Genomic DNA, 264257 nt, shown 5'->3' with positions numbered 1-264257 from the left:
CTCTCGTTTAAGTCAATTTTTCACCATAATCGTGGGAAAAATGTCATGGAACAGCAACCCAAAACGTTTTGTATTCGATTGATTGAAAAGTCACTTTGTAAAGCTCCTGGCACCGTGAAACTCTCTCTATAGCGTTTTTAGCGCCTGTAATGCTCAATCGTATGCACACATGGTAATTTGTTATAAAATAGTCTTTTCCTAGCTTTATGTTCAATACAAGATTAGAAAAAAACTCTCGCCTTGGTTTTGACTTTTTGTCCCTTTTCTTATAAAAGTTGCAATTTTATTATAAATATTCTTGTTTTAAGTCAATTTTTCACCATAACCGGTGGAAAAATGTCATGGAACAGCAACCCAAAACGTTTTGTATTGGATTGATTGAAAAGTCACTTTGTAAAGGTCCTGGCACCGTGAAACTCTCTCTATAGCGTTTTTAGCGCCTGTAGTGCTCAATCTAATGCAGACATGGTAATTTGATATAAAATAGTCTTTTCCAGGCCTTTTGTTCAATACAAGATTAGAAAAAAACTCTCGCCGTGGTTTTGACTTTTTGTCCCTTTCCTATAAAAGTTGCAATTTTATTATAAATATTCTTGTTTTAAGTCAATTTTTCACCGTAACCGTGGGAAAAACGTCATGGAACAGCAACCCAAAACGTTTTGTGTTCGATTGATTGAAAAGTCACTTTGTAAAGCTCCTGGCACAGTGAAACTCTCTCTATAGCGTTTTTGGCGCCTGTAGTGCTCAATCTAATGCACACATGGTAATTTGTTATAAAATAGTCTTTTTCAGGCCTTTTGTTCAATACAAGATTAGAAAAAAAACTCTCGCCACTGATTTAACTTTTTTTCCCTTAACTAACCCAATTTGGAATTTTATTATAAACTTTCTTCTATGAAGTCTTTTATTCATCATAACCGTGGGAAAATTGTCATGGAACAGCAACACACACCTGAATTTAAGCGATTGATTGAAAAGTGACTTTGTAAAGCTCCTGGCACCGTGAATCTCTCTCTATAGCGTTTTTAGCCAATGTAGTGTTCGATCGTAGGCACACATTGTAATTTGTTATAAAATAGTCTTTTTCAGGCTTTATGTTCAATACAAGATTAGAAAAAAACTCTCGCCGTGGTTTTGACTTTTTGTCCCTTTACGATCCAATTTGGAATTTTATTTCAAACCTTCTTAGTTTAAGTCAATTTTTCATCATAATCGTGGGAAAAATGTCATGGTACAGCAACACACACCTGAATTTAAGCGATTGATTGAAAAGTGACTTTGTAAAGCTCCTGGCACCGTGAAACTCGCTCTATAGCGTTTTGGCGCCTGTAGTGCTCACTCTAATGCACACATTGTAATTTGTTATAAATAGTCTTTTCCAGGCCTTTTGTTCAATACAAGATTAGAAAAAAAACTCTCGCCACTGATTTAACTTTTTTTTCCCTTAACTAACGCAATTTGGAATTTTATTATAAACATTCTTCTTTGAAGTCTTTTATTCATCATAACCGTGGGAAAAATGTCATGGAAAAGCAACCCAAAACTTTTTGCATGCGATTGATTGAAAAGTCACTTTGTAAAGCTCCTGGCACCGTGAAACTCTCTCTACAGCGTTTTTAGCGCGTGTAGTGATCAGTCTTATGCACACATGGTAATTTGTTATAAAATAGTCTTTTCCAGACCTTTTGTTCAATACAAGATTAGAAAAAAAACTCTCGCCACTGATTTAACTTTTTTCCCCTTAACTAATCCAATTTGGAATTTTATTATAAACTTTCTTCTTTGAAGTCTTTTATTCATCATAACCGTGGGAAAAGTGTCATGGAACAGCAACACACACCTGAATTTAAGCGATTGATTGAAAGTCACTTTGTAAAGCTCCTGGCACCGTGAAACTCTCTCTATAACGTTTTTAACGCCTGTACTGCTCAATCTAATGCACACATGGTAATTTGTTATAAAATAGTCTTTCCAGGCCTTTTGTTCAATACAAGATTAGAAAAACCTCTCGCCACTGATTTAACTTTTTTCCCCTTAACTAATCCAATTTGGAATTTTATTATAAACTTTCTTCTTTGAAGTCTTTTATTCATCATAACCGTGGGAAAAGTGTCATGGTACAGCAACACACACCTGAGTTTAAGCGATTGATTGAAAAGTCACTTTGTAAAGCTCCTGGCCCCGTGAAACTCTCTCTATAGCGTTTTTGGCGCCTGTAGTGCTCAATCTAATGCACACATGGTAATTTGTTATAAAATAGTCTTTTCCAGGCCTTATGTTCAATACAAGATTAGAAAAAAAACTCTCGCCATTGTTTTGTCTTTTTGTCCCTTTCCTATCCAATTTGGAATTTTATTATAAACTTTCTTCTTTGAAGTCTTTTATTCATCATAACCGTGGGAAAAGTGTCATGGAACAGCAAAACACACCTGAGTGTAAGTGATTGATTGAAATGTCACCTTTGTAAAGCTCCTGGCACCGTGAAACTCTCTCTATAGCGTTTTTAGCGCCTGTAGTGCCCAATCGTATGCACACATGGTAATTTGTTATAAAATAGTCTTTTCCAGGCTTTATGTTCAATACAAGATTAGAAAAAAACTCTCGCCGTTGTTTTGACTTTTTGTCCCTTTACTATACAATTGGAATTTTATTACACACCTTCTTCGTTTAAGTCCATTTTTCATCATAACCGTGGGAAAAATGTCATGGTACAGCAAAACACAACTGAGTTTATGCGATTGATTGAAAAGTGACTTTGTAAAGCTCCTGGCACCGTGAAACTCTCTCTATAGCGTTTTTAGCGCCTGTAATGCTCGATCGTATGCACACATGGTAATTTGCCATAAATAGTCTTTTCCAGCGAATATATTCATTACAAGATTACAAAATTACTCCTTCCTTTGTTTTGACTTTTTGTCCCTTCACTATAAAGTTGCAATTTTATTATAAACATTCTTGTTTTAAGTCAATTTTTCACCATAACCGTGGGAAAAATGTCATGGAACAGCAACCCAAAACGTTTTGTATTCGATTGATTGAAAAGTCACTTTGTAAAGCTCCTGGCACCGTGAAACTCTCTCTATAGCGTTTTTAGCGCCTGTAGTGCTCAATCGTATGCACACATGGTAATTTGTTATAAAATAGTCTTTTCCAGGCTTTTTGTTCAATACAAGATTAGGGAAAAAAACTCTCGCCACTGATTAAACTTTTTTTCCCTTAACTAACCCAATTGGAATTTTATTATAAACTTCTTCTTTGAAGTCTTTTATTCATCATAACCGTGGGAAAAGTGTCATGGAACAGCAACACACACCTGAGTTTAAGCGATTGATTGAAAAGTCACTTTGTAAAGCTCCTGGCACCGTGAAACTCTCTCTATAGCGTTGTTGGCGCCTGTAGTGCTCAATCGTATGCACACATGGTAATTTGTTATAAATAGTCTTTTCCAGGCTTTATGTTCAATACAAGATTAGAAAAAAACTCTCGCCTTGGTTTGACTTTTTGTCCCTTTACTATAAAAGTTGCAATTTTATTATAGCTATTCTTGTTTTTAGTCAATTTTTCATCATAACCGTGGGAAAAATGTCATGGAACAGCAACCCAAAATGTTTTGTATTCGATTGATTGAAAAGTCACTTTGTAAAGGTCCTGGCACCGTGAAACTCTCTCTATAGCGTTTTTAGCGCCTGTAGTGCTCAATCTAATGCACACATGGTAATTTGTTATAAAATAGTCTTTTCCAGGCTTTATGTTCAATACAAGATTAGAAAAAAACTCTCGCCGTGGTTTTGACTTTTTGTCCCTTTACTATAAAAGTTGCAATTTTATTATAGCTATTCTTGTTTTAAGTCAATTTTTCACCATAACCGTGGTAAAAATGTAATGGAACAGCAACCCAAAACGTTTTGTATTCGATTGATTGAAAAGTCACTTTGTAAAGCTCCTGGCACCGTGACACTCTCTCTATAGCGTTTTAGCGCCTGTAGTGAGATTTTCACCATCATCTAATGCACACATGGTAATTTGTCATAAAATAGTCTTTTCCAGCGAATATATTCATTACAAGATTACAAAAGTACTCTTTCCTTTGTTTTGACTTTTTGTTCCTTTACTATAAAAGTTGCAATTTTATTATAAATATTCTTGTTTTAAGTCAATTTTTCACCATAACCGTGGGGAAAATGTCATGGAACAGCAACCCAAAACGTTTTGTATTCGATTGATTGAAAAGTCACTTTGTAAAGCTCCTGGCACCGTGACACTCTCTCTATAGCGTTTTTAGCGCCTGTAGTGAGATTTTCACCATCATCTAATGCACACATGGTAATTTGTTATAAAATAGTCTTTTCCAGGCCTTTTGTTCAATACAAGATTAGGGAAAAAACTCTCGCCACTGATTAAACTTTTTTTCCCTTAACTAACCCAATTTGGAATTTTATTATAAACTTTCTTCTTTGAAGTCTTTTATTCATCATAACCGTGGGAAAAGTGTCATGGAACAGCAACACACACCTGAGTTTAAGCGATTGATTGAAAAGTCACTTTGTAAAGCTCCTGGCACCGTGAAACTCTCTCTATAGCGTTGTTGGCGCCTGTAGTGCTCAATCGTATGCACACATGGTAATTTGTTATAAAATAGTCTTTTCCAGGCTTTATGTTCAATACAAGATTAGAAAAAAACTCTCGCCTTGGTTTTGACTTTTTGTCCCTTTACTATAAAAGTTGCAATTTTATTATAAATATTCTTGTTTTAAGTCAATTTTTCACCATAACCGTGGGAAAAATGTCATGGAACAGCAACCCAAATGTTTTGTATTCGATTGATTGAAAAGTCACTTTGTAAAGCTCCTGGCACCGTGAAACTCTCTCTATAGCGTTTTTAGCGCCTGTAGTGCTCAATCTAATGCACACATGGTAATTTGTTATAAATTAGTCTTTTCCAGGCTTTATGTTCAATACAAGATTAGAAAAAAACTCTCGCCGTGGTTTTGACTTTTTGTCCCTTTACTATCCAATTTGGAATTTTATTACAAATCTTCTTCGTTTAAGTCAATTTTTCATCATTACCGTGGGAAAAATGTCATGGTACAGCAACACACACCTGAGTTTAAGCGATTGATTGAAAAGTCACTTTGTAAAGCTCCTGGCACCGTGAAACTCTCTCTATAGCGTTTTTAGCCCCTGTAGTGCTCAATCTAATGCACACATGGTAATTTGTTATAAAATAGTCTTTTCCAGGCCTTATGTTCAATACAAGATTAGAAAAAAACTCTCGCCATTGTTTTGACTTTTTGTCCCTTTCCTATCCAATTTGGAATTTTATTATAAAGTTCCTTCTTTGAAGTCTTTTATTCATCATAACCGTGGGAAAAGTGTCATGGAACAGCAAAACACACCTGAGTTTAAGTGATTGATTGAAATGTCACCTTTGTAAAGCTCCTGGCACCGTGAAACTCTCTCTATAGCGTTTTTTAGCGCCTGTAGTGCTCAATCGTATGCACACATGGTAATTTGTTATAAAATAGTCTTTTCCAGGCTTTATGTTCAATACAAGATTAGAAAAAAACTCTCGCCGTGGTTTTGACTTTTTGTCCCTTTACTATAAAAGTTGCAATTTTATTATAAATATTCTTGTTTCAAGTCAATTTTTCACCATAATCGTGGGAAAAATGTCATGGAACAGCAACCCAAAACGTTTTGTATTCGATTGATTGAAAAGTCACTTTGTAAAGCTCCTGGCACCGTGACACTCTCTCTATAGCGTTTTTAGCGCCTGTAGTGCTCAATCTAATGCACACATGGTAATTTGTTATAAAATAGTCTTTTCCAGGCCTTTTGTTCAATACAAGATTAGAAAAAAAACTCTCGCCACTGATTTAACTTTTTTTCCCTTAACTAACCCAATTTGGAATTTTATTATAAACTTTCTTCTTTGAAGTCTTTTATTCATCATAACCGTGGGAAAAGTGTCATGGAACAGCAACACACACCTGAGTTTAAGCGATTGATTGAAAAGTCACTTTGTAAAGCTCCTGGCACCGTGAAACTCTCTCTATAGCGTTTTTAGCGCCTGTAGTGCTCAATCTAATGCACACATGGTAATTTGTTATAAAATAGTCTTTTCCAGGCCTTTTGTTCAATACAAGATTAGAAAAAAAAACTCTCGCTATTGTTTTAACCTTTTTTCCCTTAACTAATCCAATTTGGAATTTTATTATAAAAATTCTTCTTTGAAGTCTTTTATTCATCATAACCGTGGGAAAAATGTCATGGAACATCAACCCAAAACGTATTGTATGCGACTGATTGAAATGTCACTTTGTAAATCTCCTGGCACCGTGAAACTCTCTCTATAGCGTTTTTAGCGCCTGTAGTGCTCAATCGTATGCACACATGGTAATTTGTTATAAAATAGTCTTTTCCAGGCTTTATGTTCAATACAAGATTACAAAAAAACTCTCGCCGTTGTTTTGACTTTTTGTCCCTTTACTATCCAATTTGGAATTTTATTACAAACCTTCTTCGTTTAAGTCAATTTTTCATCATAACCGTGGGAAAAATGTCATGGTACAGCATCACACAACTGAGTTTAAGCGATTGATTGAAAAGTCACTTCGTAAAGCTCCTGGCACCGTGAAACTCTCTCTATAGCGTTTTTAGCGCCTGTAATGCTCGATCGTATGCACACATGGTAAGTTGTTATAAAATAGTCTTTTCCAGCGAATATATTCATTACAAGATTACAAAAGTACTCTTTCCTTTGTTTTGACTTTTTGTTCCTTTACTATAAAAGTTGCAATTTTATTATAAATATTCTTGTTTTAAGTCAATTTTTCACCATAACCGTGGGGAAAATGTCATGGAACAGCAACCCAAAACGTTTTGTATTCGATTGATTGAAAAGTCACTTTGTAAAGCTCCTGGCACCGTGAAACTCTCTCTATAGAGTTTTTAGCGCCTGTAGTGCTCAATCTAATGCACACATGGTAATTTGTTATAAAATAGTCTTTTCCAGGCCTTTTGTTCAATACAAGATTAGAAAAAAAACTCTCGCCACTGATTTAACTTTTTTTCCCTTAACTAACAAAATTTGGAATTTTATTATAAACTTTCTTCTTTGAAGTCTTTTATTCATCATAACCGTGGGAAAAGTGTCATGGAACAGCAACACACCTGAGTTTAAGCGATTGATTGAAAAGTCACTTTGTAAAGCTCCTGGCACCGTGAAACTGTCTCTATAACGTTTTTAAAAAAAAACTCTCGCTATTGTTTTAACCTTTTTTCCCTTAACTAATCCAATTTGGAATTTTATTATAAAAATTCTTCTTTGAAGTCTTTTATTCATCATTACCGTGGGAAAAATGTCATGGAACATCAACCCAAAACGTATTTTATGCGACTGATTGAAATGTCACTTTGTAAAGCTCCTGGCACCGTGAAACTCTCTCTATAACGTTTTTAGCGCCTGTAGTGCTCAATCTAATGCACACATGGTAATTTATTATAAAATAGTCTTTTCCAGGCTTTATGTTCAATACAAGATTACAAAAAAACTCTCGCCGTTGTTTTGACTTTTTGTCCCTTTACTATCCAATTTGGAATTTTATTACAAATCTTCTTCGTTTAAGTCAATTTTTCATCATAACCGTGGGAAAAATGTCATGGTACAGCAACACACACCTGAGTTTAAGCGATTGATTGAAAAGTGACTTTGTAAAGCTCCTGGCACCGTGAAACTCTCTCTATAGCGTTTTTGGCGCCTGTAGTGCTCAATCTAATGCACACATGGTAATTTGTTATAAAATAGTCTTTTCCAGGCCTTATGTTCAATACAAGATTAGAAAAAAAACTCTCGCCATTGTTTTAACTTTTTGTCCCTTTCCTATCCAATTTGGAATTTTATTATAAACTTTCTTCTTTGAAGTCTTTTATTCATCATAACCGTGGGAAAAGTGTCATGGAACAGCAAAACACACCTGAGTTTAAGTGATTGATTGAAATGTCACCTTTGTAAAGCTCCTGGCACCGTGAAACTCTCTCTATAGCGTTTTTAGCGCCTGTAGTGCCCAATCGTATGCACAAATGGTAATTTGTTATAAAATAGTCTTTTCCAGGCTTTATGTTCAATACAAGATTAGAAAAAAACTCTCGCCGTGGTTTTGACTTTTTGTCCCTTTACTATAAAAGTTGCAATTTTATTATAAATATTCTTGTTTTAAGTCAATTTTTCACCATAACCGTGGGAAAAATGTCATGGAACAGCAACCCAAAACGTTTTGTATTCGATTGATTGAAATGTCACTTTGTAAAGCTCCTGGCACCGTGAAACTCTCTCTATAGCGTTTTTAGCGCCTGTAGTGCTCAATCGTATGCACACATGGTAATTTGTTATAAAATAGTCTTTTCCAGGCCTTTTGTTCAATACAAGATTAGAAAAAAAACTCTCGCCACTGATTTAATTTTTTTTCCCTTAACTAACCCAATTTGGAATTTTATTATAAACTTTCTTCTTTGAAGTCTTTTATTCATCATAACCGTGGGAAAAATGTCTTGGAAAAGCAACCCAAAACTTTGTGCATGCGATTGATTGAAAAGTCATTTTGTAAAGATCCTGGCACCGTGAAAGTCGCTCTATAGCGTTTTTAGCGCCTGTTTTGACTGACTGATCAGTCGTATGCACACATGGTAATTTGCTATTAAATGTTCTTTTCCAGAGAATATATTCATTACAAGATTACAAAACTACTCTTTTCTTTGTTTTGACTTTTTGTCCCTTTACTATAAAAGTTGCAATTTTATTATAAACATTCTTGTTTTAAGTCAATTTTTCATCATAACCGTGGGAAAAATGTCATGGAACAGCAACCCAAAACGTTTTGTATTCGATTGATTGAAAAGTCACTTTGTAAAGCTCCTGGCACCGTGAAACTCTCTCTTTAGCGTTTTTAGCGCCTGTAGTGCTCAATCGTATGCACACATGGTAATTTGTTATAAAATAGTCTTTTCCAGGCCTTTTGTTCAATACAAGATTAGAAAAAAAAAAAACTCTTGCTATTGTTTTGACTTTTTGTCCCTTTACTATCCAATTTAGAATTTTATTTCAAACCTTCTTCTTTTAAGTCAATTTTTCATCATAACCGTGGGAAAAATGTCATGGAACAGCAACACACACCTGAGTTTAAGTGATTGTTTGAAAAGTCACTTTGTAAAGCTCCTGGCACCGTGAAACTCTCTCTATAGCGTTTTTAGTGCCTGTAGTGCTCAATCGTATGCACACATGGTAAGTTGTTATAAAATAGTCTTTTCCAGGCCTTATGTTCAATACAAGATTAGAAAAAAAACTCTCGCCATTGTTTTCACTTTTTGTCCCTTTCCTATCCAATTTGGAATTTTATTATAAACTTTCTTCTTTGAAGTCTTTTATTCATCATAACCGTGGGAAAAATCTCATGAAACAGCAACACACACCTGAGTTTAAGCGATTGATTGAAAAGTCACTTTGTAAAGCTCCTGGCACCGTGAAACTCTCTCTATAGCTTTTTTAGCGCCTGTAGTGCTCAATCTAATGCACACATGGTAATTTGTTATAAAATAGTCTTTTCCAGGCCTTTTGATCAATACAAGATCACTTAAACTACTCTTTCCTTTGTTTTGACTTTTTGTCCCTTTACTATAAAAGTTGCAATTTTATTATAAACAGTCTTGTTTTAAGTCAATTTTTCATCATAACCGTGGGAAAAATGTCATCGAACAGCTACACACAACGTTTTGCATGCGATTGATTGAAAAGTCACTTTGTAAAGCTCCTGGCACCGTGAAACTCTCTCTATAGCGTTTTTAGCGCCTGTAGTGCTCAATCGTATGCACACATGGTAATTTGTTATAAAGTGTTCTTTTCCATCACATATGTTCAATACAAGATTAGAAAAAAAACTCTCGCCATTGTTTTGACTTTTTGTCCATTTACTCTCCCAGTTGGAATTTTAATATAAACCTTCTTTTTACAAGTCTTTTTTTTTTTTTTATCATAACCATGTCAAAAATGTCATGGAACAGCAACACTCACTTTAGTGAATGGTATTCATTGAAAAGTCACTTTGTAAAACTTTCTCTGTAGCGTTTTTAGCGCCTGTAGTGCTCAGTCATATGCACACATGGTAATTTGCTATTAAATATTCTTTTCCAGCTCAGATGTTCAATACAAGATTTAAAAAAAAAAAAAACTCAAAAAGTCAAAACATTGTTTTGACTTTTTGTCCTTTTACTATCCAATTTGGAATTTTATTATAAACATTCTTGTTTGAAGTCCTTTTTTCATCACAACGATGTCAAAAGTGTCATGGAACAGCAACACACACCTGAGTGTATGGAATTGATTGCAAAGTCACTTTGTAAAGCTCCGGGCACCGTGAAACTCTCTCTATAGCGTTTTTAGAGCCTGTAATGCAGAATGGATAAATTATATTTACTTTAATCGTATGCACATATTGTAATTTGTTATAAAATGTTCTTTTTCAAGCGCATATGTTCAATACAAGATTACAAAAAAAGTCTCTTTTCCATTGTTTTTACATTTTTGTCACTTTACTATCCAAGTTGGAATTTTATTATAAGCATTCTTGTTTGAAGTCTTTTTTTCATCATAACCGTGGGAAAAGTCACTTTGCTCCTGGCACCGTGAAACTCTGTCTATAGCGTTTTTCGCGTTTGTCGTCAATCGTATAGCGCTTGTCAATCGTATGCACACACGGTAATTTGTTATAAAATATAATGAATCATGATCAATACAAGATTACAAAAAAACTGTTTCCATTGTTTTGGCTTTTTGTCCCTATACTAATCAAATTTTGAATTTTAATATGAAGAATCTTGTTTGAAGTCATTTTTCATCATAATCATATGAAAAAACTCATTTGAAAACAGCAAAACACACACACCCTATAGGTTTTAATAAATCTTTTAATAATAGATGTTTTAATAAGATCTATAGGTTTTAATAGATGTTTTAATAAGTCTAAAGGCAAATATAGCATAGGTGAATTTCAAGGTAATTGTAGGGAGTTATGGCACTTGGACAGTGACTCTTTCCAGCAAACAGATATCCAGAAGAAATCTGTAGTTTATGCAACAATAACAGTTCATGAACAAACCAAACTGTGGTATTTCCAATAAAACACCATTATGTACCTGTAGCAGATTTCTTCTGGCTCTGTCAAGGAACCTGAGTGTACAACATTACCTAAGGGATGGAAAGGGATCTATACTAGAGTACAGATGATTCAAGAGATCTCAATATTGGATTGGAATACAGAACAACCCAGTAGAAGTAACCCAAAAGAGAACCATAGAGTAAAGAGACTGATCCATAAAGAAAACCATAGAGTAAAGAGACTGATCCCAAAGTGTACATAGATTCAGTAGGACGGCCAAGAGGTATACCATTAGGAATTCAATGCCAGAGATGAAGTGAGGTCAGTATTTGAGTCTATTTTAGTATGGATAAAAATGCAGAATGGATAAATTATATTTACTTTAATCAGAAAAGATTTATTAATTATACTGATGATGCATTAGCTGACTTAGGAGAAAAATTTTGCAGCATTTTGCAGCAAGCAAAATGACATGGCAAAACAGGCAAGCACTAAATTGGTTATTGGCTGAAAAAAGGAGGTGTGTTTGTTTTGTTCGTGATCAATGTTGTATATATCCAGTACTGCACTGTACCAGAAGGAATGCTCACTGAAATCATGAGCAAACTAAAAAAAATCTCAGAGAAGAAGTGACTGAAAACTCAGGCAGAGATGCCAATGCATGGGATTAGTTTGAACTAAACTTAGGACAATGGGGAGCTTGGTTAACTATATTGGGAATAATGATTGTTGTAGTTGTTGTTGTTTTGTTGTGTTCTACCTAGTTTTAGAACTCTGGTGGCCAATGCTGCTGCTAAACAGATGATGGTGATGCAGAGAGTGCCAAAAAAGGTCCCATGGGACATTTGGCTTGAGATAATAGATATTCCACAAAAAACCAGAAGATCCCAATTGGTCAAGGGAGGAGGAGAAAGATGAATGATGAGCTATGGGTGTAAGTGCTAGCCTAACCTCTCCCCACGGGTAACTCTCCACAACATGTAAAGTGTTTGAGTTGAAGACACTAAAGACATGTAAAGTGTATAGTTGAAGACCTCTCATCATGCCAGGATACTGCTACTGCATATAAAAGAGACTGCATGTTTAATGTGTGTGTTTTTTTAACATGATGATAATTGACTATTGTATACTCTACATAACTGTATCCACGGGCAAGCGCAGAACCTATGCCCATGCACTGTTTGCTTTTTAGGGAGACGAGATGTTTTACTCCATCTTAGTCAAATAAAGGACTTGCTGGACTTGCTCTCGTTTGCTCCCGATTCGCCACGAGAGCAAGTCCAGAATTTAGTCATTGATCTACTTAAGTCACTGGATAGGGGTAATTGAAAGTACTGGATTGTGTGATTGCTCTCTTGAAGAAGGTAATGAATGTGAGACTTAATGATTCTCTGAGAGGGGAAATATATTTTGACCATAAAATATTAACCACGAAATGTGTAATCATATTTGAAAATGTTTACTCCTCAACGTTATAAATGTATGGAATGTATAGTGCAACGTTGTAAATGTATGGAATGTATAGTGCAAAATGTAGAAGTATCTCAGTAAAAGGCTTGCCGAGGAGATCATGTAAGTGTATATAAGCATGCACTTCTGAAGAGCTGAGCAGCATTTTCTCTGCAGAGAACTGCTTGGCTTGATTCTTGAAAGAAGTCAACACCCCTGCTCTCCGGAGTGATATTTGCACCTATGGGCAAGCTTCGGTAATTGCTACAACACTGTTTCATGACAGTTTTCAAATGGTTATGATGAAAAAGGGTTTCAAACATGAATGTTTAGGTTAAAATTCATACTTTGATAGAAAAGGGAAACAGTCAAAACAATAGAAAAAGTTCTTTTGAAATCTTGTTTTGATCATATGTGTTGTAACACACAATTTTTTCCACAAATCCCCATTTTCGCTCACAAGTGAAAGGTTTAGGTATTTAAAATGCTACAGAGAGTTTCACGGCACCAAGAACTTTAGAAATTGACTTTTCAATCTTACACAATCGCACACACGCATTTTGCTATTACATGACATTTTTCACAGGATTATGATGAAAAATGAATTCAAACATGATTGTTTATATTAAAATTCATACTTTGATAGTAAAGGGTCAAAAAGCCAAAACAATGAAAAAAGATGCTTTGAAATATATGTTTTGAAATAGTAACACACTATTTTTTTCAGGAAGACCTCAAATACGCAGACAAATTTCACTGCATGGAAGAGCCTCCTGAGATATAGAAAAGCTCTTAGAGCTGCTAGATCAAAGTATCTCTCCACCCTATTAAGATAACGAAAATAATCTGAGATTCTTATTTAATACTTCAAATTAACAAGGAATTAATTTAACACAATAGGTAGCAGCGATGACTTCATGATTTTTTTAATGACAAAATTGAAAATATCAGGTAAAAAAAAATCAGACTATAAATTTAAAACCAGATAATTTGATAACTTTATATATCTATAATAACGAATAAGTGATAATTTATATTATAATAACTTATCTGAATAACAAATAAGTGATTAGAATGATTTACTCCTCTTTGAGGGACCAAACTCATTTCCATAATTAAAATATTAAAACATAATATAAAAATATTAATACAATTCACAATTGTGACTCTTCACTCAGTCGAATACACTAAGCTGTGTGTTGTGACATGGTTATGATGAAAAAAGATTTTAAACATTTTTTACATTAAAATATATAAATTGATAGTAAAGGAACCAAAAAAAAAAAACCCAAAACAATGGAAAATGTTTTGAAATCTTTTACTGAGCTGCAACATATTTTCAACATATTACGGAGCTGCAACATATTTTTCAACAAAACCCTAATGTTTTTCAATAAAACCCAACACGGTTGTGTGATATAGGCACTTAAAGAAGTGCAAGGAGCTTTAGACAAGTGAGTTTTCAATCAATCGCATATGTGCAGCTATGTGTGTGTGTGTGTTGTATGACATTTTTCACCTGGTTATGAAGAAAAATGACTTCAAATATGATTGTCATATTTTTTTTTCTGTAAAAATTCATCATTTTACAGAAAAGGGACAAAAAGTCAAATCACTGGAAAAAGTTGTTTTGAAAGCTTGTATTCATCAAATTCATTGTAAAACACTATTTTTTTTTCAACAACACCCCATGTGTGCACAGGACACAATGAGCTTTAGAAAGTGACTTTTCAATCAATCGCATATACGCAGCTGTGTGTGTTGCTGTTACATGATATTTTTCAGATGGTTATGAAGAAAAATGATGTATAACATGATCGTTTATATTAAAACTAATAAATTAATAGTAAAGGGACAAAAATTCAAAACAATGAAAAATGATGTTTTGAAATGTTTTATTCATAAAATATGCTCTACCATACTATTAGTTCAACAAATCCCCGTGTGTGCGAACGATTACGTGCTAAAGGCGATTAAAACGCTATACAAATAGACTCGTAGCACAAGGAGCTTTAGAAAGTGACTTTTCAAGCAATGGCATACACGCAGCCGTTTGTGTGTTGCTGTTACATGACATTTTTCACATGGTTATGACGAAAAATGAATTCAAACAACTCAAGGTGTAAGGACCTTTAGAAAGTGAAATCGGCACACTGTCTATAGTCATACTGCTTGGGTACAACCATAAGTGTTGTTAATGGTGATGGTGTGCATAGTAAACAGCTTCTCATTCTTGTTTCATTCTTGTTTCATTCTTGTTTCTTGTGTCATGTTATTCTTAATAGCTTTTCTTTTATTCCTCTACCAGTAATTTTATCACTGGTTAATTTTTCCTCCCTTGTAAGGGCTGGCTTAGGGTGACCCACTCAAGAGCTGGGGAGTTAAGTGTGTTGAACTTTGATTAGTAGCTAATGGAAGGGCATCTGCGGGATCAGCTGTACAGCGCAGTAAGTATCAAGCCAAATCCCAAGATTCCTCCTCCTCCATCACTCTTTTTGCTTTTCTGGTGTTACTCTAGGGACTCTAATACAGTGATTTAAAAGTAGAAGGTATCTTCTACTTGTACAGCTTTTGGCATACCTCTTTCCCTTCCCTTCTGGGTTCATTCTATTTTCCTCTGAACTCTCTTAGATACACCTGATCTCCCGATAAGTGGTTCTTCTCTTGACTCCTTTTTTTCCCCCTGTAAACAGATGGCTTTATGTATTTATGTATTAGTTGTTGCATATATGCTTTCAATTCCATTTGTAATTGTTCCAAATTGGACAGGACCTCTCCATCCTGGCGCAGGCATGGGTCGAACCGTAACCATGTCATGCGGTGTTAAATGCGACATTCTGTTAGTTTGCATGCTCTTGAGTGCAAGGGGTAGTGCATCGATGCTAGCACAATCTTATCGCGTGTATGCGATCATTGAAAAATCACTTTCTAAAGCTCCTGGCACCGTGAAACACTCTCTAAAGCGTTTTAAGCGCCTTAAGCGTGAGCAAACATGGTGATTTGTTTAAAAATTGTCTTTTATAACACATATGATAAATAAAAGATTTTAAAAGAACCTTTTCTGTTGTTTTGACTTTGACCCTTTGCTATCAAAATATGAATTTTAATATAAACAATCATGTTTGAAGTCCTTTTTTCATCATAACCATTTGAAAACTGTCATGCAACAGAACTGTGTGTCTGCGAGCCATTGAAAAATCACTTTCTAAAGCACTTTCTAAACGCCTAAAGCACACACTCCTGTGCGCAAAATATCTCTTTTCATTGTTTTGACTTTTTTTCCTATTACTATCAAATTATGAATTTTTAACACAAACATTCATGTTTGAAGTCAATTTTTCATCATAACGACTGCGTGTGCATAAGTCACTTTGAAAAGTCACAATCACTCTATAGCGTTTTAAGCGCCTAAATCACACACTCCTGTGCGTACTTTAGAATTTGTTCCTATAATACTGAGTTACAGCGTATTTGACCAATATAAGCATTCAAAACACCTCATAGCAGTTGTGACATTTTTCATTTTACTATCATATGAATTTTTAACAGAAACGTTCATGTTTGAAGTAATTTTTTTTAATCATAACGAAAAAACAGCTGCGTGTATGAGACTGATTGTCTTAAGCTCCTTGCCCCGTAATAGAGTTTTTAGCGCCTAAAGCAAACACTCGTGAGCAAACATGGTGATTTGTTTTAAAAAATTGTCTTTTATAATTGTCTTTTATGTTCTAAATTGGACAGGACCTCTCCATCCTGGCGCAGGCAGTCAAACCGTAAGCATGTCATGCGGTGTTAAATGCGACATTCTGTTATTTTGCATGCTCTTGAGTGCAAGGGGTAGTGCATCAATCCAACTAATCAATACAATATTTCCAAACCTGTTGTTTTGACTTTTTTTCATTTTACTATCAAATTATGAATTTTAATATAAACAAACATGTCTGAAGTCATTTTTTCATCATAACCATGACGAAAATGTCAAGGAAAAGAAACACACAACTGATTGAAAAATTGATTGATTGAAAAATCACTTTCTAAGATCCTGGCCCCGTGAAATCCTCGCTATAGCGTTTTTAGCGCCTAAACCACTCGTGAGCAAACATGGTGATTTGTTGAAAAAATTGGGTCTTTCAGCCCATTTCATCAAGAACCTTTTCTGTTGTTTTGACTTTTTTCCTTTACCAAGTTATCAAGTTTTTATCAAGTTATGAATTTTTCATGTTTGAAGTCATTTTTTCAGCATAACATGTAAAAAATGTCATGTAACAGGAACACACACACACACACGACTGCGTGTATGCCATTGATTGAAAAGTCACTTTCTAAAGCTCTTGGCGCCGTAAAACTCTCGCTATAGCGTTTTAAGCACACACTCCCCTGCTCACATACTAGTTACAGCGTATTTGACCTATATATCTCATTTCGTTTTTTTTCTTCAAACATGGATGTTTATGTTTAAAAAATCGTAATTTGATTCATAATAAAGGGGGGAAAAAACGAAATGAGATATATAGGTCAAATACGCTGTAACTAGTATGTGAGCACGGGAGTGTGTGCTTAAAACGCTATAGCGAGAGTTTTACGGCGCCAAGAGCTTTATGTCATTTTTTCAACATAACCACGTGAAAAATATAAAACAGGAACACACACACACATACACAACTGCGTTGATTGAAAATTCACTTTGTAAATTTCCTGCGCCGTCTAAGCGCCTAAAGAGTGAGCAAACATTAGGATTTGTTCCCATAATAGCGTATTTGACCAATATCGTCAAAACGTCTCTTTTCGTTGTTTTGACCCCCCCCCCTTTACATATATTAATAAAGCACACACTCGTGAGCAAACATGGTGATTTGTTGAAAAAAATTGGGTCTTTCAGCCCATTTCATCAATACAAGATTTCAAAAGAACCTTTTCTGTTGTTTTGACTTTTTTCCTTTACTATCAAGGTATGAATTTTAACATAAACAAACATGGTTATGATGAAAAAATGACTTCAGACATGATTGTTTACATTAAAATACATAACTTGATAGTAAAGGAAAAAAGTCAGAAATGTAACAGCAGCACACAGCTGCGTGAATGCGATTGATTGAAAAGTAACTTTCTAAAGCTTGACGCAGTGAAATTCACTCTGTTGCGTTTTAAAAGTCTTTTTTTTTATAGCGTTGAAACTCACGCTATAGCGTTTTAAGCGCCTAAAGCTTTTAAAACGCATTTTTTGTACCGTTGAAACGGTATGCCATTGATATGCGATTGATTGAAAAGTCACTTTCTAAAGCTCTTGGCTCACTCAAAACATCTCTTTTCACTGTTTTGACTTTTTTTCATTTTACTATCATATTATGAATAGTTAACATAAACATTCATGTTTGAAGTCACTTTTTCATCAGAACCATGTGAAAAATGTCATGTAACAGGATTTGCGTGTATGCCATTGATTGAAAAGTCACTTTCTAAAGCTCTTGGCGCCGTGAAACTCTCACTATAGCGTTTTAAGCGCCTAAAGCACACACTCCCGTGCTCACGTTAGGATTCGTTCACGTACTACTTAGAGTATTTGACCTTAAAACGCTATAGCGAGAGTTTCACGGCGCCAAGAGCTTTAGGTCAAAGCACTCAAAATATATCCTTTCGTTTTTTTCCCCTTTAGTATCAAATTATGAATTTTGAAACATAAACATTCACGTTTGAAGTCATTTTTTTCAACATAACCACGTGAAAAACGTCATGAAACAGTAACATTCACACACACAACTGCGTGTATGCGATTGATTGAAATTTCACTTTGTGAAGTTCCTGCGCCGTGTAACGTTGTAAGCGCCTAAAGCGCACACCCGTGAGCAAACATTAGGATTTGTTCCCATAATAGGTTATAGTATATATTAATGAGGATTAAATTAATTAAATCATTATACGTTATAGAGTTATAGCGTATTTGACCAATATCATCTCTTTTCAGTTTTGACTCTTTTTCCCCCTTTACTATCAAATTATGAATTTTAACATAAACATTCATGTTCGAAGTCACACACACCTTCGTGCATGCGACTGATCGAAAAGTCACTTTCTAAAGCTCCTGGTGCCGTCAAACTCTCTATATAAAGTTTTAAGCGCCTAAAGCACACACTCCTGTGCGCACACTATTTTCACATAATAGTGAGTTACACCGTATTTGACCACTCCAAACACCTTTTTCATTGTTTTGACATTTTCCCCTTAATATCAAATTATGAATTTTAACATAAACATTCGTGTTTGAAGTCATTTTTCATTATAACCCTCTGAAAAAAATGTCATGAAACAGCAACTTGTGCGATTGATTGAAATAAGCACTCCAAACATCTCTTTTCATTGTTTTGACTTTTTTCCCTTAAGCGCCTAAAGCGCCTAAAGCGCACATGCGGCTTTGTTGAAAAAAAAAATAGTGTTACACCACATATGATCACCGTATATTCATATGACCTTTTTTTTTCCTTTTCGCTCTCAGCGCTGCGACCCGGGTTCGATTCCCAGCCAGGTAACCAACCCCAGCTACTGCCGCAGCTCGCTCTCAGTGCCGGTGCCAAGCTCGAATAAAACTGGGAATGGTTATGTTAGGTAGGGCATGCCACTTTTTTTTTTTTTTTTTTTTAATTGTGTGTGTACGTTGACAAAAGATCCGCTGTGGCGACCCCTAATGGGAGCAGCCGAAAGAGTCACACACACCTTCGTGCATGCGACTGTGCAGAGTCAGAGTTTGCTCACCTAAAAATTGAGTGGTCCTCCATCTACGGTGCCATGTATGTGTAAAATCTAAATGAAAGCTGAAATTCTGATCTATTGTCTCATTCATCTTTTGATCTCAAACCCAAATGTCTTCAGTGTGTAGCAAAAACAAAAGAACTGGCCTTGCCGTTCCAATACTTTTGGAGGGAATAATACTTAATTAAGTGAAAAAAAAATACAATGAACGTACAAGTTAATATATTAATGAGGATTAAATTAATTAAATCATTATTTTTGGAGACTCTTGCAGAATAATGCTGCCCCATCACGATCTGCATGGGTGATATGGAGCGGCGACGCTATAAGCCACATAAAGTCTTATTTCTATTTTCTAGTTGGGTAGAATGTGTTAGATGGCTCAAGCCACTACTGTGCACGGTGCTGCAACAGCACTCAATGACTTCCATCCAGTCGCTCTTAACCCAAGTGCATCACCAAGTGCTTTGAGAGGCTGGTCCTTTCTCATCTGAAAGCCATCACATCCTCATCAGTATGCTTATCATCACTAGAGGATGCCATTACCCTAGCCATTACCTTCACTCATCTGGAAAATAGCAACTCCTATGGGAGAATGCTATTCATTGACTGTAGCTCTGCATTTAATATCCTAGCCATTCCATCTAAACTGATCTCCAAACTCTCCATCTTGGTATCAGCCCCGCTCTCTACAACTGGACTCTGGACTTTTTGACCAACAGGCTGTTAGAGTTGGCAACAGCTCCTCCACCATCATCCAAGACTGCTTGCCGAGTCTTCTCCTCTACTCCCTCTTCACCTCTGACTGCATACAGCTCCAATGCCATAATCAATGTTCACAGATGACACTACACTGGTCAGAGATGAGGATGAGACAGCCTACAGGAAGAGCATTTGGTAACATGGTGTGCAACCTCGACCTTAACACCCAGAAAACCAAAGAACTGATTGTGGACGACCGGAAGTTCCTGAGGGTCCACAAACACACCCTGTCCTTGTTAATGGGACTGAGGTAGGGCACAAAGCTTAATGTTTCTGGGTCTCCACATCTCTGCTGAAGCTGCATGTTTCTTCATATGTTCACAACCAATTTTACCCGCACACACAGTTACTAGTTTGTACATTGTTTGAAAATGGCCAATGCACTCAATTGGTTTTAAATCAATTGACGAAGGAGGACAGGTCATTTCTAAGTCATTATTGAAACCTTTTTTGGTTAGCCAAGTGGTAGCATGCAATGGAGCACCGGCCTGTGGTCTTCTTCCACTGAACCCATTTTCCAGACACTGGCCGAAGTTTTGAACACAGAACAGTTTAGATGGAATGGCTGCAGAGCTACAGTCAATGAACAGCATTCTTCAGTCCATCTGCAACCCAAAAAAGGTCCTACTAGTTCATTGTTAATTACTAACAATGAACTAGTATATGGTGTTCATTGTTTTTTTTTTTTTCAGCCTACTTTTTTTTCAGATTGAGGCCCTATATGGACATATAGCCACAGTCCATCCATCTAGTCCATCAATAATCTCTCTCATCTCATCTGTCCATAAAACAGAAAAATCAGTCTATTAGGTATTTATTCACCCAGAAATACCTTAAGACAGACACTTTTTATTCTTATTAAGTGAAGGTAGTGTTACAGCCTTCCTGACAGTAGGCAAGGTGTTACAGTACTAAACACCTTGTACTTTGGAGATTCCAGGAAAATTACAGTATTTTTTCCTTTTGCAACATGTCTTTTTGCTACTGAAATGTCTATTGTTAACAACACACCTTAGTCACAAAATCATAAGAGTGTTGCATCCTTCTGTTAGGCATTTTACATTTTTATTTTCAGTTTCACTGTCATTTCTTTTTATGCCATTACACCTGTAGCACAAAAACTGAATGTAATATATTTCTCAACTTAACCCACACCCTCTCCCATCAAGCAATTAAATATTGAAAATATTTGTGTCAATAATTACATATAGGTTGATGTGGGTTGGAGCTGGAAAAACACATGATCAGAAAACTGATTTGCCCAATAATTATGCACACATATTATATTATCTTTTCACAAGCAAGACTGTAATATACAAGTATTACAAAACAAGAAGCAATTAGTTGATCATTTACAAGTGAGATAAGTTATAGGTGCTGCATTTACTTATTTCTTATTGCTGTAAAAAAAAAAAAAATTAGCAGCCTGGTACAGTAAAATAATACAGTCCAATGTAAGGAACAAAAAATATACTCAAAGAATCCATTATTTAAAAGCTAAACATTTTTACCCAGTGCCATTGCAGACAGCTGCAAAAATGCAGCAAAGGCTTAATAGTTTACAGCTTTAGAAACATCTAAAGCTTAGTTTATTTGACATATAGTCAGCAGATCATGGAGCAGCTGAAGCAACTGCATGAAGAGATGGCATTCAGGATTGCCTGAGATGCTATTAGTGGTAAGGCAATATCAAGAATATGTCTAGAAAAATCAAGCACAGGCATCGATGGTTTATGCAAAATTATGATACACATGAGGCATTTCAGAACAAAAATTAAACATACAATGAATAATGTGAATTGGCCCAAAATATAAACTTCTATTATGCAAACATCCTGAAACAGGATCTAGAATATACCCAAAATCTAAAACAGGTTTAAAAATAATTTTACACACTGTATCTTTGAACAGGAAAATTTAAACAGCTACATAACACCACTGTCACCGCCATGACAGCACACACATCTTAGGGCTGATTTAGGATAGACAAGAAGCCTTTATATTTTGGTGGATATTTACAGAAAGCATTTTATCAGGTAAAATCAAAATTTAAAAAAAAAATACTCTCTCCACAGAGACACATTAAACACTTTTTTTTTACACCTATGCCAAATGAACAAAACAAGGTTTGCTCCACAAAATATAATACAAAATTGAAGGAATCATATATGGTGTTAAGATTTAAAGTGGGCAGTTTTTTTAAACCATGATGTTATGTGATTAAAAAAGATTTTTTTAAAGAAAGAGGCTTGTCTAAGCTTGCACAAAATTAAATATTGCTGTATGTGGCATTGCTTGTGGTGTTTGGGGAGTTTGCTGAAGATGAGTGGTTTCAGCTTACAACGCCGTCTTCATACTTTTTTTCTCTCACACCTTTCTCGCTGGAGTCACACTGCTGACACCTGCTCATCTGTAAGAGAAGCGAAAAGAAAAAATAAATGAAGACCAAAATGCAATATGATCAAACTCAAAAATCAAACTACTTTCAACATGAAACAAACTTAGTGCACTACAAGAAAATACACACAATACACAACAAATGATAAAAAAAAACATTAATGGATTGTAACTGGATTAAAATACTCTTGCCTCTTCTCTGATTGAGCCTTTCTAGTAACATTATTACTAATTTAAATTGCTCATCTGTTCATATCTTTGCTACAAATGTGTCAGGGAAGACCATAGCAGTGATAGTTAGATCCAAGTTAAAATTAACTTAGAACTAATATCATACTGTATTTGAATCTGGAGGCTTTGAGAACATACCCTCCTCACTATTAGCTACAGCATGAGGTGCTACAATAGCAGGCCTGGTGAAGATGGCACGACGCCCAGCTGCCATTCTCCATGTGTCACCCAACAGCTTGGATCTTTGTAATGCCACGCTATAGTTGGGCGGCTTTAAGTAGGCTGGCCTTAGAGCTCCGCCGTCTCGTGCCTGCATGTCCCCCAACGACAGCCCTTGATAACCGGGTGGGGTAGGAGGTGGAGCACTGTACCTATCATCTTTGCATGGTGATGTTACACAATACACTGAGGGAAGATGTGATAATAAGCAAAGGGGAGAGAAAACAGAAAACAAATGAAACATGGAGCATATAAATAAATTAAATGTTCTGAAAGCAACATAACATAAAATGAAAAGACCTTCACAGTGATGGGGGCAGCAGATTTATAGATGAATAAAGATGCTTTATGTTTGTGCCTTTGTGGCATTTTGGGGGGATTTTTTCACGTGTTCCGGACATATCCACATTTAGTGTAAAAAAGATCAGAAACTCAGTTGAATGCCAAACATAAGGAACAGCAGTTTTCTACCAAATAGTGTGGCTTGGCACAACTCAGTCACAAATCTAAACTGAGCACTATCTGCACTATCTTGTTGGATTCGCCCTCCTAAATTTTAATTAAATTCAATTTACATTTACATTTTAACAATGGACAAAGCAGCTTTACAGAAATGTGGGTATGAAATTGCAATTTAAATTTATCTCTAATGAGCAAGCCAGAGGCAATAGTGGCAAGAAATACCTCCCTGAGGCGACAAGAAAAAGAATCCTTGAGAGGACTCAAAAGTGAACCCAATCCTCATGTGGGTGACACTGGATAGTGTCTTTATACCAGAATATCATTCCACTTCTACAGTCATGGGAAAAAGAAAATACTTTATTAGTACTTAAAAAGAAAGTACTTTATAAGTAAATAAACATTTATTAAATAAACATTTATTGCAAAACATAGCGCCAAACATGGCACTAGGCATGATGACCAAACATCTCCACCTGCTCTCATCAGCATTGTGGTGGAGGGGTGATGATTTGGGCTTGTTTTGCAGCCACGGGACCTGAGAAAATTGCAGTCATTGAGACAATGATGCCACTTTATACCAGAATATTCTTGAGACAAATGTGAGGCCATCACAGCTTAAGCTGGCTGGAAATTGGGTCATTCAATAGGACAATGATCCCAAGCACACCAGCAAATCAACATCTGAATGGCTAAAGAAGAAAAAAAAAAAAAGGTGTTTAATGGCCTCAGACCTCAGACTCCCATAGAAAAAGTTTCCTTCATGTTATTGTTGCCAAAGGTGACACTGTATACTTGTATACATGTATACTTAGTTTTTCCTCACATGGTTTCTGAATGCTGGATTCCTTTTTGGGAAAAAAAGACTACATGACTACATTTCAATCCGTTGTGTTTTTTTGTTGTCACCTTGTTTGTTCATAGAAGTTGGTGCACAGAATTATTATTTAGGCCCTGATGAATAAAAACATATAATTGAAGAAGGGTGTACTTTCTTTTTCCCATGACTGTGCACAATAAAGTCAACCCATGGTGACTATGCGGCACCATGTTCAGCAGCAGTGAATCATTCAACTTATGCAGGGGTGATATGGTCATATCTTCTGGTTCTAGTAAGGACTCTGGCTGCATGCTTATGCAGCATCATGCTGGTGCATAAGCATGCAGCCAGAGTCCTTACTAGAACCAGAAGATATGACCATATCACCCCTGCATAAGTTGAACCAGAAGATATGATCATCTTATCCACCCTGCATAGGTTCCCATTAAAATTTTGTATTGAATATAAAATACTACTATTGACTTATAAAGCACTCGATGGTCTCGCTCTGCAGTACCTGAGTGAAATTATGGTCTTTGGTCACCAAGCCTGCAGGTTCTTTGTTGGTACCTCAAATAATGAAGGTAATGAAGATCTTTTTCTTACAGAGATATGGATGCCATCTTTAAGTCTACCTCAATGCTCAATACCTCAGTCTCAGTCTTTAAGTCTAGACTGAAAACAAACTGGGATGTTTGGATGCTGTTACCAAACCGTTAGTTAGGCTGTCATACTTGTTGGAGTCCCTGCTTGCACTCTGCATAAAATGTACATCTTTGTAAAGCATTACAAAGCATTTTTGTAAAGCATTACAAAGATGTATACCTAATACTCTGTGTTAATTCTTTCCCCCCTCTATCTGTCAAGCTACACATGTTACTCTTGAGATACCAGTGATCCTGACTCCTTCTGCCGTCCACACCTGCCTGATCCATTCTGATGGAACCACTTCGTCTTGGAGCTTCGCTCACACTTGCTGAGGATGGTTTTTCTTAAGACAGCAATTGCTACGAACAGTTTACACAATGGAGACATTGTTGAACAGTTGATAACCACAGTATGATACAAGAAACTTAGAACTCTAATGATACTCATACTCAAGTTTCTTTTAACACACTTAGCACTGCTTCACTTTATGGTATAGATTTATGGAAGTGGAATGATTTATAATCACACTATTTGGTGTCACCCAGATGGGTTCTCTTGAGTCAGTTCCTCTCAAGGTTTCTTCTTCTTCTCATATGGAAGTAAAATAATGACATGTCTTTGAAACAAAAAACATGTTGAATTGCACTAATTGAAACATGATTGCATGTTTCCAATTGAAATATTCACAGCTTAAATAAGCTGTGAATATTTCAATTGGAAACATTTCACACACAAGTTCATTATTAAAAATTCAAGAATCAATATTCACCTTCCGAAGTTCATTTTCAAAATATTCAGTTTGTTTAAAAATACCACCTATAATATTCGACAGGCAAATTTCTTTCCATTTCATTTCACTTTATAAATTCACTTCCACAAATGCAGTGGTTCAGTTGGATGTTCAACATTTCATATCCAGGAATTGCATAGTACCACATACATTTATTATAAATAATATGTATTTTATAATATAATATGTAATAATAAATAAATTTATTATAAATAATAAATGTATGTAGTGCCATCCACGTTAAACCATAGAGGCTGTCCATGCAGGGCTATCTTCAGTAGCAGCGAGCGATTTTCAGGTGAGCGAGGCTCCGCTCCAAGAAGAAGTAGTTCCAGCAGGATGGATCAGGCAGGTGTGGAGGGCAGAATGAATCAGGATCTCAAGAGTAGCATGTGTAGCTTGACAGATGGGTGTGTGTGTGTGTGTGTGTAAGAAATAACACAGATTATTGTGATACTAAGTATGCATACTGTCGCCTCAGGGAATTTTTCCTTGCCACCATCGCCTCTGGCTTGTTTGTTGGGGATAAACGTAAATTAAATTTTTTATACATGGATTTTTGTATTGTATTTGACCATAAGGTTAACCAAATTCAGCATGGGTACTTTGTACACATAACTTCTGGTAGAAAAGTGCTAATCGAAATGGGCATGAAATCTGCTGTTGCCATCTGTGAAGGACCATCTGTACACGGTCTTGTTATGTTTTTCCAAGTCCCTCACCTATGAGACCTTTCTCTGTGGTGGAGGTGACTGTTTTATATGCAGGGTCTGTGCTTTGCTGCTCACTGACCGTATGTTTAACGGTGCTGTAGTTTCCCTCATACCTGTCTGAGACTGAGCTGGAAGAAGCCCAGCTCTGTCTGGATTGACTAAAGTCTGAGCCATCTCTGAAATGTCTATTTATGGCCTGAAGATCATCCACCTCTTTGATAGTGTCAGGCTTCTGAGGATGCCGGTAATTCATCATATCTGACATGCGTTGAACCTGAAAGTTCTGGAAATTGTCATGTGAGTTGCTAGAGCACGATGTCCAGCTTCCTCGGCCACTGTCGGCCACCTCTGAAATGGGCAAAGTTAGCTCCTCAGTGCTGGTGGAGGTGAAATTTGAGCCTTGGTTCCCCAAGTTCCTCACCAAGGACAAACTAAGAAGACAAAGACATCTATGGTGAATCCAAGGAAAATGAATAAATAATAAATATTAAAATCAGTTTAAATAAAAAAAAAATAAATAAAATAAAAAAATATATAAAAATATTTTAAAAGGGTATGTGAGTTAATGGATGCTGACATAGGACTAGCTAAATGAAATTCAGCATTGTTTGATGATATTCAAAAAAGAACGAGCACAAAAAAATCCCACACTCATTCATTGTATTGTCCAAAGTTACTCTGGCATCTGTTTATACGTCTGACAAAAGGTCTGCAAAACAAACTATATCTGCATAACTCTGCATAGGGAAACCCTACTTAAATTACCACTGCAGCTTTTACTTCAGACAAAAAATGGTATTCCAACAATTGAACTGAAATTACTATTCATTCAATATTTTAATCCATAAACAGGGATGCACATAACTTTTTTATTCTGGTTCTCAGGAGAGCACTTGGAGATTGTGCATGAGCAAGTGGTGCATGGTACTCACCCCCACACGCCCCATAGGCGTCATCTTCCTCACCGTCTCTATATTTTCAACAGTGTTTTGTGCCTCCATGCAGACCATCTGATATTGTGAAACTTTAATAATTTCAAAAATGCTCTCAGTTATGTGCACCCCTGTCCATAAAATCATCTGAATATGAGGTGTTTGTTGAGGAAGGTCAAGGAGTGAGGGGGACTTAGACACAAACGGTCTGCAACTAGGTTTTTTTGAACAGCTGAGTGTGGGATGTTTTCCTTGTTTTTCTTGTTTATTTGTTCAGTTTAGTTTTACTCAAATCATGATCATTATTGTAACTCTGTGACATGTTATTCTGAGAATAATGATTATGACCTTGCTGTGTGAAGAAGCTCTAAGAAGGCACCCTCCTATCTTGTTTGGTCGGTCTTATTGTGGATGGATCCCCAAAGGCATTTGTATTTAAGCTCTGTGTTTTTAGAGACACATCAGACCAAACCTGACCAAACCAGACATGATACCAAACATGCGCTGGAGACAGAATCCATCAGTGAAAGGATATGCATTTTTATATATCCTTTTCTTTATTCCACCATTTGTGCACATTTAATAAATTCTAAATCTGACTCTTGGCTAGTCTCCTGGTTCCTGATTCTGACTTATGGAAGATTTACAACATGAATGTAGTGTACATATACAACATTTTACAGATGTAAACATGTAACACGTAACATGAAAACTTAATACAAATGTTTCATTATTTGTCATTCGGCATTAAAGCAGGTTTAAAATAAAAATTGAGAGAGCATGAGAATGAGATGGAGAGATGTGCTGTACCTTGTGCAGGGCTGGCAGTTTTCTGAGGCAGTGTGAAGTGATGCTGACTGTATTTGGCTTCTGGCTTTTCTTGTTGAATGCATGCAGTCTACCGAGCTGTTACTGACTATGCTGGAATGTGAAGGAATCTCACTGTGGCTTGAATCCGAGTTGTCCAATTTGCCTGCAGCCATCAAAGTGTAGCACAGCACAAACAAACACTGATCAATGATCACACATTTCCGCTGGAATAAGACCAAGTGAAATGTATATTTGGAAACATCCTTTTTTACTTCTCAAACCACAGAACATTGCTCCAATTTTTTTTAATGCAAGCACAAAAACATGGATGCGCCTGGACTGAGCCCCTAACGTGGGCTGGCAGGGTACTATTTTGGATCTGCTTCTGAATCTAAAGGTTCTTGTGCCCCACCTATGACATCGCTGTTGTGGACACCGTTGTTGCCTACTGCCATGCTTTTGTTCCCCACTTTGACCTTGGCTTCACTGGCAATAGATGACAGCGAGCCTGGCAGGTTCAGTTGACTACAGTCCTGCAATTCAGACTGAATTGCAGGACTGTAGTCCTGTTGTTATTGTTTTGAATTGCAGGACTGTAGTCCTGTTGTCCTATTGTTAAAAAAGCACACGACCTAGCCCGTGCTTTCATTTTTTCCCCATTCTTTTTCACTATTTTAGCTAAAAAGACAATAAACTAATGCAAAATGCTGCAGCCAAAGAACTGACATGAACTCAGGGAACTGATATCAGAGAACTGACATGAAATCAGAAGAATCAGCATTTTTCATGTTTTTAGTCTAATTTAGTGCACACACTGTACTCCTCACTGTACTCCACCAAAGGTGATGAAGAAAGCATCTGTCTTAGTAGAGGAGTACAGTGGAAAGAGGAATGAGGGCCTCTCCTCCTTTCACTCTAGTCCAACCATGTCCCCACAAGGTTCCCTTGGTAAAGGTGAATTCGTACCCACACATTTAGTGTGTGCACTAAATTAGACTAAATACATGAAAAATGCTGATTCTTCTGATTCTTCTGATTTCAGCTGTAGTCTGCAGAACACAAGTGTGAAATTCTACCCTGAATTTTCTCACTCATCTGACTGACATGCCAAAAGGAATTAAAAAGCTTAGAACTATTTTTATTCTGATCAACTCTAGTGCTTTTCTATTAGTGTGAATTATATGTCTAGTGTGGGTGTATATAGAATCTGTTTTATTTTTATGTAGTTATGTAAATTTGTTATTGGGACTGTTTACCATCTTCTACATTTTGTCCACACAATTTGTACGTTGTACACTCTGTTTATTCATATTAAGAGTTTGGGCCAGGAAACTGAACCTGTGAACAACTTTGAGGTTTCAACAAAACAAACATACTGCCAAAATAACTCAAAACTGATTTCTAAAAAAAGAAGGTGAAGGTGCTTGCATGGCCTAGCCAATCTCCTAACTTCAGTTAGGAAGTCATTAGATTTTATGCAGTGTTTGGCCTATTCCTCATGGCAAATCGTCTTTTCTGAAGGTTACAAGGGTTCCACTGATGAACTCGCAATTTCAAAATCCTCCATAAATATATGGAGGATTTTGAAATTGCGAGTTCATCAGTGGAACCCTTGTAACCTTCAGAAAATACGAATACTGTATGTTTGATGAACAGATGAAAAAAAAGCTTCTAGATCCAGGATTGAGAAAATGTCAGATATCAGATATTTCTTATTTCTTATTTCAGATAGATCTTATCTCTGTAAAGCTGCTTTGTCAATGTCCGTTGTTAAAAGCGCTATACAAATAAAATTGAATTGAACTGAATGTCCCATATGTGTCTAGAAATTTAATGGTATAAAGTTTAATGGTATGAAATGACATAGATGGGTGGTAGTTTTGACAGAACTGTGATCTAAAGATGAGGATATCACACAGATAATATCTCCTCCTAATATCAAATAATGTGTGTTCAGATTTGGTAGTCTAGAGAAGACATTTGTAAAAAAAAGTTTGGTGCATACACATTATCCAGGACTACTGATATCTCAAAGTTTACCTACTACTATGATGTAGCAAACCCCAGACTATGCTTCGACCTTCAAAGCCTCAAATGGGGTATTTTTATCAATAAGAATTACTGTACTTCTAGATTTAGAATTAAAATTAGAGTGATAACCTACCCACTCGTTTTTCAATCTAAAATAGTCTATTTTACATAAATGGGTTTCCTTAAGGAAGGCCATCCCCACTTTAAGTTGTTTCAAATGCATGTTTGACATGTTTGACAGGGTGATTGAAGGACTTGACATTCCAAGTAACAAAATTTATATTACAGCCTGTTGACCATATTAATATTAATAATTTTTATTAAATGATAAATTAAACAATCGTCTGGAAACTCAGCAAGTATGACATTAGCCCCTCCTCTAATTTACCACAAAACAGACAAAAGGAAAAAGTGCAAATTAGAATCTGGTGCAGTAAGTGCAGTAAGTGCAGTGGCCTAACGGATAGAGAGTTGGCAGGGATTGTAGGTGGGGGGAGTGAGTTGTGTGACTTGTGGCCAAGTATGGTGACCCATACTCGGAATTTGTGCTCTGCATTTAACCCATCCAAGTGCGCGCACACACACACACAAGCTATGGCCACCACTGGATCACAAAACTCCTTCGTGCTGCCTTCTCGTAGTGATTCGAAGCTTTGCTGGGTGAAAAACACCTTTGCGTTAAACTTTTCCGCCCACAGAGCAACTTCTTAACATCATTAAAGGCAGATCTTTTATCAACTTTGAGACTGAAGCTGGAGATCTCAAACCTGGTCCCTCTATCACGTTCAGTTTCCGGATCAATACATTTCTCCTATAGACCAGCAACAGATGTTTCAAGTTTACTCTGAGATGCTTGTAATGAGGTCACATCAGTCGAACATGCCGAAAAACAAGACACACTAAAAAAATAATATTTTAATGCCTATTTCGAATCATAGAGCACAGAAAATATAATTGTCTTGTTGAAATTTAACTGAGCTCACCACAAATATGACCTACTCCATGCCTGCTCACATGACCATCTCCAAACTCTTCTCTTCCCTTCACTTCTTCTTTTCATTCTGGTACAAGTAAATCTTGCATCAGAACTGGTCAGTGCTTTCACAGTTAGAGATGTTTTTAGTAAAGTCTGATCTGCCCTTCTGCTCTTGTTACCAGTGGTTGGCATCTTGAGGTAACCCTCAAGATGTAAAAAGTAAAAAGTATTTACTTTTATAAAGGCATGCTTGATTGTAGATTTTGACAATGTTACGCCTACCTTCTTCAGAGTGTTCTTGACTTGGCTAGATGTTGTGAAGGGGTTTTTACTTCAGCAAGGAAAGAATTCTGCGATCATCCACTTTAGTTGTCTTCCATGGCCTTCCAGGCCTTTTGGTGCTGCTGAGCCAGTGCATTCCTTCTTTTTAGAATGTACCAAATCATTGATTTGGCCACTCCTAAAGTTTCTGCTATCTTTCTGATATGTCTGTTTTGTTTTTTCAGCCTAATGATGGCCTCCTTCACTTGCATCGACACCTATTTGGTATTGAGAGCTACCAAATGCAAATTCAAAGCTTGGAATCAATGCCAGACCTTTTATCTCCTTAATTTGTCATGAAATAACAAGGAAACAGGCCACATCTGGCCATGGAACTGCTTATCAGTCAGTTGTCCAATTACTTTTGAACCTGTGAAAATGGAGGGACTATGTAAAAAATGACTATGTATATCAAATATACATTGGAGAAACCAAGAGAAGACTGGCCGATCTTTTTGTCAAGCAAATTTGTATCATCAGAATGAAGGATTTCTCCTTTCCAGGGCCAAGACACATCAACAGCAATCGAGATAACATTAATGACATCTCTGTGTGCATCGCCAGTTGTTTTTATGGGAGCAATGAGGTGAGGAAACCTAAGGAGAAGGAGCTGATCTACATTCCCTAAACTGTCCTAAATGTTCTATATCACTGGAACTTGTAAACAAGATGTTCAAAACAAACAGTTTTTGGTTTTAAAACAAAAAATATTATGAAAATAAATATTACGTTTTTGATCATTCATTCATTTTGGGGCTAAAATGTATGAATGACCTTGAATCACATGGATGTTTACAAGCAATTGCTGGGAAGCTAGTAGCAAGAAGAGTAGATTAAAATTGCCATTAATGCCTGCTAATATGGATAACTACACTAAACTTTTTAAAAATAGCGAAGGACAGTGAAGGAGGACAATATGATGGCTGAAAGATATCAGCATAATTTTCCAAGTGCTGTGAATTAAAAATTTTTATTCACTCATAAAATTCTTTCTGCATTTTATCATAAAATTTATTAAATCAGAACGAGGTTCGAGACTACACATCTTAACCAGAGAATAGCCTGTAGAATGGCCTTGTTGTATTTCCAGGTCGATTCTGTTCATGCTGAAATGTACTCCAGTGGGCATTTTTTAATATATAGATTTATGAGTATTTGATTTCTACACTACGTTGAAACAAGAAGAAACAATTATAAATGAGTCAATATGTTCTTAAATTATTTTATTAAAAAAATGAATTCAAAGGAAAACAAAATAAGAAAAGAAAAAAAATCATTTTGAAATGAAAAAAAGGAACAAACTCAATGTACACTGGCCAATTTTCATTATGTGTTAAATTTAGTTTTTAAACCTTGTCCTAGACTGTGCATGAAAGTTTCATCAAATCTAATGTGTATGATCTGATGCAGAGTTGCCAACATTGCTAACGAGAAAATGTAGCATTTAGAGAGTCTGAAAAAAATATACTATTTAGAATTTAGCCCACCTATTCAGCCCAACAAAGTCCCTAGCATGTGTCAGTGGACAGGACGGATCCATGCAATCTGCAGAAAAGTTTGAAATTATAAGCAACTGGCTAAGTGTACAAGCTATACAACTGTTACACAAGTAACAAAAGTGCATGTCTGGTCTGCAGTCTGGTCCATCTGCAAATTAAATTGCATATAATAATACACTTTCTAGAACTGTAGTGAAAGATATTTACTGATTAATTTGATGATATTTGTAGATTTGAGCATCAGCATAGAATAAAAACTGGCCATGAATAAAAACTGTTACACTTTTATTACTGATAAACTATGCACATGCTCATTTACTGTGTTCATTCATTCATTCTTTTAAAGTATTTTTTCCTGTTCAGGTTCACTGTGATTTAAATTACTCATATATTTATATTTGGGGAAGCAGAACCAGGTTTGTTAGAGGTCAGACTTTCTGTGGGAGCAGGTGGGATTGGTCAGAATTCCTTAGGGAGTGGGAGGGAGTGAGATAGCAGTCCTCTAGTTGGCACCTCTGCAGATGTTATACTTTCTAGAGTTTTTTTTTAAAATAAATACTTATGGCTGCCATCAGTCAATCAGAAGATTTGACAAACTGTGTTGGCCTGAAACTTGAATGCCCATTAAGGGACTACAATCCTATGCAATTTTGGTGGCACACTACTAGAGTTTTCCAAACTAAAAATGAAATTGCTAATATGTAGATGAAAATAGTGTCTAATTCTCATAGAGTATCATCATAAACTGCTATTAAGTTCATACGTGTTCATAACAGATAATTACAATACTAATTACAAGCTTGAAGTAATTGGGGTTTATCAGAGCAACCTACAGACTGGGATTCATCAATCCTACAAATCACAGATTCTCCCTCTACCTCAATGACATCATAAAATCAATAGAGGGAGATATGCTAATTCATGTTTTATTGTTATTATTTTTTTTTAGATTGCTCCTCATTGCTAGTGATTATAAAATGAGATTTATTCAACAGCTTAGCAAATATTTGAAATGAAACAGCCAGCTGAGTGTGTTTTTTGACTCACTGTGTGCAGTCATTAGGTCTTTGGCAATGCTCTTCTTCCGCAGGGGATTGAGGCTGACGTGGGGAACCTGTAGAACCTGGGAGACGCGGTTGTGTGACTTGCCAGAGGTCAAGGGTGAGCGCGTGAACACGGGAGACAAGTCAGACTTGGTGGGCCTCCTTTCACTCAGATTTTTAGACACTGCAGGTACAGAACACAAACAGTTCACCTCCTTAAAGCCCTGATTTATTAAGATCTAAATAAAAAGCCCCTACTGACTTTATGCATTGTTATCTGATAAACTGGATTTTTAGTTGTGGGCATGTGCAGGTGATTTACACTAGGTAAATTACATGGCATGCAATATTAATTGTTCTCAATAGCTGAGGTGAGCTCAGATCTCCTGGAAGAGTAAGGTGATATGCATGTAGCTCTACGCAAAACTCTTAGGCACAAATTAAAAAAGAAATGATGTAAAGCAAAGATGCCTTCAAAAGTAAAGCAGTTAAATGTTTACTACATAGAAAATGTATAAACAGCAGCAAACAGTAGTAACATAAGTCATTCTTTGGCATGCCAACACACTGTCTTGAAAAATGCATCAATAGTCTACATTTTGTACAGTTTTATAAGGAAATTGTCTGGTAAGTTTTTCTAAGCATCTTAGAGTATCTTCCACAGTTCTTCTGGAGACTTTGACTGTCATTTGCTTCTGTATCTGCAGGTAATCCCTGACAGCCAGCATTTTGACATATAAACATTTTTCTGTAACAATTTAAAAATAACAAACAAACAAACAAACAAACAAATAAATAAATAAATGAAAGTCAGAAACATAATGTTTGGAAATCTAAAATGTTTTTTTACTGCCCTAATTGCAGTAAAATAACTGCAGAGGTCATAATACAACCATCTAAAACAAAATTAGTAGTACATACAGGGTGCCTAAGAGTTTTGCACAGTACTACATGTACTGTGAGTCAAGTATAAAACAGATTACAGACAGTGAGATGCAACAAGAAAACTGTTTAAAATATTATTCGAAAGCAAAAGATGAACATGCTGCAAATAACTAATTGTCTGGAATTTTATGGGTAAAATTATGAGTACCACTGAAAGTGAGCTGTAAGTAGAGCAGAAGAATGCCTGGTCAGCTTATTTTTCAAACCGAGGGCATGTTTTCTTCACAGAAGAGCAAAATGAATTAAGAAAAACAATGGCATTATTTTATCAATGACATCCCAAAATAGCAATTTCAAAGCATGATGAAATTAAACTACACCCCACTCATACATCACGCTTTCATGACCATGCTTTAGTATCTCATCCCTACTTTGAGTTGTGTGCACAAATAGCTGTCAGTGCACAATAAAGAATTTCCAAATTAATATTATTTGCTGTAGCTGTAAAAGCTGCCAAATAGTTAAGGTGGTGGTCATACAATTAAATTAAATGTACATAGTAGCTGCATTTGGGAGACATTTTCAGTCTGACACTGAACCATGTTGTTCAACTCCAGCTTCAGAAGGGTCCATAAATTACTCTGATATAGCCTCTACCAGCCTGCATGCACCGTTCGCAGGCTCCAAACAAACTATTTCAGCCACACACAGACAGGCCCAGATTGGCCTGAAGCTCATGGCACTGAATCAACTTATTTTATTAAGAGTGACAGCTGAGCTTTTAGACCAACTGCTATATTGTGCCCAGGCTCTGCACCTGTTAGGCTGAACAGAATTACATCATTGGCCTCCCCCCAACCTATTCAGGGCTCAGGGCCTCATCACTTTTAGACGCCAACAAGTTTTCCTTGCTGTTAGAAAAAAAAGTTTGTTCTTTCTTGGACAAAGGTGCAATCAAAAGATTAGCCCACATGGTTCAGAAAAAGGGGTTCTACTCTGTGCACTTCTTAGTTCAGAAGATGGATGGTGTTTTCCATCTAATTCTAGATTTGAGAGAGCTGAGTTGGTTCCTAAAAGCCCCCCAGTTCTGTAGGATTCATGGCATGCAGCCACAAAACTGATTCACATCAGTGGATATGCATGATATATTCATGTTCCCATCACCCCAGAGCACAGCTTCAATATGAGGTTTGCGTTCCAAAAACAGGCATTCCAATTCAAAGTCCTACCCTTCAGCCTCTCTCTAGCACAAGAGATTCATGTAGGCAGCCCTGTCAGGAGGCATATGCAGGACCAAAAGGACACTGCCATATTTTCATGATTGACTCCTTGTGATAAACATCACTTTGGTGTTCTGAACACCCCTAATATGACATGCCACTCTATAAGGAGCATCTGCTCTTCACTGGCATTACATAGAGTAATGCCACTCCAATCGTTTTTCTGATGTTCAGCTACAATTTACATTTACATTTACGGCATTTGGCAGATGCCCTTATCCAGAGCGACTTACAATTATCTCATTTATACAACTGAGCAGTTGAGGGTTAAGGGCCTTGCTCAAGGGCCCAGCAGTGGCAGTCCAACGTCTTAACCACTGAGCTACCACTTCACAATTTCATACATAACTGTTGTTTTACACTTGTGCTTCGTCTTGTAAGCAATATTTGCAAGAGAGATGGCCATAAAGAACCCACTAGACGGTAATTCTAAATAATTTTATTTGCTGCCAGGTTGAATAATAACCCAATAATGCAAAAGCACATGTTAATTTTCAGGTCATCAAACATGAAAGCTACTGATAACCAGTATTATGCAAATCAAATACCACAAAAGGATGCTCAGTAGATTCAACTAGTTTAGGATTTCTGGTAGATGCATGCATTTAGGTCACTAACATTTTTAAACTAGAAAAATAAGAGAGTGCTTAATCTCACAGGTACTGTAGGCTGGCTCGCACTGCAGAGACATAATCTGGAACTTCTCCTCATCTGTCTCCACCTGCAGTTGCGCCAGGTACTGCCTGACCTTACGGGCCATCTGTGCATCTTCATACAGCTTCTTGGCATTTAGCAATGAGCTGCGCCGCACACGCTTCTTATGTCCAGCCTGCACATCCAGCAGGTTGGAATTAGTGCTACCCTGGCTCAAGGACCTGAAGGAGGGCCAGAGAGAGAGCTTGAGAAGTCATCAATGTCCTTCAAATATCATTATAGTAACACTGAGACAAAAAGACAGAATAGAAATAAACTGCTAAGACACATGATGATTGGTGCCACTTTGTTTTAGAAAATGTTGCTTTATTTAAATGTTTCTTTTATGAGGACTGTTTTATAAGGATCCTTTAAATAGACAAAATTAATTTGTTAATGTCACACTATTAGTTAATGTTTCCATCAGGATGAATGGAATGCAAGGCATATTAAATGCAGAAGTTGTCTGTTATGCATTCATGACTCAAGCGCCTCCACAGTAATAACAGAGTTCATGGCATTCTGTGCATTCACCAATATTTCTTTTTTTTTTTTTTTGCTAACCAGCACATAATATTCTAATGCAGCTAGGGAACGCTGACTTAAAATAAAATAATAATAAAAAAAGAAAAAGATTTTAAACTGATTATAAAAAACTTTGTAACTTGGTAAGTTTTAAACAATTAACTAAAATGTTCCACAGAGGAGAGCTTGAGGCTTGGGTATATAAGTTACAAAGAAAGAAATGGGGACTGAAGACATGATAATAATGACCCATACCAAGCGTGCATTAAGAGGGACAGAGCGACTTACCCTAAACTCTTCCACCTCTTCTTCCTGCAAGAAAGCACCATGAAAAAGAACCAAAGGAGGGCACCAAGGAAAAGAAAGAATCAGGAAGAGGACACGCACCCACATTCATGCACACACACACGTACACAGACGTACACACAGAACCATGTACGTGTGACCATAGATGGACATACTTATCAAGTTTTGTTAATTTCAAGGTTCAATGCTAGCTGTGTGAAATGTCTGCTGAAACGTGACTGGTTGAATGCATTTTGTGATGTAAAAAAAATGAAATCAAAATATATCATGTCAGAACTTTTTCCAATCTCAAAGTGTGCATACCCTTTTATAACTGGGAAAATTTGACGGATCTAGAATGTTTTTGTAAGAAAGAGTGGAAAACTATTACTAAGTCAAGATGTGCCATGCTGATAGACTCTTACCCAAGAAGACTGAGTGGTGTAATAAAATCAAAAGGTGCTTCAACAAAATATTACTTTAGGGCTGTGCACGCTTATGCAACTAGGTTATTGTAACTTTTTTATTTTTTATTTTTCCCCCTAATTCCCTAATTCTGATTTTTTTTCCCTTTATTTGTATACTCTGCAAATTCACATTAAAAGTGGGAAAAGATCTGACATGATTGATCTTAGTTTCATTCTTTTACTTCACACAAACCTGCCATTTTAAAGTGTGTGTGTAGACTTTTTATATCCACTGCAGGTGAGCAAAAGTATTGATACAGATAGTTATTGAAACAGATATTGAAACAGAAAGTCTTAAAGTAAATTAAAGTTAATAACACTTAATATTTGGTTGCATATCTCTTGCTTGCAACAACTGCATCAACCCCGCGACCCTCTGACATCACCAGACTGTTGCATTCTTTTTTTTTCTTTTCCAGGCTTTTACTGCAGCTTCTTTCAGTTGTTGTTTGTTTTGAGGGGTTCTCCCTTTAGTCTCCTCTTCAGGAGGTGAAATGCATGCTCAATACGGTCTGGTGATGAATTCCTTTGTTGTGCTAGCAATGTGTTTTGGATCATTGTCTTGCTGCATGATGAAGTTCCTTCCAATTAGATTGGATGAATTTCTCTGTATATTGTCAGACCATGTTTCTGTAGACTTCTGAATTCATTCTACTGCTACCATTATGAGCAGTAGAATGCTACTGCTATACCATCAATAAAGATTAGTGAGCCCATTCCAGAAGCAGCCATGCAAGAGTAGACATTCAGAGCTATTTTTTAACTATAATTATTTATAACTATAACTTCAATTATTTAAACAATCTAACAGGGCACACCTAGGCAACATGTAACATCTCTTAGTCACATGTTCCAGTATTTCACATCACTTGAAAAATGTGTGGGATCAAACATAGGGTGCCAGTTTCTGAGTTGTTTTACACATTTAGATGTAAATATCAGGAAATGAAAGCTCTGAAATTCTGCTCTATTGTCTCATATTCATTTTTTCATCTCAAACCTAAATGTCTTCAGTGTATATCAAAAACAAAAGAACTGGCCTTGCTGTTCCACAACTTTCGCAGGGGACTGTAGATGCATCCTACCAAATTTCAGCTTAACTGACCTTGCAGTTCTTGAGAAACAGTAATCTGACATTAGCTCCACCCCTATGTATGACCATGTCCCCAAACTTTGCATCTGACCTCAGAATCTTGTCCTGTATATGTCTTTCAGGTTTTGTGTGAAGCCATGCAAGCAGTCATTAGTTACAGCTGTTTGAGTAAATTAAGCTCAGCCTCCTTAAACTTGATTTATGTATGGTGGCCATATTGTTTATGAATCTCAACATGTTTTTGATCATTATTGAGGTTCACACTCTCCTGAGTAATTTGACCCCAAGCTGAAAATTGGTAAAAAATCCTATGACTAGCTTGCAAAAGTAGATTTCGCATAATCTGCAAACTATGGCAAATTTAAATGGGGGAAACTAAATTGCAAAAGCATCAACTTCAAAAAGAATTCTAATTGTACACCTTAGTTTCCAAGAGATATACTTGTTTTTGTGTGCACAAACGTGAATAGCAAGAGGAAGTACTACCTATTGACCAAGTTTCATGTCTCTAGGACTTCCAGTTTGGTCTGCATGATTCATTTTAGGGCAGAAAAATAATAATAAGGTGAAGAAGAAAGAAAAATCCTAAAAGTCACAATAAGGTTCCAGCATCTTTGTTGCTTGGATGCTAATAATAATAATAAGAAAAATATTGACAATAACAGGTTCCAGGACAGTGGGTAGCTATTATCAGGAGTTACACTGGAGTGTTAAACTGGAGTGTCCCTTGAATTTATTACTGAACAGTGAAATATTCAACAGAAATTTCATTAATGAAAGAAATTTTGTGTTCCATATACATACAAGAATGGCTATCCAGAGGCAACATAAACATCATTCGGACTGTGAGCAATATGAGCACTCCAGACACAAACCTCTGATGAAACATGATTGCTGGGTCCATGCTGGTAGTGGTCATTCTCACAACATGACGAATCTCCTTGGCAATCATTCGTAGTTTCTCAAAGTTCACAAGGCCATCCACATTTGTGTCATTACCTGAGCAATTGTGAAAAGGGAGAATTGGAATTGTAACTAATGAGAGGCTGGTAAAGTGAAATGAAAGGAAATTAAAACTCAGTGTTATATATATTTTTACTAATGCAAGTAAAGTAAATTCTCTTCTTTTACATCTTCAGCACTTACACAGTGATAGCAGTGATGCTTGCATGCACTATATACTGTATTATATATGACTAATTGAGAACATCTTTGTTAAGTTTTATTCTTTATCCTAAATCAATATTAAGATAAAGCAATTTCTTGTGTCTCATGTGTTCTAACAGGTTTTCTAAGACATCTAACACATTTTTCTAAGCTACCCTTAGAAACTTATTAACCCTAATGAGAAATACACTATATAACCAAAAATAGGTGGACTCCTGGCCACAGCGTCTATGAGCTTGTTGGATATCCTATTCCAAAATGGGCATTAAAACGGAGTTGGAAGCATACAATTGTCTAAAATATCTTTGTATTCTGTAGCATTAAACCTTCACTAGTCCTAAGGGGCCTAGACCAAAGTCTGTAAAACAGCTCCAGACCATTATCCATCCTCCACCAAACTTTACTGTTGGCATTATGCATTCTGGTTACGTAGTGTTCTCCTGGCATCTGCCAAACCCAGAATCATCAGACAGTGAAGCATGATTCATCACTCCAGAGAATCCATCCTTGTTTCTCCAGAGTCCATTGGCAGCATACACCACTCCAGCCAATGCTTAGCACTGTGCATAGTGATCTTAGGTTTGTGTGCAGCTGCTCGGCCATGGAAACCCATTTCATGAAGCTGCCGACGTACAGTTCTTGTGCTAGTGTTGCTTCCAGAGGCAGTTTGGAACTCTGTTGTGAGTGATGCAACAGAGGATAGGTGATTTCTACATGCTATGTGCTTCAGCACTCGGCAGCCCTGCTCTGTGAGTTTGTGTGCTCTACAGCATCGTGGCTGAGCAACTGCTGCTCCTAGACACTTCCATTTCACAATGATAGTACAGATGACTGGGGCAGATCTAACAGGGCAGAAATTTCATGAGCTGCCTTGTTTAAAGTGCAATGTTTAAAGCCACTGAACTCTTCAGTACCACCCATTCTACTGCCAATTTGTGTCTGTGGAGATTGTATTTGATTGTTGATTTTATGCACCTGATAGAAATAGGTATGACTGAAACACCTGAACTCAATAATTAGGAGAGGTGTCCACATACTTTTGGTCATATAGTGTACCATTCACAAGCTTTAATCAGATCTTATCAATGACACAAAAGCCACCAGCTGCTATGTGCATAATAAACACCTATCCTGATAATACTATACATACTTTCACCCATGCCGTGTGACTCCACCTAATATTCCAGGGGTCTTCAATCTTATCCGCAAAAGAGTCTAAAAATCAGAGTCTAAATCTGCCAGCCAAGTGCATTGTGTCAGCATCACTGAGCATTTAGTGCAGGAGACATCTAGCCCAGAGACTGCTTCTCTGAGGTGGTCAATACTGGCAGAGAAAATAAACTCAGCTCCAACCCAAGTATGTCGTTAGCAATCTGGCAAACAAAATTGTCAAGCTATGAGACGTGTCTCGACACATTAGTAGCAGCACACTTAGCCACATGCCCTCTAGGTAATAGACTGCTGGGATCGCAGGACTGAACCAAAGTACCAGGAGAGGACAACTTGGTGCAGATGCAAGGAAATGAAATGAAGTCCAACTTCAGCCCCTGAATGCATGTCAAGCTAACTTCACAGACTCAGTGGCGTAGAGCATGGTGTGGTGGGGGAGAACCACTCTACCACGCTAACATCCTGTATTCACAGGTCAGCAGTTCATCAGATAGTGGGTGGTGTAAAGAAGATCTCAGAACTGAGATGTAAGTGCCACACTGAGCAGCAAAATAGTTGTAGCTAAATTCACAGACAGAGCAGGAGTGATATTAAGGCTAACATGCTAATGAGGGAATCCAGCTGCAGCCTGAAGAAATAGAGGAGATGATGGTAACCTACTGCCAGGCTTTGGTTACCTGTAGTGTCGACATTGATCACAAACTGCAAATAGCCACAAAATGCATAAAAGGTCTGACACTGTGAGGTGACTATGAGGTGACAAAAAAAAACATAGACAGATGGCCATTTACTGCAGTATTTCATACAAAATACTACATCATACAGTCATGACTTTGTGGAAGGTCGCCGCATGTGGCGCACATGCACAAAAAAAAATCAAGATGAGCAAGTCTGGAATAGAACCTGCAGCCACATTGGCCCTTTTTGAATAAGAATGAAGACCCACGTAATATCCACTTGGCCAGCTCTTAAACAATGCTAGCATGCAAAAGAAGAATGTAAGATAGTAGCAGAAAACAGGCCGACTGCTAAAGAGTGGGTGACAGGGAAATAACTTTCTTTGTGTTAAAAAAAAACAAAAAACAGGGCTCGCTTTGTACACTTCCACTTCTGAGGGAGTGCTTATGTAGCCAACAATGAATACCTGCTATTGATGGTCTATTGTGTCTCATGTTAAACATTTTGTTTGTTTTTAATTATTAAATTTCTTGATCAAAGCATGTGTACTGAAGCATTATGCATTTACACACCTTCATGTAGGAATGTGAGATCTTTCTTAACCACAGGAAAGAGAGGGATAATTGGCAGCTGCATACTTTGGCTGCTAAGGATGTTGCGGTATTTGGCCATGTTGTGTGAGGGGTCAAAAATATCCTGCAGATCTCGAAAGAGCTTTTCATATTTGCTGGGAAGCTTCTCCCATGTGCCTCGTAGCCGGGCCACAGGGGCAAGGTTCAGCCCACTAAAGACAAGTATAAATCCATACATCCACGTACATTAACATGCAAACACACACACACACACACACACACACAAAATACCTTGTTTAAATTTCAGAATCTTCAGCAGAATGATGACCCAGTTACCAATAAAGCAAAACAATTCCCCCAAATTTTAAGCATGCTTGATATTTGGGTCATCCTTCTGATTAATACATTAAATATTATTGTTATCTAAATCAGTGATACCAATATTATGCCAAATGACTAATAAACCATGTACTGTAGGGATGTAACCAAATACATTACTTGGAATAAAAAGATAATACACCCTAAACAAATACAGGTAGAAGCAATAGGTGGAATATTCTTTTTTTTGTTTGTTTTTCATCATTCTCCATTGTTAATAAAATAAAATCTTCTTGGAAAATCATATGGGCATTATAATAAACTGTGCCCCAGTTTACAGTAGATTCTAATAGTGTGTCCAGTGAATTTTTCTGATCTTTCTGGAATGTAACAAACACAAAAATGAAGTAAGTCAGATAAAATATTATTAGATGCCCATTGTTGTCAACTGTAGCCTAAATAATTTGGGGAAGACATCATGAATGAAGCTGAAGCTATCTCAGACCATTATCACATCTCATTTAAAATGTATCTTAATCATAATATATGCAACTTCCCAACCTACTGTGTCAAACATACATTTACGTCTTTTTACAGAGTTTTATCAGTAATCTCCCAGATTTACCAACCATGACTGGATCACCGTCTGATCTCGAAGAACTTGACCAGGCAACTGAATGCTTAGAATCAACATTCTGCTACATAAAACAAATACATTTTCTACATAAAAGAAAAATAATTAGAGAGAAAAAGCTAGAGCCCTGGTATAATGATCACACACGCACCTTAAAACAGACCTACTCGAAAATGAGAACGTAAATTGTGTCAAACTAAATTGGTAGTATTTCAAATAGCGTAGAAGGAGAGCCTTTAGTGCTGCTAGATCAATGTATCTCTCCACCTTAATTGAAGATAACAAAAGTAATCCAGGATTCTTATTTAATACTGTAGCAAAATTGACTAGGAATAAGACCACAATAGAAACATGTACGCAATCATTATATAGCAGTGATGACTTCGTGAATTTTTTCAGTGGTAAAATTGAAAATATCAGGCACAAAATCCAGACTATTATTTTAAAACCAGACAGTTTTATAACTACCCCTGTAGTTGATAATGATATAACAATATTAGATCAACAACTAGAATGTTTTACTCCCCTTAGAGAGACTGAACTAATTTCATTAATTTCATCGTTTACTAGAGCCCTTACCTACATGTTTCTTCAAACAGATCATTCCAGAAACAATTAAACCTCTTCTAAAGATGATCAATTCTTCCCTTAGCACTGGCTATGTACCTAAATCTAGCTGTTATCAAACCCCTGATTAAAAAACCTAACCTCGACCCCTGTCAGCTGTCTAACTATAGGCCAATATCAAACCTTCCCCTTTATCTCCAAGATCCTAGAAAAGGTTGTAGCACAGCAGCTATGCTCATACCTACATAGGAATAACATTCATGAAATGTATCAGTCAGGATTTAGGCCTCATCATAGCACAGAGACAGCACTGGTTAAAGTGGTAAACGACTTACTTCTGGCCTCTGATCAGGTAAATGACTTACTTCTGGCCTCTGATCAGGGTTGTGTCTCTTTGCTTGTGTTGCTTGAACGTAATGCAGCTTTTGATACCATTGATCATGCTATTCTCCTTGATAGACTAGAAAATGTTGTAGGCGTTAAGGGAACGACCCTCTCCTGGCTCAGGTCTTATTTGACTGATCGTTATCAGTTTGTAGATGTAAATGGTGACTTCTCTATGCATACTAAAGTAAAGTTTGGTGTTCCACAAGGCTCTGTTTTAGGCCCACTGCTCTAATCTTTATATATGGTACCTCTGGGAAAAAATATTCGTAAGCATGGTATTAGCTTACACTGTTATGCTGATGACACACAACTGTATGTTTCAGCAAAGCCAAATAACAGACACCAGCTTAAAAAAAAAGATGTGTAAAGGACATTAGAAACTGGATGCTTATTAACTTGCTCTTACTAAATTCTGATAAGACAGAAGTACTTGTACTAGGACCGCATGCAGCTAGAAGTAAGCTTTTTGATTACATAATAACTCTGGATGGCCTTCCTGTTTCATCGTGTGCAGCAGTAAAAGACCTTGGTGTGATTATTGATTCCAGTCTTTCATTTGAAGTTCATGTAGATAATATTACTAGGATAGCTTTCTTTCATCTCAGAAATATTGCTGAGATAAGAAATATATTGTCACTACATGATGCAGAAAAATTAGTTCATGCTTTTGTTACCTCTATATTGGATTATTGTAATGCCTTACTGTCTAGATGTTCCAGTAGATGCATAAACAAGCTCCAGTTAGTCCAGAATGCAGCAGCGAGAGTCCTTACTAGAAACAGAAGATATGACCACATCACCCCTATCTTATCCACACTGCATTGGCTCCCAATCAAATCTTTTCTGGGCCCAGATACAGTCTCAGTGTTTAAGTCTAGGCTGAAAACATATTTGTTTAGTCAAGCCTTTTGTGATTTGTGATTAGCTTTTTAGGTAAAGGAGCAGGTCTGGAGGGTTCACAGGCATAGATTGTTGTGGTGAAATGGAATGTTTGGATGCTGTCGCCCCCCAATCTCACGTGTTCACTCAGGTTTGTTGACGGTGGGGCGGCTGGCCGCTTTATGTCCCAGGGCGCCCTCATGTCTGTCATGTCTGTCCCAGGGCGCCCTCATGTCTTCTGGCCTCCCTTTTAATTAAGCTGTCATAGCTAGTCTTGCCGGAGTCCCTGCTTGCACTCAATCACTTGCAACATCATACCTAACAATCTCTCCCTCTCTCTGTCGAGCTACACATACTATTCCTGAGATACCAGTGATCCTGACCCCTTCTGCACTCTGGACCTGCCTGATCCATCCTACTGCCCTACTTCTGGATGGATTTCTCATCGGTTGGGATCGCTCACTGCTGCTGGGGGTGGCCACACATGGACGGCCAGAAGATCAGCGGGATTTCTGGGGATGGTGCCACTTGGGGGCCGTGGTGATGGCTTGGAGATCTCATATGGGGAGTTGTACTGTGATGGCTTGGGACTGAGATTGCTGTGGTGGCTTTGGGCCTGCGGTTGCCACGAGCAGCTTTGATAGGTTGAGCAAACTGGACTTCTTGTGATGAACTTACTGGTTACACAATTGCACTATTTGTCATATAGTACACAGTTATAGAAGGGATTTATTTATAATTGTACTGTCCGTTAGCACCCAGATGAGGATGGGTTTTCTTTTGAGTCTGGTTCCTCTCAACGTTTCTTCCTCATATCGTCTTCGAGTTTTTCCTTGCCACTGTTGCGGCTGGCTTGCTCCTTAGGGATAAATTCACATATTTGCAATTTATTTTGGTTTAACTTAATTTGAATCAATTTATTTCTGTGAAGCTGCTTTGTGACAATGTACATTGTTAAAACCGCTATACAAATAAAACTGAATTGAATTGAAATTGAATCACTCTTGCTAACTCAGTCACTTTAGATAGAAGATAGAAAGCTTGCCAGAAATTTCCACAGGGTGCCTGGTTCAATTTTTTCTGCAAATTGCTATTTGCTGTTATAATCTGTAAATAAAAAAATTTCAGCAGCCATGTTTTTTGGTGTTGTGCAGTGTTTCCGATGGTAGGGTCAAAAAACAGACAAACAAACAAACAAAAAAAACATTTCTGGTTTAAATCTGAATCCGAAAACAAATACAAATATTTTGAGCACTAAACAGATACCAATACATGCACCAATAACGTGCAGAATGTTAACTGTCTGTTGAACAGAGCTAGGTTCTGACTTACTGCACCTTACCACACGAGTCCAGCCTGCACCTAAATGCATCCTGTATATAACCACTAAATAAGATGATGTCACCACACCACTTTTATTGCAACAGTATTGCAACCTGTCAAAAGGCAACAAAAAAACCTGATGAAGGTCCTGAACGCAGTCAATAAAAAAGATGAGTCGTTATCGTTTTGAATAATATTTGGAGCAAAACTTAAATGATCTAGAATTAGTGAATGTTAAAGACAATTAAAATGCTCAAGTACTAGAAAACATACTAGAATACTAAAGTGTACACTTGTAAATGAATGGCATACAAGTGCATCCCCTTTCATCAGTGCAAGTATCAGACAAGCATAGAGTATGTTCACATCAATATGTTGCATTGTATATTTAGTCCATCAACATGAAAATATAAATGGATGTTCTGGAAAATTCCAGTAAGTCTACAAGTTACACAATGCTTCACAAATTCCTGTGGATTTTTGCAATAATAAAAATATTCTTTAATCTGCTGTTGGTATACATCAGATTAACTTATGATGTGACGCAGATATTTTCTACCCAAATTATTTTCGCTTTTAAAAAATGACATAATACCACGTAGTACCGCTTATTTATATGTATTCACTTAAATTTTTCAGTCTTTTTATGTATTGCTCATTTTTCATTTAATTAAGAGATTTATAGGAATCAAAATTCAATGGGGTACTGACCGTCCCCCCATTAGAGCAATTCTGAAAACTCGTTTGAAATTGCTCTAAATCCCAAATATTTTTATTTTGCCTTATTTGAAAATTTTTAAAAAGTGCCTTATTGACCAAAACTACAAAGCATTTGCATTTATAATCATAATAGTCATAGTTCAAAATTCACTAACAAAATTTGCCTGAAGTTGTTCAATTTATGAAATATCATCTGGTGCGACCATTTAGAAAATACCATTTTGGGACTTTTATACTGAAAAAATTTCAAAAACAGTGACATCATAGAAGGATCCTTGAAAACATCTAGAAGGTTTATAAGACTTTGACAAATTTGGGAAACATTCACTGCTCTATAGTTGCCAATATATGACTCATGTCATATGACCTCAAGAAAACAGTGAAAATAATATAGTAAATCTAAATTTTTATTACAAATTTTACAATGGACTTTCAGTGGGTTGCAGTCCTGCTGTGTTTCAGTGGTCAGTTCTGTGCCTGTTAAATTATTATGTGGTGAGACCCAAAATCATGCAGCGCCACCACTGTCTGTGATGGATATATGTCTTCCATTGGCGATTTCTCTTTTTTTATGTGCTATTCTTGATTTATATACATGCACTTTATTATTATTTAATTTGCAACAGATTTTCTGTTTTTTTTTTTCAATGTTTTTCTCAAAATTTCCTGCAATTTCAACTGATATTTGAGGATATATGTATTATTATTACAATTCACTAGAAAACATAATTATCAATCTGTTTTCAAGATACAAAGTTGCAAAGAAAAAACAGGCAGTGGGTTACCTTTGACCCTAAAGCAAGAGTTGATTATCTTGCTAGAAGAAAAGAAAGGTTTGAAGTATGTTAAAAAGAAACTTTAAACAACATATAACATTAACATTTTAGTATTTCTAATTTCTAAATGATTAGGAGATTTTTAAGCATCTTTAAAAGTGCCCATATTCTACATTTCCCCTAACATCCATTTATAATGCTATAAACATTCCTTATCACTTCAGTGACATCAGAGGGGTCTAAACTGCTATGGACTGAATAATGGTGATATGTAAATGTGAGTCACTACTATGAATGGCTGTTTAATTTGCTGACTAATTTCCATATATGGACTGTATGGATTGGGGTGAAAAAACTTTGACAGTGTTTACAAGGTACAGTACTGTGCAAAAGTCTTTTTTTTAGTATGAGCTTTGTTATAGATTTTCATTTTATGACTTCTACATTATTGATTCAGTACAAAAGCATTTTAGATTTCCAAAATCTAGTTTTTCTAAAATCATTAGTTTTCCAGTACAAAATTAAATGTTACAGAAAAATGTTTGTATGTCAGTAAAGAAAGTAGCATATTACATAAGAGTCCACTTTTCAGACAAAAAAAATAAATAAACAAAAAAAAATAATGAAGGCTGCTGGGTTTTGCTGCAAAAATAAGAAGCAAGTGTGGCCTCTCAAAGTCTCCAGAAGAACTGTGGCTGGTTCTGCAAGATGCTAAGTAAAACTTACAGCTAATTTCCTTATAAAACTGCACAAATTGTACCTGAGACTACTATTTTTTTTTTTAAGAAGCGAAGGATCATCACACCAAATACTGACTTTTTTTCATTTATTACTGTTTACTGCCCTTTATAGTATTTTTTGTAATGTAGAAACATTTAATTTCATTATTTTTGAAGGCATCTTTGCGCTACAGCATTTCTTTGCATATGCTTAAGACTTTTGCACAGTACTGTACATCAATTTCTTATTTCAAAAAGCAAAATGAATTTGGTTTTCTATGACATGCATGTTAACCTTTAATCTTCTATTCTTATTTATCATATATCACGCATTTAAAATAGTTTTAGATATTATTGAAGAAGACCTGGGAAAGATTACATATGTAATCTTCAAATGACCTGCCAAACATTGACAGGAAGAAGCAGAGAGAGAAATGGAAGGCTGTATCAGCAAGCTAGCAAGAAGAAATAGGGCTAAGGCCATGTTTTTATATAAATATTTTATATAAAATTTGGTATGTAGTATGGTAATCAGTATTGCTGAATTCAAAAACAAAGAAACAATGGTCCACAACAAAAATGACTGGAATGACAAAATGATCCATTACCCACCTTATGATGGCAAACATGGAATTGAAGTTCTTGCACTCACGGCACTGCAGTGCAATCTTGATGAAGTGCTTGATTGTCTTCATGCGCTTTAGTGCATTTGCCTCATGCAAAATCTCAGTGGCCACCCAGAAGGTCTCCTGGTTGATAAGCTCTTCAAACTGTTTTAGATGGCCACTGCTGGAGTTCAGATTGAAGAGACTGTTCACATACTCAGTGGACTCGATGTTCCGGAAGATGCCAAAGTCACGCATGGACAGCTGGGCAGACACTTCAAGAGTGCTGAGCTGGAGAAGACTGATCTGATTCTCTCTCAGCAGCTCTTGAGCATCCTCATCTGAGCAGAGGGTCTCTGTTTCCATGTTGTTCTTCAGGTAGTACCTGACCAAAGGAAGAACAATACAAACTGTGACATTTCCTTGAAGTTACTGTCCCAATGACAATGAATGAATGTTAATGGGGACCAGGTAGTATTCTCTAATTTGAAAATGCTAACAGTCGTACACTGGCTTACATTGATAGATGGCAATACACCCAAATGTTTTGTGTAATGTTTTTAACATATGGCAAGTTCAAAAATAACTTGGGTGTAATGCTGCACTCTGACTAGGAAAAAACAAAGAAAATCCCCCTTAAACTCAGAAATTCCTACTCAGGAACTTGAGATGATCTCCTTAACTCAACAAGCACAGCAAGTGACATCAGATCAACATGGCTGCACATAGCATTAGCAGTAAACGAGGTAGTATTTCTTACCTTTAAATGAGTTATGTTGCATATACGGTGGATAAAAAAGGTCTACACACACTGTTAAAATTGCAGATTTTTGTGATATAAAAAAAATGAAACCAAGATAAATCATGCCAGATCTTTTTCCACCTTTAATATGATCTAGCAACCAACAAAATTCAAGTAAAAAACAAATAGGGGAAAAAAGGAAAAGAAAAAAACTTAAAACAATAAACTGGTTGCAAAAGTGAGCACATCCCTTAACTAATACTTTGCTAAAGCACCTTTTGCTTGTAATATAGCACTAAATCTTTTTGGGTAAGAGTCTACCTCATCTTGCTACATTCTTTGCACATCTTGATTTAGCAATTTTATTTCACTCTTACTTGCTAAATGGGATAAATCATTCCATAATTTAATACCCCTAAATCTTATCAAGTATTGACCTCTACAAATGAGAACTTTAGGAAGATGAAAATTAGAAAATTGACAAGTTGACTAACAGTGAACCTATGAATTTACTTTAAAATACATTCTAAATTGCTCTGGAATGTTACCCTCACTTGAATATATCTTATACATGAAAACACATATTTGAAAAATATTAATATCATAAATGGTAAGAACCTGAAGTTTATGAAATAAAGAAGCAGATGAAGTATATGTGTTTGTTCGGGTTGCAATCCTAACAAAACGCTTCTGAAGGACAAAAATTTTTTTGAAGAGTAGTAGGAAAAGTACTCGCCCAAACTATATTACAGTATGAAAGATATGGATAAATTTAACTACAGTAATGCATAAGAAGACACTCTGCAGTAACAAGACTGTAGTATATAACAAGACTGTAGTATACCAGTGGATTTATGTATTTTTCTGCTCACGTAATCAGCTTGTTCTTTCCAACTCAAAGTCTCTTCAACAAACACTCCCAAGAATTTAGTAGTTCACACGTGAGGCACCTTAATAGACTCCATATTAATTTTTGATAATTCCGTAGGGTATGTTTTTTTACCACTAAAAATAATAAAACTTGATTTTTTTATATTTAAAGATAATTTGTTTAAATTAAACCAATTAGCATAAGCAATTAGACCATCATTTGCATTCTTAATCAATGAACTAAAATTTGGGTGAGAGAGAACTAAGATTGTGTCGTCAGCAAACATTATTGGAGTACGAATATTTGAAACATTCGACGGGTCATTTATATAAATAAGAAATAGTAATGGTCCAAGTATGGACCCCTGAGGAACCCCACAGAGTAGACTTGCATTGCTCGAATAGCAACCCTTAAAACAAACAAACTGTCTTCTATTAAAAATGTAATTCTTCAACCATTTATATGTAAAATCATGAAAACCATATTTATACAACTTTTCCAATAAAATGTAATGATTAACTGTATCAAAAGCTTTTGACAGGTCTAAAAAAATACCAGAAGCAAATTCTTGATTTTCAAGTGCAAGGGTAACCTTGTCAATCAGGTGAAGCAAAGCCATATAAGTAGAGTGTTTTTTTTGGAATCCATATTGATGTTTGTAAAGAAACATGGCAAAATAGATATGGGTCTATAGTTAAAACGTTGCGGATCATCTGCTTTAAACAGAGGAATAACTTTACCTATTTTTAAATCCTCTGGTATAACGCCTGTTTTCAAAGAAAGAGAAAAAATGTGAACAAGTAGCTGCAATATTGAACATTTCAACTGTTTGACAAGAAATACAGAAATATTTTCATGACCAGCTGAAGATAATTATAATTCATCAATAATTTCACTTATTTCCTGAATTTCAGGTGTCTTAAAAATAGAGATAATAGGAAGGTTTCCTGATATATAATCCAGGGGTACACCATTACCAGTAGGGATAGTATTAGCTAATTTATGACCAACATTAACAAAACATTCATTAAATTTTTGAGCTATGTCAAATGGATAATTAAAAGAATTATCGCCATCCACAAAGTCTGAAGGTAGCTCCGAATTAAATTCTGTAAGATTTATAAATGCCATAGGTGAGAGGATTGGGATTTAAAACATATTTTCTATAGAGTTTGTTCTTTATCCTCAACATTTTCCGTAAACTAGCTGTAAACCAAGACTTATTAAAGTCTTGACTGAATTTCTTCGCAGAACTACTGACTGGAAAGCATTTATTAAAACTAGAACTAATAACTGTCATAAACTGTTGATATGCTCTGTCAGCATCATATTCCTTATACACATCATCCCAAGAAGTACTAGAAATCAAATCTTTAAATTTAGAAATATTTAACTTGCTCATAATTCTCTTTTGCTTAGTTTGATAGTTTAACCCTGTTAACCCTAATTTCAGAATAGTGAAATATAGGAAAATGATCAGACAAGTCTGAACATAAAACACCAGATTTAATTCCTTCACTTAGAGAATTTGTTAAAATGTTATCAGTTAAAGTTGCTGAATTTTCTTAAACTCTTTTAGGTTTGTGAATAAGAGGAAAATAATAACTAGAATAAAGAATATTAAGGAAATCTGCAGTAGGAGTATCAAAAGGCTTAAAGGTCTCAGCTTCAAAAACAAATTTGTTGGAATCAATAATTATAAAGTATATAATAATTATAAAGTATATAAAGTAGTATACAATAAATGTGATTAACTAATCAAAATACAATAAATAGTTGATAAATCTATTGAGCCAAACTCTGAACACTTGCCTTCCTTTGTTTTGGTGGATTTTGGATAGGTGGTTGAACAATAAGTTTGTCGTATTTCAGATATGCAATATCACCTCTTTCTCGGGCTGACTTCGTTGCTGGAAGTAATTCTCTCCTTCTTTGCAGGATGTTTTCAGGGAAGTCCTCATTAATAAAAATGCCAGAGCCCTCTAAGTTCTTTGCTTTATCCAAAACTGCAAGCTTATCCTTCAACTGCAAAAATCTGACAACAATAGGTCGGGGCTTCTCTGATGTTACCATTGACTTCCCAACTCTATGAGCCCAATCCAACTCCATTTTCCGATGATCCAGCTGTAATTTTTCACTGAAGAGTTTTTTCACTTTTTCTTCAGATTCAGACACCTTTTCTCTTACAGACTCCTTAATGCCTTCCACAACAATATTATGGCATCTTGACTGGCCTTCCAGATATTCTGTCTTGTCTGAAATTGTGATCAAACTTTTGCAGACTGTGTCCAGATCTGTCCTGGTTTCATTACAATTTGAAGACCACGTCTTACATGAGATTTTAAGATCATCAAGTTCTTTTTCAGTCATTTCTAGACTCACCTTAAAATCATAGACTTGCTTTGACAGGTTATCAATCCTCCTGTTTGAAGAATCAACTATGATTTGTACACAAGTTTTGAAACTTCTTTCTTGTTGTTCGAGCAAGGTTCTGTAGAAGTCTTTTTGCTGTTCCAACAGTTCACACACTTGCGTCATGGTAACATATTCCTCAGTGCTGTTGTTTGTAGCCTTGGGTGGCATGGTTTGGTCAACAAGGCCTATTAGGCCCAAAGATCTCCTAAAGCCAAAAACCTCCACAAAGTACAAATAAAGTCCACAATTTTGCAATTTAAAGTAGATTGGACTCTTCTTCACAATCTTCAAAAGACAAAATTTTACTTTAGGCAGGATTCTTCAGATTCTTGTTTGATTGAAAACCTTACACAAGTTCAGAAAAACACTGCGGCACCATGCGGCAATCATTACAGCTCCTTTGCTCTAAACACTAATTAGCAATTAACAGTTAGCACAAATGGGGCGGCTTTGTGTCGTTTAGTGTTTGTTTTAAGTAAATAATACTTATTTCTACTTCATTGTAGTGTAATTTGGAGACGTCATGTGTTTTAACAAAACATACTGCTGGTGATAGGCTGCTTGCTCCAAGGTAGGTCTGTCGAGGTAAATTATTGGGTTCTGTTTAGGATTAATGGTAAGCCTAATGACTATGTTTCTACTCCCAGCTAATTTGTATCTTCGACATACTGGCTGTTGTTCATATAATCGACATATACTACTTCAGTAAATGATCTTTTTTATAGTTTAGTTGAGTTGAATAACTTTTTTGTTTTTGTAGTAATGTTGGTTTCAACTAGGCTTGATTGCATGTTCGGCTGTGTGCTCATTGTCGGGGCAACGAAGATTTCCATCAGTACTCCCCCGCACTTCAGGCAGCACTGTTGATTGGTTCTGGTTTTGTTTCGCTTTGCTTTTTTGTTTTTTTTTATATTGTATGATCATTATTGATATTTGTTCTTTTTTTCTCTTTTTTTGTGGGTTTGTCATTAATCATTTGTTTCCATTTTGTTTTGCTTTCCCCACACTCCCGGCTGGTGTGAGCCCAATATGATTTTGGGGTGTGACATGCGCTTGTTGAAGGCCATGTGAGCTCTTTGGGTCTAGATTTATTTTTTTTTTAATTCCTTTAGGGGGGTTGAGTTGTTTTGAGAGAAATATCATGCTACCGCCTATTTGGCTCTTTCAGTCTTTTTGGGCTTAAGCTGTTATGCACCTGGCTGTGGGAATCTGTTTGTGAATTATGTTCATCATCCCTCCCCTTTTTTTGTTAATATTTCATTGAAATAAGGTTAGCCTTTGAGTTTATGTAAATTGTGGTTAACTGTTCTGTTTGTCTGTTGTTGATGTGGAGTGCTGTGAGCAGACAGGCTCGCTTCTTTGTGCTGTGTTGGTGGTGGCCTCTTTTCCTCACCAAGTGCCGTGCTTGTCACCTACACCTACACATCTTTAGGGTGTCAAGAGTGCATGTATGCTGGAGTGGTGTGGGGTTTCTTGGGTCCATTGCTGTTATAGCTATTGCTCTTTCCTCATTGGGAAATCTCCACCCTGTAGTATTGTTCATTAATTTTTGTTTTTTTGTATGTGTTTAATTTGTTCCTCTGACCATTGACTGCTATCTGTGTAATGTGTTTTAGATTTTGTCTGACTTGGCCAAATCTAGAATTTTTTTTTTATTATAGTTGTGTGTGAATAAAGATTTGATGCAGTCAACATGGGACTGCATTACCTTCTGCAACACCTTGACAGAGCAGGGACTTATGCAAGGATCCTGTTTGTGGACTTCAATTCGTCTTTCAACACCATCATCCCGGAGCGCCTCCTGACCAAACTAACACAGCTCTCTGTGCCCACCTCCATCTGTCCATCTGACAGACAGGCAGCAACTAGTGAGGCAGGGAAAATTCACATCTAGCACCTGCTCAGTCAGCACTGGTGCTCCTCAGGGATGTGTGCTCTCCCCACTACTATTCTCCCTCTACACAAATGACCGCACCTCCTGAGACCCCTCTGTTAAGCTCCTGAAGTTTGCAGATGACACCAGTCTTTGGTCTCATCCAGGATGGTGATGAGTCTGCATACAGAAGGGAGGTTGAGCAGCTAGCTGTCTGGTGCAGTCAAAACAACCCGGAGCTGAACACGCTCAAAACAGTGGAGAAAGTAGTGGACTTCAGGAGGAACCCCCCGGCACTGCCCCCACTCATCATCCTGGACAGCACTGTGGCCACTGTGGAGTATTCCAGGTTCCTGGGCTCTACCATCTCACAGGACCTGAAGTGGGAGACCTACATAGACTCCATCTTGAAAAAGGCCCAGCAGAGATTGCACATCCTTTGCCAACTGAAGAAGTTCAACCTGCCACAGAAGCTGCTGACCCAGTTCTACTCAGCTTTAATAAGTCTGTACTGTGCACTTCAATTACTGTCTGGTTTGGTTCAGCAACCAAATCAGATATAAGAAGACTTCAATGGACAGTCCGAACTGAGGATTATTGGTGCTACCCTGCCCACCCTACAGCACCTATATTCATCCAGAGTGAGGAAATGGGCAGGTAAAATCATTTCAGACACCTCGCACCCAGGCCATCCTTCCTTGGTCATATACCATCACCACTTAAACATGGCTTATTAAAGTTAAATAAATGGTAATTAAGAGCTTTTCAATATTATTATTATTATTATTTGTAATTTTTATTATTATATGTATCGCTGTCTTATTGGTATGTGTGCTCTGGAAGCTTCATACCAAGTCAAATTCCTTGTGTGTGTGAGTGTACATGGCAATAAAAGCTCTTTCTGATTCTGATTTCTATTTTTGGTATTGGAACCCACGTCTCTAGCCTTTTATTTCATCGTATAATGAACCTGTGACCTTTTGGGTTAATATCTGTGTGGTCAGAATATGTCCCTGGATGTAATTCCCCAGGTGGCATAGTTTTTACCACATTGGTCTTGTTTTTTCTATAACCCCTATTATAACCCCACTTACCTTTTTATACAAAAAATCAAATGGAGGAAAATGGGCCAATTCAGTCAATGAATCTTAAACAGTAGCTTAAAAAGGCATCAGATTAAGTTTAGATCTCACCTGCCATTGAGCTGGATGCGATCTGCCAAGTTGGACAGTTGGTCTGGTAGACGACGCTGTTTAATTACACCTTCTGGACTGACTGACACTTCACACAGAGAATAGGTCTCAGGAGCAGCAATGAGTCCAAACTCCTTAACTACATGCAAGACCACATCCTTAGCCGTTGTGTCTTTGCTGATGATGATGTAGCAACTCTGTTGGTCTGCTCTAAAAACACGTATCACTTGATCTGGAACATCTGTTCATGGAAAAGAAAAGAAAAAAACCATCCTTCCTTGGTCATATAACATCACCACTTAACCATAGCTTATTACAGTTAAATAAATGGTAATTAAGAGCTTTTCAATACAATAGGTCAGCACAGCTAGAAACAATATGCTAAAATTCTTCTTTCTAATATCTCCATCAACCAACTTGCTATTATGCCACATAGTTGACACATTTATGAGAGAAATGGGCTCTCACTTTTGGCAAGGAAATTAATGTTTCCCTAACTTTTGCAAATGTTGTTAGATACAGATCTTCTCTAAAACAATAACAAAGGCTCTGGAGGCTGACACAGTGTGCAGGCTATGAACAAGATACTACTAACCAGACAAGTTCATAAAATGTAATGAAAATGGGGAACTGCTATTAAACATTGCAGTTGGGGGCGTCGTAAGTGGGGGGGAAATGGGAGGGGGGTGACTGAGTACATAGGGCCCTGGCATGTGACGGGCCCTCGGAGATCCTGAAATTATTATTTCACAAATGTGAAATTGCATATGTACCACATCTGTGCTACTTCTCTGTTTGTTCCTCACCTGTTTGACCAGCTCCGGCACATGTCTGTGTACATGCCTCCCACGAGCACAATATACACGCAATTTGCATGATTTGATTGGTTGTCTAGGAGCAAATCCAAATGCTAATTGGCTGTGAGGGAGAGCGGACTCAGTGAAGAGTCACGAAGCAGTCATCTCAGTGTAGTGATTTTTCAAGTTGCGATGCGCACAAAGTCCAAACAATAATCGGGATACCAGAAAAGAAAAGAAAGGGAGGAGAAGAAAAAGAAACAAAGTCAGGGGAAACCACTCCTCGCAAATTTCTTTCCAAAGAAAGCAGGTAAGAACAAAATTGTTGGAGGCAACAGTGTCCTAATATGCCAATGTTGTGTTGTGTAAATAGATGCTAGTCTCCATTTCCCTATATATGAGAAATACCTTGTTTCCAAGCTGATGCTTAACGTTCTTCTCTCACTCTAAATGCCGAAGTAACACGTAAGTAACACGTAAAGTGTAAAGACAAATCTCTATTTATATTTAAGTATTGCACAATTCATACACAATGTGATTCAGAGTGCTGCATTAACACAGATGTATATAACATCTGCATTAACGTAAATGTATATAACGAGCTTGAGACAAATCTCTTATATATTGAAGGATAGCACAATTCATACATAAATCTGATTCAAGTAACACGTAAGTAATACGTAAAGTGATAATCTGATTCAAAGTGCTGCTTTAACATAGATGCAAATAACAATTTTATGTTGTACTACACGTTTACATGTTATACACCGTTTACATGATGTACAGTATTTTTTTTTTATACTGTTGGTTTAAATATTACATCAGTAATTCACCAGTGATTACTCTACCAGTGAGTGCTATTTGTATTGTTGCACATTATTATTTGAATAAATAAAGTGCAATAAATAGCATGGATCATGGGATGATGGGAAAGGGACCCCCAGACAGTCTTTGTATAGGGCCCAGGATTCTGTGCTATGCCCCTGATAGCAGTATATACAACTTATTGAACAGGGTTGTCAAAGCACACAGAAACCAAAACTGAGGAGAATTTCAACATACCCAAACAAATATACATAAGCCAAAGATGAAAATGAGAACTAAACAAAAAGACTCATACTCACAGTAGAGTCTAGATGCTAAAAAGCAAGAAAAGTTTGCTGGAGATGAAGTGAACGAAAAAAGATGAAGATGATGGTGGAAAAAAAAAATTGTAGCAGGCCTGGCCTAATGACCTTGGTAAAGTGCATCCTTCTCTTGATCTGGGAGATTCATCACAACTCAAATGTGTATTTACAATTTATTAGGGCTTGAGATGTGCCAATGCTACAGTTAACAGTCAGGATTCTACTTTAAATGATCTTCCAATCAACACTATAAACTCTTGCATCTAGACTTGAGCTAGTGACCATATAGATAATAACCATAGCAAATGATTAAGCCACATGCAAAGAAATGCTGTAAAGCAAAGATGCCTTGAAAAATAATGTAATCGAACATTTCTACAATGGATGAAGTGGATAAAGGCATAAGAATCATCCACTTCAATTGTCTCAGTATGGACAAACAGTATGGAGTAATCACGCTGAAGGTCCAGCCATAGCTTCAGTTGAGTCAACTTGTCTAGAGATCATGGAGATGGCCTTGGTCACTTATTGTACACAATTCTTCAGCAGTGATCATAATAAACGTCCAAAATATTAATTTGTCTATGTCTGGCAATGGTGGACACTTGAATGAGTTTGAGGCAGGATCAGCCAGACTTAAGAGCTGAAAATGCAGTTCTGAAGTATACGATCAGAGAGCCAGGTGGATGGAAATCTAATGCCCAACTCACAGATGTTTGTGAGTTTCTGGAATTTATACTAAAGAGTGATGAGGCAGGTCAGTGTTCCTGACTCTCCTCATTCAGTGCTAAAAAATGAGTCATGGGCTGGAATTCAATTTCCCCCTTTTTTTCTGAAACATGGTAACCCTCCTCACAGACTTTAGGAAGCTGTTCCTTAAAGATCAATGTTAAAGTAAAAACCTTGCACTGCAACTATTTTGGTTTGTCCAGCAGGATCCCAGTTCCGACAATTTGCAAGCTTTCAAAAAAAAAGCAAAAAAAAAAAAAAACACCTGAATACTCCACCTGTTTTTTGTATCTACACCAATCAGCCATAACATTAAAACCACTGACAGCTGAAGTGAATATCATTGATTACTGCATTACAATGGCATCTGTCAAGGGTTGGGATATATTAGGCAGTAAGTAAATAGTCAGTTCTCAAAGCTGACGTGACAAGGGGAAATTGTGATGGCTAGATGACTGGGTCAGAGCATTTCCAAAACAGCAGGTCTTGTGAGGTATTCCCAGTATGCAGTGGTTAGTACCTACCAAAAGTAGTCCAAGGAAAGACAACTGGTGAACCGGTGACAGGGTCATGGGCGCCCAAGGTTCATTGATGCGCGTGGGGAGCGAAGGCTAGCCCGTCTGGTCCAATCCCAGAGAAGAGCTACTGTAGCACAAATTGCTGAAAAAATTATTATGAATGCTGGCTACGATAGAAAGGTGTCAGAACACACAGAGCATTGCAGCTTGCTGCATACGGGGCTGCGTTGCGCAGACCGGTCAGAGTGCCCATGCTGACCCCTGTCCACGGCACCTACAATGGGTACGTGAACATCGGAAAGGGACCATGGAGCAATGGAATAAGGTGGCCTGGTCTGATGAATCCACATTATGTGGACGGTCGGGTGTGTGTGTCAGGATGCACTACGGGAATAAGGCAAGCCGGCAAAGGCAGTGTGATGCTCTGGGCAATGTCCTGCTGGGAAACTTTGGGTCTTGGTCTTTCAATTCAATTCAGTTTTATTTGTATAGCGATTTTAACAATGGACATTCTCACAAAGCAGCTTTACAGAAATAAATACATTCAAGTTAAATTTTAAAAGTATGAATTTATCCCTAATGAGCAAGCCAGAGGTGATCGTGGCAAGGAAAAACTCGCTGAAATGATATGAGGAAGAAACCTTGAGAAGAACCAGACTCAAAACGGAACCCATCCTCATCTGGGTGACAACGGATAATGCAATTATAAATAAATCCCTTATATAACTCTGTACTACATGGTCAAATAGTGCAACCAGGAAATTCATTACAGTTTTCACATGAAGTCTGTTTTGTTGAACTTATCCACTGTTCACTGATGGAGACATAGCATCATAGCATAACTGTTCATATGAATTGGGGTCCAAAGCCATCTTCATGGTTTTAGCCGGTCGTTCAGCAGGATAATGCACCATGCCACACTGCAAAAATTGTTCAGGAATGGTTTGAGGAACATGACAAAGAGTTCAAGGTGTTGACTTGGCCTCTAAATGCCCCAATCGAGCATTTGTGGGATGTGCTGGGCAAACAAGTCCAATCCATGGAGGCCCCACCTCACAACTTACAGGACTTAAAGGATCTGCTGCTAATGTCTTGGTGCAGATACCACAGCACACCTTCAGAGGTCTTGTGGAGTCCATCGGTCAACGGGTCAGAGCTGTTTTGGAGGCAGGCACAAGTGGGACCTACACAGTATTAGGCAGGTGGTTTTAATGTATACATATACACACACACACAAACACACACACAGTATATGTTTGGTTTAAACAGATAATGTTTCCTATACGAATATACTGTACATTGATCAGCGATTACATTAAAACCACCAGCCTAATACTGTGTAGGTGAGCAGCAGTTGTGAGTGGAAATGCCTTGTTGATGAGACAGGTCAAGATGTCAGGGGAGAATGGCCAGACAAGTTTGAGCTGACAGGAAGGCTAGAGTAACTCAAATAACCCTTTACAAATGAGATGAGAAAAAAACATCTCAGAATGCACACCTCATCAGTGGTTCTGTAACTGACCGGATGGTTCTACAACAGTAGAAACAGGTTCCACTACTGTCATCCAAGAAAAGAATCTGAAGCTACAGTAGGCACAGGCTCACCGAACCTAGACAGTTGACGACTTGAAAAAGACCAATGCTTTTCCAACATTCAACTGCATCTCCTCTCCTGCTCAGGATTGTATTTTGTATTTCAAATAACAAGGAAGTATTTCTTATCCTAACTGTCATATTTGGAATTAGGAAAATGGTCACTATGTGCCTTTATTCACTTACATGCTAGCCGCAAGTCTAAACATAGGCCTTTGATACAATGCTTCTATAATATCTTTGTTAATAATATGCAACAATTTTATTTCACATTCACTTGAAATTAGTTTAAAAGTGAACAGGAAGTGGTAGGCCTCACCAGAGGTGTTTGAGAAGCTGAGTGCGCTGGTTGTCGGCTGCAGTAAATCAGGGCTGCTGGAGGACAGACTGCCCATAATGGCCACACTGTGCCTGCACTGTTTTGTGCCGACAATGCTATCATCCTGAGACTGGCTTATGCCTGCATCACTAAGAGAAAAAATACACACACACACACACACACACACACACACACACACATATATATATATATATATATATATATATATATATATATAGAGAGAGAGAGAGAGAGAGAGAGACAAAGAGAGAGAGAGAGAGAGAGAGAGACGCCTTTAGCATGACTAAGATGCATACAGTGACATTTAGATAGTTTGGGTTGTCAGTCTCCTAGTAATTCATCTTGAGATTGACGTTTGCTGAATACACATGCAACATGAGCTTGATGTCTAAAATCATGCGTCACAAAAACACAGGGACAAATTCATTTACCATGAACACAAACAGATGTAGTCACATTCTGTCATAACACCCACAGTGAGAGAAGGACAAGAGTATGTGACATTAATAAATGGATCTATACACTGACACTCCTGACACTTGGCAAAACAAACTATTTTATAAAATGTGTTTAACTAGTTAAACTAGTCTATTCTTCTTGGCCTATATGTGATGAAGTAGGCTAGGGATGTAAACCTCAGGCTTCCACATGATATGATACGATTTCAATTCATAATGCAATGATTTAATATTTGTCAGTACCACTGATTCTGCTACACATCAGTTTAAAATATGCATTTTATACACAACAGCACACCGGTTGTTTTTCCTTTTTGATAATATTCAATTTATAAGCAATTACAATCAACAATATCAGATTTATGATTCTTGCATCTATTTATTTAAGTCATTGCCTTTTAAAATGATACATCGATCCAAATTGTTGGATTGTTACACACCTATTAGATATATTCTTATTTAAGAAGCATGTCTCTGTAACTTCCCACTTAGTTCTACATGGACTAAAACAAATAGAACAGGATTACATTTGTGCCCCTTTTGCTCTTCCGTGAGAAGATTGATTGAAGAAATCCACCAACTAAATTCTGAATAACAAGATTAGGTGAAATACAAATTACAAACAAACAAATTATTAATTTGTTTATATTTTAGCAGACAGAACCAACTATAGTTGCTGTAAAATATTTTGGGTACATGCAAATAATAATATCTGTGGGGGTGGGCAGGACTGGTCAAACTTTCTGTGAGAATGGAGGGGAATGGATTTTTAAACAACGTATTTCGTTTTGACCTAATTGCTTATTGCACTTTATAACAAGAGACTGAAGCTCTTTTATGTTTTTTTCCTTGTGTCAAATGTCCCATGTTCAGACTACTGAATCATATCTCCATGTGTGAGCGTACGTAAGTGGTCTGGGTTTTTGGTGTAGTTATTTTGAAGCCAAAAGCAATTTTCCATAAATGGACAATGAAAGTATAATTCAATCAATGATAATTCAATCAATGAAAAAACTGTCAACCACAAATTGCCCCCCACCCCCACACATACACCTGAAGTTCATAACCATAAGCCCTTCATAACCAATCTTCAAAAATACTGCTTTGGAATGCAGAGAAAGTAGGAAAAGCAAGGGGAGAGGAGGAGTTGAAGAAGAGGAAAGAGACAGAGAATGATATTGCACATCGTAAAAGAGTAAGAATAAGTAAAAAGAGAAAGAGAGCTAAGTGAGAGTTTCTCTTACCCTAACAGTCCCCTGTGTATGTGAAGTCAGTCGTAAAAACAGGAGACAAGTGACCATGAGTAAAACACAAGCATTATGCAAAGCACAGAGCAATACAAACAGCGTTGACAACGCCCATGCACACAAAACATGGTGTTTGACCCTCAGACACAGGTGCTTTCTATGATTTTATTTCTTTCCAGTGGCCTTGCCTGTAATACAGTAGTATTAATAGAACAATAACAAAAATAGTAATTATTCTGCAAATATTTGATTGAAATATTTGTAGTAATTGCCATACGGTTCATACAGATCCAAACATATCACAAATTAAATCAGAAGTGTCCCCATTCCTTTGAGTGCTAATTTGAGATTCAAGGTCTTTTAAAATACACACACACACACACACACACACATATATGTACATATATACCATATAAACCATACCTGAAGGGTTTAGGAGGTAGAATGCTGAACCTGGTCTTCTCCAGCATCTTGCGGATCCTGTTGCGTCCAGCTGACACTGTGTGGGCCTTCATTTTCTTGTGACTCTTGCTACCAGTGGGAAGTTCCATGTCACCCGGCAGCTCAGCAATGGAGAAACGATTGCCCTTCTTCTCATGAAATTTGGGAAAGTGGGGGGCTCCATTCTTCTTGTCATGCCTCACACAGTTTTGAAGCTCTTTGAAGACTGGAGCAAGAATAATTAAAATCCATACATGATGCAATACAATTGCCACAATAGCAAACTCATTTTTTTTCTTTTGTTCCCCCCTCTAGAAGCTGAGTGTAATGTGATTAGAGGTTATTGTTTTAAACATACCAAAGATGTTCGTCTTTACAGTGAGAGAAAGGTGAGTATTGTTCCTTAGAATGTCCATAGCTTTGGAGTAAGATATGTTTTCAAAATTTTGGCCGTTAATCTCTATTATCTGAGAAAGGCACACACATCGAATCAGAGAGAGAGAGAAAAAATTTAAGACAAAAATACTGTGCTCTACATACAAATGTTAAAAAAAATTATCTACTCTTCATAAAATTACACTGTTTTGCATATGTGCAGATATGTGCACACACTCTAACACAGTTTTATGGAGTAACCCGAACATGTTGCATAACACAGCAGAGGATAACACATATTCATACTATAAAGTGAACATACCATAAACTTACAAAACACAAAATATTTTAAAAACTTAGAAATGAAACATTTGGGAAAAAATTTTGAGCTGAGTAAATAATATAAATAAATACACGCATAACTGCATTTTTTTTCTCAGCAATAGCTTCTAGTGAAAGCCACTTTACCTGATCTCCTCTCTTGAGTCCAGCCTCAGTGGCCTTGCTGTCCTCCTTCACGTTGTCGATGAAGATGCCAAAGCCCCTCTCGCTGCCTCCTACCAGGCTAAAGGGCAGTGGTGAGTCTCTGTTCGCCTTCTGCAGCATCACTTGACGCAACTTGGCTTTAGCTGCCGAGGCCATGTTCAGCAAGCGCAAATGACCATTCATTTTCTGTGGATGAGGGAGGAAGAATTTACATGTTATATGTTTGGTCTGTACTGTCCTGTGTGACATATCTCACCATGGTCCAACATTTGTGTGTATGTGTGTTAGTTCATCTTTATCACTTTATCACCAAAGACCAGTGACATTAGTAAAACTAAGTCTCACCGCTTCATCCAGCAACTTCTCAAAGTCCTCTAGAAACTGTGTCATTGAAGGGTTTCCTTCAAAATCATTAAAATGATTGTTCACCCATAACAACACTATCCGTGTAACCTGCATAAAGCAGAAGACATTTTAAGACATTAATAATGTTTGAAATGAATCATATTTCAAAACCTATCAAAAATGTCTAAACTGTACTTTTATTTAATGATGATAAAACTATTATGCAAGAAAGACATGTTCTGCAATGCCAAAGGGAAATTTTAAGTAAAACCACACACCAAAAGAAAGAGACTAATGGTTATCATTGCTAGCTAAAAGTGGGAGTCACTCTGTCGCATTCACATAGTTAGACACACACATACACACCGTGTCTCTCAGATTGTCCACTTTGAACCACTCTAGTAGCTTATTGCCCACTTGCATGGGGCTGGAAAGGAATGTGCGGTAGGTGAGGAGGAAATCTTCAATGTAGGTCGGATCCACTATTGAAGGCTCCTCCACCAAGTGCATAATCAACCTTTCTGGAGTGCCCTGAATCATACAATACAGTAATACCATGTAAAGCGAAGACCATACAATATAAAATAGGAAACCTCCTTTCACTGGCATTTAATGGAAAAATTTTCAGTGAATTCAGAACAAATTGTGTTTATTTTTTTAAAGGAGAGAAAGGAAAGGGGAAAGAAAGGGAGAGAAAGCATTGCAGCAGAGTAACCAATAAGGGGAGAAAAAGAATGTCTGCCAAATAAATAAATGTAAATGGTTATTACTATTATTCCAAAATAAGAGAATAGTAGTGAAATGGCAAAGTAAAAGTCAAGTTGCCTTTGTCAGGCAGCCCCAAATGCCCCATAACAACCAAACAACAAAGTTTAGTTGAGTTATACAGCCAAGAAATGCTGTGAAACATGAACAATCCACAAAAATGTGCCTCAAAATTTCCAGCAGCACACTGACCACAACCTAACCACGGCAAAATGGAGAAAGGGCCAGTGTCAGGCAGGCAATGTGAATTAATTTCCCCAATCCCCAGTAGCAGGTAGAACACAAAGATGTAAAATAAATCCTGAAAATTCAGCTTAGTTCAAAACAGCAGTAGGGGTGTTAGAATTTAAAATTATCATGGTATGATAAAATAGTCCTAAAATATCACAGTATCACGATATTTATCAACCATTTAAAAGCACTCAATTAAAGAAAAATGTTATTACAAAATCTCTGTACAAAAGTATCTTTTCACATTCTTGTATATACAGCAAAAACAAAAGTATAAAGATTTTATGTAAGAGATTCACAATTTCTCTTACATAGTCAGCATTTATCATGTTACAAACTGAAAGAGAGCGGCTGTCAGGAAGGGTAGTGTGCTAATCCCCTATCCCATCCCCCACGACCTAAAAAATTGAAACTAGTGCAGCAATGTGCAGAGTTGCTTAGCCAAAACAAGTCTAACTTGACACCAACAGCATTGATAGGGCTGCCTTCACCACCACCATGTCAAGTTCTTTTTCTAACTAATTTGTATCCCAGAAATACCCTTAATATGTACCTCAAACATGAAGGAAGTTATTAAAGAAAAATATGACACTGGGGGTGGCTGAGCATCAGCTGCAGATGGAGAGGAGGTGGGTTGAACTGGCAGGTAATGTGTGATGATTCTCACCTGTGTCTTATTACCTCCAGACTACTTATTTGTGTTTCTCTGTGCCTTCAGTAGCTGCGACAGGGTTTTATAAAAAATATTTAAGATATTTGTCTTTGTGACCTTGACCATGTTTGAATCAATTTCAAAATCTAGGCTAAAATGATAATTCCATATAAATCCTATAAACATTCAACCACTTGTTCTTCAGATATTATGCTTACAAAAATCTCAGACAGACACATGAACAGATGGATGCATTGATGGACGCATAGATGGACATATGGACGGAGCAATGTCAGAAACTGTAGCTAGCCAAAAAATTTACCTTGAGTTCTTGAAAATGAACATGTAAGTAACATTTCTTGTATGACAAACAGGAGATAAGCTATGGAAGAAAAACAATTTCAGGCACAGTAATTCTAGGTAAATTTAGAGGGCATTAAAACGAATAAACAAAAACCGCATAATTGTGAAGAACACTGGAAGTGACAAACAAATGTTTGTCACAATGTAACGCCTCGTCCGAGGCGGATTGTGTAGGATCCATCAGCAGAGATGAAAGCAGACTAATCCGAAATGGCAGGCAGAAAACACAATCAGGAAACGAGAGCAAAAGTCAGAAAAACCAGGAAGTCAATCAGCGAGAAAATACAACACCAAAATCGCAAGGCAAAGGCAGAAATCCGAAAAAACAAACCAGGGTCATACACATGAAGAAAACCGTAAACAAGGCAAAAGAAAACACTCAGTAATGTCCCGAAAACAATACTTCGCGTCCTCGTGTGGTGAACGCGCTGCTTAAATGTCCCTGAAAACCCCGGAAGTGTTTCTCAAGGGTGGCGTCAAAACTCAGGCGAGGGCTCCCTCTGGCGGGCAGGTGCCGGTGGTGACGTTACACACAAAACCCCATGTTCATACATTTGACAATGTTGCATTTCCTAATCACTGAATCTCGATAAGGGTTTCCCAATTATTTTTCCCCAAGGGCCAAATTCTTTCAGCAATGCAAAGCAAAGGGCCAAACCCCCTGAATTGTTTCATTAAAACAATTAAAGTTGTTTGCTGTGCAGCTGTTATTATTGTTGTTACTATTGTAATAATCTGATTTTACAGAGGCCAAATTGTAGCTGTAAAAGAAATGGAAATCTGATCATTGATCATTGGAGCAGTTGGAGATTCTGTTACTTTCCTGGTTCCTGAAAAAATTAGTTGAAGAAAACAACTCCCAGATAGATGTAGTTGGAGGGGAACATTGTGAGTAGGAGCATTCCAATGGCTCGTGTTTTTTTAAATTTATCTTGGGCAACCACTTTTTTTCCAAAATTCATTCACTGTAACTTCATTGTGTTGCTCTTTGAGCAAAAGTGATTTTGACAAGATCTCCAGTTAAATAACTGTCTTTTCTATGTTTGGAACTAGCTTTTTGGCCTTTGCAGTCCAGGAACAGAAGTCTTAAGAATAGAGTGTTATCAGATAAAGGCACATGGTTTATTAGGTCCACGACCATTTTCTTTTTCATAATGAAAACCTTTGTCCACCATATCAATTGTACACTTTTTTTTAAACATTTTTTTTAAAGTTTTAGCAAGGTTCCACGAAGCACGTAAGGATGCCATTGTTGCACTCTCTTGCAGTGATACGATTTTATGGGTAGCAGTAACCGAGTGTTTGTATGCTGCCATTTGAAACCTTTTGTTTGCGGCTGACTGAATTTGGAGGGTAGTTATTATTAAAGTTACTGTGCAGAGCTTTGAAGTGCCACTTTATATTTCCAGTCTTACAGATGGTTACAGTCTACATGCATAGCAAGCACACTGGCTTAGCATTCTCATGGTCTGGCAAAATAAAACTCATACAATCCAGTCAGACTTGAACTGTCTGTTCTCATTGCCAACCTTATACTTTTTAGCACTGGCCAATGTTTTTTCTGTAGTTTGCTTACTGTCAGATTCTCATGCACTGCTCTGACTTCCTGTGTTCACCTAAGTGAATAAGGGTGGTAGTATTAGTGCAGCACAACCCAACTGACTGGTAAAATATGTTAGTTAGTGTGGCAGGGGCTAACTACCCAATGGTTAATCAGTCATATAAATTATGTATATACAATGGGACAAGGAATGGTCTGCATGTGTAGCTAAGATGATGTGTTCTACATTGGTAAGGTCAAGTGTGTAAAACTTCAGCAGTCCCAAGCAGATTTCACACGAAATGGCAGTTACGTTGACATACTTGACAAAGTGGGGTGGGTCAAACCTTTGACTCTCGTGGGCTAGATGTGGCACATGGCCCTCCTATTTGAGAACTCTGGTCTAGATGATAAAAACAAAACTTGTTCCATATACAGTCATAAAATACACCCTCCATCAATTCTCCGTTTTTATTTATCAGGGCCTAAATAACAAGTGTGTATTCCTGACCAACTTCTATAAACAAACTAATAACCTCAGGTGAAAACAAAAAAACACATCAGATTTCAGTATGGAGTTATTTTTTCCCAAAAAGTAAACCAACATTCATGGGAGTAGACCAGGTGGGAAAAAATAAATACACCCTTCCTACTTCCACAATCATTAAGAGAATAATTAGCAGGTACTAGCAGGCACAAGATTAGTTAATCATCAAGAAGTGTGACTATCTCTATAAAAGCAGAACTTTTGGCAGTTTGGTGTTCTGGAGCACTCAGGTGTTTGTCTACATCATGCCAAGAGGAAAGGACATTTGCCATGACCGCAGAGAAGCAATTTTTGCTGCTCATCAATCTGGGAACTGACTGGTAAAATATGGCAAGAGAACTGGGAATTAAGGCAGGAGATTGTTCTAATCTCCAAACAATTTGAAATTCACCATTCTATGGTGAGAAGGATTGTTCACAAATGGAGAGCCTTTAAATCAGTAGCCAATCTTCCCAGGAGTGGGCGTCCCAGCAAATTCAATCCAAGGTCAGACTAATGCTCAGAGAATAAAGAAAAACCCAAGAGCCACATCATGTGACCTACAGGCCTCTGTAAGCACATTAAATATTTATGTTCATGCAAGCACAATCAGAAAAAGACTGAACAAGTATGGCTTTTATGGAAGGCTGGCTAGGGAAAAGCCCCTTCTCTCCAAAAAGAATAAGGCAGCACGACTTCAGTTTGCAAAATTGCATCTGAACATACCATAAATGTTCTGGAACAATACCTTTTGGCCTGACGAGACCAATGTGGAGATGTGTGGTCATCATGCAAAACACCACGTTTTGCGAAAATCAAATACAGCATATCAACAGAAACACCTCATAACAACTGCTTTGGGCTTGTTTTGCAGCCACAGGACCTGGGAAACTTACAGTCATTGAGACAACTATGAATTCCACTTTATAAAAGATATTCTTGAGACAAATGTGAGGCCATCTGTCCAGGAGCTTAAGCTGGGCCAAAATTGGGTCATGCAACAGGACAATGATCCCAAGCACACCAGCAAATGTCCAGACCTCAACCCCATTGAGATGCTGTGGCGGGATCTTAAGAGAGCTGTGTATAAATTAATGCCCTCAATCGTCAATGAACTGAAGCAATGTTGTAAAGAAGAGTGGACCAAAGTGACGTGAGAGTCTGATAAACTCCTACAAGTTACTTCTAGTTACTCTTGCTAAAGGTGGAAGCCTCCTCACTTGGATAGATCATAAAGTTCCTCTGCAGTCTCCACCAAAAACTCAACATCAGGCTCTTCTTGATCTGTGCAACAAGCAACAGCTGCGCTTAAAAGACCTCACAGGCTCCCTTGCAGTAATTCCATTTGAATTACTGTAAGGGAGCAAGTCTCATGGCGTCTTAGACGTCATTAGGGAAAATTGGGAGGAGGAACCTTCTAACAGCAAAAATTAAATTCACTATGTTCTGGACCTGAGAGCAAAATTCCACTCAATTCGTCCCGGTCCCTTGTGGATACCACCTCTCCCCAACCCAGACAGCAGGTTGCCAGGTTGCAAGGGGAATTTTCCAATGTGTTTTAGCCAATATCCAATCACATGGACCTAATAGTGCACCACATCGAGACTCCTCCAAGTGTGGTTCTATGTAGCCATCCATACAGGTTACCTAAACACAATCAAAACATGGTTCAGCATGAATTCAAGGCTATGCTTGACATGGGAGTAATTGAGGAGTCCCACAGTGACTTAAGCAGCCTTGTGGTTTGGTGCCCAAGGCCAGTGGGTCAGTCCATTTGTGTGTGGACATTTTTGTGTGGAAGTTTAGTTTAGTTTAGTTACTCCACTTCTGTTTGGTTTGTTTGGAGCCCCAGCAATGTTTCAAGTGTCTGATGGACAGAATACTGCCTGCAAAATGCATATGCCACTGCTTATTTAGATGATATTTTCAATTACAATAATGATTGGCAGTGGCTTTTACAAGATCTGAGAGCTGTCCTGAGATCCTTGAGATGGGCAGGACTCACAGTAAATCCAAAGAATTGTGCAGCCCAGTTGTCTGGGCTCATACTAATGCATTGAACAGAAAGCTGGGGGCTGTTTTGTTCCAGGTGGTGGAGGAGGAGGAGGAGGAGCAGCCTGTGCTGTACATCAGCTGGAAGCTCTCGGTAAGAGAGAGCAAGTGCATAGAGTAGGAGTGTCTGGCCATCAAGGGGGCGGTCATATTACCTACTGGGGAGCCCCTTTACCCTCTGTTGTGATCATGCCCCACTCCAATGGCTCCACTACATGAAAGATGCCAACATGCGGATGGCTGGTTGGTATCTGGCAACTCAAATTTGAGATTGCCCACAGGCCTGGGGCACAGATAGTGGTGGCGGATTACCTCTTCCACCAGGGTGGGGGGAGTCAGCTGCAGGCCAACTTGAACAGGGCAAAAGCCGCGAGCTAGTGGTTTGTGGTTCTGTTGGTTTGTCTTTTTTGTTGAGTTTTTGAAAGTGTGCTGAAAAAGCGCAGTGTAAATAAATGTGAGCCTGGAGCTCTGCTAAAAGTCTTCCTCCATACACCAGGTTCTACATGTTACTGAATTATAGTGTGTACTTATTTTTTCCACACCTGGTTTCTGAATGCCAGCTTACTTTTTGGAATAAATGACTATATATTGCAATCTGTTGTGTTATTTTTTTGTTGTCACCTGAGGTTATTTTGTTTGTTTATCAAAGTTGGTGAGGACCACATAATTGTTATGTAGTCCCTGTTAAATAAAAACATAGATTTAAGGAGGGTGTCCTTTCTTTTTCCCATGACTGTAATTACACATATTACCAAATATTCAAGAGCTGGCAAAATTGGGACTATGGTCACTATAATGATCAATTAATTTTTTTTCCCACCCATGACTGGAAGAGGGACAGGGACTAATGCAGCTAGTTCAGACATTTTCACATACATAAAGATATCTACAAAAAGCAAAATCTACAAAAAGAGAAGAATGTGTTATTGCATTGTTAAACATCCATTTTAAATTGTAGATAATTTTGCTACAGTATTGCATAACACTTTAGGAAAATGTGTCCAGAAGTAGTAGTTTAAACAGTAGCAAATCAGTAACACTGATGGAATGTATCACCAAAAATTGTATCCTGACTAAATAAATAAATAAATAAAATTACATAATGTTAAAGTCTCCACTTAAATTTCACTTATTTCTGGGGGGAAAAAAATCAAGGGCATTTTGAGGTAGTTAATATTGCATCAAAATGAATAGCCTCACCCTGATGACTATGTGGCCCTTGCATGTGCCACTGCGATCCAGCTCACGATGCTCTTTTACCATGACAATCTCACCTTCTTCTTCCACCTTGTGCATGTTTTTCTCCACGTGGTTGAGGATGCGCCAGTAGTCCTCCTGGGCAATGCACACCAACTAAGCCGAACAAACATGAGACAGCAGCTTGAATTTGGAGTAGAACATGTCATTCTGCAAACAGCGCTCATACACCAGAACAATTTTATAACTCTTCCATAGCTTAAAGAAAATTTTCCAGGACCACATATTTTGCTTTTTTATCATGAATAAACCTTTCATTTGCCACAACACAATCATAAGATGCTTGCATGATACAGAGCAGTGTTATTTGGTTTATTCTTTGGGCCAGTACATTATACAATTTTCCAAGACCCCAGGTCTGGAAAATGAAGCTTAATTTTATTGACTTTTCAAAATTTTCCAGGACGATGGGCTTGTGCAACATACAGCCACTCCAACAGCAGCCTAGTGGAGCCATAGTGGCATAGCACTAAAATAGCTTAAGGATGAAAAACTCTGGTCTCACCAGATTAACTTATATAGGCTAGGTCAAATGATTCTGCCCTGGAGGACATCATTAGAGGAAGTGAATTCAGCAAACATTGCTTTTACGTAATTGGGCAGGTAGAGAACCCAAGAACAAGAAGTTGCTGCTTTGTTTTCAGGTACAACTATTTCTATGAGATCTAGATATTTATTTATTCCTGCTTTAGCTATCATCATTCTGAGGTTTGCATTTTTGCTACACTGTAAAAAATGAATAAGGGGTCGAGTAGATTGTATTAAAACTATGAATTAATTAAATAATAAGTATTTTCTAAATAAATAAAGATAAATTAAAAATTAAAAATAAAGAAATCTTTTTGAGTAGTTTACATGAACATGTTTGAGTAATCTGGTAAAAATATTAATCACTGGAGTGCACTAGAAAACTTAAAATAATAATAATAATAATAATAATAATAATAATAATAATAATAATAATAATAATAATAAATTGTGTTTTCCAGTCAAGCCTTTATAATATCCTTACATATTTTCATACATATATGTAGACAAGATGCATAGGCTTAATTTCATTTAAGAAATTCAATTACTGGCACCACAATGAATGGAGGTGACTGAGATGGGACTGAGGCAGTGTATGGACTATTCCTTTAATTAAATGACAATTTTACAGCTGATAATGAAGCACAATTTGAATGAGTACTGGTCTATGAATAAGATGTACCTGGCAGTCATCCCCTTTTGTGCGCACCTCTCCATTCATACATTGTTTCACCAAGGAGGCAGAGATTCCAAAGCTGTTCCCCATGCAGAGGATTTCGGTTCGGCTGTCTCCATAACTTATCTCTACTGCGCCGTTCAGGATAACATACCATAGATCCAACTAAAAACAACAAAACTCCTGTTACAAATAAGTAACTGTATCATCATATGTCACTAACAATTGGGCCAGATGGGAACATCATGTTGGGTATGTGTGGCAAGTCAGAATATTTTACCATCAAAAGGGTACTATAGCTAACCATTTTATAAAATAGCATAAGAAACTTGCAATTATTACAATTATTATGATAATGACTAGGTCTTTCATTTACAGTACACAGACTAATTTAATATTTAGAGCTGGTAAAATCAATTAGCATTTTTCAGTTTATGCTAGCTGAAATTGATTATTTTCACTATTTTTCATTTTTTCAGTGTTGAAAGAGACGTGACTTTCGGGGGAGAGACTCATGCTTACTCTAAATGTATTTAAATCTAAGACATTAAAAAGCATACAGACAGCATAGCAAGGGTTATGCCTTAACTGAACTGCAAACTAATTTACTAATGGAGTCCTCCAAATTTACGGAGGACTACATCTTCAAGCAAAATAACACTGTGGGGACAGGTTAGTGGTTGAGTGTTGCTTGTGAAAGTGAAATTGACTTAAAGCATAGTAAAGGGAAAATAAGTAGATCCTCTCATACCACATTTCTTTCACACCTGCCTCATGAGACCTCGTTCTCCTCAGCCAGGGGTTACAAACACATCTTTTTTGCATATTTTTCAATGCATATGCAGTTTGGGGCATTTATATCTAAAAGTGTTTTACTGTGGCCTGAACAGAGACCAAAGAATGCATCCACAAAGTATTATGACCAAAGGACAAATATGACAAATATCTCAAGTCAAGTCAAGTGAATTTACTGTCATTTCAACCATATACAGCTAGTTAGTACACATTGAAACAAAACAACTTTCCTCCAGGACCATGGTGCTACATAAAACAACACAGAACTACAAGAGACTACACATCACTACAAATAGTGCACTTGCAAACATGTGCAAATAGCACAAGACAATAGTACAATAGTACAATAACTGCCAAAACAGGACAACAGACACAGTAAGAGACAGTGCAGTGCCAACTAGTACACAGTCCTAACATGAAAGAGTCAGATATAACATTAGTGCAATAGAGTAACAATATAATAAATTGCTGTGAATGTAAACATAACATACTATGACATAGTATTCGGCAGATAAGCTTATACTATATAGGGGCATAGCAGTTATTGGGGTAGCAGCCAGGTAGAGAGTATAGTAATACATATTTTTATGCAATATTGAGAAAACTAGTACTAAAACTGGTACTATTGCCATAATTACAAAGGGTTTTCTAAAAAATGTCACAAGCCCTCAGATCCTGTGAAGACATTTGTGGCAGTGGGGGTGCAGTCGAGTGTCAGCTGTGGATGGAGAGAGAATGTGGGCTCTTATGGGCAACCTAAGTACAGTCTTTCCTTCCAGTAGAGGCTGTGACCCAGTCAGAGACAGAGCTGGTGAAACGAATGCAACACACACTTGAATTTGAGTTTGCACTTGAGCTTCACACAAGTAGCGAACTGCTTGGGACTTTGTTGTTTTCCTTGTGTTGCATTCAAAAAAATTAAGAATACAAGAAACCCAATGCTTGGTCAAAACAGAGTCCTCCACATACCCCTACACACCAGGTTCTACAGTGGTGCCAAAACCCAGGAAAAGGATGGTGCCATGGAAGCCTCCCCACATGGCAAAATCATCAAGTCCTTCACAAGCCACCACCAGAAACATCAAGCCCTCCTTGACCTGCACAACTTTTCATGGACAAAATACTCCTCCCACACAGCACATATGCTGTTGCATGTTTAGATTATAGAATTATTTATAGTAATGATTGGTAACAGCATTTACAATATCTGAGAGCCTTGTCTTGTGTGCAATTGGTGTGTAATTGGACATACATTATCAGGGCTTCCACAATTTGGGTGGGTCCCCAAATTGACAAGACAGCAGCAATTGTGGCCTGCCCAAGACCCCTGTTGGGGCTGGCTGGCTATTATCATAGGTTTGTACCTAATTATTTGGATGTCACCAGTCCATTGACTGAATTCACTAAATAGGGAGTGCCAGATCCTGTCCAGTGGTGGGAGCCATGCAAATGGGCCTGTAAAACAGTTCTGTGGGGGGCCTGCTGTTGCATTCACCAGACTTGTCTCTCCCTTTTGTTCTGTAGACTAATACTTTGGACAGAGGGCTGGGGCCATTTTGTTCCTGGTGGTGGAGGGGGAGGTGTACCCAGTGCTGTACATCAAACAGAAACTCTGGGCTAAGGGAAGGCAAGCACAGTATGGTTGAGAAGGAGTGCTTAGCCATCAAATGGGTAGTTACCTTATGATACTACCTATTAGGGCGCCCTTTTACCCTCAGTTCCGGTCAAGCCCTGCACCACCTTAGTATCTGGCACTACAGCCATTTACAGTCATAGGAAAAATTCTCTTTCAATTCTATGTTTTTATTTATCAGGGGCTAAATAACAACAACTCATCAACTTAGATAAACAAACAAATAACCTCAAGTGACAACAAAATACACAACAGATTTCAATATGTAGTAATTTTTTCCCAAAAAATTAAACAAACATTCAGAACCTAGGTGGAAAAAATAAGTATACCCTTCCTACTTCCACAATCATTAAGAGAGTAATTAGTAGCCAGCTGTTACTAATGAAATGTACAAGATTAGTTAGTCATCAAGAAGTGTGACTACCTCTATAAAAGCAGAATTTCTGCAGTTTGGTGTTCTGGAGAACTCAGGTGTGTGTCTACAACATGCCAAGAAGAAAGGACATCAATCGGGGAAGGTTATAAGGCCATTATCAAACAATTTGAAATTCACCATTCTACAGTGAAAAGGATTGTTTACAAATGGAGAGTGTTCAAGAAAGTAACCATTTGTTGGAAATGAGCTATTTAGATTAAGCCCACATTCTCCACCAAAATATGTAGGGAAACTAGCAGATCAGCTCAGAGGGGGGAAATTTTGCAAGCTTAATATCGCAACAACTAATCATCTATTCATCCAGCGATAAGTTGAGATTAGTGTTTTTGTTAATTATGTAAGATAATACCTCCATGGCCACTGGCAATAATATCCTAAATATAGAGAAAACACTATATTAAAAGCACAGTAAGAAGCTCAGCGGTTTAAGGCAGTAAATTATAAGCATAGAGACACAAGACACTTGCCTTTAAAATCATACAAGACTTTATTAGACTATTCTAAAACAGAGAAACTAATCTAACACAAACGCACACACTCATGCACACACAGAGGTGAGTGAAGAAGGGTTCTGAACAGAGAATGAATAAATCCCTAGTTTCTAGCACTATATTCTATTTTTTAGACTGTGACCTGAGTGAACCATCACTTTATCAATTTTAACCTTTGTTTCATTTAGAAGGGCTTTAAACTTTGTATTAAACGCACCAGTTCAGTGAGAATCTGGAGGTACTGTACTTGCATTTACATTGTCTCTTTGCGTGGGGATTCCCTCACTGCATCATTGTCTGGAGGGCATATCAACAGAAACACCTCATACCAACTGTCAAGCATGGTGGTGGAAGGGTGATGATTTGAGCTTGTTTTGCAGCCACAGGACCTGAGAAACTTGCACTCATTATGAAAATGATGAACTCCACTTTATAACCCATGACTGTAATTTTGAGGTGGAAAACAGGCTGGGGGCACAAATGGTGGATTTCCTTCTACACACATACACATTATTAAAATAATGCACACTCATGTCAATGCTCATTTTCTATTCATATCATATTTTGACATGTCTCATCACCTTAATTATCATTACACTTGACTTTCAGTTTTAGTTTACTCTTCCGGGAGTCTCTTTGAGATCTGGACCAGTCAAAGCTATGGAGCTCATGAATCTCATTTAAATATTCTTTCCTCTCCCTACTTAAGAGTTTGCATTTTTTTTTTATTACCACAGAAAACTAAAACTGTTAAATCTTCAGTTTTCTATATCTTACAGTGCCAAAAGTTTGAGAACCCTTTACTATTTTCTTTTTTTTCCGCATAAATTTGACCAGCTCAGATCCTAAAAATAGATAAAGAGAACCCAATTAAACGAAACACTATAGTTTTTTTTTTTACATTTATTTATTGAGAAAACCTATCCAACATTAAATAACTTTGCCAGAAATGTATGGGAACCTTTGCTTTCAGTAACTGGTGTGACCCACTTGAGCAGCAATAACTTTCAGCAAATGTTTCCTGTAACCCTGCACAATGGGTTGGAGGAATTTTGGCCCATTCCTCCTTACAGCAAACTGCTTCAACTCAATAATGATGGTGGACTTCCTTGCATGAACTGCTCTTTTTAGGTCCTTCCACAAGATTTCTATTGGTTTAAGGTTTGGACGTTGACTTGGCCATTCCAAAATGTTAAATTTCTCCTGCTTTAACCATTTCTTTGTAGTCTTACTTGTGTGCTTAGGATCGTTGTCTTGATGCATGACTCCTTTACAGTTAAGCTTTGGTTCACAGACAGAAGCTATAGGCTTCTATATAGGCTTCTGGTTTATCCATGTAGTATTGGGCAAACTTCAGAGAGGCAGCAATGCTCTTTTTGGAGAGGAGTGGCTTCCTCCTTGCTATCCTGATATGCACACAATTCTTGTTCAGTGTTTGCCTGAAACACAGCACCTGCAAAAGCACAAGTACCCTTTAGCCTCAACTGAGGCCATGGAACAGCAAGGAGTAACTGATTAAAAGACTACAGAGCCCGAGAAGCTGAGTAGAGAGAGAGCATAAGTACAATGTAGGAGGAAACTAGCCCATTAAGAGCTTTAAAAACAAATGAAAGGACCTTAAATTGGATACTGTACTGGACAGGAAGCTAGTGAAGAGAGGCTAAAACTGGAGTGATGTGATCCCTCTTTTTGGTTGCCAGTAAGCAGTGGTGTTCTGAATTAATTGAAGGCGAGTCAGTGCTGACTTACTGAGTCCTATGTACAAGGGATTGCAAAAATCTAAGCGTGAACATATGAAAGTGTTATTGACTTCTTCAAATATACTGGTTGGAGAGGAGTGGTTTGATTTTTGCAACTGCTCAGAGTTGATAAAAACTACTTTTAAAGACAGAGTCAATTTGTTGGTCAAATCTCAAGTCAGGACCAAAAATGACACCAAGATTTTTAACCTGAGGCTTTACATACTGAGGGACAGCTCCTAGGTGATTTGATAAACTGGCTGTGTGTTTGGAATGGCTGAAAAAAAAATTATGTCCGTTTTCTCTTCACTGAGTTTTAAAAAGTTATTCTTCCAGACATTCATTAAGATATCAGTCTCTCACATCGTTGTGGAGAAATTTTGGCCCTCTCTTCTTTACAACATTGCTTCAGTTCATTGAGTGCATTTGTTTATGCACAGCTCTCTTAAGATCCCACCATAGCATCTCAATGGGGTTGAGGTCTGGACTTTGACTTGTCCATTCCAACACCTTGATTTTTTTCTTCTTTAGCCATTGAGAAGTTAATTTGATGGTATGCTCGGGATCATTGTCCTGTAGCATGACCCAATTTCGGCCCGGCTCAAGCTGCTGGACAGATGGCTTCACATTTGTCTTACAGATATTCTGGTATAAAGTGGAGTTCATCATTTTCTTAATGACTGCAAGTTTCCCAGGTCTCGTGATAAAGCTTTTGGGTTTTCTTTATATCTCCGAGCATTAAACAGTCTGACCTCTAGTAGTCCTCTACTAGAGGACTGAATTTGTCGGGACACTCATTCCTGGAAAGATTGGCAAATATCTTGAAGGCTATCCCTTTTGCAATCCTTTGCACTGTAGAATGGTGAATTTCAAGTTGTTTGGAGATGGCCTTACAACCATTCCCAGACTGATGAGCAGAAACAATTGCTTCTCTAAGGTACTGCCTGAGGTTCTTTCTTCTTGGCAGGATGTGGACACACACCTGAGTGCTCCAGAATACCAAACTAATAGAGGTAGTCACACTTCTTGAAGATTAACTAATCTTGTGCATTTAATTAGTAACAACTGGCTGCTAATTACTCTCTTAATGATTGTGTACTTTTTTCCCACCTGGTTTCTGAAAACTGCTTTACTTTTTGAGGAAAAAAATGACTACATGCTGAAATCTGTTTTTTTTCTTTTCTTTTTATAGATGTTGGTGAGGTGACCACACAATTGTTATTTAGGCCCTAATGAAAAAACATACTTTCTTTTTAGCACATATATATATATGTATGTATGTATATACATATATATATATATATATATATATATGTATGTATGTATATATATATATGTATGTATATATATATGTATGTATATGAAAGAACAGTGCTGCTTGTGGAAAGCGAGAGATAAATGGCTGCAAGGCCGAACAAAGCACGGTGATGACTGCGTCAGCTCCTCACCCTCAGGCAGAAGCCTGGAGACTATAAAAGGGCACGGTGGGTGGACACAGAAAGGTATGCGAGTTTTGTCACCATGAAAATCTTGATCCGTTTCTCTTTCTCTTAATCAGAGACCGACGACAGTGCCGAGGAGCCGCGCCGCAAGACAGCGACCTCCACACTTCCGGGACGCCTCCTGACATCGCCACTCACCGCTGCTCTTCCGCACCACTCTAGCCCACCGACAGTGATATACCTTCCCACTCCTCACCGCCACCATTCCCCCTCACAACACTGCTAAAATAATAAAATCACTTGTGTTTGCACTGAACCTGCCTGTCCTGTGTCTGTGTTCTACCTGCCATATATATACAGTCAGGTCCAGAAGTATTTGGACAATGACAGAGTTTTTGTGATTTTGCCTTTATACACTACCACAATGGATTTGAAATAAAACAATCAAGATATGATCGAAGTGTAGACTTTCAGCTTTATTTTAAGAGGTTCCACAAAAATATGGCATTTACCATTTAGGAATTACAGTCATTTTCAACAAAGTACCTCCATTTTCAGGGGCTCAAAGGTATTTGGACAAAGTGACATAATTGTAAATATAACCATAATTTTTCATACTTGTATGAAAATCCTTTGCAGTCAATGACTGCCTGAAGTCTGGAGCCCATGTTCTCAAAACTCAAATTCTGAGTTTGAATTGAATTGAATTGAAAACCTTTATTGTCATTGCATGTAACATACAACGAAATTTCGTATCTCTCATGGAAATGCAACTATATCCATCTACATTCACTCATGAAAAACATACAATATTATTATTATCATTAAAAACCAATATTAAAGTGACTTGTGCATTCATTGCAGTAGTATGGCACAGTCCATCCTTCCAAAATTTTAAGGGTAGTTATGAAGAAAGAGAAACGGGGAGGAAGAATTCAGTTTGCATATGGCTGTTGGGTAAAAGCTGTTGCTGAATCTGGAGGTGCAAGTCTTTAAAGCTCTGTAGCGTCTTCCAGATGGCAGTGGTGCAAACAAATTGTGAAAAGGGTGAGTGAGTTGCAATTTCCATACTGTAATGCCATATGTTAGTATACTTGCTATCGTACAGTGGTAGATTGACTTCAACAGTCTGGCAGAGAGATGGGCCTTTCTCAAAATTCGGAGAAAGTAAAGTCTCTGTTGGGCCTTTTTGACCAGAGCAGCAGTGTTAACAGTCCATGTAAGGTCCTCTCTAAAATGGATGCCCAAGAACTTAAAAATGGACACTCTCTCCACCTCCTCTCCCTTTATTTCCAAGGGCTGAAGTTCCTCTCCCTCTTGCCTGAAGTCTATGACTAGCTCCTTCGTCTTTTTGATGTTAAGAGGCAATTTCCTCCCAGGAGATGCTTTGCCAGGCCTTCACTGCAGCCAGCTTCAGCTGCTGCTTGTTTGTGGGTCTTTCTGCCTTCAGTCTTGTCTTCAGTATGTGAAAAGCATGCTCTATTGGGTTGAGATTAGGCGACTGACTGGGCCATTGAAGAATATTCCATTTCTTTGCCTTCAGAAAGTCTTGAGTTGCTTTCGCAGTATGTTTAGGGTCATTATCCACCTGCACTGTGAAGCGGCGTCCTATCAGTTTTGTAGCATTTGGCTGAATGGGAGCAGAGAGTATAGCCCTATACACCTCAGAATTCATCTTGCTACTTTTGTCAGCAGTTACATCATCAGTAAACACCAGCGAGCCTGTTCCATTGGCAGCCATACATGCCCATGCCATAACACTGCCTCCACCATGTTTGACACATGATGTGGTATACTTTGAGCTGTTCTTTACTTTCTCCAGGCTTTTTTTAGATGTTTTCTGGCAAAGTCTAATCTGGCTTTCCTGTTCTTGAATGTTACCAGTGGTTTGCACCTTGTTGTAAACCTTCTGTATTTATGTTCATGAAGGTCTCTCTAGATTTTGACAATGATACACCTACCTTCTCTTGACTTCTGTTAATGTTGTGAAGGGGTTTTTCTTCACCAAGGAAAGGATTCTGCAATCATCCACTTTAGTTGTCTTCCGTGGTCTTCCAGGCCTTTCGATGTTGTTGAGCTCACCCGTGCTTTCTTTCTTTTTAAGAATGTACCCAACTGTTGATTTGGACACACCTAAGATAGCACCTATTTTTGCTATCTCTCTTATAGATTTATGTTGGTTTTTCAGCCTAATGATGGCCTCCTTCATTTGCATCGAGATCTCCTTGGACTTCATATTTGTAGCTCCATTCAAACAGCTGCCAAATGCCAACTCAATACCTGATATCAACTCCAGACATTTTATCTGCTTCATTTGTCTTGAAGCAACAAGGGAATGGACCACACCTGGTCAATTAACTTCTTGTCAATCAATTGTCCAAATACCTTTGAGCCCCTGAAAATGGAAGTACGTTGCTTAAAATAGCTGTAATTCCTAAATGGTAAATGCCATATTTTTGTGGAACCTCTTAAAATAAAGCAGAAAGTCTACACTTCGATTACATCTTGATTGTTTTATTTCAAATCCATTGTGGTGGTGTATAAAGGCAAAATCACAAAAACTCTGTCATTGTCTAAATACTTCCGGACCTGACTGTATATGTACAAATATGTCAGATATATACACCAAGTTTATGTGCCATGTAAAAGAGGGTGCTGTAGAGCCCTCTCACCACACCCATGTGCTACCCTTTGCCCTTGCCTAATGGCTGATGACTCTGACGTGTGTGCCAAATTTCATGAGTTTTTAAGCATGTTAAGGGCCCCAAAAGCCCCCGAAACCATGGGGAAAAAATAATAAATAAATAAATAATAATCTTTAGGAAAACAATAGGGCCCTGTACACTTTCAGTCCTTGGGCCCGAACTGTTTGAGAGATCAAAAATCCGTCTAAAATTTAGCATCTTCAATGTCTTGACATAACGTTGACCAAGTTTGGTGACCTGATCGCATGAATCCCCTAGGAGGAGTATTTAATAGTTCAGAAACTGCTATTTTCAAAAAATCCACATTAAATCCAAAATTACCTACTTCTTGTTGGGCGGAGCTAATGACTGTCATTTTGAAAGTTGTCCGGGTTGATGAGAAAAATATATATGTACCAAGTTTGGTGACTGTAGGCGAAACTGACCCCACCACTTTAGTCAAAAGGGGGCGCTACAGAGCCTCCCCTCCACACTCATGTCTTAGCTTTTGCCTACGCCTAACGGTCGACAACACTGATGTGTGTGCCGACCTTCTTGAATTTTTAAGTATGCTAAGAGCCTCAGAAACACCCGAAAAAAGTATTAATGTTTGCTGCATTACCATGGCAATACTATTATGGCATATAACATGGTGCGTGCTTACCTCCTGTTTGTCATGCAGGATGACGGTGCCAGCCTGTTCTACAACCTCAAAGACCATGACTGTACACAGCTCTCTCCTCACAGACATGGTCATGTTGGCAAATGCTGGCAGCTGATGCATAAACTCTAGGAGCAGCTCTGGAGAAGAAAAATCTTTTAAAATTGGGGTGTGTGTGTGTGTGTGAGAGAGAGAGAGAAAGAGAGAGAGAGAGAGAGAGAGCAAGAGAGAGAGAGAGAGAGAGAGAGAGAGAGAGACCAAGGGCCACTTTTCTAAGTGTTCCCTCAACTTACATCACTACTACATCAGTAATTGCTATACAGCTTAAAACCAGGATCAAGACCTTGAAGATGTTTTTCAATCTGTTGCTACAAAAAATTAGGTTCCTAATCCATGACTTCTTTCCCCTCTTCATTTAAAGGACAACTTATGACCAGGGCTGGTATGCACAAAGCTTCTGAGAATTAACTTTGAACATAGTCTACTTAAGACCAAATAAATTCTTAGCTAAATGGTGGGAGTAAAAAAGGTTCTGAGAGCAAATCTTAGCAATGAAATGCAGGTAAATGTTTCCTAAGGAAAATATATTTCTTTGAAATCATTGAAATCAGAAAAATAAATAAAAAATAAATATATGTATGTATGTATAAACAAGCAGTAACTGAAGGCAGCTGCAGTGAAAGCCTGGCAAAGAGTCTCAAGGGAGGGGGATCTACATCCAAGTATTAAAAATAATCCTAATATTTATGATTGTTAGTTTGGCCAATTACTTTTGAGCCTGTGAAAAATTGAGGGAAGCCGCAAAAAAAGGCAGTAATTACTAAACAGTTAATGCAATATTTTTGTTAAATCCCTTGAATTAAAGCTGAAAGTCTACACTTCAATCATATCTTGATAGCTTCATTTTAAATCCACTGTGGTGGTGTACAGAAGCAAAATTACAAAAATTGCGTCACTGTCCAAATATTTATGGTCCCGACTGTATATACCAATCAGCCATTACATTAAAACCACCTGCCTAATATTGTGTAGGTCACAATATTGCCGAAAAAACAGCTCTGACCCGTTGAGGCATGGACTCCATAAGACCTCTGAAGGTGTGCTGTGGTATCTGGCACCAAGACATGTATCAGATCCTATAAGTTCTGTAAGTTACAAGGTGGGGCCTCCATGAATCGGATTTGTTTGTCCAGCACATCCCACAGATGCTCAATCAGATTGAGAACTGGGGAATTTGGAGGCTAAGTCAACACCTTGAAATCTTTGTCATGTTCCTCAAATCATTCCTGAACAATTTTTGCAGTGTGGCAGGGCATATTATCCTGCTGAATAAGGCCACTGCTGTTAGGTAATACTGTTGCCATGAAGGAGTGTACTTGATTTGTAACAATGTTAATGTCAAAGTAACATCCACACGAATGCCTGGACCCAAGGTTTCCCAGCAGAACACTGCCGAGAGCATCACACTGCCTCCACCAGCTTGCATTCTTCCCATCGTGCATCCTGGTGCCATCTCTTACACAGGAAAACGACGTACATGCATCCAGCCATTCACATGATTTAAAAGAAAACGTGATTCATCAAACCAGGCCACCTTCTTCCATTCCTCCATTGTCCAGTTCTGATTCTCCGGGAACACCCCAAAAGACCTGTCGTTTTGGAGATGCTCTGACCCAGTTGTCTAGCCATCACAATTTGGCCCTTGTCAAAGTCACCCAGATCCTTACATTTGCCCATTTTTCCTGCTTCCAACTCAACTGCGAGAACTGACTGTTTGCTGCCTGTCTAATACAGATCATCCCTTGACAGGTGCCATCATAACAGGATTATCAACATTATTCACCAGTGGTTTTAATGTTGTGGCTGATCAGTGTGTGATATACAGGGTGTCCCAAAAGTCTCCATATATAGAGGAAATTAACACTTTTTAGCAAAATGGAACTTTATTTACAAAACATTCTCTACATGAACTTGTGTTAACACATCTGGTGTTATGTATGTCCATCGCAACCTTGTGACAGCTTCCCAAACCAGCCATGAGAATGATTTCAATACGTTCTTCTTTTGTCAAAAGCATTCTTAAAGGCGATCTGAAAAAAATATATAATATAAAGTAAGTATGAAAAATTTTGGAAGACATTTTGCTAAAAAATGTTCATTTCCCCTATGTATGGAGACTTTTGGGACACTCTGTGTGTGTACATTTTATATATATATATATATATATATATATATATATATATATATATATATATATATATATAGACATTTTGTGAAACATAGGCAAATGACCATTGATTGCAAAAAAAAAAAAAAATCAGTTAGGCAGAGTGGCCTCTAGTAGCAATAATCCCACTTTCTCACAAAAATACGTAAATGGGAGAGCTGACTTTCATGTGATTGTACTCAGTACAAAAACAAGAAAAAGACAAATAAGAGAAAATATGGAGGAACTATCTTGGGGGATATGTGGGCAGCACATATACCGAAAAGAAAAGTAGTCATTTTTATACTGTATGCCCCCAGGAATAATGTTGTTTCTATGCTGGATAATTTCTTATTGAAGTATTATTGTGCTTACATTTTTTCCTCATCATCCCATACAAATAGGTGGATGATAAACTGGGCTCAGGAATCTGAGCTGTAACACAATACTTAAAAAACTGACAGCAGATGAATTTTAATTTACTCTCCGTGGCTGACTCCCATCACTGAAACTAGTCACAGAGGGGTTTACGCTGTGATTCATCTCAGAGAAAATCAAACATGCTTGAAAATATTGGAGCCTCTGCAATCGCTTGCCGATTGAGAAAACTGCAATGCTAAACCATGCACACTGCAGGAGCAGTCACCACAAGAGCATGCAGAGAGTAATCACTGAGCCCCAAAATTAGTCATTGTCTGGGAAATCAGGGCTAAAACAGTGTAATGTGGACTAGGCATCCTAAAGGAATCCTGAAAGTTGGGGGTGCTGCACCCTCAGCACAGCCATTTCCTGCATCCTTGGCCACCAGAGAAAGAGAAATAGTTCATTCAGTGTCAATCCTGCAATGTCATTATAGGTTTGGAGATGGCCCAGCATAGCAGTTCTAAAAGTACAAGAGCTAAAGCCAAACATACACTGTGTCATATGGTTAGCTTGTGAGTAAACTGAGTTTTTAAATTAAATATAAGATTATTCATATTTACAATCAACATACGGTACATCTTTAAGATTTGCGCATAAACCAGTCATTATTGTGTTGTTTCTTATAAAGACATTAACTGTTTTTTAAATCATAAAAATTTTCAGTGATCAAATGTTTCCAGAAAAACTATAAGAAACAACACAATAATGACTGGTTTATGCGCAAATCTTAAAGATGTACCGTATGTTGATTGTATACTGGATGCACATATCAGTGCAGCTACCTTTTGCTACTCTTACCAATTTGAGACACCTCTGAAGCACTCCTAAATAAAGAACTCAGTACATTACTCACTTAATTAGGCCTAAGAATAGATGTAAATTCCGTGACTTTTTTCTGGCACCAAATTTTACTCTGATTTGCTTTATGCATACCAAGCCAGAACATTATTCTATCTATCTTTAATGATTACTTTTACAGGAAAAAGGCTAACCGATGTCATCATCATTGCGCTCGGCTGGCTCCTTCTCCAGACACTCTCTCACCACATCTCGGCCAAGCAGAGTGTCTGAAGCATGCTCTAGGTCTTCATCTTCCTCATACTCATCATCTGAATCCACAGGTGCCTCTGGGAGCCCAGACAGATCCATGTCACCAACTTCACTCTCTGTGGCCTAAAAGAGTTTAAAATGCACTTATAATTTTTCCACCATTGCTTTTACAGTTGGTTCAAATGACAGACCTTTTTACAATTAAGCCAAATAATATAAAATGTTGTTCATATTGCTCCCATGTTTCACTTTAGTTTTCACTTCATTCACAAAGGAAAAACTGCAGGACAATACAGGAAAAGAGTGGAGCTTGTGAAATATTGTAGAACAACATTCTGACAATGTAAAAAGTGTATTAATAAAATGAGTCTTTACATGGTAGATATCTGATAAGCTACTGCTTGCTGAATCACTGCCGATGCTGCATCCTGATTGGCTGGGTGGTACTGGCATCACTGGCGGATGTGGGTGATCCGTCAAGTGCATCTTGCCAAAATCTCCAGGAAGCTGTTTACACAAGACAGGATACAACAGGGACTGATCTTAGAAGGATTTAACTTAGATCAAATTACCAAGGCTGAGGTGAAGTACTACTGTTTTTTTTTCCATGTTCCATATCAATACATTATGCAAGCCAATATGATGAGAGAGGGGCAAATAGGATATGCATTAGAATTATAGGTATGTATAGAGACACATATATCAAAGCTTTTTTGAATTGTTTGAAACATTTTGAATTCAAAAACAAATATAAAATATAGCTGCAAGCAGTGATGATGGGCCCAAGCACTACGGTGCCATCGCCACCCGGTTTGATCTTTAATCACTCAGTGCATGCAGAAGATATGAGACACTTTCTATTTAAAAGTATTTAAAAGTTCACTGCATGCACTTTTCACAAAATCCAAAATGGCCGACTTCCTGTTGGCAGAGCAAAGTGTTAAGTGAAAGTCCGGGTCGATGACAACAATATGTGTACTGAGTTTCGTATATACAGTCATGTCCAGAAGTATTTGGACAATGACAGAGTTTTTGTGATTCTGCCTTTATACACTACCACAATGGATTTGAAATAAAACAATCAAGATGTGATCGAAGTGTAGACTTTCTGCATTACTTTAAGAGGTTCCACAAAAATATGGCATTTACCATTTAGGAATTACAGCCATTTTCAACAAAGTACCTCCATTTTCAGGGGCTCAAAGGTATTTGGACAAAGTGACATAATTGTAAATATAACCATAGTTTTAATACTTGGATGAAAATCCTTTGCAGTCAATGACAGCCTGAAGTCTGGAGCCCATGTTCTCAAAACTCAAATTATGAGTTTCCTCCCAGGAGATGCTTTGCCAGGCCTTCACTGCAGCCACCTTCAGCTGCTGCTTGTTTGTGGGTCTTTCTGCCTTCAGTCTTGTCTTCAGTATGTGAAAAGCATGCTCTATTGGGTTGAGATTAGGCGACTGACTTGGCCATTGTAGAATATTCCATTTCTTTGCCTTCAAAAAGTCTTGAGTTGCTTTCGCAGTATGTTTAGGGTCATTATCCACCTGCACTGTGAAGCGGCGTCCTATCAGTGTTGTAGCATTTGGCTGAATGGGAGCAGAGAGTATATCCCTATACACCTCAGAATTCATCTTGCTACTTCTGTCAGCAGTCACATCATCATCACCAGTGAGCCTGTTCCATTGGCAGCCATACATGCCCATGCCATAACACTGCCTCCACCATGTTTGACACATGATGTGGTATACTTTGAGCTGTTCCTTACTTTCTCCATTCTTTTCTCTTTTCTCTTCTCTTCTTCGTTAATCTTGTCCAAAGTTCATCAGTCCAAAGAATCTTATTCCAGAACATGGGAGGCTTTTTTAGATGTTTTCTGGCAAAGTCTAATCTGGCTTTCCTGTTCTTGAATGTTACCAGTGGTTTGCACCTTGTTGTAAACCCTCTGTATTTACATTCATGAAGGTATCTCTTGATTGTAGATTTTGACAATGATACACCTACCTTCTCCAGAGTATTCTTGACTTCTGTTAATGTTGTGAAGGGGTTTTTCTTCACCAAGGAAAGGATTCTACGATCATCCACTTGTCTTCCGTCGTCTTCCAGGCCTTTCGATGTTGTTGAGCTCACCCGATGAGCTCTGTTTCTTTTTAAGAATGTACCCAACTGTTGATTTGGACACACCTAAGGTTTTTGCTATCTCTCTTATAGATTTATGTTGGTTTTTCAGCCTAATGATGGCCTCCTTCATTTGCATCGAGATCTCCTTGGACTTCATGTTGGTAGCTCCAGTCAAACAGCTGCCAAATGCCAACTCAATACCTGATATCAACTCCAGACATTTTATCTGCTTCATTTGTCTTGAAGTAACAAGGGAATGGACCACACCTGGTCAGTTAACGTCTTGTCAATCAATTGTCCAAATACCTTTGAGCCCCTGAAAATGGAAGTACGTTGCTTAAAATAGCTGTAATTCCTAAATGGAAAATGCCATATTTTTGTGGAACCTCTTAAAATAAAGCAGAAAGTCTACACTTCGATTACATCTTGATTGTTTTATTTCAAATCCATTGTGGTGGTGTATAAAGGCAAAATCACAAAAACTCTGTCATTGTCTAAATACTTCTGGACCTGACTGTATATGTACACATATGTCAGATATATGCACCAAGTTTATGTACCATGTAAAAGAGGGTGCTGTAGAGCCCTCTCACCACACCCATGTGCTACCCTTTGCCCTTGCCTAATGGCTGATGACTCTGACGTGTGTGCCAAATTTCATGAGTTTTTAAGCATGTTAAGGGCCCCAAAAGCCCCCGAAACCATGGGGAAAAAATAATAAATAAATAAATAATAATCTTTAGGAAAACAATAGGGCCCTGTTCACTTTCACTTAAAATTTAGCATCTTCAATGTCTTGACATAACGTTGACCAAGTTTGGTGACCTGATCGCATGAATCCCCTAGGAGGAGTATTTAATAGTTCAGACCCTGCTATTTTCAAAAAATCCACATTAAATCCAAAATTACCTACTTCCTGTTGGGCGGAGCTAATGACTGTCATTAGGGACAATGGTGGTCTTCTTAAAGCATGTGGGGATCGCAGACAGTCTTAGGGAGAGATTAAAGATGTCTGTCAAAACCTCCTCTAGATGGCTGGCACATGCTTTGAGACATGGCCATGGTCGCCATCAGGACCTGATGCCTTGCGTGGGTTGACTGTCCTGAAGGATCTGATCACATCAGGCACAGGGATGGTTAGTGAGCAGCTGTTGCAGTCTACCGGTATATTCACTGCAGGGAAGGCGTTGCATGCCTCAAACCGAGCAAAGAAGGTGTTTAGCTCATCAGGCAGTGATAATGCATCCCTGTGTCTTGGACTTGTAACCCGAAGGTGAACCTGAAGGTCGTGGGTTCGAGTCTCAGGTCCGGCAGGGATTGTAGGTGGGGAGAGTGAATGACCAGCGCTCTCTCCCACCCTCAATATCACGACTGCGGTGAGACCCTTGAGCAAGGCACCGAACCCCCAACTGCTCCCCAGGCGCCGCAGCAAAAAAGGCTGCCCACTGCGCCGGGTGTGTGTTCACTACTGTGTGTGTGCGCACTTGGATGGGTTAAATGCAGAGCACAAATTCTGAGTATGGGTCACCATACTTGGCTACACGTCACTTCACTCACTTAACTTCACTTCACTGTGGAGCTCCTGTGTTCAGACACAATGTAGAGGAGACTGTTACATTCTACTGCATACTGTACTTGGTATGCCTTAGAATGTAAGACATTTGGGTTTGAGATCAAAAGATGAATATTAGATGATAGATAAGAATTTCAGTTTTCATTTCCTGATATTTACATCTAGATGTGTTAAACAGCTTAGGCCATGGCAGCTTTTAGGTGAGCAAAAGTATTGGAACAAAAGTATTTAACTTCAAGACTAAAACTTGATATTTGATTTGCACATCCCTTACTTGGAATAACTGCAACCCACTGACATCACCAGACTGCTGTGTTATTTACATTTACAGCATTATCCACTACGAGTTTATACAACTGAGCAGTTTAGGACCTAGGGTTTAGGACCTTGCTCAGGGGCCCAGCAGTGGCAGCTTAGCAGTGCTAGGATTTGATCTCACAACCTTCCAATCAGAAGTCTAATGTCTTAAACCACTGCTATATTCTTATTAATTTATGATGCTTTTCCAGGATTGTACTACAGCTTCTTTCATCCATTGTCTGTTTTCTGGGGATTCTCCCATCAGTCTCTTCTTCAGGAGGTGAAATGCATGCAGGTTAACTTGGCCAGTCAAAAACCTTCCACATTTTTCCCCTGATGAAGTACTTTGTTGTGTTGGCAGTGTGTTTTAAATTATTGTCTTGCTGCATGATGAAGCTCTTCCCAATTAGATTGGATGTAATTTGGCAGACAGAATGTTTGTGTAGGCCTTTGAATTCATTCTGGTGCTACCATCATGAGTTACATCATCAATACAGATTAGTGAGCCAATTACAGAAGTAGCCATGCAAGCCCAAGCCATGACACTACCGATGAAATTCTATATTTTGGATCATGAACAGCTTTCCATCACTTTGGTAGAGATTAATCTTTGTTCTAAAACTTTTGTGGCTCATCTCTGTAGTTCTTTGTGAATTCCAATCTGGTTTTTCGATTCTTACTGCTAATGAGTGGTTTGAATCTTGTGGTATGGCCTCTATATATCTGCTCTTCAAGGCTTCTTCAACTGGTGGATTGTGATACCTGCAATCCTGCCCTGTGGAGGTTGTTGGTGATGTCACTGATTGTTGTTTTTGGGGTTTTATACACAGCTCTCACCATGTTCCTGTCATCAACCATTGTTTTCCTTGGACAACCTGTTCGATGTCTGGTTGCTAGTACAGCAGTAGTTTCTTTCTTTTTCAGGACATTCCAAATTGTTGTATTGGATATGCTCATTGTACATTGGCTGTTATTGATTATCCCTCTCTTCTCAGCTTCAAAATGGCTTGCTTTTGGCATAAACAGTTCTCAGGTCTTCATGTATGTTTATTCTTTTTAACAGCAAATGCAATCTTCGCAGGGGAAACCAAGGGCTCAGACCAAGAATAGATATTCAATGCTACTAACTGCTTAAACAGTCAATCTAACAGAGTACACCTGCGCAACAAGAAACACCTGTCAGTCACATGTTCCATTATTTTTGATCACTTGTATATGGGTGGGTTTAAACAAAAGCTGACATGTTCTAAGTTGTTTAACATATCTAGATTTACAATCGATATAAAAAGTCTACACACCCCTGTTCAGGTTTTTGCGAAGTAAAAGAATGACACTAAGATTAATCATGTTGGATCTTTTCCCACCTTTAATGTGCAATTACAAAGTACACAAATAAATCAAAAACAATCAGAAACTTTTTAGGGAAAAAAGAAAAATAAAAAACTTAAAATAACCTAGTTGTATAAGTGTGCACACCCCTAAACTAATACTGTGTTGAAGCACATTTTGATTTTATTACACCACTCAGACTTTTTGAGTAAGAGTCTATCAGCATGGCACATCTTGACTTGGCAATAATTTCCCATTCTTTCTTGCAAAAACATCAAGATCCATCAAATTGTGAGAGCATCTCCTGTGCACAGTCCACTTCAGGACACCCCACAGAATTTTAGCTGGATTCAGCTCTGGCTAGGCCATTCAAAAACTTTGATCTTCTTTTGGTTAAGCCATTCCTTTGTTCATTTGGATGTATGCATTGTGTCACTGTTGTACTGAAAGGTGAAATTCCTTTTTATCTTCAGCTTACTATAGAAGACACCTGAATGTTTTGCACTAAAATCAGCTATCACATGCAGAGAGTAATCAGTACTTGTCTGATATTCCTGCAGCTCCTTTAATGTTACCGTTGGTCTCTTGGCAGCCTCCCTGGTAAGTTTTTGTCTTGTCCTTTTGTAAATGGGGGGACATCCTGTTCTTGGTCATATCACTGTGGTGCTCCATCTTCTTCACTTGTTGATGATGGCCTTCACGGTGTCCCATTGTACATCAATTTTTTTTGTACCCTCCTCCTGATTGATTCCTTTCAGTGATATGCTGTACAGGCTTTGTAAGCTCTTTGCAGACCATGGCTTCAGCATCAGATGAAACCATGATGTCAAGAAAATCCTATAGCTGGTATTTATTATCATAATCAAGAAAATCAGAATAATTTCATTGATGACAGCTGTATGATAATTACTTCTGAACAAGAGATTGAATGTGATTGGTTCATTCTGAACATAGCCACATCCCCAATTATAAAAGAGTGTGTATGCTTATGCAATTTTTCCTAAAATGTTTCTGATTGTTTTTCACTTAATTTTTATATGTTATAATTTCACATTGAGGGTGCTAAAAGTTCTGACAATTTATCTTGGTTTAATTTTTTTTTTCATCACAAAAACTTGCCATTTTAACAGAGGTTGTGTACACTTTTTATATCCATTGTATATATCAGGAAATGAATGCTGAAATTCAGATCTATAGTCGTATATTCATCTTTTGATATCTGAAAGGGGTTCAAATGTTTAAAAAACACTGAAAATATGTATTTTTTGTAAAACTGGAAATAAACAAAGTTTTCGGATTTTGAAAATTCTAAAACACAAAAAGGAAATGTGCAACATCTTGACTATTCGATATTCATTCAGAATTTCTAGGTCACTATTTAAATGCAGGTGTTAAATACTGATGTTAACCCCTTTGTACAAAAGGTCATTATATATATATATATATATATATATATATATATATATATATATATATATATAAACATATAAACACACACATACACACACAATGGACATTGTCACAAAGCAGCTTTACAGAAATCTGGGTATGGATTTATATTTAATTATCTAATGAGTAAACCAGAGGAGACAGTGGCAAGGAAAAACTTCCTCAGATGACATGAAGAAACTTTGACAGCAACCAGATTCAAAAGGGAACCCACCCTCTTTTGATACTGGATAGTGAGGTTATAAGTCATTACACTGTATACTACACACCGATCAGCCATAACATTAAAACCACTGACAGGTGAAGTGAATAACATCGTTTATCATGTTTATCATCATATGTGGGATATATTAGGCAGCAAGTGAACAGTCAATTCTCAAAGTTGATGTGTTTGAAGCAGGAAAAATGGGCAAGCTTAAAGATTCAGTGACTTTCAGAAGGGCCACATTGATGGCTAGACAACTGGGTCAGAGCATCTCCAAAAGGGCAGGGCTTGTGGGGTTTTCCCGGTATGCATGAACCAGCGACAGGGTCATGAGCGCCCAAAGCTCATTGATGTGTGGGGAGTGAAAGCTAGCCCGTCTGGTCCAATCCCACAGAAGAGCTACTGTAGCACAAATTGCTGAAAAAAGTTAATGCTGGGTATGAAAGGCATCTCAGCTTGCTGCGTATGGTACTAGCTGCACACTGGTCAGAGTGCCCATGCTGATCCCTGTCCACCTCCAAAAGCGCCTACAATGGGCAAATGAGCATCAGAACTGGACCATGGAGCAATGTAAGAAGGTGGCCTGGTCTGAGGAATCATGTTTTCTTTTACATTATGTGGACAGCCTGGTGTGTGCATCGCTTACCTGGGGAAGAGATGGCACCAGGATGCACTATGGTAAGAAGGCAAGCTGGAGGAGGCAATGTTCTGCTGGGAAAGCTTGGGTCCTGGCATTCATGTGGATGTTACTTTGACATATACCACCTACCCAAACATTGTTGCAGAACATTGTTCAGAAATGGTTTGAGGAACATGACAAAGATTTCAAGGTGTTGATTTAGCCTCCAAATTCCCCAGATCTCAATCTGATTGAGCATCTGTGGAACGTGCTGGATAAACAAGTCCGATTCATGGAGGCCCACCTCGCAACTTACAGGACTTAAAGGATCTGCTGTTAACGTTTTGGTGCCAGATACCCCAGCACACCTTCAGAAGTCTTGTGGAGTCCATGCCTTGATGGGTCAGAGCTGTTTTGGTGACACGAGGGGAACCTACACAATATTAGGAAGGTGGTTTTAATGTTATGGCTGATCAGTGTAAATTCAAACAGTACTGAGTGTGCTGAAAGGATCCTCAGTATAAAAATTAGTGTAATTTTTTTTATTTCAATTAAGTTGTTAAGCTTTAAGTCTGTAGTATCTAAGTAAAGTTAACAACTTCACTAATAATGAGTGAGACCTGAGTGTAGAGTGTTTTGAGTGTACTGAGAGTTAGTGGATAGGAACAGTTGGGGCCCATCCTCACCACCTGCTGTTGGCCAGTCAGAAAACTGGAGATCCTGTTGCATAAAAATTAAATTAGGCCCAATTCTCTGAGCTTAATGCCCAGTTTTGAGGCAACTATGTTATTAAACACTGAACTGTAATCTACAAATAGCATTCTCACATAGGTATGCCTCTGCTCAAAATGACTGAGGTCAATATGTAGTGCGGTGGAAATTGCCTCTTCAGTAGATCTATTTTGGCTGTAGGCGAATTGAAGTGGCAAGTTAAGAAAAGATAAAATGTCAGTGAGCACACCAGCTAAATTGCCCTGCGCATGCTCGGAGGACTCGTGCAGGGATTCCATCTGTGCCAATTGCTTTGAGGGTGTTTACTCGCATGAAGAGCCAACGCACCTCCCACTCTAAGACTGACAGTGTGTTGTCTGCATCCGTAGTGGATGTTCTCACAGAGGGATCGGTGTTACTCATCTCAAAACAAGCAGAGAAAGCATTTAGCTCATCCAGGAGAGAGGTGCTGCAAATCACAGTGCAGCTGGCTTTGGTTTTAAGATCTGTTATGGTCTGCAGTCCTTGCCACAAGCTCTGTGCATTACCAGTGTTTATCTGAGCTTCCGCTCTGTTTCTATATGCATGCTTGGCTGTTTTAATGGTCTTGCAGAGCATGTACCTGGTTTTTTTTTATTCATCTCTGTTCCTGGTAGTTTGAGCACTTTTGGCTGCCTGGACTCTGAGGCTAATCCACAGTTTCTGATTGGGATTATACTGTTTTGGTTGGAACAGCATCCTCCACAGATTTCCTGATATTGCCTAAAACAGAACCTGTGTATTCATCTACGTTGTTTGTGGTGGAGCGAAACATTCCCCAGTCCACATGATCAAAACAGTCTTGAAGCATTTAGCCTGACTGGTCTGACCAGCACAGAACACTAAGGGTGATAGGCCCTTCCTGTTTCAGTTTCTGCATATAGGCAGTGAGAAGTAGAATGGAGGAATGATCCGATTTGCCAAACAGGGGGTGGAGAAGGGCTTTGTCATGATAGTGCCAGCTGATGGGGGGATGTAAACAGTCAGTATAATAACTGATATAAACTCCCTCAGTAGCCAGTATGGTCGACATTTAACCAAGAGGTATTCCAGATCAGGAGAACAGAAAATCTTGAGAGTTTATACATGTCAGTGATCACACCAAAATTTGCCCTCTTTTGCTCTTACCAGAAAGATCTTTAATTCTGTCTGCTCAAAATAAATAAATAAATAAATAAATAAATAAATAAATAAAAAACAGCCTGCCAGCTCAATGGCTGTCTGGTACCTCTTCCAACAGCCAAGTCTCTGTTAAGCAAATCACGTTGCAGCCTTGCATTTCCTATTGAGAAAGAATCCATGCTCTTAAGTCACAAAGCTTGTTTTCCAGGGACTATACATTTGTCAGGATAATGACGGGGAGACGAGGGCAGTTGGTTCCTCTCCTGAGCCTCACTACGACACTGGCTCCCCTTCCTCTTCTCCGGCGGCGTCTACGTATTAAGATGCTTGGGGCAAAAGATGCTTGGGGTTTTTGCCAAATGTGGCACTGTGCATTATGACCAAACAACATCTCTACCTTGGGCTCATCAGTCCAAAGGATATTGTTCCAGAACTTTATTATTTGTTTATAGAACAAATGGACCACACAATAGTTTTTTAGGCCCTGATAAATAAAAACATGGATTTAAGGAGGGTGTTCTTTGATATGTTTGTTTTTATGTACAATAACACATAGTTAAGAGCTAAATTCATAAGTTCAAGAGATATTGAAAAAAAAAAAATTGATTCTTGTGAGAATGAACGTGTGGGTGTGTCTCCCCAGGGTGGTGGGGTGTGGATGTGCAGGGTGCGAGTTACTTAAAGCTGTGTCCCCCTCACTTGTAAATTGGCTGCAACGCCCCTGGATGTTAGGGATGTAACTATATTTTTTTAAAGAAAGCTTACCAAAAAGGGCATCTATTTGAGCCTAGATCCCATCAGGGGAAAAAGTTGCGCGAATGGAGCACTTTCCTGTTATGTGTGTTTGAGCATGAAGCTTTCAGCACAAAGAAAGATCATATTCGTGATCACAAACATGAATGAGTGGTAGTCCTTAAACTGTCTGTTCAAGGTCACAGTGGTTTAAATTCGGCCACCAGTTTATAATTATATGTTTATATTTTATTGTATATTATAGGTAATTGAACCAACCAAATTCTTTAGAAAATACTGCAAGTAAATACAAAAAAAATAAAAATAAAAATCCTAACAAAAGCAACAGGCTTAGACCGCTAATAACTGCGAGAAAGAAAAAAAAAGCACTGATCATGACATAAAACATTGAGGAAAAAAAGACATTTTACTGTATTCCTTATTTTACAAGATATGTTTGTTTTTAAGAGCAAAAACATGAATAATGCCCCCCAGAGGCCAAGGTGAGGGAGACTGTATCAAATATTAGGGGGTCTTTTGAGGGACTGTACTTTCAAATTTCATGTCAATAGTGCAGTGTTTAACCTGTCAAATACCTGCTGATAACTGAGTGGGTGATGGTAGCCATGTTTTTTAAGTAACCCGGGTTATTATTAAAGATCCACTTGCAGATTACCATAGAGATGCAGTATAGCAAGTTCCAGCTTGATTGGACAACAGTTTGACAGTTCTTCCGAAACATTTATCTGACCTTAGTGCCACCCCTGATATTTGACCACGCCCTAAACTTAGCATATGGCCTCCAAATCTTGTCCTGTATATATTATTCAAGCTTCAAATCCATGCATTCATGAGTTAGAGCTGTCTGAGTAAATGAGGCAGAGCCACAAACAGCTCTAACTCATGAATGCATGGATTTGAAGCTTGAATAACTGAATTGAATTGATTGACATGTGGCAAGCCATATTGTTTACAAATATCAACGTCTTTATGATAATTATTGAGGGTCACACTCTGCTGAGTAGTTTGACACCAAAATTGTAATGGTAGGACTAAAATCCTCAAAAGTTCTCAAAAGTAGGTTTTTCATATTATTAACTATATAAATTATAAATTAGCTAAAAATCGCAGTGGGTAGGCTTTTTGTTTGGGAGAACCCAATAAGTAGAAAAAACTATTTTCACTGTAGGAAGGTTTTAAAGATATGAGCCAAAATGTTTAACGCTTCACTATACCGTGTCCCCCTAAAAATGTAAGGCTTCTAAAGAGGGTAAAAGATGCCTCTCCTGACTCAGACTCAATTTTCTTGCATTGAAGTATAACCCAAGAGGCTCTTTCTAAATGTGTACTTAAAATGGAACATGTTATTAAAGAAGTGGTGAAGCTACAGAGCCAGGGGACTGATCATCATAAATTCATACAGCTTCTGCAAAACACTGATGCAGAACCTGATCTATCACTTTTACATTTATTGGCTTAGCCATGGTACTGAAACGGGTATGGGGCTTGAGAGAGGAAATTGGTTGCACAGGTGGGCAAAACAAAGAAATTCTCGGAGTTGTGTGATGAGAGATGGCTGTGTGATATTGCCTTCACTGCTGATATTTTGGGATAGGTGACTTATTTAAATTTGAAACTACAGGGAAAGGATGTGTTTGTGCATAAAATGTACAACTACATCAATGCGTTCAAGGCAAAAGCCAGCACTGTTAACCAAGCAGGGCGACAGGTCATTTGTTCACTTCCCCATACTGGCATCTGTTGAGGAGTCATCACAGAGTGCTATGAAATACAGGGACCTGGAGAACACATTACAGACTTTGCCAAGATCAAAAAAATGCTAGAACTTGTCATGCCCTCTTCTCTTATGACTAGGAAAAAGCACCACCAAACATGCAGCTGGAGCTTATTAATCTCCAGTGTGACACTGTGCTCAGGGTAAAGTTTGACACGGCCACTCCTGCTGGAGCTCTGTGCTTCAGAGTAGATTGGTGCTGTTTGGCTCCACTTATGTATGAGAGCAGACCTTCTAACTGATGACCTATAATAAATCCAAATACAGATCTTGACTGAATGATTCTTGCTTGTCTGCCATACTGTGGATCACATCTTAAAGTTAAAACTCTAATGATGCTCCTACTCAAGTTCTTTTCTAACACACTTACCACTGCTTGACTTTATAGCATACAGTTACAGAAGTGAAATAATTTATAATCACGCTATCCGGTGTTACCCAGATGAGGATGGGTTCTTGCTCATTAGGGATAAATTTAAATTTCATATCCAGATTTCTGTAAATTTTCTTTGTGACAATGTCCATTGTTAAGCACTTTACAAATAAACTTTGAATAAATCAGAGTGAGAAAATTAACATGATCACCAGGATCTGAGAATGTGCATGTAACAGTGAAAATATGTTTGTTAGTAAAATGCATCCAATATGACAAGAAAATACAGAATATCGGTCTATAAATGTTAACAATTGTTTCAGTTTTTGGATAGGCCTAATGGTAAAAATTCACACATACCAACTGTATTTGTTTTGATGTGAAAACAGAATGTCAGTCTGTAAATAGTTAGGATTTCGCAGTTGTTTCTGTTTTTTTTTTTTTTTTTTTTTTTTGACAAGCTCATGGTTCTTGATAAAAAAAATGTATGTCTGGCTTGAAATGTTAGAGACATGACATTGCATTCTATGGTCTGGGAATGGAAACAAGCTTTACTCATTGTGAGCAACCAGTCAATTAGTTTCTGTCTCTCAGCTAATGTTTGACAGAATAATACACTCAAGTACATGGCTCATTGAAGGTATGCAAAATATACCACAGTATATTGGCAAAAATAATCAGTAAAGTAGCAAAACAATAGCTCACTCAATTTTACTTACCCTTGTTTATTTCTCATTTATTTTTCATTGAAATTTATCAACTTGAAAACACAATTCTTAAGGCAGTTCTTGTGTTACGATCGCCAGCTGGAGTGCCCACGAACTCCACTAGAGGGCATTCCACCCCGGACTCTTGCCCTTGTCTTCTGGACTCCATTTCCCATGTTCCTTGCCCCTCATGTGATCTTACCATGTGCTACCCTTGTTTTTGTGTCATGTTCTGATTGGTTCCTTGGTTTCATGTGTCATGTTCTCATTGGTTGGTTTTGTCATGTGTTCTCCTTGTCCTGTATAAAGGTTGCTCACACACACTCCTAGGGGCTGATTATTGTATAGCCATTCCGGGTTTCCATGTGTTTTGACCCTTGGACTGTTTTCCTTGTTTTTCATTGTTTGCTGCCTGCCCTGACCATTGCCTGTGTTCTGGATCACTCTTTTGCCTCTGCCTTGGATTATACTGTTTGCTGGAGCTCGACCCTGCCTGTTTTGACCATGTGTGTAAATAAAGCCTTGCATTTGGTTCCCCAACTCCGCAGAGCTTGACCCATCATGGCCACCAGCAGGTCCTGTGATTACGGTCGCTACTCCTGTGTTTTCTGCACCTTCTTGTTCTGTGATCCCCAGTCCAGAGCTTCTTCCCAAGATGGCTACCTGCCCAGAGCCTCTTCCCGAGATGGCTGTTACACCAGAGCCTCCAGCTGTTATGGATGTCAAGCCTCAGTCTTCAGCCATCACAGATGCTACTCCAGTATTCCCGAGCATCGTGGATGTTGCGTTTGAAGACACCAAGGCATTCCAAGGGTGTTTGAGGCTGGTGTCCAGTCTGGCGGACCCACCGTTGATGTCAGTGCATGCAGCAGGCATTCCAAGAGCTTCAGCACTGGTCATCACAGAGACACTTCCCATATCCTCAGTGCTCCCTGTAATGGCGGTCGCCATCCTGTGTATTTGGGCTACATATTGCTCTGTTCCCGCTCCAGTCCGTAAATCTGTTCCTGTGCCTGCTCCAGTCCTCGAATCCGCTCCAGAGCCCACTCCATCTGACACACGGACACACGGACACACGGAATGGCTATACATAATCAGCCCCTAGGAGCGTGTGAGAGCAACCTTTATACAGGACAAGGAGAACACATGACAAAACCAACCAATGAGAACATGACACATGAATTCCTTGGTTTCATGTGTCATGTTCTCATTGGTTCTCATCCGTGTGTCCGTGTGTCCGTGTGTTTTGACCCTTGGACTGTTTTCCTTGTTTTTCATTGTTTGCTGCCTGCCCTGACCATTGCCTCTGCCTTGGATTATACTGTTTGCTGGTGCTCAACCCTGCCTGTTTTGACCGTGTGTGTAAATAAAGCCTTACATTTGGATCCCCAACTCCGTTGTCACGACCCCTACGTTACATCTTGAATGTGGGGCTCTTAAGTTACAGATATCTAGTATCATGAAACAGCCAGTTTGGAGTTTCATGTATGCCAATAAAAATATTTATTATTTAGCTGCATAATAACATCTGAAAATGCCAAATTACAGAAAAAAGGTGAAAAGAGAAGGTTTTGACATAAAAACTGAGAAAATCAAATTATTGCGTAGGTCCCCCTTGTACTGCTAAAGTAGCTCTGACCCATCAAGGAATGGACTCCATAAGACGTCTGAAGGTGTGCTATGGTATCCGGTACCGAGGCGTTAGCGGCAGATCCATTGAATCGTGTAAGTTGCGAGGTGGGGCCTCCATGGATCGGACTTGGCAGACTTTTGGACTCTGGGCTGTATATATGTGAGTGTGTGTGGATTCATCACCAGGAAAAATGAGAGATAGGAGTCTATGTTTGCTCTCAGCTGAGATAATCGTGTGTTTTATAGAGACTGTGGTCCCTTTAAATGGACTTCTCTGGACTGACCAATCAATCATTTACAAGCACCGAATTAAATAGATTAAAATCTGTAACATCAATTATGTTCTCTTACACAATCATTTTTTACATTCAAAGTACATCAAGATCCAAACATTCCTCCACAGAACTCAAGCAACGATGTTAACTGTAAAGTAATCAGATGTAATGGTTACATGTATGAGTGTTTGATTCATGATGCGGTCATTAGAAACAGTCATAAGAAAACACTTTAATCTTACAGATTTCAATAAGGAACAGAGAACTAGGTGCGGTATGTTCTGTATAAGGTGCCTGGCCCCTGCAGATTGCTGCTTGCAGCTATAGTTCTTCTTCTTCTTCCTATTAGGGGTCCAAGCACAAAGTGCTTGTAACTGCATTGTAATTTTTTTTTTTTTTTTCTTTCTATTATTATTATTATTATTATTATTATTATGGGTCCAAGCACAAATTGCTTGTAATCCTACTTATTCTATAATTCAGGTAGTCCCCACCCACTAATTTCCAGCATGACAGATTTTTTGTTAATTTGCATTATATGCAAAACCTTCTATTGCAAACTAGTCCTAGAATTTTTTTTTAACAGATCTTCACAAACCTGGTGCCAAACTATTCAGAAGAGTGTGAACCTCAGTAATTATCAAAAACATGTCGACATTGGTAAACAATATGTCCACCACACATCAATCAATTCTAATAAGGCAGAGCATAATTTACTCAAAGAGCTGCAACTCATGAATGAAACTTGAAAGTCATATACAGGACAAGACTCTAAGCTTATGTGTAAAGTTTGAGGTGTGGTCATGCATAGGGGCAGAGCCCAGGCCCGATAACTCTCTCAGGAAATGTACGTCAGATCGAGCTAAGGTTAGATATGGTGCCTCATTATGCTAATCTGCAATTGGAATTTTGATGATGACCTAATTACTTAAATAACATGGCCACCATAAGCCAATCAGTTTTCAGATGGCATTTGACAGGGTAAACATTGAGCTATCGTCATGAAACTTGAATTATAGGTTAGAGTATGTACTCACTACTACTAAATGCAATTTTGCACAAATAGGTCATTGGGGGGCACTGTTCATGTTTTTGCTTACAAAAAACAAGCATATCTCTTGGGAAATAACAGCCATAGTGAAATTTCTTGTTATTTCTGATTCCTTGAATCAACCCATATAAATTTGCCACTTGAATCATTAACCTCACCCAATACAATTTACAATAATTTGCATAATATGCTAAACCTACTTTTGCAAACTAGTGTCAGGATTTTTGTCAGATTGCCACATATTGGGTGTCAAAATGCTCAGGAGAGTGTGAACATTAATAATTATTAATAAATAAACAGTATTGCCTCCACATGCCAATCAACCCAAGTGGGCTAGAGCTGGTTTACTCAAACAGCTGTACTTCATGAATGCCTGCACGGAATTACACATAATTTAAAGGTATATATGGCAAAGAATTTTGAGGTGGTATGCAAAGTAGTTTGGAGCATGACCAGTGCAAAGGGATGAAGTTAAGTTGAAATAGTTATTTCTCAGAAAATCCGAAAATCCGATCATGCTGAAATTTAGCGTGCTGCATCAATGTGCTAATCTGTAAATGGATTTTTAATCACCACTGAATTACTTCAAAAACATGGCCGCCTTCAGCCACTCAGCAGGCATTTCACACAATTATTTGAGATAATGTCACAAAACTTCATAAGTAGGTTCATGTATGGTCATATTGGTCTATGTGCATTGGCAAGGACTGGCCACTAGGGGTGATGTTTGCTAAAACTGCTTGGACCCTGTAGTTAATTGCTTATGGCTACATATTTTATGATGCTCCTGCTGCTGATGATTATACTTCTTATGGGTGTCTATGGCAGCCCATAGAACACTTTGTACACTTTTTATGAATTTGGCAAATTTGGCACAATGATAGAGGACAGTCTCTGCTACGTTCACAGCAATTGGTGTACATCATTCAAGCCCTCTAGCACCACCAATAGGGCAAATTAATCATGCTTTTACATCAATAACTCAGCAACGGAATATTGTAGAAACACAATTCCACCTTCGTCTTTGGGTCAGGCCGAGTTCAAAGAACACCATGACGTCAGTATTCACCATACTGGATTTTCCTCCATTTTGATCATCATCAAATTTGATTCACAGCATTGTGAGACTACCCTGAAAAAAGCTTTTTCTTTTATTTTTGATATATGTGAGATGCCAAACAGGATGTGAGGGCATATCTCAGCAACAATGTGACATATTTTGACCAAACTTTGTAGATAACTGAATTATAAGGGGGTTCAAAAAGTTAAATTCACCTTTAAATTCAACTTGGCACTATAATTTGCAAATTCATAAAACTGCTCAACCCCAACCTCTTGTTTCTATTGATTCCCTTTAAGATTGAGTGTTACTTATCTAAGAAAATCTATGATTTCTCTAACAGGAAGTAAAAAACTACTGCTTCACTTTTTTTCCTACAAATTTTGTTAAATAACCATGAAATTCGTAAGAGAACATCAGGAGACCAACCCAAATCCAAAAGTTGTTGATTTTTGATATGATGAGCGGTTTGTCCATAATGTTGCCAAAGTTGCCAAACAGGAAGTGAGGGCATATGTCAGCAACAGTGTGACAGATTTTCACCAAAGTTTGTATATGAGTAAATGACCTTGTTGTAAGGGACTCCAAGAAGTTTTGTATAAATCTCCTTTAGGTGTTGCTATAATTCACAAATTATTAAAACTTCTCATAACTTTTGAATTCCTTAACCTGCAATCATGATTCTTCTTTCTCTTGATTTCTTGGAAGGTGCCGAGAATTTGAATTGAATCGAATTTGTAATGTGTCAAACAGGAAGTCAACCAAGTTCAATATTTTTTTGCTTTTTCTCTTGCAAATTTTGTCCAATCATCATGAAATTTGGGTTACAATATCATTATATCAAAAAAAAAAAAAAAAAAAAAGTTTATTTATTTATTTTTTACACCTGTGATTTTTCTTTTTTTCTTTTTTACATCTGTTAAGTTAAGAAACAAGATTTGATATCATGCAGAACTTGGAAGGGCTACTGAAAATAGGAAGTGAGGAGATATCTCAGCAACAGCTTGAACACTTTTTGCCCTCCAACTTATTATATCTCCTTCAGAGCAAGTGCAGATGGTCCCAGTGGCTTCTGGTCTTCCTCCATCGCTAAGGGGTGGGGACAGAAAGTGCCTGCCTGATTGCAGCTATATTTATTATTAAGGACCAAGCACAAAGGTGCACACTATAGTGATTGTATGTTTATTATTATTATTATTATTATTATTATTATTATTATTATTTAGGGGACAAAGCACCAAAGGTGCATAGGCACCCTTTAATGATAGTAGATTTTCTTCTTCTTCCTATGGGAATCTATGGTAGTCCATAGAACTCTTTTACACTTTTTATGAAATTTGGCACAGTGATAGAGGACAGTCTCAGGTACCCTCACAGCAAATTTGGTGTACATCACTCAAGCTCTCTAGTGCCACTAATTGGGCAAATTCGGATATATGCTTACAATGATAGCTCCCCAACAGAATGTTGTAGAAATGCGATTCTACTTTCATCTGATTATTTGTGTTAAGTGGAGTGGATATCATGATGTTAATTTTTGCCATAGTTGATTTTCAACCATTTTGATTTTTTTTTAAAAAACATTTTTTTTTCTCTTATTATCCTCCAAACTGTGTTCCATCATCAAATTTGAATAACAACATCATGAGACTATCTAAAAAAAAAAAAAGCTGTTTCTTTGATTTTTGATATATTGGATGGTTTGTCCATAACATGGAAATGAATTTGATGAATGATTTGATTATATCTGTGATGTTTCTTCCATAAGCAATTTGACGACTAAGTAGCCAAACAGGAAGTGACGGCATATCTCAGCAATGGTGTGATATATTCTGACCAAACATTGGAGAGAACTGAAAGACCTCATGCCAAGGGTCTCCAAGAAGGTTTGTCTATATTCACCTCTAGATAGCACTATAACAAATTTGTAAAATTGCTCATAACTTTTAAACCTCTCAACATTAAATCAAGATGCTTGTTCCATTTGATTCTCTTGAAGGTGTCGATGTGGTGAATGTAATGAATTTGTGATTTCTCAAACAGGTAGTTGGCCATTTTGAATTTTAAAGAAAACAGTTTTTTCACTTCTTCTCCTACAAAATTTCTTCTCCTATAAAATCATAACAAACTTTGGCATGCTGCATCATGAGGCCAGCCCAAAATGAAGTATCTCTGATTTAAAACATCATGTAAAACATCAACACCTTGAACAACCATGTTTCTTAAAACACCTCCTGAACAATTTTTGCAGTGTGGCAGGGCACATTATCCTGCTGAAAGAGGCCACTGCTATTAGGGAGCACTGTTGCAATGAAGGGGTGTACTTGGTCTGCAACAATGTTTACATAGGTGTTACATGTCAAAGTTACTTCCATATGAATGCCAGGACCCAAGGTTTTCCAGCAGAACATTGCTCAGAGCATCACACTGCCTTTGTCGGCTTACCTTCTTCCTTGTGCCATCTCTTCCCCAGGTAAGTGATGCACATGCACCCAACCACCCATATGATGTAAAAGAAAACATGATTCATTAGACCAGGGCACCTTCTTCCATTGCGCCATGGTGCATTTCTGATGCTCATGTGCCCATTGGAGGTGTTTTCAGCGGTGGACGGGGTCAGCATGGGCACCGGCACTCTGACTGGTCTGCAGCTACCCATCCCCAGAAAGCTGCAATGCACTGTGTGTTCTGACACCTTTCTATCATAGCCAGCATTAACTTTTTCAGCAATTTGTGCTACAGAAGCTCTTCTGGGGGATCGGATCACATGGGCTAGCCTTCACTCTCTGTACGCATCATTGAGCCTTGGGTGCCCATAACTCTGTTGCTGGTTCACCGGTTGTCCTTCCTTGGACCACTTTTGGTAGGTACTAACCATTGCAAACTGGAAACACCCCACAAGACCTGCCATTTTGGAGATACTCTGACCCAGTCGTCTAGCCATCACGATTTTGCCCTTGTCAAAGTTGTTAGATCCTTACGCTTGCCCATTTTTCCTGCTTCCAACACATCAGCTTCGAGAACTGACTGTTCACTTGCTGCCTAATATATCCCATCCCATGAGAGATGCCACTGTAACGAGATAATCAATGTTATTCACATCACCTTTCGATGGTTTTAATGTTATGGCTGATTGGTGCACATGACAGTTCATCCATTACACTCAAACAAATCTGATGGCGAAGTTGCCAAATGGGCATATCTCAGCAACCTTGAGATGTACTTTGACCAAACTTGGTAGGTCACTGAAGGACCTCATCCTAGGGTTCTCCAAGACGTTTTGTCTAAACGTACCTCTAGGTGGCACTATAAATTGTAAATTGGTTAAACTGCACATAACTTTTGAACAACTTGACAAGATTCTTGTTTGTACTGAATCCAGTACAAAGATTCAAGATTCTTGTTTGTACTGAATCCCTTGCTATCGAGGACACGTTGTCCATAAGGCACAAACTGATTTGACGGTGAAGCCGTAGAGCTGGAAGTAAAGGCATATATCAGCAATGTTGTTTTGTATTTGGACCAAATTCTGTAGATAACTGAAGGACCTCACCTTAAGGCCTTCCAAGATGCTTTGTCTAAATTCACCTCTAGGTGGCAATATAATTTACAAATCCATATAACAACATCAAATCAATATTCTTGTTTGTCTTGATGGCCTTGAAGTTGCAAAGTTTTACTGACTGTAACAAATTTGTGAGTTCTCAAACACGAAGTCAGCCACTTTGAATTTTAACAAACATTTTAACAGTTTTTTTCACTTCTTCTTCTACAAATTTTCTCCCATAACCATGTAATTTGGAAGAAAGAAGTGGGAGAACAACTTGTAAAAAACTTGTTACTATTATTATGATTATTATTATTATTACTATTATTATTATTACTACAACACACAAGGATAGAGGACAGCCTCAGCTACTTTCACAGCAATTTTGTTGTAGGTCTCTAGCACCATGAACAGGGCAAATTTGGATATAACTTTAAATTAAATAACTCTGCAACAGAATGTCGTACAAACACAATTCCACTTTCCTATGATTCTTTGGGTCAAACCAACAGACATCATGAATTTCCACCATATTGGATTTTCTGCCATTTTTAATTTTTTAAAAATTTTTCAAAACCAAAAAATGTCAGTAATGAATTTGACAGATATTCACCAAACTTTGGAGGTGAGTAAATGACTTTGTCCTAAGGCTTTATTACACTCTCCCACTTTGTCTTCCACCTCCCCCTACACTAAGAATGTAATTATTAAGACCTCTCTCAGAAACTGGGCACAGTTCAAGTATAGTTTTGGTTTGCTATCATTTTCCAGGCATGGTGCCATAGCCACTAATAATGTTTTTCCACCCTCTCTCACAGATAGTTTTTCTCAGATTTGGTCAAATTTGGGCATTAATACATTTTGAGATTTGTATCAATAATGTTTTTGCATCTTTTCAACAGCTTACTGACAAATTTTCACTTCCCAAGCAAAATTTCTTCAAATATTTACAGGTCTGAAGTTCCCTTATTTACCCAAGGATGCACCTACTGACATTTCTGACACCTACCCATAATTTGAAAGTTTTAATTTCATTCATTTATAATCAGATTTCAGGTAACTGACAGACTTTTTGTAAAATCATTATTATATTAATTTTTATGTGCTTTGTCAGTCAATACAAGCAACTTGTTTTCTTGCTATAATTTCTCAGTATAAATTTGTTTAAAAACAATAAACAAACATATATAAAAAAAACAAAATTTTACATCATGTGCCACTTGGGAGGGCTACCAAAAACAGGAAGTGAGAAAACATCTCAGCAAAAGCATGATCTTTTGACTTCAAATTTAATATAGCTCCATTGAAATAAGCACTGATGGTCCCAATGGCTTCTGGTCTTCCTCCATCGCTAAAGCATATGGACAGAAATTGCTTGGCCCCCTTAATTGCTGCATGCAGCTATACTTCCCCATAATATTTCAAAATCCATCTGTGGTGACACTGATAAGTTTATCCCATGGCAAATTAAATTGCTCAAGGTAAGCAGAAAGGCTAGTGAACAAGTCTTTTCCTGTTGTGTTACCTCTGAGGGACTACATGGCCAGAAATTCCTCTGGTATTCCAAAATTCTCAGGCAATTCCTTGGACAAAAATGAGAAGTCTGATGTTGGTGCTGCCATCCATTATGTTTAAAAAGTACTTGAAGCCCTTCATTTTGCTTTTCAACTGTATACTCAGATCCTTGTCAGTTAAATCCACTCGCCTGGTTACTGTTTTGTTTAACAGGTTAATGTTTTCAAAATGCGCTTTAATCTCTGGGCTATCTAACTGCTTCAACCATACACTCAAAATTCTCGTTTTGAAAAACATGCCATGTTTGATGGTTTTGTGATGATGTAGCTTACTTTCTGTTGCATCCTCCTGATACATTGCCTGAAGAACAAAAATGTTCTGATGAGCTTGTAAATAATTCAATAAACTTTTCTGACATATAAGATACACCGCCTACACTGTGAATGATAGAAGTGAAAAAAGCACTTATTTGTCATTTTCTTTTGAAAATGCCTACTGCCTACGTCTCATTTTTTCAGTCATACCACTGCTCTGGTTCAGATAAAGCACACCTAGTGGAACACACACCTAGCTCAGATACAGGCCACCAAGTGGAGGTTCTAAATTCCTGCAGGAAAGTACCAATAAATCTAGAATCAAATGGAAAACTATGGGCCAGATTAAATCAGGTGGAGGGCCGGACCCAGTGTGCAAGTGAGTGAGTACGAGCTATTTATCCAAGATCACATCACTGACAAATGTTCTAATGTTTCTAATAGTAGTATAAAGCTATTTCTAAAGTGTCCTGTTCACATGCCACATACTTTTATTCATTCTGTTGTGTCATCATATGTTTCATTAAAATAGTAAAATGCATGTTCCTAACACAGTCCATACTGATATCTGTACACTACCAATAGCAGAACTACTTTAGTAAGCATTATCATAACTACACCTTCAGTAAATAATACTTTTAAAACTTGTAGCAAAGAATGTTCTAATCTTTTTTGGAAATTGTGTTACTTCATAGTTGTTAAAACAATTCCTGATTAGGAATTACAGCACTTTTTTATATGTGCCTCTCCCTTTTTAAGGGACCAAAAGTAATTGGAAAAACTAACAATGATTAAATTAAATCATCATTTTCAATACTTGGTTGCAAATCCTTTGTAGTCAATGACTGCCTGCAGTCTAGAACCCAAAGACATCACCAGATGCTGGTATTCTTCCCTAATGATGCTCTTCCAGGCCTGCTTGCTCTTGGGATGTTTTCACTTGCTCTTGGGATGTTTTCGCTTGAGTTTTGCCTTCAGCAAGTGAAATGCATGCTCAGTTGGATTCAGGTGAGGTCGTTCATGTCATTGACTTGGCCACTGCAGAACATCCCACCTCCTTTGCTTAAATAGTCCTAGGTTGCTTTCGAAGTATGTTTTGAGTCATAATCCTTCTGCACTGTGAAGTGTAATCCAATGAATTTTGAAGCATTTGGCTGAAGATGCACAGATGATATAGGCCTATACACTTCAAAATTCATCCTGCTGCTTTTGTCAGTAGTTACATCATCAATAAATACAAGGGGACCAGTTCCATTGGCAGCCACACATGTCCAGTACGTACGTACGTACTCTGGTGAAGGCTTCTCTTGACTGTTGACTTTGAGACAGATACACCTACCTCCTGGAGGGTGTTCTTGATCTGGCCAACTATTGTGAAGGGATTTTTCATCACCAGGGGAAGAATTCATCTCCAATCCACCACAGTTGTCTTCTGAGGTCTTCCGGGCCTTTTGGTGTTCCTGAGCTCACCAGTGCCTTCTTTTTAAGAATGTTCCAAACAGCTAATGATTTGCGTTCTCTCTGATGGATGTGTTTTCAATTTTAAGCTCTTTGCACACTTGAAATCAAATCTAGACCTTTTATCTGCTTACTTGTAAGTGAAATAATGAGGGTATAACACACACCTGATCATGGAACAGCTGAACAGCCAATTGTCTGATTATTTTGATCCCTTTTTTTAAACCACACATCATTTGGATGTAAATAACCTCAAATTATCCTCAAATTAAAGCTGAAAGTATGCACTGTGAGTTCATTATTTAATTTTAATTATAATATACTGTGGTATACATACAGGAAAAACTCTGCTGTGGGAGGCATTTTGCTGGCATGGTTTGCGTAAGACTGATCATCTTTAGCCTATGATGAACCATTGCTATCCTGAAGGGAGTGGTCTCTTCCATGATGACCCTCTCCCAACCAATAAGGCATGACGGCTCACTGACTGGTTTGAGAAGTATGAAAATTATATACATCATTTGGAATGGCCTTTGCAGTAACCAGAGCTCAACCCAACTGAACACTTATGGGAGATTTTAGACACTACTCTTCACCACCATCATCCAAACATAAATTTAGGGGATATCTTTTGGAAGACTTCATCCCTCTAGTACAGTTTCAGAGATGTAGAATCTATGATAAAAGGCACAGAAACTGTTTTGGTGGCTCAATTCACTCCCATTGTGTGGTTTTAAGCCTTTTTTGGGTCGAAATGAGAGATGCCATCTTGCGAAAATTGGAGCCAGAGTGAGCAGCTATGGCTGAGTGGACAGTGGGTCCAGTTCTCACCTGCATCAACATCAGCAAACTCAAACTGGCAAATACAGCTTTATTAATTCACATGTAATGCTAAATTGTAGTCATATAGTTTTCACAGTTATATTGATTGTATTGCTGTGAGGAAAAGATTTTAGAGATTTGAGTCATGACTGACCACCTTTTGCTAGCTAGCTGAAATTATGAATCAAAGTAATGCAAGTGTATTCAGTGAATGTAAGGTAACAACTGAAAATACAATAGTTAATAGCTTTCAACGCTTACACTCAAGATAACCTATTTTAAAGGAAAAAAATCACTGCTCTTCATGAGTTTTATCTAGCTCTGCCACCTGCAGTAAGTTATCCATCTCAATGGAGAAGTGTGCTCTTATACTCTGGTTGTTTTGTCTGTGTTTAACAAGTTACTTCAAGTGTTCGCTAAGGTCATACAGTCAATCATAAATTATTAAGAAATTTAGCTAGCATTTACCTGCTTTGATTTATGCCATCAGTTCGTTCACTCACATTGGTTTGCTAGTTATAATATGAGTACATCAAAATTATCAACATGCCAGAAAAACTGCAGTCCCCGCTGACGGTCTGTAGGAGAAGTTTACAGCTGAACAAGACATAGCTTTGCTATAGAACTGCCAAGCAGTTCAGGAGCCTCGATGGTCATGTCCAAAACTGTAGGTTACCTCATAAACCATGCCCTTTTATCACCAAATAACTCCCATAAAAAGCATGTATCATAAGGAAATATTGGGGAACATATCAAGGTTACTGCAACCAGCCACTTGAGGGCCTCAGAGACATTTTGGCTTCACTTTTGACTCTCTGTTATGACGTCCACCCATACACACTCACTGTCCACTTTAATAGGAACACCTGTACACCTGCTCATTTATGCAGTTATCCAATCAACCAATCATGTGGCAGCAGCACAATGCATAAAATAATGCAGATACAGGTCAAGCACTACAACTAATGTTCACATCAAACATCAGAATGAAGAAAAAGTGTTATCTCTGTGACTTCAACCATGGCATGGTACCAGATGGGCTGGTTCGAGTATTTCTAATACTGATCTCCTGGCATATTCACACACAGAGTTTACACAGAATGGTGTGAAAAACAAAAATATAGTAACTCAAAGTATATAGTAACTCAAATAATCACTCTCTACAACCATGGTGAGCACAGAAAAGCATCTCAGCATGCACAAAACATCACCTTGAGGTGGGCTGCAACAGCAGACCACATTGGGAATCTGAGGCTATCATGGGCACAGGCTCACCCAATCTGGAAGTTGAGGGGAAAAAAAATCACCTGGTCTTTTTCCAGTCTTCAACTGTCTAGTTTCTTTGAGTCTGTGCCCATGATTGCCTCAGATTCTCAAACCAGCCCATTTGACGCCAAAAAACCATTCCACGGTTAAAATCACAGAGATGTCACTTTTTGCTCATTCTGATGGTTGATGTGAACATTAACTGAAGCTCTTGACCTGTATCTGCATGATTTTATGCATCATGCTGCTGCCGAATTATTGAATGATTGGATAACTGCATAAATGAGCAGGTGTACAGGCGTACCTCTATAAGTTGATGGTGAGCATATACACTCACTGATACACACCAGGCACGTCACACAGGTGTCTCAGCCGATGTGCACAGAGTTAAAAGAAGATACCATGGCAAAAGGAACTGAACCTAGCTTCATCCTCCAAAGAAAATCACAGTTTATCTGTCTTTAAACTTCCTTTCACGTAATAAAAATAAGCAGTTTAAACACGACAATATAATCCATATACAAAAGTGTTGTAATCCATGCAAATTATATCATTTTAAGTTGAGGTTTACATTAGTTAGTCTTCTTATGTGTAGTTTTACAAACACTCAGGAGCACGAGTAGTATAAAGTTTTTTGTATTTATGAGGTTTTCATTAATACCACATTACAACGATTTACGAATAAATCCGTTCATATCTAGTTTGATAAATGAGGCCCAATGTAAGAGATTTTATGGAAAATATATTTCTAAAGTCCTAGTCCTGGACACCACAAGGACTAATTTTAAATGAGGAGGGTAATGTACTTGTTATTGGAGTATATCTGGGATTTAAGACTTGTCCAAATCCCTCATGTCAGTATATTTTTATATATTCAGTCAGTATATACATATATATATATTTTTTTTACAGCATATGTTTTACCTTCAGTGAAATGACCAGTAGAAATAACCCCAGGTAATAAATCTGTTTATTATTAGCCTTTGATTATGTAGTGCATTTGCCTTACAAGATTCCTCTAAATGAGCTGTTACTATATAAAAATAGATTATAATAGGTAGGTATAATAAGTTCATAATTCTTTGGTTAGCACCACAAACTAACTATTAATGTATTTACAAAATGTTATAAGCACTAAAACATTTCATTAATGAAATGTGATTTATCATTTGATAAATTAGCTTCTGTTGTGTGGAAACAATACTCCTTTATTTACATAACATTTATGTGACTCAGTTTACCACATATATAATTTACATGAAATGTGTTTGAATGTACCATCAAATGCACACCATTTACTTAAAACATTAAGTCATCATTTATGCAGGTGTGGCTTGCTTTAACTTGCTAGTAGGTCAAACAAAATAAAACAGGATAGCGTATGGGCCAAATGTCTAAATGAGGACTGTGGAGGATTTGGTGAAGGTACCCAAACTCAGTCACATCTCAATACTGATACTGCAGAATATCGTGATTTCATTCTTTGAATAGTATGACTTTTTGACCTTATTACTAATATTCTTTCTAATACTAGTCTATATGTATTTTACTGAGCAACACTGTAGAAAAGAAAGCATACAACTCAACTACAGTAACCTAAGATCAGAGATGTACACTGAAGGAAAAAAATTGTGAGGAAGGTGCTTAACGTTATTTGGTTGTTTCACAACTATCAGCAAAAGAGTGGGGGTCCATCTGAGACCTAGTGACCCCCGTGTCCATGTGCTTATGTTAATTTTCTCCACAGGTTTGATCATACACAGCTCAAATGAATAGGGGCCATTGAACACAGCTACACATGCACATACACACAATTCAATACAACACAACATGACAGGGCTGGCTACTGAAGGATTACATCACTTACTTTGGAGGACCACGGTTGCAAGCAGTTGGCATAGCAACGGACGAGGAAAGCCATTTCCCAAGCTGCAAGAAAAACTTTCCACTTTCATCAAATAGAGAGAAATGAGCAACAATGATCAACTATCTGCCCCTCATTTTTGCAATAAACTGGAGTATAAAAAGAAAGCCTGTAGCATTAAATAAAAGACTTTTGGAAACATAAAATACTTCAGATGTTTGACAGAAAAATTATTCCGTTCCCTTCCTAGGAGGAGAGTAAAATCCAACGTGTTTCTAAAGCATTGCAAAGCAATTAATTCATTGAAGCTGTGCAGCTGTACACTGCAGTAGAGAAAAGGAAAGAATCCAAAAATATGCTATTGGCCCTCAGTAAAAAAGGAAAAAAAAAAAACCCTCCTTCAAACTTAACTGCAGAAATGTCAGACAGCGCTAGAAACATTCAAATCCAGCTTTAGCCTCTTCTCTTCTTTGCCAGGAAACATCCAGCACACACCGTGTTACATACTTCCCTCTTTGTAAAAGCAGCAAATGTGGTGTGTGTATCCACCTCCAAAGCTACTGTACGCAGTCTTTGAACGTGCATCCCTGGCCGCAACGCCCCAGTAGCTCCCCCAGGAAACACTCCTATCGATTGTATCCACCAGCAATAACACATGTCTAACCAGGAGAGTGAGAAAGAGGGAGGGGAGCCTGCCAGAAAAAGAATGACATCATCTGAGTAGGGTGCACAGTGTAAGGAACACCAGGGTGGGGGGAGCTGCATTAGAGCTATTGGATGTCTGCTGCAAACCAAGAAGGGGGAGCATCTTTATTGATCAGAGACAATAAATGTTGTGACCATAGCTATAGAAAGGCCATACGCATAAATACCATTGATAAAGCATAAATTGCTGGTTTAAACCTGGGCATTTAACCTAGGCAGGTTAATGTATTCCCTTTGCTCTGTGTCTGCACACTTTCTGGGCCATGACAGAAGCATCCTGCAGTATGAAATCGCCTATTAGCTAGTTAATGTAAAACCAAGTACATTATCCCTAGTGAACACAAAGTCTTATGTCCGTTTAAGAGTGTCTATTTTCCCTGGAAGAGATATGTGAATCCTTCAGTGCTTTTAAACGTGAAGTGAATACTATTTCTATGACTCAGTTGCTTCAGCTCTGTTGCAAAAAAATATGACATCATCCTTTTCCATGCCGGCCAATCACAACTCAGCACATGGAGCTTTCTGAGGATTGGAATCGCAGACAGTATGTGCATCAGCCCCTGTGTGTGTGTGTGTGTTCAGCTGCTGGCAGATCCCTCTTTTCCACACAAAGAAAAGATGGCTTTCACTGGTTTGATTTCCATCTCCTTCTTCTTAAACGAGGCTGTTTTATATTTTATTTAGCATGATGCAGAAGACTGTAAAAGGTTCTGCAAGGCAAAAATCTGAACACACCTGCTAATTAAATTTATAATTACTGGAAATTCAATTTCAAATGATAACTTATGTAACTTTGTAAATGATAACAGTATAACTTTAAAGACAATATGATTTTTGCAATACTGTGATGTAAGCAGGGTTCCACAGTGCAAGTGTTTTGCAGCTGTACACTGCAGTGGAGAAAAGGAAAGAATCCAAAAATATGCTATTGGCCCTCAGTAAAAAAGGAAAAAAAAAACCCTCCTTCAAACTTAACTGCAGAAATGTCAGACAGCACTAGAAACATTCAAATCCAGCTTTAGCTGGCTCTCTCTGTTTCATGGATGAAAGGTCAGAATTCCAGCTCAGCACAGCGTTTCATTTAACAAGTGAAAGATTACTTGCATTTCATAAATTATGCTCATTTTTGCTTTTCTGGCAACCAAGTTTGTTTAACCAAAGTTAGCAAATAGAAATATTGGACAAAGCCAATGTGACATTTGTGCTCCAGGTACACTCCTGCCCATAGCCACTTATTCTTTTTACACAGGAGCATACTTTAAGCAGTGCTGTTAAACCTTAAAATGGCTTTCAACTCTATTCACATTTCTAGAAAGTGTGCCATCACCACATATTTATTTTGCATAGGTATTCTCTGGTGTTCACCAATGACAAAAGGAATTTGGCCCCTGTGTCACATCAAATGTATACCTCAGCGAATTCATGGAAGACCGCTTATGCTTAAGAGTACCTAAACACTCAGGTCAATATAAAAAAATATATAGCTGGAATGTGCCTCAATTACATTTTGTTCATATGAATTTCTCTCATATTTTCAGTGTGAGATTAAGCTAATTAACCAGATATTTTTTTCATAACTCTGTTTAGTGCTACACAGTAATTTTTACAGTCTACTCCGGAATTCCCTTATTCTGTACTAATGCATTAATCTTAATAACAGTTACAGTCCCACTTTATATACTTTAGTGTCATAAAGAAATGCCACTTAAAACACTTTCTAAGGCCTGACTAATTTGTTGATTCACTGTCTTACTTAAGCAAGCACTCAGGATACATTACAATATTAGCAGCTCATGACTGTAAACAACTACTTACAGGATGTGCATCCTGTGTAGGTATAGCATGTGTGTTGTGTCTGGAAGGTGGTTTAGAGCGTTATGATGCTGTATTGTGGACCCTTAGATGTAGAATTGTGGTAAGCAGTTTCTCGTTCAAACATCTGGCTCTCTGGCTATTTTAACACTGGCAATTAAGCAAGGAAGCACAAAACACCAGACGAGGAACAGAGCTGATTCTCTGATTTGATTACTCTGTAGCACAGATGCTTACTTTAAGCCTAAACGGGAAGCCCATCTTCCCTTAAAATTTCATTAAAATACAGCAATGAAATGTTTACCAAAGTGTCTATATTATTCACCAGTGGTGGAATTGGTGGAATTCAATATTTTAGTGAATTAAATGATCAAATATCAATATATACAATGTATTTTAATAGGACAAAATATTACATTTATTGGACAACAGTGTCTGTGTGTCTGTGTGAGTTTTGCACAGAAAAAAAATAAATAAATTCAATGTTCACTGAACAGTGCACTCTTCGCTTGTCCTGCTTAAATGCATCACTTCTCCTTATGATGACTGGTAAACCTCTGAAAGGTGCGGAACCACATAACCAATTACCAATCACTGAAACAGTAATGAACATGACTGACATTTCAAATACATCAGCACCAATCGGAATCGCTTGGAGCCTGCAGTAGTGGTGTAATTTGTAAATGTTGTAAATAAACTGTAAGTGTAAAGTTCTGTTTGATTGTTTGTTGTTTATAAGTCTGTCATTTCCTTCTTCAGCTATCAGCTTAGTTGTTTTTTGGCATGAAATGGCAGAAAATGCTGTTGTTGACCTGATTTTAGAACAGTCTTTTGATGCTCATTCTTATGAGGAGAGACTGAAAATTAAACAAGAAGGGAGACCAACGGACAAGATTTTAATTCAAAAGTCAGGGAGAGGAAAAAGGTCCTTTTATCAGTCTTTGTACATTAAAATTGATTGGCTGTGTTTATTATTAGTCTTAGATTATGTGGAGCATTAGATGATTTTATATATATATAAAATACATACATACACACACACAGTTATACAGTCCCCTCGGAAAGTATTGGAACTGCCAATTCTTTTGTTTTTGCTACATACTGAAGACATTTGAGATTGAAATAAAGGATCTGCTCATGATCTATGTAAGCTCATTCATCAAGCACGGTGGAGGTAGCGTCATGGCTTGGGCTTCCATGGCTCATTAATCTTTATTGATAATGTAATTCATGATTGTAGCAGAATGAATTTAGAAGTCTACAGAAACATCCTAGCTGCTAATTTACAGAGAAATGCTTCGAATCTAATTGGGAGGAATTTCATCATGCAGCAAGACAATGACCAATAACACACTGCCAGCACAAAAAAAAGACTTCATCAGGGGAAAAAGGTTTAAGGTTTTGGACTGGCCAAGTCAATCACCAGACCTTAACCCAATTGAGCATGCATTTCACTTCCTGAAGTGGAGACTAAAGGAAGAACCCCCCTTCCCCCCAAAACAACAACTGAAAGAAGCTGCGGTACAAGCCTGGAAAAGTATCACAAAAGAACAACAATAATAATTCCATATAAATCCTTCAAACATTCAAGCATTCATTCTTGAGATATTGCGTTAACGAGAATCCCTGGAACGAGGACATTATACAGAAAAACTAGTGTACAAATTTATACAAAATGCAGCAGACAGAGTCCTTAAAGTAACCAACAAAAATATGACTTGACGTAACTGAAAAACATTCGCTCTATAGTTGGATGTTCGTGAATTCAAATCCTGATGCCGCCATCCATATCCGAGAGCCCAACAGAGCATAATTGCCCCTGTTCTATCAGTCTGAGAAACGGCAAAACTCTCTCTTTTGCCGAGTAACGTGAGACTCACCAGTAAGCTCATGTATACAGAAGACAGCAGTTAGCAAAGATGCCATGGCTCAAGAGGAAACAATACAAAATATGTAAGCTATTCATTTGCAGGCTCTTCATATTACAAGTTTAAAAAAAAAAAGGTGTAACAAAAATAGTGACATGAGATTTTCACATGATGAATGTTTAACATGTAAAGCAACATTAAAAGTTGACATATAGATTAGCATAACAAGCCAGGATATGCAAAGAAAATAATTTCACTTTACATATGTGTTTATCATAAATTCTGTCTTTGTCTTCTTAAAAAAGCATGCTGTTCAGTGTCGCACATAACATGAGAGAAAATATTGTTTAACGGTTTAATATTCTCCCTGTTGAGTGTTAAAGTCTAAAAATAACATCAAATTAATAGCCCAAATGAATCATCCCATGCACTATTTAAACAGAAAATTACAGCAGAAAGCAGAAAGAATTAAGGTGAAATTAAGGTGGGGAAGTGTAAAAAGTGAAGAAAGTATTTTTGTTGTTGCTATACTGTGAAAGTATAAATCGAATATTTAGAACATCCCATTCCAGAACTAGTCCCCCTTTGTTGTTATAATATTCCACTCTTCTGGGAAGGCTTTCCACTAGATTTTGGAATGTGGCTGTGGGGATTTTCCTATTCAGCCACAAGAGCATTAGTGAAGTCAGGCATTGAAGTCAGACAAGAAGGCCACTCGAGTTTTTCCAGTTGACAACCCGACAAACCAAGTCTTCATGGACCTCACTTTGTGGACAGGGGCATGGTCATGCTGGAACAGGTTTGGGCTAGGCCTTAGTTCCAGTGAAGGGAAATTGTAATGTTACAGCATACAAACATCCTATACTATTGTTTGCTTCCAAGCTGTAGCAACAGTTTGGGAAAGGCCCAAATATGGGTGTGATGGTCAGGTGTCCATAAACTTTTCCATATAGTATAGTTTCAGACTCGTCCAGTTGCGGTTAAGGTTCTGCATTATATCCAAATTAGTTAATATTAGTGGAATGTTACAGTGTAACAGGTGTGTTTGGTGTGCAACCTCGGTGGCTTGTCATTTAGCTTGCCAGAGATTTTAACAAAGATTTTGTGCTAACTAAATGTGATACCTGACAGATTTTAAAAGGTTGAAACACATTTTTATTGGTTGATGACCGTTGGCAGTGTTATTGACCCAATGAAAACCTAAATGTAAAAGCACTAAAAGTACACAAGCAAGCAGGTTGAATAGGTGTGCCCACACACACACACTCGAAGATCTTACAAGAGCAGCATAAATTAAAGTGTGTCCATACAGTTTTGTTGTGGCACAGCAAATTCGCATGCAAGCAGGATCAATGTTATGTACATATGTTTTAGTTTAATTATGCTTTATGAGAGATCAAAAGAAATGTCTAAGGAGTCTGACTCAGAGATAAAATTGCTCTCCTTATTTGACTTGGCATAAGAGTGAACAATAAGTGCTGGAGTCTTACCATGGGTGAGCTAGCTGGCTCTTGAGCATGTGGGATTGGATCTTGCACCGCTTGCGGGTTATGATAGTGCTGCTCCATGTGCTGTTTCAAATCGCTGTTCTCGCCATTGCTCATGTTTTCCACCTGCAAGGCAGCAGAGTCAGCAAGCACCTCTGATTCCTGGCCAAACAACCAATTCTTCCATATTGCTGAAAGCCTGTGCAAGTGCAGCAGACTCATGGCATATGCATTCACACACAAATCAAACTGAAAACAAGCGTTAAGGAATGATTGTGGCTCTAATACATTAGAGCGTCACTAGCACTTCTGCTACAAGAAAAAGTAATTTTTCTTCTTGAAAGTCATAGTCAGGCAACAGACTTTGCACTGAAGCCACAGTTTCCTGTAGGAAACCATATATACATAAACAATCTGTCAAAGAAGCCATTGATATTACTGTTGTTTGGTTATTTTATATCACACATTTATCATAATACACTAAATAATGATGCAACAAATTAACAATATTACTAATGTTTCCTAACACAAATCATTTCATTGGTATGCAATCTCTACATCCCTAGCTAGCTGCATGCTTGTCAAAATGATGTTGGGCTGATACTCATACTAAATTAAGATGAGGAAACACAACATTTTTAAAATATTTCATTTAATTTATTGAAGGCAAAAAACCTTTTGATTATAGGAATTCACTATATCAACACAACTTTACTTGATATAAGAATTGATATTTGTTATAGGAATTGATATAGGAATTGTTTGCATTAACAACCCTCTGCATTATAAATAACAAGAGACAATGTTATACAGTGCAGTATTTAGAGAAATATGAGTGCTAATTCTATGCAACACCTATGTCACTCATGTCAAAAAGTAATTTCTTTTGATTGAGGCATAGTGAGCTATGTGTTGAGACCTTTTAGCCTACTTCACATTGCTCAAAAGGTTCTATTAAAGTGATGTTTAGATAATTGAGGTCTGGCAGTAATCAGGTCTGGGTGTGTCTAGTCTAACTGAACCCAATTATCAAATAAATATTTGGTTAACTGAGAACTAAGGGGCAATTACTTTTTCACATAGGGCCAGTTGGTGTTAGATAACCTTGTGTTTACTCACACTATCTCTGTCTTTTATTAAACCATGTTTGGAGATCTGAAACAATTAAGTATAATAAGATGCCTGAGATGCCAGTGATCCTGACCCCTTCTGCTCTCTAGACCTGCCTCGTCCATGGTTACACAATTGCACTTTCTAACCATATAGTATAGAGTCATAGAAGGGAATTATTTATAATCGCACTATCCGGTGTCACCCAGATGAGGATGGGTCCTTTCCAGTCTGGCTCCTCAAGGTTTCTTCCTCATGTCATCTAAGGGAGTTTTTCCTTGCCACCATCGCCTCTGGCTTGCTCATTAGGGATAAAGTCATAAATTTAAAATTTATATCTTGAATTTACATATTTCTGTAAAGCTGCTTCGTGACAATGTCCATTGTTAAAAGCACTATACAAATAAAACTGAATTGAATTAATGCAAAAATAGAAGAAAAAAGGAAGGGGCAAATTCTTTTTCACGGCACTGTACACATTAATATTAAAAATACCTAAAATTAAGTTTTGGTACCTAACTAAATCACACTGTTAACATTTGTGTTTTTAAGTAATATCATAATCCAATTAAAGCCAGTTTACATTGAGGGGGAGGTGTGTAAGTGTATGAACACCGAATGTTTTAAATTTATTACTAATTATTTCTGAGTTGTTTTATCATATATTTTTGTCATGAATTGAATTTGTTTCAGTGACCTAATTGAAACTGATATGTTTTTGAACTGTTTTACCTGAGCTTTGCCTGAGCTTAGTTTTAGGAGGCCAGTGATCCAATGTTCCCCCACAGACTACATCTATGCCCAGAGCACAGGATCATGGTGGAGGGTTTTTTTGTTTGTTTGTTTGTTTTTTATGTAGAGAAGGCATAGAAACTCACTTTTAGCAGAGCAGTCCTATCAAAGCAGTAAAAGCATCCATTAGGGCAAGACAGAAAATAAATGGCAGGGAGGGAAAGAGAGTGAAATGATGATGGGTTCAGCTTATCCCACAATCAATCAGAGTCTCTGCTGAAATTACTTGGGTAAAGGAGGGAGAGGGAAATGGTGGGGAGAGAGATGCACATATACTGTATGCCTCACAATGGGCCTAATTCATCAATCTTTGAGTGAAGTTGTGTGTAAATGTTTGTAAGCCAAGCCAAACAAAAAATTTACACCAGATTCACAAAAGTTTCATAAATGCTCATTTTATTCTTATTCATATGAATGTATGTTGATGGATGGTAATCACCTGTAAATTATTGGGTGCATGCATGCTTATACACAGCAGCTGGTTAGTTCCGGCCTCACCTATCCACCTACTTTGGGGACAAATTGGCCAGGTTTTAGGAAAATGTAAAAAATAAATAAATAAATAAATAAATAAAAATAAATAAATAAATGTGTGGCCGGGGAGGTGGTGCCAGTCCCCTCAATGTCTGTGCTGGATCATGATGACTCGGAGGAGGTGGAGGGCTCTGTCTCCCTACCTGCCTCCGTGGGGATTCCCCTTGAGGACTTCCCCTGGGAACAGACACATGACAAGTCTCTTCGCTATGGCTTTGACCAAGTGAGAGTAATTGATGGTCAAATAATCCAGTCAGATCTTGGACTCACCTACCCTTATTTTTCATTTATTAATGATAGGTTATATTGAGTGATGCAGGACACTCAAACTGAAGAGCCATAGGGAAATGTCATTCCATGCAGCTCATCATAATCCCATGGCTGGGCATTTGGGGCAGGATAAAACACTAAGCCATTTCATGAGCTGCGCCCTCTTCCATTAATTGAGGTCCCCTTTGAAAGAATTGGCATGGACCTCATCGGACCATCAGAACGAACAGAATGAGGGCATCGCTTTGTGTTAGTTTTAGTAAACTATACAATGCAATACTTGGAAGACATGGTTCTTTGCAACATCTCAGCACACAGTGTTGGAGAGGCACTCTTCTGTGTTATCTCCCAAGTCAAAAAAGATCCTGACTGACCAGGGCACATCCTGTATGTCCTGCACCCTTCACGAACTGTATGAATTATTAGGGATTAAATTGATTTGCACCAGTGTCTATCATCCGCAAACAGACAAGCTGGATGATTGGTTTAATCAAATGTTTAAAAATTTGATTTCTAAGTTCATTCAGGATGATGCTGAGAATTGGGATAAGTGGCTTGAACCCCTGTTGTTTGCGGTACGAGAGGTCCCACAAGACTCCATGGGGTTTTCCCCATTCAAATTATTATAGGGGTGCAAGCCTCATGGCGTCTTAGACAACATTAGAGAAAATTGGGAGGAGGGAAGAAATTCAGTATGGTTCTGAACCTGACAGCAAAACTCCACACCTTAAGTCACCTAACACAGGACAATTTGCATCAGGCCTAAGAACGACAGTCCCCACTGTATGACAAGGGGTACTCGGCTTCAGGAATTTACATGAGGAGATAAAGAACTCATTTTACTACCCACGTCAAGCTCTAAATTACTGATGAAGTGGCAAAGGTCCTTTGAGGTCACACAGCGAGTCGGAAAAGTCAACTTTGAGGTCAGGCAAATGGAAGGAGGTGATGCATGTCAAATATACCACCTCAACCTCCATAAACCATGGAGAGAAGTGGTTCCTGTGGCTCTGGCGATGGTGGTTCCCAAGAGGAAGGAGCTGGGACCGGAGGTACATCTAAAAGGTGCTGCCCAATTCACCCTGGACCCCAGTGGAAACCACTTCTCGGTCCATTTTTTTTTTGTGTTTGTGTGTGTGTCAACTTTAATGATGTCAATACAGTGTTTAAATTTGATGCATACCCAATGCCATGCACTGATGAACTGCTCAATCGGTTAGGCGCAGCTCACTTTTATTCGACACTGGACATAATCAAGGGGTATTGGAAAATTCTCTTAACTCCAATATCCTGAGAAAAAATAGCCTTTTCCACTCTGTTTGGGTTACACCAATTTGTTACCTGTCTGTTTGGTTTGTTTCGAGTCCCACCGACATTTCAACATCTCATGGATAGAGTACTCTTCCCACACAATGCATATGCTGCTGCCTATTAGATGACTATCATTTATAGTAATGATTGGCAGTGGCATTTACAACATCTGAGAGCTGTCTCTCAGACCCTTGAGACAGGCAGGACTCAGCAAATCCAAAGAAGTGTGCAACTGAATGGGTGGAAGTATAGTATCTAGGCTTCCACTTGGGCCATGGGCAGGTGCGTCCCCAAATTGATAACACAGCAGCGATTGCAAAAGTAAAAGTGGTTTTGTGTGGGGGACCGCTGTTGTATTCTCCTGACTTTTCTTTCCCTTTTTCCCTGGTGGCGGAGGGGGAGGAGTGTACATGCTGTACATCAGCAGAAAGCTCTCTGTGAGGGAGAACCTGCAGGGTGGACAGCCCCCTGGCCTGAGTCAAACAGTGGGGGTATGTGGCAGCAGGGGCATGATCAAGCATCAGCTGTGGATAGAGAGGAGGCATGGTAGAACTGGCAGGTAACTTGATGATTTGCACCTTTGTCTTATTACCCCCAATCTACTTATGTGTGTTTCTTTGCGCTTTCAGTGACTGCCATAACCTGAGTGAGAAAGAGAAGCATAGCTAGTGGAGCTTACAAGAGAAACGCACATGCGGAGCGTGATCTTTTTCCCTGAACGGGGCAAAAGCCGCGAGCTAGTGAGAGCCCCTTTTCTGTTGGTTTGTCCCTTTTGGTTGAGTTTTTATAAAGTGCCTCATGAGCCTTCCTCCGCACAACTCCACACTGGTTTCTACAAACAACTAGCCTTAATTTTCTTAAAATGAATTTGGATATATATATATATATGTATTAGGGCTATCAAAGTTAACGCAATTTCCTTTTAACGCCACTAATTTTTTTGAAGCCGTTAACATAGGTTGTCATATGACCCTTTGCATCACCCATAGTTTAGCAATCCACTACCAGCAGTTGGCACATTAATTGTTGTTATAACAAGCGTGTCTGTGGCGGATGATGGATACAGGACAAGATCTTTTGAATGGCATGTTCAGTTACAAATCCTTGTCAGATGGGTCTATTGATAAGACCAAAGTTATTTGCTGTTACTGTCCATGTGAATTTAGTTACCACCAGAATATGACCAGTCTTAAATATCATACTACAGCAAAAAGAGTGGCAACAGCTTTCGGAAGACGAGGGCCTGCATGACATAAATCGGATCGCGTTCAGAGAGCCAGAGATGCAGAGAATCCAACAACCACTGAGAGCTACATTGGTCCTACAGGCAACACACATTGCCATGCCAACAACGGCTGAGCTGGAGAAACTGCAGAAGTTGGAGACAGTGTTGGAGCCCTGCAGGAAATTTACTGATGGTCTCATTGATAATTTGTGTTTCTTATTCAAAGTGGGTTTTTCTCAGAAGTGTGTGTGGTGTGTGAGAGAGAGAGAGAGAGAGAGAGAGAGAGAGAGAGAGGGAGCAAGAGAAAACGAGTGGTAGTGATTTAGTGCGAGCATGTTTGCATGTGCTCTTGTGTGAGAGAGCGTGCGAGATTAGTGGTTGAGAGAGATTGCGATGCATATTGAGCTGTGGCAATACATGAACGCAGCTCAGTTGTGCTTTCTAGGTCTAAAGGCAGGGTTATAGTTTAGTGTGAATGACTATTTTCAATTGTGTTCATCTTGCTGATGTTCAATACCACTCAGCCCTTGTGTGAGTGAATGTAGCAAGTTCCTAACGGAATTCTCTTTTATTGCAAGTACATAACTGAACTTCTTGGACAAGAAAAATTTCTTTCATGCTCAGTGGTGTTGCCAGCTTTGTGCCATCTATCATGAGTGATGGAGATCTGTGAGCATGACCCAGACTACATGATAAAACTCATGCAAACCTTTGCAACAGACATGGAAAAACGCAAGGAAAAAATAAACATGACATGACTGAGGATTATGACAGCACTTGAGCCTAGGTTTAAGGACCTCAAGTGTCTGCACAGAGTTAAGAGGGCTGGGGTGTGGAGTTCAATTCATGCCTTGCTTAGGGAAGGGAGGCCTGCACAACCGGAGCAACAAGCAAAATCTGAGCCGCCTAAGAAAAAAAGCAGCTATCATGGTTGCTTCAGAGTCTGACTCTGATGAAGAGGTGGACTCTATTGAGACATGGGTGGAGTGCTACAGGGCTGAGCCTGCTATCGGCATGGAGAACTGTCCCCAGCAGTGGTGGTCTGAACATGAAGGGACACACAGCAGGCTGGCCTACCTTGCACGCAAGTTCTTGGCAACACCTGCCACATCAGCTCTGTGTGAGAGGTTGTTTCACTGTCTGGGTATACTGTGTAGAAGAAAAGAGCTTCCCTCTCATCTGACCATGTGAAAAAGCTTGTGCGTTTAAGCAACTCACTCAGTGCAAAGAAATAGAAACCTATAGCCTAACTTCGGTATACAAGAGTAGGCCTACTATTTCTGTAATTTTCTTTCTTATACTCCCTTTCCACAGTTTCTTGCTCTATTTATTTATTTATTGTTTATTATTTATTTTGTATAATTCTGTTTTGATTCCACATAACACAGGGAATGTTTTCGTGAGCCTTTATTTTTCCCCCTATATGAGGGTGGACACAATTACTTTGTGTCATTTCCTGGGGAAGTGTGAGGGATCCAGGGAGTAATCTTTATTCTATACTGAAGTAATGGAAAAATTGGTAAATGCTGGACCTGTGTGAGTTCCTGGAATATCTTTGTTTTGTATTAATTGGGCTTGAGGTTGCCATGAGTTACAATTTTCAGCACAGTTTTATGGTAAATGCTGTACCTTTGAGGGTTTCTGGACAATCTTCGTTCCATCAGTTACTCCCGTTAGGGGTCACCACAGTGGATCGCTGATCCGAATGTTTGATTTGGCACAGGTTTTACGAAGTATGCCCTTCCTGACACAACCCTCCCATTTTATCTGGGCTCTCAGTGGCTGGGTTGGTTCCCTGCCCAGGAATCAAACCCAGGCCACCGTGGTGAGAGCACAGGATCCTTCGAGGCAAGACCACCAGGGAGCCACAGGCAACATGCGACTAATCCGATAATTATTATATAATTATTATTATTACATAGTTATATTTAATTTATATGATTTATACTTAGATTTTAATATTTATCAGGGCCTAAATAACAATCGGTCCTCAGCAACTTTAAACAAACTATAAACAAACAAATAACCTCAGGGGACAACATAATAGATTTCAATAAGTAGTCATTTTTTCCAAAAAGGTAGGGGAAAAAATACACTATATTGCCAAAAGTTTTGGGACATCTGCCTTTACATGCACATGAACTTTAATGACATCCTATTCTTAATCTGTAGGGTTTAATATGGAGTTGGCCGACCCTTTGCAGCTATAACAGCTTCAACTCTTCTGGGAAGGCTTTCCACAAGGTTTAGGAGTGTGTTTATGGGAATTTCTGACCATTCTTCTAGAAGCTCATTTGTGAGGTCAGGCACTGATGTTGGACGAGAAGGCCTGGCTCGCAGTCTCCGCTCTAAATCATCCCAAAGGTGTTCTATTGGGTTGAGGTCAGGACTCTGTGCAGGCCAGTCAAGTTCCTCCACACCAAACTCGTTCATCCATGTCTTTATGGACCTTGCTTTGTGCACTGATGCGCAGTCATTTTGGAACAGGAAGGGGCAATCCCCAAACTGTTCCCACAAAGTTGGGAGCATGAAATTGTCCAAAATGTCTTGGTATGCTGAAGCATTAAGAGTTCCTTTCACTGGAACTAAGGGGCCAAGCCCAACCCCTGAAAAACAACCCCACACCATAATCCCCCCTCCACCAAACTTTACACGTGGCACAATGCAGTCAGGCAAGTACCGTTCTCCTGGCAACCGCCAAACCCAGACTCGTCCATCAGATTGCCAGACAGAGAAGCGTGATTCGACACTCCAGAGAACACGTCTCCACTGCTCTAGAGTCCAGTGGCGGCGTGCTTTACACCACTGCATCCGACGCTTTGCATTGCCCTTGGTGACGTAAGGCTTGGATGCAGCTGCTCGGTCATGGAAACCCATTCCATGAAGCTCTCTACACACTGTTCTTGAGATAATCTGAAGGCCACACGAAGTTTGGAGGTCTGTAGCTATTGACTCTGCAGGAAGTTGGCGACTTCTGCGCACTGTGCGCCTCAGTATGCGCTGACCCCTCTCTGTGATTTTACGTGGCCTACCACTTCGTGGCTGAGTTGCTGTTGTTCCCAATTGCTTCCACTTTGTTATAATACCACTAACAGTTGACTGTGGAATATTTAGTAGTGAGGAAATTTCAAGAATGGACTTATTGCACAGGTGGCAACCTATCACGGTACCACGCTTGAATTCACTGAACTCCTGAGAGCGACACATTCTTTCACAAATGTTTGTAGAAGCAGTCTGCATGCCTAGGTGCTTGATTTTATACACCTGTGAGCATGGAAGTGATTGGAACACCTGAATTCAATGACTTGGAGGGTTGTCCCAAAACTTTTGGCAATATAGTGTATGTATACCCTTCCTACATCCACAATCATTAAGAGAGTAATTAGCAGCCAGGTGTTACTAATGAAATGCACAAGATTAGTTAATCATCAATCATCATTTACATTAGCACTGGTTTATATAGTGGATACTACGGGTAAGGGTGAGAGGAAAAAGATAACAACCAACACTAAACTTACAAAACCCTGTTTGCTTGCTGCACTGAGAAAGCTAATCTGTAAGGCCCATCAAAGCACTTCTCTTTCATTTTCACATTTGTAATGACATTTGTAATGCTAGTCATTATTGGTCTTTTTTTTTTTTTTTTTTAAAGATGCAACCTTCCTCCATTTCTGTACTGCCATTTATGGTGACTAATGGTAAATATAATCACACTTTCAATTAAATATAAAGACACTTCTCAAGTGTCTTTTTATTATGTAATGGCGAAACCAAAATGTGTATTTAGAAGACAGGACAAACAAAAAATTAAGCAATGATCAAAAATGACTGAATGGACATAATACAGCAAATAACAGAACAGAGTAGTGTGAATTCATGATTAAACAGAGAAAACTGGCAGTTTGGCTTACAATCATTGCCACATTCTGTTAAGTGTTAAAAACTTTAACCCTTATCAGAACATAGCTACAACACATCTCCTCCTTCGCTAGACTACATTTGAAAAGTGAGAGGGATCCAAATAAGTTTCATACTGCAATTGACAACAAGCAGTAGTTCCCATGGTTTCATTTATTTGTTAATTAGAGAGCAAAATAAAAAGTGCATTTAGTTTAAAGACCAAGACCGAGAGCACACACACTGGTAGAAAACGGTTTATCTGCAAGTAAAGAAACACCAAAAAAAGGAAAAGAATCTGAAATGTTAAAAAGTGTGTTACCGATTAATTTGTTTATAATTTTAAAAAGGCGTGAATTTTTGACCTTGTATTATTCCTAACATTCATTAGATTGCATGTGGTTTAACTTATAGTACTATAACTTCTATTATATACTATCTATTATATCTATTATAAACTTCTATTATAACTATTCTCAGTTGAATGAATTAGCCAGCTATTATGAACTGAACAGTACATGAAAACTTTGAGTGCTAGCAATAACAAAATACAGTCAGGTCCATAAATATTGGGACATCGACACAATTCTAACATTTTTGGCTCTATACACCACCACAATGGATTTCAAATGAAACGAACAAGATGTGCTTTAACTGCAGACTGTCAGCTTTAATTTGAGGGTATTTACATCCAAATCAGGTGAACGGTGTAGGAATTACAACAGTTTGCATATGTGCCTCCCGCTTGTTAAGGGACCAAAAGTGATGGGACAATTGGCTTCTCAGCTGTTCCATGGCCAGTTGTGTGTTATTCCCTCATTATCCCAATTACAATGAGCAGATAAAAGGTCCAGAGTTCATTTCAAGTGTGCTATTTGCATTTGGAATCTGTTGCTGTCAACTCTCAAGATGAGATCCAAAGGGCTGTCACTATCAGTGAAGCAAGCCATCATTAGGCTGAAAAAACAAAACAAACCCATCAGAGAGATAGCAAAAACATTAGGCGTGGCCAAAACAACTGTTTGGAACATTCTTAAAAAGAAGGAATGCACCGGTGAGCTCAGCAACACCAAAAGACCCAGAAGACCACGGAAAACAAATGTGGTGGATGACGAAGAATTCTTTCCCTGGTGAAGAAAACACCCTTCACAACAGTTGGCCAGATCAAGAACACTCTCCAGGAGGTAGGTGTTTGTTTGTCAAAGTCAACAATCAAGAGAAGACTTTACCAGAGTGAATACAGAGGGTTCACCACAAGATGTAAACCATTGGTGAGCCTCAAAAACAGGAAGGCCAGATTAGAGTTTGCCAAACGACATCTAAAAAAGCCTTCACAGTTCTGGAACAACATCCTATGGACAGATGAGAGCAAGATCAACTTGTACCAGAGTGATGGGAAGAGAAGAGTATGGAGAAGGAACGGAACTGCTCATGATCCTAAGCATACCACCTCATCAGTGAAGCATGGTGGTGGTAGTGTCATCGCGTGGGCATGTATGGCTGCCAATGGAACTGGTTCTTTTGTATTTATTGATGATGTGACTGCTGACAAAAGCAGCAGGATGAATTCTGAAGTGTTTCGGGCAATATTATCTGCTCATATTCAGCCAAATGCTTCAGAACTCATTGGACGGCGCTTCACAGTGCAGATGGACAATGACCCAAAGCATACTGCAAAAGCAACCAAAGAGTTTTTGAAGGGAAAGAAGTGGACTGTTATGCAATGGCCAAGTCAATCACCTGACCTGAATCTGATTGAGCATGCATTTCACTTGCTGAAGACAAAACTGAAGGGAAAATGCCCCAAGAACAAGCAGGAACTGAAGACAGTTACAGTAGAGGCCTGGCAGAGCATCACCAGGGATGAAACCCAGCGTCTGGTGATGTCTATGCGTTCCAGACTTCGGGCTGTAATTGACTGCAAAGGATTTGCAACCAAGTATTAAAAAGTGAAAGTTTGATTTATGGTTATTATTCTGTCCCATTACCTTTGGTCCCTTAACAAGTGGGAGGCACATATGCAAACTGTTGTAATTCCTGATTTGGATGTAAATACCCTCAAATTAAAGCTGACAGTCTGCAGTTAAAGCACATCTTGTTCGTTTCATTTGAAATCCATTGTGGTGGTGTATAGAGCCAAAAATGTTAGAATTGTGTCGATGTCCCAATATTTATGGACCTGACTGTACATTAGCTAGAAATGAGCTATTACAGACAGAAGAATCTACTCACCACAATTATTTCTGATCATTCCAAATTGATACATTCACAGCCTGTTACTTCACCCAGATACTTGCCAAAGCTGTAGAAAGAAATGGAAAATAAGAGAACAGCTATTGAGCCAAATATATCTTCTTGAACATTAGGGCTGCACAACACATACAATCATTATTAAAATATTTGCTATACTGATGTTGCTCTATGTAAATGAGAGCTCTTTCCAGAAAAATGAAGGCATAACTAAAGCAGCCTAATTCAGCCTAGAACTGACTACATTGCAGTAGGGGAGGTGAAAAAGCTGAGCCTCAAAAAGACTCACATTAGTTTACAGCCCTTAGTTCTATGTGTTCACAAAACTTCTGCTGATACTGGCATTCAAAAATCATAAAGCACCAGTGACATGCTGTTGTATGCTAAGCTGAGGCAGCATGCTATTTTTGAGAACATAACCAGTTGTGCTGCAGCAATAGATGACACTCTGACTAAAAGTGAACAAGGCATCTATGTGTGGCTTGTGGGATGTGTATGGCACATCCCTTTATTTCTGAGCTTAAATGAAGGATAAAGCAATCATATGGCAGTTATTTACTTACTTACTTATTTCCTTTATTGTCCACAAACGGAAATTTGTCTTTGGCATAACACATTATAACAAGACCACTACAATAAAAGACACTTACATAACAACTCTAAAAAGGTAAGATAGAATAAAATACCATACATTTCCCCAGGCAATTCCTAGGAGCATGCCATAGACAACACCCCTATCAACAGCACACTAACACTCAAAAAGTATGTATCCAAGTAATGTGTGAACAGCACAAATTTAAGCCCAAGAAGCAGATTCAAAATGGGATGAGCAAACACAAGTACAGGAAAGCAGCTGTGGTTTCAGGTATTGAAACACAACATCATGAACAAATAAAAGTAGCAATAAATGCACGAATTACTCACTCTGTGATTGACTTCTGGCAACAAGTGTACTCAAAGTAAAACAGAATAAAGGTTAAATAAAAATTTCCTAATTAAATAATTTTTTTGCTAAGCATGAAGTCCTTGGTAGCAATGGCTTTGCTCATTCACTGCTCTCTTTCTCCTTTTCGTTAGCAAGCAAAAACAATGTCACCCAACCGGCTGTGGGGAATTCAGAAACATCGAAAATACTTGTGCCTTCATAATACGTGACACTGGCCACACAAAAAGAAAAGAGGGCAAGACATTTTGAAAGCATCAGGCACATCTCAAAACTTATATAAAAGGTCTGAGTTCAAAAAAACACTACCAATCCTGAAAACACCAACACTGAAAACAATGTAAAACTTGAGAACTCCACATGTGCAAAAGTCCTTCAAAAGACAGTCTTGTGTTATGTTCACTTCCCAGTTTTCCCCTATCCAGGATACACAATACCCAGATACTGTACTAGGACATATCTGTGTATCCTGCTGCGGAGAAGCAAAGCATGCTCGCTCATTTCCTCATTTTCTGCCAGCCTGTGCTCTTCGGTTCAGCTGTTACAAGCATGCATGAAGCATTCAGTAAAGTAACTGTTGTGCTGAAAGTTCCTCATGCCAAAGCCCCCTCCCAAAACCAAAAACAAGCTGGTGACTAACATATTCTCCAAAAATCTCACAACAGACACACACCAGGAGTTGTTCTCACTTCCAGTTTAGCCTTGTTTCACGTCAGCATGAAACAACTAAGTGGAGTTTGACACAGACTTCAACAAGGTTGAAGGCCATAATTTTTTATTTTGACAGTGTTCACACATTGAAATAATAATAATGATGATAATCATAACAAGAATTGATTTTAACAATCATGGGTGGTAAAAAAAATAGCACAAAAACACACAATTTCAATTTACATTATACTTATTGTACATTATATTTAAACAGAAATCTTATTAGAGATAAGATTACAGAACACATACAGAACAAGATTCTTAGGTTAAAAGCAAAGTTTGCATCAATGTGATAACCCGTAAGTGGATTTTTGATAATGACCTGATTACTTAAAAAACATGGCTACCATCAGCCAATCAACTTTCAGCAGGCATTTGACAGGGTTACCATTGACATATTCTCAAACCTGAAATGACAGTTTCAGTTTTTGTTACATGATATTTAAATCTAGATTGGATGCATTTCTGTGTAGCTTGACATACAGAATGTTTCTATAGAGTTCTGAATTCATTCTGCTATGACACTACCTCCACCATGCTTGACCAATCAGCTCATTTGTTTTGGATCAGGAGCAGATCCTTTCTTTTTTCCACATTTTGGCCTTTTCTCCACATCGGTAGAGGTTAATCTTGGTTCCAGAATTTTTGTGGCTCATCTCTGTATTTCTTTGTGACAAGAATGTTTACCATTTTTTCTCTGCTGAGCATGGACAGTATATTAAAATGTGTTCAATGGTTTCATCTTCACGACAGTTATTTATAGGACATGTTTTGGTGGTGACATAGCAACTCCATTTCACTATACATTGCACTGCTAGTCTACCTACACTTACCAACACATTACATCTCTGATATTTTCAGATACACTATATTGCCAAAAGTTTTGGGACTTCTGCCTTTACATGCACATGAGCTTTAATGACATCCTATTCTTAATCCGTAGGGTTTAATATGGAGTTGGCCTGCCCTTTGCAGCTATAACAGCTTCAACTCTTCTGGGAAGGCTTTCCACATGGGTTAGGAGTGAGTTTATGGGAATTTCTGACCATTCTTCTAGAAGCGCATTTGTGAGGTCAGACACTGATGTTGGACGTGAAGGCCAGGCTCGCAGTCTCTGCTCTAAATCATCCCAAAGGTGTTCTATTGGGTTGAGGTCAGGACTCTGTGCAGGCCAGTCAATTTCCTCCACACCAAACTCGCTCATCCATGTCTTTATGGACCTTGCTTTGTGCACTGATGCGTAGTCATTTTGGAACAGGATGGGGCAATCCCCAAACTGTTCCCACAAAGTTGGGAGCATGAAATTGTCCAAAATGTCTTGGTATGCTGAAGCATTAAGAGTTCCTTTCACTGGAACTAAGGGGCCAAGCCCAACCCCTGAAAAACAACCCCACACCATAATCCCCCCTCCACCAAACTTTACACTTGGCACAATGCAGTCAGGCAAGTACCGTTCTCCTGGCAACCGCCAAACCCAGACTCATCCATTGGATTGCCAGACAGAGAAGCATGATTCGACACTCCAGAGAACACGTCTCCACTGCTCTAGAGTCCAGTGGCGGCGTGCTTTACACCACCGCATCCGACGCTTTGCATTGCCCTTGGTGACGTAAGGCTTGGATGCAGCTGCTCGGCCATGGAAACCCATTCCATGAAGCTCTCTACACACTGTTCTTGAGCTAATCTGAAGGCCACACGAAGTTTGGAGGTCTGTAGCTATTGACTCTGCAGGAAGTTGGTGACTTCTGCGCTCTGTGCGCCTCAGCATGCGCTGACCCCTCTCTGTGATTTTACGTGGCCTACCACTTCATGGCTAAGTTGCTGTTGTTCCCAATTGCTTCCACTTTGTTATAATACCACTAACAGTTGACCGTGGAATAGTTAATAGTGAGGAAATTTCAAGAATGGACTTTTTGAACAGGTGGCAACCTATCACGGTACCACGCTTGAATTCACTGAGCTCCTGAGAGCGACCCATTCTTTCACAAATGTTTGTAGAAGCATTCTGCATGCCTAGGTGCTTGATTTTACACACCTGAATTCAATAATTTGGAGGGGTGTCCCAATACTTTTGGCAGTATAGTGTATTTCTTTTGTCTGTATGTTTTTTTTTTTGTTTTTTTTTTATACACTCAACACTCTCAGTTAGTGTAAAGGGTTTATGCTGGAAGATCCTGCCATACTCTTTTTCATTTATTTTTTTAATAAATGGTTTTATTTTACAGGTTTAACCAATTCATTTTTAAGCTTTAAAGTCACCATATTCCATTAAAAAAAATGAAACTTGTCTCGCTCTTCCTCTTTTCTTACACCATATTTTCATATCACCTATCCAGTCTGCGATTCTATTCATAGCTTGTGTCACATTCTTACAAAATGCTGCGCATGTTCCCCAAATGAAGTGCATGCACATTTTGTTCAGTCGACTTATGGAATGAAAAACAAACATATATTTAACAGTAGAGCTGTGCTACAGCCCATCCACACAGTTTCTGTTTTATTTGGATTTAATTTGGCCCCTGAGATTTTCTAGCAACAATTTTAAAGTGTTCATTTATTACACAGAGTTCCTTTTAGTTGTTTTTTTTTTTATAAAGACAATTATGTCATCCACGTAAGCAGATGTCTTTGTTTCATTTGTCGCAGTAATGCTTGTATTTTCAAATCTTTTTAACTTTGTAATCAGTGCTCTACTACATAAAACACAGAGACCTGCACTTAATGGGCAGCCTTGTTTCACACCTCTGTGAACTTCAAATTCAAATTAAATACCCATTGACATTTATTTGTTTTTTAATCTTTCAATTTCTTATATAACATATAACTTGGCAGAACTGTTCAATGTCTGGTTGCTGGTACACCACTATTTTTATTTTTTTTTTCCCTCCCAGGACATCCCAAATTGTTCTACTGGCTATGCCCAATGCTTGTGCAATGGCTCTGATCAATTTTCCCTCTTTTCTCAGCTTCAGAATGGCTTGTTGTTCTCACATAGACAGCTCTCTGGTCTTCATGATAATTTATCCTTTTTAACAACAAATGCAGTCTTCACAGGTGAAACCCAGGGCTCAAACCAATACACTGTGTTCCAAATGATTATGCAAATACAATTTCAATTAAACAAACATTTGATTTTTATTTTTTCAATTAAAATTTTCAATTGCGCTGCTTCTCCTGTCAGTTTACATCACTGACATCAATCTCAGACAGGTTTGGTAATTAGTTTGCCAGGTGAGCCAACTGCTGAAACTACTTAAGGAGGTTGGTCCACATTATGAAGCAAGGTTTATTGCAATATGGGGAAAAAGAAAGATCTTCCTGCAGATGAAAAGCGTGAAATAGTGCAGTATCTTGCAAAAGGTACTGGATATTTCACGAAAAATTAAGAGAGATCATCGTACTGTGAAAAGATTTGTGTTTGATTAAGAATGCAGACGGGTTCGTTCAGATAAAGGCATATTAAGGAAAGTTTCTGTAAGGCAAATTCATCGTATTAAGAGAGCAGCTGTGAAAAATCCACTGATGAGTAGCAAACAGGTATTTGACGCTGCTGGTGCCTCTGGAGTCCCAAGAACTTCTCGATGCAGGATCCTCCAGAGGATTGCTGCTGTGCGTAAAGCTGTATTTCGGCCACCCTTAACCAATGCCCAAAAGAAGAAACAATTGCAGTGGGCTCAGAAATATATGAAGACTATTTTTCAAACTGTTCTATTCACTGATGAATGCCGTGCTACACTGGATGGTCCAGATGGATGGAGTTCTGGATGGTTGGTGGATGGCCACCATGTCCCAACAAGGCTGCAACGTCAGCAAAGAGGTGGTGGAGTGATGTTTTGGGCTGGAATCATAGGAAGTGAGTTGGTAGGCCCCTTTAAGGTGCCTGAAGGTGTCAAAATGACATCAGCAAAATATGTGGAGTTCCTAACTGCCCATTTCCTGCCATGGTATAAAAAGAAGAACCATGCCTTCCGGAGTAAAATCATTTTCATGCAAGACAATGCACCATCCCATGCTGCAAAAAAAAACAGTGACGCCTTGGCTGCTATGGGCATAAAGGGAGAAAAAAAATCATAGGTTGGCCACCATCATCCCCTGACCTCAACCCTATTGAGAACCTGTGGAGCATCCTTAAAATGAAGCTCTATGAGGGTAGATGGCAGTTTACCTCTAAACAGCAGCTCTGGGAGGCAATTCTGGCATCCTCAAATGAAATACAGGCAGAAACTATACACAGACTTACAACTTCAATGGATGAGAGAGTTGTTAAGGTGATATCAAAGAAGGGCTCCTATGATAATATGTAACTTGATCTGTAAAGATGTTTTTTGATTGAAATAGCTTTGATTTGAGAAAAACAACCTCCTAATGCAAAAAAAATACAAAAGATTTTTTTTTCAATCTTTTAGAAACTAAGTGTTTTGAAATGCTGTTTTGCATAATAATTTGGAACACTGCATTTTAAGTTATTTTGCAAAAAGATGCCATTGTCATCATTGGTAATTTTGTTTAATAAAATCCAGATTACAATATAATTGTTGAGGAATGACAAATCCTATTGACTGCCAAATATATAGACTTTTTAGGAAAAAATTAACAAAAACAGCAATGCATAATAGTTTGGAACACAGTGTAGTAAACATTCAGAGCTAATGACTATCTAAACCATCAGTCATACAGGACATACCTGGGCAAAAAAAAAAAAAACACCTGCCAGTAACACATTCCAATATTTTTGATCACTTGAAAAATGGGTGGGTTCAAACAAAAGGTGCCATGTTGTTTAACACATCTAGATGTAGATCTCAAACACAAATATCTTCAGTGTATAGCAAAACCAAAAGAATTAGCCTTGCTGTTCCAGTGCTTTCTGAGGGGACTGTAGTACACCAACATAATACAGCTTGGATACACCAAGTACTGTTGTTTTAGTTGGACAACTATGCTAAAGGTTCCATGACAGAAAAGTGTTGTGCATAAAATACAACACTACAAAGATATTTTTTTGCCTCCTCTTCATATAAAACCTGAAACTTTTTGTGAATACAAAGAAGAAGGTGAAGGATTTCAATACTTAAAATAACCCCAAATAATTCATGCCAAGAGAAAGGAAGGAATATTTGTTGGTCCACAAATCTAACAGGTCATTAACTACAGGCAGTTTGTAGAACTTTGTTACATCTTTTTTGAAGTGAGAAGAATTAGGACTTGATGGGCAAGTTTGAGAGAGAGCAGTGTTATGTTATGTTTTTTTTGCCAAAGTTTTCCAGTTTGGCAACTTTAACTGAAACAATTATACTTAAACAAAAAAAATAAATACTTCAATAAAAAAAAAAAATTAATAAAAAAAAAAAAAAAAAAAAAAAAAAAACTTTTTTTTTTTTGTTTTTGTTGGGGCAATCAGTGAAGAACACAGTGAAAGGTTTCACCAAGACATTGTGACAATGGAAAATGGCAGCAGGGCAACTGGAATCCATCATTGCTGGCTGAATAACAGCAAAAAATCAGCAACAAAACATTTTTAGGTCAGTGGAACTAGTGCAATATGTTAGCACTATCATGTGATTAAACACGTTCAAGTAAATTCTATGGTTCTACAAAATCCTACATGATACAAACAATCTGAATTTATATTTACGTTCAATTTGAAGAGCTCTGTCAAGATCACCAGAAACATCTGGGTAAGCAATACTTTTGTAATATATTGTTGTCCAGTGATCATCAGATATCACTGCCTGAAAATGACATCACCCAGCCTTTCCCAGGCTGTGTGCTTCAACCAATTATTAACTTAAGGTGGAGTAACACATGTTACTCTATAAACAGGTGTAACCCCACCCCAAGCTGCAGGTTGCTGTCATGTCCATATTGACCACAGTCCCCTCTACCAGAAGAAAATGCATCTTATGCGTCCTGTATCTTTTACAGTGCGGGAAATAAGAATTCAACTGTCAGCAGTTTTTTAAATCAATCATATTTTCAGTGCAGCTATTCACATGAAATGTAGATCAAACATTGTTATTAACTCAGTAAAACTACACAGCTAAAGAAATTGTAATATTCCAATCCATAAAAAAAGTTATTTGCAGTAAAGTGGAATGACACACAAAAAAAGTATTGAACCCAGTAAGAAAAACCACTAAACCAGCTGATCCCACTAATTAGCTCTCCTACCTGTGCTAATTAGAATCAGCTGGGTTAGTCCATGTTAATAGGTTAGTACTTAATACTGCCACTCTTTGAAAATAGGGTACCCACCTCTGAATGCAAGTAAACAAATCATTTGCCACCATGCTGTCACACAAGCAACATCTCATGATGGGTAGAGACAAAGAGCTCTCCCAAGACATTCACAGCAAGATCGTTGAGCAGCATAGCAATGGTACTAGTTACCGAAAGATTTCTCAACTCCTAAATATTCCTATAAGCACCACTGGGGCCATTATCTGCAAGTGGAAGGAAAATCAGCTAGCCACACACACATAGTTCACAGTTCTTAGCAAAATTTATTAATCCTAATCAGTTGCTCTATCTGGTCCTAAAATGTAAGGAAGAATTCGAATGTTAAGAATTCTGAAGGGATTTTACAGCAGTTTCATATCATTCCAAAAGATTAGTTCTATCTAGGTCACGTGTGTCAGACTCAGTGCCCACGGGCCAAACACGGTCCACTGCCTCTATTCATTTGGCCTGCGTAAACTTTCAAAAAATAATACTGAACTGGCCCTTTGTACACTACTTCTCAGCATTCTTAAAGAGACACTCCAGCCAAAATTTATTATTTAACAATCGATACTTGTAAACATGCCATGCCAAGTAGTCCATCTCTTGTAAACATGCCTACTTGCACCTTACAGTAATAATGCATTTGGCTCTATAGCAAGATTATTCCGGTTTGAATACTTGGCAAACCACCTCCTGATTATGTATCTCAGTGGTTGATGCAAAATTTTAAAAACTACAACGGTTATGGTGGATATGTGGGAGGATGGTGGGAGGGAAAATGGGGATGATGGGAGGGGAATGAGGAGAGAAGGGGGAAGTGGGTGGGTGGTGCTCACTAGATAATGGCAATCTCAGGAAAGCAAGATGGCTAGTTGGCACCTGCTAATAAAAAAATCACTTTGCTTTGCAAGTCAATTATTGTGATGTTGTGAATGGATTACTCAAGTGGCAGAAATGACTCAACGGATAAGGAAGTTACTGTTGCACAGTGACCTCCAACTATACATGCTCGAGCCAGAATATTCAGAAGAAGAACTGCACCAGCGAGAAGAGCAACAAGAGGCAACCAGAGAGCAACTGTGGGGCTTTCAAAATTACACTGAGCCAAATAACTGATGTTAGCAACAACACATGCTACCATCACATTAGCTACCAATGTTACATGATTGTCTACCTTTGTGTTAGTGCCTTACTAGCCATCTTAGTAGTACTTACAAGGGTGAGGACAAAACTAGCTCACCTACCACTGTTCAGCCCCTTTTGTTACACTGAAATCCAAGTAGCTACCCAAACAGATGCTATAAACTCTTTGGTAAGCTGAAGTTAGATAGTTTAATGTCCATTATAGGCAACTCCTCAGTAAGAACACAACTGATGTAGAGCTCCATAGATTTGTTAAAGCAATATGAATTAGGGGTAAATCCACCTCAAATCACCAGATTTTAAAAACTTTTTCCCTGACTGACCATCTCAGATTTTCTTCATACTTTCTGAAAATAATATCATTATTCACAATAAACTGTGGGCAATAATTCAGACTTGTATCTGCATTAGTTTTTGAGATATAGAGGCTGTAAAAATGGGGCGTGGCCCTAATTTTACTGTAAAAATGAGTGCTACAGAAAAATCATTACTTTTGACCTATTCAAGCTAGATGCATGAAATTTTCAGAGATTGTTGTCTAGTATAAGATGTCTAGTTTCTAAAATAGAAGGTGCGCAGTTACATATTTGCCAATTTATGGCCTGATGCATATTGTAAAAAATATATTCTTTTGTGCTTTGGAGCAAAATTTACCCTCTAAATCTCCAGACTATAGCCCATCAGATCTTTCCAATTTTCATATCTATTACTCATGTTATAGCTTTTTTTTTTTTTTAGCAAATAAGTATATGTCTGAAAGAACTCAAACTTTCTAATTTATTACATGTTAAATTTTTTTTTTTTTTAAATCCAAAGGCATATTGACCATGTATGACACAGTCTATAATTAAAACAACTTATACTACTTGAAAAAGCAAAAGCTAGCCTTTTGCCTTCTCTACCTGATTATGTACAGCTCACAAGTTCTTTGCCAACCTCCAGACCAAACTGCAACACAGACTTGGGCTACTAATGCATTTATTTGTTGCTTTTACTATGACAGTTGGTCTCATAAATGAAACATTTTTTTCCATGATGCAAGTGAAAAATTTATATCGTTGTGCATGTCCCCTACAGGACAGGGATGTTCAAATTTAAAGCATTTGAAAGCTTTGAACCACCTAAAAATTGGGTGGTCTGCCACCAGAGGTGCTATTTTCTAAATCTAACACATGTAGATGTAAATATCAGGAAATGAAAGCTAAAATTCTTATCTATCGTCTCATAATCACCTTTTGATGTCAAACTCAAATGTTTTCAGTGTATAGCAAAAACAATACAATTCGCCTTGCTGTTCCAATACTTTTGGAGAGAAATGTGTAACCTGTACATTAGAGGTATACTTACAACAGTATGATATAGCATATCCAGTCCAGTTCCCAAACTTAATTCAGACCATTTTGTCATCAATATTAAGGTCATTTTAATATAATTCCATAGCTCACAGATGCAATCAGCATAATAGTAGACGACCTCTCATAGTGTGACTATATTACATTTGAGCCCGTTTTACTGTCAGCTTTTGGAGAAAATCCACCAAAATGTTTGCTATATTGCTATATTATAGACATAAATCACTGGTATTTGCGTGGCTCTAATTATGAAATATTCCATAGTTCACAGATGCAATCAGAATATTATAGTAGAGGATCTCCAATAGTGTTACCATTCTTTTCATTCATTTTGGGAGAAAGGCCAGCTTAAACTTAGCCTTTGCAGATATATTATGGACATCGATTACTCATTTGAGTGTGTCTAATTATAACATATTCCATAGTTCATAGATGCAATCAGCATAATATAGTAGAGGACCTCCCTTAATTTGACCACACTAAATTTGAGCCCAATTTAATGTCCTACCTTAAACTTTGCTATATTGCTATATGATAAACATCAATAACTAATATTCGGGTTCAGTCAGCACAATATAGTAAGGGATGTTGAGGCCATGCTACTGTCAATTTCTGAAGAAAACTCACCTTAAAGGTCTTCGATATTGCTATATTCTATGCATCAACAACTGGTATTCAGGTGCCTCTAATTCTGAAATATTCCATAGTTCATAGATATAATCAGGATAATATAGTAAAGGACCTCCCAGACTGTGGACTTACTAAATTTGAGCCCATTTTACTGTGAAATTTTGGAGAAAATCCATCTTTAACTTCGCCTTTATAGAAATCAATAACTGGCAAGCTAGTTGTGGTGGCTCACTGTTTAAAGTTTTGAGTTATAGATCTTCTTCAGCAAGACCCTTAACCTTCAGCTTACTTGTCAGCAGTTTTTTTTACAGTGAATGATCAGTACAAGATTTTGAGGTAGTCCATAAAGTTTGGGGTATGGGTATCGAAAGGGTGCAGATAAGCTCAAGTAGCCATTTTTCAGGAACCAAAAGTCTAATCAAAATTTGGTGTACTGCATCATTATGCTACTCTGTACCAATATTTTAACTGGATTACTTTAAAAACATGGCCACCGTCAGCCAGTCAGCTTTCAGCAGGCATTTCACATGGTTAGCATTAAGCTATTGGCAGCTATTGTTATCTGATTTATAAAGTTTTTATCATTAGTGATTATTAGTGAACACTACTGTTATTCGATTTACATAATTAGAGATTGCGCATTGCGCAACAATTTTGTTATTCGATTTATATTAAATTTTACTATTAGTAACTATGCAATGTGCAACACTATTGCTAACCAATTTATGTTATTTTTCATCTTCATCTTATTAATTTTATTATTATTAGTGCAATGCACAACACTATTGCTATCCAATTTATATTTCTTCTTTGTATTATTATTATTATTATTATTAATTGTGCAATGTGCAACACTACTGTTATCTATTATATACTACTGATTGTGCATTGCAAAGCAATTCATTGATTAATTCTGAACCAATCGGCAATTTGGAACATTTACTTCCGCCCACAGAATTTTTTTTATTAATTTGCATAATATGTGAAACATTCTTTCAAGTCCTAGAATTTTTTCCTATCTTCACAAAGTGTCAGTAGTGTCAAAACACTCAGTGGAGCTTCTTTCTCAAGAATTTTCAAAAATATATGCTGCAATTTGTAAAAAATATGGCCTAATGGGGTGGAACGTATTTCACTCACACATCTGTAACTTAAGATTCCTTGCACAGATTAAACTTGAATAGCCAATTCAGCACAAGGTTCTGCGGACGTAGGCAGTGTGAGGTGTGGTCATCAATGGGGTGGAATTAAGTTCAGATAACATTTTCTCAAGAACCATGAGTCGAATCAAGCTGAAAAGTGGCTATTTGATGATGATATGGTTACTTCTCTAATATGGAATGTATTGGCCAATCAGATCTCAGCAGGCATTTGATAGGGTGAGCAATTGTCACAAATCTTGAATGGTAGATACCCGAGATACCCTCGCAACTGCATAGCAAAACCGTAGCAGTCATAACACATGAGAAAAGAGATAGATTTGAACAAAATCGTAATGGTGTAGTCAGGTCTAGATTCTGAGGCAGATTGCTAAAGTTGGGGTGTGGTCATCCATATGGGGTGGCTTTATGTTTAAACACATTTTGCTCACAAATTGGACCACAAATTTTTTTTTTTAAGCTATACAATGGAGACATTTGAGTCTGAGATCAAAAAGATAAATATGAGATGATAGATAAGATTTTCAGCCTTCATTTTTACATCTAGATGTGTTAAATAACTTATGGCATCTTTGGTGGCAGACCACCCAATTTTTAGGTGACCAAAGTTATTGGAACAGATCATCTCAAAGTAAATAACCCTTAATATTTGGTTGCATATCCACTGCTTGCAATAACAGCATCAAACAGGCAACCAACTTATATCATCAAACTGCATTCTTCTTTTGTGATGCTTTTCCAGGCTGGTATCGCAGCTTCTTTCAGTTGTTGCTTGTTTTGTGGGGTTTCTTCCTTCAGTCTCCTCTTTAGGAGGTGAAATGTATGATCAGTTGGGTTAAGGTCCAGTGATTGACTTGGCCAGTCCACTTTTTTCCCCTGATGAAGTCCTTTGTTGTGTTGGCAGAGTGTTTTGGCTCATTGTCTTGCAGCATGATGAAGTTACTCCCAATAAGATTGGACTGCTTTTGCAATGGTGCTGATCGATTTTCCCTCTTTTCTCTGCTTCAAAATGGCTTGCTCTTCTCCCATACCTTTCTGGTCTTCATATTGATTTATCCGTTTTAACAACAAATGCAGTCTTCACAGGCAAAACTCTGGCTCAAACCAAGAGTAGACATTGAGAGCTATTAATTGTTTAAACAATCAATCTATCAGGGCACACCTGGGCAACAAGAAACACCTGTCAGTCACATGTTCCAATAGTTTTGATCTCTTAAAAAATGGGTGGATTCAGACAAAAGGTGCCATTTTCTATGTTGTTTAACACATCAAGATGTAAATATCTGGAAATAAAAGCTGAATCTGAAATTCTGATCTATCATCTCATATTCATCTTTTGATCTCAAACCTGAATGTCTTCAATGTATAGCAAAAACTCTTGTTTTCAAATATTTTTGGAGGGTGCTATATGTGCTCCTCCTGGAAGGTTTAGGAATATGAAGCTATATGGCTCCAATAAATAGCCAGAATAATAATAATTGTACAATAATGAGCCTAATATTTGAAAAGTATGTTCATAAATGAAATATGTGATGAGGGGCTCCTTTGCTTTCATTTTATACTTAAAGGGGTCCCTGACATTTCTGTGCCCTGTTCTGTTTGGCCTGAGGTTATTTTATAGTTCTGAAATTTTGTCAAGTTCTTTTTTAGTTGTATTTTTTATATTTATGCATATACGTATTTGAAATACAGGAATGTATAAAACCCTAATAGTTTAATCACTTTGACTGTAATAAAAAAAAAATTTTAAAAAAAGTACACACCGGCATATCATTTATCGATGGCTCTAATATAGCCATATATAGGCAACATTTAAGGTGGATTTTCTCAAAAAAGTTGACGGTAAAATGCCCCAGAATATTAGTTTGTGAAGTCTTTAATATAGCCCTACATGCAAAGTTTAAGATGGATTTTAAATCAGATCGAATTTAATATAATCACACTATGGGAGGTCCTCTACTATATTATGCTGATGGCATCTATGAACTATAGAATATTTCATAATTAGAGCCATCCAAATACCAGTTATGGATGTCTAGAATATACCAATATAGGCAAAGTTTAAGGTGGGTTTTCTCAAAAAATTTGACAGTAACACAGGCTCAAATGTAATATAGTCACACTAAAGGAGGCTTTAGTGTGACTATATTACACTAATTACTAAATAAATAAATAGTATATTATTTATTATGCTGATTGTATCTATGAACTGTAGAATGTTTACTTATATGAAGTGAAGTGAAGTGACTTGTGGCCAAGTATGGCGACCCATACTTGGAATTTGTGCTCTGCATTTAACCCATCCAAGTGCACACACACAGTAGTGAACACAAACACACACCATGAACACACACCCGGAGCAGTGGGCAGCCTTTTTTGCTGCGGCGCCCGGGGAGCAGTTGGGGGTTCGGTGCCTTGCTCAAGGGTCTCACTCAATCGTGATATTGAGGGTGGAAGAGAGCGCTGGTCATTCACTCTCCCCACCTACAATCCCTGCCGGACCTGAGACTTGAACCCACAACCTTCAGGTTCACCTTCAGGTTGCAAGTCCGACTCTCAAATTTAATATGCTCAAACTATGGAAGGTCTATTAGTATACTATGCTGATTGCATCTATGAACTATAATAGTTTAATATTTGATCCAGTGGATCTAAACAAACAAATAAATAAATAAAAATGTGTGCACATTAAACTTTCTATACCACACAATTTGTCAAAAATATTCAACCCCAGCCACTATCAGACAGCAGCTTTATTACACTGAAAAATTGTAAGCAGTGTAAGATATTTAATAAATAATGCCTACAATAATAATTACTATATAATTATGAGCAATGTATATCTTAGTGTTAAATTAATACACTATTTTATATATATATATATATATATATATATATATATATATATAAAAATTTCATTTTTAAACATCATGAATCTTTTGAAGGACTTTTTAAAAGACCCTTTTGGCTTTCCATACTCACTGCTTCGCCTCGCGTACATTTCAGGGTCTTAGAGCAAGACCAAGAAACTGCGACTGTCTGATGGCGACACCGCAATAGCAAAGAAGCAAACAGCGGAGGCGATGACGGTTAGAGCTAAAGGCGAGACCCAAGTCAAAAGGTGTATGCAAAAAGCAAAAATGTATGATAAAGGTATTGTCAAGAATGGTTTTGGAAAACATAATTTATTTCTTCGTCAAAAGCCTGTCAAATACGGTCTCTTTTCTGTGGCGCTTTAAATCATGACTAAATATGCAATATGTTCCTGGGCGTTATATGGCTATAACAATATTACTGTTCTATCACACGTTTGCAGCTTACAACACAACTGCTACAAATCTAAATTAATCTCATCATACATTAATTAATGTTAATGTCAGGGACTTTTATATGTCAACATCGTTTGTTATTCATTTGATGGCAGTCGGTTTGGAGTTGCTGAGAGATGAGCACGTACCTCTGCTCTGCGCCGTAATGGGTTCGGGCGTTTAAACGGTTGCTGTGGTAAAAAAATCCATTGAAAATTGTTATTCAGCAGGGAAATGGGGCTCCGAGATTTAAAACAAAGCTAAAATCTCCGGCTCCTGACGCTTTAGAAACAGGGAACTTCCAGACACCACATTGTCGATTACAGTAAACTCTGATTTTTCGGTCCATACCCAAGTATTTTTACTACTTAGTATCGTGTACAAAAACTCGGTATAAAGAAGACAGCTAAGTGAGTGTTGCGCTCGGCATGAAAATTCTCCATGACTATCTCGTTTAAAATAAATTATGTGCTTGTCCCTGTTTGCCAAGTCTAAACCCGACAGATAGGTTTCTCCGAGTCTCGAATTTTCAAAGCAGTAGTTCTTCGAAACAACGTTCCGGTGTATCGAGAATAGTTGCCGCCGTGAAATGGTGATGCGAGATTCTCGCAGGTTCAACTTCTCACATGTAAAACTGTCAGTGTTGAAAGTTGACGCTGTTGAACATAAACCTGTGTTTTAATGTTTATGCATCTAGTTATGTAGCCTCTTCTGCTGGTCGGAATCAAGACAAACGACTCAAAGAGGGTAACTTCCTGGCTGCTAACGAGAGTTTGCCAGGCAGCTTTATCTGAATAGCCTTAGAGCTGACGTAACAGATACAGCTTTTTCCTGGGGACGCTGCTGTCAAGACGATTATCGGTACAACTTCCGCCGGAAGTAGTAGCGCAACGTTGACTGGCTTGCGCTGACGGCTGTAAGTGTTGTTTATGTCATGACTCGTTGTAATCGGAGAATGCGGAAGTGACGCGTGTCGTGGGGTAACCGATAGTTCCAGCACTGACTGCTTATTCATTTCGCTGTTTCTCAAACACATTGGCTGGTAAGTTGATGAAATCACTGCATTTTTTGACAGTTTAACGCATTAGCTGACCTCTCATGAATCTAGTCACTAGTGGTATTGTATGTAGCCAGCTTTAGTTAACGTATATCGTTAGATAACATGGCTAGCTTGTATCTAGCAAGGTTGTTCCTTGGTTAATTCAGTTATTACACACATCGTTTGTTAGACAGTGCATGAGTGACGGGTGATAAGATCAGCAGCATAAATGTGAATGCATTATAACTTTCATGAAGTTAGGATTTATTGAAGGACTGTTAAATTGTATTAGTTTTAGCTCGGTTTACTAATACGGTACGGTCTTGTATTAAGTGTTGTTAACTTTAACGACACATCTAATCACCGAAGACAAACTTTGAATGTTAACGAACGCCAATTAAACTGAGATAAATGTAGGCCAACTGACTTTTGGTTATGGTAGATAGTGAAGTGTTGCTCACGCTAGCTAACTGCAATTAGAATCTAAGAATCTAACTAGTTGTTATCTAACGATAAACGCTAACTAAAGCTGGCTATATAAAATACCACAATTGTCTAGATTCATAAGAGGTCAGCTACTGCGATAAAATGCGTTAATGGCAAAAAATGCAGTGATTGTCAGCTTACCAGCGAGTGTGTTTGGGGAAACACTGAAACGAATGGGATTCAGTGCTGGAACTATTCAGTGTTTGGAACTATCGGTTGCTCCACAACACGCATCAGTTCCGCATTCTCCGATTTCAAAAGTAGTCTATGACAGTGTCGCAACTCTCTTTTTCAACGGCGCTAGTTGGACTACTTTATCGCGCGTGCGCAACCTTCTGGGTCGACTTTTAACAGCGTCAACTATTTTCATCACTCTGGAGACTCATTGAAACTCGTCACACGGGTCCCAAACAATGGGCCTCATTTATCAATCTTTTAGTAAAGTTGTGTGTAAATGTTTGCGCGCGCCAAACCGAACTAAACATTTACGCCGAGTCTACAAGTTGCACGGACAGCTGGGAACACGCAATGAACGATCAGGGTGAAACCTGGAAAACATAAGTGGAAATTATTTTGACCCACTACTATGCCAATAAAAATATTTAATTTACACGGCGGCATTTTTTTTTGTCTAATTGAACGGCTACGTTTACTTGTCTTAATCTTGTCTTAATTGTGATGGCTCGTTTTCTTTATTTTTCATATTTTTTAAATTAATGTCAATAATATAAAACGACCGGTTTTTACAAAAACAACCTTCAGGGTGCTCTTAGTTCCTGACCTAGTGAACTGCCATGAGGATTTTATTTATTTATTTATTTTTTAAAATAGAGAATCCAAAGCACTTCTGTAGGGGTCTCTGGATAAGGGCGTCTTCCAAATGCTGTAAACGTAATAAAAATAAACAATTTAAACTCGGCAGTATATTCCATACATAAAAGTGTACAGTTTTTCCGAAAATATTGAAGCAGCAAAGCCAATTCTTTTGTGTTTGCTGTACACTGACAATTCAGTTTAAGAATAAAAGATGAATGAGATGATAGATCAGAATTTCAGCTTTCATTTCCTGATACTGACATCTAGATGTGTTAAATAACTGAAAAACATGGTGCCTTTTGTTTGAACCCACTCATTTTTGAAGTGATCAAAAATAGTGGAACATGTGACTAATGGTCAGTAAAGATATTTATACTGAATATTATATTTTAATATAAAATATTTATCATATTGAAAAACAAGTGTGTGTAACACATACAGACTTGCATAAATAAAATGTACTCACTCAAATGTTCTTATACACGTATACATATACACAGACTTTGTAACGCGGCTGAGTTGCTCCCGTTAAATATATTTTGGTATGTTGGAAATTATAATTATTTCTGCCAAAGATAAATAGATTATGCATATAAAGCTTGATGATGAACTGTTTCTTACAGGGTTTGTCTATGTTAATAAGTGTTAAATGTTGTATGTGTGTTTTCCCTTCCCCAAGGGGTAATGGTCCTAGCCACTAATGCACATGCTGCTTGTGGGGATTAATTGTTTTTCTTTCTTCCTCTTTCCCGTTGTTGTGACTGTGGTGACTTCTGAGACCCTGGTATTTGTCCCCTGCTTTACTTTAGAGGCTACAGGTATTTTGTATGATGTGATTTTGAACATTTTTCTTAGTGGGTTTATTTTGAGGAAGTTATTTTGTAAAATTATGTGCTTTTGCATTATATTTCCCCAGATCTAATTTGGTTATTTTTTGAATTTCTGTTCCTTTACTGAATTGGAGTTTTTTTTCCTTGTTTTTTTTCCCCCACTAATTTCACATTTGGACTGATGGACTTTCCTTGACTGCTTGTTTCTGCAAGTTTTAATAAACATTTAAAAATTTTGGAACCCCATGCTGCCTCTTTCTTTAGTTGGTGCCTATTGTTGGGTTATCACTACAGTTCAAGTTCAAGGTTCTTTAATAAAGGTAGATAAATGAACTAAGATGGTGTCATTCATATGCACATTCATTAACAAAGTAATGAGTTGACTGTAAAGTTACAAAGTTAAGTTATTATTTGTTTATTTAAAATGCAACCTCTTATTAAAATGATATGTGGCCAGGGCTGCATTTTCCAAAAAGCAGTCGATTGTAAAAAATATGGAAACATATTAGACAACAACATAGACTTGCAGGCTGTTTCTCAAAAGCGTTGTAACATAATAAGCTCTTGAAAATCATTGTAGATCTATGAACACTCTGAAGCAATGGTGGATTGTCAAGTGCATCTTAAGTAGACAGACTCATGAAGGACACCAGCTGGACAACTGCAAACTTACACCTAAACTTTACAGATAGGGTGCTTATACTATATGTAGCTTGGCTGTAATGAAAGAATACTTCATATTCTATTAATTTTATATTCTATTAGTATATTATTTAATTAGTAATTAATATTACATAAAGTATATTTTAAAATAAAAAATATAAAATATTATATAAATAACATTAAATAAATGATGATGAAAACTGAATTAATACAGAAATAACTGACACTACTCATATATGTAGTTGGTACAGGCAAGAATTCACATGATTGTGGCTGACAACTGTAAAAAGTAAAATTCAGAGGGAATGAAGAGGTTATAGGCAACATCTTCTCACAACATTGTTGTCCTCTTCAAAAATCTCCTCTTATTCGTCAGTCAGAACAGTCTGAACCCCAGATGTTGTTCTTTATATTATTGACTGCATTGCCTTTTTTTTTGAATAAACAAGATAAAATCTAATTTCACTACATTTAGTCAACTAAATACATGCTTGCATGTTTTAGACTAGAGAAACTGGTTGAAGTCTCTGTAAAAAAAGCTGACCCCCCCAAAGGTCACTGTATAACTATGCACACTAGATTATACAATATGGCAATACTAGTATTGTGTGTCAAATGTATGTCAATAGTATTGTATGGCAACTACGGTATCTGATGTCTTCATTTATGGAATATGCAATGTACCAGCTAACGGTAATGTTAGTTCTTTCCCGCAACTGAAAATGTTAACAGCTGATACATTTTGAACCATGAAATGTGTTTTCCTTTAATTATGTCACCCATCTGTAGACTGCTATCACAAAACATAATTTTGTTTTTTTTATAGCACAATAACTTCTGATTTAATATGATGAAGTATGTATATGTATGTAAATGTATAATTTACCACAGCTGTAAGGTGCTGGAAAAGCTTGAAAATGCACCTTGAAAATGCTTGAAGTGTGACTGAATTTGACTTTGGAAAAGGTGCAAGAACCCTGGCTTTGGAACACAAGCCCTTCCTTTCCTTCTCCATACTCTTCTCTTCCCATCAGTCTGGTACAAGTTAATCTTGTATCAGAACTGGGCAGGCTTCCATAGAGGCTCTTTAGCAAATCTAATCTGGCTTTTCTGTTCTAGTGTTACCAGTGGTTTGCATCTTGAGGTAACCTGTCTGTATTTACATTCATGAAGGCATCTCTTGGCTGTAGACTTTGACAATGATGCACCTACCTCCTCTAGAGTGTTCTTGACTTGGCTAGATGTTGTGAAGGGGTTTTTCTTCAGCAAGGAAAGAATTCTGCATTCATCCACTTTAGTTGTCTTCCATGGTCTTCCAGGCCTTTTGGTGTTGCTGAGCTTGCCAGTGCATTCCTTCTTTTTAAGAAAGTATCAAATTGTTGATTTGGTCTCTCTGATGGGTCTGGTTTTTTTTTCAGCCTAATGATGGCCTCCTTCACTTGCGTCAACACCTCTTTGTAGTGCATAATTAGAGTTCCCATGAACAGTGGACATATGCAAATTCAACACTTGGAATCAACTCCAGACCTTTTATCTCCTTAATTTGTCATGACATAATGAGAAAACAGACCACACCTGGCCATGAAACTCCTTATCATCAGTTGTCCAATTACTTTTGAGCCTGTGAAAATGGAGGAACTATGTAAAAAAAATGGCTGTAATTCCTAAACAGTTAATGCAATATTTTTGTTAAACTCCTTGAATTAAAGCTGAAGGTCTACACTTCAATCACATCTTGATTGCTTCATTTCAAATCCTTTGTGGTGGGGTACAGAAGCAAAATTATGAAAATTTTGTCACTGTCCAAATACTTATGGACCTGGCTGTATGTTTCTTTCACATTAGAACATTAGAAAATAAAAAGATAAAAGAATGTAGGTCTTATTGCTTTATTTAAAAGATAGCAGAAAGTCAAGATAGGCATGTAGTACAACCCTAGCCAAAAGAAATGCTAAATTGACAGATTATTGGTGGTAAGAAGATTGATTTTTATATGAGGAGCTTTATTAGTAGTTGAGCTGGACAGAAATGCTTGACCTGGATTTGGGTATCAACAAAAGACATAATATTAAAATCCAGAATATGATAGAAGTTGTTCACATATTGGGTTGTTGAAGTTCAATAAATGGCACTATTTGAATACATTATATTGCACTTGTATTTAATCTACCCTGTCTGCAAGAACACATATTTCTTATATTTACTTCTTGCTACTAATACTGAAATTTTTCTGGGCTTTATTGTTCCACCATCCTTGGATACGATTCACAGTATTTTTTTGGAGTCTGCTGTGTTGTGTGGCTGCTAAGTCCCCTTCTATGGGCCTTGCATTAGAAAAAATGGAAAGCATTTGCAGGACTTTGCAACATCGTTAACAGGTTCTTCAATGGGTATTGTTTAGGCCTTTTATCAATCTGTGGCTGTTAATTACTATAAGGACTATTTCAGGTTCTACCACATTTAAAAGTATATGACTGTATGCATATTAAATATCTATACAGTCATATATTTTTAAATGAGGTAGAACCTGAAATAGTCCTGAAATAGTCCTGATCAGATGTTTCATATGTGACACTCAGCTGTACATGTTGTCACATGTACAGCTGAGTGTCACATATGAAACATCTGATCAGCATCAGTGGAGATGTGCATGCGCTTGGAGCTTCCTGTGAACTAATAGCATATGCTGGGGTATCGTCTAAACCAGTGAGGTAACAATGTGCTTAAAGTCAGCGTTTGGCTGTTGTTCACATGCAGCAATAAATGACCGTCAGGTAGGAGACCAAATCTGGACATTCTTGAATGTTCACCAAAGAGAACATAATATTTCATATGGGACCATGCTGGAACATTGGTAAAGTCCTCTGAATGTAGAACATTGCGAAAAATTCCTCTAAGACTAAAACAGGACCTGTTGTGCATGTTTATAATGTCCTGGGAATGTCCTATAGCGAACGTTATTAAAATGTTCAAATAAGGACATTACTGAAAGTCCCAGGGACATCCGCGGTTTGCTGGGAATTCAACAAGAATCTTGAAATGGAAGGCAAGGTGGATATCACTGGAAGTGATAAAGGGTTTTTCCCCCCACTTTGTACTTTCTATAAAACATCAAAAAGTTGTAATCTGACAAAGTGTGGTCCAGACTACCTGAAACTATACCTTACACCAAACCTGAAAGCTATGGCAAAATTGAGGGGAAAAGATCAAATAAATTAAATTTTATTTGTACAGTGCTTTTACAATGGCCATTGTCACAAAGCAGCTTTACAGAAAGAAATACATTCAAGATATACATTTTAAATGTATGAATTTTTCACTAATAAGCAAGCCAGAGCTGATGGTAGCAAGGAAAAACTCCACAAGACGATATGAAGGAAGAAACCTTGAGAGGAACCAGACTCAAAAGGGAGCCCATCCTCCTCTTGGTGACAACAGTGCAATTATAAATAAAACCCTCCTATAACTGTGCACTACATGGTCAAATAGTGCAAGTGTGTAACCAGGAAAATTCATTACAGTTTTCACAAGAAGTCTGTTTGTTGAACTTATCCACTGTTCACTGATGGAGACTTGAGTGCAACTGTAGTCCTAAGCCATCATTGAATTCAATTCAATTTATTTGTATAGCAATTTTAACAATGGATATTGTCACAAAGCAGGTTTACAGAAATAAATGCATTCCCATATTTGTATATATGTCCCATATATGTCCCATTTTTGTCCAGTAATAGTTAAGGACAGAGTACTTTGCATGTAGGGTGCAAGACTAGCTATGACAGCATAACTAAAAGGGAGAGCCAGAAGGTAACACAGACATGAGGTTGCCCTGGGACATAAAGCAGCCAGCCACTCCACCATCAACTAACCTGAGTGAAGGCATTGGGGCATGACAGCACCCAAACATTCCAGTTCACCACAACACTCTATGCCTATGAACCCTCCAGATCTGCTCCCTTTACATAAGAAAAAACTATTCACTAAAGGCTTGACTAAACAAATATGTTTTCAGCCTAGACTTAAACACTGTATCTGAGCCCTAAACACTAATTGGAAGGCTGTTCTATAACTATGTGGCTTTGTAAGAGAAAGCTCTACCCCTGGTGTAGCCTTCACTATTCAAGGTACCAACAAATAGCCTGCACCTTTTGATTGAAGTAGGAGTGATCATCATAGACGAGAAGTTCGCTCAGGTACTGAGGCGCAAGACCATTCAGAGACCAGTAGTAGGTATTTAACACTTTAACCAGCACTGTCTCTATGCTATGATGAGGCCTAAACCCTGACTGATACATTTCATGAATGTTATTCCTATGTAGGTATGAGCATAGCTGCTGTGCTATAACCTTTTCTAAGATCTTGGAGATAATGGGAAGGTTTGTCCAATTGAAAGGGGTCGAGTTCAGGTTTTTTTAATCAGGGGTTTGATAACTGCTAGTTTAAATGATTTAGCCAGTGCTAAGAAAAGAATTGCTTATTTTTAGAAGAGGTTTGATTGTTTCTGGAATTATCTGGTTGAAGAAACATGCTACAGTATTAAATAAGAATCTAGGATTATTTTTGTTATCTTCCATTAGGATGGAGAGATACATTGATCTAGCAGCACTAAGAGCTTTTCTATAGCTCAGGAGGCTCTCCTTCCTCTACCACACTACCAGTTTAGTTTGACACCATTTACTTTCTAATCTTCGAGCGGTCTATTTTAAGGTGCATGTGTGATCTTTATACCAGGGTGCTAGCTTTATCTCTCTAATTATTTTTCTTTTAAGTGGAGCCACTTTATCTAGTATGTAGCGGAATGTTGACTCTAAACATGATCAAGTTCTTTGGGATCAGACGGTGATCCAATCATAGTTGATAACTCTGGGAGATTATTGATAAAACTGCAGTAGCTGATGTGAATATACGTTTGACGTGGTAGCGTGGCAAGGTGCATACTATGATTAAGACAAATTTTATACGAGATGAGAATGAGATAGCTTCAGACTGCGGAAATGTGACTATATTTAATCTGAATGTTATTATTATATCAAGCATGCGACCACCATTATGAGTGGGTCCTATTACATTCTGATTAGCCCCTACTGAATCTAGAATGGACACAACCACTGTTCTCAGAGGGTCTTCTGGGTTATCAAAATGAATATTAAAGTCTCCAACAATTAATGCTTTGTCTAAAGAAACAACCAGGTTTGAGATTAAATCTGCAAATTCACAAAGGAATTCGGAATATGGCCCTGGGGCTCTGTAAATAATAATTAGTGGAATCGACTGGGTAGACTTATTTTTTGTGGCTAGATTTGTTAGGTTAGTATAAAGAACTTCAGACACATTGAATTTATGACTAGGTTTTTGTGTGATGCCTAGATCATCATTGTAAGTGAGTGCAACATCTCCTCCTCTGCCAGTTAGACGGGGCTGATGTATATGACTGTATCCAGGAGGACTAGCTTCATTTAATGCTACATACTTTGGTTTAGTCCACATTTCTGTTAAACACAGTACATCAAACTTGATCAGTAATAATTTCATTGACAATAAGCACTTTAGACCTAAGAGATCTAATACTTAACAGACCTAGCAGATCAAGATCAAAGGTGCTGGCTACGCATTCAGTATGATATAATTTTATGTTAATTAGATTATTAAAACAAACAGTATTTCTACATTTTTGTTTAGCTCAGGGAACAGACACAGTCTCAATATTTTGGAACCTAAGTGACGACTCAGGTCGGTTTAGCCTGCTTGTCTTCTCCCCGGCCTTGGCTCTGGATTGTCACCGATTAACTAGGTCTATTCTGAGACTACATGCTATGCTGCAAGAAATGAGAGCAGCACCTTCCTGAGTGGGATGGACACCATCCTGCTCTAACAGGCCAGCCTTGCCCTCAAAACTGCTCCAATTTTCTATAAAGCCCACATTGTTTTTGGAGCACCACCTAGACATTGAGCAGTTCAGTGACCATAACCTACTGTAAACTACATTGCCACGCCGCATCGGGATGTGGCCAGAGCATACTACTGCACTGGACGCTGCTTTCGCTAATTTACACACCTCTACAATGTTACTCTTAGTAACCTCTGACTGACGAACACAAGTAAATCACAAGTAAATATTTAACCTTGAATTTTATTGCACAATATTCCCATAAAATTGGGAAAGAATAACATGAAGAAAGGCCATAACAAAAGGTATGTACAAATGGATGACAGAAACCTAAGCAATATATACAATTTATGTGAACCAAGACATGCTGTGCTAAATAATTTAAATGTGATCATATAGAAAGAATTAGATATAAATACACATTCAAGACAAATGATAAATGCATCTCACTAACTATTTAACATGTAAAATAAAATAACCTAGGCAAAGCCTGTTATGTTTTTTTTTTTTTCCCCTCCATGTTAAGACTCAGACACATGGCCTTATTTCAGAACAAAAAAATCTGTTAAAATGAGTAAAAAACTAACATGTTCAATACCGTTGTATAAAATTCCTTTTATAAGGTTATTTATATCACCCTTTTGTGGGTCTTTTCGGGCTGTCCAAGCACAGCATGATCAACAGACATATACACTATATGATCAAAGGTTTGTGGACTCATGACCATCACAGCCATATGTGGGCCTTCCCCAAACTGTTGCCACAAAGCACACAATTGTGCAGAATGTCTTTGGATCCTGTAGCATTACAATTTCCCTTCACTTGAACTAAGGGGTTGAGCCAAAACATGTTGCAGCATGACAATGCCCCTGTACTCAAAGTGAGATCCATGAAGACACAGTTTGCAGACTGCATGCCAGGCTTCCTCACCCAACATCAGTACCTGACCTCACTAATGCTCTTGTTGCTGAATAGGCAAATCCCCACAGCCACATTTCACAATCTAGCAGAAAGCCTTCCCAGAAGAGTGAAGGTTATTATAACAGCAAAAGGGGTACTAAATCTGGAAAGAGATGTTCAAAAAGCACATATGGGTGTGATGGTCAGGTGTCCACAAACTTTTGGCCAAATTGTGTATTTGCTATTCCATTTCTTCAGAAGTAAACATAGTACAGTGGCTGCAAAGCTGAAGAAAGTTCATTGTATAACATCCCAGCACTTCACTTTCAAACACAAATGTTGTATACAAATCCCTTTGTAACACATCACAGCATATATTTTTTTTTAATCTTTTCTACCTGAATGGAAGCAGAAAACAACTTCATTCAGCCAGTAAAAATGCTCTGTGCAAATCACCCGCAATTATTTGAGGTAGTGCTGTACCAATGAGTTTCTCCACCTCTTTTGCTGACTAACACCGAGACGGTGATTAATATGGTAAACAAATAGAATATTTTCAGATTATTGAGCATTTTAAATCAAAAATGAACATAAATCAAAATAAAATTATTTTAATATCTACATGCCAATGTCTTAGATACCTAGTAATGCTCTTTTGTAAATCACCTTGTTATCTATGGTATTCTTTTTTTTTTTTTTTTGCTTTTATTGTTACTCCAGGGGAAAGGCAAAAGGATAATCTATATATAAAAATCAACTATTGTCTTTGAAATGTAATGAAATCTGATATTTCCGGTCATTTACTGGAATTTACTGGCTGAACTCTGATTCCTCAAAGGCTTTTAGGGGTGCTTCCATCTGTTTGTATCAAACCCGGGTGTCTTTCTCAATGTGGTTCTTTAGGCAGGTGAGCACACAGCAATCGCAATCAGGTTTTCAGACCCCAACAAACAGTCTGAGACTGTATGAACTCACCCATGAGATGCAAACTGAGCCAGAGGACAGAGATGTAGCACTGCAGAAATGCGATATGTTCTGGATATTTGGACTGATAGACAAAAGATGCTATACAAAGAAGATGCAGCAAAAAAAAAAAATGCTGGATGCCATACACAAAATGTTTTAAAGTAGTTATTAATACAATTATCTAATCATTTATTTAGCACTGGCTATTTGCGATTTCTCCATGCACTTGGCAAAGGTTTGTTCACCTTTTTCCCCCCATTCTCCTATTTCTCATATTTCTTATTTCAATTAATTAAAGTTTTACAAGTACGTTTTCAGCCCTACACACTCCTTAGCCAGTTTTTTTGTTTATGTGCAGTGTGAAACCAAACCAAACTACACCAAACAGCAAACGAACCCAAAGTACCAATTTCACTCCGATTCAGATTCAGCAAACAGACTAAAAGGTGCCCCAAAAGAACCTAAATTGCCCCTGCCATGGGGGAATGGGGATGTGTCCAGATATCTCCATCTCCTCTACAGCAGGATCTGGGCCACATACGGTGAGTGTGTGCTTGCAATTGCTGCCAACAAGGGCAGGTCACTGGACTCGATTCTGTGGAGGAAGAGAATAGTGAGTATCTTTAACTTGTCAGTCTACAGCTTGATTTCAGTTACAGTTTGACTGCTGTCTGAAGACAGCAAAGACCTCAATATTACTGGCATCAAACATTACACTAAATCTCCACTGCTTCACAACCAAATTTGAAAAAAGAAATTGATGCAGTTTCAAACTGACTAAATGGTCCATCAGAGAGGACATCAGTTAGGCAAACCTTAGCAACATTATTTAAGTGACAACGTTACAAAAGTTAAAGTTATAAAAGTTCCAAAAAAAGATTTATTACCCTAGAACCATGCCTAGCTCTTTGACATGCACCCTGGTCTGTCCTTTCAGGTATTCTGCAAGCATTTTGCTCTTGAAATAGAGCTCCTGGAGTCGGTCCTCTAGATGCATTATGCACTGAAAGGCAAACAGAGGTCATGAATAATTCACAAGAAAATTAAAACCAAAAAAACCAACCTTACACTGAGCACTTCAAATTAAGAGTTTTGTTTAATTTAACTATAAATAAATAGCATGCATCAACAGTAGGATAAGTCAGATAAAGATAAATATTTGGGATCACATCAGTGTTAAAAATAAATAAATAAATAAATAAATAAATAAAACCAAATGATGCTGGTGTAATGAAGGAAAAGCTAGTGATGCCAATTAGCATGATGTCAACAAATGTTCAGTAGGACAACTGAAAGAAAGAGCACTGTTAGAGAGGTGCACTCACAAAGTTGGGAGACAGGTTGAGACGGTAGAGCTGGTAAGTGGAGTGTAGCAGGTTGGACACAAGGTTTGATACCAGCACATCTTTTCCAAGCTTATTCTCTGTGCTGGGTCTCTGGCTACTGGCCACCTGCACTGTCCACCTGTCTGTATCTGCAATAATGCAGACAGCCTCAGCCACAGGCTCATCCAATACAGGATGCTTCAAAGTAAGTGGAAAAGAGAGACTTAAGACAACTGGTACCAACATCATAAGCAAGAGACAATATAAAGCTTAAAAATAAAAAGGAAAAGAAACTTCCCTAAAGCACAATAAACAAACTTTTTTAACCTGTTCTTGGGTCTGTAATCTTATTACATATACATTACATGATTGTAGCAATGATTTAATTTCCATGTGCATTGCCATAAATTCTGAACTGATATAAGTGCTATAAAATAAAGCTTGGTATTACCATGATGACTACAAATGGTGATTACACATGTATGCCAATATGTTGAACATATCTGGTTTGTAACCACAGGTATGGTTTTATTCATATTCACCTGGACTGCATGGGCCAAGTCGGACATTAGGCTTTGCCTCAGTTTGTTGTCATTGGGAATTCCATGTAGAACAAAGTCCGGTACATAAGTAGGACAGTAACTGCCAAACAGTGATCTCCCAAAGTTAGCAATGCTCGATTTGGAGTAATTTTCTGCCAGCTTTGCCCTGCCAAAAACAAATTCCAAACATGCACAGAATTATACCATATCCATTCTTCAAAACTGCAATTTGTTACTGCAAAATGGAAAGCCCAACAAGACACAGTAACCTATGTTTTGAAATAATGGCTTTTTTTTTTTTTTTTTTTTTTTTTTTTTTTTTTTTTTTTTACATATTCTAAATTGTATGCACCATATTACCCAGCTGAATTACATATTAGTTTTGTTTAGGGGAAAAAAATGCTTACTATGGAAAAAAGACACAACACTCTTGATCATGTGCACCAAGACCCAAAAAGATTCACATACCTAGGGAATGGTACTTCTATCTCTTCTTGCCAATCAGTTTGGGTTTCACTGAAGATTGTGATTGATTGTGTATCTTGCTCTTGTCTGGTTATTTCTTGTCCTGCGTCCTCGCTTTCACTGTCTCCCAGTGCGCTGTCTGAACTCTCATTTCGTGGAATCTCCCACTCATTCAGGGGGGATGTCTTCTTCTGCTCCCTCTCTTTCTCTTGGCCTGGCACAATGAGTGACACTCTGATGCTTTTGTCCTGCTCAACAGAACAACATTTCACACAGCAGCCTGTGTTGATGGGCTGTGTGCTACATTTACACATTGCCTGCTCCCTGTGCTGACAGTCCTGTTCATATTTCCTCACTAGGGATTCCATCCAAGTCTCTTGCAGATTTTGTTTTTCAGCAACCTCCTGTGAAGCTGCTTTGGAGACATCACTGATAGTCCTTGTTTCCACAGAGTTACCATCACTGAAATACTCATCTAACAGGTCCATGCACTCCTCTTGGGCCCCTGCGTTAATGCAAGGAAGGCTGCTAGTGATGTATGACAAGGTTTTAGCATCCTTGCTCTCGATTTGGTCCGTTATTAGAGGCTTAGGCAGCACAGTGCTACACTGCTGCTTTACATGGCAACACTGTTGCTTTGGTTTTTCAGTGAAATGCATTTTGTGTTTCTTGAGCTCGTCTTCAACCTTGTGCCTCTGGCTCTCTGTGTCCGACTCGGGCGACATGGACTCACCAATAAGGAAGGTCACTCTAGTCCCAGGCTCCTCTTCTTCCTCATCCAGGAGGAAAGAGGCCAGTGTTGTGCTTTTATCAGGTGGCTTCTTTTCCAGTGGGATCCCTGAAGACCAAACAATCTTTACAGGCAACGAGCTGGGCGCCACATCAGAGTCACACACATCCGATTGTCCTTGGACATCTAGAAGAGGGGAATTGGTAACCAGTGAGGCAGTGCCCACCTTCACCACTGTCTCTGTTAAAGGGCTAACTAATGGGCTGCCAACCTCCTGGCAGATCTGACTGTCACTCTGCTCCAGGGCAGCGATGACAGGCATAATGTGCTCTGTTTGCTGCTCTTCCTTCATGCCTGTTTCAATGCCCTCTGGGCTAGGCTTGTGCACAGTGACCAAAACATATTCTGACTCCTCAACCTCTCCACGGCGCAGCGAGGTTGTAATAACTGATCCAGGCACAGCAAAAGCCTCCTCGTCCTGCTCGTCATTTCCAGTCTCGAGAGCATATGTCTCTAATAGCTCTGAGCATCGGATGAAATATGTGAGCACATAGAGGAGCCGCTGAACCAGTTCCTTTTGCCGCCCAACCAGCACTGTGCGCGAGAGACGCACTGGCGAGCCAATTGCACCATACAGGTCGCCTGTGAAGAAGCAAAAGCCATTAGAAATGAAGAATAGTACTAGCTATACTACTAGCTTTAGTAGAGATGTACCTATATTCATTTTTAATCTTACAATATTGGCCAATACTGACTGTTTTTATTCAAATAAAATGCATACGTAGGTCGCAATCAGTTTAAAACTAAATGATTGACTGTGCATGTATAACATGTAACATGTATGTAGGATAATATATAACAGCATTGGATAGCTTAAAAATAGCTCATTCATGGGTCTAGTCACATTAAATAAATGTAATAATTCTGTCAGAACATAGAAATTATTAAAGTGCCTTCTCTAAAACAAAGGGCACTAGACTTGCTTCTGTGCAGAAAATACAAATAAATAGTCATGGCTGACATGATTCACAGTAATGGTACTAACTGTGAAAATGATAGCAGGCACAAGTGTTTTAAGTTACATCATATCAGTACTTGTACTCTGAAGCATCTAATTAGTTGGCATGCTACACAGAGAGTAGTATTCCTGCATTTCTAGAATGCTTTACTGGCTTCGCTGCTTTGTACATACTCTTCCAAGGTACTCAATGGTATGTCCTTGCAAACTCAAGGAGATTTGACAAAGATAATACAATATATCATCACATTGTATTAATAAAACAAAGGTTTTGGGACACCCCTCCAAATCATTGAATTCAGGTGTTCCAATCACTTCCATGGCCACAGGTGTGTAAAATCAAGCACCTAGGCATGCAGACTGCTTCTACAAACATTTGTGAAAGAATGGGTCGCTCTCAGGAGCTCAGTGAATTCAAGCGTGGTACCATGATAGGTTGCCACCTGTGCAATAATTCCATTCGTGAAATTTCCTCACTACTAAATATTCCACAGTCAACTGTTAGTGGTATTATAACAAAGTGGAAGCAATTGGGAACAATAGCAACTCAGCCATGAAGTGGTAGGCCCACGTAAAATCACAGAGAGGGGTCAGCGCATGCTGAGGCGCACAGTGTGCAGAAGTCGCCAACTTTCTGCAGAATCAATAGCTACAGACCTCCAAACTTTGTGTGGCCTTCAGATTAGCTGAAGAACAGTGCGTAGAGAGCTTCATGGAATGGGTTTCCATGGCCGAACAGCTGCATCCAAGCCTTACATCACCAAGTGCAATGCAAAGCGTCGGATGCGGTGGGGTAAAGCACGCCGTCACTGGACTCTAGAGCAGTGGAGACGTGTTCTCTGGAGTGATGAAACACGCTTCTTTGTCTGGCAATCCGATGGACGAGTCTGGGTTTGGCGGTTGCCAGGAGAATGGTACTTGCCTGACTGCATTGTGCCAAGTGTTTTTCAGGGGTTGGGCTTGGCCCCTTAGTTCCAGTGAAAGGAACTCTTAATGCTTCAGCATACCAAGACATTTTGAACAATTTCATTCTCCCAACTTTGTGGGAACAGTTTGGGGATTGCCCCTTCCTGTTCCAACATGACTGCACACCAGTGCACAAAGCAAGGTCCATAAAGACATGGATGAGCGAGTTTGGTGTGGAGGAACTTGACCAGCCTGCACGGAGTCCTGACTTCAACCCGATAGAACACCTTTGGGATGAATTAGAGCGGAGACTGCGAGCCAGGCCTTCTCGTCCAACATGAGCTTCTAGAAGAATGGTCAAAAATTCCCATAAACACACTCCTAAACCTTGTGGAATGCCTTCTCAGAAGAGTTGAAGCTGTTATAGCTGCAAAGGGTGGGCCAACTCCATATTAAACCCTACGGATTAAGAATGGGATGTCATTAAAGTTCATGTGCATGCAAAGGCAGATGTCTCAAAACTTTTGGCAATATAGTGTGTATATATATATATGTATATAATCACCAAAATAATACAACAATCTAAGAAAAGTTACATATATGGGACACAGACACAAAAACCAAAAAAATATTGAATAAAGACAGTTTCAGGACAGTATCAGAATCAGTTTTTAGCCAAGTATGCCTGAACACACAAAGGAATGTGAAGGCAGATCTCACAGCACACACAACACATAAATTAATAAACCGTTAACAGCAAAAAAAAAACAATGACAACATTTAATTGGTATCAGTGAAGCAACTCCTTCTAGTGTGTAACTGATGTGCCAGGATGTGCAAATTGGAAAATATAGTAATATCAATTAAAAAAAAAAAAATGCACAGTTCTTTTAATAACTATTGCAAAATCTATGTATATAGCAATTTATTGCACAGTAGAGGAAGGAAAAAAAAATAAGGTGCATCAGGTACGCAGGTGATCACAGCGGTTCTGTACTGGTGATTTAAAAAAATACTCTTTAAGGCCCATGTACATTCATGATTTTGATGGCCACTGGAAAGAAACTGTTCTTGTTCCTGGCTGTTTTGACACTCAGTGATTGGTAACATCTGGCAGAAGGAAACAAAACATCATGACAAAGAGAGGGGGTATGCATGACATGTGGAAGCTCAATGAGGGACTCACTTGCAGTCCAACAAATTTCTAACAGCAATTTGTGTGTATCTGCAGTGCTCTGGATCAACCAGCCTTCACATAAATGAGCAAAAAGCATCTGAGAAGTGCTGATGGGCTGGGAAATAAGGGGTGAGAGAAGTGCTGAGCTAGAGTGTTGGTCCTCTTTTCACAACGGAGACAAAATGCATGTTCATGCATATGGTTGATATAAAATTTTTTAAAAAACTCTTAGTTCTTTGCATGTTTTTGTGATGTAAAATAAAACTAAATAAAGATAAATCATGTCAGATCTATTTCTACCTTTAATATGATATAGCAGCTAGCAAAATTCAAGTGAAAAACAAACAAACAATTTAGGGGAAAAAAAGAAAATGAAAAAACAATAACCTAGTTGCACAAGTGCGCAAACACCTTTTTATAATGGGACAAAAGTAATTACCATATGTCTGTCATCAATGAAGTGATTCTGATTACCCTCAAATAGAGATTAGCTGTTTCTGTAGGACCATGGTCTTCAAATCCCACCCTAAACCATGTGGCAAAATGTGTGATGGTCTGATGAGATCAAGGTAGAACTTTTTGGGAATAATTCTAAAAGATATGTTTGGTGCACAAAAAAAAAAAAAAATTGGTATAAACTTTGCAGGCCTCTTTTTGATGCTGAAGATGAAGAACAAATTTCAATTTCCAGCATGACAACCACCCAAAGCACAAATCCAAGTCAGCACAGAAATGGCTTCAGAAGATGATCAAAGTTTTAGAATGGCCCAGTTAGAGCCCAAATCTAAATTCTATCAAAAACCTGCAGAATAAATTGAAGAGAGCTGTGCACCGGGGATCTCCTCACAATTTGATACATCTGGAGCATTTTTGGAAGAATGGAATAAAATTTCCAAATCAAGAAGTCAGAAGACTTACGAATTTACATAAACCAGAATTTACTTCTGTACAGGTAGGAAAAGAAAAATATAAAATATGATACATGGGATACAAAAATCGGTGGCAGAAAAAGAATGACTCTATTTTGAATAAGGTGCAGATATGTGCAGTTGTTTGCAATACATGCTGTGCAACATCAGGCTGAGGTAGTGGGTGTTACGGCAAACAAGTGCAAGCTCTAGTCCAGTTGTTTGTGCAATATACAGTCCTGAAAGTATTGGAATGGCAAGGCCAATTCTTTAGTTTTTCTATACAGTGAAGACATTTGGGTTTGAGATCAAAAGATTAATATGAGATGACCGATCAGGATTGCAGCTTTCGTTTTCTGATATTTACATCTAGATGTGTTAAACAACTTAGAACATTGCACCTTTTGTTTTAGCCCACCCATTTGTTCAAGGAATCAAAAATAACATGACTGACAGGTGCTTTTTGTTGCCCAGGTGTTTCCTGTTTAAATAATTAATAGCTCTGAATGTCTACTCTTGGTTTAAGCCCTGGATTTCACCTGTGAAGACTGCATTTGTTGTTAAAGATAAACCAACATGAAGACCAGAGAGCTGTCTATTGGAGAAAACAAGCTATTTTGAAGCCGAAACTGCTTCCACACGCAATGGGAATTGCCAATGCAACAATTTGGAACAATTTGGAACAATGAAGGAAAGGCCAAAGTGAGGAGGAAAAAAAGGATCTACGCATGATCCAAAACATAGGAGCTCAAGCACAGTGGAGGTAATGTCATGGCTGGGGTTGCAAGGCTTCTTCTGCAATGGGCTCAATGATCTTTACTGATGTAACTCATGATGGTAGCAGCAGAATGAGTTCAGACATATGCAGAAACAAACTGTCTGCCAATTTACAGAGAAATGCATTCAATCTAATTGGGAGGATCATGCAGTAAGACAATGACTCAAAACACACTGCCAACACAAAAAATGACTTCATCAGTGGAAAAAGGTTTTAGACTGGCCAAAGTCAATCACCAGACCTTAACCCAATTGAGCAGGCATTTCACCTCCTCAACAGGAGACTGAAGGGAGAAAGCCACAAAACTAACAACAACTGAAAGAAGCTGTGGTACAAGCCTGGAAAAGCATCAGAAAAAAGAATGCAACAGTTTGGTAATGTCAGTGGGTCGCTTGATACAGTCACTGCAAGCAAGGGATATGCAACCAAATATTAACTATAAGACTCTTTTCCAATACTTTTTCTCATCTAAAAATTGAGTGACCTGGAACAAAAAGTGCCATATTGTTTAACACATCTAGATGTAAATATCAGGAAATTAAACCTCAAATTCCAACCTATCATCTCATATTCATATTCATCTTTTGATCTTAAACCTAAATCTCTTCAGTGTGTAGCAAAGACAAAAGAATTGGCCTCGTCTTTCCAATACTTTTGGAGACGGCTGTATGCTGTGCAACATCAGGCTGAAATAGTGGGTGTTGTGCAAACAAGTCCTGGCTCTACTTGTCTAGTTACTCTAGCTGTAGTGGTTGAGGGCCCGAATGGCCTGTGGGGAAAAAGCTCCTCATTCTCTCTGTGTTGGCCTTCAGGGATTGGAAGCACTTCCCTCACTGCAACAGAGAGAAGAGTTCATTGTTCAGATGGTTGAGGTCCTTCACTATCTTCCTGGTCTTGGTCCAGCACCGCATGCTGTTGATAGACTTCAGGTAATGGAGCTCAGTGTGGATGGTACACTCAGCTGACTGCACACCCTCTGGAGAGTCCGCCTATCCTGCTTGATGCTATTCCCAAACCAGACTGTGATACTTCCCATCAGGATGCTCTCAGTGGTGCAGGTGTAAAAGTTCCTTAGCACACTGAGGGCAGTTTAAAGTCCCTTAAGCATCTAAAGTGGTAACGACACTGACGGGCCTTCATCAACCAGGGTGTTAATGTGACAGGACCATGACAGGTCCTGCATGATGTGAACACCAAGGTATCAGAATCTGTCCAGGGCCCCAGTGGAGAGAGTGGACAGTTTCTGGGGGTGGTAGCTCTTCTCCTGCTTTGTGCTGAAGTCTGGCACCAGTTCTCCAGGCTTTTAATGTCTTCTAGGTAGGCCTTCTTGTCATTATCAGATATCAGGCCAGCCAACAACAGTGTCTTCGGCAAACTTGACAATGGTGGTAGAGCTGGAAGTGGCTACATGGTCATAAGTGTACAATGAGTACAGCATGGGACTCAGGACACAACCCTGGGGGGCTCCAGTGCTGAGGGTGAGGGAGGGTGAGACATGTCTACGCACCCGCACTGCTTGTGGTCTGTCTGTCAGGAAGTTGGAGATCCACTGACACAAGGACGGGCCAAGTCTCAGGTCCTCCAACTTGGTGGTGAGTTTGGAAGGAATTACAGTGTTAAATGCTGAACTATAGTCAACAAAAAAGCATTTTAACACAATTTCCCTTCCTAATGTCCAGACTGCTCAGGACTGTATGTACAAAGTGTGTGATGGCATCCTCGGTAGAGCAATTAGGACAGTACGCCAATTGTAATGGGTCCAGAGTGTCAGGTAATGAAGTGATGAAGTCTCTGACCAGCCTTTCAAAGCACTTCATCACAAATGAGGTCAGAGCTACTGGGCGATAATCACTGAAGCAGGCAGGCTGGGTTTTCTTTTATGACAGGAATGATAATGGACTGTCGGAAGCATGTGGAGATTAAATGATGTGGACCAACTGTGCCAGGCAGAGTTTGAATATCCATGAACACCAGTGCTAACTGGTCAGTGCAGTCTCTCAGGACCCGTCCTGAGATGCCGTCTGATCCTGAAAGCCTTCCTCACGTCATGCTCCAAGATGATGAAAGCATTTCCTGCTCCGAGACTCTCCGCATACATACTGCCACTAGCACTGTTAATGCTGTGAGCACCACTAGCGCTGTTAGTGGTGTTATTTTTTCAGCTAATCTGCCAGAGAAGAGTCTGCATTCACCATTCTGGAGGGTTGTGTTTTCTAGTCTGTTACCGTTTTCAGTCTCTGCCACAGGCTCCTAGAGCCACCCAGCTGGAATTGTGATGCTAGTTTCCTCCCGTAGCACTGCTTTGCCTCCTTCACCACTTTCCGCATGTTGTAGGTCACAGCCTTGTACACATCCATGTTTTTGGTGGCGAGTCCCGCTTTACAGGTAGCTGTGCGAGATCTCAGAGCATTGTAAATGGTTTTATCCACCCACGGCTTCTTGTTTCAGCATTTGTTTGTATCTAGGCATAAGGAAGATGCCGGCATGGTCCGATTTCCCAATGGTCATCAGACACACTGTACTACCATCAGACACACTGTACTTCCCCTTGACTCCCCCAACTCCATTGTTCTATCCATGTGGTAAACCGAGAAGAACTCGGACAGCTGGATGGCATGGTCCAGTACCGCTGGGTTCAGCCATGTCTTTAACGTTCTTTAAAGTTTATTATTTGTAATAATATACAACCTTTTAGAGAAAAGATAATATCATGCTTGTGCATTACTATCATGAAACATACAATAGTTTAGCTATTGTATGTTTCATGATAGTAATGCACAAGCATGATATTATCTTTTCTTAGTTTTACCCTATTCTCATTAAAAGTTGTTGAACTTGAAACTTAGAGAACTATGTGACTTGATGGAGGTGCAAGCTGCAAGTCAGAAGGAGATCTCCCTGGTCTTGCTTGCCTAGATAAAGCTAGGGGCAATAACAGCAGCAATAACGTGTAAAAGCTATCATTTGCTTGGCAAAGCAGATCCCAGACCTAATTCCACATGCACCCATTGTGCTGCTGCTTGGGCGAGATATAATATGAAGCCGCAAGTTGTGCAAACAGATTAATGGCCCACATCACTCTCCATATTTGCAAAGGTTAGACTTGGGTTTGGTTGTAGTTGGCAATGACTGCCTGGGGGATGTCCAAAAACCAGAATCTGTAAGCACGCTCTAAACCAACACATTAGAGAATGTGAATCAATTTCAAGCCATGTCCTAACCACTACCTTGTGAAAGAGAAGTACAATGGCATCAGTCCCCTGTGTCTCCACACTTCAGTTTGTGGAGACAGGCCTACAAGTGAAGAAAACCTGGTCAAATTCCAGTGCCCAATATGAGGATGTTTTATTAAACAGCATCCTTCTAACAGGCCCAGATATCAACAATAGTCTCCATGGAGTGCTCATCTATTTCTGCCAAGACTGTTTGTCACGGATGACATCCAAGAGATGTTCCATTGCTTTTCATCAGGCCAGAACTTTCTTGTGTTTTCTGTGTTATCAGGACAATGACTGCAACAAAGATTTTGCTGAGTACAAGGCGAAAGTACATGCCTTTGGCAACAGCCCTTTTCCTGCTGTGGCCATCTATGGCCTCAGAAAGACAGCACAAGAGAAGGAAAAGAACCTCGGCAAAGATGCCAGTGGATTTGTGTAAAGAAACTTTGACGGTGCCCATGGGTTAAAGCCTTTTCCTGCTGCCATCGGCTTACTCAAAAGAACACAAGAGATGCTGTCATGCACCAACATTAGGCTAACATAAAATAGCCTCAAACAACAGAACAAAATCAACGTCCTCATGGCATTCCCTAAAGATGATCACGCCAATGACCTGAAAGATTTGGATCTGGGTGCTAAGAACCTATGCAAAGTAAACGGTGTATTAGCTGGAACTTTAAAAATGACACATTCATATTCCAAGTGTCTGGTGAGAAGAAACCTTTTACTTGCGGTGGATTTCTCTCTTGTTCTTGGAATTTGTATGACCCTTTAAGATGTCACTCTGGTTATAATTCAAGGAAAAGGCATACTCTGATTTCACTGCTGACTGTAAAAACTGGCAGGTGCCTCTGCCTCAGAAATAAGAGCAGCTATGGGAGGCATGAGGAGATTCTTTCCTAGAACTTAAAACCCTGCAGATCCCAAGAGCTTGCACAGAAGTTTCTCTTTCTGTGGAACAACCAGACAGCTTTGCATCTCTTCAGATGCCTCGGGGTCAATAACGGATTAGAATTCTGCTTTTTTCAAAATCATAAAAATTTTGCATATTTTTATACAATTATATAATAATTCAAATATCTGAACAGCCCTGTACCCATAAATTTTAATACAAATATGAAATGAAATTATTTAATTTAATTTTTTAACCAAGTCAACCAATTCTTGCCCATAAAAAGAGTCATGTAGTGCGACTGAGATATTTAAAACATATTACCTTTATATGGATATAATACATTTACATGTACACAATACATTTACATTTGTATAATACAAATGTATTTATATGGATATAATACATTTACATTTGTAGTGAAATGCTTTAGAAGAGTCTGCACTTTGTTTTTTTTTTTAAATACCTGTAACATGCTCATTTTTATGTTTTAGGAACAGTCTGTCATGTGTTCATGAAATTTACAGATTAAATTTCTCTTTAAAACCCATAAAATGTACGTAAAATGTCTACCAAAAGGATTTACTCCAGCATATTATGTCAGTGATTCATATTTTGGAAACATAAATTCAATATCTAATTTGGAATTTATTATTTTTACTGCCATAATTGGTTACACCACATGACTGAGGGACGTGCCAAATGATGACAAGATTCCTTGAGGTTAAATCTGAGTTTACATAAAGATTAAAAAACACCAGAACACACTAAATTCCATTAAATAAACAGAAATGAATACTTTTAATAGTTATTGAATTCTCTATAAGCAGAAACAATCCTGAAAACAACTCTATATGAGGGTGTGGCACACTATTTTCTCCTTGCTTGTCAAAGGCATCTGGGAAATAGGTTAAAATAGTTGAGTTATTTATCTCCGTTGTAATGAAATTTTGCAAGATTTAAAAGTCCATTTAGCCTCAAATGCTTGTAAAAATGTATTTGTGCAGAACCAATTATATATATATATATATATATATATATATATATATATATATATATATATATATATATATATATATATATATATATATATATATATATATATATATATACACAAAATATAAAAGGGATAATCCATGGCTAGGTGTGTGTTACACGATTTTAATGCACGACGTGGACGAAAGAACCACCCAATGCCTCCGTGGAATGCATTAAAATCGTGTAACTCACACCTAGCCATGGATTATCCCGCTTGAATCACGGTCACCTGTCAGCATTGCAAAGTTAAAAATAACAATTAAATTTTGTTAGTTATTTTATATACAGGTCATTACATCTAGAATTCTGCCTATGCTAAATCATACACAGAGATAAAGTAGTGCAATAAGATTACATTTATTTGAATGAATTATAGTAAATAGTTATTAGAGAGAGAGTGAGAGCGATTGTGCGTGTGTGAATTTAACTGCATCATTATCTACTAATAATGAAGCTGTGAGTTTAACTGTATGTTACTATGGTTACAGTTGTTCATAGGCAGCACATTAATTTAGACTGGTGATTAAATTGACAAGAACTACCTGTGGTATATACGGTTTAAACACACACCTTCCAGCCAAATAGAATCAAGGATTCGGACAGACCATGGCGTGTGTATAATAAATTACTTAAAGAAAATTAATTACATAAATTTTATGCATCTCTGACAATGTTTAACAATGGTTGCACCATATGAAATTTGGTCACACCACATGATGTTTTAGAAGTTATTCAAAATATACAGTTAAGAGAATTAGACACTTAGCAAAACAGGTTTTCTTACCAAACAAGGTCATTATGAAATTAATTATCAAATTATGCAGCTTTTAATAAACCACAATGTTCAGGGGCTTTTTGAGGTCGTACCAAATGATAGTCAGTTTTATCAACAACACACCAGCGGCATAAAATATGATTATTTTCCAACTTTGTGGTAGAGAGGTACTAACCTATTATGTGGCCTAAAATGTTCATCACACACTGCTGTATGATGCAACAACTGGTCTTTGAAAATTTTTTCAAAATAAAATTCTTAAAATGGCCTTTTCTTTTCAGTTACACTATATGATTTTTTTTTCCCCCTACAAATCAATTATCAGCATACAATATTCATTTATGTATTATGGCGTAAATAATAATGGAAATGTATTGGAATTTTGTTCAGCAATACAGAACAGTCATGGAATTATGCCAAACATGATAACTTAAGTTCAAAAACACTGAGTAATTTTAATTAGGTTTTCAAAGGAGTGGACAGTCGCACCACATGACATTTTTACAATTTAAATGTAAAAAAATGACCTAAGACTAAAACGCAAAAAAGGTAAAAGTTGTTCCATATATTTTAGAGGTATTATATAGACATGGTACTTTTAAAACCAATTTAATTTGTTTTTAAATAAAAAAATACAAATGGACAAAATAAGACATCACATCATTGACCCCTCTGTCAAGATGGTAGCTGCAGTAGCGTACTCAATGACAAAAGCAGACAAACACTCATGTAGGTTTTGTCCTAGGCACAGCTAACTAGCCCCATGACAAGAATACACCATTCCATGGCTATAGCTATCCATTGCTGTGCTAGCTGTGAACATAACAGAACTGACCATTTTTGAGTTGACATTCAGTTTGACACCTTCTTCACTGTTGTTCTAGGCTACATTTACAATGTACAGTGGAGATTCTGTCCAACGGATAAGGTGATCTATTAGCCCTAAACAGTGGTATTTTGTTTCCAAAGAGCAATCCTGCTGGCCACACAACAAGGTCTATCCCTGCAGCATGTCTCAAAGACACAACATGGGTCATGGCTCAGCCTGAGCAGAGACAAATATAGATTTGAACTTGTGGACCCAGAACACGACACAGACAAATGCCCTCTAGTGTCCACACTGAACACTGCAACAAAAGACATACGATGGATCTCAGCACTTTAGACATTTCTCCAATTGGAGGTCACTTACCAGTGCTGTTGCATGCCTGTACAGAGGAACAGAAAGCTGTTGCAAAGGGTGGCACCACTGTAAAGCAAGCTGCACATTAGATGTTCTCATACAGGCTCAAAATACAGTCATACACAGTGTAGGAACAAGTAAATGAGAAAGAGATGCAGAACAGCAAAGAACAAGTTATTCCAAGGGGCAGTCCCCTCAGAACCCTGGATACCTCTGCCTTTATTAATGCTTTTTTGCGGACCGGTTAAGCAGTTGTGTTCAGACCACTTTCACTGGAGCTTGCAATGAGCTGAAGATCTCCAACACTGATGAGAACAAATTGGAAATGTTCTTCACTGAGCAAGGCTGCAACCCACCACATTCTTCATACATGGAAGCGGTATTATTCAAAAAGTATGGCCCTTGCTTCCTTCTCCTGGTGATTTCAACTGCAAGAATCTGTACAAACATCAGTGGAAAGAAAGGCAAAGACTTGCCAACACCTTTTGGGACAGATTGTGAAAGCAATACTTGTCTACCCTCCAAATGCTAAATCTCACTGAGGGAAGCACTGTGCTCATTAAAGACAGTCAAGCCAAAAGGAATGTATGGCCTGTGGGACGCATTACCAAAGTGTTTCCCAAAAAAGACAGAAGGGTTTGAAAGGTAGAAGTACAGGTGGCAAATCCAGGTGGGACTAAAACCCTCTTCAGACCTGTGACATCGATTTGCTCCTGTTCTTTCTCATATGTCAAGTAGATCAATAGATTATGTAGTGGTATCCAGAAATACCAGGTGGGGAATGTAGTGTTGTATAATGTTTGTTGTTTGCAATTTTATACATTGAGCTTGTCGCCCCCTAGAGCTCAAAACTAATGCTACATAGGAGTGTGTCGCTCACATGACATCATCGGTTAGCATCAGTGATACCATAAAAGCTTTTAAAGCTGCCCCTCAATCCAAGTTCATCTGCTGCATCTCACACTTTATATGAGCACTGTTTGTATGTGAATGTTATTGATATGTTAATCAATAGAGTAGATTATTTTAATATTCATATTTAAAAACACAGATATTGTCTATGTCTGCTTAAGCGATGCTATACTGCTATGCTATATTCTGACGCAGACATTTTTCTCATGTTTGATCTAGTTATGCCATAGCTAAAATATTTAATATGGTATATTTGTTAATCAACTAGACTGTTACCGTAAGATGGATATGTTTGATGAATAATACACAACCTCTAAGCTATTGTATGTTTCATGGCAGTTAACACACACACACATTATATTGTCTTTTCTTTAGTTTCTCAATCATTAAAGAAGTAGAATGGCTCATCTTCATACAGAGTAGTGATCGTGAAAAGAGTTAGCTGACTGTCCTTACACAAAGGGTTGTAAAGGACAAAACATTGAGCAAGGCCAGTGACTGAATGGCAAAACATCTTGGATAGCACCACAATTCCAGATGCCTAGACATTCAATTTGCATGAATCTTTGTCTATGCACAGATCATTTATATTTATTCACCAAGCTGAGCCCATAGGGGGTTGTAGGGATGCGTCTTGGCCAGCATGTGCACACTTTTAGAGGAATGTTTTTCCAGAAAGATCTTGATGGGTGGCTGGCCGTTGGGCATGACGGTAGGCACCCAAGCCAGGTGGTTAGTGAGCACAGCTGTAAGAAGAGCTGGAACAAACCTAGAGTGGAACCAATGGCAAAATACAATGATCAGATACAGTGTTCTTTAGAGTACTGTTTCCTTGCACATTTTTCCTTTTATCAGATAAAAAAAATGGACAGAATATTTGTTCCAGACTCAAATCTTCATAGAATTGTGTTTTGTTCATTCTTAAAAAAAAAAAATATTGCTATTTTAACTGGGCAGCCAGTTATGCCTGTTACAGTTACCAGATACATTTTTTAATTTTAAGAGTCCTCTAAAATGTTTTATATACAGTATTGTGCAAAAGTCTCAGGCACTCTTTTTTAGAGAAATGGCGTTTATTTTATGACTGCATTACCAAGTCGGTAAAAAAAAAAAAAAAATAACTGCATTATTTTTTATTATTATTTGTGTTTAAAGCAAATTAACAGTTCTTGTTTAACAAGTAAAAAAGGTTTTTTATAAGACACTCAACTGGTTCTTTGAGGCTTGTTCCATGAGTAAAGAAAGCTCACGCATGAAGTGGCCACAAAGCTGGTTCTTCTCAAGTGCACCGGACATCATGGAGAGCCAGACAGGCTCAGGCATTCGTGGCATGGTATACAGATTACAGACAGTCATCCTGTGTGGATGCACATAAAACACACACAAGGACACAAAAATAAGATCCTTTAAAATGATCCAAAAAAGTCTGATAACTGTAATTAAAAAAAAAAAAAAAAGGCTTTAATTGGATGAACATATTTGCATTTTCTTTGCACACTCAATATATTTAATCCATTATTTCTTGTTGGTTGAATGTACAATTGTGATGAAGATAGCAGTGTAGGAGAGAAACAACTATTCAATTAACACATACATTAAACTTGCAAACCAGACCCAAGAAAAAATTCCTAGTCCAGGAACTATGACAAAAATTAAACGTATAGCATATCAGACTGCAGCATATCAGACTGCAATACCCTGCAGCAGACAGTCAAGACACCAAAGAATATCATACCTTTTCCCTTCGATACAGAACATCTCCAACAAGTGCTACCTCAGTAAAATCACCAGTATATGGCTGACCCCTCCCACGCCTCTCAATCTTTTTGTCCCTCTGGTACCTGGCAGAAGGTATTGAAGCATCCAGACCAGGTCCACCAGATTCCAGTACAGCTTAGTTCCATAAGTTGTCAGGACCTTCAATAATAAACTGCCTCCCACCCACATCATTCGGATTAAACAGGGGTCAAATCCAGTCACCATGTACTAGCCACTCATTTGTCACCCCAGTATGGAGGTCTACACATAAATCATGTCATATTCACACCATGTCTTCTTTAAAACTTGTATTTAGTAAGTTTTATAGTTTATACAATCAAGATACAAATCTCAAACTACCATCTTCAAAGAAGTTCCCAGCCACAGCCGATCCAGTGAATGCAATCACAGTATATTTAGATGTTAAAGAACTAAAGTCACATCTGCATTTTATCATATAGGTTAAGGATTTGTAAAGATGGTCCACCTGTGTTCTTCCAATATATGCTAAACAAGCATCCAGGACACAAACATGCATCTAATAATTTGCCTTCAAGTTTTCCAAGTGCTAATGTCTCAGGGTGTAGACCAGGACTGAAAAACTAATTTTTACTAACATTTAAGAGTTGTTGTTGATGTGTTATTGGTTTACCAAGCTGATTTTTTTTTTTGGTCCAGCTCACATGACATTGACTTAAGTGTAAAAATGATTGGATTAAGGAATTATTCATGTAACACATCAACAAATTCCTTAATCCAATACAATACATTAATCCAGTAATTTTCACACTTAATTCAGTGTGGGCTTGCATCAATAATTCCTCTTGAATGTGTAAATATATCAGCATTGCTCTAAAGGGTACATTCTGAATGACAGCTCCATAAACATTGATAAAGTTATTGCTATTTTAGCTGTCTACCACAGTATATTGGAGTTGAAAGCGTTAGGTGCCGCCAAAGTAAATATTTGGTATTTAAAGATAGGTGTATCTGTGTCAGAATCAACAATTAAGAGAAGCCTTCACCAGGGTAAATATAGAGGGTTTACTACAAGATGTAAAACATTGCTAAGCCTCAGAAACAGGAAGACCAGAAAAAACATCTTGGGAGATGAGACAGATCAACTTGTGCCAGAATAATGGGAAGAGAATAGTATGGAGAAAAGAAGGAACTACTCATAATGTGAAGCATTTCACCTCATTTTAAAGTGTGGGCATGTAGGGCTGTCAATGGAACTGGTTCCCTTGAATTTATTGATGTGACTACTGACAAAAGCATCAGGACTATATCGTACAAAAGTGTACTATATTATCTGCTCAGATTTAGCCAAATGCTTCAAAACCCATTGGATGGTGCTTCATAGTTCACACGGATAATAACCTAAAGCATACTTCAAAAAGCAACCCAAGATTTTTTATAAAGCAAAAAGTGGAATGTTCTGCAATGGCCAAGTCAAACAATTGACCTGAATCGAGTTGAGTATGAATTTCACTTGCTAAAGGCAATAGTGTAGGCAAAAGGTCCCACGAACAGCAGAAATTGAAGCCCACTGCAGTACAAGCATGGCAGGGCATCACCAAGGCAGAAAGTCAGCATCTGGTGATGTCTGTGGTTTCCAGACTTCAAGCAGTCATTGACTGCAAAGGATTTGCAACCAAGTATTAAAAATGACAATTTATGATTGATATTTGTCCAAATACTTTTAGTCCTTTAAAAAATCGGGGAACCACATACAAAAAGGGCAGTAATTACTATAGTGTTACCTGATTTGGACATAAATACCATTAAAATAAAGGTCAAAGTCTGCACTTTGAGTTCATACACAGTCCCTTCCATAAGTATTGGCAACGCAAGGCCAGTTCATTTGTTTTTTCTATACACTGAAAACATTTGAGTTTGAGATCACAAGATTAATATGAGATGCTGGATCAGAATTTCAGCTTTCATTTTCATAAACAACTTAGAACATGGCATCTTTTGTTTGCCCACCCTTTTTTCAAGTGATCAAAAATACTGAAACATGACTGACATGCATTTCTTGTTGCCAGGGTGTGCTCTGTTAGACTGATTGTTTAAACAATTAATAGCTCTGAATGTCTACTCTTGGTTTGAGGCCTGGGTTTTGCCTGTGAAGATTGCATTTGTTGCTTAAAAAACAAACAAAAAAAAAACAAAAACATGAAGACCAGATAGCTGTATATGGGAGAAAAACAAGTCATTTATAAGCTGTGAAAAAGGGGGGGAAAAAATCAGAGCCATGGCACAAGCATTGGGCATAGACAATGCAATAACTTTGAATGTCTTGAAAGAAACCACTGGTGTACAAACAAGAAGACATGGAATAGGTTGGCCAAGGAAAACAGCAGTAACTGATGACAGACATTATGTGAGCTGTGAAGAAAAACCCAAAAAACAAACGGATCTGCTCATGATCCAAAACATACAAGCACATCGGTCAAGTACAGTGGAGGTAGTGTCATGGCTTGGGCTTGCATGGCTGCTACTGGAATGGGCTCACTAATTTTTATTGATGATGCAACTCATGATGACAGCAGGAGAATGAATTCAGAAGTCTACAAAAACATTCTGTCTGCCAATTTACTGAGAAATGCATCTAATTGGGAGGAACTTTGTCATGCAGCAGGACACTGACCCAAAACACACTGCCAACTTGACAAAGGACATGATCAGGGGACAAAGTGGAAGGTTTTAGACTGACCAAGTCAATCACCAGACCTTAACCCAATTGAGCATGCATTTCACTTCCTGAAGAGGAGACTGAAGGCAGAAGCCCCCCAAAACAAACAACTGAAAGAAGCTGGAAAATCCACCAAAAGCCTGGATAAGCCTCACAAAAGAAGAATACAACAGTGTGGTGATATCAGTGGTTCACCAGCTTGATGCAGTTATCACAAGCAAGGGATTATGCAACCAAATATTAAGTGTTGTTTAATATACTTTAAGACTATCTGTTAGTATAATTTTGCTCACCTAAAACTTGGGTGGTCTGCCACCAAAGGTGTCATGTTCTAAGTTGTTTAACACATTTAGATGAAAATATCAGAAAATGAAAACTGAAATTCGGATCTATCATCTCGTATTCATCATTTGATCTCAATTGCTCAGGTGCTCTCATGCTGTGTTCAAGGCAAAGTTGTAACTTTTAATTCCCCCCCTACAACCAGTAAAAGTCACAGAAAATACTCCCTCAACTTGCATTTTCTGCTGTTGTTGCTGTATTGCAATTTCACACCAAAATACTGCATGATCTTTTTTTTTTTTTTTTTTTTTTTTTAAGTGTAAACTTTTACATGTTCTTTGAAAAACTAAAACCTCTTACTGATGTCATTTGCATAACAATATGGACCACGGTGTAAAACCTGGTGAAAAGCTTCTTCACTGAGGGGAAAAATCTTTGTAGTGCTTGTAAACACTGAGATTATTCATTATTTTATGAGTTTTATGAGATTGTACCTTAACTGTACAATGTTATGTCTGGACCTGTGTTTACTAATTTTTAAGTGCAGTTTAACATAGAAATTCATAACAATAATAAAAATGCACAATTTTTTCTACAGACCAAATAAGGTGAGATCTTATTAAATATCAGAGTTTAGAGCTCAATGTGCTTTGTTTAACATTCTAGAAGGAAAGACTTTGTAGGCTGTGCACACATGGTAGGCCTCAACATTACTTTTTTTCTACTTGCCATGGGTCTACAAGCAAGTATGATATACTGTTGGATTCAGTTTGATGAGCAGGTGTCATTTTTCCATAATTTCTTGAATTCAAAATATGACCACACTTCCTGTTTTACACCTTCACTGCCAAATTTATTTGCATTCTATGGGCAAACAGTTTTAAATATCAAAACTATCTGATAACGCTCTTTGCCTCACCAGGACATGGCTCATGCCAACCATTCCAGACCACGCTGTACAGCTGCCTGGATTCTCCCTTCACCACAGAATGGAGAATGGACAGAACACTGGGGAAAATCCAGGGTGGTGGAGTGTGTGTTATGATCAATGACAAATGGTGCAGCTCAGGAAGCACCCATCGTCTCATGGAATTACAGTGGGGTTCGAAAGTTTGGGCACCCCAGGTAAAAATTAATGTGCATAAAGAAGCCAAGGAAAGATGGAAAAATCTCCAAAAGGCATCAAATTACAGATTAGACATTCTTATATGATGTCAAAAAAAAGTTAGATTTTATTTCCATTATTTACACTTTAAAAATAACAGAAAACAAAAAAAGGCGTCTGCAAAAGTTTGGGCACCCTGCAGAGTTTATAGCATGCACTGCCCCCTTTGGAAAGCTGAGACCTGACAGTGTCATGGATTGTTCTCAATCATCATCTGGAAAGACCAGGTGATGTCAATCTCAAAGGTTTTAAATGCCCAGACTCGTCTGACCTTGCCCCAACAATCAGCACCATGGGTTCTTCTAAGCAGTTGTCTAGAAAACTGAAACTGAAAATAGTTGACGCTCACAAAGCAGGAGAAGGCTATAAGAAGATAGCAAAGCGTTTCAGATGCCAATATCCTCTGTTCGGAATGTAATTAAGAAATGGCAGTCATCAGGAACAGTGGAAGTTAAAGCAAGATCTGGAAGACCAAGAAAAATATCAGACAGAACAGCTCGCAGGATTGTGAGAAAAGCAAGTCAAAACCCATGTTTGACTGCACGATCCCTCCAGAAAGATCTGGCAGACACTGGGGTTGTGGTACACTATTCCACTATAAAGAGATACTTGTACAAATATGGTCTTCATGGAAGAGTCATCAGAAGAAAACCTCTTCTACGTCCTCACCACAAAAATCAGCGTTTGAAGTTTGCAAATGAACATATAGACAAGCCTGATGCATTTTGGAAACAAATTCTGTGGATCGATGAGGTTAAAATAGAACTTTTTGGCCGGAATGAGCAGAGGTACGTTTGGAGAAGAAAGGGCACAGAATTTAATGAAAAGAACCTCTGTCCAACTGTTAAGCATGGGGGTGGATCAATCATGCTTTGGGGTTGTATTGCAGCCAGTGGCACAGGGAACATTTCACGAGTAGAAGGAAAAATTGATTCAATAAAATTTCAGCAAATTTTGGACGGTAACTTGATGCCATCTGTGAAAAAGCTGAAGTTAAAGAGAGGATGGCTTCTACAAATAGATAATGATCCTAAACACACCTCAAAATCCACGGTGGATTACATCAAGAGGCGTAAACTGAAGGTTTTCCCATGGCCTTCACAATCTCCTGACCTCAACATAATTGAAAATCTATGGATAGACCTTAAAAGAGCAGTGCGTGACAGACAGCCCAGAAATCTCAAAGAACTGGAAGACTTTTGTAAGGAAGAATGGGCAAAGATACCTCAAACAAGAATTGAAAGACTCTTGGCTGGCTACAAAAAGCGTTTACAAGCTGTGATACTTGCCAAAGGGGGCAGTACAAGATATTAACTCTGCAGGGTGCCCAAACTTTTGCAGACGCCATTTTTTTGTTTTCTGTTATTTTGAAAGTGTAAATGATGGAAATAAAATCTAACTTTTTTGACATATTATAAGAATGTCTAATCTGTAATTTGATGCCTTTTGGAGATTTTTCCATCTTTCCTTGGCTTCTTTATGCACATTAATACAAATTTTTTACCTGGGGTACCCAAACTTTCGATCCCCACTGTATGCACACTGGACCTGGAATACCTCGTGGTCAAATGCCGTCCCTTTTATTCACCCAGAGAATTCACCTCCACCATCATCATTACTGTTTATATTCCACCTCAGGCACACAGACACTGCTTCACAGACATTGCACAGGGACACTGGACTACTTCAAACACTGCACCCGGACGCAGCGCTGGTGATTACCGGTGACTTTAACAAGGCTAACTAACTTCTTAACTAAAAGTCATGCCAGATTTCTATCAGCACATAACCTGCAGTACACCGGGAGAAAGGATGCTGGATCACTTTTACACACAAGGACTGCTATAAGGCAATAAAACCACCACCACTCGGTAAGTCCGACCATGCCGCCATTTTACTACACCCAAAATATAAACAAAAGCTGCGGAGGGAAGATCCGGTGACGCGGGAGGTGCAGTGCTGGTCTGACCAAGCACAAGCCACACTACAAGACGTGCTGCAGGACGCAGACTGGGAGATGTTCCAGCGCAGCTCTGATGACGTCAGCGAGTTTACAGCAGCAGAGCTCGGTTATACAGACTTTCTGACAGGAGAGACTATTCCCACAAGCTCTGTAAAGGTTTTTCCCAATCAGAAGCCATGGGTAGACCGATCCATGCGGAAGGCTCTGAATGAGCGCACAGCTGCCTACAACGCAGGGCGGCAGACGGGCAACATGGATAAACACAAAGCGGCTTCCTACAACCTGAGGAAAACGGTGAGAGAAGCCAAAAGGAAATACAGAGAGAAGATCGAGACCCAGTTTGAGCAGGCAGAGTCCAGGCGTCTGTGGCAGAGCCTGCAAAGTGTTACAGACTACAAACCCAAGCTCCCCACCATTAATAATGCCAGTGCCCCCCTAGCCAACGAACAGACAGCACAGACCAGGACAACCGTAAGTATGAACCATCAGGTCTAGCTAGAGAAGAGGAAAGACTAGTCATTTCAGAAATGGATCATGTCAGATATCAGACACCTGAATTATAAATTTATTCCAAATGGTTTCAGAGTAAATAGCAAAACACATACACTCACCATTCATTTTATTAACAACACCTGTACATTTATGCAGTTATCTAATCAGCCAATCATGTGGCAGCAGTGCAGTGCAAAAATTCATGCAAATACAGGTAATGTTCACATCAATGAAATGAACAGAATGGAAAAAAAAAAGTGTGATTTCTGGGACTTTGATCATGGCATGGATATTGGTACCAGAAGGGCTGGTCTGAGTATTTCATAAAATGCTGATCTCCTTATAATTTCATACACAACAGTCTCTAGAGTTTACACAGAATGGTGCAAAAAACAAAAAACACTGAGCGAGCTTCAAGCGTTTCAAGCGGCTAGCCAAAAAATAAATCTGCCTCAACATCAACAACACTAAGGAGATGATCGTGGACTACAGGAGGCTGCAGGGGGATGGCCACACCCCCTATACATCGGTGGGGTTGCTAAGGAAAGAGTCAGGAGTATCAAGCACCTTGGTGTGCACCTCACCAACAACCTGACCTGGTCCCTTCACACAAAGACAATGGAGAAATCTGCTCATCAGTGACTCTACCCCTACATCCTGACCAACTTCTACAAATGCTCCATAGAGAGCATGACTTTCTGTGACCGCAAGGCCCTCCAGAGAGTCATGAGAGCAGCTGAATTCGTTATTGGTGACAAACTCCCAGCCTTACAGGACATCTTCCATACACAATGTCTGAGAAGGGCTCACAATCACCACAGACCACAATTATCCAGCTCATGGACTATCTACCAGTCTGCCAACAGGCAGACAATACCACAGCATTCAATCTGGAACCAGTAGGTTTAAGAACAGTTTCTACCTGCAGGCCATCAGGATCCTGAAAAAACTGTAATCCAGTCATTACTCCTTCTCCCACTCTTTCACTCATGCCTCCACAATCACCCATACCCTTACTCCCACACACTAGTTACCTCACTGACAGCTCAAGGACACTTATGGACAAGCTCTTGATATGTTTGTCACATTTGGGCATGTTGCAATATTTCAAAGGGAACTATTACCACTTTACTGCTGCCAAGGACTCAGTCCAGTCTCTGTGCATTTTATATATTACACACTACATATACTACTACATACTACTACATCTAATTTATTGTAGTAGTATGTAAAACTATGTATTGTTTTTTAAATGCTACTTTGTACTGCTGCTTCATCTTCTTATTATACTCTATAATAATATATATTAAACTACTTTTTGCACACTTGATCACATACTGTGATCGCACATATTCCAGTGTTTACAGTTAGGATCCACACTTTACCTACATACTTACTAGGCATAGTAAGTACATACCAATTCCCTAATATATTCAGCATATTTTAAATATACTGTATTTGTTAATCATCTCTTTTCCCCTCTTTCTTCTTTTCCCTCCCCCTTAACTTCTTATGTATATTTCTTTGTATTGCACAGCTGTAGAGTACCTGAGCTTCACAACAATCATTTCAATGCACAACTGTCCCTGACATTTTGTGCATGTGACAAACTTGAAACTTGTTAAAATTGCAGCTTTTTGCAACATAAAAAAATGAAACCAAGATGAATCATGTTAAATCTGTTCCCACCTTTAATGTGATATCAACCAATGAACGCTGAGTGAAAAACAAATAGAAATATTTTATTTAATGTTTAACTCCAACAACTGAAAATGCACTTCTGTAAGTCATGTTGGAAAAGAGCATCTGCTAATCCCATAAATGTAAATATATATTACCTTACAACCTTAATCATGTTGCCTTTTGGTAGCAGTTGACCAAAAGGGTAGGCTAAGAAACCAAAGCTAAGCTGTCACATTCACTTTCTAGCCTAACATAGTTAGCTAGGAAACCAACATAAGACCAACTGTTCTTGTTATGGAACAATCTCACTGCATTTCTGGAAAAGGGAAAGGGGGGGGACAAAACAAAAAAACCCCAAATGAACAAACTACTTGCTCTCAGCTCTTTAGTTCCCAATAAACACAGAGAGACAGAGCTTAACTGGGTACATATGCCTGTATTCAACCACCAGCTCATGTATAAGCTTTTTAACTCCATCATATCTTTTCCTTTGTTGTCTCAATGCGGCTGAACAATCAAAATCACCATCTGCTCATTATAAATTACTGCCTTCATAGCCCTGGCAGGTTTCACTAGTCTTTGTCTGGTCTACTTTGATTTGAGGTCACTGAATGCCACTGTAGCTTGAAGCTTGTTGATTATCCACTTTTAAGACTGGGTCATTTTGCCAGGAAATTTATTAATATCCTTCACCAAGTCTTGTTCAGCCGTTAAAATCCACTCAGATTTGAAACTGAAATCTCTCCTCGTTAGTTTCAGGTTTTTTCTTTTATTACTTTCAGCAACTTGCATACTCCCCTCCCCACCATAAAACCACATTATTATTACTATATTGTATTCATATATATCACACAGGAATGTCTTTATACACATAACACTCAGGGACTTCTATGCTGCAGGTTTTGGTGATAAGACTTTACACAACACAAATCATTCCAGGCACTGTGCAGTTCTTTACTGTATACACTGTATGTACTATAAGTTCCACACTGTTAGACTGGTTGTGTTGTATTTATTCTGTTGTCCTGTACAGAGTCTACTTCCACAGTGTCTAATTTATTGTCTTGTATATATTGTCATCTATTTGCACTGTAACCTTTCCTTTGCACAACATATTTTCTGGTGATTCACTTTCTATAACATATTGCTTCAAGGCTTTGGAGAATGCTAATTTGTACAACTGTATACTTGTGGCTAGTATAACAATAATGCTTTCTACTCTACTGTAAGGTGACTGCTACTACTGTATTAACTATGCAATATACTTTCGTCAAATCTATTTGAGATTACTTAATGCAATGTAGGTTGTAATAAGCATGTGGTTGTTTAGGTATTCAATTTAGAATAGCAGATACACAGAAAATCAGACACCAAGCTACTCAGTTACATTAAGAAAAAATTTATACAGTCAGGTCCATAAATATTGGGACATCGACACATTTTTGGCTCTATACACCACCACAATGGATTTCAAATGAAACGAACAAGATGTGCTTTAACTGCAGACTGTCAGCTTTAATTTGAGGGTATTTATATCCAAATCAGGTGAACGGTGTAGGAATTACAACAGTTTGCATATGTGCCTCCCACTTGTTAAGGGACCAAAAGTAATGGGACAGAATAATAATCATAAATCAAACTTTCACTTTTTAATACTTGGTTGCAAATCCTTTGCAGTCAATTACAGCCCGAAGTCTGGAACGCATAGACATCACCAGACGCTGGGTTTCATCCCTGGTGATGCTCTGCCAGGCCTCTACTGCAACTGTCTTCAGTTCCTGCTTGTTCTTGGGGCATTTTCCCTTCAGTTTTGTCTTCAGCAAGTGAAATGCATGCTCAATCGGATTCAGGTCAGGTGATTGACTTGGCCATTGCATAACAGTCCACTTCTTTCCCTTCAAAAACTCTTTGGTTGCTTTTGCAGTATGCTTTGGGTCATTGTCCATCTGCACTGTGAAGCGCCGTCCAATGAGTTCTGAAGCATTTGGCTGAATACGAGCAGATAATATTGCCCGAAACACTTCAGAATTCATCCTGCTGCTTTTGTCAGCAGTCACATCATCAATAAATACAAGAGAACCAGTTCCATTGGCAGCCATACATGCCCACGCGATGACACTACCACCACCATGCTTCACTGATGAGGTGTGGTATGCTTAGGATCATGAGCAGTTCCGTTCCTTCTCCATACTCTTCTCTTCCCATCACTCTGGTACAAGTTGATCTTGCTCTCATCTGTCCATAGGATGTTGTTCCAGAACTGTGAAGGCTTTTTTAGATGTCGTTTGGCAAACTCTAATCTGGCCTTCCTGTTTTTGAGGCTCACCAATGGTTTACATCTTGTGGTGAACCCTCTGTATTCACTCTGGTAAAGTCTTCTCTTGATTGTTGACTTTGACACACATACACCTACCTCCTGGAGAGTGTTCTTGATCTGGCCAACTGTTGTGAAGGGTGTTTTCTTCACCAGGGAAAGAATTCTTCGGTCATCCACCACAGTTGTTTTCCGTGGTCTTCCGGGTCTTTTGGTGTTGCTGAGCTCACCGGTGCGTTCCTTCTTTTTAAGAATGTTCCAAACAGTTGTTTTGGCCACGCCTAATGTTTTTGCTATCTCTCTGATGGGTTTGTTTTGTTTTTTCAGCCTAATGATGGCTTGCTTCACTGATAGTGACAGCCCTTTGGATCTCATCTTGAGAGTTGACAGCAACAGATTCCAAATGCAAATAGCACTCTTGAAATGAACTCTGGAACTCTGCTCATTGTAATTGGGATAATGAGGGAATAACACACACCTGGCCATGGAACATGTAAATACCCTCAAATTAAAGCTGACAGTCTGCAGTTAAAGCACATCTTGTTCGTTTCATTTGAAATCCATTGTGGTGGTGTATAGAGCCAAAAATGTTAGAATTGTGTCGATGTCCCAATATTTATGGACCTGACTGTAACTACATTAAATAAAAATGTTTTATATTTAATTTTTTGGCAAACTCATTAAAAGATGTCAATGCTACCTAGGTTTCAGAATGTGTTTATTATTCATTAACGGAAAATTTAAATTTAAATTAATTAACATGTCCACGCACAACCAGATATGCACAGTTAAGGAATGATACATTAGCACTGACCAGCACATAGCAACATAACTAAATTTGCCCCAAAATAATTTATAATAATTTATATTTATAAATAAGTGAAGATTCTTTGAAAAGTAGCCCACATTAGTAAAATCAATAAAGATCCATGAGGGTCTATGTAGGAAAACATACACAAACATCTCACCTGAGATTTTCTTACCGCTGCAGAAAACTGGGAAAGATAGTATTTCCCTGTTAAATTTAATAATATACAAGACATTTTCTTCTTTCTCAGGCAACCAGCTTACCAAAGCAAATTATTAGTGGACACAGTTTCCTTTATAACCCTTATAAACCAGACAAAATGTGAAAAATTCAGTTTTCTCAAAATTATTTTTTCTTCCTGTATTCAAAACCAAGATTACCTATTTTCATGAAATTTTACATGTTCATCCCTATCCATATTTAGAAGGGTTTTTCCTAGACTGCTGATAATGTCTGACTTTGTTAGATTTTGTAATGAAAACTGACACTATTCTGAAATTAGCACTGGTTGCAGAGGTTGTTTCTGTTCCTGATTTTGACGTTGTCTCTCTGTCATAGAAGAAAAAAACCTGTACTTTCCGATTACTGTCCAACTTGTATCAAATGAGTGGACTGAGAAACTCTGAAATGGTAAGCCTGTTTTAAACTATTGCATGCAAAACTACTTTTGTTGGCAAAATATATTGTCCCAGAAATAATTGCAATACACGATGTTCGTCATTTAATGACCATTTTATGCCACTGATATAATGATAATATAACAATGCAAGTACACCCTTCCAAAGGGCAATGAGCTTTTAATTCTTAAGATTATTCAGACACTGGAATTGGAATTAACCTCATATGTGTACAGGATGCGTTTGAGTGAGTCAATTAACCCACTAGTAAAGCGCTTCAGTTTACCAGTGCTCATTCATTGTTTAGCCTCAGCTTAAGCTAGTCAATCCCCGACATTGTTGACTGGATTATCTGAAACACTAGAACTATTCTTAGAACGGTTGTCCTTCTTCAAAAACATTGATAGTGTATTGTTAATATCTTGCGTGTCAATTCTTTCAACAGTATGTTTTAATTAAAATGGGTGCTAGTGTTTGAGACACATCTTAAATTCAAATGCACACAGTTTGAACACAAACGCACACAGAATGTGCATTTTTATCTTAATATAAAAATATAATAGGAATATGCACCAGGACACACAGTCTTGCATGTTTAAACTGCTATGCTAAAACTCAAATTTCATGTTTGAAAGGGTTCCCATGGCTGAGAAAAAAAAAAATCCTCAGAAACAAGCTTACTCTTCAAAATAAGCAAATACTTTTTGCAAATTTGCAAATACTACACATGGCTTTTTTCCCTTTCCATTTTCACTCCAGTTTGGCAACCTGCCACAATCCACCAGCTCTCCCCTATAATAAGACAGCTACCAACCAGGGAGGGTGAAGGCTAAGGCATGCTTCCTAAAGCCAACCAACATGGAGCCAATCAACCGCATCTTTTCAAACTGCTGTTCATGCTGCATCACAGGGCAATATAACACATACTTACAAATACACGAGCTCACAGACAGCCATCATTGGCTAGGGTCGCTGTGATTGACATGGACAAAGAGTGTATGCCATCCCTTCCATCCACACAGCATGGCCATCATTTTGCTCCTTTGGCTCCTGGCCATGGATGGCTACTACTTCTAAATGTATTGTAATTTTTAAAAGTAATTAAAAATTTAAAATATAATTTAAACATTTACATATGCTGTTTCTTTAAATAGCTCTTTTAAAGGTTAAAAACAGGACACAGAGCTTATATAGCATGCTGCAGCTACATATTTAATTTTCGAAATGAAAATAATAAAGCTGAAGGCAGCTATGTTTTAAAGTATCCCAATAATAAGAAATCCAATTACATAATATAGCTGCAAGCAGCGATGACGGGCCCAAGCACTACGGTGCCATCCAGTGGGTGTATGAAAACAATGCATAGTGAAGCGAGTGCTGTAGAGCTGTGGAGTCATTTGTTTTGCACTGATGTGTTAGGTTAAGCCCAGGTCTAATGCTTTACAGCTTCCATGTCCAAACTTACAGCTAATATTCGGTGATATAACGCAGGAAGAAGATAAGAGATACATGTTGTTATCCTTATTAGTCATTAATTAATTGTAGAGAAGTTAAGTGTAGTGGGCAACACTAAGATATCATGAATCCTTTCGCAATTTTACATCAGCCGTGTCTCAACATTATTCTGACCAAGTTTGAAGCGATTCAGGTAAATATAAGAAGACTATTTAAAAGCCTGTTTTAAGTATCACTTCCTGCTGTCAGTTGGTGGCACTATGACAGTGACTCAAAATAGTCACATCCATGTGCTCAGCCCCCAAACATACAGCTCTGATTTAGATCAAACTTCTCAATGCATGCAGAAGATATGAGACACTTCCTGTTTCACTTTTTTCACCATAAATTTATAACTGTTTGAGACACCATAAATCCAATGTCTTGGCATAATGTTGACCAAGTTTCGTGACAATCACATGAATCCCCTAGGAGGAGTATTTAAAAGTTCACTGCATACGTGTTTAAACACATCCATATTAAATCCAAAATGACCTATAGGAAGTGCTAATGACTGTCATTTTGAAAGTTGTCCAACTTGATGAGAACATATGTACAGAGTTTGGTGACTGTAGGTAAAACTGACCACACCACTTTAATCAAAAGAGCCCCCTATACGCCCATGTCTTAGCTTTTTCCTATGGTTAACGGTTATCTCTGATGTGTGTGTTGACTTTCATAAATTTTAGGCATGCTGAGAGCTTCAAAAACACCCGAAAATAGTATTAATGTTTGATGCATTACCATGGCAACATTATTTAAGATATCAAAAATCCTTTCATAATTTTACATCAGAATAATGTCTTGACATTATACTGACCACGTTTGAGGCGATTCAGGTAAATATAAGGGGATTATTGCAAAGTCTTTTGTAAGACACCCTTCCTGCTGCCAGTTGGTCGTGCTACGACTGTGACTCTCAATAGCCACATCTATTTGTTCTAAAGCACTCAAAACACGCAGAAGATATGAGACACTTCCTGCTTCCCTTTTTTCGCCATGGTGAAACCGCTCAAGATATCAAAAATCCATTTGCAATTTAGCATCCTCAATGTCTTGACATAATGTTGACCAAGTTTGGTGACAATCATCTGAATTCCCTAGGAGTATTTAAAATTTCACTTCATGCACTTTCCACAAAACCCAAAATGGACGACTTCCTGTTGGGTGGAGCTAATGACTGTCAGTGCAAAAGTTGTTCAGGTTGATGAGAACAATGTGTATTGAGTTTTCCACATACACATATAAGTATGTCCGATATATACACCAAGTGTATGTACCATGCAAAAGGGGGCACTGCACTGCCGACAACTCTGACGTGCAAAATTTCAAGAGTTTTTGAGCATGTTAAGCACCCCAAAAGCCCCTGAAAGCTTGAAAAATAAATAAATAAAATAATAATAATAATTTTACAAAAATAATAAACAAAAACAGTAAGGCCCTGTGCACTTTCAGTGCTGGGGCCCTAATTAGCACAATGATGCAATATACTAAACGCCATCGCAATTGTACTTATGGTACATGAGAAACGACTACTTATCCTGTGATTATCCTATGTACATACTCTACCTATCCTGTGAACGACCACGCCCCAAACTTTGCTCACTTCCTCAGAATGTTGTCAACATACCTTAGAAATTTTGTGTGAAGCTCAAACTCATGTAATGAGCTACAGCTGTTTGAAATTAAGCTCCATCCCATTAGAATTCATATTCTGTAGACATTACAACATGTTTAAATACAACACAATGGCTTAAAATATTATGTTCACATGAATATTAAAATATTAATGTTCAGTTTATTCAATAGTTTTTCAATAATCCTGCAGTTGGATCTACCTGTCTGAGGACTCTGGCTAATATGAGTACATGCTGTTTAATATGGAAGTTGTCAATCAGCTAATGACTCGGTGACTAGCAAAAGAAAGGGTGGGTATAACCATCGAAAAGGAACATAGTGGCAACATAGTGCTGCCCTTGACCTTGGACAAATTTATTTCCAACAAAATTACCTCAAAGTAGACATTCTGACACACAGTGGTATTCTCTGAACAATGACAATGGTTTATGCACATTCCCACAGGCCAGTGTTTGTTTTCTCTTCCTTTAAGGTCCTTGATATCCAGTGGTCTCATATTACTAAATATATATTGTCATAATTAAAAGAGCATTTATGACAATGATAAAGTGGTGCTCTTAGTGCCTGCTTCCAACAAGTTGACAAATAACTTTACCCTGTGTCTAAACCACAGACGTTGCAACACTGCAATGTCATGACATTGGCTTAATGCCCTAAGAAGATGTACAAGTTACTTTTGAGTATACTAATGACTGAGTGTTCAGCATATATTACAGCTCTATATTACATTTAGCTCTTTCGTCATTTGAATTTTACCACAAGCTTAACCCTTTCTATATCCTGAACCCATCACATGGCAAAGCATTCTCATTCAGATGTGTGTGTGTCTCCTTGAAGTAAACTCTAACCTATACATACCTGAACTCATTGAGGCTGTCCATCATGCGGTTGTGAGCCAGGATTCTCTGATTAACATCAGTTGACCGTCGGGTCATCTTCATTGCCTGGACAACAAAAACAAAAAGACAGTAGATCAGTGTCGATTGCAGAAGCTAATTCAACTGAAATCTAAAAAGTTTTAAGCCTGGAGCCTAATCTCACTCCTCAGACTATAGCAGCACCACAGGGTGTATGCATGTATCAACACTCACTGTCCACCTTAATAGGAACACCTGTACATCTGCTCATTTATGCAGTTATCCAATCAGCCAATCATGTGGCAGCAGCACCCTGAATGAAATCATGCAGATACAGGTTAAGAGCTTCAGATAATCTTCACATCAAACACCTGAATGGGGAAAAATGTGATTTCTATGGCATGGTTGTTGGTGCCACATGGGCTGATCTGCTGGGAATTTCACACACACACACACAACAGTCTCTAGAATTTACACAGAATGATGCAAAAAACTCTGGGGTCTGAGGGTGTTTTGGGACCCTGGACAAATTTTGACATGCCCTGACATTTGTGCTTTATTCAGTTGCTTTTGAACATATTAATAGCTAAAGTCTGATAACACTATAATCAGCACAAACTGAGCTACAATAATATGTGAGCAGCATGTTTATACATGATTGCGTTTTTGAGAAAACAGTGTTTATGCGTGGTTAGTGAAAAACTAAAATTTTTAAGTCACTGAAATAAGGCCATAAAACACATACAGAACATTGGTTCACAAGACTTTTCAGAACTGGATCTTGTATCCTACAGTTTTTGCATCAAAATGATGTGATAATCATCTTGTTCACTCATTCACAGAAAACAATATAGTGATTTAAATTTTCTAAGACACTTTTTGTTTTGAAAGGGCATATGCAAGAGGGTGTGAATGATCATGCATAATAATGTGATTGACACCTGAGAAGACAAAGACCCACATAATGACCTGCATAATGAGCCTTTCAGTCAGGAAATGTGGCTGAGAGGGAAGTGCTATGAAAAAGAATGTGAGGACAAAAGAAATTTATATATATATTTTTTTGTTTGTAGTTTATTTAGAATATAGTAAAAGCCCATATGTCAACATCAGTCTCTGTGTTCCATGACAGAGTGGGCTGCTTATCTGCTTTGGCTCTCTTTGCCACAGGTTCTTTTGCACAGTTTTTCTCATGTCTGAAATAAAGTAAGCATTAAGTAAACAAATAAACTACATTATTAACATTATTGTGATGTTCACTGATACTAGTACTAATTTATAGAAAAAAGAACACAATTACCACATAGCACACATTTTACCATACAGTAAATAAATCAAATTAACATCTGTAACATCTGTTAAATAGTGAATGCACAGGGCTTACTCGTCAGGAATGATATCCTCCGCTGGGTCCACTCGCTCTTCAAAATGTAAACGCTCGTCATCCGAGTCGCGCTCTTGAGGAGAAAGTAATCTCTTTGTCGCTGTCCAGAACCAGCCGTAGTGCTTCTTCACCCGTGCCATTATCCAAACGCGCAGAAAAAGTGAGTAAATTCTGTGATGAAGCTTGACGTTTTACGTCATTTCTCGGGGGCGTGTACATAATTACCCGGGTCACCTCGGATCGTTTCCATATGAACAGCGTGCTCAGTGCGAGGCGGGATCACATTAGCTATAATGAGGTGAAACAGGAGAAACCGTATCACTCCTTACTTTCATATGGATTACATAAAAAGAGATTATTTGTTTTCGACTTGAATTGTTTAATTTAAAAGTAGACATTTCAAGCTTTCTATACATATATTTCTCATGTCTTTGAGGCAAGTATTCGCTGAGATTCAGGGTGTTTTATTTACGTGTCTGTGAAGAGAGGTGACAGAGACAGAGAAGACAGAGAACGCACCCTCTCTGTTTTCTTTATTCTACAAAAGCACAGCATTTTGTTGTTATTATGAGTGTATACAAATAAAAGTCGACCCTTTACAGATTCGAATGATGTATTGCTCTTATCTGTACGATCAAAACTGACAGAGTAATTTAAGTTCTTTTCGGCATTATCAGGAGAAGATGCTACAACGCGCCAGCGTGTTGGTCGACCCCAGAGGGTTAAAGGTAGATGGGCTACAAAAGCAGAAGACCACATTAAGTTCCACTTCTGTCAGCCAAGAACAACAATCTGAGGCTATCATGGGCACAGACTCACCCAAAGTACACAGTTTAAGACTAGAAAAAAGACCAGAATTTTTTTTCTTCTAATCTTTAACTGTCCAGTTTGGGTTAGCCTGTACAATGACAGCCTCAGATTCCTGTTCTTGGCTGACAAGAGTAGAACCTGATGTGGTCTTCTGCTCTTGTAGCCCATCCACCTCAACGTTTGATATTTTGTGCATGCTGAGATGCTTTTCTGCTCACTACATTTGTAAAGAGTGATTATACGAGTTACTATATCTTTCCTGGCAGCTTGAAGCAATCTGACCATTTTCCTTTGACCTCTCTTATCAACAAGGTCCTCTCACCCACAGAACAGTCGCTCACTCAACGTTTTTGTTTTTTGCACAATTCTGTGTAAACTCTAGAGACTGTTGTGTGTAAAAATCCCATGAGAGCAGCAGTTTCTGAAATACTCAAACCAGCCCATCTGGCACCAACAACCATGTAATGTCAGAGATCACACTTTTCCTCCATTCTGATGTTTGATGTGAACATTAACTGAAGCTTTTGAAAGGAATCTGCATGATTTTATGCATTGTGCTGCTGCCACATCATTGGCTGACTGGATAACTGCATAGATGAGCAGGCGTGCAGGTGATCCTGTTGAAGTGGACGGTGAGTGTATACTGTCAAGGGAAAAAAAGTACACTGTCCTTCAATTTTATGTTATTTATTTATCAGGGTCTAAATGGTCTTCACCAATGTCTATAAACAAATAACCTCAGGTGACAAAAAAAAAACAAACAAAAACAAATAAATAAATGGATTTCAACATGTAGTCATTTTTCATCAAATGCAAACCAACATTCAGAAACCAAGTGTGGAAAATTAAGTACACCCTTCCTACATCCACAATATTTAAGAGAGTAATTGGCAGCTAGATGTTATTAATGAAATGCACAAGATTAGTTAATAATCAAGGAATGTGACTACCTCTATAAAAGCAGAACCTTTGTTAGTTTGGTGCTCTGAAGCACTCAAGTGTGTGTCTACATCATGCCAAGAAGGAAGGACATCAGCCATGACCTCAGAGAAGCAATTGTTGCTGCTCATCAATCTGGGAAGGGTTATAAGGCCATCTCCAAACAACTTGAAATTCACCATTCTACAGTGAGAAGGATTGTTTATATATGGAGACCCTTCAAGACAGTTGCCAATCTTCCCAGGAGTGGGCGTCCCAGCAAATCCAGTCCAACGTCAGACCGTTTAAATGCTCAGAGATATAAAGACAAACCCAAGAGCTACATCATGTGACCATCATGATACAGGCATCTGTAAGCACATTAAATGTTTACAGTGATGTTATCAGCCATAACAATAAAACCACTGACAGGTGATGTGAATAACATTGATTATTTCATTACAATGGCACCTGTCAAGGGGTGAGATATATTAGGCATGTGGATGTTACTTTGACATGTACCACCTACCTAAACATTGTTTCAGACCAAGTACACCCCTTCATGGCAACAGTATTCTCTAATGGCAGTGGCCTCTTTCAGCAGGTGCCACACTGCAGAAGTTGTACAGGAATGGTTTGAAGAACATGACAAAGAGATCAAGGTGCTGACTTGGTCTCCAAATTCCCCAGATCTCAATTCAGTTCGAGCATCTGTGGGATGTGCTGGACAAACAAGTCCATCCATGGAGGCCCTACCTTGCAACTTACAGGACTTAAAGGATCTGCTGCTAATGTCTTGGTGCCAGATACCACAGCAGACCTTCAGAGGTCTTGTGGAGTCCATGCCTTGCTGGGTCAGAGCTGTTTTGGTGGCCCAAGGGAAACAGATACAATAATAGGCAGGTGGTTTTAATGTTATGGCTGATCGGTGTGTGTATATATAGTTAGGTGCATAAGTATTTGGACAGCGACACAATTTTGGTCATTTTGCCTCTGTACACCACCACAATGGATTTGAAATGAAGCAATCAAGATGTGATTCAAGTATAGACTTTCAGCTTTAAATCAAGGGGTTTAACATAAATACTTCATGAATTACAGCCTTTTTTTTTCTCCCCAGAGTCCCTCCATTTTCACAGGCTCAAAATTAACTGGATAAACTAACAATCATAAATATTAAGATCATTTTTAATACTTGGATGTAAATCCTTTGCAGTAAATGACTTCCTGAAGTCTGGAACCCATGGACATCCCCAAATGCTGAGTTTCCTCCCTTGAGATGCTTCAGTACGAGAAAAGCATGTTCAATTGGGTTGAGGCCATCAGACTTTTAAAAACATTCAATTTCCTTGCCTTAAGAGGCTTTCACTGGGTTTTTTTGGGTTGCTTTTGCGGCATGCTTTGGGTCATTATCCATCTGTACTGTGAAGCGCCGACCTATCAGTTTTGCAGCATTTGACTGAATCTGATCAGAAAGTATAGTTCTATACACTTCAGAATTTATCCTGCTACTTCTATCAGCAGTCACATCAATAAATAATTAAATAAAAATAAATCAGTAATTTAATTGTTATACTCTTCTTACTATGTTATCCTCGTTGAGGATACGGAAATTGATTCTGATTATTATTTTTTTTTTTAACTGCAAGCACTTGCTTTCAATTGAGCACACAGACTATCCAGAAGCACGTTTGATTTTATAGACACAGGTGAAACTGATCAATAAGGGAACTGTCGGTGGAATCTGATTATGCTTGTTAGATCAGCTACAGATGAGCAGTGGTAAAACTTCTTTGTTTCACTTTGGAGAGAGCAGCAGCACTTCCGTTTGCATCACCAGGATAGGCATAACGCCCTGGAGATACATTCCCATCAGTTTTTGAAAGTGTATTCCACCAACAATCTTATCCATAAAGGCACTGCCAGAAGTGAAAAACTCTTTCTAAATTATCTGTTTAGCCCTATTCATTTTGTTAGTCTCTAAGTGAGTCAACTGTAATAAGCTGTTTCCTCTAGGATAAAACTTTTGCATCCAGACACCTATAAATTAGCGCCAGAGAGTCATCCAGGGCCCTGCATGTGGGAGGGGCCCATGCTAATTATAATTCAAAAGCATAGCAAGAGAATGTGTGTGAAATAAGATTCTGCAATCAAGAAGAATTACGCAAAACAGCTACTGAGAATTCTAATGACAAGTTTTTTGACGTTTTCTTTAATGCACTAATAAGCAGTGTTACTCAACATTCTTCAGCCAGGTAAAGGGCACTTCTGATCACTAAAAATTTTTAATCCATTTTATAATAGATAAATCTGTCTTAAATCAGATTTATCTAGTACTTCCTCTTATAAGATTACAATAAACCATTTATTAGACTAACATATTGCTAAATTTTTTTAGACTTTTTTTTCTAGACATTTTAATTTCATGCTTGAATTAGTATTGTTCTATTGACAGAGCATTTATTTCTAGAAAGAATCAAAATTATCTCCCATTAGAAAAAGACAAGTAGAACTCGACACCAACAGCATCAATGATGATGCCTCTGTCACAAAGTCCTTCTTGTTACTCATTTGGATGCCTCAAATCCCCTTAAGATATACTTCAAACAGGAAGAAAGCTATTGAAGAAAAACTGACATTTGACCTTGCTGTGACTTTGATCTTGTTTGGATGAATTCCAAAATCTAATCAGTTCATCTGTTGCTTACCGTGATAATTCCATATAAATCCTATAAACATTCAATGACTCTTTATTAAGATATTGCGCTAATGAGAATCTTGAAACAGACGAACCCAGACAGACAGATGGCAGAAATCTTAGATAGCCAGAAAACGGGCCTTGTGTTCCTGAACACTAATATATAAGAAACATCTCTGTATGACAAACAGGACGGAAGCTATTTAATAAAAACTATTTAAGACATTTGACCGTGTTGTGATCTTGACCCTGTTTGGATCAATTCCAAAATCCAATCAGTTTCATTTGCTGTTTACAATGATTATTCCTTAAAAATCCTACAAACATTCAACCACTCGCTCATGAGATATTGCGCAGATGGACAACCCAAAAACATAATACTGCCACCACCTAATGCCCAGGGTCTAGAAAATTTTTAAGACTATTTCTATTTGGTTTAATGTTGTAGTAGGAACTACCAGATAAATTTGACTATATTCGAGATATTTTCACTTACTAAGATTGCATTTTTTGCAGTACAGGGAATCCAACGTTCATAGAATCACAGTTACTTTTGTAACTAGCGATCTATTTCACCCATCCTGACTGTGAGGGGCAGTGTTTAACACATGGATAACCCTATTACGAGGAATTGACTGCCCTGCTATTGATTGTTAAGGTATTTGGAGATAGTCGCTACACTCACCATTGGTGAGGAGTGATAGAATCTGGAAAAGGTGCATGGTGATGCCCAGACACCTGTGTTGCAGATCTTCTAGAGAGGCACACCCTTCACTAGTGCCCATTAGGAAGAGACACTCCTAGCACAATGACACGTCACAGTAGGGGATGGAGGGCCATCTTGTTCGTAAGCTGTGGTGATGACCTCCAGGCACCCAATGGGACAGTGTTTGCCCACGGGGTCTTTGCACCATGACAAATGAAGAGCTGGTCCGATGAGCGGATAGATAACACCATAAGGCAGTTACTGGACACAAAAGGGAAAAAATGGCAGGTACACAACACTTCCAGAACACTTCCCACCTGACAGGCTAAAGAGCCTGCATACTTGGGGCCCTAACACTGAGGACCGTTTCTTGAACCCAAAGGGCCAAACCCAGATAGTCTGGCCAGGAATGCTACACCTCTTCCCTCACCTCGGGCAGACAGGACTTTGTGCGTCCTCTGCTGAATCCTGAATCCAGGACCAGCATAAAAGGCAGAAACGCATACTGACCAAGACCAACTGTGGTCTAGTGCATCCTAACCCATATGGCCACTTGACTCCATTAGGGAGAACCATGTTCGACAGTTCAACTCTGCATCAGCAGAGACTTGTGCCTGGCGACACTTTCCCTAGATTTGCTGCACCACCTCTGGATGCAGACACCACTCTCCCAAATGTATGCACTGGATAGCGCATCTGCAGCTCCATTGCGGTGACCAGGCAGGTCACCTTCAGTCAAAGCTATCTAGGACTCTTGATACCCTCAACCTCACGACACCCTGACTATTTATATCACTGTCAGCATGTTTGAGCAGATCAGGATGCGGTGAGGTCTCAGAACTGGTAAGAAGAACTTGAGGGCTAGCCAGACTGCCCTTAGCTCTAGTAGGTTGATGTGTTCAGACCTCATATTGTGGTGTGACATGCTCCCTATGCCTCTGTTGCATTACACCACCTCCATCCATTGAGAGAGGCATCTGCGGTGATCGTCTCCCTCCTGTAGCAACCACCCCCCAAAAGTACATAGGTTACACAGTTGGTGGTCTTCTGACTCTAGGAGATTCAGGCACTGGTTGCATGAGTGTAGATCTATGGTGGGTCGGGCTAAGTGTAGCATGGCCCAACAGGATGCAGGCCAAAGGCGATTACGAGCAGGTTTTTTTTGTCTGGCAAAAATGTGTGACTAGTACCTTAGGCAATGGACGGAGTACCTTCCGGCCTGTTAGTGCTATTTGTGCTGGTTATGAGGGAAATGTGTGGGAAGCACTGTTCCAATCCCAATAACACTGGTGCAGCGGATTTGGCAGCTCAATGGATGTTAGTGCTAGGGCAAGAAAGGGAAGCACACTCTTCAGCCCCGTGGCACTGATAGCTCTGAGCGTTAACCAGAGCAAGCCTGTAGCAAAACAGCAAACACAGCATAGCTATCTCGGACACCGTAAACTGTAAGCTAACAAGCTAAGCTAGCAATAGCAATTCTAGCTAGCCATAACATCCAGTGCTCTAGAGGAGAAGAAATGGATACACTCACCATGGTTGGAGAAAAACTGAAGCTAAAAAAATTGAGTCTATCACAGATTTAGAGGACATAAAACTAAAGCTCTGACCAAAATCACAAGCTGCACAGGATAGCTCCAAATGCTACAAGTGTAGAGAGTAGAGTAGAGAAAAAAGAGCCAAAGTTAAGTAGTGCTCACTATAAGTGCCCAGCACTATGTGACTGTCATAGTATTGTAACACTCGGCGGGAACAACACTGAGATTCACACAAACAACATGGTTCTTAACGTCTCTAAATAGCATGTATCTGAGCCCTCCAGAACAAAAACAGACCACAGCAAACTATTATAAGACACCTAGCACATATTACACATATGCAACCACAATCAATCAGAAAGTAAAAGCAAGAAAAAGGGTGATAGCGTGTGTGTGCATGCAGAGTCCAAGTATACAATTAATAGTCTTGCTGGAGTACTCTCACCAGCTTGGTGTATCCTCTGAGGCGTACTACAGCCAAAAGTTCAATACAGAGGAGAAATCCTTCCCTGAAGTTTAATCCCTGCATGACTCAGTCCTAAAGTATATTCGCAGTGGCAATGGGAAGACGGAAAAAAAAGGCAATCCGTATTTGCAGTGATCGCTTAAGGAAGCAAGGAAAAATGAAAGAAAAAAAAAAAGGCTTCTCTCGTGTGCTGGCGTACCGGCTCCTTTTATGGCAAACGTAAAACTGTACTTCCTACTTCTGCCTGGGGTCACATGGTCTCACATGACAGGAACCTCTCCCCCACCCCCACCCCACTCCCCCAATAATGTTGTTTGTAACCACAATCAATCAGAAAGTAAAAGCAAGTAAAATTTGGGGTGGCTATGGCTCAGGTGGTAGAGTGGGTTGTCCACTAATCGCAGGGGTGGCAGTTTGGTCCCCGGCCCCCCACATTCCGAAGTGCCCTTGGGGAAGGCATTGAACCCCAAGTTGCTCCCGATGGCAGGCTAGCACCTTGCGTGGTGCTGCCACTGATGTGTGTGTGTGTGTGTGTGTGTGTGTGAATGGTTGAAGGAGAAACAGTGTAAAGAGCTTTGCAGAACCACAAAGGTTAAAGGTGCTATATAAGTGCAGTCTATTTACCATTTATGATTCAAATAATGATCGAAATAGAAACAAGTTTTTAGAATTTTTTTTTTCAAATATATGAAAAATTAAAAACTACAATCTATAATTTAGATAATGATTCAGACCCTTGGCTAAGGCAATCTAAATTGAGCTCAGGGACATCCTGTTTCATTTGATTATATTGTCTGGTGGCAAACTGATCAAAACAATTGAATGGACATGACTTAGATAAGCACACACATGTATGTAAGGTCCCAAAATTCATAGTGTACAGTGAGGTCCAGAAGTATTTGGACAATGACAGTTTTTGCAATTTTGCATTTATACACCACCATAATGGATTTGAAATAAAACAATCAAGATGTGATCGAAGCTTTATTTTAAGAGGTTCCACAAAAATATGGCATTTACCATTTAGGAATTACAGCCGTTTTCAACAAAGTACCTCCATTTTCAGAGGCTCAAAGGTATTTGGACAAAGTGACAATTGTAAATATAAGCATAATTTTAATACTTGGATGAAAATCCTTTGCAGTCAATGACTGCCTGAAGTCTGGAGCCCATGTTCTCAAAACTCAAATTCTGAGTTTCCTCCCTAGATATGCTTTGCCAGGCCTTCACTGCAGCCACCTTCAGTTATTGCTTGTTTATGGGTCTTTCTGCCTTCAGTCTTGACTTCAGTAAGTGAAAAGCATGCTCTTTTGGGTTGAGATCAGGTGACTGGCTTGGCCATTGAAGAAAATTCTATTTCTTTGCCTTCAAAAAGTCTTGAGTTGCTTTCGCAGTATGTTTAGGGTCATTATCCACCTGCACTGTGAAACTGCGTCCGACCAGTTTTGTAGCATTTGGCTGAATGGGAGCAGAGAGTATATCCCTATACACCTCAGAATTCATCTTGCTACTTCTGTCAGCAGTCACATCATCATCACCAGTGAGCCCGTTCCATTGGGAGCCATACATACCCATGCCACAACACTGCCTCCACCATGTTTGACACATGATGTAGCATACTTTGGATCATGAGCTGTTCCTTTCTTTCACCATAATTTTCTCTTCCCATCATTCTGGTACAAGTTAATCTTGGTTTCATCAGTCCAAAGAATCTTATTCCAGAACATGGGAGGCTTTTTTAGATGTTTTCTGGCTTTCCTGTTCTTGAATGTTACCAGTGGTTTGCACCTTGTTGTAAACCCTCTGTATTTACATTCATGAAGGTGTCTCTTGATTGTAGATTTTGACAATGATACGCCTACCTTCTCCAGAGTATTTTTGACTTCTGTTGATGTTGTGAAAGGGTTTTTCTTCGCCAAGGAAAGGATTCTGCCATCATCCAATTTAGTTGTCTTCCAAAGCATATGGCAGGCAAAAAAAAAAGCATATGGCAGGCAAAGATCTCAGAACATGAGGAAACATTCTCTGGTGAGACTAAAATTGAACTCTTTGGGCTGACCTCCAGACAGCATCATGCTATGGAGCACTTCTCAGTGGCAGGAACAGGGAAACTGGTCAGAACTGGGGAAAAAATGAATTCAGCCAAATACAGAGAGGTCCTTGAAGAAAACCTGCTCCTGAGTGCACACAACCTCAGACTGGGGCAAAGATTCACATTTCAGCATGACAACAATCCAAAGCAAGACAATGCTGAGTGGCTTCGGGACAAGTCTCTGAATGCCCTTGAGTGGCCCAGCCAAAGCCCAGATTTGAACCCCATACAACATCTGTGTAGAAACTTGAAGATGGCAGTTCACAGACATTCCCCATCCAGTCTGCTTGTGCTTGAGAGGATCTGCCAGGAAGAATGTGAGAAACTGCCCAAATCCAGGTGCGCAATGCTTGTAGAGACTTACCCAAGAACACTCAAAGCTGTAATTGTTGCCAAAGCTGCTTCTACAAAGTACTGATAAGGGATCTGAATACTTATCTAAATGACCAATTTCAGATCGTTTCAAGGATCAATAGTACAGCTGAGGTCTCCTTCAAAAATTAAGGAATGGGAGTTTAGGTTAGGTATGGATGAAATTACTTTTTTTCCCCTCACAAATCTCTTATTATTCCGTGAATAAAGACTGAACACCCGGAGACCTACAGTTGAAATTCGAATGAAATATTTGGCCCACCCATGGTTTCCTTAATCTGTCTTGATCTTTCACCAGTAAGTGAGTGGCTTGCAGAAATGCAATGTCACATTTTGAAAATATAATGTGTGCAAAAATTCTGGCTCTATTGATTTGTCCATTTAAACCTTTTACATTCCAACTTATGAACCTGGAAACAGAGAGAAGTCACCATAATACTCTCAGTTTCCAGGTTCTTATGTTGGAATGTAAAGGTCTTAAATGCAAAGGAGACTTTTGTTTTGTGTCCTACTCATACAACACCTTTCTGTTTTGGATTTTTAATGAGGTTAGGGCTTGGACCACTGGAGCTCCTCCACATCAACCTTGGCAAACCATGCTTTTATGGACCTCACTTTGTGCACAGGGGCATTGTCATTATGAAACAGGTTTGGTCCCTTTAGTTCCAGTGTGGAGAGAAATCTTAATGCTACAGCATACAAAGACATTCTAAACAATTGTGTACTTCAAACTTTGTGGCAATTGTTTGGGGCAGGCCTACATATGGGCATGATGGTCAGGTGTCCACATACTTGTGTCCATATAGTGTAGAAAAATCATGGAGATTTTTGCCTCAAAAAATAGGCTGTGCTGAGTGTAAATGTTGACTGCTGTTTACCAGTACATTTGCAGTAGATACCTTACATATGCTAGTTATATTTAAATTACTTTGATTAACATGATGGATAATGTTAGCTAACTAGCAAATGGAAGTCATGACTCAAAGCTCTAAAATCTTGACACCGGTAAAATCAATATACTTGAACATTATACAACTACTATTTAATTTGAATATACTTGCCACTTTGAGTTAGCACCATCTTATGTTGCACTTCAGGTAATCAATTGTGAATGCTCCCGAAATTAACAAGTACAGTGTTGATGACCAATATGGATGGCAAGAGGTGGACCCACAGTCTGACTTGCCGTACCTACTGCATGTTATGGCTTTAAGTACTCTATTGCACAGACTCTGGCTCCAATTTTCCCTCAAGATGCTGACTTCCATTTCAACCAAAAAAGGCTTCAAAGCCACACAATGGTAGTAAATGGTGCCATCTTATAGTATACAACTGATTTGTAAAAGAATTATACTGAAAATGTTGAGTTTTTTTTTTTAACTGTTTACTGTATATTACTGCAGAATCACTTAAAAATCCACCATCCACCTGAGTTTTCATGATTGCCACAGTTCCTGCCTGCACAGCTGAAAATATTATGCCCTCCCACACTCTCCTTAATCATGAAATGGTAGAAAGACTTGTTGACCTGTCTTTTTTAGGCTACTGGTTCTGAGCGATTAAATAATTTATCATGATACATTATATGGGCAATCATACGAGGACACCTGACCATCACACCTATCTGAACTTGTTGGAAATCCCATTACAAAACCATGGACATTAATATGGAACTGACCCCCTGTTTACAGCTAACAGCCTCTACTCTTCTCTGAAGAATTTCTATAAGATTGGAGTGTCTCTCCATCTCTGTTGAGCTACACATGCTACTTCTGAGATGCCAATGATCCTGACCCCTTCTGCTCCCCAGACCTGCCTGACCCATCCTGATGCCCTACTTCTGGTTGGAGTTCTCATCAGTTGAGTTCGCTCGCTCCTGCTGGGGGTGGCCCCATATGGACGGCCTGAAGAACCGTTTGGTTGCTGGGGATGGTGCCACCTGGGGGCTGTGGAGATGGCTTGGGGATCACATATGGGGAGCTGTACTGTAATGGCTTGGGACTGCGATTGCTGTAATCGCTGCGAAAACTGTGATGAATTTACTGGTTGCACAATTGCACTATTTGTCCATATAGTACGCAATAATAGAAGGGAATTATTTATAATTGCACTATCCATTGCACCCAGATGAGGATGGGTTCCCTTTTGAGCCTGGTTCCTCTCAAGGTTTCTTCCTCATATTGTCTCAGAGTTTTTCCTTGCCACCATCACCTCTGGCTTGCTCATTAGGGATAAATTAAAAAAATATATATATATATTTTTGTGAATCCATTTATTTCTGTAACGCTGCTTTGTGAAAATGTCCATTGTTAAAAGCACTTTACAAATAAAATTGGATTTAACTGAATTGAATGAACAAAGGGTATCTAACATGCTTTTTGCTAACCCACTACTTTTGTTGGGGAAACACATTAGTAATGAAATGTTACTTTTGTTTAAACTTGTGATCCAAATAACAATAAGAAGGAACGAGGAGCAGTGTTAACAGTCCTTAGGTATGTGAGGATCAGATAAATGTTTTCATTATCACTGATTATACATTGAGGCAAATTATTTTTGGGACAAGCACAAGAATGAAAAATTTAAAGCAGTCTGTCACTAAATACTCGGTGGTTGGGAGATACTCTCTGGGACACCACAATCAAGTGTTTACAGGAACCTCTTTTTGTAATTTCCCATAGTTTGAGGGTCTTTTCATTTATTTAAATAAAAAAAAAAAAAATCAGTTATGCTGTCAGGACCAGCAGCCTTATGTGGGTGGATTAGGTTTTCTCATTTGCTATGGACAGACAAGAGCATCTGATCATTGGAAGGAAAGGTGGCCTTCTATGCAGGCATATCATTCAGTTCATCTGGAAGGGTTACACTGCTGTCACATGAACAATAACACATGGTGTTATTCTGAATTCTAAAATTGGTCTTCCACATTCCCTTTGTATGCATTCTGCCCTTGGTGGAATAGCTTTTATGGGAATTCTGATATCCTTGATTAGATTGATTGATGTTACTATCCACGATTTCACTGATTTTTTCACAAGCATCCAAATTCCTCTAATTGCAGCAGTGGTCCAAGTGTACACGGAGCTTACGATCTGCTGAATTTAGTTTTTGATTATATGTGTATACCACCCATACCACAGAATGGTCTCAATACATGTTTTACTGTGCTAGAGCAATTAGTTAAGTTTGAATGAAAACTTGCAGCCACACCAGCCCCTTGCAAATAAGATTGGAGTACCCTAGCTAAATAAATAAATAAATAAATAAAATAAAAAAAAGGCCCAGTAATCATATAAACAATTTATTTATTAACCTACCATGATGCCATAAATATCTCAATCCTCTTTAATCCTCCTGAAATATTGTATACTATAGCATCTTGGGTATATGCCACACATGATTAATACGTCAGAATTCGAATTCGAATACGTCATACCTGTTCAATTGAACTTTTCAGTTTGTTCATGTGGCTCTCAAAGAGGGGGAAGTGGGAGAAGAAAAACTCCTGGAACTTGCTGTTCTCATCTTCGTTGGGTGACAGGAGGAAGATGACTCCAATGGCTATCTTCTTCTTCCTTGCTACACCTAGGTTTGAGACACCACCCTCATCTGACATGTTAAAGCTCTCCTCCACAGACCTGTAAGACCAAAACACACAAAACAAAGCCACAGTGTAGTCTACTATTTTTGTCAGTCTGAACTCATTAAGTCAGTCGGGAGTGAATGATTTTATTGTTCTCCCAGCTGCACCACAGATCAAAGGACTTCCAAGAGATTTTCTCTTGTTTACCTTGTTCCAGGAGCACAGCTGGGCATTGTTTTTTAATTAAATTCATTAAATGAAGGAGGTCACGAAGCAAAGAAAGAAGCAAAGGATATGTGAATATGTCTTTGAGCAAGACTGTAAAGTGTCTGTGTGCATATTGCTTGCAGCATTCACACCATCGGGGGAAGACTCCATTTTCCAAGCTGGTGGTCTGACTACGTAACCAGCGGCGTTGGTAGCTACTGGCGCAGCTACTGGTGAGAGAAGAGCCGGGTGATGAGAATGGTGTGATCAGCAGACTACTCAGAGATGCTGCAGAAGGTAGTAAATAGAGATGTGAGTGAGTTTTTCAAGTTTGATACAGGTTGTATCACACACAGCACACAATTCTGCCTGAAATCCCCAAATTGTTTCTAATATTGGATTTCATCTAATATGGTAAAATCAAACAGTATTTATTCCTTACTCCAGTTAGTCAACTATAGCTAAAGAAACCACAGGAATAACTTCTAGTAATAGATTTAAGATATAGCCGTGTTAACCAATTTCCATATCATCTATTTATTATTAGTTTTAGAAATGTTCATGTGCTCAAGCCCTTTAAGTTTTTTTTTTTTTTTTTTTTTTTTTTTTTTTTTAAATATACCTAATCAACTCATGTTTATGGAACACCATAAACGCCATCAACAAATAGAGAAAATGGCACCATAGTGACCATCAAGAATAGAATGCTTTTCTTCAGCCACAACTGGGGCTTTTATCAAGGTGGAGGGAATAATGAATAGCTACAAATACCAGTCAATTTTAGTGCAAAACCTTGAGGTGTCTTCTCGTAAGCTGAAGATGAAAAGGAATTCATCTTTCAGCACAACAGTGACCCAAAGCATACATCCAAATCATCAAAGGAATGGCTTAACAAAAAAGATTTTGAATGACCTAGCCAGAGCCCAGACCTGAATCCAACTAAAGATCTGTTGGGGTGACCTGAGGCGAGCTGTGCACAGGAAATGCCATTACATTTTGATAGATCTAGAATTCTGCAAGAAAGCGTGGGGAAAAAATTGCCAAATCAAGATCTGCCATGCTGAAAGACTGTTACCCAAAAAGACTGAGTGGTCTAATAAAATCAAAGCGCTTCAACAAAGTATTAGTTTAGGGGTGTGCAGACTTAAACAACTAGGTTTTCGTTATTTTTTATTTTTTCCATAAAAAAAAAAATCTTCTGACTGCTTTTCACTTTATTTGTATACTTTACAATTTCACATTAAAGGTGGGAAAAGATCTGACATGACTTATCTTAGTTTCATTCTTACAAAAACCTTTATATAATATATATATATATATATATATATATATATATATATATATATATAAAAATGGTTTTTGTGTAGTAAAAGAATGAAACTAAGATAAGTCATGTCAGATCTTTTCAGGTCTATATATATATATATATATATATATATATATATATATATATATATATATATATATATATATATATATATATATATATATTACATACACAGTGGGGCAAAAAAGTATTTAGTCAGCCAGCAATTGTGCAAGTTCTCCCACTTAAAAACTCTCCCACTTGTCACCTACAAACAAACGCTCTCACAGACCTGTAACTTCTTCTTTAAGAGGCTCCTCTGTCCTCCACTCGTTACCTGTTTTAATGGCACCTGTTTGAACTCGTTATCAGTATAAAAGACACCTGTCCACAACCTCAAACAGTCACACTCCAAACTCCACTACGGCCAAGACCAAAGAGCTGTCAAAGGACACCAGAAACAAAATTGTAGACCTGCACCAGGCTGGGAAGACTGAATCTGCAATAGGTAAGCAGCTTGGTGTGAAGAAATCAACTGTGGGAGCAATTATTAGAAAATGGAAGACATACAAGACCACTGATAATCTCCCCAGATCTGGGGCTCCACGCAAGATCTCACCCCGTGGGGTCAAAATGACCACAAGAATGGTGAGCAAAAATCCCAGAACCACACGGGGGGACCTAGTGAATGACCTGCAGAGAGCTGGGACCAAAGTAACAAAGGCTACCATCAGTAACACTACACCCGCCTGGGACTCAAATCCTGCAGTGCCAGACGTGTTCCCCTGCTTAAGCCAGTACATGTCCAGGCACATCTGAAGTTTGCTAGAGAGCATTTGGATGATCCAGAAGAGGATTGGGAGAATGTCATATGGTCAGATGAAACCAGAATAGAACTTTTTGGTAAAAACTCAACTTGTGTTTGGAGGAGAAAGAATGCTGAGTTGCATCCAAAGAACACCATACCTACTGTGAAGCATGGGGGTGGAAACATCATGCTTTGGGGCTGTTTTTCTGCAAAGGGACCAGGATGACTGATCCGTGTAAAGGAAAGAATGAATGGGGCCATGTATCATGAGATTTTGAGTAAAAACCTCCTTCCATCAGCAAGGGCATTGAAGATGAAACGTGGCTGGATCTTTCAGCATGACAATGATCCCAAACACATCGCCCAGGCAACGAAGGAGTGGCTTCGTAAGAAGCATTTCAAGGTCCTGGAGTGGCCTAGCCAGTCTCCAGATCTCAACCCCATAGAAAATCTTTGGAGGGAGTTGAAAGTCCGTGTTGCCCAGCGACAGCCCCAAAACATCACTGCTCTAGTGGAGATCTGCATGGAGGAATGGGCCAAAATACCAGCAACAGTGTGTGAAAACCTTGTGAAGACTTACAGAAAACGTTTGACCTCTGCCATTGCCAACAAAGGGTATATAACAAAGTATTGAGATGAACTTTTGTTATTGACCAAATACTTATTTTCCACCATAATTTGTAAATAAATTCTTTAAAAATCAGACAATGTGATTTCCTGGATTCTTTCCCCCATTCTGTCTCTCATAGCTGAAGTGTACCTATGATGAAAATTACAGGCCTCTCTCATCTTTTTAAGTGGGAGAACTTGCACAATTGGTGGCTGACTAAATACTTTTTTGCCCCACTGTATATATATATATATATATATATATATATATATATATATATATATTTTACAAATTTGCTTTACAAAACATTAACAAATTTGCTTTACTTAAAGGTTGCTGAATGAGGCCAAATGTGCATTTAACAAAAAACTATACGATATAAGAAACAACACACAGACACACCTGATCTTGCAATGCCACTCTCTCTCTCATCGTACAGTCCTCGGGCAGGCATGTCCATAGGGTTACTGTGACCTATGAAGGAATTGAGCAAAGAAAGTGAGTTTGACACAAGGTAATAATGGTTGAGTGTTCCACAGCAAAGGGCATTAATACCCGCCACCACTATACCTCTACACTACAGTGCAGCCTACCACGCACATAGTGGGCCCAATACATCAGTCATGTGTGAATAACCTTTGTGTATTCCCATAGCATGCAGTGCTTAGAGGCCTTACGATGTGCATATGTATGTAGGGCAAATATATCAAACTCCAATGCCCTATTGCAACAATAAATCATCAATTTCAGTTCTGTTAATTCAAGGAAGAAGGTCTAATTTACTGCTTGAGTGGAATTCAACTCATTGGAATCTGAGTGCTAAACTAGCGTAATTACATAGAACTGATGTCACATATATGTATGTATGATAATGGTGGTTATATGTTCAAGCTATTTGGATAGAGTAGTTAATATCAACAGTCATTTATAGTATTGATTTTTATGCTCTTAGATCAGTCTCTGATAATGACTTATTGTTCTGCCTAGCCAGTTTAAATGGTACAATTACACCATACAGCCATAGCATTAAAACCACTGCCAGTTGAAATGAATATAATTATCTTGTTAAAATGGCACCTGTCAAGGGGTGGGATTTACTAGGCAAGTGAATAGTCAGTTCTTGAAGTTAACGTGTTGGAAGCAGGAAAAATGTGCAAGCGTAAGGAGCTGAGCAACTTTGACACGGGCCAAATTGTGATGGCTAGACGACCGGGTCAGAGCATCTCCAAAATGGCAGGTCTTGTGGGGTGTTCCTGGTATGCAGTGGTTAGTACCTAGCAAAAGTAGTCCAAGGAAAGACAACCGGTGAACTGGTGACAGTCATGGGCACCCAAGGCTCACTGATGCATGCAGGGAGCGAAGGCTAGCCCGTCTGGTCCGATTCCACAGAAGAGCTACTGTAGCACAAGTTGCTGAAAGGTTAATGCTGGCTATGATAGAGAGTTGTCAAAACACACAGTGCAATGCAGCTTGCTGTGTATGGGAATGATACTCTGGGCAATGTTCAAAAATTGTTCAGAAATGGTTCGAGGAACATCACAGAGAGTTCAAGGTGTTGACTTGGCCTCCAAATTCCCTAAATCTCAATCTGAGAGTCTGTGGGAAGTGCTGGACGAACAAGTCTGACCATGGAGGCCCCACCTCACATCTTACAGGATCTGCTGCTAACGCCTTGGTGCCAGATACCACAGCACACCTTCATAGGTCTTGTGGAGTTCATGTCTCGATAGGCCAGAGCTGCTGGCACAAGGGGGACCTACACAATATTAGGCAGGTGGTTTTAAGGTTATGACTGATCGGTGTACCGTGCTGCACTTCCTCTAAAGTCAAAGCTGACTTTCCGCCATTCATATGCTGTATAACTAATGAGCAAGACAGCATGTCACTCAGCCAATACTCGAGAAAGGCAGAGGCATGAGAGCAATTCATAAGCTAGTTTATATCCTCACTCCTGGCATCGATTTGTGTAGGGTAGTACAGGTAAAAGAAAGGGAGGGAGGGAGAGAGGAAGTAAAGAATCAAAAAGAGATGAGGGAACCTTACATGACGCTAATAGCCAAAAAGAAGAAGAAATATCAAAAAAAAAAAAAAATAGTGAGGATGAGCAGCTTTTATGGAGGTGGATGAAGATGATAGTACTGTAAGATATTTTATGGCATGCATTCGCTAGTCACAAATATCTATGTGCTGACTACGCATAATGATCCACTTGCCCTAGCTTCACACACCCAAACACAGAGCGCCAACCTGAAAAGAAAGAGGCACTCTTGATGAGTCGGAGAGGGCCCTGCTCAGAGAAGGCCCGACGAGGGCTGCACAGCTGAGAAAATCCTGTGCAGGGTAATGTCCACAGATAACAGAAATGGGTAGAACATTGGGAGTAAACATTAGAGAGGATGACACAGAGACAAAGAGAGAGAAAGACACAGAACCAGATTAGTCAAGCAAAAAGACCTAAGACATGAGAATACATCCAAGGCAACTGGAACATAACAGCACTTTAACACAAACAGAGCCCTACCAAATTCATGCTTATTCATAATTTCACAGGCTTTTAAAAGAAAAAAAGGGGGGAATAAAATCACAGCAAATATAACACAGAATTGTAGTAGAAGCCTATCCTACCTCAGTGGTTGAATGTAATAAGAGTGACCGGCTATGGTCCTAGACATGAAGTGGGTCTGTGAATTCATCAGACTGATAGGCAGTATCATGCTAGTTTTACAAGAGGTGGAAGAATGAAGGACTCACACTGGCAGTGTAAATGGCTGCCTCTTCTGTAACGTGTTTGCAAATGGTTAATTCCAACCTACAGTTTCCATGTGCACTGCTTTTGGGAATTGTGCAACTAGCTGATTATACATACTTTGCACAATGTTCTCACACAAACTTAACCTGGATGCAAGCTATGGGGACCACTTATAGTACCTGTTAATCAATCAACATTAGGCACTTGAACGTTTCCATTCATCCAGAATGGCATTGCATGTCAGTGAAAATTTTCCCTTAGACTCCACTCAAATGATGCTCAGCTAATATTAAGGGGCCGCATGGTGCCAAGAAAACATTCTCAACACCATTACACCACCAAAAACTGCTGAACTATTGACACAAGGCAGGTTGGTTCCATTAATTCCTGCTGTTTATACCAAATTCTGACCCTGCATTTTGCAGCAGAAATTGAGATTCCTCAGAACACGCTAAGTTTTTCCAATATTCAACTGTCCAGTTTTGGCAGGCGTGTGCCCACTGTAGTCTCAGATTTCTGTTCTTGGCTGACAGGAGTGGAACCCGATGTAGTCATCTGCTGTTGTATCCCATCCTAAAGCCCTCATGGTTTGATGTGTTATGCATTCTGAGATGCTTTTATCCTCACCACAGTGGAACAAAATTGGTTACAGTAGCCTTTGTCATTCTCCTCTGACATTTCTTAACAATGAGGAATTGCCGCTCATGTTTTCTGGGTCCCCGCCCCCCGCCCCAACAATCTATGTAATCTCTATACTGTTGTACATGAAAATCCCAGCAATTTCTGAATTACTCAAACCAGCCCATCTGGCACAAACAACCACGGCATGGTCAAAGTATACATATACATATATATATACATACACATACATATATATATATATATATATATATATATATATATATATATATATATATATATATATATATATATATATATATATATATATATAGCGACACAAGCGGGTAAAGTTACAGCAGAGGATTGCCTCTCCTCAGCCCATTGACTTATAACAGAAACCCCATAACGTGCTGTGGGTTTAGTGGGGGGTAATTGAGAATGAATGGGGGAAAGTCACGTGAGAGGAGGCAATGGCTCCATCGCGCTATAATTGGATATGATCGGTTATAATTGGATGTGATAGGTTCGTTCAATAAATCCCGCCTCTTGTTTTCGTGCGAGCTCTCGGCCTGAATGGACAAAATGATGGTGTTAATGACTAATTATAAAGTAAGTAAACAACTCACCCGCTTAGATATCACTGCTTTGTGTCACGTCAAAAATTAAAACGGCCTGAAAACGTGATGACTGTTAGTTTTTAGTGGGCATTCAGCTTGATGAAATGAAAGATATATCTTCGGGTCTGTGCTTGTGTTTACAGAGCTTTTATGACGATGACCCGAAAATAAGTTGACTATTAAAAAGAACAGCTGAACATCAGTTCACAAATAAAAAAATATTAGTAACACTTTACAATAAGGTGTCATTTGTTAACACTGGTTAATGTGTTAACTAACATGAACAAACAATGAACACTTATTACAGTATTTATTAATCTTTGTTAACATTAGTTAATAAAAATACAGCTGTTCATTGTTAGTTCATGTTAGTTCACAGTGCATTAACTAATGTTAACAAACACGTTTGATTTTAATAATGCATTAGTAAATGTTGAAAATAACATTAAATAAGATTAATAAATGCTGTAGAAGTATTGTTCATTCTTAGTTCATGTTAACTAAAGTAGTTAACTAATGAACCCTTATTGTAAAGTGTTTCCAAAATATTGTTCAAATTGTTACTGCAATAATTGTTACTTTAGTTATTATTTTGGAATAAATGTAAAAATGCATAAAAACACTATGAAATGTATAATTAGTATTAAAAATATTAAATTAAAAAAATAAATAAATAAAATACAAAATAGAATTATATTTGTTCTCTCTTTTTTATGTAATGTTTATATATGCCTCCTCATTTTAAAACACCACGGCACGCCACTGATATACACATATACACAATTTTCTGAGCCCTTCTTTAAGATTGTTGGCTAAATTCGCAGCACTAACAAAGAGCACTCATAAGAAAAATAAACAGAATTAAAACAATGATAAGCACAAATACATCGAAAGCAGTCAAGGTTGTGCCATAAGATGCCAGTTCATAAGCAGTTGTGGTCTGACAAACAATGACTCAAGCACATTGTTGGGAAATTGCAATGGTGAAGATACATAAAAGATATATGACAGTTATAAAAGTTATGATACTCAATCAGTATCTATGGTGCAGCTGAAATCACAAACAACTAACCAATAACCAAATATTCAGACACTGAATCTGTGGAAACTATACATGTGATTCATGCTCAGAGAGAAGTTAAATCTGCTCTCTCTCTCTCATCAACAGAAAACTGTTATATTATTTCTAAGTTATTATTAAGGCTTCATAAATCTGTTTTACATCAATTAAATACAGATATAATATGTGCCTGCATGTGGAAAGATAAAAGCTTTTACTTGACGATCAGGTTTATTGCAAAAGCTGCAAGATCCTACAATTAACAGACCTCATTTATCAATCATTAGGTAAAGTTATGTTTAAATGTTTTCATGTTCACAAAGAGTGCCTTTTGATCTTGCAATCCTTTTGATCTTGAGTTATGCAGCTCAGCCACTGCAGTGTGTCGGCTACCACAGACATGCGCTTACTCTGGCATTTCTCATCAGGGCTCGCAAAATTGCTAGCCCGACGTCCCAGGGCTATTGTGTCATCCAGTCGGGCTACCAAAATGTATTTCTGCCCTGCCCGTCGGGCTAGCTTATAGGGAGGAAAAATATTGCAATGCTTTTGCATTCTCTCACAAATTTGGTCGGGTAATTTTGTATGCAATGTTCGGGCATCGGGGAGCCACTATCAATATGTGGGGTATTGAAATCGTGTTTGAATGCGCGCTCGCTTTCAACTTTCACTTTCAATTCGCGATCGCGCGAACTGTGTATCAGTGACGCTCGTCCTGTCAGTCATTACTATCCTCACGTGACAAGTGAAATCTCCTGCAGCAAGCTTAAACATGTGATAGAGATTGCACGCGCAGTGGAGAAAATCGCGGATAGTTGTGTGTGTTGATAATTCAGTCTGTGTCAGATTCTGAATCTGAAATATGTTCTATATTGTTTTTACAAGTTCATAGAAATTTCAGTTCAGTTAGAACCTAATATTTGTATTGAAGATTGTAATTTGATTATTTTATACGATTGTTATTTGTGTTTTGAAAATGTTTTTGATTGATGTTTTGTCTCCTTTACAATATTCTACATTAAAAATAATGCCTTTTTTTTTAATTTTTTTTTTTAATTTGGGCTACTTAATTTCGGGCTACCAAAATCTGTGCTTGGGCTACCAGGGATTTTGAAATTTTGCGAGCCCTGCTCATCATGTCCTAATTAGACAGCAAGTATTGTTTGATTGTTTGTCACAGTTTACGGAGTTCTTTTGGATCGCTTTCTGTAAAATCATTAATATGAAATTACAAACTTTCTTTAAATTTGTGGGTGCAACTGAAATAATTAAGCTATTTAAACTTGACAACATAATCCATATACAACATTCGTTATTCATTAACCTGTGCCAATTATACAATACAAACCCCATCAATCAAGGTTCTCAATTAGTGAGACTCCTTATACATAAATTTATACAAACTCTGAAGCTCTCATAGTCTTCTCATAGGATAGTCTTTCCGAAGTACCTGGATTTCCATGAATACCACGTTTCTTGTGTAAATGCTCCTGCAACAACGTATAAATAAATTGTTTAAGTGATAAATGAGGCCCATTGTGTGTAAAGATTACCTATGCTCCCCAGGAAACCACTGACCACAGTGTTCTGATCTGGCCTGAGAGCCCTTGAGTCTTGATTGATGAACTCCAAACTGTCTTGCAGCCTGCAAATAACATTAGAAAAATGTCAGATGCACTGAAAATGTGTGCACGAAGAAGAAAATATGAGCAGCACTTACGTGTTTAGGCTACCATACACACTGCTGCCCGTCCGTGCTGTAAACACTTTGCTAAGCATCAGCTGTGGGGGGGATCTGCAGATGAACACAAAGACAGCAAGACAGAGACCGAGCAAGAAAGAGAAAGAGTGTGTGTGTGTGTGTGTGTGTGTGTGTGTGTGTGAGTGTGTGAGAGGGAGAGAGAGAGAGTGAGAGAGAGAGAGAGAGACATATAGACATTTAGACTAAATGTGTCCGCCTTTCCAGCCAAATAATACCACATCACTATGACCCTGTACTCATTCCTCCAATAAATTCTTCAATACAATGACTTTCTTCCTAACCGAATCTGATGGATTTTCAGAGTAGACCCTTTGTAGCTCATCGCCACTGAGCCAAACATCATCTCGCCCAGCATATTTGGGTCCGATGAGCAGCGTGAAGCACCCTGAGGACAAGCAAGAAAGAAGGCAAAAAGACCATCAACTTCCATTACACTGAGTGGGTAACCGCTTAGAATCCTCAACTCACACTCTGCCACAAACATACTGCACATTCAGCATTAAAATGAGGGAAAAAAAAACAAAAAAACCAAAAAATACTCTGTTAAGTCACAGTATGTACCAAACTGTGCAAAAGTCTTAGGCACCCTATTTTTTTTAGTACGAACTTTGTTATAGATTTTTATTTTATGACTTCTACATTACTGATTCAGTACAAAAACCTTTTAGATTTCCAAACATTAGTTTTCCAGCACAAAATTAAATGTTACAGAAAAAAATTTGTATGTCAGTAAAGAAAGCAGCATATTACATAAGAGACAAAAAAAACATAATGAAGGCTACTGGGTTTTACAGCAAAAATAAGAAACAAGTGTGACAGTCAAAGTCTCCAGAAGAACTGCGGCTGGTTCTGCAAGACGCTCAGTAAAACTTACAGCTAATATCCTTATAAAACTGCACAAATTGTACCTGAGACTACTATTTTTTTTTTTAAGGCAAAGAATTGTCACACCATTGACTTTGTTTCATTTATTACTGTTTACTGCTCTTTATAGTATTTTTTTTATGTACAAACATTTAATTTCATTATTTTTGAAGGTATCTTTGCTCTACAGCATTTCTTTGTATGTGCCTATGACTTTTGCACAGTACTGTATGTCTCATCTGCTCTGATGCCCAAAAATAAAGAGCATCCACATTAAAATCTTACCATTTAAAATAAGAATCCAAAATCCATATACATATAAAATGGGCTCTGCCACTAATACAAACACTTCAAGGTCAGGGGGGAAGCACTGTGACCTGCTCACCTGGAAACGACTTTGGTCCATGGGCTCAGAGGCACAGGAAGAACTGCTGTCCAGAGAGCTGGAGCTTCCACCTGTTGGCCTCAGTGGACAACACTTTCTGAACATTTTAGCTTGAGACTCACTACATGTTTTCTAAAAAACATAAGTGCAGAAAAGTTAGCATAAAGATACATATCTGTGGTTCGCTGAGTTAATGCATCACAGTGGGTCATTTTGATTTATAAGGAGAAAACCTCCGAATACCATCCTCTCTACAAAAATATACTCTCTCTCAAACAGTCTGTATGTTAAGACAAAATATACAATGATATATTAAGAATAGAAATGGAATAGATAAGATTTTTATATTATGTAAGATTTTCATATTAAGTGATCAACTATATAATTGCAGCTTGATACTCAAAATAAAAACAAAATAAATAAATAATAGATTTTTTAAAAATTTAGTAAGTTAATAAACAAATATACTTTACAGTTTTGTTTTGGCTTAGAACAAGGTGTGAATAGAGAACTGAGGTCATTTGATACACATGCTTTCTTCTACTTCACTAATGGCACATGTCAAACAAACGTCTATTCAGGCACTGATCAAGCACACAAAAGTAGCCGAGCATGTGATCCACAATCATATGACTTCCACAACTCGTGAACTGCTTACTCGCCCCATAGTCAACTGCCCTCTCTCATGCTCCCTCACTCTCTCACACAGGAGATACAAGATCCTCTGGCAAAGCATGTCATGTGAATCCAGCCACAGTATGTCTCAGAGCTGTTGATTTCTCACACCCCCCACTCAATCACATGCATTACACAGGTTGTTGAGTGCAGTGAAATTTAGCTCAAGAGCAGTGTATTTTATCCAAAGCTGTTATACTTAAACTTTATAATACAACCCACTCAGCAAAGCGCATTCAAAACTAATCAGTTTGCAACCTATAGTACATGAATTACAAATTTATGCATAACAGTTTAAATTTACTATATATTTATGTGCATTGCATAAATTAATCCCATGTTTAACACTTTAATATGCCACATGTAACTGGCTACATACATGGGCCAACTAAATATAGGTTTTGTTTTGTTGTTTTTTACTTAATTTATACATGTAAATAGCCCTCAGTAGGTACCACTTGTAAACACTGAAGAATGCTATTATAAATAGAGATAAGGGCTCTGGCTCAAACTGGTCAGGATTTCTGTCCAATGCTAAGAGCAAGCTAGCAAAGGGGGATTGAGGGGATGGAGGTTACGGATTCTCACCATGACTGAGGCTTCCTCCATGCCTCTCTTCTTAGTGTCGGAGTCGAAGAGGATATGTCGGCCTCGTCTCTCGCAGTCTTGGTAGACAATAAGGCGGATCTGGCTGGGCTCCAGCTCTGGGGATGGCCAGCTGCTGTAAGGCAGACAAGGTTGTGAGGAAGAACACAGCACTGAGCCAACACACAGCAGCTATGCTTTAAACACACTTCAGCCCATGCCTCTTCTTCCCTCCCAGTCACCCACAGGGGGAAGGGGGAAAAAAAAAAAAAGGAAAAAAAAAAAAAAAAAAAGGGACATACGGACTGCTGACTAATAACCTTGCACGACTCATTAGCTGGCATAGTTGGGGGCCCACTGGTAGCCATTTTCGACATTCTAGCAATTACTGCCATAAAATGAAGAGGCTCGCTCAGGAAAGAACAGCAGCTGCAGTATATGAAAGGAGATAGGGTTAAAATCAGAGTTGTACTTAAGCTCACACATTCCATTTAAATTTTAATTTCTTTCAATCGTTCAACTAATCGGTCATTCATCCAGAAGACAGAAAAATGTACATCATAGCAAAGAGAAAACATGTTCCTTTTCATTACAAGTAGGAAAGCACTTGAACTTTAAATTAGGGCACATGCGTAGTTGAGATTTTTTTTTTGCCCAGAGAGAACTTCAGCTTGAGGTGCACTGAAAAATGCTCAGTGTTGTTTCTGTGAAGAGCTGATTAGATCAGGTTTGTCCAATTAATATACATTCCTTAAGTAAAACACTCAACATAGCACAGTTGTCAGCCTTATTTCACTCACTCTAACCACCAGGGGTGGTGTCTAACACCTAGATATACTCTAATGCGTGTGTGCATGTGACATGCACTTCAACAAAGTAAAGAAGTGGAGGTATTTGCAATAAATATAGTATAACTTAGTTATACTCTGTAATATAGTCTGACTTGCCTTGTGCGCATGCTGGATCGCACATAGATCTTGGAGCTATCCTGTGCAGTTTGTAACTACAGCTACTGTTTTTCTATCCTCCAAAGTCTCCTTTTTCTCTTTCATTTCTCTCTGCAGCATGCTATGTAGCCATTTCATGCTCTGTTGGAGCCCTTTGAGCTTGTGACTCGCTAGCTTAAGGTGCAAATATACTCCACTTTCAATGCATGTGTGTGCACTCAGACAATACACAAGCAGCACTGTTCACACATTCTCCTGCATATCTTATGTACATCTGGAGGATGACTAGATGGCAGAACCAAATTTCATGCACAGCAATGTTAACGACACTGATGAGCTCAGTTTCTCAAACTTTCTGCAGTGGATGTGATTGTTGTCATTGGGCCGCATCTAAAATCAAAAACTCACACATACAACTATGTGGCCATTGCCCCAGAACACCTGAGATTTACCTTCCTTGGGCAGGCAAACAGTTCAACGTTCTACCCTTCGGGCAATCTCTAGCCCCACGGGTGTTTCCAAGACACATGCACGCTGCTTTGTCACCTCTCATGGGCAGAGGTTTTAGGATCCTCCTTTATTTATCCACCAGAGAACAGGCCACTCAGGACACATACAATCTCTTCACATACCTTTCAAAGATCGGTCTAAAAGTGAACTCACAGAAGAGCTCAACACCAAATCAAATCACACAGTTTATCACCACAGTGCTAGATTTTAGTGAGGATGATAGCCACCCTTGTGGCGTGTAGCAAATATCATAACACTCTGCCAGCAAGACATAAGCAGGCCACTTGAATACTGAATACTGGAATTTTTGACTGCAGGTGCAGCAGTTAACAATTCCCTTACACCTGTTGGAACTAAGGTAAGATGGGTCAGAGATGAGTCATTAGCCTTTGGCTGACCCCCAGGTTCAACCCCACAATGAGAAGACAGAACACATCAAACTACTAGGATTGAGGGTGGCCTTTCAGACCCTCAGGCTCTCGAGATACCTACTGGAACGGCACAACGGTGCAGTGCATTACTGCAGAATCACGTAAAAATCCACCGTCCAGCAGAATTTTCATGATTGCTGCAGTTCATGACTATACAGCTAGTAACATTATTACACTCTCCTGTACTATACTTAAACCACAAATGGTGGAAATGCTCTCCTTTCTTTGTAGACTAAGGGTTCTAGATTACATCATTCATTGAGATATTTTTAAAATGGAAAATTGTGAGCAGGGAAAAATCTATATCACGCAAGCCGGTTTCATAGTATAGCCCATAGTTGCAGGGCAAAGTATCGCTACAGTAATGACACCACCGATGTGTCACTGGACGAATTTCTTGTTACCATTCTACATTGGCATGGCAAATAAAAATGCCAGATTTACAAAAGTTTCTGTAGTGGTGATTTTCTTTGTAATGCATATGTTGATAAATGCATATGTTGATAAATGCCAGTGGAGGCATCACAGATGGGAGGAGTTGAAGTTATCGAAAACCACAAGTAAGGCGCTGCTGATCGAGACGGAGGGCAGGGTGTTGATATCTTGGCCAATGACTACAGTCTTACTGGTGCCTAGTGTCAATCCAAACTCAGTACAGGCCTTGGAGCATCTCTCTGATGAGGACTATTTTGACTTTGGATTGTGTGTGAAGACAAGCAAAGTTGAAGCATTTGTCATCTGAAGGAAATCATGTAGACTGTGGACCTTTCTGACCTGAAGCAGTTCTGTACCTGATTCTGGATAGCCATGGTCTGCCAGTGTCTGCAGTCTGGGGAGGACATCTCGAGTGAACACTATCCCCATTATGTTAAGGTGTGTTATCCATTGGTAGCTGCCCATCTGTTTGAACACGGTCATGAACTTCAAATCCCACGTTGTAATAAGTAGTCCATTTCGCATCGTGCCATCATATCACCCTGAAGTGCATTACTTGTGTATAGCAGTCTGAAGAGTGTTATTCCACTTATACCAGAGCAAAGAATTTAAAGCACCATAATTGTTGCAAATCCTGTGCAACCAAGACTCCTTCTATAAATGTTAAGCAAATTTCTCCTAAAAAGAAAAAATTTCACCACATAAATGATTGTACATTTTAATTTGTTAAACACCACCACACAGAAACAATAATGCATTAATAGAGCGCAAAGACAAAAGTGCAGTAATATAAACCTATCAAAGGCAGCTTACATTGGAGAGTTCAAAACTACTATGCAATTTCAGAAACATTTCTCAAGTGGAAAAGCCATTTTATTAGAGAAAAAGAAAACTGCTCTTTTGGTGTATTTTTGAATCACAACTCATCCCAACATACACCGATGTCAAAATGGGGAGCTTCTATGCAAACTGCATAAAGGTTAGCAGGTCTGCAGAGGGAGGTCAAAAGTTGGCGCTCAGCTGCCTTATGAGCTCCACTCCGGATTTTCTCTCTGGGTTGATTCCCGTAGACAAGCATCAGTGTGTGTCCACACAGACCTCCTCTGCAGTTCAGCCTGTGGCTGCAAGCTGCACAGTTTCCCATGTACCACAGCTGGGAGGTACCGCATGAGGCTTATGAGTTGTGTACTGGTTAGGAGAAACTAACGCACTACGCATTAAGATGCATACACCAAAAAAATATACATGTAAACTTCTGTAGTGTCTACATCTTAACAGAGAAGCAGCAGCTTTTTTTTCCCCCCAAAACATTTGATGGTTACTACCCAACCCCACACTAGGGCTGGGCAATGTCTAAATATAATTAGAAAACAATTCTCCTAATTTTTCACCCCTTCCAATTTCTCTCAATACTTAGCTGTATGGATAACAGATTTTCCTCAGACAGTACATCTATGTCAGGTAAAGTTGCCTCAAGGCAGTGAAAAAAAACTGCTGCTGCTGTAGCCTAACAGCTCACCACATTGCAATCCACCTTTTAAAATATCATAACATAATATAAATTGTAATAGTAAGTTGTCCTAATTTTATGTGAAGTTGGCTGCAAGACAATCAGAAAGCAGCAGCTTTTAAAAACACTGCAACCAGTGTTCCCCCCCGTCATGATTACAGTGGGAGCCTTCTGTTGCTATGGTTAGAGTGTACTGTGGCATGAGCAGTATTTTTATATCAGCAAAAACAAAGGGGGGTCTAGGCAGCACTTTTCCATGCAAAAATGCTACGATCTCCATTTATTCTTTTCCCCCCATGTAGCGTGGGCGATTATCACCTGTCAAATGTTGATGATTAGATTACATTGCCCTATCACGGGATTTACCAGACGGTTTAAAATGTAACTGCTGCAGCAGAGGAATATTTTATTTTGTCTAGATTATCACTGTCATATAAACTATCTGTAAAGTGTTACATGTGACACTATGTTGTAGATGTTTTGTTTTTTCTTACATTCAACTGGGAAAAAAGGGCTATTTTTGACTGAACCTTTTTGGTGACATCCCTGTTCAAAATAGGTAACTGATGTCAGCTACACTATATGGCCAAACGTTCATATGCACATTTTGAACATCCCATTGCAGATTTAGACCCTCTTTTGTTGTTAAAATAACCTTCACCCTTCCGGGAAGGCTTTCCACTAGATTTTGGTGGAAGTACAAGAGAGCAAAATTGGCCATGCTCTCTGGGTGGGAGGGGTGTCATACTCTCTCTCCCCTGTCTATCAGAGCTACACTAGCCAATTGTGGTCATCTGTGAGCTCATGCATGCAGAAGGGAGCAGATAGCACTTTCTTCCAAGTGTGTTACACCGTCTCGTGACACTGCATGAGCAGCAGTTCTAAAAGCTGGCTTCATGTGGTTTGGAGGAAACGTGATAGTCATTGCCCTGCCCAGTTGGTAGTTGTCATCACATATCAAATTAGAGAACCTATTTTTTTTTATTTTTCTATTATTTATTTATTTATTTATTTATTTTATATGGACTGGTCTTATGGTGCTGTGATCCAAATTTCATAATGACTGGACATAATTTGTAAGAGAAGAAGCAAAACAAATGTTTTCATTGAATTTCAACATGACGACTCCCTATTTGACAGGTCACAAATTCCTTACATGTCGAACTCTCGGCACCTTCCAAGGAATCAAGAGTAAGAAGAATCATGATTGCAGGTTAAGTGGTTCAAACGTTATGAGCAGTTTTAATCATTTGTGAATTATAGCACCCCAGAGGGGATTTAGACAAAACCTCTTGAAGTTCCTAAGGACAAGGTCACTAACTCATCTCTAAAGCTTGGTGAAAATCTATCATGCCCTTACTTCCTGTTTAGTGACTTTGCCAACAAATTTGTTTGTGCATTATGGACAAACTGTCCATCATATCAAAAATCTGACAAACACATTGGTCTCCTAATTCTCACTTTCAAATTTCTAGGTTATGGGAAATAAATTTGCAACAGAAGTGAAAAAGCAGCTTTTGTTAAAAATTAAAATTGGCCAACTTCCTGTTTGAGGAATTACAAATTTTTTTACATCAACTGCACCATCATGAAAATCAAGACAAACAAGAGTCTTGAGCTGATGTTGAGCAGCTTTAATTATTAGCAATTTTACAAATCTGAATTATAGCACCACCTAGATGTGAATTTAGACAAAATATCTTGGAAACTGTTAAGGCAAGGTTCTTCCATTATCTACAAAGTTTGGACAGAAAACATCTCACCGTTGCTGCAATATGCTCTCAGTTTTTTTTCAAGCTGGTCTCTATCGTGAACTTACAGCCTGAGAATCAGTTATTTAAATCCAACCCCACCCCTACTGAAATCTGTAAGATGAACTGTCTTCTAACTCTTGTATTGTAGGAGCACATCATGACTCAAACACACATGCACAGAACAAACATGCTTATTGGCAATGTGAAAAAAGAAATGATGCAAAGGTGAATATATGGTGAAAAAATGTTTGTTTCAGTGATTATTTAAAAAAAAAAAAAAAAAAAAAAAAAAAAAAAAAGTTAACCTACCTTTTTAATACAGATGAAAATTTCTTTCAGATTGGCCAGGCTTGGGTTACTCTATTCTGTTACACTTACATGCAGCCTAATAATCTGTTAAATAGAATATTGATAACCATGTAACCTTCACAGCCTATTACTTTACAGTCAAAATCGGTGCCCGTGTTCTGTGCAGGAACATTTAGGTCATGATGCTCTCCGTCGGGAAAAAAATATTGTGTAGGAGACAACAGTTGATGTTACAGATTTTAATCTATTTAAAATAACAGAGATTGTATACGTGATGTGATGGCAGACTTTGGTACCCTGGGCCCATTTTCCCAACTGACATCCAGGCAGATACAAGGCATGGACAACTGACACTTTGAGGCAGATACAGGACAAGGACTGAACTAAAACGTTAACACACATCTCTCTCTCTCTATCTCTCTCTTGCTGTGTGCATCCTCACAGCCTGGCCTCTCCCTCCTGCTCGTTCCAATATTCTTTAAGTCAACACTACAATTCAAATATAAAGTAGTGGCAGAATTCACTGTAACAACCATACTAGCACCAGAATCATAACCACATATATACCTAACACTAGAGTTTTATGCATTTGGCTTAATTGAAATCAAACAATAAAAATAGCACGGTCGTACTCACTTAATACGTGTGAAAAAAATACACCTTACTGAAGGAAAGTAAGCCACTAAATAAACCTAACAAACTAAATAAACGCAGCACTTCGTGCTTCTCAACGTCATGAGAGTCACCAACGCTCTCACAGTAGCACTGAGTTTGGTGCCCGTGAAAGCCACACTCTAACTGGTTAGTCCAGTCAAACACATTTAAAGGGATCACAGACTGTTTAACACGCATGTCTATCTTGGTTGAGAACAGACACACACCCATGACTCACTTTTCTTGGTGATGTATGCACACAAATGCACAGACATGCACAGACGCACGTGCATATGCACGCACACACAGCCCAGGGTCCAAAAGTCTGCCATTTTCCGAGTGTGCAGTTTTTGGTAGACTGTATTTTTGCCCCAAATGTATTAATTAGAAGAAAAAGAAAAAAAAAAACTTGGCAAATGTATTCCAATATTGACCAAGAAAAAACATTTCTTATGAAATCTGAGGGGTGGTCAGAGTGTCCTACTAACTATGTATTGTTCAGGTCACAGAAATTTAACTTTGCATTCAGAAGATTTTTTAGTACATACATGCAATAGCCTAAAATTTAATTGCCCCATAGTGGCCAAATGTTTTGGCCATTCAAAACTGTTTTAGTAGGATTTTCTCAAGAAACTGCTTTCTAGTTTGCATAGTTTATGCTGATCAGATGAATGGCGTAGGACTAATGTGAAAAAGAAGGGTTTTTGCTTTTAAAAGAAAATTAAAGATGACAAAGTATATCCAAAAGTAATTAAATAGCATATGGCAAAATATGCAAGTGGATGCAGAATTCCTTACTCTATTCCCTACAGTTGTGAAGATATAAACCAAAAGGTAAATTTGTTTTATCATGCCCCTTCTGGTGGGTATGGGTCATTTCATTTGCCCATGTAGAGGGTGGGATATTGGGCCTAACTAACAAATTTGGTAATATTCCAATTATAACCCTATCTTATAGCTGTTTAAGTAAATTAGGATCCACCAAATTACAATTTATTGACATGTGGTGGCCATATTGTTTACAAATATCAACATGTTTTTGATAATTATTGAGGGTCACTCTGCTGAGTAGTTTGTCACAACTTGACACTCACAACTGTAAAGCTAGGACAAAAATCCTAGTTCTCAAATGTAGGTTTAAAAGCAGTTGAAGCAAGCTGCTTCTTGTAAAAAGGAATGTTTTGGAAGTCACCATTTGTTGAACTTCGATTTGGGGTATAATCTGTCAGGCACTCTGCTAAATACGCATGTGCTGTAATTGTCAGTGGTTTAAAAATTAATAAAAGCACTATAAAACTGATTCTGGATGCCACAGGTAACCAGTGCAATTCTTTATGAATGGGAAATGATAAGACCTCTGATATGATAGTTATTTCGAGTTAAGAGCCGAGCAGCTACATTCTGTACTCATTGTAAAGGATAGTTTTTGTTTTTTTTTTGATAGAAATGTTCAAACTTTAGCGATGTTTCTTAGATGATAGAATGCAGATCTGAGATCTGAATCAATTGTTACACCAAGACTTCTAACTTCTTTTTTAAATAGATAGGGAGAGAGAACCCAAGTTGTCCAGTATGTGCATAAAATAAATCCTTGTGGAACTCCATGCGACATCATAGTACTTTGATGAATGACTTCCCAGGCTGACACAGAACCATCTGTCAGAGAGATCTAAACCATTTAAGCTCTAGTCCAGCAAGACCTATCCAGTGTTCAAGTCTGTGTAGAAGAATATTATAGTCTACAGTATCAAAAGCTTCACTAACGTTAAGGACTACAAGTATGGATGAACACTCAAATAGCACTTAACCACAGATAATTTAACACTCTGACCAGGGCAATCTCTGTGCTATGATTAAATCTGATTAAATTCCAGACTAGAATTTTTCAAAAGCATTATTAGTGGCTAAAAAAAAAATCCGAACAGCTTCCTCTAAAATTTTACTTAAAATGGCAAATTAGATATGTTAGATTGGTCTAAAATTACTTATAAGAGCTGAATTTAGAGGGTACGTTTCATTTTCTTGACTACAGTTTAATTATATTAATAGGAGAAAACATGCATAACAGACACAGGTCATAGAAATAGTCATGGAACTAATGTTTGTTTGGGTAATGCTTTGTCAAATCACTACTTTTGTTTCAAAATGAGAAGCAAAGTCATCACATATTTGGGTTGAAGCAAGGGATTTTCTGATTTGTGGTGGATATATGAGTTTGTCTGACAGAAAAAAAAATACTTTGGCATTTCCCTTGTGTCTATTAATTAAATCTGAGTAGTGCACCTATTTTGATTTTCTTACAGCATTGCTATAGAAAGAAATGTTTCTTAAGACTCTCATAGTGCACATGTAATTTTGTTTTTCTCCACAAGCATTCAGCTTTCCGACAATTACTCTTGAGCTGCTTAACTTCTGCTGTCTTTCATGGGACTTCCTTGCAGAATGTAATCTTTTCCATTTTGCTGGAGCAATTATGTCAAGCAAATTAAAATATACAGGTGTAAGTATTTTATCATGGCTTAGTCGACAAGATTGACAACAGTTCAGCGAACTGTTTTCTAGCCCCTGCCAATGAAAAGCATCCCCACAGCATGATGCTTCCCCACCATGCTTCACTGTGAAAATGGGTGATGGGAAGTGCTGAATTTGTGCCACATGATGGCCAATTCTCCATGTGTTTGAGGAGCCTGCCACATGCTGTTTGGCAAACCATATGCATTTTTTTTCTTTAAGCAATGGCTTTTTTCTGGACACTCTTCCATCTGCCGTACACTCACAGCCCCGCTCTGTGGAGTGTACGGCTTAAAGTGGTCTTATGAACAGACATTCCCGTCTCCACAGTGGATCTCTGCAGCACCTTCACAGTGCTATGTTTGGTGTCTGTTGAATCTCTGATTAATATCCCCCTTGTCTGGTCTGTGAGTTTTGGTGGGCAGCCTTCTCGTGTCAGGTTTGTAGTGGTGCCATATTCATTCCATTTTGTTACAGTGGATTTAATGGCGCTCTGTGAGATGTTCAAAGTTTGGGATTTTTTTTTTTTTTTTTTTTTTTAAATAACCCAACCCTGATCTCTACTTCTCCACAACTTGACCTGTTTGGTCTGAGCTCTTTGGTCTTCATGTTGTTTGATTAATGGTGTTGCAGACTCAGGGTTCTTTCAGAACAGGTATATGTATACAGACATCATGTGACACTTTAAGGTTCACCTGTGTGCAATCAATCAACTAATTATGTTACTTCTGAAGTTAACTGGTTGGACCAGATCACATTTAGGGATTTCATAGCAAAGGGGGTAAATACATATGTTTTAAATTTTTTTCGTTTTTTTTTTTTTTTTTTTTTTTTTTAAAAACAAGGTATTTTTTTCCCATTCCACTTCAACAATTTAGACAATTTTGTTAGGTCCATAACATAAAATCCAAATAAAAATCCATTTTAATTCCAGGTTGTAATGCAACAAAAGAGGAAAAACACCAAGGGGGTCTGAATACTTTCATAAGGCTCTGTATTCATGCACCAATATATTGGCAATAGGTTACACTCTTATTAGATGTTTATTTCAATGCTTGCTATCTTCTCATTCATATATCCGTCTATTAGTCTTCTTTTATCTTTAAATTGGCTCTTGTTTTTACAACCCCATTTCCAAAAAAGTTGGGACGCTTTGTAAAATGCAAATAAAAACAGATTGCAAAGATTTACAAATCACATAAACCCATATTTTATTTGCAACAGAGGATAGACAACATATGAAATGTTTAACGTGAGACATTTTACTATTTTATGAAAAATATTAGCTCATTTGGAATTTAATGCCAGCAACATGCCTCAAAAAAGCTGGGACAGGGGGAACAAAAGGCTGGAAAAGTAAATAATACTAACAAGAAACAGCTAAAGGAACATTTTAAAACTAATTGGATTAATTGACAACAGGCCAGTAACATGATTGGGTATAAAAAGAGCATCTTATAAAGGCAGAGTCTCTCAGAAGTAAAGATGGCCAGAGGTTGACCGACCAGTGAAAAACTGTACAGGTAAGTAGTGAAACAATTTCAGAATAATGTTCCACAGCATAAAATTGCAAAGAATTTAAAACATATCATCTACAGTACATAATATCATAAAAAGATTCAGAGAATCTGGAGAAATCTCTGCGCGTAAGGGACAAGGCTGAAAAGCAACATTGGATGCCCGTGATCTTCGGGCCCTCAGACAGCACTGCATAAAACACAGGTGTGCTTCTGTAATGGATATCGCTGCATGGGCTCAGGAACACTCATTGTCATTAAACACAGTTCGCCATGCCATCCACAAATGCAGATTAAAGCTGTACCATGCAAAGAGGAAGCCACATATCAACATGATCCAGAAACGCCACCGTCTTCTCTGAGCCAAAGCTCATTTAAAATGGACTGAGGCAAAGTGGAAAACTGTTCTGTGGTCAGACGAGTACAAATTTGAAGTTCTTTTTGGAAATTCTCTGGACTAAAGAAGAGAAGGACCATCTGACTTATCAGCACTCAGTTCAAAAGCCACCTTCTCTGATGGTATGGGGATGCATTAGTGTGTTTGGCATGGGCAGCTTGCACATCTGGAAAGGCACCATCAATGCTGAGAGGTATATACAGGTCTTAGAGGAACATATGCTTCCATCCAGATGATGTCTTTTTCAGGGAAGGCCTTGCATATTTCAGCAAGACAATGCCAAACCACATACTGCACGTCCTACAACAGCATGGCTTCATAGCAGAAGAATCCAGGTGCTGAACTGGCCTGCCTGCAGTCCAGACCTTTCACCAATTGAAAATATTTGGCGCATCATGAAGCGAAAAATACAGCAAAGGGGACCCCGGACAGTTGAGCAGCTGGAATCCTACATCAGGCAAGAATGGGACAACATTCCACTCGAAAAACTCCAGCAACTCATCTCCTCACTTCCCAAACGTACACAAGCTGCAGTTAAAAGAAGACGAGATGCTACACAGTGGTAAACATGGCCCTGTCCCAACTTTTTTGAGATGTTGCTGGCATTAAATTCCAAATGAGCTAATATTTTTCATAAAATAGTAAAATGTATCACTTTAAACATTTCATATGTTGTCTATGCTCTGTTGCAAATAAAATATGGGTTTATGTGATTTGTAAATCTTTGCATTCTGTTTTTATTCATATTTTACAAAGCGTCCCAACTTTTTTTGGAAATGGGGTTGTATGTTACATCATATTACATTTGACATTAGCCAATCACAGCAGCAGTGCAATGCATAAAATCATGCAGATACAGGTCAAAAGTTTGGTTAATGTTCACATCAAACAGCAGAATGGGAGAAAATGTGATTTCAGTGACTTTGAATGTGGCAAGGTTGTTGGTGTCAGGGGGCTGGTTTGTGCATTTCAGAAACTGAAATTTATCTCTTGAAATTTCCATATACACAACAGTCAACAGTGCAACACAGAATGGTGTAAAAATGGTCTGTCAAATACGATCTAAACCAGAGACCTTGTACATTTAAAACCAACCATGTTTTAAGCCTATCGACTAAGCTTCCATGGCCCTCAAATGCTACAAAAAAGCAGCGCTGTTGAGCAACAACTATCTGCAAAATATTTTAAAGAAAAAACATGTTGGAGACCAAACAGTAATTGCAGAGAACTGAGGGGTCAAGATTTGGTTTCTTTAAAAGAGGTTTAATAACAATAGTATCTAAATAGCAGGGCAATCTCAAGTGTTGTGTGGCGCCCAACGTGTTATTTTTTTGTTGCTGGGCCCAGGCTGAGGGAATGTGTCTTGTGTGTGGCATGCACAAACAAACAAGCAATAACTGAATATGACCAGCATACAAATGACAGTACAGCAAGTTAAGGACTGCACACCAATCAAAGGCAGTCTTCATTCAGCTGCTAAGCCAGATCTTTCCCTCCGGTTTAGAGGCAAAACCAGGGTTAATACAGGTTTAAAATGTTAATAAAGATGGGTTATGAGTTATTGATATGGAAATGTGTTACTTTCACAGAAGCCATGCTGTTTGCGTGAAGAACTGCAAATCTGAATTGCAATCTAATAAACATAAAAGGCTCAGAAATATGCAGGTATGAGCATGCGAGCGAATAGGTGTATACATGAGTAGGACTGCAGGCCCCAGACAGGACAATAGTTAATAGTAATACTTATAATAGTAGACCTACTCGAGTTAAAACTCATTTAATTAAGAGAATACAAATGTAGTATACTTCATATACAGCAGAGCAGCCAGCAGGTGACTACTGATGATGGGCCTCATTTATCAAAAAGGATATGAGCAGATTTCTGTAAATAGTATGAGCATTTACACAAGAATTTAGGAATTCATGAAAATCCTAAATTCAAAAAAAAACTTTATATTCTACTTCTGCTCCTGAGTTTGTGTAAATTTATGCATAAGCTAACTAATGTAAACTTAAGTTTGATCCACTTCAAATCATAATTTGCATGGATTAGTGCACCTTTATATACGGATTATACTGTAAAATTTAAATTACATTTACAGCATTTAGTAGATGCCCTATTTAGCACTCGCTTATTATTAATCATATTATATATTAAATTTATATTATATTAGATATTTTTATTGACATAGTAGTGAGTTAAAATAGCTTCCACTGCTGTTTTTCAGGCTTTACCCTGATCATCATACACACAAGTAAGAAGAAAATCATCGTTTATGAAACTTTTGGAAATCTGGAAGAAATTATTAGTTAGGTATGGTTTTAGCAAACATTTACACACAACTTTATTAAAAGCTTGATAAATGAGGCCTATTGTTTTTTCTACTAAGTCTAAGTCTTTTTGGATCATTTTGCATCATTTCAGATAAGGCTGTTGCTGCATGTCTCAGATTTTGTTTTTTGTTTTTTTTTGCTGGTGACTTAAACGCAAAGTCCGTGAATTATTTTTATAATTCTAACATCAGATTTTTTTTCCCCCAATCCTCTAAAAAATATAATATTTTCCAATTTAAAAATGTTGTATCTAGGAAGCCATGTTTCCACAGAAATATTCTCTCATCCTCATGAAATTTGGCAGACAAAGACACTACTATAGATTCCTTTGACTGTCAAAATCTGAGGTCTAATCAATCAATAAAATTCAAGATATTGACAAAATTACAAGTTTAAAAATTTGTGCTACAATGACGTACCCAGATTGTGATGTCGTCTCACTAGTAGAATCATGGAAAATTGTGTGAAATAAGTTTAGAGTATGGTTTCAAGTTGCAAGGTCCTTCCATGTTATCTTAAGTTGGAATATGAAGACATCAGCCCATGGTTTTTGCCTAGAATTGACTGCAACCATTAACATAAAATGGGCATAGAATATGTACTTTAACTTTATAAAGTGCTACATAAATAAATTCAAAGCAGCTAAATGTGTTAAATGTCAGGAAACCTAATTTATTTGAATTGTAAAGACTCTCAGAAATAAATTATAAAAAAAAAAAAATCTGTCAGCACAGATCTTAGACTAGCCTTTGACAATTTCTTTGCAAACAATCAGTGACGATCATTACAGTCATGAAAACTCCACATGGCACGTACCAGCAGTATTATTTCCAAATGTTTGAGAACAGTGCTAATATGTATAGAGTCTATATAGGATCTTATGGAATTATGTACGTTTTTCTTTATAACTTGTTATTTCTGAGATTGAACTGTGTTCTTTATAATTCAAATAAATGAAGGTTGCTGACATTGAACACATTTAAAGGGCTTGTAGCACTTTATAAAGTTATACATATGGCCAGTTTATGTAAATGGGTACAGTCAATTCCATGAAAAATGTGGCCTGATGTTGTTAAGTTTGAATATGAAGATAACATGAAAGGACCTAGCAACATAGAACATTTGACCATACTTTAAATATATTTGACAATTTTTCATGATTCTGCTAGTGAGTCAACATCATATGGGCACATCAAATTAGCACAAATCTTTTAACTTATCTTATAAATTTTGTCAATATCTTGAATTCTATTGGCTGTTCCGACCTCAGATTTGACACAAAGTCAATGAAATATAGTATTTTTAAGCACAGGTCATGATTTCTAGCATTTCTGTCTATTAATGGGAGGATTGGAAGTCCCTAATATCACAAATTTTTGGAAAAATTTGCACATTGCCCCATTTTGAGGGGCAAAAAAAATGGTCTTCTGTAGTGACTTCTGAGCATTAAGAAGATTCTCTAGAAATATTAGTCCTAGCTAAATTTGGTAGACTTTGATAGTAAATTCTAAAGATGGCTTTTTTTAATTAGAAAACATTTTCCAAGGGAGTGAAAAAAAATGTGATGTTAGAATTCAGCCAAAATATTTTACAAACTTTACAGAATCTGAGACAAGCAACTACAACCTTGTCTAAATTGATGCATAATCTGTATAAACAATAAAACACCTTCATGTTTTTATTTATAGTTTCCACATTCTGCCACAGACAAAAATTTCTCCCTCTGTCTAAGGTATTCACTCCTCCCTTGCTACATATTATAGCCTCTCTCTGGCAAAGTGCATTGTATATGGTGCATTTTATAAAATACAGTATTTCTTTTGTAAAAGACTAAAGATGTTTATCTCAAGAATCACTTCACATGCAATCTGGTACCATTGTAGCGGATGCATAGTCAGCGTGGTGCTTCCCCCAAAGATGGTGCCTTGTGTCACAACCCCTTTTGCTGATCCTTTGAGATGGCAGAGTATACACTGCGTGCACAATTATTAGGCAAGTCTGTATTATGATCTGATCATTATTTCTATGCATATTATCCAACTCTTAACCATATAAACCTGAATGCTCACTGGGTATAAATATTTTCAGGTGAAGTTTAATTGTTCAGAACATTCTATTTTGATGTGAAAAACATTTAGGATCAACTGAGACAACTGTGTGTGTTTACCAATAAACTTAAAGCTGAGAAATACCACTTGCCTAAAAATTGTGTAGTTCAGAGGCGTATAGTCAGTAGCTCCAATGAGCACCTTTGTGATTTTTTTTTTTTTTTAATTTAATTTTTTTTTTTTTTTAATTTTAAAACTGTTGCAAGCTACAAGCCTCTCAAGAACCAAGAAGAATTGACATTCTCTTGCAAATTGGTAGAACAGGTAGTTAAGCCTGTATGGTTAAATTAAACAACTTGATGTTAAACAATACTAATGATTAAACCTTGCCGTTATCATTATTGCTAAGCGAATCCAGCTGGATAAATGAATATGCTAGTTTAGCAGACTATAAATTAGTAAGGTAGGCTAAAAAGAAGAAAAGTAAACTAAAGCAGGTGAATTTAGCAAAGAATTATTCAAGGCCCAAATAGAGAGGAAACTGGAAAGCCAGTATCTTGAAACCTTCATTTTAATTGCATTCTTATAATTTGTAAATAATTTTTATAACAGTCATACAGTCACCTCCGAAAGTATTGGAACGGCAAGGTCACTTCTTTTGTTTTTGCTATACACTGAAGACATTTGGGTTTGAGATCAAAAGATGAATGAGAAATTTCCTGACTTTACATCTAGATGTCTTAAGCAACTTAGAACATGGCACCCTTTACTTGAACCCACCCAGTTATCAAAAATATTGGATCATGTGACGGACAGGTATTTCTTGTTGCCCAGGTGTGCCCTGTTAGATTGACTGTTTAGGCAAATGATAGCTCTGAAGACCTACTCTTGGTCTGAGCCCTGGGTTTTGCGTGTGAAGACTGCAAAAAAAAAAAAAAAAAAAAAAAAAGATAACCCAACATGAAGACCAGACAGCTGTTTATGGGAGAAAAGCAAGCCATTGTGAAGCTGAGAAAAGAGGGAAAATCAACCAGAGCCATTGCACAAGTATTGGGCATAGCCAATAATTTGAACAATTTGAATGTCCTGAAAAAAAAAAAAGAAACCACTGGTGTGCAAACAACCAGACATTGAACAGGTCAGCCAAGGAAAACAGCAGCAGTTGATGACAAACATTGAGAGAGCTGTGAAGAAAACCCCAAAAACAGTTAATGACAAAAAACTCCACAGGGCAGGGGTGAAGGTATCACAATCTACCATTTGACAAAGACTTTGAGAGCAGAAATATAGAGGCCATACCACAAGATGCAAATCCCTCATCAGCAGTAAGAATCGGAAGGCCAGATTGGAATTCACAAAGAAATACAGAGAAATACAGCCACACAAGTTCTGCAACCAAGATTAACCTCTACCAAAGTGATGGAGAGGCCAAAGTGTTGAGTAAGAAAGGATCAGCTCATGATCCAAAACACACAAGCTCATCGGTCAAGCATGGTGGAGGTAGTGTCATGGCTTGATCTTGCATGGCTGCATCTGAAACAGGCTCACTAATCATTATTGATGTAACTCATGATGGTAGAAGCAGAACGAATTCAGAAGTCTACAGAAACATTCTGTCTGCCAATTTACAGACAAATGCATCCAATCTAATTGGGAGTAACTTAATCATGCAGCAAGACAATGACCCAAAACACAGTGCCAACACAACAAAGAACTTCATCAGGGGTAAAGGTGGAAGGACTGGCCAAGTCAATCAATAGACTTTAAGCCAGGTGTGCATGCATTTTCCTCCGGAACAGGAGACTGAAGTGAGGAAACCCCCCCAAAACAAAACAACATAAAGCTGCAATACAAGCCTGGAAAAGCATGCAACAGTTTGGTGTCGTCAGTAGGTCGCTTGCTGCAATTATCGCAAACAACTTTACATCTAATGCAACCATTAGATGCAACCAAAGATTAAATGAAAGCTGAAATTCTGCTCTGTGATCTCATTCACCTTTTGAGATAAAAACCCAAATGTTTTCAGCATATAGCAAAAACAAAAGAATTGTCCTTTCTGTTCCAATACTTTCAGAGGAAACTGTATAAATTTTATAAGTGATAAAATGGTAAGGTGCATAACACACCTAGCTGCCGCAGATAATTGGGGGGGCAAGCACTTGAGGTGCATAGGCACCCTATTTTTATTCTATCTTTTCTTATTATTATTCTTCTGCTTCTTCTTGCTAGGGTGTCTATGGCAGCCCATAGAAGTGTTTAGTAAAACATTGTGAAATTTGGCACACCGATTGGGGAGGATCTAAGGAACATTCTGACCAAATTTGACCAAAATAAATACATTTTAGAGTACAAAATCTCAAAGTGAAATTTGCATGCTGTCCTTTCAATTCTTCCAATCAAGGAACCTGTAAAACAGTTTCTATGACCACATACATAACTGAGACAGGTACTTAAGTTTAATAGCTCATCAAAAGCTTTTTAGCTAATCGGCAACAGTAGGCTAATATTGCATTCAGAATGTTAAATGGTGTGTTCAAAATTGCTCAGTACCAAGAAGAAAAAAAAAAAAGCAGACAAAGACTCATTTAAAACTCATTTAACTCATTTAGAGAAGAGTGGACTAAAAAAAATGTGTTCATTCTCCCTAAGAGAACCACAAAGCCGACAATAATTTGTAATGAAACCCGTGACCCTTGTGAAGAGTGGTGATGTCAAGTACCACTATGAGACCAAGTATGCAATTTCAATTACTTAGAGTGGCATGGGTCTTGGGCAAACGCAAGAAACCTTTCTCTTATGCTGAAATAATAAGAGTGTATAAGTGAAGTGACAGATGCCATACTTGATGGAAAACTAAAATATGAAATGGCAGAAAAATACGGCAAATTCCCTGTTCAGATTCCACTGCAGAAAGAAAAACAGAAGTACCGGCGTAAAGACATCTTAGTTATCCTATAACAAAGGTTAAGTCCATTTCACTGGCTGTGAATGAATCAACAGACAACTCAGACAATACACTGCTGATTGTCTTTGTTCAATTTTATGATGAAGAAAAAGGCAAGTTTTGTGACTGATGTTTAAGGGCTGATAAACCTGCATGGTCACACAAGAGAGGAGGACCTTTACGAAGCCATAATGCAGCTGCTGAGTGAGAGAGGTATACATTTTAAACAAGTAGAGTCCATTATTACTGAAGAAGCACCATCCATGATTGGGAGAGAGGGCGGATTGGTGCAGCGCTTGAAAGACCATCGCCTGAAAGACCAAGACTGAAAAGCTCATCAATTTGCAGTTTCATGCAGAATAAAGAGAAAATGAACACTGTCACATTTTGACTGATATAACATCCCATCTTAATGAATTAAATGCCATACTCCAAGACAGAAACAATACTGTGTGACCTCAGGTCAGCAGCGTGTGCTTCCCAGAGGAAGCTTGAGGTGTTCAGAATTGACATACAGGAGGACATGGTCCATTTCCCAAAACTTTTGGAACAAGCCAAGGGACAATATCACTCTCAGAACCATGTTGAATTACTGGAAAATTAAAAATTTCAAAACTTGCTTTGAAGAGTTCATCCTTGCTACACAAGTCTTACTGTGCATTGAAAACCCATTTCTAGTGAAAAATGTCTCAGAATTCTAAGCGGAAGCACAAAATGTCTGCCCATATGCCAATACTGCTCCTCTGCACACAGAGTTGATTGAGTGTCAAGAAAACATTGCTCTGCAGGAAGCTCAATGTAACCCTGAAACTTTCTGGATGGCTACTGCAGTAAATGTTCCTCTCCTGCAGAAGGTGGCCTTTCACATTCTTACCATTTGCCTCAACATACTATTTGCATTTTAAACTATGAATATAATGAATTCATACTGCAGAAGATCTCCATCTGGCCATTTCACCTTTTGTTCCCAAGTTTAAAACTTCGCTAACAGAAACAAATTCACTGTTTTTTGTACATGGTTATTTGGGGACTTGTAGTTTGTACATTTGCCTCATCTTGTTCTTCATGTGATGCATGGGATTTGTTTCACTTATTTGTCCTTTACACACCTTCAATTCTGTGGAAATTTAGTAAGTTGACCTCTAAGATTTTTATTCAAGTACCCCGTAAGTAAAATTTAAAGACTTCTACATCTTGCACGCCTGGTACCACACTACCGTTCTGGTTATTATAATACTTTATCTGGAAATGTACAGCAGCTATAGGTACAAGTAAGCATAAAAGTTGCCAAGTACCCTAAGCTGCTCCACCAACGAGTCACACGCCATATTCAAGTACAGCTAGCCAGACTCAATCCCGAATAGCTACATACTCCGTACACTTTGTAGGGTATGGAATATTGCCTTCTACAGCCTAAACAGTGTATTACACTTCCAAAACAAAGAAGTTTCAAAGAAAAAAAAACTGGAACGCAAGCTGCATTTAGCCAGAAGTGTTTCTTTTCCAGATGATTTAACTTATCTCGCACATCACGAAAGTACCGTTTCATTAGACTATGGCGTGGTGCAGTGTAAATACTATTTTTTATTATTATTATTTTTTTTTTGCAAATCTTTACTGCTCAGTGTTGTTGCATCGACCCGAATCTTCGCCCATCAATAAAACGGCGACAGTAAAAGACAGCTAGCATCCTAGCTAGCAATGTTAGGTACTAGTGTGACGCAAACATTGTTTATTATCGCTAGTGAACATTTTTGACAGATAGATATAATGAATTCGATAAACAAGAGAATTTAATCCTTGTGTAAATTTCAACGGACCACGTCAGTGTAAATCGCACACTACCGTACAAAATATTTTGCTAGAATTTGTACGTCCTGACTGACTATTTATTATTTAGTGCGGCAGCTATGCGATTTGGGACATGGCCATTTAGTTCTTTCGCTGCTGTGGCGGTGCGGAAAAGCCGCTCGGCTAGCAAATAATAAGACTGATTAGACTGTACTCCTAGTGATCCAGTGTCAGGATGTATTTACTGATAAAGACTTCAAAGCACTTCTGTAAGTCGCTCTGGATAAGGGCGTCTGCCAAATGCCGTAAACGTAAATGTAAATATCCATAAGTACCTGAACGCGGATTCGTCCTTGTCGCACTTCGACGGCGGCGTAAAAGCATTTCTTTTATTGAAAAGCTTGTGAAACAGCGTAGGTGGCATATTGGGCCTGTTATTTCACTTTAAAATCCTCGTTTTCTAATTAATTTCTGATACACGTTCAATTCGTTGTAAACGACTCCATTTGTGGCCTAGTCATATGACGAGCATTAGTCACACGAGCTACTTAACGCCACCGTCCGCTGTTTCCTGTTCTGATTGGCTGATATTTTTGGCAGTGAACCACGTGATCAGCAGTGCTACCTTGTTGATGTTTTTTTTTTTTTTTTTTTTTTTTTTGCATAAAGCTTCACAAGTTCGTTCTCTGCCGAAGGTTGTTGGTGCCAAAACATGTCGAAACATACACGTTAAACCGGTGAAATAATTTTGCGTAAAATTTGATTTTGGTCTGGTACCTACCCAGATAGCCAACGACTCAAAGTTTAGTTTGGGCCAAAGTCGTTTTGAGACCCACAGGACTCGCCTCGGAGTCGTTGGCGCGGAGTCGCGCTCTGACACAGTGACACAGCGTCGGTTTGAAGCCAGCGATCGATTTCAGACTGACTCTAGTGTGTACTCCAGTGCGCGGAATGGAGTCATCTGAGGGAGACACACAAGTGCGCTTTGCTCCTTAATATCTGAACGTATTATAAAGCGGCTAAAGCATGGAGTACCACGGGGCGGAATTAAACGCGTTTTATCAAGTTTTGCGCCCGGAGGCCTGATTATAAAAATGTAAATGACCTTCAAGACAACACATATAGATATTAACTTTGTTATTTCCTTCAGTTCTACATGAATAATGTTTTATTCCGTTTGGGATGACTGTATGCCTGACCAAGTGGGTAAATTGTTAAACACATGACCAATGATGTTGTGTTTCTTTGGTGGTCATACATACAAAACTGTGGTAAAGGAGGACGAATGAACACTTGAGAAGGCTGCACTAGAAGGAACAGTGCAACAAGGTGAAGTTGACATTCTGTAAGGAAAACAACTATTATGGGACGCAGTGAGAAAGATGATGATGAGTATGTTATGTTATGTAATGAGGAACAAGACCATGTAAGGATAAGACATAGGGTGTTATTAAAACATAATAATTATTGTAATCTGTCACCCAATAAGATGTTGATTTTCTTTGTTCTCTACAATGTACATAATTCGTGAATGTAACCAGATATACTACTGTTTTTCATTTCAATCCTCATAGCACTCTGAGGTAAGATATGGTACAGTAGAATAAGAGAGGCTACCCAGGCTCTTGATGATTGAATTATATATTTGCTTGAGCATATTCAAGTGTCAGCAGTGGTTTCTCGTTTTGCATATTCAAGTGTCAGCAGTGGTTTCTCGTTTTGCAACATATTTTTGGCATCCCTGGGTGGGCTCCAACATCTCAGTGGAGGTGATGGCCTGAAATAAAGATTAAAGGAACACACAACTACAAATTGGAAAAGAGTCAGATTTTTCTCAGCAACTGAGACACTCTCCTGAACTTCAGCGGCTGCCCCACTGAGTGATGGAGCCATAAATTCAGTAAGTAGGATAAACATTTATATGTAACATATACATTTATATGTATCCATTTGCATTTCCATTTGTATTTTTACATACTTTTTTTTTTGTGTGTGTGTGTTATCTGTATGCACCTAGGGTCTGAGAGTAACATAATTTCAATTCTCTGTATGTGCTGAACATGTGGCAGAATTGACAATAAAATTGACTTTGACTTCAACTTTGAAACATTGATCTGCTAAAGTACAATATTTTGAGAAGAGTCAGAGGACTTGCACTAAATGTTGAGATTTACTGTTAAGTTGCACAGAGTTTTAAACATCTGGCCATGTACTGATTTTGGAACTTAGTATTTAACTGCAACCCTCTTGGTAGACATACTAAGGTGTAAAGAAAGAAAAGAGAGTGCAAAGACTTGAGCGGACAGCTCAATCTAAATTAGGGGTTTTCAAGTAATGGTACACATAATTGCGAATGGTCAGTAGGATGTTGTGCCGTTGTATTTGACCTTTTCTCCTGTTTCAAATTTAGACAGAGTGAGGGAAGGAAATGTATTTCTGTTTCTTTTTCTTTGAACAGGTCAGAGAGGTTGTCTTTGTATCCACAGATAACGGCACCTCCTCCTTACCCTCACGAGCGTCCAGAGCCTTCATCCCTGTCATCTACAGTCAGCTCGCTGTCTCCCTCAGCACCTCCAGCCCCCTTTATGTCTTAACCAAAAACTGATGAGGACTAAGAAACCATGGGCGTAGATTAACAGAAACTTGCTAAAGAATTACTGACATTATCAACGGGCAGTGACAACATGGAACCAGAAAAGCCAGCGACATCTGGTGAGGGTCCAACTAAGTCAGGTACCACCAGGTCAAACTTCCAGTATCAATCCTCTCAGGGGCCCCTGCTACATATGCCCTGAACCAATTGCCAAACCTGCGGGCTGTACAGACTATCAAGGGTGGAGGGGTTCATCCCCAAGGCATGTATGTTCACAGGCCACTCAAACTGTCATTTTGAAACTGTAACTGACATTACAAGTCCCAAGCTTAACTTTGCACAATGCAAAGGACTTAAAGGAATAAAGGAAACTCTCAATGATATGGTCAGACTGCACAACCAGGAGAGAACTAAACTCATGGCTAGTCTTTGAGCTCAAGTGGGAACAACTCTGACGAAGCATGCAACACCCATGGGATCCAGCAGCAAATACATATCCAAATAGCTGTCCCACCAACTGGACACACCTGATTTAATCTGGAATCTGGGATACTTTCCTGGTAACCAGAGACTGGCATAAAGTCAGTAATTGCCTACACAGGACTGGAGAAACAGGGGAGGAATTCATTGACCTTTAACTGCAGCTGTGAACAATCACAACTGGTTAGCGATGAGGACAAAAAAGAATACATAAGGCAAGTCTTGGCTCAGAGATTGGATAAGAAGATTGGTGTCATGGCAAAGAGTTCCTGCACTGGCTGGCAAAACAAAGACTATGATCTGGTGGCTCATGCTATCCATGCTTAAACAGATAAACAGAGCAAGGCTCAAAACTCCCTTTAGATGGCACAGCTTCAGTTTTATCAAAGCGAAACACAGAATGGAAGGGGATCTGGTGATTTTCGTGGAGGATTTGGGTGAGGCCAAGTTCAAAATCATGGTAGAGGACGTGGTCGTTTTCAAGGTAGGGGCACTTATGTTGCCTGTTTTCATTGTGGCCAGCTAGGCCATCTTATTAAAATTGTCCTCAACTGTCAAATAATCAAGAACAACAGGTTCTCAAATTTTCTGTGGCAGCTCCAAATCAGGATAGGATGAGGTGAGGGAACAGACTGCCTTATATCAAAATTTACAGTTAACCACTGACTCTAAAAAAGAGCCATTCATTAAATTAACTGTTAAAGGTAAACTAATTCCCTTTCCAGTAGATATAGGAGCCACATGTTCAGTGTTGTCTAAAACACTGTGTAGGATTGTAAGGGAACAGGCAGCAAGGAAACCAAAAAACCATGAGCCCCACCCACAGACTTTGTGGAGCCAAGTTAATTACAGCTTCTTTACTGATTGCTGGATTTCAACTGTCCTGTCAACAATTGACAAGTGATAGGACATCCCTGACAAGAACCCTCTCAACCAAGAGGAGCCCTGTCAAGCCTACTGATTTAGGCCATTGGCCAAGACCAGATGGCTGGTCCACAGGATAAGACCCAAGGACCTTCAGCCATAAATCTGCAAACTTAAGGCCAAAAAGGAGGGTGACTCACCCAGGGAGTCCTCAAGAAAGGCTTAACACAGGCTGAGGACTGTAATGAGACCTTTGTTCTTCACAAAGTTCACCACCATTCACACATTCCACAGAACCCAGCTTTAACAAATGCATCAAGTTACCTTCCATCTCCTGTAAGGCCAATGACTTTTGGCCTTAATGATGCACCATAGTTTGAAAAACTTGTTGCCTTTTTAATGTCATTCCTTATATGTATCATGCCTATAGCCACCAGGTCATTGTGATGCTTTTGATCATTTAACAGGCATCAAAGTGTTAATGAGTCTATCAATAACAGCAGGTATGTGATGTTTGGTATGTGTGTGTTCGCTATTGAATTTCCTAAGGGTTGGTATAATGTGAATTCGAGTACAATGTATTATATGCATGTTACCATATTCCTGGCCAAAGTTCTAACTTTACCTTGGAAAGTTAGAAAGAGCGCATAACTCAGAGGCCAGTATGCTAATTAGTGTCAGAGGAGGAGAATGCAGTTTGCTGATTGGAGCAAGTACTTTGGGGTCATCCCAACTGGAAAGGGTTAAACCCCCTGACACAAAGGAAATCCTGAGTCTCTTCCAACAACATCACCAGGAGATCTCTCCACTAAGAGCTCCACGGGTCTCATCCATCCACAACTCAGGAGTCTCTTCCAACATCTGCAGGAATTCTCTTCCATCAACATCTTCAGGGAGCTCTCTTCTACAAACATCTTCAGGAGTCTCTTCCAACAAGTCACCAGGAGTTCTCATCAACCAAGAGCTTCAGAAGTTCTCATTCCTTGACACCACAAGGAGATCATGCTTGTTCTGAGCCTCAGCCAAGTCTGTAACGACCGGTTCGTGTGAAGCCTCCCGACTCCAGTCGTAATAGTACCAAAGAACTGCTGCAATCCGTAAACCAAAAGCACCCTTCCTGCAATCCGCCTCTGAGACTCCGCCGGGTACATGCCTCATTCCAGTCATTATCCTGATTGGGCTTCCAAGACGCATGTAAACGCAAGTACAGTGCCTCCAGATTCTAGCTGAACTGGTGAATTTAATGTAAAGTTTAAAGCCCTTCTAAATGAAACAATGGTTAAACTGATAAGTTAATGGTTCGTTCCGGTCTTGGTCTGAGAAACAGCATACACTCCTAGAAACTCGGGACTTCATTCATTCTCTGTTCAAAACTCTTCTCTGTTTGACCTTTATGTGTGTGCATCCATGTGTTTGTGTTAGATTAGTTTCTGTGTTTTCGAATAGTAATAAAGTCTCATCTGATTTTAAAGGCAAGTGTCTCTGTGCTTATAATTTATTGCCTTAAACTGCCGATCTTGTTACTGTGGTCTCGGTATAGTGTTTTCGCTATATTTAGGATATTATTGCTGGTGGCAATTAACAAATATACTAATTTCAGCTTATCACTGGATGAATAGTTGTTCAGCTATTAAAATGTTAAGTTCGCAGAATTTCCCGTTCTGAGCTGATCTGCTAATCTCCTACATATTTTGGTGGAGAATGCAGGCAGCTTAATCTAAACATCTAATTTCCCACATGTGACATTAAGTTCTGATTCAGTTATTACTGTAGGATCATCAGGGCTTCGTGTGGTTGAACCATTTAGCCAGCCATTAGCCACTAAACAAGGAACTAAGATGATTAATCAGGTTGTCCAGTTAACCTTATGGGTAAGACTTATTAACAAGATTCAGCATCCAAACTTCATGTCAAGGTAGATGTACATAATCATGAAATTGGTCTGTTTTCACTGTGTCATCCTGACCCATGTTTTTACTCATGGAATGTCACAGACTGTGCTGTTTATCAGTTTCTGTATTCTGGGATGAATACCAAAGGTTGGGAAATGCCTGAGTTTTTGCATTGTACTAATCTGTTCCTCCAGATTAGTGGTCCTGAGGCCACTTATGAGAATGAATGGTTTCCAGGACCTCTAAATGAAACTCTAACAATTAGCAACATATTTCAGAGCAATCAATTTATAGGCATGTCGATACTGTGAGGAGCAAACTCTATTTAGGAGGAGCAAACTCTATTTAGAGCTGAGGAAAGTGTGCCTCATATCTCAATGGCTAAAAAGGTAGGCAGTTGGAAGGAAGTTGGAAAATGGGTTAAAACTGCTCTAACATGTACTGATTGGATAGATAGATTCAGGGCCGGCACTAGCTATAGGCAGAGCAGGCAATTGCCTAGGGCCTCAAGGCTTGAGGGCGGGGCCTCCATAACCGTAACAAACCTATACTCAAAAGAAACAAAGAAAGCACAGCTCGTGATGCAGGTATTTGAGCTGTCATCATGTATTTTTGATTGTAAATGTATATTAAAATAAACGGAGCCTTATTCTGCCGATTAGCGTCAGCGCCATTTGAAGATGGATCATTATTTGCAGCCGGTTTATTCTCAGTTCAAAACAGCGCGAGCGCCGTGACACGTTAAATTCATGTATGACGCTTTGAATCCGAGCTGATCGACTGTACAGTGAATCAGTAGGAGCTGATTTTCAAAATACTAAAGAAAATGTAAAAGTTTAATAACAACAGCAATCGCAGCTAGGCTAGACCATTGTTTATTATTTCAAAAAAGTACCTCAACTGTCTGTATAAATTCCGTTGATGTTTACATTATCATAATAACCTGCTTCATACTTTTTTTTAGTTTTCAAATAAGTTGTGCTGTTGTATTTACTGAATAAATACAGTTTAAGCATACAAATACAATTTAAGTTAACTATTCTAAATGCAATAGATAATATGACAGTCTAGCCTATATTGCTTCAGTAAGAGGGGGAAATTGTGTCCATCTCCAGCTAGAAAAATGACATCTTACCCTAGGCAAAAATATTTGTTATCCCAAATAGTGGGTAAGTGTGTTACTGTAAATAAATTACTGAGAAGAAGAGCTGGTCCAGATGACCTTTCATATTTTTTTAGTGTTGACCTTAGTTAAAGTTTAATTAATATGCACATTTAAGTAAATATATACAAGTAATGATAACAGGTTTTGTATAAATAAAAAGGCTAGAAATTTTATTTGTTTCAAGTGCTTTTTATTTATTCTGAAATGTGCAGGGAAGGAGGCCAGGGGGCCTCCAAATGTCTGGAACCGGCCCTGGATAGATTAACCCAGACAGCATAATCTCCATTTCCAAGTTGCCTAAACCATGCACCAAGAAGCAGGTTATGTCCCTTCTTGGCATGATGAATTATTATCCTGTTTGGATACCTGATTATTTCACAACCATTTTCAAATTTGGCTCACAAACATCCTCTTCAAGTGACTGACGCAGTCACTCAGACAGAGGAGGCTACGGCTGCTTTTGTGTGCCTTAAAACTGCTGGGGCTAGTTCTCCATGCTTACGGAAGACTGATTCTGACTATTTCAAGCCATGCAGGTTATATTTACATGTCTGGTGTCATAAAACCTTATCACGTGGTTAAAAATGGAAACCCGTTGCATATTATTCTAAACATCTTGATTACTTAATGCATGGACATCCACCCTGTATGAGATCTGACAGCTGCCACAGAAGCTGTCCTTTGTGCTTCTAATTTAGTTGCTATGCATGACCTCAAGGTACATGTGCCACATGATGTGCATAAAATTATTACTAGCACTAGAACTATGCATTTGCCTAATGCTAGACTGCTTACAATCCATAACATGTTGTTTACTCTACAAAAAATTACCATATACAGGTGTATCATTCTAAACCCAGCCACCCTACTCCCTACACTCGAAGATGGTGTACCACACCCAGACCTGACTTGACTGATGTTCCTAATTTGAATACTGATTGTATTTATTTTGTTGATGGTTCTAGTCTGAGACTGTCTCATGGTTCACCTTCATCTGCATATGCTGTATTTGATCAATACTCTGTCACTGAGACTATTCTTACAGAGGGTGAAACATTGGCTGATTTTACTGAGAGTAATTATGCTTTTGTATGACACTGGGGTGTCGTATGAACACCGACGGTTTCTCTCCTTGTCAGGCTAACCAATTTCTCACAAAGTCCTGATCATAAATTTGTTAGAAGCTGTCAAACTGCCTAAATCTGTTTCAGTATGTAAGTGCAAGGCACACACATGAGATTGGAATTTATTGAATTTTCCCCTGTTCAAGGATACAGTTATTGCTTAATGATTGTTGAGATGTTTTCAAAATATCCTGAATGTTTTCCTTACAGGAAACAGGATGCACTCACAGTGGCCGAACAACTGGTAAGTAATACCTTGTTGGGGGATCCCTAAGAAACTTTCTTCACAAAATGGAACTCCGTTTGTTAATAATCACATACCTGTTTGAAAAATTAAACTTTGACTTAAAACAGCATTGTGCCGACCACTGCCACTCAGCAGGGGCTGTGGAAAGATTGAATCAGACAGTGAAGCTAAAATGATCTAAAATCATGACAGATACAGGCCTTAATTGGGTTCAAGCACTATAATTGGTGCTCATATACCTTAGGGGATGGGCAAATAGACAAACAGGGCTAAGCCCTCTGGAAGTTTTTACAGGTTTCCTAATGAGATTAACTGCTTCTCTTCCTTTTTACGTCACCTCAGGTAGAAGGATCCCTGCGGATGATCAATTAGCCAAATATATATCTGAATTGTGCAAAACTTTCGAGCATGTATGTTCACAGGTGAAAGAGGTGTTACCCACACCACTTGAAAGGTACCTACACAATCTGAAAGTTGGAGACTGGGTGATAGTGAAGGAGCATAGAAGAAAAGCTTAGCACAGACCAATGTGGTATGGACCTTGGAGACTTCTACTGATGACCTCAACAGCTGCCAGGGTCGCTGAAACAGACACCTGGGTCCATTGCTCCCACTGTCGGAAAGAAAACTCATCAGATCTCACACCAGGCAGGCCTCTAACTCTGGTAGGGGCAGAAGAGTCTCCTAGCAAGACCAGCAGGGGTCTGGACTAGTGAGGAGTGCTTTTTGTACTATTTTGCAGGTTGTTCTGACACTCTCCCGGGCGCACTCATTGTAAGTCAATGGAAGAGAGACAACTCATACCGCAGAAACCGTTATGTGGAGGGCTAGAGTATCCCAGCATCCATTCTAAGGACAAGCAGAAAGACATTGTGATAAAGAAGTAGTTGTATAGAGATATTTTATATTCTGTGTAAACATCGAGGTCACAGACATAGGAATATATCTACTAGAGACTTTCAACTACATTCACTACATAACATCTGTAATATTCAAGGTGGTCCTTGTCCTGACTTTAGAACACACACACAAACCTATCATACAGAGAATTTACCCATCCATGTGGAATCCCAGTTGTTAGCTCTAGCCATATTAACAGCAAAAGAAGGCGGCATGTACAAAGGGTTTTTTTTTTCAAAGCAACATTGGATTGGATCACCCTGATTCAGATCACCCTGATCCACAAACTTTTCAAGATTACCAAATCTGACTTACCAGTGCTCTAATTGGTACTACATATCACAGTGTAGGCTACTAGCTATGTAAAGAACAACAGGTAGAATAGCCAGCATGGGGTCACTTTAAGTGTTTTTATTTGAAGAGACAGAAAACAGCACAATAAAACAGCACAATAAAACAATACAAACATTCACTTTTTCACAGTCAGACCCCTCATATGACCCACAACAAATAAAAACAAACAAGTGTACATTATTCACAAATACATTGTGGATAATTTGAACATGTGCCTGAAATCATAAAAAGTCTAAAAGTCCATTAGTTAACAAAATAAAGAATGTTCAGAGTTTTTCATTTGTTGAGAGTCCAGCTTTTTGAAGCTCTACTTTTAGGAGGCAGATCTAAAGTCTGCCTTTGGTTTGCTGTAGTTGGGTAAGAGTGATTTGTTCCTCTACCAGATAAATCCGTACTTCCGCTCTTTCGTTTAACAAGTGACTTATAGGCATGATATTTGTTTGGTAAAGAACACTTCTGGCCTCTTTTCTGAGCTCCTGTGGCAATAACTACTGGCTCTACAAGTGAGGATCCACCTTCTTCCTCAATAAATTTTCTTGCTTCAGCATGGTCCTTTGTTGCCCTGGCCTTCAGATAGATTTCACTTGCTCTGTAGTCCTATTCTGGCCACACCCCATGGCATTCACATTTTGGGTGATATCATCCCAAATGTCTTTTTCCTTTTTGTTAGTCATTTCTCCACCCTTTTAGAAAACTTCCTACTATTGAGGCATAATGTGCACCTAACACCCTCCAGCAGTGTAACATATATCATCATGTTTCATATTTCAAACATGAAATTACATCCTTTTGAGTCCATGGTTCCACCTCTTTGGTGTAGTGAACATAGAGTTTATAGGCCTTGGGCATGATTGCGTTAACTGAACACAAGCCAAAGCACATCAGCTTACTGAAGTTTACTGGGTGAGTGTTTGAAAAGACCAATCACACAGCCATCTTATTTAGCCTTTCTCAGAGGACTTACAGAGAGGCACTGACATGGCAGGTATTGTCCATTGCCACCATCAGTATGGAAGGAGAGGATTTCCTCAAAGGGTGTACATTGAGCTTACAAAACCACTGAAGCAATACACCACTGAGGAACTGTATGCTTGGTTTTGCTTTGGGAATGCTGATATTAATTACATTGCAGACCTTGTCAGGCCAAAACTTCACCACAGAACCCAAAGGAGTCACGCTCTGTCTGTGGAAGAACAGGTCCTCATTGCGCTTCTGTGCATCTGGGACTTTCTACCAAGTTGTTGGTGACAATATAGGAGTCGACAAATCAACTATGAGTGATGTGGTGAAACCCGTATCAATCGCATTGTCCAGCCTGGTCAATCAATTTGTTTCATTTCCAAAGGAAGATCAGATTGCCCAGACCAAGCACAAGTTTTTTTCTTTTAGGAAACATGCCCAATACTATTGGGGTTATCGACTGCGCTCGTGCATATACAAGCACTTCATGAGAGGGAGTGGGAGTACGCCAATTGAAAGGGGAGGCACAGCATCAACATCCAACTTGTGGGCGACAATGACCTCATCATCACAAACTGCATCATGAGGTGGCCTGGGTCTGTCCATGATGCGCGTATCCTGAGGGAGAGTGCTCTATACAGAGAGCTCTAATCCAACTGATCGCATGGCATAATATTAGGAGACAGTGCCTATCCACTCCTACCCTGGCCGATCCCCCCGATTTGTTGCCGCAAACAAACCTGAGCAGGCACACTTCAACACTGCTATTTGCAAAACAAGATGTGCAATTGAGCGCTGAAATTGAGTTCTGAACAGGTGCTTTGCATACCTTAACTACTTGTGAGTGGAACCACAGGGAGCGTGCAATACAATACTTGCCTGTTTTGTCCTGCACATCAATGCTACAAGGTGCAATAATGTCCCTTTCTGTGATGATATTTATGATGCACCTGAGCCAGTTGAAGACCCCGACCAACCTCCAGCACTCTCTCAGAATGAGGAACTGACTTGATATGCAATAAGAGATGCAATTGTTAGAAACTACTTCTGATTGGTTAATCTCTGATGATTGTATCATTGCAATTAATATACAGTGACAAATGACATTTAAAAGTAAATATAGTATTTTTGTTTGATATTGACAGTTGTTTGGGGGATTAATGGGGATTAAATTATTAATTTATGGGGACAAAATCTTTTTCTTTTTTACTTTACTGTATTGGAAGGGCTAATTGGTAGCCTAATGTATATTTTATCTACGCTTTCACTGTAATGATTAAACAATGTAATAAAATGTAATAAAACTTTAAAACTGGTCAAATAATACAACATTTGCATCATGTACTATATAAATTTTGTATTATTTGACCAGTTTTAAAGTTTTATTACATTTTGTTCCTGAAATCCTACTAAAAGGTTTTGAACAACACATACTGAAGGTTTGGTGTTTTGGTGATATTAATTTATATATATCAGCAACCATTCTATGTTGTACAATTTTACACCCTGAAAATAGCTTGTATTGACCAATATTCCATTATCGTGAGCAAGCTACAGTAATATGTGTTATGGTGTCAAAATAAAAGTAAAAGAAATATGTATGAATGATTGAGAACATTTGATTGGACAGAAATCTGATGAGAAGCTGAAGTGCAGAACGATGTCATCAAAACTGTTGATCCGTATCGGTGGTAGAGAGAGACTGTAAATTTTGAATGCATATATCTTCTAACTGCAAATTTTGTAATTGTTTTGGAGCACACTAGCTTATAGATAACCACAAGGCTAACATATTTATACTAAAAGCCACAAAACTTCAATTTTCATTTAATGGGGTCTTTAAACAACCTAAAATGACCACTATAAAGACAGTAAGTATTGATGTCTGAATAATACCTGAAAATATGCACTAGCAGCATGTGGCCAGCTTGTCAGTTTGCCTGCAAGTAATTAAATCTTGTTTAATTAGTACTAAAGTTTAAAAGGGCTTCAAGCGACTTTTTCTTTGATGCTTGCAACCCAAGCCACACACTGTCATTGATGTGAAGCACAACTACATACATGACCCCTGATTGCAATTCTGTCCCAACATCATCATACACTTTACATATTTTTTTTAAATGTTGTGTGTCATGAAGTCTGATTTCGGTTCACAATGAAGTCGATCCCAAATAGAGTTCATTGATTCCAAGCATTGAAATCTAAAAGTCAGTTCCACGCATTGAAAATGATTCACACGTGCAGCAAACAAAAATTTATTTAGCATTAGAGTGTTTCGGTTGAAATGCAGGCAAGACATATTTGCAGAAAAGTATGCAGAACCTATGGAGTCCCACTGGTGACATCCCTACTTTAAAAAATTACATAGCCAGGATTTACAATTGTGGGATCAAGATCATTAAATCACGGCCACAAATTAGTAACATGAGGAAACGAGAAAATTAAGTGCAGCCACATATGAATAAAGTGTAATCAATGTGTCGATTTTATGGAATGCACCATATTCTTGTGGAAAATTTGCTACTTGTCTGTTTTAGTTAAGATATAGACAAAATATACTAGGGTGTAATAATACACTCCATTCATAATTTGATTAAATTTATGATACTGGGTTCACAAGTAGATATACCCAGAATATTTGGAACAAAATCTGAATTAAAGAAAAATGACTGAAAATATTTCTTTTTATTTCTCAATCATGAACACTGCACAACAATGTGCATTTTTATCTGTATAAAATTTAAAAAATAAAAAATTGCTACAAACAGAGATTTATTGTAAACAAAATGTACAAACAGTGCAACTGCATTAGACACATAATTAGTAGAATGCTCATGGCACATTTCAACAATACACATTGACACATTGCGATGCATTGTGTCATGATGTATTGTTACACCCCTACTATGTACATTTGCATGCACAATTTATTATTAATTATTGCAAGCAACATCTTCTTACTAGAATAAAATGTTTATTTTAGTTTGCTCAACTAATAAAATTCATTTTTATGTAAATAGTGTATAATATACACTATAAATAATATATTATTTTAGTGAAACAAACTTATACAAACAATCATTCTGTTCTAGGAAAAAGATGTTAGATATACTAAGTAATAATAAAATCTTGTGGAACACTCTGTCAATTTTTACAAAACCAGTCTTATATAAATGTTGTATGAATCTAGATTCTGTAAACTAATGCTATACTAGCATGGATTAACTCTGCATAAAGAGTTTTTTAAGTGAATGATTTTTTTGTTGTTGTTTGGTTATATAAAGCTGTAGCTGTACAAACTTGTGCTATGTATTGTGTATGACTGAATAAGTGATATCCTGGAAAGAATGCACTATTCTGTAACTGAATAAAAAAAATCAATAAATGCAAAGAAAGAAAGAAAGGAAGGAAGCAGCAGGTACACTTACGTAGTATCTATATCTTAACTAGAACAGATGAGCAGCAGCTTTTTCCCCCAAGCTAAAACCCTCTGTATACACACACTCCAGATGGAGGGCACAATCATCACACCTTACACCACGACTCTTAATTAAATCATTCCCTCGCATTACTAAGTCGCCCCATCAACATAATGATCTTTTTCCCATGCATTGCTGAGTGCACATTATATCATTACGGGGTCCTCTGTAGGAACCAATAAAAACGGATAGAAAATAGTCACATTGTGTTAGTTTGGGTGTCTCGTTTAGTTGACATAAGCACTTAATAGTGTCAGCAGTGTCATACTGCAGGTAGTAACTTGTTATTTAATATTACTCAAAGAAATATCCTTAAATGAATATTTTTGGTATTTAACATATTTTTAAATAATCCAACTAACTGATTATCAAACAATTGTTGCAGCGCTACTGCAAACTACACCTTTACTTTTACAGTGTGTATAGAGAGCTGTGATGGCTACTTGTGTGTGTGAGAGAGAGAGAGAGCCCAAAAAGGTAAAAATTAAAAAAATAAATGTAATAACTTTGACTGTTTCATTTCACTTCACTAACACTTACACTAACTTCTATGTAACAGGGTTAGGGCTTTATGGAATTCACAGACCACAGCCTGTTTGTACTAGTGTGAGGATATGTTTTTTCCATAGAGAGTCAGTGCACTTCTGTAAACTGCTGTGGATAAGTCTGCATGCTAAATGCTGTAAATGTAAATGCATTGCATTCTGCCCTGCTTCTAATAGGGGCTGTCTTCACTAAATTGCTCCAACTGCATCTAACCAGGGAATTTTATCCTCCACTTCACCATTATATGTTCACTACTGATCTGTGTACTTTAATCTGGCTCGTGTGGGGAAATGACGCTGGAACAGGCTTTACATGTCCTGTAAATTTCGCTGGAACCTATTTCAGTTGACTCGCTGCTCTATACCATACATTAGGTAAGTTTTTACAAACTCTACTTCTCATTTTATAATGTCTTGTGTTTCTAAAATAATATTTAAAGTAAAATTTACATTTTTGGTTCTTTTGAGGAATCACAGTGAAGAAAAACTTTACTTATGGTTATCCGAACCATGTTCCCTGACTGATTTGTGCATGTGCACACATTTTTAATGCTTTACTACACCCCCTGATCTGTACTGAGCATGTGTGTCATTCCAAGACATTACAGCACGTTTTCTTGCATTACAAAATAGATCATATACTGTATGTAAAAGTATATTAACTATGATAAGAACAGAGTTATTAAAAAAAAAAAAAAATCAGAAAAATTTTTAAAAATAAAACATTTGTATATGGAAATTGGAAAGCCTAATTTGTAGTTTGGATATGTTATAATTAGATAACAAAATGATTGGGGACCTCCTACTTTGAATACAAATTTAGAAATAATATTCCATGTGAAGTTGTCACATTATGAAACTTGAGTGGTAAGGTTGTAATGAACCATACAAATGCAAACCCTACAGTCTGAACTTTTATCATTTTTGCTGCTTGAATCAAGGCGTAAACCATTAACGCATGTGCGGCGCAAATCAGGTAGGGGATGTGCACAAGGTGACCATATAAAATGTGCTGTAATGTGGTGAAATGACAAACAATATAGATTGGGTAAGTATAAAACATGATAAAATGTGTACACGTGCACCAGTGGTTGCACTCTGGATGGGATGCCAGTCTATCACAAAGCACCATATACACATTGACACATCTAAGCCAAATTAAGTTAGCCAATGAATGAATCAATCAAATGTCTGTTGACAGGTCTAGGTCAAAGGTCATCAAGAATGTTAAATGAATATGTTAATATGAATCAAGTGCTTCAGGTGAGATGATATTATGTATATTCTGCCTTCTATTTCATTCTATTTTCACCAATCTGTTCAGTGCAAAAAGCTCTCTCTCACATTTTCTGTGACTTTCTTTTCTCTTTTAGATGTGAGCAATGCCAAAGATGATGGTAATATAGAAGAACAAGAGGAGGATATTCAGGAAGAAGAAAATAACTTCAGAGAAGTTGATAGCAAACTAGAGATCAACACCACATTGAATGAATTATTCCAACTAAAGACTGCTTTATTGGAAAGCTTTGGACGTCTTGATAATACAATTCAAAACGGTCCAGGTAGGGAATTTGTTCCATCATTGTACAGTACCCATGAATCCTTGAATAGGTGTGTCACAGTATACATAAATTTGATAATTTAGATGGATACATAGATATGGCACAGAAATGCCCGAAATACAATTCAGTTACAGATGCTAAAACTATGGTGAAAACCAGAGTTCTTCAAATAGTCTCTTAAATCTTGATCCATACACAGTTCTGAACCCATATTTAGCTGATGCGGTCAACCAGCAGAATGAAAGTTTAATTCTGCAACACCAGGTCGTTAGTCACAGCCCTAGTCAGAGTCCCAATTACAATGTAACAAATACACAGACGGCTCAACATGACATATTCTTTGATCTTAATCAAAGTACGTTAACATTCTAGAATAATGAAAATGAACATTGTCATTCTGTGTACTAAAACCCTGACGTAATCGAAGCAGTCAACCAGCTGAATAAAAATTTAACATTTTTTACATCCATCAGACCAGAGCAATACTCATAATAAAATTCCAGCCAAAAATTCCAGTCAAAATGTACCAAACACACCGGTGACTCCGCACGACATATTCCATGATCTAAATCAATGTCTGTTAGGGTTACAAAATAGCCTAAATGAACAAAGGCATTCTATGCAGTTAAATCCCCTTTTAATAGATGCAGTGAATCAGCTGAACGAAAGTTTGGAATTATCTCAAGAACACAACTTCAGTATCGTCTCAATTCCAGAAATCACTCAGGAATATAGACATTTATCTCCTCAAGATTTGTTTTATGATCTTAATCAAGGTCTTATGAGGTTAAATGTCTGGTTACCTTAATCGAATCGAATTTGATGGACCGATTGCATTGGCGATGTTTATACACTGGCACCAACAGCGTCTTAGATGACAGACCTGGTGGATGAACGTGAAAAATCTGGATCAAACTACTCAACTTATAACCTTACATAACCAATTTGTGCAAGATTAAAAGGGTTTCATTTGAGACAATTCACAGTTAAAAAGGTTCGGGGTTGTGTATGATAAGCATGTTTTATTACCTGATTTCACAACTCTCCCTTATGACTATTAATACTATTCATGTACAGACGTGGACAAATTTGTTGGTACCCTTCCACGACAAAAGAAGAACCCACAATTTTCTCTGAAATAACTTGAAACTGACAAAAGTAATTGGCATCCATCATTTTTATTCCATATTTAATAAAAATCAAACTTTGCTTTTGATTTTTGATTCAACAGAATATTTTAAATGATAAAACAAATGAAAATGACGTGGGCAAAAATGGGACCCTTAACCTAATATTTTGTTGCACAACCTTTAGAGGAACAGGTAGTTTGTCCCACTCTTCCTGAGCAAACTGCTCCATCTCAGGTTTGAAGTGTGCCTTCTCCAGACTGCATGTTTCAGCTCCACAGATTCCATAGATGTTTGATAGGATTCAGATCAGGGCTCATAGAAGGCAACTTCAGAATAGTCCATTGTTTTGTTCTTAGCCATTCTTGGATGCTTTTACTGTGGGTTTTGGGTCTTTATCATGTTGGAGGACTCATGACCTGCGACTGAGACAGAGCTTTCTTACACTGGGCAGTACGTTTCGCTCCAGAATGCCTTGATAGTCTCAAGATTTCATTGTGCCCTGCACAGATTCAAGGCATCTTGTGCCAGATACAGCAAAGTAGATGCAAAACATAACCGAGCCTCCTCCATGTTTCATAGTAGGTATGGTGTTCTTTTCTTTGAAAGCTCCATTTTTTGTCTGTGAACATAGAGCTGTTGTGACTTGCCAAAAAGCTCCAGTTTTGTCTCATCTAAGCAAAGGACATTCTCCCAGAAGCATTGTTGCCTGTCAAAATAAAATTCCAGTCTGGTTTTTTATGTTTTTCTTTCAGCAGTAGAGTCCTCCTGGGTCTTCTTCCATTGAGCCCACTGTCACTCAAAAAGCGATGGATGGTGCGATCAGACACTGATGTACCTTGACCTTGGAGTTCAGCTTGTATCTCTTTGGAAGTTTTCCTTGTCTCTTTGTCTACCTTTTGCACTATCCTTCTGTTCAATCTGGGGATGATTTTCCTCCTGTGACCACATCCACAGAGGTTAGCTACAGTCCCATGGACCTTAAACTTCTTAATAATATTTGTAACTGTAGTCACAGGAACATCAAGCTGCTTGGAAATGGTCTTATAGCCTATGCCTTTAACATGCTTGTCTATAATTTTCTTTCTGTGCTCCTCAGACAACAATCTCCTTTGCTTTCTCTGGTCCATGTTCAATGTGGTGCACACAATGATACCAAACAGCAGAGTGACTACTTTTCTCCATTTAAATAGCCTGAATGACTGACTAAAAGATTGAAGGCATGTGTGATACTAATACTAATGTGGGGTACCAACAAACCTGTCCAGGTCATTTTAGAATATCTTTGTAGAATAAGCAATAATTTATCTCTTTTCACACTTTCTTTGCTTTACTCTATGACATACCAAAGGCATGCAGGTATACATGAGACAATTGCTTTTAATTTCATCACTTTTCAGGAGGAATGAAGCATTGTTTCAATGCGCTGTAAGGGTACCAACAACTTTGTCCACATCTGTATATATGTATATATTTTGTGTTTTGAACATTAGTATTGGAAAATATGAATGAGTGCTTTTGATGCAAGGATGCAACTGCCCTTTTTGTGTATCGTATGTGGACCAAGTAAGAGCGGAAAATCATATTTTCTCAAAATGTTGTTGGAAGAATGTGAAGAGGTATTGTCAATAGTTCCCAAAAACTATGTGTGGTGTTATACATCTGTTGGCAGTTGGCAACCTCTGTATGGTGAGTTGATGACCAGAATAAATATTAATTTTTTTCAAGGAATCCCTGATTCTTAATGTGATGATGAACTATTTCCCCCCCAGCAACACAAACTTATTGATAATTGATGACGTGATAGAATCTGCCAGTAAAAACGATGAAGTAGAAAAGGCTTTTACAAAATACACCCACGACAGAAATCTGATCGTCATCCATCTCATTCAAAACCTGTTTTTTCAAGGTAAGACTAGTAGAACAATCAACTTGAACACCAACTACATGGTTCTTTTTAAAAACCCTAGAGACAAATTACAGATCAGCATATTAGCCTGTCAAATGTATCCGGGTAACAGCAAGTCCTTGTCAGAACGTCAAGATATCACCACTAGACCTTACAGATATTCATTTGTTGACCTGAAAGCACAAACACCAGAAGAGCTCCGTCTCCAGGCAGGGATGTTTCCACGAGAAAATCCATTTGAAACAAAAAAACCTTCCCACTGTTGAATTCGGTCTCCACCCTGGTCAGGGCCGGTTCTAGACATTTGGAGGCCCTAGGCAAAATTTATATTGGAGGCCTCCTGGCCTCCTTCCCTCCACATTTCAGAATAAATAAAAAGCATTTGAAACAAATAAAATTTCTAACCTTTTTGTTTATACAAAACCTGTTATCATTACTTGTATATATTTACTTAAATGTGCATATTAATTAAACTTTAACTAAGGTCAACACTAAAAAAATATGAAAGGTCATCTGGACCAGCTCTTCTTCTTGTTCAGTAATTTATTTACAGTAACACACTAACCCACTATTTGGGATAACAAACATTTTTGCCTACTCTATACAGTAAAATGGGGGGTAAGATGTCATTTTTCTAGCTGGAGATGGACACAATTTCCCCATCCTACTGAAGCAAAATAGGCTAGACTGTCATATTATCTATTGCATTTATAAACTATGCACTATAACCAAATCAACAGTGGAAGTGAAGAAGACAAACTACTAAGCAGAAAGAATAGTTAACTTCATCAGTTGTATCTGTATGCTTAAACTGTATTTATTCAGTAAATACAACAGCACAACTTATTTGAAAACTAAAAAAAAGTATGAAGTAGGTTATTATAATGTAAACGTCACCGGAACTTATACAGACAGTTGTACTTTTTTGAAATAATAAACAATGGTCTAGCCTAGCTGTGATTGCTGTTGTTATTAAACTTTTACATTTTCTTTAGTATTTTGAAAATCAGCTCCTACTGATTCACTGTACAGTCGATCAGCTCGGATTCAAAGCGTCATACGTGAATTTAACGTGTCATGGCGCTCGCGCTGTTTTGAACTGAGAATAAACCGGCTGCAAATAATGATCCATCTTCAAATGGCGCTGACGCTAATCGGCAGAATAAGGCTCCGTTTATTTTAATATACATTTACAATCAAAAATACATGATGACAGCTCACATACCTGCATCATGAGCTGCGCTTTCTTTGTTTCTTTTGAGTATAGGTTTGTTACGGTTATGGAGGCCCCGCCCTCAAGCCTGAGGCCCTAGGCAATTGCCTGCTCTGCCTATAGCTAGCGCCGGCCCTGACCCTGGTCTCCACCCTGAAGGAGAAAGAATATATTAAGTGATGCACCCACAGATCTCATACTAAGCATATGTGAAGTAGCTTTAAACATGCTCAGAATGAACATACCACTGATGACAAAACAGTACCGGGTTTTAATAAAACAGAAAAAATTGATCTGTAGAAACAAAAAAGAAAGCTATTAATCAATCCGGAGGATTTCTTCTGCCTTTTCTCAGTGTAGCCGTTCCTTTTATAAGCAGCTTAATTGCATCCCGTAACAGGGAGCAGCAGAGAAAATTTATTTAGTCCCTCAACATCAGCTTGATAAACTTAGAAACATCACCATAGAGAATGAAAGGTTAAGAAAGACTGATGAAAACAACTTAGGCAAGGCAATACTGTGCATTTTGTCATGGAGTTATCCAAATGATTATGAGAAGGCAAAACTCTACGCATCCGTCCTGCAAAAATTTTAAAACTTGGTTAAACTAGGAGAGCAGGAAACCGCTCAACTGACCCTGTTCCTACCTAAAACACCAGAAAGGAAAACAGAAGCAACAGTGTAGGTCCACAAGAAGTGCTTGCTAACATTTCTGCAAGGAACAAAAAAAATACTTTGTACATTATGGAAAAAATTTTAAAATCCATTGAAGTTGCTCCGTGGAATGATAATGCTAAATTTATTTTTAAAGGAAAAACTATCAAAGGATCTCACATGTTGGATTTGCTTAAGAATCTCATGGGCCCTCATAAAGTATCTGATGATTAAAGGCCTTTAGGATGGAAAGAAATATTACAGCCATAAAAAGATCCAAAGATCCATACCCTCTGTCATCCCCCTCTCAACTTGTTTCCTCTTCTTCTAAAGCGAAGACTATGATTCTTTTACCCCTGAGACTGTTTGTAAATCTCCCACTCTTAGCTGTTCTGTCTGGTTTGATTTTTTAAATGACTGATGAGGGACTACGATGTGTTGTATTTTGTTACCATTTATTTCAATAAAATAACTTTGCATCAACAATTTTCTTGTGAAGCATTATAATTTAATATTCCATTATACATGCAATTGAAACATATCTAGAGAGGAGATAACACATTGTACACAGGTAAATGTTTGCTTTTTATTTATTCTTGGGTCCAGTTTTTAACAAAAGACTTGTCAAACACATATTCCCCTACCTTAATAATGACAAATGTTTCCCACAATCGTTGTCCAGATTCAGGTTGAATGCGAATAAAGTATAACCGTTCAGGTACTCTCCTCTGTTTATTGCCAATGCCTGATCCTTTAGCTGCTTTCTTCATGCTAAAATTAAAGAATGGATTTCACAGACCACATTACTGGACTGAAAAAAGGTTGAAACGATTTTGCAGGATATTGAGTACCATCTGTGTAGAGTGCTATAAATGCTGTATCGTATCGTTTAATTTAAAATTAAAAGGGTTTTTACTGTATGATCCACTGAAGGCATCGTTGTCTACCATCCCAAAGATAATGGTTTTTAGGAAATCGATGCCATTCGGTAAAAGTTTATCCTGAAAAAATATATCTGAGTGAATCTGTCCAGTCAAGTCAGAAGTGTTGCTTTCAGCACTGAATCTGGCCCTTTGTTTATGATCTTTTTTTGACCTTCTGAATCAGTGGCATCCATATGCCCTGCTGTGTCTTTGTAGAATAGCCTGGTGCAAAATTGTGTTTCCAGGGTATCTTTTCCATAGTTAAGGCAATCCCCGATCATGACATCCACTTGTGATGGATAGTTAATATCCCCCACCTTTGCATCATTAGCTATGTTAGAACCATCAGGGTTCATGATTTTACATGCTAGAAAAGTGTTGTTCGAGTCAAGGTAATCCTCACCATTTCCAGCCACGGAGAACTCCAGGGACCCATTGTCCGTCAAAGCAGAAAGTGGAGAAAGTGCAGGTATTTCGACATAAGTGTACTTTTTGATACTCATCTGGGTTTAGGGTAATGTGAAAATATCCAATTCTGTCTTAGTACATTCAGAGGATAGACTGTGTAAGAAAGCCATGTGTAGCAATTCTAGGCTGCAACACAGGCTGAACACAGACACACAGGAGGTAGGGGTAGTGGAAAACAAGTGCTCTTTTATTTAGGTCTTTAGTGAAGTGGAGGTGAGATAGGTGCAGGGTGCTGGGTGCAGCTTCGTGGTCGTCCTAGTTCTAGACGCGGTGAGCAGGGGTGAACAGCATCGAGGTGAGGCTTCTGCCGTGGAGGTGAAGATGCTTGGCTCGGCACTGGTCGGGAGCGTGGTCTTCGTCGCTGTCCGTAGTCTCTGTGTGAAAGGAAGAGAAACGGATCAGCATTTCCATCCAGACCAAACTGGCACCGTTCCTGCCACGCCCTTTCATACTCTCCTGGTTTATCCAGGAGGGGCAGGAGCTGCCGCTGCACTCATTGGAAGCCAGCCATTTAGAGTTGTGCCGCCCCATTTTGCAGAAATGTGTTCCTGAGCTTTCCACAACTAGGGGGGTGCTGAAGTGGTGCTGTCCTTTCAACATCCGGGTGGCAGTTGCGTGAGGAGCGAGAAGTGCTTGAATGGTGTTGGCTGCAGGCCCGCCGTTAGAAAATGCTCAGCTGCTTTCTTTTGTGAGAGATGGGAGGATGCTTGTTGCCTCTCTGCTTGGTCTTTTTCACACTGGTCTTCATTTTAGGTACCCCTCTTTTATTTGGAATCATTTGTTGACATTCACTGAGTCCTTTAGATTTTTTACATGCAATCAATGCAAGACCTGATCTGTCTTGATTCTTTGGCCACTGTTTTTTAAAATGAGGTTTTGCAACAGCAATCCCCCTTTTTATAAAAAGAACTGCCTTTCTAAAAAGACTCTTGAACAGACCCCCTAGACCTGACTCATACGTGGTGGGGGCAGGCACCATGAAAATTTGGAAGACCATTTCCAGCCTAGTGGACATAATAATCCACATAGGACTGAGGACCAATGTACACCCTATCTATCATTTTTACAGACGGAATGAATGTTTAGTGGGTCTGAAGTGTAGTTTAGCTATAAATTTCCCATACTAATACTAAAAGGTATATGCTTGTTCTGATCTGATTTAACTTCGATTACTATATCAGTAATGTGTTTCTTGGTGAGAGGTACATAATGTGGCTTATCATAAGTAATAGTGACGATTTTCTTGTTTTCCCCATTATATGTACACATCTCATTAAAGGGACAAAGCTGTCACCAACTCTTTGATACTCAATAATGTCTGTATATACGTACATTGTGTAAAAGCCTGCATGAATATCGATGTGATTAGGTGCTTCTGGTTTGTGGTATGTTAACAGACCATCGGGATTCATTGAGCATAATAACTCAATAAATCAATACTTGCATTATATACTTGAGTAATTTGACCAAGATAGTATTCTATTCTGTTTACACCATTCGTCAGACTAACCTGAAATAGACAATCATGCTGGATTAATGAGTACTAACTATGTAAATGTTGCACCTCTGAGAGTGAAATCTCCTTTCAAATCAGTTGGTTTGGCAAATTTAGTAGTATAGTGCG

The 264257-nt window shown here is 38.2% G+C and overlaps 2 protein-coding genes and 1 long non-coding RNA gene across 19 annotated transcripts; 1 reads left to right on the top strand and 2 right to left on the bottom strand.

The window, feature by feature from the left end:
* Positions 1-20934: 20934 nt before the first annotated feature.
* Positions 20935-148919, bottom strand: rapgef6 (Rap guanine nucleotide exchange factor (GEF) 6). Of its 11 annotated transcripts, none has more exons than XM_026940958.3 (26): positions 148196-148915; positions 132560-132629; positions 121192-121314; positions 87813-87944; positions 87380-87560; positions 83762-83898; positions 73884-74042; positions 72617-72769; positions 65654-65818; positions 65288-65395; positions 64925-65128; positions 64440-64548; positions 64064-64307; positions 63638-63649; positions 61915-62063; positions 56832-57072; positions 49745-50122; positions 42810-43021; positions 40098-40221; positions 37666-37689; positions 36817-37034; positions 33999-34178; positions 28125-28287; positions 26392-26813; positions 22872-23138; positions 20935-22515 (listed from the first exon to the last, which is right to left on the bottom strand). In XM_026940958.3, the coding sequence occupies exons 3-26, from the start codon at positions 121303-121305 to the stop codon at positions 22493-22495; spliced, it is 4119 nt and encodes a 1372-aa protein (XP_026796759.1). In that variant the 5' UTR covers positions 121306-121314; positions 132560-132629; positions 148196-148915; the 3' UTR covers positions 20935-22492. The 11 variants fall into 11 exon arrangements, with proteins under 11 accessions (XP_026796759.1, XP_026796760.1, XP_026796765.1 ...); XM_026940959.3 differs by lacking the exon at positions 148196-148915 and adding an exon at positions 133502-134309; XM_026940964.3 differs by lacking the exon at positions 22872-23138 and having other exon boundaries at positions 148196-148917.
* Positions 148920-157994: 9075 nt separating this feature from the next.
* fnip1 (folliculin interacting protein 1) lies at positions 157995-241094 on the bottom strand. 7 transcript variants are annotated; one of them, XM_034311166.2, is made up of 19 exons: positions 240956-241094; positions 220086-220218; positions 218823-218954; positions 217855-217958; positions 217532-217606; positions 217390-217456; positions 217262-217301; positions 213012-213095; positions 211167-211238; positions 208193-208328; positions 207687-207888; positions 193271-193356; positions 176711-176857; positions 176100-176269; positions 161969-163337; positions 161501-161666; positions 160959-161156; positions 160521-160636; positions 157995-160228 (listed from the first exon to the last, which is right to left on the bottom strand). In XM_034311166.2, the coding sequence occupies exons 2-19, from the start codon at positions 220104-220106 to the stop codon at positions 160150-160152; spliced, it is 3264 nt and encodes a 1087-aa protein (XP_034167057.1). In that variant the 5' UTR covers positions 220107-220218; positions 240956-241094; the 3' UTR covers positions 157995-160149. The 7 variants fall into 7 exon arrangements, with proteins under 7 accessions (XP_034167057.1, XP_034167058.1, XP_026796886.1 ...); XM_034311167.2 differs by having other exon boundaries at positions 220086-220215; positions 240956-241077; XM_026941085.3 differs by lacking the exon at positions 240956-241094 and adding an exon at positions 240510-240753.
* Positions 241095-241113: 19 nt separating this feature from the next.
* Positions 241114-249989, top strand: LOC117599150 (uncharacterized). Its single transcript, XR_008303808.1, has 2 exons — positions 241114-242074; positions 242633-249989. It is a non-coding gene; the product is annotated as an uncharacterized LOC117599150 (long non-coding RNA).
* The last annotated feature ends 14268 nt before the right edge of the window (positions 249990-264257 follow it).

Source organism: Pangasianodon hypophthalmus, chromosome 15 (genome assembly GCF_027358585.1).
Source record: "Pangasianodon hypophthalmus isolate fPanHyp1 chromosome 15, fPanHyp1.pri, whole genome shotgun sequence".
Classification (NCBI taxonomy): domain Eukaryota; kingdom Metazoa; phylum Chordata; class Actinopteri; order Siluriformes; family Pangasiidae; genus Pangasianodon; species Pangasianodon hypophthalmus.
Note: the sequence above shows the minus strand (reverse complement) of the source record. Positions and strands in the feature narration are given on the sequence as shown.

Coding starts and splice junctions, on each gene's coding strand:
- rapgef6 (XM_026940958.3), bottom strand. CDS start 121,305: ATGAGCAATGGCGAGAACAGCGATTTGAAACAGCACATGGAGCAGCAC. Junction 23,139..26,391: donor CACAGAGAAAGGTCTCATAG/GTGAGGGACTTG, acceptor ATCTTCCCTCAG/TGTATTGTGTAACATCACCA. Junction 22,516..22,871: donor TGTAGCTAATAGTGAGGAGG/GTATGTTCTCAA, acceptor CTTCTCTTACAG/ATGAGCAGGTGTCAGCAGTG.
- fnip1 (XM_026941085.3), bottom strand. CDS start 240,598: ATGCCACCTACGCTGTTTCACAAGCTTTTCAATAAAAGAAATGCTTTT. Junction 217,302..217,389: donor GGCCAGATCAGAACACTGTG/GTCAGTGGTTTC, acceptor ACGTTGTTGCAG/GAGCATTTACACAAGAAACG. Junction 161,157..161,500: donor ACTTGGCCCATGCAGTCCAG/GTGAATATGAAT, acceptor CTTACTTTGAAG/CATCCTGTATTGGATGAGCC.